This window comes from Phyllopteryx taeniolatus, chromosome 22, assembly GCF_024500385.1.
Source record: "Phyllopteryx taeniolatus isolate TA_2022b chromosome 22, UOR_Ptae_1.2, whole genome shotgun sequence".
Lineage (NCBI taxonomy): Eukaryota > Metazoa > Chordata > Actinopteri > Syngnathiformes > Syngnathidae > Phyllopteryx > Phyllopteryx taeniolatus.
In genome coordinates, this window is record NC_084523.1 from 3,387,871 (window position 1) to 3,607,537 (window position 219,667).

Genomic DNA, 219,667 nt, shown 5'->3' on the forward strand with positions numbered 1-219,667 from the left:
GCATCCCCCGTAATAATTGGGGTTCAGCGTACTCATACATACGGAAATCGGGGCTCACCTTTTGAGTGGCATAAAGCACAATGCATGGAAAGCGGGTCATTGTGAAGGTGTGCCCAAGTGTTATTAGAATGTTACCTAAGCAAACAAAACGCACACCGGTACCACCCCCCCCACTCATTAGGAAGACCCAACCATGAGTCTCAAATGGCTCAGCCTTTGATATGCAATGATGACTAATTCCCTCCTGTGTTCCACTCTCTGCAGACAGCGGCGTCATTAGACGGCGGACACACTCACACACACACACACACAATCTCATCATATTAGCCCGACCAGAAGTTCAGATTCTCCTCTGTCTTTTACCTAATGTTGTGAATTGCCTACCGGGGGACTCACTTCCCTCACTTGTCATGTAATTAGAACAGTATTTACATAAAAACATTTGAATCATGTATCATTAAAAAAAAAAAAAAAAAAATAGAAAACTCTTTCTTGATGTATGAATTCTCTTCTTAAAGGCAATAAGATAATGATTAATTTGCTTGTGGCACTGTTTTTCTCATATGCATAAGTTATTCTACCAAATAATGAGGTAGAAAGTAGTCAAATAAACCTACTTTGTAATACGTGAAAGTGTTCCACATTCCTTACTATCTAAAATCTATTCAAATTTAAAACACAGCAAAATCATTTCTACAGTAAACATACAAACTTATACCTTGTTTTCCCCCTGATTCCACCTTCCTCTCCACCTCCCACTTCCCCAGCCGTAACCCAGACTCTGTTTGTGATCAGTCTATTACTATGCCCACAGTCCATTCTGTGGCTATTAAACATGGTGAACGACCTCACCCCGCTAACCCCTGCCTGCTAATGGTGCAAAAACACACTAAATGAAAGTCAGTTGGCCCTGGATGGCACACCTCCCTCTTTTATTAGAATCCATTCATATTTGTCTCGGTGCCTGTTGGTCTGAAATAATTCCTGATGGAGACATAATGGAAGCGGTGTTGTACTTCTCTCAGTCATTCGAATAAAGGGTGAGGAGTTCATTCTGTATTTTGAACGTTACTTTAAGTGGAAATTCTAACAATAAAGCCCCATGGAAAAATGGCATTAAGTCAGAAGGTGTGATGACAAGGAGCGGACGTGAAAAGGCTTTGTTTCTTGGAGACGGAGCCCAGTAAACGCGAGCGAGCGTTTCCACAGCGACCACTTAGCACCGGTTCTTCAGTCAGTCAGGGTGAGAAAACAAGGCTCCGGTCAACTGCACTGGACGAGTTAACAGAGCAAAACAACTGATCGATGATCATGAACACTGGTGGAACTGTTTAGTTAACTCCAACATGCCGGTTAAACGGAGTCTCCAAAAACAGATCAGATCAAGACATTTAAGTTTGACTGACAATGAGTTCAATTGACTTGTAAATTGTCAAAAAGAACTTGAAGAGGAAAAGGAAGGTTGGCCCACCAACGTGCAATTATCTCCATAGGTCAACATACGGAAATTGAAATATGACATGACTGACCATAACTGAAGTTTTATGTAGAGAGTGCACAGTTACAGAGAACAATAACCTTACTAATTCAGCACATGTCTGAATGTAATTGGACTGCGATATAGCGACTCCAGCAAATATTCACCACTAAGCTTAATTACCAACACGATTGTGTTTTTTTTTTTTTTGCCAATAATTGAATAAACAATTGAAAACACTGTTGATGGCTTTTACCATTGTAAGCGTAATTACTAACACTGTTGTGTTTTTCGTTAATCATTTTGAATACACGCACCATCACCAAATTCAAGAGACATGATTTGTGTAGTGTGTTCATTTGGAGCAATTTAATCGGTACATCACTGCCATTGTTTGTCCTGCAGGTACATTTCGTTAAAAAAAATATATAAATCAGTTTATACAGTACGTTATCTATTCAAGTACTGTGTTAGAGCACTTTCAATGGCTGTTTAAACAATGTCCCCACTATTGTCAGTGATACCAGGCTGATTGGCAGCAATGCAGTGCGCCAAAAGCAGGCTGCAGTTAAGTGAGCGATTGTTTTAAAAGGGCTGTTGGGGAGCCCAGCTCTCACGTTGCCCGTGATAATGAGGATGTTTTCTGTCCTCGGTTCAATCAGCGCCTGCCACCCAAGCGAGCAGATTCACGGCGCGTCGCAGATGTGCACAATTGGAGTGACATCTGAAAGTAAAACTCTCGAGCCTTCTTCGCGATGTGGCGCGCTCCTGTTTAGAAGCGATTTCCTGGCGCTGAGCGGCGGTGACGACGGCGACTCAGGGAGCGAGAAAAGACGGCAAAGGAAGGCAGGGAGGGAGGAAATCTTTGGCAAGGGCCTCGGCTTTGAAGCATTTTGGAGGGAGATGACATGCAAAATTAGGAGAGAAGATTTTCGCCCTCTCCACTTTGACTGCATATTAAACATGCAAGGGGGGTAATTTTTTTTCCCCTCGCAAAGATAAATGCCACCAGTCCCTTAACAACACAGATTACCTTGTCTGCGCTCGCTCAGAATCTGTTAGGCTCTCCAGCCGTTTGATTAAAGTTTGGTTGTTGGTTGTTTTTTTTCTTTCTTAACATGCAGGTACTTCGCAAGTATTCCCTTCCAACTTTTCAAACGCCAAGAGGGCCTTATCTTATTCAAGCACCCATTTGCATAAACAGGTCCTTTGCCAATAAATCATTTATTAGATACAACAGCAATACAGTAGATTCTTTCCCTTTGATTTCTTTTGCGTAATCCTTCATTACAGACACACCATGTGTTGCCTATCAATTCGTCGTGACACCACATTAGAGCCACACATTTTTTCCCCCACTTGTTATTTACACACCTAATTATGGTATGGATGTAACCGTTGCTTTGTCAACAAGCTGACAACGGTAAGTACTGCATCCAAAAGCAAGAGGCTGGGCTCATGAGCTGTTTCTAACAATACAGTACAACAGTTCCCAGTGTTTGCAAGAGAGGATCATGTGAATAACAAGAGTGTGGCATTAATTAAATTGAAAGTAGAAGAAACTAATGTGAGAAAGCCTCACATCAATGCAAACGTAGCTTTGCCTAAATCGGATTTACGGCATTTGATTGGGGAATCTCCCTCGCACAAACAGCTTAGGCAGGACTTTGTGGGACAGTGGGGAAAATATTTCAACGACATGTGCATGTGCCTTCTCGGAACTGAGATGCCCAAAAAAAAAGAACTGAATTAAGGACTGTAAATGTTGGTTAGACATTATCCATCAACTGGAGGTTCCCATCTGACTTTGGGCGAGAGATGGGGTACACCCCAGAACTGGTCGCCAATCAATCACAGCCTGGATCTCTTGACTTTGAAGCAGATGAGCTAGCCACGACACTACTGTGCTGCCGTAGCAAGTCTTTAATCATATATTGTTTCAAAGCCAGAATACCTGGAGATAAGATATACGATACCAAAGCCAGAATACCCCGAGATAAGATATGATAGCAACTAGTATCCATGAGCAGCATCGCGATTATAAAGTCTTGACATTGTTGCTAGTCTTTTGACATAAAGAATGAGTGGAAACATAATAATCCATTGTGTTGAATGCACAGTAGCACTGGTGTGAATGTTTGTCTCTCAAAATGAACCAAAAAAAGGTGAATCTTCAGAGATCACTGAGCAAGCCATCATCGAAGCATGTATCCGTGCCTTTGAGAGTGACTGCGTTTGCACAAGGCTGATCTAGAGGGAGTTATATTGTTGTGCCCACGGGAGCAGATGTCGCTGGCACTTACTCAATACTCATTCGCTCTCTCTCTCTCCATCTCCTTGTCTGTTTCCCTCTCTCTCGTTTCTGGCCAGATGGAGAGATGCTCCTCACTCTGTATCACAATGCTCAGGAGTCATGTGATCCACGAGCTCGCTGTCTCCTTCCTCTCTCTATCTGTTTCTCTTTTGTCCCTTTTGATCCACGAGCGCTCACTCTCCCACTTTCTCCGTGTCCTGACAAAGGCGGACAAAGGCCTTTCATTTTCTCTGGGCCCTGCTTGAGCTCTCTGTGTTTGTACTGTACCAAACTGGGCTCCAGCTCTCATTGTATTCCCTACTCATTGCAAAAAAGAAAGGTGTCTAGGGGCCCCGGGGCCCTGCACTTCGAAAAGGGGCCTTCCCCTTTGTGGTAGGGGTTGCGTTTACAGCACGACGGGAAGAAGAAAGAGCAAAAGCGACAGAGTATATTATTTCATTAAGTGCTTTGGAGCTGGTCAAGGGATTGAGGACTAAACCTTGCAGCTCAGTGTGACAAGGGCGCGACCTCCCACAACCTGGGAACTCCAGCCATGCAACTTGCCGCTTTCATGTGATACTGGGAATACTAGGGGGTGGTGTGAAAGCTCTGTCAGTTTGAGGGCTACTAAGCTTTTTAGTCAGGGCCCACTCAACAGAGGCAAAAGGTGGCGAGGATGACAGAGGATCGCGACTGCGTAGGTGAGTTAAAGTGTGTGTGGTGTGTGTGTGTGTGTGTGGGGGGGGCATAGTTTGCCCAAAAACCTCCGAAAGACAGAATCGGGTATTGTCGCCAAGCCGAGCTCGAGCCCATTCTGTTGATCTGCGCAGGATCCCGGAGAAAACAAAACTGCATTGTTCCCCGCAGATGGAAGCCAGTGTCTCCTGGGTAACAGCATTAATCTCCCCTTTTCTCCCGCTTCCTCTCTTGTCGGGGCCATAATCGGTGGGCTCCTTTCAGCAGCAGAACCAGCCTCAAAGCCCGGGCTCCTAACTAGCCTCCTAATTAGCTGCAATTACAATGAAGACAACATGATGAGATAATAGAAATTTGCAAAATAATGACATACCACGGGAAAATATTCCTCCTCCCCAAGCACCGTTTTTTCCCCCTCTCCCTCCGTGAGAGGCACAATGGAGAGCCGGGGCCCTTTTCTGAAAGCGGGGAGCTCAGAAAAAATGGTGGCACATTATGTGCCATAGAACCCTATTGTCTGCCTTCTGGTTGCTTCAATCAACAGGCCATTGTCTGGCTGCTTAAATCAAAATGACTCAAATACAGGCTCCGTAATGATGCCCTCTATGCACTGCATACTGAACAGACAGAAAGAAAGGGAGGCAAGCAAAAAAGGTACAAAATAGTCCGAGCGAGGTACTGGAAAAATCATGAGGAATCCAATAGGGGGTCTTCTTAGATTAAATTCAGTTCATGAAAAATCCAATCGACAGACATTAAAAGAAAGAAAGAAGATGAGGAGAGGGGAGGGTGAGGATGGAGGGAAACAGCAGGTGGTAGTCATGGACAGAGCAACATTTTTAGCATCTGTGATAGGGAGCAACAAATTGAGAGTAAAATGGTGGAACACAAGCGAGATTGGGATATGTTGTCTCTGACGTACCTGACGCTCAGATCTGAGTCCGCCTAATAGTGTAATGTCGCTAATCAGTCACAAGGAATATTTTGGCTTTGCCTTTCCCTCCAATAGTCTTTGTTTCCTTTACTTTTGCTGTAGATATTTGGGTAGAATATTATAACAGATGAATGTGAAACAGAAGATGAACATTCAACTTTTGTTTCCAGCTATTTACATCTGGATCTGATACACAATTCAAGATTATTATTATTAACAAAATACAAAATGTTTCGCTGAGCGAAAGTGTTGGAACAAAGTTTTGTTTCCTTTATTCTCCTCGTTGGCAAGTCAAATGCACTTTCGATAGGGTTTAAGTCTGGAAATTGAATTGGCCAGTCGAAAAGCTTCCACTTGTTGCCCTTGATTGACTGTTCTAAGGGTGTGTATTGGGTGCTTATCTTGCTGCTTGTTTTGCACAAACAGACATGATGGTTACATCTCTAACTCGTATGAATCTCGGGCAAAACCCAAATCTGAAACTGAGCATAGGCATTCGATATAAAAATACACACCTGGGCAACAAAATGCCCCTTTCAATCAGCCAATACAATAATAAAATATGCTATCTTCTGCTTTGTGTACCAGATCAAGGTGTAAAAACCTGGAAATAAAAGCAGCACTGTTAATCTCTTATTCACCTTGTGATGTCAAATCCAAAGGAATTCAGTTTACATTAAAATTGGCCTCACTGTTCCAATACTTTTAAAGGGGAGTGTATTTGGCCGGTCAAAGCTTTGATTGTGCTCAACTTTCACAGTATGCAACACAAGGACATCCCCACATTTTCACTTTAGAAGCATTTAATACTGAATTATTAGCACTTTCATCATCGCTGAGTTGGTAGTATACACCAGGACCATCTTAAAGTCAAGTGACTAGGGTATAAAGGCAGTTTCACTGAGGATAGCACCCCTGTGAACGAAGATCTTGATGGGTACAAGGATGTAGTGTGATTGTGGATGTCTGGAAAATGTAGCTAGTTTCACATATTTACACTTTTACTGCAAAGTAAATCACTTGCTGTCCCCAGTTGTTACGCAGGGTAGCAACAGACATCCAATTGTCACACACTTTGGCTCAGTTAAATCAAATAAAACAAGGCTTTTATGGGGTTGCTGGCTTCCCCAAAATTATTGGACTGATCATTTCTTTCCTGTAACCCTGTAGTATGTTTGTTGGCCTTCCACTAACATCTTCAATTCCATCACTTCAAACTTTATTTTGTGCTTGCTGTGCTCACCCAAATATTCCGTGGTGAAAGCGCTACCCCAAACGCAAGACCTTTTTCTAAATATGGCGGCCTCCACCACTACGGTGACGACTGGTTAGAGCGTTTGTTTCACAGTTCTGAGGACCGGGGTTCAATCCCCGGCCCAGCCTGTGTGGAGTTTGCATGTTCTCCCCGTGCTGCGTGGGTTTTCTCCGGCCACTCCGGTTTCCTCCCACATCCCAAAAACATGCATGGTTGGTTAATTGACAACTCTAAATTGCCCGTAGGTGTGACTGTGAGTGCGAATGGTTGTTTGTTTGTATGTGCCCTGTGATTGGCTGGCAACCAGTTCAGGGTGTACCCCGGCTCAGAAAATGGATGGATGGAAGGGCCTCCACCACTGGTACACAACATCTGTTAGAATGAGTAAATATTTGGGATTTTTGTAAATCGGGCCTTAAGGCAGTAGTAACACTGAACGTACCAATCTGTCATAATCTGGTTTTGTTGATTTGGTTTTGATTAGATTTAATTTGTCTCATGTTTTGCTTTTCCTGTGTCACATGTTCACATCTTGTCTGCTCATTTGGTTTTTGTCTCTAACTGTTCTCGTCAGCCCTCTACCTTTTGTCAACCAATCAGTTCCGTCCAGCCACTGTGTCTTGTCCAGGTGTGCCTCGTTGTCTCATTCGTTAGCTTGTATTTAGTTGCCTGGTTTCTTTCAGTCTTTCTCTGTTCATTGATGTTGTTGTCAGTCACAGTTCCCTGGTCATGTCTTGTTTCCGTTTGTAGTGCATTCATTCCTGTTGTTTGTTTGTTGCTTTGAATCTTGTTTATTGAACTTTGTTAATTATTTTTTGGACTATTCTATGTGCCTTGTTTGCCTTTTTGTTTTTTGAAAATGCTTTTTTTAGACTCCTACTTACTGCCTTGCCTCCCTGCTTCCGTGCATTTGGGTCCAGTTTGTCTACAACAGTTTGTTTCAAATATTTAAACTTCCATTGCGTATCAAAATCAAAACTGCAAATGGTACTCAAACAAGGATAAAATGGGAGCTGGATTACAACATAGTACACCTCATTGGTTTCACTACAAAGGGCCGATGGGTCACAGGCAATAGAGATGACGCAACCCTTAAAACCAACTATGCCCCCCCGCCCCTCGCCTCCCAAACAGAATCCCGCGGAGTAATTAGCGCGTCAGATAAGTTGACAAGCTCGTTATTGCGCCGCATCATCCGATACTGTCGCCTTTGTTTGTGCCGGCTTCGAAGAGGAAGTTAGCGGGCTAATTAGCATAATTACAAGTGCTGATTTATATGGGTGTAATTAGCAGAGCTAGATTTTGGGTCCACCGCGGTGTGATGGAGATATGCGCAGTGAGGAGGAGATTCCGTTACGCTACGTGTCACTACAAAGACAATAGCGCTCGTTATCATGATTCAAACTGTCAAAGAGGTATTCATTTCACAGTTTGTTTATTAATGTGGCTAGAAATTGTAGTTTTCTCGAACTTTTGGTCAATGTGTAGACAATTGAGAGTTTTAAGTGCAAGGTTAGGTAACACAACCACACAATGTTATCTTTACGTGAGGAAAGAACACTCTCAAGTGATTAGATGTGACTCAAATTGTGACAAAGCAGAGAAGAGTTCGTAAAACAAGCAGGTGTCATCTCACAAGTTGTCCTTAATTGCAGCAGGCGTTCACAGTAGGCCGGCAAATTAGTAGCAGTTACCTCACGTCGTTACTGTAAAATCCCCGCGTCTGTACAAACACACAAGTGCTCGCAAACACAAAGGAGAGTGACGTCAGGTTGACCTTAACAGTTGTTAAGTGGCTGTGAGGTCAGACTTGGGTTAAAGTTCAGCTATGGGATACTGTGGTTATGTGGTTCACACCACTTTGGAGCACAGGGTTTGAAAAGAAGCCACTTTCAGAATATTTACAAGTAACTTCACACTTCAGTGGAAGTCGAGTTGCCCCCATTGACTGATTGATTGAGCAGCGGTTAAAAGGCTGGCCAATGACTGCGAGTGAATGGTTATTCATATATGATTTGATTTATATTTATTACAGAGCAGTGATACAGTTGTAAAATGACTGCGTATATTAATATACTGGCTTCTGTCCAGTACCAGTACTCGGACTCGGTACAAAAAAAAAAGGTGATAGGGAAATTCCTATATATCAGTGGACAGGATTTGTAGGTAAAAGCAATTAAAGTATAAATGCTCAACCTACTGGGGAACTCTACAAATCCTGAACTACATAACCGACTATAAAGTGGATGCTTCCCACACAAATTCACAAGTGCAGTGTTTGTCACTGTTTATACGTGTGAAGTAAGTCCCAGACTGGGTGCCTTAATTAACACAGTGCATATGACTCCCATCGGAGCTGTCTAATTAGACATCAGCGTGGAGACGTTCTGTAATTACCTGACGGGGCTCGATGTGTTACACTTAACTAGTCTCCCTCCTGCGTGGCAGACCAGTCGGCACACACCGCGTCTTGTGTTTGGCAACATATGCGTGTTGAGTGCACACCTCATTTGTCTCGTTCTCATTTCACTCCTCCACTGTGATCATCTTGTATTCCCTTTGACACCTTCCATCCTCTTTCGAAGTTGGGCCGAAGTTACATGAGTCTAAGGTGCAGAGAGGCATGGTTCGATTCTTGATCAATCGCCGCTACTATACTGAGGTTCAAATCTCTCGGGCTTTATTCTTAGGAAAAAGGAGCCAGAATGTGAGAGTTGTTTTTGCCAACTTTTAGTTTTTCACCATGCCTGCCAACCGCGGACCCAGCAATGCAACTTTGTGGGAGATTTGATCACTATATAACACACTCACCCCCCCCCCCCCCCCCCCCCCCAAAAAAAATAACACAGTCTGAAATGCAAATACAAACATTATCTCAGTCATCTGAGTCCACAAACAACAATTCACGCTTCCGTCTTGGATGGAAACAGTGTCAAGCGTCACTCAACAGGAGTGTGTCAATATAATCCATTAAACAATAGACTGAGGGAACCGCATGGGCCTGCCACACAGCTCTTAAGAGCACCGGTGAGAAATCTATGAACGGCCTCAAGCATTGTATTCCGATGTATACGTGGTGTTGTCCTGTTTTCAGTCACGATCGATAGCATCGGCATGGCAGGGGCTCGATGTCTCCTGGAGCTACCAAGTTTATCACAATGGCACAAAATACCAAAATAAATATTGTAGCTCCAAAGGTGCTCTTTCACATAGGTGGGAATGAGTTGCTTTGGTTCACACAATACATTTTACTGAAGAATTAGTAGGGAATTGCACAAAATGTGAAGCACCATATAAGTAGATAATTAGATAATTTTTTTCCATAAAAAGATATAGTGTCCATGTTTTCCACAAAAATACATGAAACTTATTAAATGAGGCTACATCAATCCATCCATTTTCTGTCCCGTTTGACACTCATATTCACACCTATGGACAATTTAGAGTCATTAGTTAACCGAAGAAGCATATTTTTAGAATATGTAACAAAACGTCAGCGGACGCGGACTGAAACCCGGATCTCTTCACTGTGAGGCACATGTACTAATCAGTATCCTGCTGTCCTACCCAATGTAGTTACAGTTAGGGTATAAAGTACTTTCATACCTTTTAGTTAAATGAAAACACTTTAGGTACATATAAAAAGTGCAAGCTTTTTTGGAACGTGTTGCAGCCATAAAATTCTAAGTTAATGATTATTTGCTAAAAACAATCAAGTTTATCAGTTTGAACATTACATATCTTGTCTTTGTAGTGTATTCAATTAAATATAGGCCGAACATGATTTGCAAATCATTGTATTCTGTTTTTATTTATGTTTAACACAACGTCCCAACTTCATTGGAATTGGGGTTGTACGATGCAATTTTATTTGTGTCCTTTCTACCTTCACACTTCTCATGTAAATATCATTTGAAATGTGAAGGTCTGAGTTAATGCTAGTCATTTCCTTGGCAAATGAAATTAGCCTTCATGAAATAAAATACTGAAATTGTGATGAAGTGCTGCTTCTGTGAGTGAAAATACAAATGATGATTTACTTTATCTTGATAGGGACTTACTTTTTCATCAGACTCTGCTTGAGAACAAGTGGCTGCTCGCCTGGTCGCAACACCCTAGCTCTAGCCGCTGTCATCATGCTAATGAAAGTCATGCTCTGAATTGAGCTGTGAGCAGTGGGTTAATTGCATAAGACAGAACATTAGTTTTTTCTTCGGTGTTGTTTTAATATGGCGAATAATTGACATTGTTTTCCACTACTGTCCTTCAGCCTGTACAATAACAGATTAAGAGGTTAAAAGTTAAAATTCCACAGCAGTGAAGTTGAAAAATGGCTCCTTATGGAAGCAGATAGAACGCTAATGGAATCATGAAGCAGCTTATCATGTGAATGAGAACAATAATGAGGAGACAAAGCGGAGACAAATCCATTGTAAGTGAGGTGGAATTATGTCGGCTCAGTGGATTATAAAAAGGCCTTGATCCAGTGGGAGTTGGAAAAACATGGCTTCCATACCCACTTATTTCCACACACGCGCGCGGGCATCCGCAAATACAACGCAAATATGTGCGCCGATTGTCACAAACACGTTAATCCACGCTAATATCGGCACACATGCACACACTCACATATGCATGACATTGCGCAAGTGCAGGCGCCGAGTAAAACGGACAGAGACGTCAGGCCCGTGATAGCCACTCACGGCGGCAGATAATTGAATTAATTCAGATGAGAAACAACTTCACAGATTAGCAATTTAACTTTTCAATAATAAGAAAAAAAGCCAGCCAGGCGAGATAATTACATTTGTCTCAAATGAGGGCAGCTGTCCAAATGTATTGCATATTCGCCATGTGTGTTTAAACCCACACACACACATGCACAAACGCCCTGTGTTTAACAGAAATTTCTAGACTTCAAAATTAAGAAAGCATCAATTTGGCATCCATCCTGAGGACAAATTAAATCAAGTAATATTTCATAATGAGGGTGCAGAGAATTAGTTAATGAAACTAAATGAATAGACTCGATGAAAGAGGTACTAACTGTACATCATGTTGTCGAAACTGTTCAAACTAAACCGTTACATTATGGTGATAAAGCGAACCCCTGTTGTATCACGGTTTGTTGTTTGCATCCCCGCAATATCACAGATTTTAAGCAATCGTTTTTTTATGGGTTTTTATAGAATGCAGGCTCATCCAAATTTTGTTTGAAGAAAAGGCAGAGAAGGTCCCCAACTTAGCTCCAGTAATAGTCATTCCCACAGAGCAGTGATAATATATGCCTGTTTGTTCGCTATGCTCTGTTTTTATGTGTTGGTGCTCTGTGCCTTAAAATAGCAGTTCTTTGAAGGTATATAATTAGTGTAACATCGATGCTTATTTCTATTAGCCCATCTATGGCATTTCACATTATATGTTAGCATTAAGTTAGCGGAAGTTCCTTAGAAGACATATGGTTTGAGTGAGCAAGCTGGTGTTTATATGTACGATGTTTAATTTGCTTGTGTTTTATATCCCAGTTTTACACTCAACTTTGGGAGTGACAAATAAAAAGCTTGACGCAAGCACACTTTGCCTCTTAGAGAACTGTGCGAGAGACATTGTCTTTTAGCGTCCTCAAAGTGATGTCTTCCATTTCTTGAAAACAAATGAGTGAGAACAGGCACTAAGGTATATTTGAAAATGTGTGTTTTAATAAGTTAAAGAGTCATGCAATAAATTGAAATGTGTTCAAAGCATGTGAGAGCAGTGAAACTATTTTGAAAAATGTTTTTAGATGGTCTCCCGATAGCACAGATTTGCAACTATCGAAGGTGGGTCTGGAATGTAATTCCCCAGCGAGAAACGGGTTCACTAAATTATTAAATGCAATATTTGAAGGATCTGCCGTTGACTTCTTGACAGGTAGAGAGTCACATAAGACTGGCAAAAACCAAGCCATCGAAATGCCCCACGAGTGCATTGAAATCCTCGAGAAGCACTTTTCCATCTCACTCAATGTGGGGTCTCTGTCGGTACAAAGCCTCTCATTCAAGGCCTGATGGCTTCTCTTATGTCAGACAGCAGTTGGACTAAAACGGACAATGGCTGCACAGAAACAAAAGGCATTTTATTAGGCCAAGGAGAGAGAGCGGCAGAGAGAAGAACGAGTGGCACTCTGCATTCCATTGTGGCTGGACTCACATCTGGTGACCATGTGTGACCAGAGCAGCAGGGCTAATGATGGGCTTCCTGAGGCCAGCTCAATTAGGCCAGGCCTCTCCGGACTCCCAGAGAGAGAAAGAGACAGACAGACGAGGAGAGGGAGGCAGAAAGAGAGATGGCTATCGGCATGCTGCTTTATTATTTGGGTCTTCGGTCAGCTCCACTGTTGTCAAAAATCAATCATTATATTAACATTTTGCGTAGGAGAAATAAATGATGGGTCACCAAACACTGACCGTGAAAATTACAGTGCAGTACTACTACGGTACAGTACGGTTTGACCATTCAATCAATGGTCTGTATTAAATACATATTGTGAAGAAGGAAAAACAGGGCCAACTGCCTGGTGGGCGAGAATGCCATCAGTGCCACGCGGGTAAACTGCAGGATTACATCAACCCGGGCAGACCCAACACATGAGGAGACACTGGAGTAAAAAAGACGACGATTGGACAGGATTAAAAACTGAAGAACAAAAGGAGATACCATAAAATAGGATAGAAAATAAATAGATCAATGAATAAGTCAATTAGTAAATAAATACATTGCTAAATAAATAATCAGTTAAAAAGTAAATCAATAATAAGAAATCAGTTCATAACCAAACCAAACAGGTGAGTTGAGCCTCCTTTTAAAACCATCAACAGTCTCTGTGTTGCCGATGCTCTCTGGCAGGCTGTGGGCCATAATGGCCGAATGCAGCCTCTCCGTAGGTTTTTGTTCTAGTTTTTGGAATAATGAAAAGGCCGGCGCCATCCATCAACCATCCGTAAGAGTGCCATAGCGAACAGGAAGTCAGGTACAATTATGCACAGTCATTTCAAAATTGAATCGCTCCTCTGTATTAAATACAAATACATTTAAAAAAATAAATAAATACAGAGGTATAGTATTTTCTGCACCTGGTGGGTTGCTACAAGTCAGGCATAACTATTCAGAGCACCTTCATGATTTGAATGACTCCTCTGTATTATTTATAAAATACATACACAGTGTATAGTCAGGTATAATTATGCACAGCAATTTCACAATTCAATCTCTCATCTGTATTAAGTATAGCTATTAACTGTAAAGAAAGGAAATACAGTGCCAACTACTGCATCTGATGTGTCACTACACCCCTACCATCTGTAAAAGCGCCATCGGGAACAGGAAGTCGAGCTTTTATATGCAGTGTAATTTCACAATTGAATCACTTTTGGGGAAAAAAGAAAAAACTACAACAGCTGCTAGATCTGGTGGGCCACTGCCTCATTGATCCTAATGCAGTGATCACTCTGATGAAACTATTCCTTCCCATCGATCCCATCTGTAACAGAGCCAGCAGGACCACCATCACTACTCTGCATTAAATATAAAACACATTCTAAAACGACTGCTCACCCTCTGCTCCAAATACTGAGTCATTGCTCCAGCGAGGCCAAAATAAATGTCACAGTATAGTGTATATAGGGTATAATAAAGTACAATTACTGGGAACTGGGGTGAGATGGCTTTTAATTTGTGATGCAGAGGAAGTAGCAAAAGTAGGAAACCCCAAAGCGCTGAATTACTGTAAGCGATACGCAGACGAGAAGCCAATTGTTGTTTAGGAGATCTTCATCTTGACTTTGTTGCCTCCCTCAACCTCCCCTACACACACACACACACACACACGCACACACACAAACCTGAAGCCTGAAACTAGTTAACAACCCATAAATCCATTAACATTTAGGATGCTACAGCAGACAGGAGAGCCTTCAACACAACAGTGTCCTTAGGCAATATTTGTCCAATTACATTGTTTGCGACTATGTGAGGAACCGTGTGACAGTAACGGAATTTATTAATCCTGCCCGGCAAACTTTTCACCCGAGGAGATTCAGCCTGAAAACCCCAAACCTGATAAACAGCAAAGAATAGCCCGTCTGTCTGTGTCATAAAGGGCTTCATTGGGGAAGATTATTCTCCTAATCATGTGTTAGTGGTCAGATGTTGATGATTAGTGCGACATGAAGAGCTGCGCATATACTAACGGCTGGGATTGTTCTCGGTGGACCTTTTCGGTCGTCAACTCTGCCGCTTGTCATGGACGAAAATCATTTTGATGCCCACCAAAAAACAGTTTGGATTGGGAGGGATTTCCTTTGTCAAGGCTATGGCTGGGCTATTTTACAATAATCTACTGCTGGTGAAAGCAATATTTGTCAATAATCAATAAGTATAACATTTGCTAACTTTGCTGCTTTTGTATTAAATATAAAACGTGATGGTTGCGCTGGAATGCTTATCCTGTGTCAGATAATACCATTTCATGATATGTTTGGGCAATTTTGAGGGTATCAGTATCAATGTTTCTGACAGTTTTTTCCGTTTATGATTGAATTGGTCGTTCTCAACACAAGAACATATTTCGCCCACTCGGACGCACGTTTGATTGGTTTACGTCTCTCAGCTCTTTTCATCCTCAGAAATGAAAGCATGTTAACCTTGAGCTGCCAAACAGCTTTCTGTCAGTGTCTGAGGCGATATTAAGATTGTGATTAAGTGAGATGAGCTTTAATTCCCTGACAAATAGAATGGCTCGTCGCTGTTGTTTAATCTTCCATCTTCATTACGGAACGAGACTGGAGAATGTAGCCAAAGGAAGGCCACGCGAACAAAGGAAGCCACCAAGGATGCAATTTTTACATGTTTAATCGCCACAAACTGGAATTCAATGAAGGAGAAAAAAACATGCGTGGAAAAAACCACTCTGATGGTCAGGAATTGAATTCTTACAAACATTGTTGATTCATTTTCAATGCAGTGTTTTTGAAATGCACGGGGTCGCCCGAGAAGAAGACCGTGTTGCGGTCAAGAACACTTCAACTGAGGCTTTCTTGCATGCAGCCGAGGTGTTCTTCTGTTTTTAATCCAAGGTCCTCACGCCTACACATTCACTCCTGGTCCATACAAAAGACAGCCCTTTAGCATACCGCATATGGAAAAGAAACGGCCATTTCCCCCCCCTCATTGTAACTTAGACACTTGTCATTGGGCAGATCTTTGGAATATTATTTTTCTTATTAGTTGAATAAAGGGCTCTGGTTTCAATGCAAGACTCACAATCAGCAGATTATAACTTCATTTCCAAGTTTGCTTTGAACGGTTAAACAAAGAGGAGTTGTTGCCGGGTGATATTTACTACAGACCTTTTCACGGTGATGTAACATGATGTACCTCCAGGTTGCAATAGCTCCGATGACATCACTAGTAAAAGAATAAATAAATAAATAAAACCTTTTTTGTTATTTGACCAAGGCAAAGTGATTGAGAAAACAGGGTAAATGTCTTAAATGATGCTTTTTGCCTTCTTCCCTACCGCCGCCGTTTGAATGTGTGACGTGACCGTTGAAATGATGCTACATGAGGTAACTGCTTCGAAGGGAGAAAGAACGCAACAGTAATTTACATTTCAAACGGCAAGTTGGCTAAAAAATAGACCTGATGGAAATTCAGACATACCTGTAGCTACCATGATCATTGAGGGACCGGCTAATTAAGTGACTTTTCTTTTGCTCGGATTAATGGCACAGCTGTGCTCTTTTGACACTGAAATGGATAATGCACACTCGACCTACATTTAGACACTGCAAGTATTTTTTGTTACCAAACCCCTTTTAAAAGCACAGTTATCCATCTCAGCATCTCAAAATCATTTCAATGAACGGGAATGTCATTCATCCATTCCAGCCTCCCCAAAAATGAGTCTTTTAATAAGGGAAATAGCACTCCACGATATTGTATTTTAGAAGAACCAACACTATTGACATGATTAAATAGAATTCAAAGGAATCAAGCATTTTTTGCCACAGTGTATCAATTGAATGGCTTTTGTGCTGTGCTTTCTCAACTCCTAGGTCCACCAGTACAGTACTAATATTAATTGTTCTTTGCAGAGGATAAAGAGTATATGTCTGTGAGCACTGTTCTATTTTCTACATTTGTGTTCAATGCATTGCTTAAAGGGTTAGAGCACAGCAGTTTAGATGCAAATTGGCATTGGAAATAAGCTAACGAGCTGTAAAGCTAAGCTATTTGGTTATTTTTAGTTTAACAGTAAAGGTCAACTGGGAGTGGCAATCAACAGCTTGAAGCCTCTTTTTTTGAAGAACTGTTCTCTAGTTGTCAAACTACTGCTTACTGTGAGTGAGTCAAGTTTGGGTCACTCCCACCATACAGCGCTTGTATCTTAAGTATGTCCTCGCATGTCAAAGCAAAACAAAACAAAAACAGCCAAACAATCCCCTGGGATAAAAGGGGGCTCGCAGTATTATATCTTCTTGCCTGCGGTCTCCTGTCGTTTATGGATACATTCAGCAACAATTTATCGGTTGCCAAATGACTGACTAGACCGAGTGCCATTCCATTCCAGTGTCTCTAACACATGGGGATGAAGGATTCTCCAGATTGTCACGTGGACGTTTTGACATATATCTGTGCATGTCCAAGTGAGCCTAATTGTGTCCGTGTGTGGGTGTGCGTTCATGAACACCCATGCCACAGTTCAATGCAATGGCGGCGAAAAAAACCAGCATTCTTTTAATCGAGTGCATCTCGGCCTGGTGTCCCACTGCATAAAGAAAAAAAGTTCGGTGAGGCAGTTGTTGTTGTTGTCGTCTTGTTCCCTTGGTGTCAGTTCGTTGTTAACTCTCCATCAAAGCCAAGCTAAACCTCTCGGTTTTCTGACGGTGGGCTTCCTTGATGGCTGGATGTTTGGCTGCAGAAAAAGTCAAAATGAGCAAATGTCTTCATCCCTTCTCCTGTCATATCTGTGGTCTCTCATTATAGCTGAACTCCTGTCTATCAAAGTGAGCCGCCAAAAGAAGGCTGGAGGAGGATGGGAGGAGCTTAGGGGGCTAGTGGAGGTAGACAACAGATGAATGCAGTCCCTGTTCCTTAAACATGTCCTGGGTAAACAGGAAGTCCAGCTGCACTCTGTCCCTGTGAGTCCTTTTACTTCCCAAAAGTGGATTGAAACTCTCCTCCAAGGAAAAGAAGCGGCCCGGTCGACACTTTAAAACTAAAACCCCGTGGTTTCATCTTCAAGGCTCTAGTTAGTTGGCAATCTGGACACGTGGAGCCCCTCAGTAGGCCCTAATCCCCCTATTTCTTTAAGAGAGAGAGGGAGTAGAGCGGAGGAGAAAGGAAGCATTGTGGCTGGAGACAGTGCAGTAAAAAGAGGAGCGTACAGTACCAAATTGAGGTCGTGGCAAGACAATGGCTGCCCTTCACTGGCTCATTCACGCACGGTCTCTCCACACAGCTCTATCAAACGCCTCTTTCTTTTCTTCTTCCCCCCTCTTCTGTTCCTGCTCTGTTCTTTCTCTTTCTTTCTCCCCTCACGTCCGCCTTTCTTCTTGCCATCACAGAGGGGACGGGAGGGGATAATGAAACGGCGGGCTCGCCTGGGCCGCTCGGGGGGCCTGATGCCCCCACCCTCCCTTGCCTAATGGCCACCTTCACATCATGCGCACCTTCTCTCCTCCCACTGCCGTTGTTGTTTTGTGCTGATGTTTTGCTCAACCGGAAGTAGTTTAGGAGGAGCTGGGCTATTATCGATTTAATGTGCTCTTTTCCCCTGATGCTCTATGCTCATATCTCCTGGGGATGACGAAAATCGGAAGATCTGATAATTTGACAAAGGTATTAATTATAATAATTATAATAATAATGCCATGATTAATGAACCAATTGTTCAAGAAGACAAAATAATGTTAAATGTAAATATAAAACTGTTTATCCTACAAATATTTTCTGAATTGTATTATTTACAATCAATCAATTTACAAATTGTCTAATGGGACAAAAATGTTAAAAAGTGAATAAATGGATTTTAATTAACCAATTTATGGGGGGGGGGGGGGGGGGGGGGGTATTAAAACAGGCAAAATGAATGCAAAAAATATTACAGTACTCTTGATCATGTAAATGCCCGTTGGGGTGGAGAGTACCACCAGGTTTTGAGCCTGTCAAATACATAGTGTAGTGAAAAAAGGTAAGAGTATTTTATTAGTTTTTAATTGTACAATTAGCCAAGATTGCTGTTAGTGGTGTCCAAACCATTTTGAATTGATGCGCTTGCGATAAAACCGTCAATTTAAAACTGAAAATGGCTCCTTTGTAACAAGGTTCAATGAGATTTTTGGGTTGTTCTTAGGTTCTACACAAGTCGTATTTTTTCCTTTTCTTTTCTTTTTTAAAATTTAAACAAGGATTCTTTAAACTTCAAACATGAGGGCCTTTAATATTTGTCGCATTCATTTAGACTTTTTCCTAACATGGGTTAATTAAAGGGTCTAGGGTCGTGGGCGTGCTAGAGCCTATCACAGCTATCTTTTGGGCGAAAGGCGGGGTACACCCTGAACTGGTCGCCAGTCAATCGCAGGGCACATAGAAACAAACAAGCATTCGCACTCACAGTCACACCTACGGGCAATTTAGAGTCTCCAATTAACCTAGCATGCATGTTTTTGGGATGTGGGAGGAAACCGGAGTGCCCGGAGAAAACCCACGCAGGCACGGGGAGAACATGCAAACTCCACACAGGCGGGGCCGGGGATTGAACCCGGGTCCTCAGAACTGTGAGGGAGATGTGCTAACCAGTCGCCCACCCTTCCACCGCATTTTTACATTTTAATTAAAAAATATATATATATGTCCATTCCCCCCAAAATAATTTGGGTAAAATGACAAAAAAGTGTTTACTAATACACTATTGAATATTGCAAGAATTCCTATTTTCTGTTAACTACTCTTGCATGTTCAGCTGTTAGGGGGGAAAAAAAGGGCATGATTATGATAAAGGCTTGGCTTTGTTTCACAACAGATGCCTCATTTAGCCGGTCTCATATGGGGACTGCTTGTGATGAACACGAACAATGGGGAGATTTGTGGAATTCACAGTATGACATAGAAATATCTGAGAATGCCTCAACACATAAACACAATTCTAAGTGAAGAGGGCAAAAGCACCTTCGGGCTATTGGAGCCACAAAGGCTTGCGATCCACAAACCTAATTTGGCTTGGCAAAACGAATCATTCAAAATTGATCGACTAGATCCAAGTGGTGGGCTTTAACCGATTTATTGCGAGACAAGGGTGGAACAGGGATTGGCATTGTTATACAAAACAACAGAAAAATTGTCTTGCGACTCCAACTGAACAGATCGGGACTGCAATTGCCCACAGGCTCGAGCACATGATGATTTTAAGGTAATAATTACTACCCCACTGGAAAAAGATTCTGCTGATCCTTTGATGGTCAAGTGCTTTTCGGTTGCAGTCGTATTTCAATTGTATACGGGTACAATGATGCACAAAGTTACATTTGTACAAACCATGAAACAGCTTGTCAGGATGAACATGCAGATATGCACGTCCAAAATACTTACGCCTGCACAACAAAACTGATTGGACCATTCATACCTCAGCAGAACATTCTGAGAATTTTCTCAGGCACAAATGTTGAGGTAATTATACGATACAATTAACAATGACAAATACTCTTACTTTACTTTGGAAAGAAGAGATTCAGGACACAATGGACCCACATAAATCCCGAATCTCAAGAAAATGTTCAGGACAGACCAAAGCTCCACAAACAGCTTCAAGACACAAAACAGAGAAACATACTGTAAGTCCTGAATCTCACTACAATGTCCAGGCGAGACCAAAGAACGAAGAGAAAACAGCCCAGGTCTTCGGATTGAATGTTAGATTAGCTCCCTTGGCAAGCAGAATGATGTAATAGTCTTTGTGTTTATCAAAAGACAGTTGTATGCTTCACTATATCTTTTTCTGATCTTGGAAGTACTGTTGTAGCCATTTGTACTTAGTTTTTGTGAAGCACCTTTCTGAAAACATCTCGCCTGTTCATCGACTGCCTCATTTATTGCCTTGATGCTGCATTGACTTCCATGACAATTGGTCACAGTCCATACGCTGACCCATATCGGGAGGTTGGAAACCCTCAGAAAATTACGAACACTGGGCAGAGAGTAACCCAACAGACTAAGCAGGGGAGGATGGGTGATGCTATTGAAGGAAGGTCATGGCACTAATAGGAGTTGTGCCTTGGTTGTACCACAGAGTGGAACGGAGTCTGCTCGAACAAATGGACCTAGATGACCGGATGATACGTTTAATTATGCTGCATAATCGATCGAGAAGGCGGCGGCGTAGGTGCTATGTGGAACCGGGAGGAACGCTGATTACAGCATCATAGCATGTGACTAAAACGGACCAATCACGAGAGATGATCTCCGCGCAGCATGATCTACGCGCAGCAACAATTTTTGCCGTGTGCGCGTCAAGCAATGCAGAGGGGCCGCACGGGCCAATTCGTCGGTCACGTGATCCAATGCGGGTGTTGTCGGCCGCGTGAGCGTGGGAGTATAAAGAGGACTTTACACTTGACCCAGCATGCGACAAACCTTGTGTTTCACATCAATTACTTGGGTTGAGGGGGAGGTGTGTGTGTCGGGCAAACCCGCAGACCTACCTGAGACCCCCCACTCCCACCAAGCCCGCTCTTCTTTTCTGTCTGCCACTAATTACACGTGGGCCTACGGTGGGTTTCGGACCATTGTGTCCCGCCTGTGCACAGCACTCATGGGAATGTGGGATAGATGCGCGCGAAGCGACCTTTCTGATTGGGGTTAACAGCAGCCTCATTTGCATGAGGAAATGGGGGCTTTTATTAGCTAGAGAAGCAAGGCCTCAGGTAGACACACACACACACACACGCACGCACCAGCCCACACATCAGGCAGGCACACTCCGAGGGCAAATTCTTTAACCTTTATGAAAACACACACACACACACACACAATGAGCTGGTGTTTATTTTATTTTTTATCGTTTATAAATATAATCCTGTTTCGGTTGGGACGTGCGTCATATTCAATCACGCATATTTCAATGACTACGTGGAGATAGAGCGCAACAAGTTCTGTCTCATCGATTCCTCCCCCCCAAAAAATATTAATGGGAAGCATTAACAAAAGTATCTTGAGTAATTGAAAGAAATGTAACTTGAATTGTTCGTGTATCTGTATTAGCTGATAAGACGTTAAATATTTTACTTGCAGGTACTTGTAGCCTATGTGTTGGTAATATTTATATTGTAAGACTTAAAAGTCTGTCTCTTTGAGAACCGGTTCCCAGGAATTCTATTCCTAGAAATCATTTAACTTTCCTGATAATTCTGCTTATCAATTCATGAAGTCTCCAACTTTAAACCATCAAGAAAAGCGTGCAACAAGTAAACCAGAATAAATTTTACTTCATCCATGTGGCCAGACACATAAAGATGCAGGAATAACCAAGACATTGTATATTTTTAGTACCAGCTTGCTACATGAAACCAACGGCCATCACAAACTCTCCAAAAACAACAGTTTGTTGTTCATCAAGACTTTCTCAAAGGTGCAAAACGATTCCAATAAACACATTTTGGGAGCATGTATTGGAAGCTGGAAGCCAAGCAAACAGAACGAGGCCATAACAGACAGCCAAGCGCCGATCTGAAATGGAGTCACGCAACAAAGTGGACACTTCGCTCAGTGACACCTACAAATACCCTCACACACACACACACACACACAAACAACACACACAAAATGTCCTGCGCTGTCATGTATAATTCAGTGTGTGGCCGGGGCGGGCAGATGCCTCATCCTCGGGGGGTCCCATCATGCCATTGCAAGGATGAAACATTTAACAGCACAAGACAAAAAAGAACACGCTCAACCAATAAACAAAAAGGCTTTCATGGCCGGAACGCACAGTAAGGCACACACGCACACACCGTGGCTTTTAGATACAATATTGCCGCACATGCAAATAAAGGCTTGGATTTAAGATGCACATTCTTTCAGGTTTGCAAAAAAAAACCAAAAAACTCCTTGATAGCTGTGACACTTGGTGAAAAACAAATGGTCACAGCAGAAGGGGTTCGTTGAATGAGTCAGCACACAACTGTACTGTAAGTGCGCTGTGATGCAGCCTAAGTGCAGAAGTGTCACAGCTACGTCGTCGTGATATCATATCCCATGTACAGCAATAGCACCTCAGATTCTAATAATAATACAGGGCGCAGTTCAGTGCTGGTTTGGCAAGTAGTACAATTTACGCTATCGATGGCAAGTTTCTCGAAACAGGATCTGTTCTTGACAAACAATGCAGGGGAAGGAGGAAAACAGTAAACTCTGAGAGCAAGGTATTGGTAAAGCTTTATCACTCTCTAAAGCATCCACTGAGTCTAGCTTTTGTTTATGCTGAGTTCCACTGCAGACTTTCCACGGCTTTTGCGAACGCCTGCTCTATGAGTTTGGTGTTTTCATCGTAGGTGGCAGTAGCAGGGCTTCCGCTATGTGGATTGTCAAGAACAGATCCTGTTATGAGAAATTTGCCATCGATACCGTAGATTGTACTCCGCATTGGAGCGGCATGACAACCGTAAAGCTTCTCAAACTGGCTCTGAACTCCAGTAGGGGGCAGAAAAACTTCTTGCCAGGCAGTAATTTGGAATGCTATGCATACAAAAACTGCAAAGCCTACATACAGTATGTTGTCCGAACGATACCTTAAATGAAATAAAAAAGGACGTGTAGGCTATAATGAATTTTGAGACACTCTGTATAATAAGCACATTAGTGTAATGCTTGATTAGTCTACCCAAAACCAACCCTAAAGTCCTCTATCGTGGTTCATCATTCACGCCCCCGCTATATCGTTACCTAGCCCGAAAGCCCTGCAATATACACAAAAGAACCGGAGCGTTTTGTGGAACTAAACTTTTCCAGGTCCACGTCCAGTAGGAGCCGGTAATGTCTATTGTCCTCCATGGATCGTAGTTTTCATAACATCAGATGAACATAATAATTTCCCAGTCATATTACTGTTCATAATTTCCTCTGCATTAGGTAAATATCATTTTGATGGCTACTTTTGAGAGAATTGTGGCAAACATTCGCAGGCCACCTAAAATGACATTCCATATGCAATTCCAGATATTTCTGAGGCTAGGTTGGTACTGAACGTAATAGAAGACGCTCCTTTGGTGATAACATCCTGGACTGTACAAACTCATGTTTGATCAACTCATTTGAAACAGAGGGTTGCTGCCTTGATGTGTCAATGTCTGCATACAGTCCTTGGAAGTCTTCCTCAGAATGCCATCTCGGCATTTCAAATACACCCAGCATTAAGTGATTTGGAAAAAGGTAACTTTTGGTCTGGCCTTGATGTTTCAATGAGTATTACATAGGACCTCACCGTATAGCAATGGAATTCTGTGAAAAAGATTTCTGAACAGAAAACAGCATGTAGACCGTGATCATCTATTCAGTGTTTTTAGTTGAGGTGCCCTATTGATTACAGGTATTTGACCTCATTTGTCCGACATGATCCCAATCAAGTGGATTATTTCTCTTGAATCAAGCTCCACAATTACCTCAATCGCGTGTTTGATTCAAAATCAACAGAATTCAAGAACCAATCGCCTCAATGCCCAAGCAAGCACACCATAGGGCGGAACATTAATGGGACATTTCCAGAATGTTTCTGGTAAATTTTCATGAGAAGTCAAGTTGAGAATTTGGGATAGATTTCAATTTGGAAACTTTGGGGGGGGGGGGGGGGGGGAACAAAAAAACAAAACAAAAAACAGCATATGAGCCAACCTTCAATTCTGGTTTATTCCTATTTATTAACATTATTCCAACTTTAAAAATTCCCATACTGCTTCAGCCCTAACACCATCTTGTGTTAGAAGTCAACAGAAAGTCATCTTCAGACTCACCACCTACTCTCCATTAATTCTGTTGTTCATTCCATATTCTGAGATTAGATTAGATTATTTAATTTGTCTCTCTCTATCTATTATAGCCGCCTGTCTCTCGCTTTCCCATGCTTCTATTCTACTCTTTTAGCTCACCGCCAAGCTAGCATAGCCCAAACTGTTGGGCTGCAACCAAGACCAATAATTACAGCTTGTCAGAAAGAATTAATTGTCTCATTCCTCATAAAGATGTGTAAAAAATTACCATGTCATTATGAACGCCGCCACTCTCTGGAGGCTCTGGCGAAAGGCAAATTTAATTTTCGGAAATTTCCCATTGCGACAGATAAATAAGAGTTTAGCCGGCTGTCCGTCAGGGAGGGGAAGTGTATGTTCCTTATGGCGGCCGCGGCTTTAGGTAATGGCCGTCATAACATTTTGATGGGCTGCTATTGATAAGCATCAATGCGTGTTTATGCACACCATCCTGGCGACCAGCAAGTAAGATTTCAAGCGGTCCCATCATTTTGTAAATTGAATTTTTACTGCTTTGTTCAAAATCTCCCTTGTGTAAAACCGTTTTCATTGCCTCCTGTCAACCATCAGTCAAATATACACTCAGTTTAACGACGTATTTATTTCTGTGTGTAGTTTGCAGTGGTGCCGAACTGCACCGCATCACACCGAGAGCAGAATACTTAGATCGCTTTACTCAGCTCAATGAGAGGCTCAAAAATATGAGCACTCAAAATCACGCCACTGAAAACCACCAACATAAATTATAAAGGAGTTGATAAACATCGTGAGTGTCTGGCAACCAGTCCTGGGTGTACCACGCCTCACGCCAAAGTCAGCTGAGATAGACTCCAGCACACCTTATTAAGGAGCGGCGCTATTGAAATATGAATATTCAGTTGCGGAATCAACTCTTGTATTGAAAAAAAAAAAAAAAAAAAAAAGGTGTACCTAATAGTATGGCCCATGTTATTTTAGGTTAAAGACAATAACAAGCTGGCTGTAATAGAATGATGTCATGTGATGTCATCATTAATGAGAAAATTAGCATTTCTGATGCAATTTCTTCGGTAGTAAAAATAGCAGCTTTGAGAGACGTCATTCACATGTGATGCAAGTGAAGTAAACGTGACATGGGCGGCGCTTTCGCGCCAACCGGGGAACTCCCGCTCAAGGAATCAAGCGGAGCCAAACACAGCTCATCGGGTGCGCCCCCTTTAATTCGACAGGGACTTTCCACACGCACGCAAACCTGTCATCTCTCTCTCACACACACACACACACACACACACACACAGACAGTGGACGGCTCAACAGTATAGGCCGCATACACAAACACAGTGTCAAAGTGAGATCATGATGCTGTCTCAAAACACACACAGAAGCTCACGCAAACATGAATGATTCACTATTATATACACTGGGTACAGAAAGTTTTCAGATCCCCTTAAATTTTCACTCTTTGTTATATTGCAGCCATTTGTTAATATCATTTCAGTTCAATTTTGTCCTCATTAATGTACACACAGCACCCCATATTGACAGAAAAAAACTTCATTGTTGACATTTTTGCTGATTTATTTAAAAAGAAAAGCTGAAATATCACACAGCCATAAGTATACAGACCCTTTGCTGTGACACTCACATATTTAACTCGGGGGCTGTCCATTTCTTCTGATCATCCTTGAGATGGTTCTACACCTTCATTGGAGATTGTACTGATTTGGACTTGATTAGGAAAGCCACACACCTGTCTATATAAGACCTTAGACAGTGCATGTCAGAGCAAATGAGAATCATGAGGTGAAAGGAACTGCCTGAAGAGCTCAGAGACAGAATTGTGGCAAGGCACAGATCTGACCAAGGTTACAAAAGGTCAACCAGTTCTAGAAAGTCAACCATCACTGCAGCCCTCCACCAGTCGGGGACTTTATGGCAGAGTGGTCCGATGGAAACCTCTCCTCAGTGCAAGACACATGAAAGCCCGCATGGAGTTTGCTTAAAAAAAATAAAAAATAAAAAATAAACTCCTGAATGACTCCAAGATGGTGAGAAATAAGAGTCTCTGGTCTGATGAGACCAAGATAGAAATTCTTGAATGGCCCAGCCAGAGCCCTGACTTAAACCCAATTGAGCATCTCTGTAAAGACCTGAAAATGGCTGCCTACCAACGTTCACCATCCAACCTGACAGAACTGGAGAGGATCTGCAAGGAGGAATGGCAGATGATCCCCAAATCCAGGTGTGAAAAACTTGCTGCATCATTCCCAAAAAGACTCATGGCTGTATTAGGTCAAAGAGGTGCTTCTACTAAATACTGAGCAAAGGGTCTGAATACTTATGGCTCTGTGATATTTCGGTTTTGCTTTTTTAATAAATCTGCAACCATTTCAACAATTGCGTTTTTTTTCTGTCAATATGGGGTGCTGTGTGTACATTAATGTGGGAAGAAAATAACTTAAATGATTTCAGCAAATGGCTCCAATATAACAAAGAGTGAAACATTTAAGGGGGTCTGAATACTTTCCGTACCCACTGTAATAGTCTTTTTTATCGATCCCCCTGACTCGACCACATCCACAAAGATTTTTGGAAAACACTTTCACACCTTCATTTGAGCTACATTTTTGTTTTCTTTCAAGTAGCCAAGTTCTCTCGAGAAAAGCTAAAAGGATTTGATGGATTTGCAGACAACTTTCTGCCCATATACACCTCTAAAAGTGCACACAAGGATTTAGACATGGCGAAAACTGTTCTTCCTGCTTTGTGATACAGTTTAAGCCTACACCACTTCAGATAAAAGTACACACACAGCATTTGCAATTTTAAAACTGCTGGCAAGATGTGTATGTTCTCGCCGTGAGTGTGCCGGCGAGAGCATGACAATGATTGACACCTCGTCAGTCACGTCTTCTGTTTCTGATTGGTTGTCTTTCCTCGGGCGCGGCAGTTTCTTTAAACATCAAATTAGTGGTACAAAAGGGACCAGAGAGGGCTGTTTATTTTTCGCAGATCATTTTATTAATGTAGTCAGGTCATACTGACAGTTGAACAAAAATGATCAAAATGGATTTTTTTTGTGTGTGAAAATTGAAAACCCCTTTAATGTATTATTTAGTGTCAGCTGTTGTTAATGCATTTTATAACGTGGAAAAGAGCTTTAATTTCAAATAAAATGCTTCAAAGTGCAACAACGCTTGTTTGATTGAACAGCTCCATTTCTGTAGAAATAAAGCGGATGTGCATAAAAAGCCCCCAAAAAGTGTGTCTCTGTTCCCTATGAAAAATACTTTGTGTTTTGTATGCAGTATAGGCAAGCTCACTCTACAAACAGAATGAATAGAGGGAAGAAGTTTCAATAAATCGAGTTAAACGTTAATAATACAGTAAAATATCTGCATATAAACCTGTTTTAATGTAAAATTGTCTTTCACTCAAAATATGTAAAGGTTTAAAGATAAGACAAAAAAGTCCATTTTGACTACTCCAGTTAAATCCAAGTCAGACTTTTTCATGCAGTTTGTGTATTGGATCTGATTATTTAGTGTGTAGTGCAGTTTGGCAGTGATATTTTGAGTAGCTTACCAGTTACTTGGTAGATCAAACTGAAGATCAAAGTGTCCTAAGGGTCCTTCCACTACTGGACAGACAGAGAAAACACCATTGCTGATTATTAGTATGAATGCACCCAGAAATGTCCTTGATATGTGCTCTTTTATTCCCCTCACTGCATGTGTTTCATAAGGTCTCGGTAATGAAGCTCAGCGAGACTTCAGGGGAGGTTGCTTGCCATCAAAGTTAAAGCACAATGATTCTGCATCCTCTTGGTTCCATCGCTTACATTTTCCTTTGATCGCAATCGGACCCGCTGGCCTCTTTAGCCAATCCATTACACATTGTCCAATTCAAAAGCATTCTCTCTCCGGCGCTCTTTTCCCTTTTACAGTACCTCGACCATTATCATTAATCAATTAATTACTCAATCAGGCAGTTAATTCCCCTTGAATTGTTCAGCATTCCGTTATCAGAATCAGAATCATCTTTATTTTGCTAAGTCTGTCCAAAAAACACACAAGGAATTTGTCTCCGGTAGTTGGAGCCGCCCCAGTACGACAACAGACAGTCAATTGACAGAGAACACTTTTGAGACATTAAGACATTGAGAAAAACAGTCAGTGAGCAATAAAGGGTAGGTTGCTAGTTATCTGGTAATGCCGGTACAATGTTTTTTTGGTTTGTTTTTTTGACAATTGTGCAGAAAGAGTCCTCTAGCACTTAGAGCAGTTTGAATGACTAATATAGCAATCGTCCGGTGCAATGACCATTGTGCAAAGGGCGCCGAGACTTCAAGGAGTGTATGCAGTTTAAAGTGACTAGTAGCGTGATAATCTGGGACAATGTTGATTGTGCAAATGTTGCAGATACTCCTCAGTCAGTGTGCAAGTGGGGCAGATGCTACTCTGGCATGAGTGGCCGGTATTGGTCAACAACAGATATGTGAGACTACTACAGTGACTGCACGAGTAATATATAATTGGCCCGACAGAAATGTGACAACAAACTCAAGGGGAAAAAAAATTGGCAGCATGTTGCAATGGAATTGTCGGTGAGCTGTTCAAGAAGTTAATGGCAAGAGGGAAGAAGCTGTTACAACTTCCTTGGAATGTGTTCTTTTATGAACTGGGCGCCCTGATATGTTGTTCCCAGTGCACACATTGATAAGTCTGGTGTGTACCTACTCGAGGCCCCTGACGTGACCTCAATCCCATCGCATACCAAGCTAAGACCGGGTGCCAAGATTTTGCCTCGTGACAATGCCTTACACACATATCCATCCATTTTGTGAGCCGCTTCTCGTCACTGGGGTCGCTGGCGTGCTGGAGCCTCTCCCAGCTATCATCGGGCAGGAGGCGGGGTACACCCTGAACTGGTTGCCAGCCAATCGCAGGGCACGTACAAACAAACAACCATTCGCCCTCACATTCACACCTACGGGCGATTTAGAGTTGTCAATTAACCTCGCATGCATTTTTTTGGGATGTGGGAGGAAACCGGAGTGCCCGGAGAAAACCCACGCAGGCACGGGGAGAACATGCAAACTCCACACAGGCGGGGCCGGGGATTGAACCCCGGTCCTCAGAACTGTGAGGCAGACGCTCTAACCAGTTGTTCACCGTGTCGCTACACGCATATCGTAAATCAATTAATTAATTCATCAGAGAGAAAATTCTCCCTGAATTCTTCAGCATTCCATTCCATTATGGACAATTATATGCTTACAACTTTGGAATTTTTTTTTTTTTTTTTTTTTTGCCGAGGGCCATGGGTGAGTCGGTGTGGAAGAACTCCAGAGCCCCAGACCCCAAACCCATCAGAGACTCGGAGTAGACCATTTTGCATTGTTGTAATTTCTTGTACACACAGGATTCTTGGCCGTCATATACTTAGTGCTTTGAAATTGTGTTCACCATCAAGTAATGTTTCAAGAAAGAGGATGGCTTGTTAGATATCGGTCGGTCATTGAATAATGTATAGGATATTCTAACACTTTGGTTGGGGGCAAATATTGGAAGCACCTCTCAGTGTAATGCATTGCAGTTCTATACTTCTGAAATTGACAAACATCATAACAAAGAAAGTGATTGAAATGAATTGATATGCGTGTCAATCCAAACTGTAGCATTGTTATCTTTGTAAAGACAGATTATTTTTTTCTCACAGCTGTTTTGGCTTTTCTGTGCATTGTGCAAGAGTCGCAAGCTGTGGACCAGCCATGTTTGCATTATTTGACAGTGATGAAATACAGCAGACAGAAAAAAAGTAATCCTATTTGTAATCATGTTTGGATTGTGGCATCACTTCCTAACTTTTTAATGCTGCCATTTGACTGTCATTTCTCACAACGCGTCCTAAAAAGTTATACTTGGTGTGCGGGTCTGCGTTTTTCACTGCGTATGTGCATTGGACTGTATGTGTGTTGTGAGCATTTGATTAGGGAGTGAGATTGACCAAATCAAAGGGAGAAAATGGGGGGGATAAGAAAACTGAGGTCATTTGGTTTTCTACTTTGCCCTCCCTCACCCACCCTGCTTTCTTCCTACGCATCACCCCGCCTTCCCCCAATTCTTCCATCTATAAATACCGACATCAGAAAAGATGCGAGTCCAAACAAACGCACGAACAGCAGCCGACCAATGAGCACAGTGGTGCATTGTGCCACCAGAGCCAAAACACACTTCCACAGCCATTACTCCCCATGGAAACAGTGGAGTGTGTTGTCGCACACATGTGATGTTGACGTCGTTCCCGCACAGTGACTGCCTGAGACAATACGCTATTTCAGGGCCAAATCGCTGACAAAAATCCATTTTTCCACCCCACTAAAAAAGATCAGGAATGGAGGTAGGGCGAACGGCGGAGAGGAAAGCTGAAATCAAATAAACAGCCGGCGCGCATCTCCCTTGTCTCTTAAGCTGGATTTATCTTTGTATTTTGTCATCCTTCTAATTTATTCCCCCAACCTGCTTACAATTACTGCCTTTTCAACAACTCGTATTGGTGTAGATTGCGTGGTATCGGGAAATGAATTGTGCGGGGGACTCTCATAAGGTGGAAAAGCTCCCCGTGTACTTTTGTAGATTATCCACTTGATACCAATTCATTTTCTCCCCCAGTTGTCACTGTTGTGTAAAGGAGGCAATGTAGGACAAACACACAAACACGCAGGGATGTAGAGAGGAGAGGAAGGGAGTGGGCTCATCATCTTTAGTTGTGATTACAACACTTGGCAAGCTCTGCACTGCCTGTTTGTCTGCCTATTGCCTTACAAATGGATTAGTAAACTCGTTGCATTTGTGTGAAGCTTCTCTTGAGATTTAGTCGTCTGATTTACAAATAACACCGATCAGATTAGGTGTCGTCAGAGATTTTTTTTAATATACACTTGCGAAAGCGGAATGTTCAGGACTGTGCGCGCACAAGATTTTACATGTCTCGTAATAAGGAAGTCTTCAACTTTTGGAGTCAGTCGGCGGTTAATCCACAGGAGGCCTGTTCACTCATCCCTCGTTTACATGGACTACGGACGGGAACAAATAGAATCCGAGCGGCAGAGGGGAGAGAGTGCAGAGTGGAACCAAGCTTACAAATCCACTTATTGTGCCACAAAATGTCTTGGATCTTGGGGTAAAGATCAGTAATTACTTATTATTAATTCAAACTCAATATTCAAGGATGGTGTGATACAAAACGAAACCCCCCCCCCCCCCCAAAAAAAAAAACAGGGCAAGACTGTCCTGTCTTTCATTTTTTTCTTTGAATTGAAAATGTGTGTGTATCCTTTCATCGTTTGTTCATAAACCAAAAAGAAAAATAGCAAAAAGGACAAAAACACTTAGTACTCATCAAAATGTTTAGTGTAGTTGAAGGTATTTTGGTGAATGCAGTTTAGTGTAATTCCCTTCAGTGTTGTTTGGGGTTGGTTGGTTGGGTTTGCTGTATTTTGATTTGGTTTAGTTTGGTGCACTTTAGTGTAGTGCAGTGTCGTGTGATTTAGTTTAATGTTGTGTAGTTTCATGTGGTTTAGTGTAGTGTAGTGTAGTAAAGTGGGTTTAGTTCAGGGGTTACATTTTCGACAACATCCTGTACTGTATTGTGCACACGTTCCCCACATCTGTGAAGTAAATCAAGTTCCATCTGGCTTAGAAAATACGGACCTACTGTAGGATGGCTATCATGGCTGGGGAAGGCGACATATAACACCTCACAATCTGTTGCAGATAAACACAAAGCGTACAATTGAAACACAAAGCTAAAGTTGGATCAACAATCCAATGAATCTTGGCTGTCTTGACGGTGTTGAATAAGGAGAAAGAACTTGAGTTACACAGACACTACAAAGTAGAAAACTTGTATTTTTCTCTCAGCGCATCAGTTTTGACGCTTTATCGACGAGATGATTGGGGTCACCGCATTGTCTGGGAGAAATGTGGCTCAAAGTGCATGTGAAGAAAAGCGCATTGTACTGTACATGTGATTCCACGAGGAGAGAAGTGCTTTGTAGTTTCCTTGGAGAAGAGTTTTGTTTACCGGTTGCGTGCACTGGTGGTGTGTATTTGTTCCTCCCAATCAGAGTTCAGTGGATAATGCTCTCATCTGCGCCTCCATTAAACTCAACATAATGGCTTTCTCCCCTCAAAAACTCTTCTGTAATGGAAATGTGTTTATGTTACCACAGCTCAATGTCTCCTCACTATCTTTTGATTGAAGAATGGGAGGTTTGAATGGACCTTCAGTTTCATTTTTCACGACGACGAAATCAATGTGCTCAGTTTTCCTCTCGGAGCGCCACAGGCTTCTTGTGATCAAATGCCGCATCATATTCTGCCACGTCTGGTGCTGATGCACGACACACACAGTGCTGCTTTTGTCCTCTGATGATGCCATTCATTTGCACTTTGTTCGGGCGTAATAAAAGATGCTATTTTTAAGTCATTTTCTCATTGTGGCATCTTTATACTTTGTCCAAATGCATGTGATGTTTTAAGTGTCATGGATTTTTATCCATCCCTTTGAAATCTGCTTGAAACTGCCTGTTAGGATCCATTTTGTGTAGTGTAGAAATTATGAACAAGGAAGAAGAAAACACTCTTATCAGATGATCTGCATAAATACTTGGAATGATGAACTGACACCAATTTTTCAGGACGAGTCTGAGTAATGCTTTGATTTTATTTGTATAGCAGGCCTTCCGCTTTGGGGTTTGTCAAGTGAAACTTACCAAGGACAGCGTAAATTGTGGCAATTTTTCAACGCTGTGAGCAAGGGAATGAGCTGCTTCCAAAACGTGCAAAGCCTAAGATGTCAAATGCCGGTGGCCTCACGTCTTTTCGAATGATACCTGCAACAAAATAGAAAAATGGAAGTGTTTCGTGACTTTTGGGACACCTTGTATATGAACACGTTCCTTTTGACTTGAGGCGTCGCCATGCAAATTCTTGTTATTGGAGTTGTTAACCGTGGCCGGAAGTGGATTATTAGCACAAACACCGCTTTAAATGTCCACATTACAATCTCAGTAATGAGCAAGCTCAGTGTTTGATTGTGTGACAATATACTGGATAAGTGTACTCAAGGGATCCTTTGCAAAAAGATCCAACATATACTTAAGTGGAAGGACAATTGCAGTAGGTCACACAGGTACAGTAGCCTGCAAGATGTTGTTGGGCTGATGCGAACTGTCTGTCACAACCAACTAATAAAAGTCGAGGGGGAGAAAGGAAGGACAGTGGTGGATGCGTGCGCACAGCACTTCGTAACAGAATCAAAATGGAAATTAGTTAATGCAGGATGCTTGCATACACACGCAGATCGTGACCTGCAAGTGGCCATCTGAAAGAATCTGCTTCGGTGAAATGTGATTGGATTACAGTCGGGATACAATCGAGACATAGAGGAAGGTCTCGGCCTGGACGCTCACAAAGCTATTGTGTTCACCCTCAGAGGACCTGGGTCAAAACCACCAAGGGAAAGAGTAACGGCCATAAATTCCCTCAGATGAAAGTACTGTACATTGTACACAGCGCATCCGGCTCGTAAAATACAGTAGTGGCAAATTATTTTTATTGGCACACAGCAATTGCTGTCATAAATAACACATTTCATGTGAGGTGTGTTGAAACGAGCACAAAAATAAGCTGTTGGAGCAGTTAGCCACGCTAGCTTGGGCTATTGGGCTTAAAATATTCATACCAACGGATACGCGGGACTAGCTGCAAGGAACGAGGGCAGCGGCGCAAATTGAAGCTCCACCTTCGTCACCAAAATGCTATGTCCAATAATGCGCGGACAACATCTCTGCGCTAGCGAAAACTTTGATATCACAACACGCGCCAACATCACAACACTTCGACAAGTGTGTCGTAACACTTGTCGCCGTAGGGTATATGGCCGTACTGCAAAATTAACACCGGCACCACAGTCTCATTTTTCGTCGTGTGTACGCCTTTCCGTCGAATTATGTCTTTACGTGAAACAAAAAAGTCTGGGGAAGGCTGTACTGTGCTGAAAAAAAAATCAAAGTACATCATCGATTTTTCAACTTCGACTCGACTCATCACATTATAGTCGACTACAAAATAATCTTGTCGTTCAACCCCTACTTTAATATATTTTAGTTCCGCTTGACTTGCCAAATGTCAAATCAAATCACGAAGAAGCAGGCGTTTCTGCCGTCCGTCTACTAGTCGTAAAGTGAAGACGAAAGCTACAAATGACAAACGGACGTGTTTCTTTGAACTGAGTGTCCCTTTATTTATGGCAAAAAGAAGGTGTTTAAGGTGTTAATTTTCATGAAAGCATTACTATTCCCTTCCCTATGAAATATACATTAAATGCTGACACACTAATAAATGTATTTAAGGTGGAAAATATCATTACATTTCAACTGAAACACAAACCAAAGTACTCCACACCCTCTTATAATGGGGGTGTCACTGTGTCCAGTCAAACTCATTAAACAGCAACCAACCGTGACATCATTGTTGTTCCACCTGTATCAAAAGGATTATGTCGTCTAATACTGACCGTAATAAAAGCTTGAATGTAAGCCTGTGTGCAAAATGGTCTCGTGTGGGCAAAAAGCACTATTCAACCCTCGTGATAATGCCACGTTTATTCATTGATTGACCTAATTAGACTGTGGTGGCCGAAGCTGCATTCAATGCATGATAACAACAATGGGAACGCGTTGGCGCATATTATATTAAATAAAGGCTTCTCGAACATTGGACAGACAATGCGGCATTGGGTCCAAAGATGTCACCATGAACCGCAGCGTAGTGGAACAAATGTGCTCGACAATTGTACAATGTGCGACATTAGGGTATTGTATTGTTTGTTACATGGACAAGGACGCGTCCCGGTACCTTGACCCCTTCCTTAGCGCCGGTCAGTTGCAATTGAAACCGAGAGCACCTTTTGAATTATGCCGTCCCTACTTTTCTTTGCCAAGTCTAACTCAGCCCGGTAATTAGAATTATATAAACAAGGCCGAATGAGACTATTTTCGAGACGGTCTTTGTGAGACGGGAATGGGCGGCTCGCATTTCTAATAGATGTCAATAGAACACCAGATATGCAGCTGCAAGACCTTGCACAGTCCTTGAAACAAACACGCAAACATGTGACAAACAGAAGCAAACTCACTTGACAAAAATCATCCTGTCATTATGGGCTGTTTTCGAACACTCTGCGACAAAAACACGTGCTGCAAAATGTACCGGTTGCTTTACAAAGAAAACATTCTATTTGTCCACTCAAACCTATTGCCATTCATTTGCTCCTTCATGGCTCTAAATGATTAATTAACTTTTGTATGAATGCTATTTGAAACATTATCGGGACGTAATCCTTTTATCTTTGACTGTGAAAAACTATGATTAAATCTGAACATCTTATCCAGTTGTCCAGTGTATTTGAAATTTTTGGGCACGTTGACAAATGAGTGTTTAGAGGGGAGAAAATGTTATGGAAAATCGACTTTTCAATGGCTTGTGTACAAATAGTTGGTTTGTTGATCAAATGTAGACTTACTCAACCAAGTCAATGATTTGTGAGCTGCTTTTTTTTTCCTGAAAGCTTGCCCTAGAGAATTTTCTAGATTGTGACATCGCAAGCCAGCAAATTTACATAGTACCTCCCCCAGGCCGGGTTTTTGGTTTTACATGTTCACATATAACATTGTTATCAGCTTCTAATAAGTGGCATCTAATTAATTTGGTGGTCTGGTGATGAAGTGCTGCCTCCATGAATGAAAAGAATTTTGTTTTATCATTAATAATCACTCATTTGTAATATTTATTTTGTCCTGACGGACAGAGAGAAGTCTGCTTTTCTTCCCTTCCTCGACACTTTTACCATTAAGACTGCCTCGCCAATTAGTGTCTTCTCAGCAGCCCACTTACACGCACACACACGGTGACACCCCAGGGTCCTGCACAACCCACACAGCATAATTAGACATCCCCTAAACAAAGCACACACGCTGTAATTACTGTGTAATGTTACATAGCACAGGGGACTAAACAAAGGCCATTTTCTCCCGGATCAATCAAGGCACACACAAATGCACCCGGACGCTATACAGCCCCTTGTGTCCTGTGTGTATGACCGTGTACATTTCTATTGATTTCACCAAATAGAGAATTCCCACTGGTTGTCATGTGTCTTACGTGATGAGTGGCTGCATCATCTATAAGCGTGGCACTTAAATGTCAGTGCTTGCCTTTGACCCTGGACTCGATGGCACATACAAAGGCGGCGAAACACGTTCTGTCGATCTACATTTTCTTTAGTCCACAGACACCCACACACAAATAGAATTTCCTCTTTCTGTCTCATCGCCTCTTCATCTCCAGAATGGAACATGACTAATTTGTCCAGACATAAACCCGGACGCTTGTGCTGGTACAATTCTTGACAGAACTCTCCCCAATACTCCAAACGACGCTCCAAACCCGACCGCCCTCCCCTCGTCTGACCTCCTCATCGCAACATGAACCCCTCCCCGTCTTCTCTTTCCCCCTCCACTTTCTGTGCCTCCCAGTCAGTGCGGATGTTTCTCGAAGTCCAGCGGCACTAAATTAAATCTCTGTTCAAGTAGTGTGAAATCACATTAGATCTTAATCAGGAGCCATTGTGCTTGCCTTGTTGGGTTTATTTATTTTATTAGGGATGTTAACTTTTTTCACCGCTCTAGAGTGGCGGCAGGCTCTCCAGCACCGACACTTGGCGTGATTTCTTGGTGATGCATACAGTTAGTTGTCCGCACAACAAGCCTCTTAACTGTACCTGGTGGATGAATTCCTTTGGTTCAATGATGCTTCAGTTTGTTTGTTTATTTAGCTAGCCTGAATTAAATGTAGTCTTGATACAGTGCAGCTGAGCTCATCAGCTAAATGGAAAAATTGGGGATTTTAATTTGACTGGAACATGATGATCTCAATTGCATTACTTAGCCTCCCAGTTGACAAATTAGGAAGGAGAACCCCCCGAACGGGAATCCTGGTTGAAGGGAGGGATGCCTCTGACACCAAATGAACATGAACTGTGCATAGTGAGAAGCGTGTATTTGTGTCGATAAGAAGGCCGCAAACACCTCGGACAACCCAGCCATGCCTCAGTCTCGTCGAGACGATGGGACCCGCTGTCAATTTTCATCGCTGTCGCCACCGAATGCGGTCTGAGCGAAGAACCGCAAGCAGGCAAAAGGACAAAAAAAAAAGGTGAAATTATTGATTTGGTGTCAGCGTCAATTAGAGGGAAGAAATCAGAGGAGCAGCACAGCGAGACGTAGAGACTGAAAAGGGCTGGAAAATGTACAACAGACTTATCTCAAGTAGACAAAAGAAGACAAAATCTGATTTGAACGATGGCATGCATGAATATGTCTGTGAAATTCACCTCATGATTTTATTTAGTAAAAGGACAAAACAAGTTGGATTTCTTGCAATAACAACTTGATTATGTCCTTACCGTAAGTAAAGAAAACAGTTTTTCTCCTCACAATTAAAGCATTAACTGCTTATAGCAAGTCAATTACATTATAAATATAATGCTTATCAGCTTCCACTTAAACAGTTAACCTCACATAAAGTTCACTGAGGTCTTTATTCCCTCCTGAGCTTTCCTTGAACAAGAGTCAGGTTGTTTGATGGAAGAAAAAAAAAAAATCATTGTGTCGAAAATATTTGAAAGCAGCAGTTATTGCACCTTAGATTTGCTGCTCCGGTGCAATCCAGTGGGCACGTGTTAGCTGTCACAGGCACTTGCACTCGCAGACTGAGCCGCAGCCAAGCCTTTCATGCATGCATTATAAAAGGTCTACCTGAGCAAAATTGTGAGTGACAGATATTGAGGAAGGGAGGCGCTGTATTGATCTCCTCCTCAAGAGTCACTAGGAAAGAAAAGGGGAGTATGGATGAGTAAATAACCTGCGATGAAGTGACACGACATCTATACACAGCCAGGAAAGACTAAAAGGACACATCAAAATCAAAAGATATAGCAATAAAACATGTAAAAAATGCTAAGGTTCCCTGGATGTAAGCCTAAACCAACCAATCAAAGCAAAACAATTACATGCCAAATACTATCACGTAACTGACAAGTCATTTCAGAAAAGGATGGCAACGTAAAGCAGACAATATAATTGATACAAACTACAGCCATTTCTAGTGTTCCCATGGAAAAATGGAATTTAATAAAAGCTTTAGGTGTGTGTCTAATCATTTGGAATTGGACTATTCATATCATCGGGCAGGAGGCGGGGTACACCCTGAACTGGTTGCCAGCCAATCGCAGGGCACATACAAACAACCATCCGCACTCACATACAAACCTATGGGCAATTTAGAGTTGTCAATGAATCTACCATGCATGTTTTTGGGATGTGGGAGGAAACCGGAGTGCCCGGAGAAAACCCACGCAGGCACGGGGAGAACATGCAAACTCCACACAAGGTGGGGCCGGGGTTTGAACCCCGCTCCTCAGAACTGTGAGGCAGACGCTCTAACCAGTCGCCCACCGTGCCGCCCACAGGCACACATTGCATTTTAAATAGTTAGAGCTGGATCTCGCTAATGCTTAAAATACAGAAAAGACTTTTTTGTGAAAGCTCATGTGAAGTTTTGATTGGCTGTTACATACGGCGTTTTTAATTTTTAATCGCAGCAAAACCGGTCATGAAAACTACACCGGGCGACCATTCAGTCGGGTTCGATCGCTGCACTCGGTGTGCGGAATTGACTGGTCAGAAAAAAAAGGATGCTGACATTTTGTGTCTATTTCCTGAGTCATTAGCATACCTTTCCAATCCCAACGTTAGCCATTGCCCAATGTACAGCGAGTGGAGCGGATCTGGTCACTGTTTGCCATCTGACTTCAGGCGTGAAACAACTAGTGGAGTGATGAGTGGTGCACGTGTTGGAAACCGGGTGGAGGGCAGGGTGAGGATATTGTTATTTTTCACATGGAGGACATGATGTGTCACACATTGCAACTCCACACACAGACACACATGCACGCACAGTAAGGCAAACACACACGCCGCGTGTCACTGCGCATTACCGCTTGCTTTCTGCGGGCGCGGCGTCCAGACAATGACAGGCAGGCAGGAGCCGCGGCATAATGAGAGCGAGCAGGGGCCTTCGCTCGCACGCACGCACGCACACACAAATGCAACTTCCACGTGCACACACACGAACACAGAGGGCAGTCGGCTTCACGCCGTCCCCTAGCCTCTCAATTACCCAGCAGGCTTTTAGTGCCACTCTGCTCCACTACAGCAAATTACCCAGAGCCCTGTCTCACTTAGAGACCTGTGACTGTCTGTGTGTTTGAGTGTGTTGGTGGTGGGTGCTTGACAGAGAGCAAGCGGGACAGCGACTGTGCGTGTGTGTAGGTGGATGCGTGCGTGCTTGTGTGTGTGTGTGTCTGTGGTGCTAAAGTGAGCGGCATCAGGAGTACATGAAAAGCTAATAAATGTGTTTGAATGTAACTGCCATGAGTCTAATACCTCTCCACAAGTACAAAACATGCACGCACAAACACACACACACACACATAGTCATGATGCAATAGGGTCAGCACTGGTGCGTGCTCCTTGATCAAATGTACACAGCTTTGAGATTGGTTGGAATTGCCAGGTTAAACTGAATGAAGGAATTATGTACAGTATGGTACAGGCGAGTCACTGATGGTGTAGTGGTACACCTGCCTGACTTTGGTGCGGGCAGCGTGGGTTCAGTTCCCACTCAGTGACGGTGTGAATGTGAGTGCGAAGGGTTGGCCGTGTCAATACGTGCCCTGCGACTGACTGGCGACCACTTCAGGGTGTTGTCCTTCTTTCGCCCGAAGTCAGCTAGGATAGGCTTCAGCGTCCTGTGACCCTAGCCCGGATAAGTGGTGTTGAAATGGGAATAAATAACATTTCAGCCATTCCCCAAAAATGCATGACATGACACTTTTGGGGCAAATATCAGCAGTGTTACAGCTAACGACTCAAACACACCCAAAACAAATTTAATGAAAGCGATTGTGATGAATATGGGCATCCATTTGCTAAAGCAGCGATGCTGACCCAGTAATCAGTTCTTGACCAGCCTGCATTATTTGACTGGGCATTTCAGGCATTAGGGGTTGAACCGATTAATCGACCAGTCGACAATTCGACTTGTACAATAGAGTGGACCATATGTGGCCCTCGGGTCAGACTTTGCCCACCATGCCCTAAACCTACAATGAAGATTTATGTTCTTTCCTTTTTCTTGATTTTCCTTGTGAAAACATGTTGGGTGCAAGTGCCGACTGGATAAGGATGCACCCTTCATTGCTTATGAGGCTGCATTAGAATGCAAACACACGTTACCTGCATTGTCCACACATGTAGTATGTAATACGAGAGTGATAATTAACAGGCACCTCTGCCCTAGTGCTGTGGTGACAGACCGAGCGAGAGGCCAACGGAGAGGCTGGAGGAGAGCGAGAGGATCAAAGCAGGGGTCTGTGGCCATGGGCCCCCTCTGTGCTGAGATAAAACGTGGCGGCTGCATACTTTAAAGACTTCCTGCCATTAGCCTGGACCCTGTCCCCTTACAATCCACCCCCGGAACACTCACAAACACACATATACACCCTACAAAAAAAGAAAATAATAAAATGCTATGAAGAGGGAGCGAGGGTGCAAGTAGACACCTCCACCTGGGCCGCATTACACCAACAGAGAGGAAGTGTCTTTACTGTTCTTTTACACACACACACACACACACACACACACACACATACACACCTGACAGAGCCCTGGGCCCGATCTGACCGTCTCTTCGGGCAGTCGGCGCGCAGAGGAAGCTCACCACAGGCTAACAAGGGAGGATCAAAAGGGAACATTACCATGCTTCCCCTCTTCATCTCACTCCTGCCGGCTGCCTGTCCTTGCGCTTGTTAAGCAGTGACAATAGGACGTGCCCCGAGCCAAGGAAATAAATTATTTACCCCTGCTTCCACTTGTACACTTGAAGGAAAAAAGCATGATGGAGGTGGAGGGGGGGGGGGGGGGGGGGAAGACATTTTGTTGTTTTGCCATTGAACTCACAGCTCTTGTATTACACGCACTCGCCTTGGTCTATTCCGCAGCCTTAGATGTTAAATGGTCGGAATAATTCTGTTCTCGGCTGTCGGTGGGGATATTCGTCCTCGCCTGGCCGGCGCGGCGCGCGCACACAAAGCAAAGCGGAAAGTATGTATACTTGCAGAGGTGGCAAAAGTACTGACACTGTATACTTAAGTAGAAAAGTACTTCAAATCCAGTACTTAACTAAAAAAGACCCACGAAAAAACATTCCAAAAATAAATAATCTTCCTGGCTTCTTGATTGAACTGGGAATGGCAATAAACAACTGAAAGCAAACACTTGGGCTCTTTTTTTAAATAATCGTTCACTATTTGCTGCTTTCTGTGAAGTTAGCTGCCACCGCTTAGTGCTCACAAATCACATTTTTGCCCACAACTCAAGACCAAAAAAAAAAAATCGGTCGAGCGTGGGCTTGCAAGTGCGGTCGCTCGGAGGTCAAGGTACCACTGTAGCTTGCTTCTCCAGATCTGCTGCCGTCGTCGTTAATACTCCTTGGTTAACATTCCTCCATGTTGCTGTTGTCTGTTTGTTTTCCGCCTTATAAAACCCCATGATCTCGATCAAAATTTCAACCGCAGTTCACAACAAAAAAGTCGTTTTTTACATCCTGCTATCACTCGCACTGGTCAAAAAAGGAAAGAGTATTTCGACAAAGTAAGGAGGAAAAAGTACAAAGAGTAAAAGTATACTGTCGTCAGAAAAATAAATAGGGGTGATCATTTCAAGGTACAGTAGGTGTCGTGCGTTTGTGGCAAGCATACGCCTGCTAATTAATCTGATTAGAAAGAGACAATTAAATGCACCATGAGACTTCATATTCCGTGACCCCCGGGGGTGTGGCTCAGCTTTTCTCTTGTTTCTGTTGCCAACACCCGAGAGCTGACAGGAGCTGACACGTCCTCCAATGTGTGTGTGTGTGTGTGTGTGTAGCAACTTCTTTGCACAATTCAATGTGCCCTTGGTGAAGTGGCCTCCATAATTATTTCACCCCTCATTCCACAATCACACTTTTTCCCTCATCAGGATTCCTCATCGCACTCATTCCTCCCGTCTCGTCTTCCTGCTCCTCCTCATTGTCTGCTTATCATTCTCTCTTCTGGCTGCTCTTAGGGGCCATAATGAGTAGCTTTGAAACAAGTGTAGGGGGGGGGGGTAATGGTCACCTTGATAATGATAACGGGTGCAATGCTCTTGCCTTGGCTCACCTCATTCCTGTCTGAATGTCAATGTGAGGGGAATTTTTTCCAATTTCTTCAATAAATACTCGGGGGGGCTGGCAGAGGGCGACACTGTGGGCCTTGTGTGGGCTCCTGACAATCCATCTGCACTGGTGGGGTGGGGGAGTTGTGTTTTCGGTGAAGGGGGTGGACATGAAAGCGCCTTCATTAGCCGAGCCCAAAGACTCATATATTTCTCACAGGGCATAAAAGGCCATTGTAAAAACACCCTCTGTTCCCTTTCAAACATAAAACGTGTCAGACGGCACAAAAGGATTCCAGTCGTCACAGAGAGCAAGGATCATTATTGAACAAGCCGGCGAGCGGCAAGAGAAGGGGGAAAAAACATGGGGGGGTGTAATGAAAGGAAATCTCGATTAAAGGCCATGTCCACACCAACATTTGTAAAAACTGTCATTTTATCTTTGTTTTATTTCTTAGATCATTGTAAAACGACTTTTCGACTTATCAGTACACACGATGCCTCGACTGACACCGTGTGATTTCCTTTGCTAGCTCCTCTGATGTATTGTTTAGATTGCAGTTTGTTTGGAATAGTTCCAAATTATACAGAACATTTCCATAAAACTATGATACGACCCATTAAAAATTTGAGGAAGATAGAACCATTGCTGCTGAATAGAATGGGTAGCGTCCTGTCCATGTAATCCACTCACTTTGTTCTTGTCCCAGAACGAACATGGTACAGCCCCTGCGCCTTACATCAGCTTCCATGAACCAGGAAGTGTCTGACCAATTACTTGAGTGCAACCTCCACACTCATTATTGTACATATTACATTTCTTTGTAAAGAAAAAAATATATATATTGTTTTGAGTGCAGTCTGTTCAGAATAGGTCACAACTATACAGCTGACTTCCATAAAACTTGGGAAAGACCCATTAAGGGGAAACCACACCATGGGTTGTCTTGAAAAAGTAGGGATGTTTTTTTGGAGTCAAAAAGATGCTAACCAGCAGGACAGACTGGATGTCCAGAGGAAATGCATCCACGTAAATATTTTCAGGGTTTCTGTTTCAGGGCAGCACAAGTTCCTGTCTGTCTTCCTGTGTGTGCAAACCCGGAGTTAAGGGAGCATCTGCTGCTGAAAGTTCCTCTGCTGAGTCCTTGGGACGATAATGACAGTGCAACTTGTCTTTTTTGTCAACCCCACAGGTCTTGCATGCTTTTGTGCCAGCCTCGACCAAACAGAGCCCCCACAATGCAGTCTGCTCTCCGGATTTCAATGGTGCCGCGCTCCTGCCTACTGCCGACCAAATGTAGCGAATGCGACCCGGCGCATGACTGGCAAAGGACCTCAATTACTGGTAGGTTGCCACAGTCAAAGGTGTCTCCATTTCACGCTAAGCAAACGGGCATTGTTCAGGTAGCAAATCGCTGCTCTCCTATGGGAGGCCATCCCTTATGAAACAACGACGATTCAGAAAGGAGGATATCAGTGCGGAGACTCCCCACAAAAGCGGCTGATTGAGATTGACCCCTGCTGTATGCCGCACAACACACAATGCTGTATCCCTTACAATGGTTCTTTATGGAGGGAAATACAAAAGAAATGAACTCCTGATCTGCTCTATTATACAGCCTGGAATTATTTTCAGCTTTTAAGGCAAAAATGTCCGCAGCCATGATCGTATTTGATGCAGTGGGAAACATTACAGTGGAGTGGAAATACTGTAAATAATGGTGAAATGATAAAGACAGGTTGTAAGAGTAGATGCTTTGGAGGTCACAGATTTGTATTTTAACAGTAAATGTGTCCTGATGATTTCTTGTTGTGTGAACAATTTTACAGTGTCAAGTCAAAATATAAGGTGTTTCAGAAAAGTTCTAAAACTGATATCCCAAAAATATATCTTCAAAACCCAAACTACAAAGCATGAGTTCTCCCCCTCAATGTAATCAACCTGAAGTACTTATCGACAGTACCACAGCTCTCTGAAGCCATTGAACGTTTTTCCACTTTATATATATATATATATATATATATATAAAGTTTTTTTTATATATAAAAAAAAAAAAAGCGAGACAGTCAAAGTCCAAAGTCCAAAGTCATGTTGATTGCATTTTTGAACTGAGGGGCATAGTCCAGTTCTTGCAACAGGGCCAGATGATCAACCAGCATCAGAAAAAAAAACCAGATTCTGCAGCGTTTGCTTCATTCAGTGTGTGAGACGAGGTGAGAGTTGTGGCAGGACAACTTGTGGCTGCTTCGCCATAACAGCGCACCTGCTCACAATGAGCGTCCGAAAGTTCCTGACTGAGAGAAAGATCGGCATGCTGGAGCAACCTCCCTACTCAGTCGACCTGGCTGGTGTGATTTTATTGTATTTTTTCCCTCATTCCGAAGCTCAAGAGGATCCATTTTGAAGACGATGCAGCGGCGGACGATCCTTCTAGGGGTGCATGTATCGGTGGCGGAGAAGGCTAGAAAAGTGTGGAAGACTCACAGAGAGATTACTTTGAAGGGAAAAACTTGCACTTTGTAGTTTGGATTATCTTTAGTGACACCAGTACTGGAACGTTCGTGGCACACCATGTATTGCAAGTTCATGCACTTACTTAAAAGTCAATTTGTGCTCAACTTGTTTGGAGTTTGTATGAGCTCACGATGATGAACTGGGTCTTTTCGTCGCATCATTTTTCATTTAATTTAAGCTTTATTTATCCAGATTAAAAATCTCTTTTACAAGAGTGTCCTGGTCAGGACAGGCAACAACATGAAACAGTTTTGACAGTACGAGCTAAAAATATTAGTAATAAAAAAAGAGTCCTAAATGACTTTCCACCTGCATTGTTTCTCTACCGGTGCATATTAAATGCATAATCAGCAATGGTGGGTAAAGAGGTCACATTCTTTTTTTCAATGTCCCTGCAAGAGCAGGTGTGATCCCATGGTTTAGTGCACATATCTGACCTATTTACGTGCTTGAAAGATAACACTCTGAGAAGTGGACGCTTCACGTAATGAGAAACAAGTTAGTTGTACCAGGATGGATCAAGTTGTCCAACGCGGCTTAAAAGACTCATGACATTATTAAGCCACCGTGAGCGAGCGAAGTGATTCGTTCTCAAGAGTAGAACAAGACTCCATGTGCTCAACATTAAGGAGGTGGAGGAGGGATGGCCGACGTGTTCGCGATGGGAAAGCCAGCGCTGACCTGCACAGTATTAGTCCGACAGCAGGATTACATGCTGCTTACAGAGGGGTCACGCTCCCCAAAAAGGGGGGACATGAGTAGACACAAATAAGGGGAAAGTCTCTATTGCATGCGTCATGACATGTTGAAACTGACTAACAGCTGCCTCATGTGACACAATCTGGGAACAAACACATGCTGATAAGTCAATAACTTTCTCATCATGTACGGGCGCAGCTTTGGAGGATGTTGTTTGCCGTGAAGGTATTAAAGAGTCTCTTCTCCAAAACAAATTTGTAGCTTGTAGTTGGGATGAATAAATAACAACTGAAGTTCCAAGCCACAAGATATTGGTTTCACATACGACGCATGCAACTGTCCTATAGACATGATCAATGGTTAATAGGCTGACTATTAAATAACAGCAGATTATGTGATGCATGTATGACCCAAAAAAATGGTAGATTGGTGGTTGAAAATTGTCTGGTTACAATTGAAACTAAAACATACATGGAGAACAAAAATGTTTGGACTAAATTCTTATTATTAACATATTATTCAAACAATTTGTCCATCATATTTTATGTTTGTAATCAGATAGGCTATCAAAAGCATGCCAGGCGTACCATTTCAATCAAAGGGGATCAAGAGAACAATGGCCTCATTTAAAGAGAGCAACAGGGCGTGCAGGAGATCAGAGTGACCTAAGGGAACAAGCGCACGTCTTGTTGTGTCCTTCTCCACTTTGATATTCAAATATGTATGTCCAGACAATGGCAGGCTGACTCTTGAACGTTCCGCGCCTCTTTCAAGTGCTCGACAGAATTTTACATAAAAAAGTGAAACGAACGCCACTTTTAGCACACCTACTATGCATTCATGCAATTATTGTAAAATTGATCTTGATCAAGAAAATGTTGTTACTTAGAATGTTTTTCCACAGATATCTACCCAGTGTCGAAATGTGTTTCCCTGGTTTGAAAACAATAACATAAAACAATCTGGTTAGCCTTTAACAAAAATGAATTTGGCTTCAAAGTTTTCAAACATGTTATTGTTGCTGTATTGTCCTCAGGGCATATGATGAGGGTATGGACATGTGATGGAGAAATATGCTGTGTCATATCTCATATGACAGGCTTGACCAAGAGAAATTACAGTGCAATTTCCCTTTGGTTGTTTTTATATCCTTATATCCTACCACGTGCAAGTTACATTGTACAAGGCTACATTTGTTTTTGTTTAGTAGGTTTGGCTGTTGTGAACTCAGGTTAGCGACTGGCTGTTAAATGGCTAACCGTTAAGTCAGTCTGCGTACTGTGGATGCTTGGGTTTCAGCAGTTGTGGCCCACGCAGCTTACATATCAACGTGCTTATTACGTGTTAATTTTGTTCCCATTTGTTCAATAACGCGATTGAAAGTGCACTGACAACTTATTTCTACACGGAGTGCTGCGTGAGACTGCTGTAACGTTAGTCCGCATGGAAAAATGATCACTCTGAAGCTTCGAGGTGGAAATTTTGTTTGTTTTGTTTTTTGTTAGTCAAGTTATTCGAGAAATCGTTTCAGCCGTGAACTACACCACTGGAGTAAACGTTTAACCTCTACCAAGTTATTTTCTGTTAAGATGCTTGTACTTTTACTCAGGCATCGCTTTCAGGTACTTTTTACTGTGCAAGACTGCGGACAGATACTGCTACTTTAGTACAGAGTGTGTGCAGTTTTGCCCACGACAGCCGACTTGTTTGAGGCCATTTTAAGTGAAGTATATGTGAACTGATTCCAAGTCAATCTCAATATAGAGAGACACAGTTTGTGGAGATATCAAATTTGCGCCACTTCTGTCACTTGGCTGAAGGAGATGAGTGCAGGTGTAGGCAGATTTTATCTGAGTCATGACTACAGAAGCTTATCGGGAGTTTGCAGGGGAGTCCACAAACACCTGCTGCAAAAAGGAGCGTGGGCCCGATGCGACACGAAAGTAAACTCGCGGTACGTTTACGTAAGATGTTGGCATGAGTTGATTGGTCGCATGCCATTATTCAAACTTGTTAAAAAGCAAACAAACTCACCACGTTGAATTTATGGGAGGATTACTAAGTGGAAAGCACATGTGCGCAGAGGGAGGTTCATTGCGATAATTACCAAGCGCTCCCAGTTGCATCCGCTTCCTGCGAGCTGGTGGCGAGCCAGCCGACAACATGTACCGAAAAACAACAGTCACTGTGCTGGCACCGCCGCCGCTTTTTTCTGCGACTCTCTCTTTTCTCTCCCGGGCTCCATCTGTGCCACTTCTCCCTGCCTTCATCTTCTGCATCTTTCTCACATTTCTTGTTTGTTCCAACCCTTCCTAAAAGTCGCCCTTTTTTTCTCCCCTCCCACTCCTGTTCCCACTCCTCTCGCCGGCGACATGTGCTCCGAGGCGAGGTAGCAGGGTGACAGAAGCCGGACCCTTTGGTGCCGTGAGTTCCTTATCTCGCTTATGAGAGTGATGTCGTCCCTGTGTGTGCGTGTGTGAGCAGGCCGCTGTTCTCGAGGGCAAAGTGAGGTGCGAGAGGATGATGCACTTGATATACTGTGAAGAGAGGAGGAAGAAGTGTGCGGGTGTGTGTGTGTGTGTGTGTGTGTGTGTGAGAGAGAGAGAGAGAGAGAGAGACAGAAAAGGGGAATGACAGGCCATTGCCAAGCAGTTTGTGCTGACTGCGCCTCCTACTGGATCTTATTCAGCCGCTTAATAGATGTGTTTCAAAATACCCCAACTGTAACCCCAACAAATTACCAAACCAAAACTAAATAATATCGTCAGATTGAGAAGCAAAGTCCACACTGCATTAACCTGGACTTTCAGAAGAAGTACAGTGGATTAAAAAGAAAGTCTGCACACCCCTGCTCAAATGATGGGTTTTTGTGGGGGAAAAGAAAATAGACCAAGATGAATAATTTTTTTAAAAATCCAACATTAATGTCACCTACAACATGGATAACTTCATTGAAAAAACATTGTCCTTTTGAGAGGGGGAGTAAAAATAAACAACTGACATAATGTGGTTGTTTAAGTGTGCACACCCTCTTATCAATGGCGATGTGCATCTGTTCAGAATTAGCTAATCACAATCAAAGTCAGGTTAAATGGGAGTAAGCACACACCTTCCACGATTTAGAGTGCCTCTGATTAACCCCAAATAGAGTTCAGATGCTTTTTTCCTGGAGGGGGCGGGGGGGATCATTGAATATAAGGGGAAAAAGTTGGTTCCCATCTTTGCAGTCATAACAGTGTCCACCTTTTCAATGTCGCGAATGTTGGACCTGAAACCGAGCCTTCCAGTTCACCCCAAAGGCTTTTATTGTCAAGTTCTTCTGCACCAAACTCCTCCAACTAGACCTTAATGGGTAGTATGTTTTATTTCATTTTTGAGATTACCATTTCCATATTGTTTGATGCTTATTGGTGCACTTAATTAATTAATAATTTTTTATTTTATATTTGATAAAATATAAATGTATTTTTTTACTTGTTTTTCTGATTGTTTAAAGATTTTTTAATGCATTGAATTTGTATTTCATTTTTGATTAAATAGAAATATACATGTTTTTAAACATGACTAGATTTTTTTTCCAGGTTGTTTAAAGCTTCATCACTTTTTTAAGATTTATTTTTATTCCTATAAATGTATATTTGTTTTTACTTGATGTTTTTCGAGTGTATTATTTTTGTGTATTTTTTGTCTAAATTGTAGCTTATTAATGCATTTAAATAGATTTAAATTTAATGTTATATAATTATAATTTTATTTTTGATCAAATATAGCTTTATATTGTCTAACAGTTATTTCTCATAGATTCTTTTCACTATTGTTTGAAGCATATTTTTGTACTTTAAAACATTAAAACAGGACTTTACAAGATTTTTTTCCAGATTGTTTTAAGCTTTTTCATGTATTTATTTTAATGATTATTTTTAACGTTCTTTTCCAATTTTTACGAACTTTTATTCATTTGTGTTTGTTTAATCATGATCGTTTCTTTCATTTCCTTAAAAGTTTATGCATAGTTTTAATTTTTTATTTACTTATTATTATTATTTTATTTTAATAATAAAATAATAAATAAAAACAACCTCATGAAAATGAAGTTTCAAGATATACAGTGCAATGAAAATGTTTTGGCCCCCTTCTCAAATTCTTATATTTTTGCATAGTCTCCCCACTTTAATGTTTAAGCTCATCAAACAATGCAAATATGAGACAACTATAACCCAAGTAAATTTAAAATGCTGTTTTAAAATGGTGATTTCATTTATTAAGGGGAGAAAAAATATTCAACGTTACCTGGCCCTTTGTGAAAAAGTAAATACCCTTTTTAAATCATTAATTAATTGTGGCTAATCACAAATTTTGGTTAATTTTCACTGATCACACTCAGGCCTGATTACTTCCAGACCTGTTCAATCAAGAAATCACTTAAACAGAATATGTCCCAACAAAATCAAGTAAGACAAAAGGTCTAAAAAAGCGGCAACAAAATGACACCATCCAAAGAAATTCCAGAAGAGTTGAGAAATAAAGTCATTGACATCTATCAGTCTGGAAAGAGTTACAAAAGCCATTTCTAAAGCTTTAGAATTCCAGCGAACCATGGGGAGAGCCATTATCCTCACATGGAGAAAACATGAAACAGTGTTGAACCTTCCTAGGAGTGGCCGGCATATAAAGATTACCCCAAAAGAACAGCAATGACTCATTCAGAAGGCCATAAGGGAACTCAGGACAACTTCTAAAGAACTGCAGGCCTCCCTCATGACACAACAATAAGGAATAAGACTGGACAAAAATGGCATCCATGGCAGAGTTCCAAGGCGAAAAACACTGCTGACCAAAAAGGAACAAAAAGGCTTATCTCACTTTTGCAAATAAATAAATAAATAAAACATCTGAATGATTCTCAAGACTTTTGGGAGAATATTAAATGGACTGAAGAGAACAAAGTTGAGCTTTTTGGAAGGTGTGTGTCTCGTTACATCTGGCGTAAATGCAGCACAGCATTTCAGACAAAGAACATACCAACAGTCAAACATTGTGGTGGTAGTGTGATGGTCTTGGGCTGCTTTGCTCCTTCAGGACCTGGACAACCTGCTGTGATTGATAGAACCATGAATTCTGCTCTTTAACAGAAAATCCATCACCAAGTAGTGGGAACGGCCTCAGAGTAAGAATTGATGGAAAACGAGAGTGAGAAGCTTGGAGCGGATCAGGGGTGAACGTGTAATTTCATCAGACCGAGGTCTTGTGCCCCCATGCCTCCTCGCAGCCTGTATCCGACAGACAGAGCGGAGCGCCTTGACTTTTGGACGGGCGCCCTTTTTGTGTGCGGCACAGACGCCGAGCAGACATTGCACAGCCGTTGCGTGGATGTGGAGGCCTCGGGTCGCTGCTACACTGTTATTAAAAACAGTGTGATAGCATGTGGGCTGTTCCCTCTCCTCACCCTGTTTCTTCGCACTCCTTTGCCTTCTTGAAATGAATCTGCCGCTCCTCTCCTACTCTCTCACTCCGCGGTTTCGTTGTACTGAGTTTGCCGCAGACCTCAGACCTCAGACCTGTGCAGTTCTCTATCTCCCACTATATATTTCTTGTCAATTTTTCTTTTTTTATTAACCTCAACCTGAGAAAAAAAATCACATTCTTGCTTTGAGTCTGACCTCCTGGCCCTTTAGCCAGGCTTCAATTATAAGGCATGTGTACTTTAAAGGTTATTTTTTTAAAACATTCTCCTGGGGTGTCCTTGAAGAAGACACCGACATGTATCTGAGCTGCAAGTAAACACCCATGCACATACGCCGTAATTTTAGCGCGACAACATGCGCAAAAGTCGACCTCGCATTTTCACCGAGCATTGACCATGACAACAGCCATCACAAATGTGATGCAAACACATGCAAAAGCTCTCAAAATTCCAATAATCTCAGCTCATTGGAGGATCAAATGTACTACAAATCAAACGAGCTCAAATAAATGCTGAAAAAGGTATACATGACAATTGACTATATTTGATTAAATTTAATTTGATCAATCATCTTTTTTACTTTTGATGCCATTCGCCTTATAAGGTAAAATACTTTTATTAAATTACTTGTGCTTGACATGGTCTGTGTTTTTGTTTAGATTCTATTTAGCTTTGTTTCATGTTTTGTCTTGTTTTCCTGTGTCCCATGTTCATGTCGTCTTGTTCATTAGGTTTTCGTTTCCACCTGTCCTGGTTTGCCCTGTTCCTTGTGTCTACCAATCAGCTCCCTCCGGCCACTCTTGTCTTGACCAGGTGTGCCTTGTTGTATCATCAGTTAGCTTGTATTTAGTTCCCTGGTTTCTTTCAGTCTGTTTCTGTTCATTGATGTTGCTGATGTTAGCTGTGTGTCTAGTTGTGTTATATTTCCTTTTGAGATGTGTTTACCTATGGAGTCCCTCAAGGGTCAGTTCTTGGACCCCTCCTGTTCAGCCTGTATATGCTACCCTTGGGTCGAATTCTTCAGAGCTTTAATTTTGACTATCATAGCTATGCAGATGACACACAGTTATATCTAGCAGTGTTTCCAGAGGACTACAGTTCAATTGAGGTGTTGTGTCACTGTCTAAAACAGATAAATAACTGGATGAGCCAAAATTGTCTTCAATTAAACCACAACAAAACTGAGATAATTGTTTTTGACCATAAAGAAAAGAGGATTGCTGTTAGTAAATACCTGGAGTCATTCTCTTTAAAAATCGAAGACCAAGTCCGAAACCTTGGTGTTCTGATCGATTCCGACCTGACTTTCAACAGTCATCCATCCATCCATTATCTGAGCCGCTTATCCCCACAAGGGTAACGGGAGCGCTGGAGCCTATCCCAGCTATCATCGGGCAGGAAGCGGGGTACACCCTGAACTGGTTGCCAGCCAATCGCAGGGCACATATAAACATACAACCATTCGAACTCACATTCACACCTACGGACAATTTAGAGTCTTCAATTAACCTACCATGCATGTTTTTGGGATGTGGGAGGAAAGCGGAGTGCCCGGAGAAAACCCACGCAGGCACGGGGAGAACATGCAAACTCCACACAGTCGAGGCCGGGGATTGAACCCCGGTCCTCAGAACTGTGAGGCAGACGCTCTAACCAGTCGCCCACCATGTCGCCTTCAACAATCATATCAAATCAATTACTAAAACTGCCTTTTACCATCTGAAGAATATCCAGAGTGAAGGCTTGCATGTGTCAAGCAGACCAGGAGAAGCTCATCCATGCTTTTATCTTTAGGAGATTTGACTATCGTAATGGTCTTCTGACTGGAGCATGAAACAGCTGCAGCTCATTCAGAATGCTGCAGCTCGGGTTCTGACCAGAACAAAGAGGTCAGAGCATATTACTCCAATTTTAAAGTCTTTACACTGGCTTCCAGTCAGCTTTAAAATAGATTTTAAAATTCTGCTACTGGTCTATAAATCACAAAATGGTTTAGGTCCTGAATATATGAAAGAAATGCTAATGGAATATAAACCCAGTAGGGCTCTGAGATCGACAGGCTCAGGTCAAATAGTGGAGCATAGAATCCAAAGTAAACACAGTGAAGCAGCATTTAGCTATTATGCTGACACAAATGGAATAAGTTGCCAACAGAAGTGACGTCAGCCCCGAGTGTGAATGTTTTTAAATCCAGGTTAAAAATTCTTCTTTTTTTCTCATGCTTTTTAGAGTATTTCCATTTTAAAATGATATTTCTTGCACTGTACACTGTTTTAATTGTATTTTTATTTATTTATTTTATTTTGTCATCTGTTTTAAGTGTTTATAAGCTGGGTTTTTTTCTTTGCTTTTAAATGCTTTTAATCATTTAAAGCACATTGAGTTATCTTGTGTATGAAATGCACTATATAAATAAATTTGCTTTGCTTTGCTTTGCTTTTCCTTGAGTTTCTGTGTTACTTTGAAACTTGCTTTTCTGGAACGTGATGATTTAGTGTTTTGATTCTTTTACATACTGTACCGTGTACCTTTTCTTGTTTGTTTGTTTATTTTTTAAATGAAAAACCTTGAGACTCCTGCCTTATCCCCCTGCATTTTGGGTCCTCCACCTTTTTGCCAACTGCACCACACAAGCTAGTGTTTGTGACAATGATCGCAGAAAGGATAAAATGTGGTACTAAAAAGTGTGATTTGTTACAGGCTGTATCATTAACACCAGTTACAGTACCTTTTGTACTGACTACATGACGATTACCGGTAACTATAGTTGATTTTGTCCATCCATTGTCCTCCCAGGAAGACCCTGGACATGCTGGAGAGACTATGGAAAAAAATTTACACCACCTTTGTTTCTTCAGTTTCTTGTACATTTTAATGCCTGGTGCCACTAAAGGTACATTGGGAGATGAGTGCTATCCACACCGGACATGACATAGGAATCTTGCTGAACTCCAACAGTTTTGTAAAGAGAAATGGTCCAAAATTCATCCTGATCGTTTTGCACATCTGATTTGCAATTACAGGAAACGTTTGGTTGAGGCTATTGTTGCCAAAGGAGGATCAACCAGTTATTAAATCCAATCCAATCCAATAATTGTTTGTGTTTTATTACCGTGAGCAGAATTTCTTTGTTTATCCTTGTGATTTAGTGGAACATCCGACCACATTTAACGACCCAAAGGGTTGACATACTTTATTTCATTTATCTGCTAATGGGATAATGTTTTGAAATCAATGTCTACTACTAAGCAATGAGACAGGCCACGTTTCAATCTGACTGCAGTCTTCACTGATTTTCCTAGACCCGGACGGAACGAGAAGGGTGGAGCTAGGGAGGCCCATCAAAGACCCATCCACAGCGGACCTCATTAAGGCTTTAAAAGGTACAGTCACATCTCAATCCAGCCATCCCGGGCACCCAACCGCCGGGAAGCACTTTGCTATTCTCCCTCCACCATCTCTCTGGTGCTCTGTTCTGATACTCGTTCAATCGCTCTTCCTCTCTCTCTCTCCGGCTGTCTGTCTATCCTAGAAGGGGGCCAAAAGATGTAAACAAAGCCAGCACCTAATTAAATAGATGAGCAATATTAGCATAACCTGAAAGCCCCAGCCAATAGTACCCAGCGCACCCACACACACCTCGCTTCAAATACCCCTTTTCCTCATCCCTCCTTCCATTCTCAGATTTTTTTTCCCCCCTCTTGTTGTGATCGGAGCAGTGAGCGCCAATTGTGGGCAGTGTAATTACCATGAGGACAGAAAAGCCGAGCACATCTTTGATATGGTAATGACGCTCAATGTACACCCTGTAACACCCCCCAACAACCACCCACCCATCCATCCCTAGCCAACACACACACACACACAGACATTTTCAATCAAGTCCTCCTGTATGCCCCTCACTCTTGCAAACACCTCCAAATAATGTCATCCATTAATATCAAGCGGGGCCACATGCAGTTTCGCTTAAGGTGAGCGGAGAGAGCGTGATACACTCAGTGGGAAAGAAAATGGGTATTTGATAAAAGGATGACAGCCAGCTGTACATATTGTAGAAGGGGAGACATGTGCCCCTTTCACACTGTCTTTTTCCAGCTCGCTGTCATGCGTGTCAGATAGATAAGTCGCATGAAGGGGGGTTGACGTCGACCCGCAAATTTGCCACCTTCCAATGTCGTATCAGAGCTGTAACAGGGCAGAATAAAGGGCAGGCGGGACCAGAGTATGAACCCTAGATTCACTGGCTACGCCCCTTTGTGTCGAAAGCAATTGTCACCACGCATCCAAATTCCAACGTAGTATCAGCGGCATAACAGGCAGACACGACCAGAACGTGAAGTTTGGCTCCTGCAATTCACTGCCTGCACCTGTTTGTGTTGAAATAAATTGTCCACATGATTACAGTATCTGAACACGCAAAGGCACAGAGGATGTGTGACTGTCGCACAGGCTCACAATGGTCAAGGGAGCGATAGAGTGGCAAAGGGCTTGTCAAGGTTTGATGATTTGGTCGCTCTTTGGTTCTCGCTTGATAAATTTTTTAAATCGAGCAATTAGCAGGATTAAACAAAAACTAATGCGGCAGAGGCTCGGACTTATTAAATTTCTCAGCAGATCTGGATAACGTTGCAGGTTGAAGACTTTCGAGGCTTTTTGTGTTGCATTCAAGGCTACTGGGAAATCTTAAAAAAAACACACTCAGACCAGGTAAATGAACTGCTTGTGTCAAAATACAATAAATCTAGTTTAAATAGTTTTACTGCTTCTGTATGGGCTAGTAGGAAGTAGGAACTTTGAGCTGTGTTCCAATGCACTGTTCGATATTGGAGATGGGGAATTATCCAGTTTTCTGGAAGGCAGCAATCCTCGATGAACCAAGAACAAATACAAGTTGTTTGGAGGAGATCAGCGCTCGACTGAGTCACATTGAAGTTATGAACCGCATTAGTCCGGCCTTATCAAGTCAACTTTAGCATCCCATTATCATTACTGCTTGGATTTCTCCTCTTCATCATCCCATTTTTTAGCCTAGTTGAAAATGAACACTCCTCGGACTCCTGCTCGCTCCCCTCTCCATCAGCCCTGTCCAAGCTCTGGCCCCCGTCCCGCAGATGGAACAGGAACAGACCGACTGTCCAGCTCCCTGCTGTCTGCCTCTCATCCCGACTACACACACACACGCTCCATCTCTCCACATTGCCAAGGCCAAATCCCCGCAGCCTTTCCCCTCGACGCCACTCGGCCCAGGCCAGCCACATGAAACCGCCGCGGACCTGGATCCCGGGAACCACAAGTCCCGCGGGGGACACAATGCACAATGTCAGACACACACTCTGTCCTGTACATTCTGAGTCTGATAAAAAAAAATATATCGTTGGTTCGGCAACAGGAAACCGATGCCAGGAGGGGGAAAAGTTGGATTGGACACAAAAAATGACCCAATTAAACTTCAGAAAGGATACTGTACACAGAGCATGTCATCATACATGAATGTATTCTTGTCAAAAAAACTAATGACATGGATATAGATTGACTCACTGCAGGTAATGTCAGAGGGGGCTCAGGTGCATGAAGGGGTGGCTTTTACAGTTGTCAAATCAAAGCAAATATCATCATGTTCTCACATGAACAATGATTCCATTATTGAAAATGCTTATGGATCGATTCCTCATTGATTCGCTTATCGATTCTCATTGGGTGTGGCAAAGAAATAATAAAAATGATATATGATATCATTGATGTCATTTCCAATATACACTGTATAGTAATGTGTAATGGGAATCATCGGACAACCAAACAAAATATTCCTAGGAATGGAATTACTAGGAATCAGTTCTTAGAAATAACTTTTCGCTTCCAATCTCTACGTTTACTTCTGAGTTTATTTTCAAATTGTGTATTTTGGAGGAACTATGAAATATGGATGGTGGTTTCTACTTTTAGTTTGCAACTAAAACTATTCTCTGTCCCCAATTTTCGAACCAAGCGCTACCAGTCGCCTCCAACATATACATGGAAATTAATTATGCTTTCTTTGCCAAGCTGGAGGGGAAAATGGGTCAAACGCGCTGGTATCTAAGCATGTTAGCGTCATCCTGAATACTTGACAAATATATATTTCATTGTCTATCAATTGGCATCGGATTGGCACAAATACACCCCAACAGTCTCAGCTAATTAAGCCATGGCAGGGAGCCCATTTGTTCGACAGTACAGTGTGTATTGTCAGACAACCGGGGATTTGATTCAAGCCGAGGATCACATTTTTAACTAGTAAATTCTCACTTTAATGGAGGTTTAATTTGTGTCCTATGCAGTTGACCAATGAGCCTCATGCAAACTTGGGATGTTCCATAACCATGACTTTTTTTACTTTTCATTACCTCCACCAAGGGAGGTATGTTTGTTTAAAGGACTAATGGGCAATTTATCTAAACGTATGCTTTACTACGACCCATAATTGATTGGAAGATCATAGCAACAGTGAGGGTATATTTACACGTACACAGTATACTGTGTGTACTGGAACAGTCGTACGGTTTGTGGAGGTGACGAAGGTGAGCAAAGCTCGCGCTTCCTCATCCTGTCAGCTCCCCTGTGGGGCCACTGAGAGAAAGCGGAGAGCAGAGGGAGCCCTGGCCCATCAGAGGGGAGCCCAGATGGACCGAGACCTACACATATACACACACCTACACTTACACTTACACACACACACACACGCATGCACGCACGCACGCACGCACGCACAAACTAACTCAGTCACTCACATGTCATATGTTATCCCATCTGCACTGTCACCAAGCTACTTCTGACCCCAGGGCCTCGCCGAGGATACAGACACACACAGTATGTACATGCAAATACGCTTGCACACACAAAGGTTGCAAAAACGTGTGGTTGCCGCATACATACACACACACGCACACACACACACACACACACCCAGAGCAGAGGTGTTCCCGGTGTGTAATTGGAGGTGAAGAGAACAGCCGCCTCTCTTATTCGCTTGAGTGGACTCTTACACTTCAATATGACTCTTTTTCACATGAAGGATAACTCTCGTCTGGCAGTAAATAGTGCCGCATGATTTACATTATTATTAGTCGTGTGATTTACATCGAATTTTTGAAGGTTTTACTGGGTATAAATTGATTCATTGCAGATGCAGTAGGCCCTCGTTGAAGATGCTTGGTGTGCTACAAATTTGGGGGTGTTTAACCTAATATTTATGAGAAAAACAGTTATTTTTTTACCATTAAGTGTTAAAACAGTCATATCACTCATCTATTAGTTATGTTGTGAATTTGTTATTTAAATTTTTTCGAAAAAAAAAAAACCTTGCATAGTCCTTGATTTTCTATCAATCTACACTAACAAAGCAACCTTTTAGTTTAGTGGTGCCTTGAGATACGAGTGACCCAACTTACAAGATACGAGCCACCGGTTCAGCCGATTTATTGCTTTGGCTTAAGAGCAAACAGAGAAAAATACTTTGTGGTAGCTGTGAAATCAACTCCACTCACTTCACAACAAGCAACAATTTTCCAGATAGCGAACAATTCATAAAAAAAAGAGGCTTCAAGATGTTTATTGCCAAATGTTGAAGTTTACTGTCAAACTAAACAAAACAAAGAATATTACACATCGTGTATTTCAAATAACCACATAACTTTTCCTTAATACAGTCCGTTTAGCCTCATGCTAACAAATAATTCATAACGCCATAGACAAGCTAACAAATAGGATTGGTGTCGCTGTGTTAGACCACCAGATTTAGACAGATAATATAGCAATACACACAGGCACATATTGTTTATCCTCTGCAACGAACGGCTAATATTACTGAAAAGCTGTGATGTCTCCATGTGTATCTGTATATCTATATTCTATTGCCCCTAGGTGGCCAAGCGTGCACACCAGAATAAGCAGCACAATGTCTATTGAATTGCAAAAAAGTGCAGTTTTTCTGATTTAAAAACACATTTGAAATATTTTTTGGGAGGCTGGAAAGGATTAATGGCATTTCCTTTCATTTCAATTGGGAAAGATGATATACACGTTTTGAGTTACAAGCGTGGTCACGGAACTAATTAAACTCATATCTCAAGGCACCACTGTATGCGCAAAATATTTCAAATTCGTCTTGAAAGTGTGTGTGATAGTAGCTTCTTTTTAACACATTTGAATTCAGTCCACATTAAAAAAAAAAAAAGATTATACAGTCTGAAAGGCAAAATGAAGACAATGCATTGTATTCTTCATATATTTAAGGGCCATAGAGTTGAACATTTGCATGCTGAAACACTACAAACATGCCTTTTGTCTCACAAAATGACCCGAGTAATCTCTCCTCCACTTATCCCGGACGTGTCAGCTCAATGGGAAGTGAAGACTCTAATATGAAACGTCACATTTGGTTTACCTCCCTGCCCTCGAGCCCCACCTCTGATTCCATTTAGCCCCCGTTCATTGCGTAGCACATCTCCCGTTTGATTGTGTCTCCTCCTCGCACAATCGCTATCCTCGGGATTGTGGGCATGTGGCATTAATGGATTTCATGTGCAGTACAGAGCACGGAGAGAAGGATATTTGGAGGAGATGATTAATATACCGTCTGTCTTGTTAGAGCACTTGATGGAACAATCGGGGCTTGTTAAAACCGCAAAGCCGAATTGCCACACCTGCAGGAGTCAAATTCAGTTAGGTCGCCTAATGACTTCCCTGCTGTGATTCTGATTGCAAGTAAACATGACACAAAATGGATGTGCAGACGCAATTCTTGCTAAACTATTACACCAAGGGTAATGTGGCAAATACATCTCCGAAAACAAAATGTGAACATTACAATGAATCCTCACAATAGTGGCTTACTGACGATTTGATTTTGGAAGCATGCATTGGACCTGCGAGGATGCTGGCATGTATGTAAAAATATAAATAACAGTAAAACCCCATTTGTCGCGGGGAAATGCTCAAGACCCCCATGTGATATAGGTGCCAAACCACAAGAGAGAGTTTCTTATATATATGGGCTAATCGAAATTAGCATTGATGTCAGGGTTATTATGAAATCAACTCTTGACCTCTTGAACATACATGAAACAGGAAGAGGTTTCACCGCATTTTTTTCCTCTCTCCAAAGTTCGCTTCAAAAAGATGAGGTTGAAGACCACCCTATTGTAGGCAATCTATTAAATTAATACACCATCACTGCGTTCATCTCAGAGCTGAATGGTTTGGTTAAAGTGCTACAAATTGGGCGAGCATTCCTGAGCGATTGTTCCAAACTTAGCTAATTACATAACGTGCCGTTTTGCAGGTGTTATGATCGCCGCTGTGTATTGCAAGATCCCTCAGGAGCCACAAACCACCTGGAAATTGCAAGAAAGAGTTTAATTGTAGAATTCAGAACACCGGGAGGTAGAAATTCTTTCTCTGGAGAGCCTCTTCTTTGTTCCTGTTGGTGGGAGAGATAACAATTCCTCCCACCGTTAACTACCTGCCTGCCTGCTCGCCGACCGGGTTTTGTTGTGTTTTGTTGTTGCTAATAGGCCTAATTGGCCGTAACCCAGGCACCGGGAGAAAGCAGGGAGGAGCGTAATGAAACTACTTGTGTTCTAGTTCCTTCTCCTTTCCTGCTTGGAGATAGAATTCCACAGTGGGACAGAATGCACATTTAAAATAAATAAATAAATTAAAAAAAAAAGAGTCAAGGGGGCCTTGCAGCTTGTTGCACATGCAAACAAGGGAAAGGTGAATTTGCAGCATGAGAAAAAGCTCTGGGAAAAGGCAAGTTTGTCTCTATTGTTTCCATGCGCACTCGATAATGGGTATGGATGATGATCTTGGAAAGGCCAGAGCAGCACTTGGACACTAAAAAGACCCTTAATTATAGCTATACAAGCAGAATGTATGGGCTTGATGTTTAATTGATTTTGCGGCAGTAAATACACGACAATTGGGTTCTGAGCTCCCCACTGCGCTGGATCATATGGCCGCATTGATGTTATTTATTAGCAGCGCTTTCCTGTTTGATCTGTGCACGCGGTTTGTTTTTAAACCATGACAAAGTTTGTGGGTCAAATGTTACCGCTCCCGCCCAGAATGGAGTCCCAATGATAAAAATCAAGACAGAGATGGTGTAAAGTCAGCTGTACGTATGTTAGTGGGAATATTGAGTGTGTGTATGCATTGGGTGTGTGCAACACGATTGATAAGCAGCTTGTCACACTCACTATTTATTATGAACACTTTTTACAGCACTTGGTGAGAAATGTGTCTGTCTCATTAGATACCAGCGCGACATCAGGAAAATATTCAGTATGTGAATTATAGTTGTAAAAGTGCTCCATTATGCACTATGAGGATTCATTTTGTGTGTCTGGTATCGCTGCATTAATTAAAAAGACACGACATCTATTTCCAAAAAAGGAAGCGTCCATTTGTGGTGTGTTGACAAATGAAGTGTTCAAGTGCAAAATCAGACATCTCAAATTTTGTGAATTGATTAAAATAAGCTGAAAGCTGCTGGTAATCATTTTTATTTAGGGTATTCTAAGTTCATACAGTATATATTGATCAATTAAGAGGTTAAAAAAAAATTTTGGGGGGGGGGGGGGGGGGGGGAAATGAAAAGGTCTTTCAAAGAGGTTTGATGTCATTTCTTGGCAAAAGCAGTCAACTCCAAGCAAAGATTTCTTATTATTTGTGTGTTAAGCTGAAGTACTTCCAGTAAACTCATTGATTCATATGTTGGAGGACAGAATAGAATTGAACAATACTTCCTGCAATTAAAAGATTACAAGTAAATCCTCACACTGAGGGAACATTATATGCAAAACCTTTCCAAACAGACGAAACGGAATCTCTAAAGTACTACTTTATTAGACTGTTGTCTATAGCTGTAGGGAATACAGGCCAGTCTTTGGATTATTACTTGTAAGGCATTTATCCGCAGATCCTTGGGATGAACTTGCCCTTTGTTACCGACCACTTGAGAGCTGATGTGTCGCGTATACACACAACAAAGTGGGTAGGGGATGTGTGTGTGTTTGTGAACGCCTGTGTGTATTTGGGCCGTTTGTCTCTTAAACACAAACAAAGGAGTGCGCATCTTACTTTGCGGTCTTATCTACTGAAGCCATCGGCTCCTCAGCACCCACGCGTCTGTAAACAAGCCACCCACTGTGTCACACAACAATACTGTACACATTATAAAGACCAACCCCCCATGAATGCGGCCTATCACCAAGTTTTGCGTTGGAACATTTTATAGTGCCCTCCAAAAGTAGTGGAACAGTGAGGCCAATTTCCAAAATTTTGCTGTAAACTGAAAACAGGCTGGTTTAACATTAAAATAAGAATATGAGACAAGAGATATACAGTACATTTCCTGCACTGTATTTACATCTTTATCTTCCGAGACTTTAGATCTTATGAATATTGGGTGAGTTCAAACAAAAGGTCCTGTCTTCCAAGTTCCAGACAGTTGGACTGCGGTAAATTCTTTCTTTTGTTGGTGAATTTTAGCTCACGTCCAGAAATCTTCATGTGAACCACTGAGATAATTTGCAGTCGTGCGTTGCAGAACCACGTCACCATGTTACGGCCAACTGCGCGGCGTTCCGTGCAGGATGTAGATAACCTTAGCTATTCACCCACTGCCATGCATAAAAGGACCCACGCCCAGTTCCAGCCTAATTGTTAGACATCACCCAGGTTGTGACCTAGCTCCTGTTGCAATTACCACAAGCTGAGAATAACCTGTGTTGACTGACTGACTTTTGAATAGACCCAAAAAAAAAAAAAAAAAAAAGTGTTGGATGATGAGATATACCACAGCTGACCCTTGGTTAGTGGTTTGTACAAGCTGCCCTCAAAGCTGAACCCCGAGGTACTTTTGTACTTCAGAGAATAACAATAAAACAAAGTTTGAATGCTGATAACTATCCGAACACAGCAACACACAGTTCTACGGTGACCCAGAAGTCAGACAGGACACAAACACAGCTCAGAGTGACCCACCTCTGGGGCTTGATGACACCAATATCAAAGCCAATAGCCCAGTTTGATTCCACTTTGACATGTCTCGTGGACACGGCGGACGCAGTCAAAACTCAGGGGCTTGTTTCTCGGACAGTGCAGTGGAGCGAAAGGCCATATGGCTGACAATAGAATGCCAACGCAAGTTGAGGACAGGACTGTTTTTGGTCAGTACATGTGCGTCCTAGTAATATAAAATTACATGTACGTGTGGTCAGCATTCTCATCTGGCACGACATTGTTCCTGCACTGTACTTGCCCTCACGTGACTAATTCTATTCTCCATGGGTTTTTTTTGTCTCTTCGTCCAGATGGTATGTGGGTCTTTCCTCTCCTAGTCTGTCCTCAAGGTCCCTCACCACTGAGAATCTGGCCTGGCAGGGGCCATATGCTCCCACTACACGGCCATAACTCACACCTCGTGTTTACTGGGACTGTCAGCGCTCTTCTCGCTCGACTCATCGTCAACTTCCAGCCGTTGTACGTCTCAAACATAAAATCCCAGAAGTTATTAATATATAGGGGAAATTTTATGTCTTTGCATGTATTTTATCAAAGCTGTTATTCGCTCTCTCCGATGGCTTTCACTCCCCATGTAAACAATTCCACTTTCCTAAACCACCATATGTCATTTTCCTGTGCAACCATTTAGCCTCTTGGCCATCCAGCCTCTCATGTCACAGTACATCACAGGTTCAACCTCACAGCTACTTCGAATCCTGAACTGTAAAAGAATAATAGAGTCGCAATAGAGTCGCGTTACAATAGCTCCCACTCTTTTGAGAAGACAGTATGGAAGATTCTGAAGTATGTCTGTGGGAATTGTGGATGCCTAAAGATTGACTGGAGCGAGACGGCTAGATTTGACAGACCGACTGCTGACTGTGTAGCCATGGAAACAAAATTGGACCCTACATTTGACCTTGTAAACAATAGGTTACAAAGAACAAGAGATGCAGGCCACCGTCCAGAATTCAGCTGTTTGCAATGAATGTAGAGACTGTGTGTGTGTGTGTGTTTGTGTGCGTGTGTCTGTAACAGAAATAGCAGCTGACCTACAAGAGTCCCTCGAGTAATGCCTTTGCTGTGCCGTTAGATACCCATCTGAGAGAAAATCCTGTGAAAAGAAAAACAAGCCCGATTCAGTTGTATTTCACACTCTGGGAAATAGCCTGCCTGACAATAACACTGTGACCTGCACGCAGACGCACTATATATTTGGAGGGATACTTGGAAGGAAAAGCAGCTGGTGGCTTAAAAGCAAGTGATGAAGTCATAGCTAAAAAGTGGAAATTTGTGGGGAAAGGATTGGTAATAGTTTTTTGCTCAGCTAACCTGAATGATAACCAGTAATAAGTTTGATCACTTTTTCCATGTATATTCACAACTGTTAGTCTACATTGAACCTAAAATGCATGTTTGAGGAAGGTAGGACAAAGCCAGGGTAAATAGTGAAGACCAACACAAGCACGGTGAGAACATGTAAACTCCACACAGAAAGACCCGAGAGGAGATTTGAACCTCAAACCTCTGAACTGTGAGGCAGAGGTGCCAACTGCTATTCCACAGTGCTGCCCACTGAGGACAAGTATTGTGGAAAAACAACAGCCGATACTGTGTCCACATCTGAGGATCTCTGGCAGCCCAATGTTGTCTTCCTGCCACGGCCGGCTGCTAAACCAAAACCAATCCAAAACCTCCCCCTAAAAACAACAACCAAAAAAAGCATTAGATACGAAATACAAACAAAAACACGCATGCATACAATCCCATTTATTACTCTTTAAAAAGGTCACTGTTTTCCCTGGCTCAGCACCCCAGCACCATCCTCGATTTTATGCATAAGCAAATGGCAAATTTGTGCTGCATAAATATGGATTAGCAATTAATAATAGCGGTGGCGTGTGAGGGGACGCCAGGTGCATGCAGAGCCGGGACTGGCAGGCTGGCTGGTGGAGCCATTGAGCTGGACGGGTGGATTTATGCCGCTCGCTGGTCTCCCTCTTCCAACAATGGCCACTTCAGCATAACGTGTCACATGTCAGAGACAAATAACCTAATGCACACAGAGCGTGCACTGTTGCACAAGTAAAACACACGGAATATAGCAAGCTGAAGCAGACAGATGTACAAAGCACTAACTACAGATTTGCACAGTTTTTACATAGATAAACTTTTAAATTCCTAAATATGGTTATGGCCATGGTTCAATTACGTTGTACAGTGGTTCCTTGAGATACATTTATTTAATTTGTGCCAATGACTCATATCTCAAATCATCCTTCCCCATTGAAATGAATGGAAATGCCATTCATTCCTTCAAGACCCCCCCCCTAAAAAAATGTGCTTTTTAATATGGAGAATAGGACTCTATAAAATGTATTATATAAACCATATTGCAATACCATAACTAAATAGAATGTAAAGAATTAAGCACTTGTGCATCATGGTTAATTCATTGCGACTACTCGCGTGTGTGACTTGGCCAATGGGGTGCAGTATAATACAGCCATGAAGACAAACAAAGAAGACTTTTACACCTACTGTAACTGGCATAGTAAACCACAGTCATATTAATTATTAAATTTTTTTTACAGAGATACATGGTTATAACACCACGAAGTCTACGGCATTTAACATTGTAGGTTAGCATTAAACCAGCGGAAGGCAAAACTGTGTGGTCGTTTTAAATACACAACATGTAATTCTTTTTGTTTTATGTTTAGTTTGACAGTAAACCTCAACTGGGAGTAGCATTAAGCGGCTTGAAGCCTCTTTTTTGAAGAACTGTTCACTATCTGCCAAACTGCTGCATGTTGTCAAGTTGGTTGATTTGAGTTCACAGCCCATACGGCACAAAAATCTATGAATTGTAGTGTACCTCCAAAAACTCATAAATTGGCATTACTGTACATTATATATTTTTTTCATGCAATGTAAGTGGATAAAACTGCAAAAATGTGCACATTTTTCTGACTCTCATATATAAATATATATTTTTTCTTTTTTAATCTAACATGCTTTAGACAGGCCTCAAAGCATTCAACTTCACATTTTGGAGAACTGTGACTGTGATCAATAAAGTTGAATTTGATTGGAGCCTTGAATGGACAGAAAAGCAGCGCTATACTAATGATGTCATGGCACCGCCGAAAAATATCCATCCATTTTTTTATAGCGCTTGTCCGCACAACGAGACTCAAATTGAAACATTTAAATTATTGACTAACAGAAATATTATCTAATAGTATTGGGTTACGGTTACACTAATGCGAACCAAAATCCCGCACACTAATTAGATCTGAGCATTTCTGTGTGGTAGTCGTTCACCGAGGAGGCGCCAAATCTCAAAATATTGACTCGCGAAAGTGAATGAAAACATTTATCCTCGGTTAATCTTTTAGAACAACAAAACCAGCAAGGGATATCTAAAAAAATATTGTGCAAGAGTGGCAGCGGGCTGTGTGCGTCCGTCTGTGTTCTTGTGTGTGCGTGTGTGTGTGCGTGTGTGTGTGTGTGTGTATTGTCCGTCTGGCGTGGTGAGAGCAGGCTGGCTCCCCTGTAGAGCACAATCACTCTGCTTGGCTAAACACAATCACACAACCTTAAACCCGACTCACATCGTCCCAGTGAGAGCCTACAATGTGTGTGTGTGTGTGTGCGTGTGTGCGAGTGTGCAGGACAAAAGGCAGTCCCATCTGTCCCATTGTCACAGGGTCTTTAAAATGGATCAGATAAACATGACATTTGGGATGAGGGAGCAAGCTCACATTCTAAAGCCTGACATCAGACCTGTGTACAGACTGTGAGTGTCAGGTAAATCTCATGTTTGTACCTGAATCTACGCAATATGTTGTGACTTTATTTCCCTGTCATTCTATTTTTGTGCAAAATCCAATTTAATTCTTGTGATATTAAAGTCAGGATTACTTTAGTGAGTATTGCGTATAAGTAGTTTAACCCAAGATTTCATCATTTCCTGTATTGTTTTAATCAGCCCAGGTTTATGTATGTGTTTATGAGTTGCATAACGTGTTTTTTCCCCCCACATTGTCAGACTGGATGCGAAGCCCCCGTGCAAGGATTAGCGGCCCATTGGCCTAATCAGAGATGGTAATCAGACTGTTCTCTATCATGACAACAATCAGTGAGAGAGAGAATGAGAAAGAGAGACACACACACACATCTGCCTATTAAGCTCACTTCTAATGCTTCGATAGTGATGAAACATCTGGCCGCGCGGGGCTCAATGTTAATGAAGAAGAGAGATTGGGACAGATGCAGATGGCGAACCTATCGTCATTATCTGTTTCAGGGAAACAGAAGGGTGTTCACAATGACGACGTGGCATTCAAATTCAAAGCTTTGTCCACAGATATAACCTTTCGGTTTTTTTGTGAAACTGTGGAGAATTTAACAAACGCTTGATTGCATAATTTGTGTCTTCGATGCAGTAGAATGGGTAGTGGTAGTCAGTAGTCACGAAAAGTTAGGGATATTGGGCTTTCGAGTGAGAGGAACCGAAAATGCACTTTGACCTTTACAGGTGAACTTAATCTGACCTACTTTTGAATGCCTATGTCCAACTGTTCAGTGTTTTTTGCCACCATCCATTCTGCTGCTCCTTGGTTATTTTGCGTGGTCGTAACTGGCGGTTGCTATGATTTTTAGACGCTTTTATTTGTTCATATTACCGACGATACCATAGAAGCATGTGGTGAGGTTAAGTTCGAAGTAGTCGTTGCCACCATTGTTTTGTTAGTATGAATGGTTTCATTGTGTGTTTTGGCTCCGACTCTCTTTATGACATCAGCGGCACCACTAGCTTTGTTCTGTGAATTATACCAGAAAATAAATCAACAATGTCAAGTCATAATGTGAGAGACATATTAAAAGGTAAAGGTTTTGCACCAGTTTCTTTTGCCCTGCCTTTGGCCACCAAAACCAAAAATGTAACCAGCCACAGCTAACACATTCCTAAGTGTCTGAAATTGGAGACCAGTGGGCTGACAATACTTCCACACACACACACACACACACACACACACACAAAAGAAAACACACACAATACTCTTGTCTCGGGGAAAAGTGAACCCGCCATTGGAGTTAGCACTGAAGCATAGTCCGATACGTCTGTGAGGATACGTGCGCTTCCTGTCTTGTGTGTCGTATGGGAGACAAAAGACGCCAGTAAAACTCTCGCGGTGGAAGAAAAGAGTCATTGTTCACCAAGGTGGTCCCGGTTGGACCTCCAGTCCCACCCTTACACCGTACAGTGCTCACACACGCACACGCACACACACACACACATTCAGTGACTCAAATATACACAATGCTTGTCGGCTGCCTAACAGACACTTACTGTAATACACACTTTCATATGCATAATAACAGCTTTGTGTTCCAGTGTGGCAGTTGTACAGAGGTAAATATTTGGGTGTTGCATATAAACGGTGTAAATTACACACACGCACACATGCACACACAAACACACACATGAGCCTGTCATTCCATCTTGTTCCTTGTCTTCCTGTCGGGTGATGATGTTTAGTCTTCCCTTGCCACAAATCTGATTGGTGCTTTTGATCTCTTTCTCACTTCCTGTTTGTAATTCACCCCCCCCCCCCCAAAAAAAACCGTACTTTCGGGGGGCAGACCTGGGATCAGCCGCAGCATGATATAGTCATCGTTAGCGCATGTTGGGGGGTGAGGGGGGGTTCCATCACTCATATGAGATTGAATCCGTCTGCTGAACAGCTGATTCATCGCAATGGTCTGAGTCATCCGGCTAATGGGAACACGCTGGATAGATTAACGAGTGGGGTGCAGGCCTTTTTATTCTCTACTGCACAGTAGAGTAGTTGTATTTAGTCTACCACATCTAGAGTATGTGTTATGACAGGCAGCATTCTTTAAACATAGGGTACCGATTTGGCTTTAAAATAGAGGTGAGCAAACTTTTGGGTTTGATTTTTAAATGAGGTGAAGAAGAAAAAATGTTGATGGCAAAATCCCACGTCTCGCTACGTTTCCGGCAACCAGGGCCGCCAAGGCCAATGGAAAACGTCGTGTCAACGCAGACTGAGCAGTGATCATTTGGTGGAGAAAATACAATTTGGAGGAAAATGGAAGGCTAAAATGGGTCATTGTCACAAAGGGACCCATTGAAAACAAGGAGGAAATGGCGGAAGATCTCAAAATGTGATTTTATTAACATGAAGAAAAGCAACTAAAAAAGTCACATTCATACCAATTGTCTTGTGACCCTCATTTTCTGAACATAGTCATAGCGCAAAACAGCAGACAGGCTGAAAAAAGCTTTGTCCAAGCCTAAAAGAGACACTTTTCAGTTACAAGTGTCAAATATTTGTTAGATTTAAGAAAAATATCCAAGAATAACGAGCATCTGTCCAGCTTTAGTGCACCTAAATGCCATTAAGACTATATTTGCAAGCATCCAAGTAAATTTAAGGCAATTAACTGAATAAAATGAAGGCCCAAAGTAGGTTACTGTTGCAAAGAAGAGATTTGTTGTCATGTGATAGACACTAAATGGTAACGGGACAAATCAAGCGACGGGCGATATGACGATCAAACCTGTTGCAAATCTCCCTTTGGGCAGCAGTCACACACAGCTGAGACAGGGAGGAGAAAGCTGGATAAAACACACACATCCACACACTTTTGGATTTGACAGGTTTGAGTAGAACAAGTGGTATCTCCTCATGTCTACAACAACAACAACAACAAAACAGGCTCCCTGATGTCTCTATTCACTTAAACTGTCACAATCACACCCCCTCCAGAGACCTTACTTCCTCTGCCAGTCAGCCAAATTATAGCTCTCCTTCTCCTTCTTGTCGCTCCCGCTTTCGGTGTCGGGAGACACCCGACGACGTGAATTTGGCAAGTTGTCACACCCCCTCCCCCACCATCCTTTTTGAAACGTAAACTACTGTATCCCAGTGCACGTACAAGTATGTACACTTAAAGTAACGTTATTTACATGTGTGGAATCGAATGAGAGAAATTAAAATTTTGCCTTCATAATCGGAACAACAATGGTATTTCGTACAGTGCAGACGAAATCATCTTCAACAGCGGGATGCAGTGCTGTTCGAAACTCAACTACTGCAGTATTATTACCTCTACCGAGGAAAATATGTTTCCATGTCATGTTCATTCATGTATTCATGAATTCAATCATTTGACAGCTTTTTTATTTATCTTTCAGGAGTCTCTTAAAAGCTACTGACTCTCCACATATGAATGGCATAGTTAAAATTATTAGAATTACTAGTTTGTTTGTTTTTCTATTTACTAGATAAGTATATTTAATCAGACTGAATTGTGTATATACAGTTGCGCTCATAAGTTTACATACCCTGGCAGGATTTCTAAGATGTGCAGCATTGTGATTCGTCAAAACATTTCTTTTATTTTGGTTGCGATTCAAATTAAGGTAGCATCTCAGAATTGCACAATCATTAAACAATTAAACAATGTAATGATGGTCCCTGTTCAGTCATCAGTCATATTTTCCAAACATTTGCCAATGTTTCACAAATGTGGCCTTTTTTTTAATTTATTTATTTATTAGCAACTTGTATATGGAAAGCTTTTGCAGAATACAGTAATGTCAAAACAAGTTGTATCTGATCCAATCCAGAGCCATATAAAATCAACACATTGATCAATATTACGTGACATGTAATGAGTTTGCATTTCAAGACGGTTTTCATGATGCCACATTGATGACATCATGAAAATAGTGAAACTTTTATCTGATTGACACACTTCTGTATTACCAATTACCTGACACAAACTTCGATGAGGAAAAACGAGTCCACATAAGATAACCTTGACATATATATATTATTTTATTTTATTTTTTATTTATTTATACTGTATTTTCCCTTATCAGCTTTCTCGAGGGCATTCACACACATGCAAGTAGCTTTAGTACATTATCATATCCCGGAGGGGAACAAGCGCAATAATTCTATCTCAGCATGGTAACAAATGCTATTTAAAGGAGATTAATTCCACAAGAGGATTATTCCCCCACGTTACACATAATAGGGAAGGGGGATGGGTTCGGTGGTTGGTGGGTGGTGGACAACATTTGATCTCACAAACATCTCTATAATCCCAGGTGGAACACATGTTGGTGTTTCAAAAGACTAATACAGTGCGCGCCTGTGTGTGTGTGTGTGTGTGTGTGTGTGTGTGTAACTTGTATTTGCAGTTTGAATGACGGATGTAGATAAGAACTGTAAAGCTGCGATGGATGAAAAGCAATAAAGAGCTGCGCAAAGTCTCACATTTTGGAATCAAAATATAACACGCTTTTATCATGACTGTGGATGTGGTTCAGGTCATGTTCTGAATTAATATATACTGTGGGACATTATTGGGAAAATGTAGTCTTGTGTTTATTAATAGTTATTTCCTCATGTTAGCGATAAGTCTCAACTATTCACATGTATAATGCGCACCCCTGTATAATACGCACCCCCAAAGTTGACCTAAAAATTCCGGAAAACCCTTCTACCTATGTATAGTGCATTTTTACAATGCATGATTTTGCTTCTACCCATATGATCAAATCATGAAGCATTATCTGTATTTTGTTAGTTTTTTTAAATAATTATTCTGAAGTTAAGCACTTTATTTGAACACCTAATCCTTTTTTTAATTTACTGGCTCTTATTTTGAAATTCACAGCCCTACTTTTATTTAGTAAATTAGAAAACACACAGTTGTGCGCATATGTTTGATTACCCAGGCAGAATTTGTAAAATTGGTACAATTCTTTCAAGAAAACATGAAGGACCAGGTGAAACACATTTAATTACATTTTAATGGGATTAACATTAAACGGTCAAGCCTTTCAGAAAAGCATTGTCATTAAACAAAACAGAACCATAAAGAAATTAATGATAGTTGCTGTTCATTCATCAGTCATATTAAAAAATATATATATATTTCACAAATTCTGCCAGGGTATGTAAATATATGAGCATAACTGTACTTATATGCAGGCATACGTACCCCCTGTCATATTGGAATGAAAGTGTAGGCTACACCTTTTTTATAACCATTAGGTGGCAGTGGCATTTTGGAATGAAAGTGTACAGTTTTTTAATAACCACTAGATGGCAGCATACATTTATAAAATGTGAAAGTTTTTTCCATTTGCCCCTATAACTATGTATAATGCGCACTATTGACTTTTGACAGTTTTTTTTATGGTGGGGGGGGGGGGGGGGGGGTGCACATTATTCACGAGAAATTATGGTAACTTCATTTTTCAAATATTTTCTTTCAATATTACTATATTTTAATATGGCGGAATGCTGAAAGATTCAATAATTTCTGAGATGTAATTGTTTAAACTTGTGAATATTAATAATTCTCTAACCACAGTATATTTAAATACCCCCGTGGACCATTTAACATCACCTAAGCTTATTTCATTCTGGAGTTGCTTAGCTCCCATATTTGTGTGACAATGTTGCATGATTTTTTTTTTCATGTAGTGGAAGCAACCGACAAGTGCCATACGATAAGTACACTCACAGATTTGCAACTGGGCGATGGAGGATGAGGGACAAAAAAAAAAAAAAAAAATTACAAAAACAAACCCAAAACTGAATATAAACCCAACAAAAGGCCAAGGTCAACTATGTTAATGACACATTTGGGTCCAGAGAACCAAATAAATTAATAACAAATGAACTCTAATGGGAATCTGGCTGTACCTCCTGGTGATCCTTTCAAATATATTTAGATAATACTCCTCTCAAACAAAACCCATGTTCATCTCTGGGCTACTGTCCATACAAACTAGAAAAATAAACAGCATTCACTTTCACATTCGCGATAAACAATTAGACTACGACACTCAATGCAAGCTGGTGGAGGTTTTAATCATTAATGGATCACGGCCATACAGAACACCCTAATTACTAAGTCTTAATGAATGGATGATTGAGCCAACTTGTCTTTGTTCATGTATTTGTGTGGCATCAGTCCTGCAGAAAAATGCTTCTAAAAGAAACATCTTACCACATCTGTTCCCTCAGAAAGTGGCACCTGAATGCATCGAACGCATTACGCAAACCACACCTTCATGGGAACACAGAATGTGCAGCTAATCATTGTCTTTACAGCTGCTGGGCGAAAGTGTTTCCAAACAGGCAATCAAAGCTCATCTCAATAATTAAGGGAAGATGTCTTTCCTCCCGTCGAGAACACAAAATCAGATCTGTCTCCTATCAGGACACACTTTTCTTTTTATGTAAGCCCGTCTGTGTGTGTATGTGTGTGTATGTGTGTGTGTGTGTGTGTGTGTGTGTGTGTGAGTGTGTGTGCATGCACCGGTTGCTTTTATTGTGCCGCTCCAACAGCTTGACTGAAAACAAACTGACAAAACATTTGAAGCAGAAAAAAAAGACAGAAAGAAAAAAAAAAATGTGCGCACACAACAACCTGTCAGGAGCAAAATGACTCTAATTTTTCTGTCATCTGCCAGCCGTTTAAAGAAGACGAAAGCGCTCGCCCCAAACCCCCCTCCCCCCACCACCCACCCTCCCCCAAAAGCACGAGGAGGCCACACCAGAACGTAAAAGAAAAGGTTGGACGGTATCGTTTTCCCCTTGTAGCCCCCCCCCCCCTACACACATGCACACCCCCCCCCCCCAGGCAGTGGAGAGAGCAAAAGTATAAATGTAAGTGTCAAAGGAGGCAGGCTAATAAGCACTTAACTACTGGCCCTGTCTCTCTCAGACCAAACCTCGATGCGCTCTCTGCCTGGAGGGCTCCCTCTGAAGGGGAACGGTGTTTAGACTAAAGGTCCTGTTCACTTGAATATGGCGCATTACCCTTGATGCAGCTGTCAGCTCGTATGAGAGCAAGCATGTATACTGTGCACTTAAAATTACAGGTGTGCATGTGTGTGTCAACTTTTGCTCGGAGTTGAGCCGCAAGATGCGCTATTTAACCTTGGCGCGTTTCAAAAAAATTAATAACAGATGCTTTGTTCCGCTAATTTGCATTTAGCACCCACAGAGCAGCTACAGAGTGGTTGTTTGTATTTAGTTCACTGGTTTCTTTCAATCCTGTGATCTTGTGCCACATATTTTTACACCACTTCACAAACTAGTTCATTGCGTGCCATTTGTAACCTCGAAACATCGGCTGACGGGTACAGTCTTAAACAGAGGACCTCCAGTAATATTTTACCACTTGTCCGCCACGTCCACAACCCACTTCTGGGTCCTGATCCACCAGTTCTGATCTAGTAGTCCAGTCATTTGCATACAAGTTGCAAAAATACATATGTTTTGGAATGATCTACATTTCTTCACTAATTGGTCGTAAAATGTGATCTGATGATCATCTAAGTCACGAAAACAGACAGTCTGCTTAAAATAATACCACATAAACAATTGTGTCTTTTCTTGTTGTCATAGTACACGCCTCGTAAACATTCACAGTGGTGGGTGGGGGGAAAAATATGTGAACCCCAGGTCTATTGCCTTTCCAAGAGCGAATCGGAATCAAGAGTCAGCCAACGTAGAGTCCCATCAATGTGACAGGATTGGAGGTGTTGGTTAAAAACTGCCCTACCTGATACAATAATTCACACAGCATTTTTGATTTGTCTTTTTGCAAGAAGCATTGCTCAATGTGAACCATGCCTCACACAAAAAAGCTCTAAGAATACCTAAAATTAGGATTTGTTTACAAGCATAAAAATAGACTGATCACATGCTTATTCCACCCTGTGTTGTATTAGTTTAAAAAAAACAGTGTTCGTGTATCATTGTGACTACAGATCACATTTTATGACCAATTTACGCAGAAATCCAGGTAATTCAAAAGGGTTCACATACCTTTTCTTGCAACTATAGTTGAAGCTTTCAGAAAAAGTCACCACAAATAGCTATTGTTACCTGAGAACCACCACTTGATCCATAGAGAAGCTGTCAGAAACAAGTGGAGAAAATGTGGCAAATAGCCACCACAGCAACCCTTCGAGTTGGTAAGAAGAAAAAAAAAAAGAAGAAAACTGTTCCAGGCTGCCAGAAGCCCTACAGCAATGTTAATGGGCTTGCAGGAATTTCTGGCAAGTACTGGTACTACTACTGGTAAGACATGCATGTGGGGAAATAAAAATAGTCCTTTTTAGCTTGTTGGCCATGATTCCAAAATGTATATTTGGCATGAAAACAACACTGCACATTATTTTACTAGTGAAGGTAGAAAGCACGACTATTTATTCTAACGTTCAGTTAATTTTGGTCCAAGTCGCAGACACACTAAAAAAAAAATAAATAAGACAAGACCAGTTGATTATTCAAATTTTGGGTTGGTCCAAACCTCAACCCTGCTACAAAGTATGAGGTTTGCACAGGAGATACCCTCGGAATAACTACCTTACTTTGTCGAAACAATTGATGCTTTGGAAGTAGTGTTTAAAAAAATGATGTAATTATACGGAAATGTAGGGACAGCTGGGAGTTTGAAGCTAACTGTGAGGAACGGCAAAATAAAACTCGATACAACTTTGAAAAGCAAGTGCTCACGCAAAGAAAGTGAGATGTTAGTCATGAGACACGGGAAACGTAGGGCTCACATCAACTGTATTATCATGTTATTGTGTGAGACATGAGAATGGAGTCCCATGTGATCCCTATGTGCGAATCGACAATTCCAATGCAGTCAACTCATGCCGTAAATCAACCTTGCACAGCCATTAAAGCCAAGTACCTTCGTGGCGTGGATCCAAGAAAATCAGACATAAACTGGGACGTCTCTGCTTTGAATACATACTGATACGTGTACTGTGTACTCTTTTGTCACGGTTCACTCAGCCGTCAGCATCACGGGGGACCTACAGACCAGACTACTTTCTGTAGGTCTACAGAAATACTGGAGGAGAGTCACATGACATCGCCACGGAAAGTACGGTTTTACGTCAAACCGTAGTTCGGGCATTTTGAATATGATTCAGCTATTTACTGTGTGTTTATTATGCGTGATATTTTATTTGATTTCTTTAGGGGGTTTGTTTGGGGGGTGGGGGCTGACACAAAATAAACATGCATGGAGGACACTAGTTTAGATCCTGCAGTGAGACATGCTGGGCCGCATCATCAAAACCCCACAGATCAGACACCGAAGAGACAAAAAGAGAAGAAAGGAGCGACGCCACAAGAATTAAAGAGGATGTAGGCAACAGAAGGGAAGGCTCATGATAACAATAAAGCAAAAAGACACGGAGAGAACAAGCAATGGTTTGAGACAAAGCGGTGCTCTCTGCGCGCGTGTGCGTGGATTCATTATAAAAGTGGCCTGACTGTCTTGGCGTCCTATCAGGTGGCATCAAAACCGCGTTCGATCTGGAAGGGGGAACTACAAAGTGGATCCCGGGGCCCGCGGAAAGAAGCCTTTTTGATCGCTCTAATTGAAAGCCATTTTGTTTAAAACAAACAGTCTCAAGTCTAATTGGCTCTTTTCCATAAGAAAGAGAAGGATGTTGAAAGTGGAAGAACGCACGGAGGAGGGAGGAAAGCGTGTTTGTGTGTGTGGAGAAGGCGAGTGTGCAGGATCAGAGGGAAGCGGCGCTTCCACGCGGCGTTTTCCACGTTGACACGGCCACGGCCCGCGAGGAATACCCACTAACAATGTGAACATTCAATAAAGAGCTTGTAGAAGTCGGCAACAGTCGGAGACGACGCACAAGGGACCGCAATCACGAATGCTGGGACGAGTTAAACGGCCCCCTACTGGGCCATTATTCCCTCTTTCAACGGGACACATTATCATGTCAACATTAAGTAAATGACTTTTTCTTTCTCCCCCTTATTCAGGAGGCAGTCAAACATGCTGTTGTTTTTGTTTTTTTGTTTGTTTCAAACAGGCCTTTAATATTTTATATGATTTGGAAATGTGAATGGAACCTAGATTGTCACCTTTTATGGCGCTCTCAATGCAACCGCATTTGATTTTCTACAACCACCTTACTATTACCAGGATCTCAAAACTTCTCAAAGAATGCAATCACTGTCGCATTAATGCATCCTTTCAGAAATCTGGGAAATTGGGAATTTCAGACCTCCAACTCGGAAAACTTCAACAGAGCGCCTTGTTTTACAAATGCAATAAATAGCTCATTATGGTTGTCTTACGTTTGACAGAAAATTGCTTAAGAGTTACCACGCAAGCTCCAGGTTAGATATGGTATTCCCAGACGTTCCCGCACTCTCGAATGCAACACCTCTGGTTAAAACACCACCAAAATAAACAACATTGCACAAAGCAAGCACAACCTGCTTAAAATCATAATAACTTGCTTGTAATGAGTTTGCATTTCAATTTTGCTTGTCACCAAGGTTTGCATCGACACACGCTTAGACTTGAGAATAGACAGTGAACAGATTGTCTGGCTTTGAAATGCCTTTTTTATTTTTATTTTATTTTTTTATTTTTTTTGCCCTCATACTAAAACCGAAGCGACGTCAGCGTTGTCAATTGGTGTTTACTAAAGTGAAGTCAAACGGGGTTGAGTGGCACTAAAAGGAGTTATTATACAGTTCAACCACTGTGGTCGGGTTAGGAACGCCACAGTTTGAGTGGGAGACAAAAAGGGTTTGTTTATAAAACACAATTGATGTCATTTCCCCCTGGTATGGTCACACACCAATAAAAAGACCAAAACATATTGAAAATAAAGTTAGTAAAGCATAACAAAGCATCAAAAAAGAAAACTAATAATTATTGTGGTTGAATGTACTCAGGCGGCACGTTGGTTAGAGCGTCTGCCTCACAGTTCTGAGGACCGAGGTTCAATCCCCGGCCCCGCCTGTGTGGAGTTTGCATGTTCTCCTTGTGCCTGCGTGGCTTTTCTCCGGGCACTCCGGTTTCCTCCCACATCCCAAAAACATGCGTGGTAGGTTAATTGAAGCCTCTAAATTGCCCCTAGGTGTGAATGTGAATGTGAATGGTTGTTTGTTTATATGTGCTCTGCGATTGGCTGGCAACCAGTTCAGGGTGTACCCCGCCTCCTGCCCGATGATAGCTGGGAGAGGCTCCAGCACGCCCGCGACCCTAGTGAGGATAACCGGCTCAGAAAATGGATGGATGGATGAATGTACTTATTAATTAAGGCCCAAGCCTTCTTCAAATTGCTGTTTTTTTTCACCTTTTTGGAGAGACTCAACATGCCTGAAAACTCAACAGTGTTTGCAAGGGTGTGTATATGGGTGAAAATATGTTTCTCAGGGTTCCCAAGCACAAACGCCCGAAACTCACTCAGTAGCGCCCTCCGGTAAAGTTAGAAAAAAGTTACAAGAAATTGTACGTAACTCATGGTGCCCATGCGGAGGTGTATTAAATGAGGCAACTCAAACTTCAATATCAACTCCTTCATTTTGTAATAATTTCCACAGATTTGTCGATTTATTTTTCAAGTCAATTGTACTTATCAACGGTATCTCAAGGCAATTTACACATTGAGCATGTCAAGAACCGCACTCCTCATACAAACAAATGAACCCCACATGAGCACAATTCCCTCTAAACCTCGAACCAACCCAGGGTCTGCCTCGGTCGCTTGGTTTGAGATGGCGAGACAGAGGAGAGACGGAAGGGACAGGATAGAGGGTTTGAGAACCCGGGGGAAAGACGGGAGAACAATGGGCACAACAACAGCCGTATCAACCACAGTAATCGTTCCGTGATGACAGCAGCAACAATGGTACTGATATTTGCTTTTGTGATGAAATTGTTAAATTGTAACAAGACTTAATGGAAATGGTATATCGGATGCACTTTATTAGACAAAGCAAGTGACAGAAAACACACATTTTCAAAGACAAAAGGTCCAAATCAAGTTGTGTTCATAAGTGTTTAAAGAAGGAGTTTTTGAGTGGCAGACAGGCCAATTTTACCGCGTATGTATAACACTACATCAGAGACGTGCTTTCCTTCCTCTGCCACAACACAAACGTTCACTTATCTATTTGATAATAGGAGGGCGCCAAGCTCATCGTGACAGAGCAGAGCGCCTCACAATGCCGAGTGGCGCCTGCAGACAGACTGACGCGAGATATAATCTGCACTGACGAGAACAAGAGGACGAGGAGGAAGAAAGGAGCGCGGCATCTTTATGTACGCGACGCAATTCGGAGTTAGCTCGACAATGAAGCTGTCAGCGACAAAGCAAAGACAACAAGCTATTGTCGGCGACGCTATCTTTGTGGGAAATGTGGATGCTGAAAAGGGCGGGATGAAACACAGGGGAAACAATGTGATATACAAAGTGAGTGAAAGTCGAGCTTAATGTGGATGAATTACAAGGTCGCTGTGAAATCTTTAATGCACGTCGGAAAGAAGTCGGCCGCGCGAAAGGAAATGAGGGAATGCTTGCAAATGAGCTCTTGTAAAGCGGCGTAATTAAAACATAATGCCTCGTTTCCTCAAAGGGAGGCTTCTCGCTCACCCGAGCACAGCTTGTTGTATATCGTCGCCCTTAGCGGGCCTTTTAAGAGCCGGTGGAGGGCCAACTGTTTCTCCTGCATCCTCGTCGCCGCAGGTATTTACTTCCACTTAGTAAATGAGTCAGTAAGAATGTGTGCACTTCCTTAAATGGAAGGTCAGCCAAATTGTTTTTTTATTTTGCTCCTTGGACTTGAACAATGACTCCAACTGTACCCTGTGATACTCACACTAACACTGTTACCAAACTAATCTCATGTATACACAACGGTCCGAAAAAAGCTGTGGATCGGTCCGCTTGCATTGCGCACAAGTGAGGCAGTGACCAACCAGTTCTACCAACTGGTCTGAAGTGGAACCCTCAGTCAATTTAGAATGGCGTGGTTAGGATTCGTTGTTCTGAGAATACTTTTGTAATTCCGGAAAAATCTTGAACCTTGGTTTCATTGGACCATAACAAAAGCTCCTGGACATGAGGGAAACTGTGTTATGGTCCAGCCCAGTACTGGAGATACGATATGTCTTTATTCCCTCTTAGAAAGACATCATAAGCAAATGCGTTGACTTAATCCTTGAAAGCTGGCCGTCTCACCACAGGACAATGCGACATTAATTACACAAAGCAAATCAAAAAAAAAAAAAAAAAAAAAGACAAGAGTGTAGATCGCATTGTCTCTTGGCTCATATGATGTATTATTAATTCAATTTCACAAGAATCCTTAATTTTTTTGTTTTTATTATGATTTTTTTTTAGGGAAAGGAGGCTAAAACGAAAATCACATGGTGCAGATTAATGAGGTAAACGTAATGATCTGAGATGATCAAAGACTATCAGAGTTAGGCAAAGTATAGCCACCAATTAGTAAAACAAGCACAGGGGAAAGGGACTAAAATATGCACCACTGTTGCTGATGAAAAGACAGGGTCAGAGAGAATGGACTAATTTCACAAATGAAACGACGTGCACCAGACAAGGCCGTGTCTGTGTGTGCGTGTGTTCTCGGGAAGAAGAGGTTGTGTACAGTATAGCGGCGTTGTTTAGATTTCCCATGTGTCCATGAGCAGAGAGTAAGTGCGGTCCCTGAAGAGCGCCAGGAACGGAGCTGGCTTTACTTTGATAACAATAATAAGGTAGCTCTCTCTCTCACCCTCTCTTATCGGCACAATGAGGTTTGCTGTTTGATCCATGAAGGGAGCTTATTATAAATTTGCCAAGTTTGTAAAATGTCGCCCTTTGTCCAACTTGAGTTCATTAGGCGAGGCTCAAGAGGGGTCCAATTTTACTTGGGTGAAACTAGTTTGCGTAGTCGTCTTCTTTTTTGCGTCTATGTAGTCAGCTATGGAAGATTTTTTTCATCTCAGTACACTTCATGCCACATAATGCAACACAATACAATACGTCTGATATATAGCTACATTTGTGAGTTCAGAAGCTAAATGTGTCAAATCAAGCTCATCTTGACACGAAACTGGAGACTGAAATAATATATTTGAATTATATTATATCATTATTGTATCATAAAAAAATGATACTCACTGGGGTGGAAAAAATCCTAGTCGAAAAAATGAAAACAATATGCTTCCATTTTCTACTGCAGGACTAACCTATTTTTGCAAATAATCAACGACGATAACATTTGGGTCTGTGCTAAAAGGTGAGCTCGTTCTTCAGTTTTTGTAGTGGCTGTGTGAAGGTTTTGTGCCAAAACTCACCGCAACCTCGTTTCATGTTTTCGGGGATGTGCTGTGTTGTTTCGGGGCCAAACACACCTTTTGGAATTATAGCCAAAAAGTTCAACCGTTGTTCTCGTCGGTTGAGAAAAATCATTTCCACGTGCTTTGAGACTTGTCTTTGATCCAAGCTTGGATCAAGAAAAGGCTGTCTTTCTTCTTGCCTCACTTCCTTAAGATTAACAGAGACCACAGGCAATTTTTATTGTTACGTAGTCCACAACCGATACTTGCCCAAAACAAATCTTAAAATTCCTTATTAGTTGCAGTAGGCTTGGCTTTGTTCTTGTTTTTTTTTTTTCATTCATTTGAAAGGCATGTCCAGGACACTTACATGCAATCCAAATAGTTATTTGTAGTACCGTAATGGTGAGCTCATTTTTTTACGGGCTTGTGTAACTTCCTGACTCGACTCATGGCCGCCAGTCACACCGCGACACCGAGTTAGCAATCAGCTCACACGAATCACTCGAAAATGGCTGTGAATGTTTTTAGAGCAGTGAATGTTGAGATATGTGCGACGCTGAAGCTGCACGCGGTGTACGTCGAAAGCAAATGATATGTTACAGGTGCGGAAGTATGGCACGTGTATGTTCAGCCAATCATATTATTATAGATCGGCGTGTGGCAGCAGAAGAAGAGAGGGATGTGCTCCAGCAAGCCGCCACATTTGTTTGGGACTTTGTTTACTCCTTGTTGTCTTGTACTTAGATCAACACCCCAATAACGAACTGACACTTTATTTTTTTTGTCAGCTGAGCCCAGAGAAAGAAGGGACCTCATCAGTTGCATTGGGAGAATCTTTTTGAGGGACTGACAGATGTCTCTCATCATCTGACTCATACCTGCGTCGAAAATTGTGTTTCGCTCTCTTGCGGGGCCTCGGGACACACACACCGGAAAACACGCACACTAGCTCAGAACTAGCCATGTGTGACTTTTAATGTGTTCGTCTAAGTACAGAGCACCTGTTTTGGTGTTTCACACAGTATGTAACAAAACTCAATGCGGCAATATTGTGATTTTGGGTTTGACTATTTAGATAATGTCATTGAACAAGTGGGAACTTTGGTTATGGCGGAAAAGCATACTGAAGTATCATTTGAGCTTTTTTTGTAGCTTTAAAAAAAAAAGGTATTATTCTCATTCAAGGTTTGAAAAGCAATGAAAAGAATAAAATATCTGAAGGCGATAAAAGCTGCAATGATAAACATATTCGAATCTGTGTGAACCTCCTTTCTGTTGCACCCGCTCTTCTTACTCAACAACTTGTCTTTACCAAACTTCCTACAGTCAGAGTTGTGATTGGTGGAAAAAGCTCTCCCTCTGGTCCAATCCCTAACCCCCCTGCAGGCTCCGAAAATCTGAATGGTGACCAGAGCAACGGTCTTCGGGAGCGCTCCTCAGCCATTCCCGGCACTACGCCTGCCTGAGAGACACGTTTCTCCAGTGTAGCGCGGATGCAAGGTGGGAGGTATTGACTTACCGAAGGCTGCGTCGGTAGCGGAGATGCTCACCCGCCCCCTCCCCCTGCGAGGTGTGTCCGCGAGGCAAAGGCAGAGAGGTGATCGGTCGGGGTCGTGGGAGGGCTGCCGTTGCTCCCGGTGAAGGTGCTTTGAGCGCTCGCATTGATTTGTGTCACTTCTCCGTCTCTCGCTTTCTCCTCTCTCACTCTCTTCACCGCTTTTCCTTGCACTCGCTCCCTTCAGTTCACATAACACACACGTGCATGCACAAAATAATAAGATGCAAATGACAAAGCGATGCAGAGGGACCAGAGGGAGAAGATGCCTGGTGAACTGGTCCATAAACTGTATGGAAAGGCAAAAAAAGTTAGCAATGAAGGAACAGCGCACATGCACAACAACTTCTTGTCTTCGAGATTAGGGTTTTGTGGATTTCGTAAGTAATGGAACTCTTGTAGAGATGCATGATAAGGAAAGACGCCTAGACAGCACTGTAGTCCACCTTCATTGTTTTGGTCGTGACATACTTGCGCTTATTTACGCTAAACACAAATAAGAATGTTCGGCAACTTCCCTTTGGTTTTTATTTGGGGAGGGGGCTGGAACAGACTCATGGCATTTCCATTCACTTCAATGGGGAAAACTGATGTTAGCTACAAGCATAGTCACGGAACGAATCTGACACTTTGTCACAATATGTTGGGCTGCTGCTACTTCCATATTTCCAAAACAAACATTCAATTAATTGCTACAATTGCTGCAAAACGCTACATTTTCAGTGTTTATCGACAACATTATATAGAGCATGAGCAATTTCACTCCAGCTAAATGAAATGATTCATCCCGTGCCTCACTGTACCACCCCGCTCTGTGCGCGCTTCCTTATTCTAATGTGCATTTTGCTGCCCACTGTACCTTGTAAATGCCACAGTGTGCCTGAGCAGAGGAGGGGAAGGGCTCAGGGGCAATCAGCGATTGTGCGGGGGCCGACTGGATGGGCTTCCGAGGCTGACAAAACTATATAATACGGCTGATCCCTGTCCAATTCACTTTCACAGTTCACCGGTTAGTGTTCGGCTAAAGCGGCGGAAAACAAAAGGGAGTCATTGGCGCCGTCTTTGTTCTAAAGTTAGCTTCGCCGTGAAACGAGGGAGCTTCTGAAGAGCGACCACGTAGGTCAGATTTGACACACATTGTTATTCATTAACCGCCCATGCACAGCTGCAATTTGATGACACACGTCGCCGTCCCATTGGGGTGCATTCATTTCGAAGGTCTATTAAGAATTGTTTAAGAAGGATTTGTAGCAAAGTTATATTTAGTCGAATGTCAAAAAAACAAAAACATTATCAAACAAAAATAAACTTTCCATTTTCTTATTAACCCTCAGGTCTTTATTACCATTTTTAGCTCCTTCATGACCAGCAAACACAAATCCCCACTGTTGGGTAGTTTCAGTATGTACATAAAGTTTTTTTGCTGTTGTTTTTTTTGTTGTTGTTAAGGAATCCAGGTGTAGCTACACAAAAGACCATCGTGGACCCAAACAGGTTAAATAATTACCCCGCATCCGGAAAATCCAATTGCCAGAATTCTTTCGTAAGACCCTTACTTTTGTAACAGGACAACAATGCGAGACATTCTCTTTGTCCGTTATGACATCGATTTTCGGCGAAATAATTGAGCCACGGGCTGTAATTTTGCGATTGCTTCTGATACATCAAAACTGATCTCAGATGTCCCAATTTGCTTAAAAGGTGTACCAAATCAAACTCATGCGAAACACTTGAGGTTTATTTAGATGTTGTTGTGTTTTTTGTCGAGGGGGAGGGTGGCGAATAAAGTCGTCTGGGCCGTGAATGAGCATAGGTTGTATCACTCAGACTGAGAATGGACCGATTGTCACTTATCTTAATGTTAATCAGGGGATGGTTTTGCTTTTTTTTCTTTATTTAGAATTTTGATGCAATCCAACCCCATCGCTGGCTATGTTATGCCATGATTTCTCTCTCTCTTCATTTTTCTCTGGCAAGTACGTACAAAAGCAGGACAGTGCTGTCAATCTGCGACATTATTGAATTAAAGCCGAGGCGCGTGTACAAACACGCAAAAGCAGCAGGTATTCCTCGTGGTCGGAGCTAGCTTCACAAAATTTGGCGGCGTGCCCCGGACCCCTGCTGTCTGAGGCTTGAGGAGTCTGGCCAAAACACTGATGCAACCCCTAAAACCAGCATTTAAAGCTAAAAAACAAAAAACAAAGTCCCCATGGTCAAAAATAAGAAAAGACTACATGAGGCGTTTACATGCACAAGTGAGTCCTCAGTTGGTAAAATGCGGTAGAAAGAGTAGGAGAAAGGTAAATTATGTTCTTCGATATCTGAAGATAATGTGTCGAAGTATCAGGATGAAAAAGAGAGAAAATAAAAACAAAAAAGAAAGAAATTCACAATTACCTTGGGATTCAAATGCAACTTAGCGCGAAACCAAATTATGACAATACATTCACTTTGAAACTATAGGCTCTCATGCTATTAATATAATTCTAATTTATGTCTTCACACTAATAGTTTCGTTTTTTTCAATAACCTTTTACAATAATGATTGAGCACATTCTACTAGAATATAATTGTGAAACGGGACAAGTATTGTAAATAGTGTGAGTTACCAGTAGGCATCAATGACATTTGTGGTACTTTTGTATCATGAAGTGAAATATATGAAAAAACCCTTACCAACAGGGTGTATGAAAAAATGGACCGAAAATAATCAGCAACAAAAATGCAGGTAAAAAAAACATTGATAACAGAGATACAATAATGACTACAAAGTGACTAAAAGATACATAGAAACCTAATTAGTGTCACTGAAATTGCCTGTTTATGTCCCACGAGTTCCTCTGTGAAATGACAACATAGTGACTGAGAAGGTCACATACAGTAAGACAGTAATAGTATCCATCCAGCTATCCATTTTCTGTTCCGCTTATACTGATTTGGTTGGGTGAGCCGGTGCCTATCCCGGCTGATTGAGGGTGAAGGTTCACACATACCCTGGACTGGTCACCAGACAAACAGGCACTTTCACACGTATTTGCTTGAAAAATGTGTTTCCCACTGAGTAAAACTCTCAATCATTTATTTTACCTCCTGCCAGGCGACTAACTCCTCAGCTGGTCACATAGCTCAGGTTTAAACTCCCTCCAGTGGCTGAAAGGACACATTACACCCGTCTGAATCATTTGCAGCTCTCGCTTCCTTTTTTTTAACTTTGCCTTTTCATCCCACAAATGCATGACGATAGGTCCATCCACCCGTCTTGCTATTCCCAGGCCGAGGAGTAAGAGGGGAGCACAGGAAGTCATTGGAATATAAACAAGTCGCAATGGAGGAAGCAGGGGTCAAGGCGGCGCTTCCTGTTGAAAGCCAACCGAAATTCCTATTGTTCATATTCCATAGTTGCATTTTGCGCCATTTCAATAAGTAGATTAACATGGAACCTCTTGTTTTTTTAAATATAGTATCACTTTTGTACTGTATTTTTTTTAATCTATATCTAGAAATCTATACATGTGCTGGTGAATTATAACAAAGATGTCATTTTTATCAACTGCCATCAGATTGCTGATTTTTAAACATGGACACACAATCTAAAGTCAATGTCATTTAGGGATTATTAAAGCCCACTCCATTGTCAGATGTCTGCTCTGGATTTAGATTCCGATGCGGGCCGGACAAAACGGCAGCATCTGGCCAGCATTATTTGAGCATATCATGATGAATGCCCATAATCTGGAATTATTGGGGGCATTTATTGTCAAAGTCAATTACAGTAATAGGACTGTTATGACTTCAAAAGGTTTACATTTCGCGTGGCAGGACAGGATGTAACCCATCTCGCTCTCGTTCCCACACAAACACTGGGAGACGGAAAATCCAAAAAGAATGCACTTTGATTTGAACATGATGCCTATTTTCAAAAATATGCACACTCAGTTTGTCTTTTTAAATTGTGCTTTTATACCGCAGCACAGCTTCCCACACAATTCTTACTAAGGGTGCTTAAAAACTGTTATCAGCACTTTGGAGAAGCTGCAGCGCAACCAAATTTAAAAGCCAAGGCATATGGTGAACATAAGAATGATCTCGACAGACTTAGCGCCAATAGCATCTGTATTTTAACAGTCTATCAGCTGTGGTGAGGGTGAGGGTGGCGGGGGGGGGGGGGGGGGGGGGGGCGGTGTGGGGGGGATGCAAAAAGCTCTGAGGGATTTGGGAGAAAAGGATATGATTGCATTTATGTCCCATCAAGCTGCTTGCTGGATCCAGGGGAATGCCTAATATACATCAGTATTTGGTCACCAGCTTACATCTGTCTGCTTATGGATTTATGTGTTCAAAAAAAAAAAAAAAAAAAAAATGTTTTGTTAAAAAAAAAAAAAAAAAAAAAAAAAAAAAAGAAGGAAGCGCCTCTCAACAGAGCCAGTGACTAATAACTAAAACCGACAGGGATGGCAGTCGCACACACATATGCAAACACACACGCAGTGACAAGCACGAGCAACAAAGGCGACCAAATCTGACACATTTTCTCTGACAGTAGGATAACATTCTCCCACCCCTCAAGCTGAGCATATATTATACCGTATACCCCATACATAACCCCAAACGCACACGACACTTTTCACATATTTGTTATAAAAGTGTTTCACTTTGATTTGTTTGACTGGTACACTATAATCAGAGTCTAGTGAATCTATGTTACATACAAGTTAGAATTTTTGAATTGATCCATTGAAAGAAATCATGTTGTACGTCTGTACTTGGACTAGGACCTGAAAAAAATGCTCCGATACGACACATCGACACTACCGTACTAGCCTGACATGACTTCCGGGCAGGTAGAGAAGTAGTTAACATGGCATCTTATGTGCATATCCATCAGAATCGACATTCTTCTTTGTCGCTTATTTCTTCTTTGTCTCTTATCGACTGTATGTTCTCCTTTTATATAGCGACGCCTCGTGTTCAGGCTGTGTCACCACATACCTGAAATGATTGGGATCGGCTTCAAACTTGGGTTAAAGTAGTCTGTCCTGCCCGGCCAAAAACTGTGATCCTGATTTAGAGCACAATTAAAGGTCATCTAATCTAATAGGAAGTTCCTGAATTGCATTAATTGAGTTTTGTGTTCAAACAAAAGCCATTTTGTGAAGCCGCAGCATAAAAAGAAACCGGGGCATTAATCAAGACGGAGGGTATTGCAAACAGCTGAAAATATGTGAAGATTTAAGCACTGTTTCACCTTTTAACAAGATAACGAAACATATACATTCATATCCGCACAGGATTAACTTCGATGGCCCAGCCAGAGCCTAGACCTAAACCCAATTGAAAAAAAACCCGGCTTGGGGTTAATCTGACTATAATTTAGGGGTATTTGTTTTTGAAACTGTTGATGAGATTGAAGGGGCGTCGTTTAAAAAACATGCAAAAGCAGCCACGCTGCGAGGTGGAAAGGTTGAGAAGAAGAAGAAGACAACACTGAGGCAGACGTTTAATCCCCAGAAGCATCGCAAGGGCATCTGCTCGGCACAGATGGGGGACAGAAAAACTCTGATACACACATATATGAGCGCGCACACATGCATGTGCACATATATGTATACCTACCGCGGAGAATAAAAAGCCATTGTCGAATGTTGGCCCCTTTGAGAATCATACGAAACATAAGGTAACAGAGCTTAGTCATCAGCTGATGAATGAACATATTGCTTGTCGCTTTATGGGTCCCTCTGTGGGCTTTTGTTATTTATTTAATATCGCCATCCATCCGTTTTCTGTAGCACTTGTCCTCCTTGGGGGTCTTTGGGAGAAAATCGCACAGCACATAGCCGGCCATTCCCATTCATCTTCACACCTACGACGACTTCAGAGTCTGTTCCAAAAGAGATTTGGACCTGGATCTCCTGACTGCAAGACAGACATGCTCACCACGATGCAGTGACGTGAGCTATTTGAATGCGCATCAGTGTTATAATGACATTCAATTCAACTTCTAATGCATTATTTGGCCAACTTAACCGCTGTGCCGCGTTTATGCGTTCGGCGCCATTACCTTGTAAATCTGTCAGCGCTCGCCCCATTCAAAAGGTAGAAGATTTATTGCCAGCTTCCAACATGGAGGTGAGGTCATGGGCCTGTCTGCCCCACGACAACGGTCATTGTTCCAAGGACCGACGTGGGACTTCCTGTCTCTGAAACTCCCGAGAGGGGAGAGTTGTGCGCTGACTCCCATTTAACACCATTTTGAATGTGAGTGGTGAATGCTCAACGCAGCCATATCCCATTATAAGCGGGTGTACATACTTGGACTTCCCCTCCCAAGATTTTTGTCTTTCCATTGAAACATACATATTATAGGTCACCTTAATGATGGGAAAACTGTAGAAATGATTTCTCTTGGCCTCATTTTTTTAATATAAAAAACATGGCATTTGAACAGGGGTGTGTAGACTTTTTATATCCACTGTACATACAGTACGTCATAAATACGGCAATTAACTTTGCCAGAGATAATTATTTATCATACATCTCCATGTACATCATGGCATCACTTTGCAAGGTCAATAAAAAGCAGCCGATGCTCCTGCCACGCAAGGTGCGACAACGCCGCACGCAGTGTTGTCATGTGCGAGGCCAACAATAAAGTGCCTTTTTTCAGAGAGTCTCGTGTGAAATTACAACCATAATCAACGTTGAGCATACGTTTACTTCCTATAGCCTACCACTTTTGCTCCTCAAAGGTAATGGTCACAATTTTCTCCTTTCAGTCTCACTCGAGGCCTCTTTCTTACTCTTTTGGGAAATGCGAAAGCATTTTATTATTTCCTTTTTTTTGTCTTGCGCCACAATGCTGAAAGCCATTTGACCCAGCAAGTAGGGTTTTGTTGACAGATTGATGCTTTCACACTGACATTAGCTTGAATCGTCAGCATCCACAGGCCATCGGCGCCCCTGTGGAACAAATGCCCTTGAATTTCCCCCAAATAATCCCCTTGTGCGACTGTTAGTGTTGGGTTCCTCTCAGAGCGGCGCGGAAAACGTGCCCCTATTATTTGCCTTTCTGTCACTTTGTCTGCCTTCCTCCTAATCATTATATTTATCAAAGTGGCGCCTTCACCTTTTGATGGGTGCTGTTGTAGATGATGCAGATGAATACCAAAAAAAAAAAAAAAAAAAAAAAAAGGCTGACAAGGTGGTGACACTGATGCAACCTGGCATTAAACTTTGACAGCGAGGTGAAAAAGATGCAGAGATGGAACACAATGCAAATGCACCGTATGTACCAAGGGAAGGCAAGACATCAAAAATCCTTAGCTATTGAGAACAAAATACAGCCAAATTATGGAGGGCCCCAAATGGTTGTAATATAAATCTTACATAGACATTTTAATTTAAATTAAATTACGTTAGAAAGTGACATTGAATTGTTATCTCAACCCTGATTTTTCAAATTTTTAAGCAAAGCTACTTTGACTTGTTCCTCTTTTTCTATTTCATCTCTGCCTGGTGAGCCTATAGCGCTGTTTCCAAAATGAAAATAAAGTTTATTTAAAACCCTCTCTTGAGGCTGAATTTGCCCTAATTTGTTAGTGTATTGTTGTGTCTCTTGCCATGCAGCATGCATATTGCTCACCTTTCAAATTATTATGACCTGGACAGTTAAAAATGTGCCATGAGTTGTCTCTCAATTGTAAAGAAATATTGCATATAGAATAAAAAATAAAAAATAAAAATGGTCAACTAAATTATCCCTGCGTTGACAACACAAGTTTGTATTCACACAATGCCATCAATGTGTGACGAAGCCAGAAGTGCAATAACATTGGGGTTTTTGAGTGTTTGGATTTCGGTGAAGGCAACAGGGTAGTGTTGTCTTTTCGTACAAACACGAGGTATTGTCAAGCCCCGCTCACAGTGGGTCACTGCGGAGGGAATTTCAGAGGGTCCAAAACCTGCATCCCTCTTGCCCAAACACACACACAACACACACACACACACACACAGACACCCTTGTCAAAGAACCCTTTATGTACTGTTCATTTTTTTTCTCGAGGAGAAAAACTCTATTTATTCCTATATTGGGGATAAAAGCAAAAAAAAAAAAAAAACACACACACCCATGTTAAGACCACAGTATACATTAACATACACACTTTTCCTATTCATTCAAATGCAAAAGCGTGCATTTGTACAGGCTCGTACAGACGAACGCATATAAATGAACATTCATAAGACACGGGCGAAGGCAAACACATACGCACAGTGTCACAATTGGGTCATTTATGTCCCTTTCTGCACCCCACATTCGTACTTGGCAGGCGGCTGACGGCTGTGTTGTTTCAGTGAGCGGGAGGAGAAGTTATGCGCTTTTCATTTATACATCGGGAAACGCACGCAGTCTCTCGTGTGTGCCCCCCATTCAATAGTAAAACAAAAAATAAAAGTGCACATTGCAAGCATTTAAGCAAGTCATGTAACTTTAACTGCAGACATAGTGACAGTGTGATCAAGCCTGACCCTTAAAATAGCATGTGTGTGTACACGTGTGCGTGTGTGTTGCCCCATAGACACTTGTGCTCTCCCTTGGGAACACAAACCCAGCTGAGAGTAAATGGCTGTTACAGTAATCCCTCTCTACAGCACTGTTTTTTTTTTTTTGTGTGTGCATTGAAATACATTTGCAATGTATTTAACCCTTACATACTGTTCATTTTTCATGCATACATAATATGTTGTGGGTCGGTTTTCACCAATTCTGTCATGTCTGCACTTAAAAATGAGTGGCTCAACTAATGGTCCTTCTGCCTTCACTTATAACAACTGTTATTGAGATCAAATTGATAAGATAGATGTGAGGGTAATGCTATGTCCGGTTTTATTCTATGGGACAAACAAACAGACATTTGTTCTTTGGCCAGTTGGCGGCCACGCTCGTTGCCTAAATTGGCACATTACTGAGGTGGTCAGCATGGAATGGGTTACTCTGTGTAAGTATGTGTGTGCATGCGTGACTCACTCCCACCTGCAGGGAGACAGCACGGTGCCAGCTGCCAGGCCTGCAGAGCATTAGTCAGAACTAACATCTCTCCCTTTTGATACACATGTACACAAATATTCGGCATACCACTGAATAATTAGTACATGACAGCGTGTACCCACCTGAGACCACGGCACAGTACAGTAAGCCATTTAATAAGCATGGAAAACAGAGGGCACAGAAGACCTTTGAATGTATACGTCGTCATTCTGTTATGATGGTAGAATAACAGAGTTTTAAAAGTACATAACTGGTAAACTGACATGAGCATTCTCTTTGCATAGGAATTTATGGATAATCCTCTTTTGCTGCCAAAACAATGGTCCTCAGAAAAAAAAGTATATATATATATATATATATATATATATATAAAATATATTTAAAAAATAAATAAATCTATATATATATGTGTGTATGTGTGTGGATGCGTGCGTGCGTGCGTGCTTGTATATATCTCATCTGAGGCAACTGGAGCCACTGAGAACTCGAGTGGGCGAACTTCATTTTTTGTGTCATTTTTTTTGTTATTTAGTTTTTATTGATTTATTGTAAAAGTGGTGACTTGATTTACTGTGAATAACAACATTAAAAAATATAGTAAAATAGGTTATAAGTTAATTAATTTTGCTAACCCATTGCTTCCTAGAATTATTGTAAATAATACAATTAAAAAACAAAAGAAAATGGCATACGTGTACACTTTTATTAAATTATTGGTTAATTAATTATGAATAATGTAATTATTTTTCATCTAATTAAAAAAATATTTTGTATTCTATTTAAAAATGTTAATGATAATTTGTCTGTATAATCTCATTCAATTATAAATATAAAATTACTACATCATTTAAAATAATAAATTATTAATAAAATGTTTTTTTTTTAAATAAATAAATAAATATATATATATTTATGTATCTATATATATATATAGTTGTTGTTATATTTATTATATATTATGTTTGATCTGGATAGCACTTTGTTGCAGCTGCAGTTAATTGTTCAATAAAGCTGCGTATTGAATTTTAACAGAAATAATTATTCATAGATGTATAAATTACTCTGATTAAAATGAACTATTTTATACCTCTTATTTTACGTTTTACACATTTTTTTTTTTTTTTTTTTTTAAACTTCATCTGTGAATGACCTGGCCCATCTAAAATCAAATGTTGCCCTTGAGCACGGAGGTTTCCCCTCCCCTGCCTCGTCGTGTAACATGAGGTGAATGGGAGAAAAAGATTGTCTTTCTTCCTGTGTGTGCGTGTGACAGCAGAGCTTCTCCATTACAACCCTGATGAGAACTAAAACAGCTTTTAGCACAAAGCAAATCAGGCTTTGGTGCTGAAGCTGTGTGAGTGACACTGATCTCTGTGTGTGAGTGTGTGCACGCGCGTCTGATCTCCATCCATCCATCTAACCGTCCATCCATTTACTCTAAGCTCTTAAGCAGCGCTGCTGTTAAAAAGTCTCCTAAAACTCTAAGCCAAGAGAGATAACATGAGCGGCGGGGAGGATAACGTTGATGTCATGTCAGGCGCACACAACCGCCGCCCAGTGTTCCTCTCGTGTTAACAAAACCCATCACACCACTGTCTGTCTCTCTGTCTCTGTGAAGGCACGCGTTAATCTCCTTTTAATCACCAGCTCTTATTTACCCCAAAAAAAAAAAAAACTTTAAATTTTTTTTTTTTTTATTAATGTGTCCGAACGGGGGCACAGTAAGATGATGGCGATAACGATGATGATGATTTTGTGATGAAATAATGCCATCAATGTGTTGTAGATTAACATGGGCATTGAACTAGATTAGTTCTGCATTGGGTCTCCATCATGAGTGGCAGTCTTCCAAAGGTCCACACCACTTCCTCTCCTTTTTTAAGGGGGTTGTGTGGTTTGTTTGTTACTGGCGCCATCCTCTGGTAAACACAGACACGGTAGTAAAAGCTGTCAATTCGTTTCAAATAATACATGCCCTAAATACAGAAATTATCATACAGCTTGTGCACCCCTTGTCATTCTACCAGTGCGCTAAATTGTCTTTCTGGTGAAGACAAACAGCATACGAGTGCATGGACCTTAAGATGAATATCAAAGCGAGCGACTGGACAGTGGTGCCTTGAGATAAGAGTTTCATTTGTTCAGTGAATACTCGCATCGCAAATCATCTTTTCCCATTGAAATGAACAGAAATGCCATTAATCTGACAGTTCCCCCCCCCCCCCCCTCAAAAAAAAATGGTCATATATATTATGTATTGTAATTCACATAATTAAATAGAATCAAAATGAAGTAAAATTTCTGTCACACTGCATCAATTAGATGCTGCTCCTTATCGTGTGCCCGCCCGCCGTGGTCACCTGGGTGCAGTATAAGACAGGCACATGGATATACTATATATCCTTGAATCCCACTTGCCAGTCCTTGCCTCTTTGCAGGAGCCAGTCATAATCGGGGCGTGTCCTGCCGAGAACTTTAAGTGTGATTCATAGTCACGTCTCAACTCCTCTCTGAGCCCATCAGCAGGGCACTAATATTCGCCGTTCTACGCAGAGGATAAAGATTATATTATGTCTACTGTGCATGTGGAACCATTTGTGTTCAGTCCTTTGCTTAAAGGATTTAAGCACCGCAACTTAGATGCTAATTAGTATGAAGCGAAATGGTGCCTTTCCTTATGCAGTTGTTTGGCTGTTTTACACAATGTGTAGTTGTGTTTGTTTTATGTTTAGTTTGACAGTAAACTTCAACTGGGAGTGAAATTTAACAGAAACTTAAACTTGAAACCTTACTTTTGATGAACTGTTATTCGCCAAACAGTTGCTTATTGTAAATTGCGCTGAGTTGGCTGCCACTCTAAAGCACTCATATATCAAGTCTCAAAGCAAAAATCGGTGAAACGACGACGCTCCTATCTGGAAAAACTTGTAAGTCAAGTCACTCGTGTCTCAAGGCACCACCGTGCTGTAATCGTTCAATATTTTGTATTAGGCTTCTAGTGAGGCCGAAAGTGGAACTAGTAGTGGAAAAATATTGCTGTACTAGTCAGACACAGTCCTTCTATTCGTGCGCTGCATTGTCTTACTTAGTGACACCAAAATTGTATATATGGACCTTAAGATGGATATCAAAAAATTGTTCAAAGGGAAGGGAAGGGTAAAGAAAAGGCAAATAGGAGACAAACAGGTCAGGGAAGACGACGACGACGACGACGACGACGCAAAGTGGCGCCGAGTTCATTAATTAGACTTTCAAATTGGACTAACTCAAGATGACAGTGGAGTTCTTGTCAAATCACATCAAGACCCCCCCGGCGAGAGGGAGGGAGGGAGCGAGGAAAGGGCGGGCGCACATGCTCAGAGCCAAACATCGCTCTTTGGAGCTGAATGGGTGCCATCTTTCTCTCTCTACCATTCTTCTTCCCTTTTCCCTCTCTCTCTCTCTCTCTCACTGATTTGCCTCAGATTACTCCCCGACGCCTTCCTTGTGCCCTTGCGTGAATGTTCCGGATGGCTTAACAAGAAGTGACAGGACATCATCGAGAGTTTCGGGGGCCAAATAGGGGTCCCTGCTTTCTGATCATGAACAGTCAGACAGAATGTCGTGGAAATGCACGGCAACATTAAGCAAATTGCAATGACGTAAAAGTGTATAGATGCATACCAAACAAAGTCCTTGATTTTATGATGTAATTATAGTTACTATTAACCAATTGGCAAACAAATAAATAACATAAATGGAACAAATAATAAAACCGGCACGGTGGACGACTGGTTATCACATCTGCCTCACAGTCAAATCCCGGCGCCGGTTCAAATCTCTACCCCAATAACGAGAGCAATAAATTATCATCTTTATTGTTGTCGTTGTTTCCATAAAGTTCAGATGTTCTAGTGGGCTTGTCCTGACACTTATTTATCTTGTCTCGTTTTTTTTTCGATCACAAAAACGTAGCATTTATACCGGGGTGTGTAGACTAAATACACTGCATATCCAATTTCGGCCCTCATATGTTGTCAAGTGACAGAACCCATTCAACTGCAACTGCAACGATAACATATATACACTGTATTGTTAAATAGACAACGCAGTTTCATGACAAATACAATAGTAGTGTTGATTGATGACAAAAAAGTCGACATAAGGTAACATTTCCTACGGCATATTTACAATACACGAACATGCTTTTCTATCCCTGATGCTCGAAAAACAAAAAAGGAAGTAATATTGTTGTAGGATTGTAATTTATGAAGCATTATTGCATGAGAAAACAGCCGACTTTTGTGAGGGAGCATCACACTACAGATCACTACAGTACAGTACATTGCACATAAAATGAAAAGATTACATGTGAGCTGAATGTTTTGTTTGTTTGTTTGTTTTTGTTTACTCTGTCGGTCTTGTTGAACACACACGAGCCATATTGTGCACGCCCGCGCTTTCTGAAGTGCGTTAGACCAGGAATGTCCGGTCACTGGTAGTGCGGCCATACAGCAAGACGATAAAAGTACAATAAAGGTTGGCAATAGGATGCTCTCCAAATACAACTCCTGTCACTAAGCAATAAAGTTCTCCTCACCCAGTGCCTCTTAATTGCAAACAAATCCCAAATTAGAAAAAAATGAAATTAAACATCCTTGAGCAAATCTGCCAACTCGGCCAGCGAGGCGACACAACAGAGAGAAGGAATAATAACAATCACAACAAAATGTTCCCCCAATCCGTGACAGCTGCTGAGACAAATCCAATTATTTGCCTCTCATTCTGCAAATTTGTTCTAATGGTCCAAGTGAGGAAGTAAATAAACGCACGCGAAGGGGAAACAAAAGGATGTGATTTCTAATTAACTTGAAAGAGGAGCAGGAAGGGCGATTTAGTAAATCCATCTTTCATCCGCAGCCTCAGACCACTCGTTTGTTTGTTGCACAATGTTGCTGCTCGCCTCCAAATGAAATGTCAACAGATTTAAAGGCGGCGCCGCTGTTTTGTCGATTTTATTGTTCATTAAGCCTCCCCGCACTTGTCCGAGACTGCTTCGTTTTGCAGCATCTCGGCTTTTTGAAGATCACAAAAAAAAAAATAATAATAAAATATGCCGAGGGAATAATTGGGTTTGTGCAATTACAGCCGGCTTAATGAGAGAACGCAGGAGTTTGCCACTCGAGCCTCTATCTCTGTATGAAGCCACAAAGCACATTGTGCAAGTGGGAGGGCGTGGGGTGGGTGGGTGGGGGGGGGGGGGGGGGCGAATTCATAAGGCACCCGAGCAGCACGCACATTGATGGAGCGCTCATCTCCTGCCTCACACTGATTAGAATTGCAATAACAAATAGATTTTGCTAACTTCTGAAACTTTTGCAAAACATTCTCCGTTTATGGTTTGTTTGGGAGACATTTTTGTACTATACTGTCAAACGTTTTGGGTCTCGGGGGAATTTTTTCCAAGGACCCTCTCGTAATCCGAACGCCAAATAAACATAACTACCACATGTCATTAAAATGTTGAGGATTTTTCGAGAAAAAAATTGCCATGGTACAATGTTAGAAAAATAAAGTTGATCCAAATATTTGCAATTATCTGCTTTTACTTTGGAAAACAATGACTCATTTTTGCCGATGTTCTGCCATGTCACAGACCAAAACAGTAACTGAATCAGTCAATTTATGTTTGTGCATTTTCTGCACTGTCAAATAGAAATAATGTTCTGTTTTTAATAAAGGGATGGAAATTTAAAAATGTTTTTTTTCACCCGATTAATCAATTAATCGAACAAATTAATGGATAATCTACAGATGAATGGATTATTAAAATAATTATTTGTTGCAGCCCTAATTTTTGAGAATAAAGTTGCATTTTCCAAGGTAAAAGTCCTAATATTTTGATGAAAAAATGTTGATTTTGATTGAATTGAAGTGAATTTAAAAAAATACAACTTTATTCTCTTGATAATACACGTTTTATTCTGAAATAGATGCCTTCTCTAAAAAATAGGACTATATTCTTGTAAAGAACGCATCTTTCATCCTTCGGGAAAAAATAATAACCCTTTTGTTCTAAGAAAAACAAAAACTAGTGGTGGTGGGTAATCTGTCACACAGTGTAGAGCTTCTGGGGTTGAATCTCGAACACGTACATGTTAGGTTAATTGAAGTCCCTGAATCAGTTTTTCCCATACTTAATTGGGAAAAGGCACAGTTCACATCAAAGAATGTTGATCTCATCTCACAGTTGACGAAGTGAAGCCCTGATTCGTCGCAAATTAACTAGAATAGCAAATTTGGGAACCGATCATCTGCAATTTCAAATGATTGCTTTGGTGCCAGTTTGTGGCATTTTGGTGCCAAAGAATTATACTGAACTGAGTGGAGGCACTTCATTTAGTCAGGCCATAGCCTTATCTAATAGGGGGGGAGGGGGGAAAGTGGGCCTGTTCAGTTGCACACTACTATGTTGTATGAATGGCAACAGGGGAACACACAGGTTAATTTTACCGTCTGCCATCTCGTGGAAGGGCATTTAATTTTTTCCACTTGTCACTGTACATCACTGCCAGAGATCGAAATGGCCACTGTACTGGATTTTAAAAAAAAGGTTTAAACGCTGTAGCATTATGTACACTTGAATCAATTTATTCAGTGATTCTTCCAATTACCACTAGAGGGAGCCCACTGGAGCAACAGCAGGTTGGGAAATATGTGTGAAATTTATCATGAAAGGTGAGAAGAAAAAAAAAAAGATCATTTGGGTGTTGGATGAGAGACCACTCATAACACATATTAGACAGGACCCTTCTGTCCTTTTTTCTCATGCAGTTATTCCAACCCTAATCCCATATTATAGAGTGGTGAGTGACCAGCAGCACGTCACTTTTTTTTGGGATACTTTTTGTCCTATTAGATTCGATATTAACATCCAACAACTGTTGTTGTTTTTTTAACCTAATCTACAAATGACCAGGCCCAGCTGTCTATTTTGCGGCCCTGGAGACAAATTGTTTGCCCTCCCTTGCTTTACAGACACTTCATGAGGTACACGTTCACGCACTATATCAAAAATGCTCACCTGCGCAACGGTCAGTAATGTCCAAGAAGTACTCATTGAATAATGTTTTTATTATTTTTGTACAAATCCATAGGCTGCTTCCTATATTGTGATCAAATGAGCAAAATGAGAAACTATTGCAGCATAATGTCATGCAGTTATTCTAACCACTGTGGGAAATGATCCAATTTCACTTTGTTGGTCGGAAAATAAGGTTAACTAACTTGGTTTATTTATCAATGCCAGCGATTTATAGGGGCAATGCTCTTCCACTACATGACAGAAGGTACAATTGTGCTTCATATACTATTAAGCAGTAAATTTCCATACCGTGGGCTGAAATTTCTTTCTCACAGGGTTAAGTTTGGGACATACTGAACTCCATCATACACACCTTATAGAAAATTGAGAATGAGTTTCCTACATCTCATTAGATTAGTTTAGGTTTTTTCTTTTTGTTATGTTATGTTGTCTGCTCTTCATAAACACGACGAGCAGTCTTCGCATGCGCCATAATCCCTCCTCACTGTTACCCGCATCCCTCCGTTCGCACACGTTGCTGTCCGTGCTTAAGTGGCTATAAATAAATACTGTATCAGCATGCGGTGTCTGTCTTGGAGAGAGCGGTGAAAGTAGATAAGAGCCATTGAGCCTTTTGTATGACTCGGGGATTAGGACCAACTATCTGTTACGGTGTGCCAGAGTCAACACTACGTATAGAAAGTTGCATTTCATATCAAATGAAAGCTGGGTGATTGTGTGTGAGTGGCCTAATCTCTGACTGTGAGCTTTGGCTACTTAGTGTGAGCTCGGACAGGGGATTCTTCCAAGAGGAGGACCAGGAGCGGGCTCTCGACCACTTCAATTGAGACCAACGGCAAAGAGGCAGACCGGCGTCGGGCCTTTTCCACTCTTTCCGATTCTGATGGATGTACCTCTTGAATCAACAGCAGAATGAGACCTTCAAGGCATTTGTTGATATTTTAGATTCTTCTTTTTCTACAAGGAGCAACAGGGGAGATTTGGAAAGTACGAATCACCAAGATGCTGCAACTGAGGGCAGGTGAGTAACTGTATTCGTCCACAACAACAGGGGGTCCGTAAAAGTCACAACTGACAGAAATGTGGAGTTATTGCATCGGGTTCCCATGAGTTTTGCAACCTTTTGCATCACGAACGCAATCAAACTTTTAGGACACCCTGCAGACTGAATGCAGAGAACATGTTTTCAGCGCCCATGTTGACGTAATACTGTAAAATTGTGAACGTCAACACAAATATGGATTTTATGATTGCGTGCGTACCACACTTTGAGAATCACCGTTCCAGTTCGCTTTCTAATAAATAGCTGCACTTGTGACTTTTGATTTTGATGTGATTTGTTAGTAGAAACAGCTTTCTAAACAACTGCAAAGGGTTGTTGTACAGCTCTTGTATTAGATGCTACAGTTGTAATTTGAAGTCAAAAGTTCAAAGTGAAATTATTCAGTCTTTCATTGTTATAAAATACGATTCTCAAATGTAGACCCAAAGCAATTATTACTAATAGCTTGTATTTCATGTTAAATTTTGATCCGACAATCAAAATTGTGTTGAGATGTTGAGTATATTTTGGACGGGTTATTGTCAACAGTAGTTGAAACTAATCGTATAGCCTTTTATTTTCAGATTTTTGTTTTGATCATCTATTATGACTCACCGCCTGTTCATAGAAATCCCAAGTTTGTCATCTTTCACATTTGTGTGTGATAAAACAAACCTTCAAGGCAGCAGACGATGTTGGAAGTCAACCCTTTCCTGTCCAGCTGAACTACAGCCAGGGAGCAAAATTTGTTTTGTTTTTGATTTTGATGTTTTTTTTAATTGAATTCAGAACGTAACCATTTCACTTTGGTTTGTACGGCAAGTCCTCTCATGGATTGTTGTCGTTGCCACTGCTCACCACACAGTGGCGCTGTTGTCTCACCTCTTTTTCGAGTTCTGAGCTCGTTTGCCTTAACTCCGAATGCGCATGCGCGTGCGTGCACAGGCTTGATTACCTATCGAGCTTGTTAAGGTAACGACAATTTGTGTCTTTTAAAGAGGTTGAAGGTAAGCTTATTTTTCTGTGAGCATTTTCAGTCGGCTACCTGTTTTTTTGTTGTTGTTGTTGCGTTGCTTTAACCACTTGAGTGGTGGTTTTTATTTTATTTTCAAGTTACAACTGACTTTCTTTGCCTATTAACCGTTTCATAATGTCATTTTAAAAGGCACATGCAAAGATTGTGATATATTGATGCATATTGTGTAATTTGGGTAGGCCTAAAATTAAATTATTAACGTTTGAGCAGCAACTGAATTAGTTTTAATTATTTACACCTGGTGCCTGTTTTTTTTTTGCATATACCTCATCATTTTATTATACTTTGTATCTAGTATCTAGTGTATAGAGTATCTCGTCATTCAAGTTAAGATTCTAATGCATTTGACCCCGCAAATGAAAATAAATGCAGCAATTTAATTGGTTACTCCCTTACCTTCACTGTCCATTGTTTTTCCACATTGGGATAATATTTGCCATTCCCATAGGGTCAATTACCTTAGACCTATTGGTCTCTGTAATATACAAGGTGCGCCAAAAGAAGGGCGGCCGACCTGTACAAACTTTAAATTTGGTTACAATGTATTGCGTTTATTTAGTATATTTACTTCACACAGCGTAATCTGGTATGGTTTCAAAAGATGGGTTTCGACACTTTGTTTGGGTTTCTAGCCCGGCCAGGGTTTGGAGTTGGTTTCAAGTCGGGGTCAGAGTCTTAAACAAGGGTTAAGGTTTCAAATTAGGGTTTCAAGACTAATTGGTTGGTTGATGTTTGTGGTGGAGAGCCTAAAAGTTAATTCCTTAACTCTTTCCGTCCTATCTTCTCAGGCCATCCTTGTTTCCTTCACTCTTTCCATCCTTCCATCTTCTCAGGCCATCCTTGTTTCCTTCATTCTTTCCGTCCTTCGTCACTACTTTCTATCCTGCCTGCAAACCTTTTATGTCCTCCTTTCCTTCATTCCACCTTTCCTTCTTTTATGACTTCCTTGCTTTCATTTGTCCAACCCTTGTAACCTTCCTTCTTTCATTTTTCATTCTTGTCCTTTCCTTGTCTCATCCTTACTTCCTCTTGTTCTTCCTTTCATGACCATTCTTTCCCACCCTTCCCTCCTCCCTTAAAATAATTAGAAAAGTGTTTTCCTGCCTCTGTACAGTATGAGGTTTCTTGAAACTCTTTTCTCCGTGTGCTCCCTTTTCATAAGTGTAATTGACCATCCTGCTTGTCCGTCCCTCGGCTCCAGCCTCACTTCATCATGGACTTCTGCACGCCCCAGCCGCCACGACGCCACAACCCGGTGGACAGCATCTGCCGCAAACTGCAGACCATCCAGTGGCGCGGTGACCGGGAGCCCAATTCCCCCTTCCAGATCCCCAAGCTCTCCTCCAGCAGCTACGACAGCCCCCAGTGCGGCCTCGGGCTCAACCTGGACGCCATCTTGAAGAAAGGGGCCCAGGGACGAAAGGAGACCGGCGACGGAAAGCCCGACTCTGCGCCTTCCCAGAAGAGCAACGTGGGTGCCTCCGTCCCGCCGTCCGCTTCAGGCAACACCCCGACCCCAGCTAACATCACGTATACCATCACTAGTACCCTCGGGGAGAGGAGAGGTGTCGATCGAAGCGATCGAAAACAATTTAAGACATGGCAGAGTTACTGCTCCACTCCCACGAGCCAGCCCAAAGACTCCCCGTACTTCACGTTCACACGAGGCAGACCCGAGTCGGCGCAGCCCGAGAGCGGAAGCGGGCCGAGCAGGAGCCCCGTGCGCTCTCGCACCTTCACCCCAATTTGCAGCACTGTCTCTTACAACCTCAACTTCAACTTCTCTGCCAGCACGGGGAGCTCCACGGAGGGTGAGGCGCCCTACCCGGCTCTGGTTGTCAAAAGACTGTCGCTGGGAGATCGAGGTAGGCAGGAACGGTTGTTGGGTGCTTGCGAGCAACCGGCTGGGAAACTGCACACAAAAGGCTAGATTTGGCTTTTATTTCAAAGATTTTGGACCTAGATTTCTCAGATTCAATAATTTGGTTGATTGTTTATTTTGAATGTGTAGTAGGGGGGAAAAAATACAAAAAACTGTTATCTCTATCTGTTATATCTAAAATATGCTAAATCTAATTGCTTATCAGGATGTTTTCTAATGATGATGCACAAGCACTGTGGGATATGTGGGGGGAAACTCTCGAGGTTGTGATAGTTCTCTAAAAAGTGAGATGATGATGATGAGGAAGCTGATTAAAGTGAGTCTGAACACAAACATGAGCAAATCCAAACATGGACAGTCAAAAGTTACAAAGTATAAATTGGTTGACCTTATAACACTGCACCTTCTCAAAACTGTTTGTCCCCGGCTTCTCATCCTTCGTGCCCCGAGGGCGAATTATACACGACGTGTGCTTGTCGCTGCTCATGCTCAGGGACCACCCTGGACTCTGAGAGCAACAACATGGCAGAAGTCAGCCTCATCTGCGAGGAGAATCTCCTCGACACCATCTTCCATGCTTGTGACACGCAGCGCCGAGGTATCGCCTACGCAGATGTACACACTAGAGCAAAATCACTCACGCTTCAGTAGGGGACACCTGTTAAGGAAATAGTAGTTTTCTTTGCACCGAAAGAGCAGTCGTGTCTTTTTTTTTTTTTTTTTAACTTCCCCATATGCCTTTTAAATGGCATCACTACCTTTTACAATAGTAGTAGCGGTTTACTTTGAATGTATGCACCACGATAGAAAGTATAGCACATATTGGAGACGGGTGGGAGGACAAGAGTTGAGTCTGGAAGAAAAGAGGCTTCTTCGAGTGCATCTGACAAAGTTCCGGACACTGTAGAGGACTTGTAAGATGCAGTTGTGGTGCCCAGGACTTTGCAAACTTGCGTGTAACACACACAGTTTCTATTGAATTATACTTCAAAATACTAATAACATTAGTAAATGTAACATGACCCGCTGGTCGATGAATACATTTTATCCATTGATTCATTTGTTTGGTCATTTTAAGCAGCTTTCGTAGTTCAACGCATATCTCTGCTGATGTGCACTGCCTACACTAACAACATGGTTGTGTGTGTGTGTGTGGGGCTAGTTTAAAAAAAGCACAGTCAGTGTTGCCCAATTAGCAAATCTTATTTAGCTATATTTCGGAACTTAGTCGACCTCCCAAGTGACGATTTTTCCCAAAAGTGACATTAGTTTGTGTTCTGTATGTAAAGAAAGGAGCCCAAGAGGAAATCCAAATTTTTACCTGATCTGTAAAGAAACAAAATGTGTATTTGTATCATTTTTGTGGAAGTTGAGAATAGTTAATGCAGGGGGTGGGTGGGGACTGTTTCAACACTTTTAAGACTGACTTTTAAGACCATATTTCTAGGTAAGGTGTACGTGTCTCACATCGTGGACTACTTGCGGCACACAACCAGCCGCACCCCAGAGGACAGCGGGCTGGAGGAGCTCTGCAACATGCTGGATCCTGAACGCAAAGATGTCTCCATCGACCTGGACACGTACCACGCCGTCATGAGGGAGTGGATTGAAGACTGCCGCAGCAATGGGTGAAGGAACGAGGATTGGGCATCGTGCGCGTTAACAGTCCTGTGTTCTACTTTGATTCCTCTGTTGTATCCTAGGGAAGAGCCACCAGAATATGCATGCCAGGACTCGGTTAAACTACGAGACAGCCTTTCCTGTGAGTATGCGTCTCTCAAGATTGTCCTGTTTCTCAACCGGAGCATTGATGGTGTCTTTTGTGTTGTTTATTGTAGTGAGGAGGTCCATGTTGCTCAACGTGACCTCGGGAAGCTTGGAGGGCTTTGGAGGGGACGTGTCGAAAGCAGAATTGTAAGTTTTCTTGAAGTACATATGGTTCATTGCAGAATTGAAGGGCAATTTAGGCACTGACATTTGAGAAAAACAGGTAATGAACCATATTTTATGCCGTATCATATATTCTCTTTGGCGCAACCCGAAAATTACAATGTCTTTTTATGCTAATATTAATAACAGGATTGTGTTGGTTTGAGTGACACATTATTACAGGTGAAAACATGGCAAGAGGACGTAGGTTCGGTCTTTCAATGTTCAGGACACTAAGCTTGATGATTATCAATTCTGCTGAGTTCCATAGCTCACTTTTTTTTCCCCTCTTTCTCTGGACGGCTAAAAAGGCGTGGATGTCGAGACACAACTTCAAGCGACTATTGCAACTGTTTATAGTATTTATGAGATAAAACAAAATTACAAGGAAGACATCAACAAAGTCATATCAAAAAAGCCAATTTAAAATGTATTTTATCTGCTCTTTTTGATATGCAAGTTGGTCATCGAGAGGGAGGGACACGAAAAAGCTTTTTTTTTTTTTTTTTTTTCAGAGGAGCTCAAGAACTATTTGGTATGTTAAATAAATAATATTTAGGTGTCACTTTTAAACAGTTACATTTTGTCTCAGGACAACTACGCAGAATGTACACAAGTGCATGGACTATTTGAAATTTTATCGGGGGAGGGGATGAAAAAATATCCTCCACTTCTGGACTGACCCGCATTTGACCGTGTCCCCTTTTACAGTGAAACATCAGAGCTGGTGAACTGCCTTGCCGACCTCCAGATGAGCAACCAAAAGCTCCAGGCGGAAGTGAAGAAGCTGAAACAAGCGGTGGAAGCAATGGAAGAGAGCAACCAAAAGCTGGCAGATGAGAACGAGGAGCTGCGCAACCAGACCAGAGCGTAAGACGTCGTCACGGTTACAACGGTGCGAGTCGGCTTACTGCTGTTATTTTGATTTTTTTTTTTTTTTTTTTCTTTTTCCCTCCCTTTCCACAGTCACCAGCAGCTGGTCCACAAAGAGAAGATGCTGCACGATGAAGTGGAAGAAATGAAGGCCACTCTGAGCTGCACGGAGGAAGGCAGAGCGCGCGCCTCCGCGCGCAGCAAACACGTGGTCAGGCAAAACTCACCCACAACGCAGCTCGCATACCCGCACATGCAGTCCTGTGAAAAATATCCGTATGAAGCCGTCGGGATGATAAAACGGTGGTGAACTGCTTCCTCTTTGCAGGAGAAAGAAAACCAAGATCTCATAGCCAAGATTGCTTCTCTTGAGGACGAGGTACATTTTCCAGATGTGCTGACACTGTGGATGAGCATGGCTATAATGCCCTAACTCTTTCTCTCATGGCTCCCTAGAACTTCAAGGTCACTATGGAGATGGACGAGCTTCAGAAGAGAATAGCGGAGCTGTGTGACATTAACACTGACCTTCAGGTTACCACAACCCCCCCATGCAGTATTTTGCCCTGCGTTTATATTCCTATTAATCTTTTGCTTTTCTTTTTTTATCGGTGCGTTCTCCCACGTCAAGTCGACTCGATAAATGCTGCTTGGTTTTGTAACGTTCATGTCCTTGTCCTCAGGTGCAGATTCACTCTTTCGATACCGTCATCACTGAAAAGGAATCTCTTATACAAGAGGTCCTACTCAAATCTTTTTATTCTCTTCACTGCTGACCTGTCTGAGGTCAAATACCTGCCTCTTTTCTTTCCTTTATACATTTTGGTTTTATCTTTTTACAGAGGAGCAGACAGATTGACGAGCTCAAGACTGCAGTGGAAGAATACTCCTCCATTACGGAGGTCAGTGTTTTCATATCTATACACTATCCTGATCTTTTTTTTTTTTTTCTTTTTTCTTCCCCCCCCCCCCCCCCCCCCAAATGTAATGTTTTATTTATAGAATATTGGCTGTTGGTGGTTTGTTTCAGTTACTAAGAGCTGACAAGAGCAAACTGGAGAACCACATGCAAATGATGCATCCAGACCTTTCTGGGTAAGTTTCAGATATAAAAGAAGAGTGATTGGTCCAAAAAGTATTATTTATTCACTACAAATAACGTATCTTTAAACTATGCATACGACATATCGTGACAGGCAGAACAATTGAATCCTCTTCTCCTCGAGGGCAGAAGGTACAATTAACTGTGTATCTATCTGTTGCCATTTGTACAACAGAGTAAGTGATGACAAACTTTGAAACAAACTGTCCTGGAGATGAGATCTTTATTTCAGTTTATGCAGGGTGTGCAAAACGCCTTTTTGCACTTCGTTTCAGGTGCCATTCGGACAGACAGCAAGTATGTGCCTTGTCTCCGTCAACATTGGGAAACGCTGTAATCGACGGGGACATTAGTGGGAGTCGGATTAACTTGGCTGTGAAATGTTTGCAAATGAAGCGTTTTCAGTTTTGCCTTTTGTTTGCCTCAACAGTGCTGGAGTGTCTCTTTCGGTAGCCTACAGGTTGAACCAGAGCACTTCAGGATCCCTGCAAACAGAACTGGCCCTGGCTCAGTCACCACCGGAGGTCAGCACTTCATCTACGCTTCTATCGCTGCTGCGCTTTACAAATTCAGACGTCCTGTGAATGAATGGCTCTCCTCCTCCTCAGCCTGTCCATGGGGTTGACCATTTACCCAACAATGTGTGTCTTGCCTCGCCGCTGGATGAGACTCTGGACAGAGAGGTGCTGATCATGATGCATGGACCCAGCCCAGAACTCATGGCTCAGGAGTTCAAGAAACTCCTGAACAGAATGGTAATAACGCGAAATGAAGTGTTTGGAGCCCGAGGGCATGTCCACAAACACAGCAAAACACTTTTTCTGCCTTTAATTCTCCCACACACACACACACACAGTGCAAATATCAAAACTTAGCAACATATTTAGTCATTCTGAATACTGTATTTTTAAGAAAACTTTCAAGCCTTAATTCTTTCATTATTCCCATCTGTGTCCTGTTAGAAGACTGATTTCAGACAAGATACCAACATTGTCCTGTCTACAATGAAAACTTTACTCGATGACCACTCAAAACCAGGGTTTGACACTGACACCAGTCTTGAGGTGACGCATAATCATTAAACTCGCAACAAATCCAGTATCTTCATGACTTTCTCTACATTGTTCCTTCCTGTGAGTGTCTTGTCTTTATCTCTGCTTCATGAGGCATGGCAATTTTGCAGCGTTATCTTTCTCAGCGTCCACCTGTTGCAAATTTATCTCCATCATTACATAGTTCTCTCTTTCCCACACACTATCGCACTCTCTTATATAACTCTCTCGCCAGCCCCATCCGAAGCGGCGCTGTTTATTGTAGCGTGAACACAACCCACTCCCCTTCTCGCTCACTCTTGACTATCCTCTTCTTTCGTCCCCCACCCTCTTCCTCCAGCTGTGTTGCCACCCTGCATTCATTAGGCACGTTCGGTCATACAGCAGTAAACACACAAGGGGGAAAGCCAGCATTAGTTGTGTGCCAGTAAAAGTGTCTGCTCACGAGAGAGTCAGCTGACAGCCATGGAAGTCACCTATAACAGTTCGGTGTGATTTGAACAACCCGACCTGAGCGAGAGACTGTCCCGTTTGGTGTTGTCTTTCGACAGGCGGTGCAGGCCGCGCTGGACGCAACAAGAGAAGACTGGGCCCTTAGCCTGGACCAGCTAGCCCAGTACACTGACTCCATAGAGACGGAACTGATTAAAATGACCAGTAATATGAGGAGGTCCCGGACTGAGATCTTGCACCTTTCAGTCAGGTAACTTTGACATTTTCTGCTTCTGATAGTCCCTCGTGTCGTCACGCTCGGTGGGGGAAGGATCTCGTCAGTCGTGCTGACCACAATGACCTTGAAGAGGCCCGCCTGACTGTGTTTGGGCCAGGCCTTCAATGTATGACTGTTTGTAATAAGTTAGCTTCTCTAGATGAGTGTGAGCGTGTGTGTGTGTGTGTGTGTGTGTGTGTGTGTGTGTGTTTGGCTTGCTTCTCATGTAATAGAGGCAAAAATGTCCATCTTGAAACATAAACATCCACTTTTGAAAATCTTCAAAACTCATTTAAGGCTGCTAAAAGTAAATTTGAACTAGCTGTTAACTCATTCACTTCCCATATTGCAGGCCGTTTATGCCCCATACGAGCTTATTGGTGGATATTTTTAACTGAAACTTGTCAGCCAATTGGAAAAGGGGTTCCGCGAGTAGCAGATGAAACGAAAGGGCCGAGGAGATATGTTGAGAAATACTGATATTCTGAAGGCATTTTGTGACCAGATTTTCCATAGGTGATATCACACAAAAATGTTCTCCCCAGACAAAAAAAAATAATTTCTCCAGAATCCATTATCCGATTTTGAAAGTTCTTGGTGCGTTGTACTTGGGTTGAAGTGGCCATTTCAAACTCAAGCTTTTTGAAAGAGAATGGGATTTTGATGGCAAAATAATGATTCTGTTTAGATGCAACTATGAAATGCGCCGTGAGCGATGCGGATTCATCGCATGGCTCGAGTTGCATTTCAGTGGCTTTTTCGCATTCACTCATGAACTGCGCTATTATTTCTCACAATCTCGGCACGCACATTCTGCTTCGACACGTACTCCGTTTACAACATGCGTAGCCGTACTCTGTTCGAGTGTGAGGTGCCTAAACTTGTCAGACTTCCAACCTGTTGCCGTTTGTCTCCCTCATAATCAGTGTGACAAGCCGAGATTCACTCCCTCATCTTTATCTTCCACTCAAAAGCTGTGCTAATTTCCAATCTAAAGCGATGCAACACCACCACCTACAGGGATCTGTTAGTCATTAAAGTGGTTTCCAGACCTGAATTTTACAGACAAGCTGGGTGAGACCCTCTTCTATGCCTACCCAATGAGAAACCACCTTGACGCAAATATGCGTTGGAGGCAGTAAACGGTTGTATTCCAGGTGACGACTATGAACTTCCATGGCAGTGAATGAGTTAATGTAATGTGTGCGTGTGTGTGTGTGTGTGTGTGTGTGTGTGTGTGTGCGTGCGTATGCAGAGCTGTATAAGAGAGTCACTGCGGCTCAGTCCCAGCCCAGAGCGAGGGGGTCAGACTGGTGCTCACAAACTTTAGATGAAAAGGGCTTATTCCTCATCCCAGTTTTAGGATTTGAAAATCAGTGCCCAGCGTGCCGTCTCAAATTAGCAGGTATTGGATCTGTAAAACAAACCTGCATCGGGCCAGTTGGAGAACTGGCGCTGGTCACCCTGGGAAACAGAATGGGACACTGCATGGGCCTGCGGATTGGGTACAGTATGTCCACTGTACTGCTTTCTACGAACTCTCTCCATCTCTTATGGAATGCTTTGACAACTTGCGTGTTCATAGTCATTCTCCTGTGATTTGATTTTTTTATTTTTTTTGTCTTTTCTCATGCAGGGTGCAGGATCAAGAGAACCAGAAGCGGCAACTCGGTGAGGAACTAGAGCAGCTCAAGACTCCTCAAGACAGCAGAGAAGCCTCATGCCAGACACCTGCCCCAGAAGAAGAGGTCAGTTTGAGGGAAAGGTTGAATGACAGCTTCTCTCTTAAGCACTTAAACCACTCTGACTGTATTGCTTGCATTTCCATTGGTGTTGGTTTGCCTGTTTGCAGTGGTTTGTGAGTCTTTATTGCTTTACAAGTCTTACGTGTACATATCAGAATATTATCATTCCTCGACTGATTTAGTGATTCATGTTTCACAAGATTGTGTGCCTCGAAAACATGGGTGGGTTTCTGACTAGTACAGACTCCCACACACTACTCCTCATCAAATTGCACTGACGTCCACTCAAACATTGCCATAATACTACCTTTTTTACAGCAAATATGAGCTTGGTGCTGTTTTTAATTGCTGTTTGCAACCTATGAGCTTTCTGGATGCATGTTGTGGCTCTGATTTTGTAAAACCATCTTCTCCTTCGCTGAATATTGTCTTTATTTGTCCTCTATAAGACTGGTGATGACCTGGAATGGGATGAGGAATATGCCCTTCAAGATTTCCTGAAAAACGAAATGGCGGAGAGCAACTCACGAGCGCGGGGTGACGTAACGGACGGCGGACAGACGGAGGACGGAGACGAGAGGTGGACGGTGGTGAATGGCACGGGCGAGGGAGAAGTGAGGGACACGTCCACTCCTGTGTCTGCCAAGCCGGAGGTTTCCCAGGATGGACACTGTCTGGCAGTAACAGGCCAAGGTGAAGCAAAATGATTTTAATGTAACAAAGTAAATTGTTTAAAGTAGAAGCCAAGTGCTTTGCATCATCTTAAACCAAAAACATACCAGAGTATCCCACTCTAATAAGGGTCTTTTAGCTAAATTGGATAATACGCATGTAATCCATCCGTGAGTCAAAGGACACTCAGCCAGCCTTGAAGCACCATCACAGTTCACATCCACATCTCGTGGCCGAAGACCCCTGCCTTCTATGGTGGTTCGATTCCACAAGGGATGTGCGTGTCGAAGAGTCTTCCTCAAGGCCCTTCTATGGCCAGGTGTAAGGGCTGTCTGAGGCCACGCAGTGAGCAGTAATCCCCTCCATTCCTCTCCTGCATGAGTGGCTGGCAGGCAGGGAGACAAAAAAAAGTGTGTGCGCGAATGTGGTCACTAATGCCACTTTGGCCATGGATGATATTCTAACCCCTTTGCCCCTCCTTCTCTTCCCAATACTCTGTGTGACCTTTAATGGAAGAAGGCAGGGTTGCCTTCTAGATACCTCTTAACCAGGATAAATTGTACAAATGTCACATTAGATTTCCTGTTTCTTATGCCATCCTTACATCCGCTTGTGTGTGTTCTCTTAATTTTGTGTGTCACAGAACCTCCAGAGCCACAGGTGAACCTCCATTGTTTGCAGGTAAAATGAATTCTGAAATTGGTTTTTATTGCAATGGGAGCCCAGTGCTCACTGGTCACGTCACATTTTGGGTTACGATATAAGCAAAATGATGCAGTTAAAGGCTATTGCACTTCACTGCCTGTCGGGCGGAATCGTTGCATCTCTAAAACCATCACTTTTCAGGAAATGCAACAAAAAAAAAAAATTTTGTTGAGCCATTAACATTGCATTGTCAAAGAGAGCAAGCCATTTTCAATACTTTGGTCAATAATTTGTAAAAAAAAAAAAAAAAAAAAAGACCCATGTGGGATCTGAACAGTAGTATCAATTTGTGAAAAAAATACAATATTGACCAAATTTGAACATAAAGTGTACATTAATAAACATTGCTCAAAATGCTCCCGAGTTATTGAAAAGGCTATTTTGGATCTGTAGTCTCGGGTATAGACAGATGTTAAACAATAATAAACGATGGATGTTACGGACCAAACCAGTAACTGAATCATAATCACTTTGAGCATTTTCTGCACTGGTAATTTGAAATAATGTCCTTTTCTTTAATAAAAGGATGGAAATTAAAAATGTTTTTTTAGCTGATAAATCATTTAATCAAGGAATAGTCTCTCCATTAATCGATTTATTAAAAATAATTGAGTTGCAGCCCTAATCTTTTTGACAGGAATCACAGTGCTTTTAAGCAAACCCTTCACTGAAGGAATTTGATGCTTTGTGACGTTTCGTAGCTTCTTTTCTAACCTGTCTGTTTCTATTTCCAGTGTGTGCCTGTTGTTGGACGCGACTAATGTACATTGCATATTCAAACGTTTTACCACTTCTATTTTCAAATACAGTATGTGGCATGTTTTTTTTTTTTTTTTTTTTCTTTTTCTTTCAGGACGAGGCAGCAATACCATCGGACGCCCACTCACAAGCTGTCAGCCCCGAGCACCCAGCGGCGGATGCCCTGCCTGATCCGTCCCACTCAGACAGCCGCAGTAAGACCTCTGCCGCCGCCTCCTCGCTTTTGTACAAGCTCGACGCAGATCTATGCGTTGAGTTGTCCGTTCAACACTTCACACTGCATGTTTACGACTTAACCAATGAATGAGTCATATCCTGAGTTGCTTGCTGTTTCTGAAAACGGAAGATGCTCAAAAATAATATTGCACTTTGCAGTATTTACACAAGTGAGCTTTTCTCTCTTGCAAATTCCTGGAACATGCATGGAAAAAATAAACATGCCACGTGGTGTTTGCATGTTCTCCCCGTGCTTGCTTGGGTATTCTCCGGCTTCCTCCCACATTCTAAACGCATGCATGTTGGACTAAGTGAAGGGACAAAATGGGGGGTGTCAAACTGAAATCCATCACAAGCCATGTTACGGTTGCCCTCGGGGGCCTGGTTATAACAGTGAATCGCTCTGGGTGTTACGCTACACCAAAAATCTCGGTTCAGTACATAACTAGTTTTTAAATTCACAGTTTGGTTCACATTCTGTTCAGTCATGGAACAAACTTAAAAAAACAAACAATCTGCTACAATATCTGTGTAAATGGGCCGATTTAATGGGATAAAAAGAACCCGCCACATCTTAAAGGTCCTGTATTTTGGCTATTTAGACCTCCACATGGGCTTAGTATAAGTGTCAATTTCATTTTTGAAAAAACAAACAAAAAACACTTTGGTTTTGTCATACAAGTGTCCAGAAAAGGTCCCTCTGACAGCTACTTCTGTTTGACCCTGTTTTGTATCTGCCTTGTCCATATTTGGCTGAGACCACCCCCTTTCCTCTGATTGGTTGCCTCTGTATAAAAGACCCACTTGAGAGCACAAGTTTATGTTGACGGCGCTGACTAAGAAAGGGGAGAGGTACGTGGAGCTCTTTGCGAGTGATGTAGATAAACTCGAGAAATTCGAATGACCTGATTTCAGTCCTCTGCAGAAAAACGTCTGCAACTCAGGAATGCGTGGATGATTTTCATTCATATTTCACATGTTTACTGAGACACCATAGAGATGATATTAGATCCCAAATACGAGAAAGAGATGGCTTGGCAAAAATATGTCCCTGAAATCTTTTAAAAGTGAAATAAATAGTTTTCTAATCTTTATTTTGGGAAATTAAGGTTGCAAACGTGTACAGTAAACAGTTCGGACTGTGAGTTTGGCACTAAAACTTGTTTGTTACTCCTATGGTCCCCCCCTTGCGAGCGAGAAGCTGAGCTGCACTGAGTTTGTTTACGGGCTAGGCATGCTACTACAGCGTAATCTTGTGCACTGTGAGATTAGGTGTGGCATTAACATTTTTTCTTTTTTTTGCTTTTCTGTCCAGGGTCAGAGACAGACGAGACGACAGTGTCTCAGTCCTTGTCTGATCAGGATCCAATAACTATGCCAACTGCAACCAACAATGCACCACCCAATGAGGTCGCTCCTCCGAATGAGAGGTGAATGAAGACGATACTAAAAATGAATAGTAATAATATAATTACATATAGTTCACTGGGTTCACCATTTGATAACATTCCCAGTTGAATTTCATCTTCTCACTGCTGGTGTAGTTCCATCTGACATCACCATTTTTACCGGGTTTCATCATTTCCCTATGACGTGATCCTGGCCCACATTTGCTAGTCAAAGGTTGTTTTCCTGTCTGTGGGCGGAGTTGCACGAGCAAGATAGTTTCCTCTGCTGCCATGCTTTGCATAGCATCAGCCCACCGATAAAGAAATGGAAGCTGCTCCTCATCAGAATGTCGCTATAACGTAAAAAGACAAGAATGTATTAACTTAAAAGTTATTGAAATGGACCATTCTGTGCACAGCATCCAACTGTCCGGCGAGGACCACAAGCGGGAAGACAAAGAGGGTGACGTGAGCAGCACTGCGGTCAGTAGCACATAGGAAGTGTTTAAATGTCAAAGGGAACAGCTTCCTCTATTTTCAACAGCTCACCACTTCCTCTATTCTCATTCCTCCTCTCCTTCTTAGCTGTGATACAGGGTGGGGGGTATTTTTTGAAGGGAGGTGATGGGATTCGGAATGATGGAACTTGTTTTCACTCTGAGGGTGTTGAGTGAAAAGTCCTTTCACTCTGCACGTGGGGGAAAAAGTAGGGATCAGAAAATGGCATGGGTATTATTGCTCTTGGCTGCCATCCACTTATCTGAAATATGGTTCCAAAAGTGGCAAGTATGATACACGTTCTTGCTTTTTCCCTTTTTTTTGCCTTCAATTTACCACTACTAACCTTCAGGCTGTGGCTATTTTCAGTTTAACTGTATCGAATTGGACATTATGTACAGTTATACAATGACACAATATCCTGTGTTGCGTTGCTCAGAGTCAGAACACTCTCCTTACTCCATTGTGCAAATGTTCACAATCAAGTGTATGCAGGCGGTACACCTCCACCCCTTAGCACTGTGCCAGTGTTAGCGAGTCCTCTGAGCACCCTCAAACACACACACACACACGCAGCTGCAGAGCTCTCCGTGAAACGCACGTTATGTAAGAATTTAGCCAAATGTGTCTCTTCCACACACCGTGGAGCTCAAACGGCGTCGCAATGCAATGGGACAGGTATGCTTCGTCTATCTATGTGGAAGAAGAAAATGGGGGGGGGACATTTTCTCACTTGTTCCAACTTTTTCAGAGCTTGATTCTGGACCAGTCTGGACCGAGATCAGCGGCACGGGACACGTGAGTACCCTCAATTCATCACGTTTGCATCTGTACTTTTATTAGCGGTATCAGGATATAGTTAACGCTGACACCGTGCTTCTCAGCACAAGTCTGCTTCCCGTATTGGTTGAAGAAGAGGAGAGCGCTACTACAGAGGGCGGCATGGCAGGTAGGAAGCAGAACTGTCCGGACGGTGCACATGAAAAGAGAAATGGAGAAAGATGTTTGTTTACGGCTTCTCACATCTGAGTGCGAGTTTCACCACCTACACACCTCTTCTGCCAGGGACGGAGCAGCCCAGCAGCATCAGTGCAACCACCATGACTGACTGTCAGCAGTCAAGCGTGTCCTTGGCACAGAACGGCCAATCAGAGAGTCGCGTGACATCAGATCCAAAACAATTGCAAAACAAAAAGGACTCCAATGGGATGAATAAGAAAGAACTGGTAAGACGAGTCCAGTCAACAGCTTTTTTTGGGAATGAATGTTGTGACAAAGGGAATGTCATTTTCCCATTCGTGTTATCATTAATCATCCTGTTATCAATTAAGTCACAGTGCTATGAGAATAGTCTTGTTTTTTCGAGGAAAAAAAAGTCAGTTAAAAAGACTAATTTTGTCAGGATAAAAAGTTATCTAAAGATAAGTCATATTTCGATAGACATATGATGGTCTTATGAGAATATTTCAACAATACAACTTGACTTCCAGACTTCTGTCACTTAAAAAAATAGGACTACTGTATATTCTAAAAAAAATATTGCGAAAGATATCTTTTGTTTGGAAAAAAAAATTGACAATTTTGTGGGTGAAAAAAGAAAGCATGACAAGATTAAAAAAAAAAAAAAAAAAAGCACAGGGAGGATTTAATGGTTGTCCTGGACCTGCAGGAGTCACAAGGCACGGAAACCACAGAAGCTCCAAAGATGGAGGAGGCCCAACCTGAGGCTTGTGGAACCACTGAGAAAAAATGTATTTATCACTTTAACAGAAATTGGTTTTCTACAAAAGTGTGATTTGTGAGATAATTATCCTACTTATTTTGTCTCTAGCTGAGTCGTCTACCATCTCTGACCACAAAGACACGTGCAGAGAGGATAAGAACAGGTAAGACAACCCATTGTAACACAAACATTTCCATCCATCACTTATGCTTTTGTGCGGACTAGTTGCTTATTCTAATTGCTCATGTTCGCCTTTGCAGCAGCCTGTCGCCCAATGACAAGGAGATTGAGGTGTGTTTTAGCCAGCAACACATTTTGTCGTAATGAGGAATCGTTGCCATGTAAACTTGGGGTGCAGCCGTGAGCATTTTTGCTTCCTTTTGTCAGACCGAGTTCCAGCGTCTAGCTCTGGGCTTTAAGTGCGACATGTTTACCTTAGAGAAGAGGCTCCGGCTGGAGGAGCGGTCGCGTGACCTCGCCGAGGAGAACGTCCGCAGGGAGGTGTCCAGCTGCCAGGGCTTGCTGCAGGTCAGTGGGGTTTCAAAAAGGTACCTTCTTAGATCAGAGGGGTTTAAACTGCAGTCCAGAGGGAATTTGCGGCACGCTGCCTGTTTTTAGCGGGCCACGGCAGATACTAAAGTTGTTGTTTGACATGATCTGTGTGGATTACCTGTATTGCATTTAACTACTCGGGTGGCAGACAGGAGAAGAGAAGTTTTCACTGCCTTGTTTTCCACCAATCACACATCATTCGGTAAGACGTCACTTGGCATACTGCAGTGTCTACTACTATTATTGATGATAATGCATTGGTTTTAGTCTTTCTGGAATTGCAAAAACACTTTAACTGAAAGAGGAGCAAATACTTGCAATGTGTGAAACACAGCCAATTATGTGCAACAAAAAGCTAAACTGTGGCCTTGACAGCAATGCAAAAACTGTTCGTGAACTAAGAATAGCATGTGAACAGACATGGTTTTTATTTGCGAATTTAGTTCAAAAACTAAATTATTCATACACCACACCATTTATAAACCAAGGTTCCACTGTATAATAAATACTATATAAAAACAATATCATTGCCTTGCATAGCTGTACATACACTGACACATTGGTTTCAGTGTGTTAAAGGTGAAATATGTCAAAGTAGCTCTTGCATCCTTTTTTAATGCAGTCCTTGGAAGCAAAAGTTTGGACACCCCTGTATTTGATCATGTCATTAACGTGCCCTGTTCCTCCCAGGCTCTGACTCCTCTATGTGAGGATGATAACCAGTCAATGGAGATCATCCACAGGCTCCAGAAGAATCTGGATATCCTCATCCAGTCCATGACCCGAGTGTCCAGTCGCTCTGAGATGCTAGGAGCCATCCATCAGGTGTGTGTGTATGTGGAACGGGCGAAAGATGAACACGATTTTTAAAATAATCTTTGGGGTCTCGCCAGGAGAGTCGCATTGGTAAGGCGGTGGAGGTTATGATTCAGCATGTCGAGAACCTGAGGAGGGTGTACACCAAGGAGCACGCCGAGCTGCTGGAGCTCCGGGAGACGCTCATGCAGAACGAGAGGTCGTTTGGCTCGCACTCCGACAGAGGTAGCTTCCTTTTAATATGTACGGAAAATGAACCCGATCTGTACACTGAGACGAGTGTGCCTCTCCCCAGATGAATTCCGTGGCAAGAAGCCATCCACGACACAATACTACAAGGTCCGATCTCACATGATCGCAACATTCTCTCGTACCTGTGTCTAATGTCTCCTTTCTGTGTTAATAAAGTTGTGATGACTTCATTTTCCCCCTTCATTCATCCATTCAGTCATCAGCCCGGCGGGTTAGCATAGCAGCAATACCTCGCTCTGGTGGAGGCAACATGCACTATGACATGGTGAGGACAATATCAATGCTTTGCTCATCACACCACCTCATTTCTTCATTTTTCTAGAAAATAAAAGCATGGAAGATCTATACTACAGTGGTGCCTTGAGATACAGTACAAGTTTGGCCTTGTTTTGTTTTTTTTGCTCCGAATTGCGGCAAAAATATTTCGACACGAGCACTGTATAGTGGCAGTGAACTCAACTCGCTTGCCTTAGGATAGTTCATTGAGCTTCACGCAAACAACGCCATTGAGGGGCAAACGAAGAACTGGTTTTGCTGTGTTAAGAAATGAGTATTACAACAAAAACTGAGGAGCAACACGTGCACAGATGTAATACTGTTGAATTTGAGCGAAAAATGTTTCATTTTTTGCATTCCATTTAATTGCCATTGCTGGATGTGTTTCTAAAGTAAACAAGTGCTATTTTTCTAATTTAAAAAAAACAAAACAAAAAAACACATTCCACCAATGTTTTTTGGGATGATAGAATGGATTCATGACATTTCCATTCATTTCGATGGTGAAAGATGATTTGAGTTTTCTGAGCATAGTCATGGAACAAATTGAACTGTTATTTCACGGCACTACTGTACTCACAAAAAAGTTGGATGTTGGGTTTCGGGTGAAATTTCAGAATGAACCTAAGATGCACTCGAAGGTGACATTTGCCGTTAAGCTTTTTGGTAGAGAACAGCATGTTGTGAGAAATGTACTGAAACATTTAACAGTCGGATATGTGCATTCAAAAGCTTAAGAGAATGTCAAATTGAATTCACCTCAAGGTTAAAGGTTGTTTTAGGTGCATCCTGAACTTTCACCTGAAGGCTCACAAAAACCTTTTGAGTAGTGTACTGTATTTCTATCTAAGGTGGTTTGTTTTTGATACTGTACAGTTCTTGAACATTTTCATCCTCAATGCAGACCAAACAACAGAGCGGTGCAGAAAGTGAAGCAGAAAGACTCACCAGGAGATCTCCATGGTAAGTGTCCAATAATGTCCTAGAATTGTCACTTAGATCTCTTATGTAAAGGGGAAGCCATTAAAGACACTTTAAATGACTTGTGTATTGTACGCCACAGTGGATTGCTAAACCCGTTTATGCCCCCCCCCCCTCACCCTCCATGTTGATAATGGTGGTTTTCAGGAATGTGGCGGGGAAGAACATGGCACGCCCCCCACTTAAACGCTTTGTTAGCTCTGCCGCCTGGGTTGACACTGAAGAGCCCTCTGTCATGATGAAGGGGTAAGAAAGGTCTCGCAGTTGCTGGCGATGTATAACGATGGTAGGTGAGGGAGTCAATATTTCAATGCGGGGTCAAAATGAGCTTGTAATGGTAATTGACAGTGATGCCGCCATCTTTCATGCATCCAGCTGCACAGTGAAGCGTGTGTCCAGAAGTCCTGTGTTGCGTGTTTGGCTTTGGGCACCAAATAGTGTTGGTACAAAAAGAGAAAATGGTAATTACGTGATGTTTTTAAGTGAGAATCTCATAAATGTCTGCATGTGTCCCCACTGGCATTGGTGTTCCTCTGCGATTTTGCAGATTTTTATTTATTTTTTAAGCAAATGTTTCATGGGTTTATGCGTGAGTGCCTGACCCGCACAGCGTGCCCACAGGACGGCGCGCAATAACTCCGACCCCCAGCTGTCCGACGAGCCGGACGAGCCCGTGCCGGAGAGGAGGAGGTCCAGTCTCAGTGAGCTGGGCAGCAAACTCACCTCCCTCATTCTGCCTCTCAAGACGTTAGTCCATCTCCGTATGCACAACTCTGGCTCACTGCGGCACTAATTTCTGCAAGCTTATTGAAAACAATGGAAGAGTTCATCATTTTAACTTCTTCAGAGCAATCCAAATTGTGATATTTCAATTATTCATTGAGATTGAACAGCAAAGCCGCTTTATTCAGTCATGGCTGTTTTGGTCTGAAGCAGGGGTTCTCAAACTTTTTGGGCCCAGGGACTATTTTTCCAAGTAATTACTACCACGTGTACCCCTAAATGAAATGGGAATTCAAAAGATAAGATAAAGTTACAATATCAAATTCATATTTGTACGGGGGGGCGGGGGTGGGGTAATGTTAAGAGAAATTTATTTTTTCAAGAAAAAAAGTCTCAATCTGTGAGAAGAACAGAGATGGGATTTTTCCAAGGACCACCTCATTATCCTAATGCCAAACCAAACCTTTATGAATGTGATGAAAAGTCATAATCTTAAGAATAAAGTTGGATTTTTTTCCCCATACATATTGCAGTTGAACTAGTCATATTTTAACAAGTGAATTTCAAAAATACATTACTGTAAGACAGTATTATGTAATATCCATCCATCTTCTACCACTTATCCGAGGTCGGGTCGCGGAGGGCAGTAGCTTTAGCAGGGACGCCCAGACTTCCCTTTCCCCAGCCACTTCATCCATCTCTTCCGGTGGGATCCCGAGGCGTTCCCAGGCCCGCCGAAGGATGTAGTCTCTCCAGCGTGTCCTGGGTCGTCCCCGGGGTCTCCTCCGGGTGGGACGTGCCCGGAACACCTCACCAGGGAGGTGTCCGGGAGGCATCCGTATCAGATGCCCCAGCCACCTCATCTGGCTCCTCTCGATGTGAAGGAGCAACGGCTCTCCTCTGAGATCCTCCCGGATGACCGAGCTTCTCACCCTATCTCTAAGGGAGAGCCCGGACACCCCGCGGAGGAAACTCATTTCGGCCGCTTGTATCCGGGGTCTCGTTCTTTCGGTCACGACCCACAGCTCGTGACCATAGGTGAGTGAGGGTAGGAACGTAAATCGAGAGCTTCGCCTTTCGGCTTAGCTTCTTCTTTACCACAACGGATCGATACAAAGTCCGCATCACTGCAGACGCTCCACCGATTTGCCTGTCGATCTCCCGTTCCATTCTTCCCTCACTCGTGAACAAGACCCCAAGATACTTGAACTCCTCCAATATTATGTAATGTTGTTCTGCAATTAGGTTGTAATATTTGTATTCTGTAAAAGAAAAGAAAAGCCTTTGTTTAAAAAAAAAAAAAAAAACTATATAGGACTATACTCCATTCTCGGCGGGGAACTACAGCTTTTGTTGTAAAAGAAAATAGCTTTGTATTCCTGTACTAATGCATTTCTGTTCTCATAAAAAGAAAAATGAGTGATATGTCACAATCATCAGAGCTTTTAATTGGCCAAAAGCTAAGTTAGGGAGGAGTAATTGGTTTAGTGTGAGACAAGCCGAAAGTTGCAATGTTTGTTCTGTTGCCGCGCCAGTCCCTATTAAGCGGGGATATACTTTTTACAACATATAAGTTTATCTCTGCTTGAGCAACCTTATGACGTTAGAGCAATTATCGCCACGCAAAGCATTCAAACACTTTCTGACTGGAAGGTTTTGAACCAGTTTGTAACACCACCTAATGTCAGGGTCAATGCGCTCCAGATAACGTGAAAATTCCCGACCTTTTGTGGGCAGAGTGAGACGCAGATAAAGGAAGACTGATTCCGGAAGAGGGCAGATCATTCTGGCGAGATTCTTGTCAGATGATCTCCACTGCACTGAAAGTCTCGTATATGAATTGTTAATTTTACAAAATTGAACCCATTCAAGGCCTGATCATTGACTCCTTCCATGAGTTTATCAACAAAAGAACTGGAAAGAGCTTCATGAATTAATTAATGATTTTGCAGACCCCCAGTTTGAGAACCACTGTAAAGTAAACTCCTACATGATGGAAGTCTTCCATTCTGGACTTGCTCCTTGTTATTTGGGCTCGGCATTGCTTTATCAAATTATTGTTTTTGCTCCTTTTCATTGAGCTCTTGTCTAACTTGAGGTCAGCCTTATGGAAGACTTTGTGGTGTCTCAAAGTCATGCATGGATCTCAAATTCTGTCTGGGTTTTCTGATTCAAAGCCTCTAACTCTTTCCAAGTGTTATTTCAAAAGCAAATCTCAGCTGTCTTTTCTTCCTAGCCCTCCTTCCGCATCCTTCAGAAGTCAGGATGAGCTCTTTGTAATGCTGTAAGTGTGTAGCGGAGGGAAGGCAAAAATGCATGCAAATTTGTGTGTGCTCATAATGAAGTGGCAATATTTTCTGCTGTTTTTTCCACCCGCATGCTTCCATTCCCCCATGTTAAACACTTCATTCTGCTGCTGACACTGTTTCAATTATGCTGATGAGTCTTTTTTTTTTTTTTCTTTTTTTTTTTTTTTTAACATCTCTGTCGTCAAGCTCTCGACTGCATCAGATTATCATGCAACCATGATGCCTTTCTGCAATCAGAGTCTTCATTTCGCTTGCCATATTTGTTTACCGAATACCACATTTCCCCATCTCGTCCAGTCCAAGCATCTCATCCAGCCCGGCATCTTCCGAACAAGGACTGTCCCAGTCTTTGTCCCATAGCTTGACATCCACCCGGTCAACGGCGGCCGCGGTGGCCCGAGGCAGCAGGGCACTCTGGCTTTGGTTGGCCATGGTGCTGCTCCTTGCAGGTAAGCTCACTTTCAGTTTTGAGGACCCTGCACAAATTTGATCAAAACTTTGTGTTCCCACCACATTAGCACAGGATTCCGCAGACACATGCATCTTAATATTAAAGCCAAACAAAGTGCTACTGAAAAGCTTACTGACTGGCATGGGTTTCTCTAACCCATTTGTGTAGGTGCTGAAGCGCCCCTAAACTAAATCCCAGCACATCTAAACCTCTGATCTTTGAGTTGCCCCCGCTGTGCGTGGACAGTAAATAAACGATGCAATGCTAAATGCAGTCTCCTCCATTAGGTCTCCTGGCCCTGTTGGCCAGCCTTGTGATGCAGCCAGCAGTAGACGCGGCCCCCGTAGGCACCGGAGACTCCTGGATGACCATCCAGCAGCTGCTCTGGCCTTACACGGGCCTGCGGCACAATGGACAGCCCCCAGTTTAGCTCCCAATTTTGGACCTGGGGTAGATGGTGCTACAGCTGTCAGCCTTCTCCAGATTTGCCCGTGCACTTTGGAAGGTTGGTGAGGAATGTGTGCCACACTGAGGAAAAAAACTGTCGGACGGTGCTTCAAAATTCCTCAGCCAGGCCTGGAGGGGTGGTTAACCCTGATTGAAAATTTTACCCATCACGTTTGCCGAGCTAGTCTGAGTCGCCGCGTAAATGCATGTTCAGAAGAGGGTGTGGCACTGACTCCATTTCGTGGCTACTCAACATCCTTCACATGTGGTCGCTTTCAATCAGTATTTGCCTGCTACCTGGATCCTTAAACATAGAGCTTCCATGTTGCTAGTGCACATCCTCGAAACCTTAGCACAATGCATTTTTCACGGACAGCTTTTTAAACTCACTTAATGCACTTGAAGGTAACTGTTCTATTTATGTCCTTGCCAGATGTTTTATAACTTTTTAAAGATGATCAACACTGGTCATAAAACATTTAAGTGTTTTTAAAACTATATTTATGATTACTTTTTGAGTGAGTGATCTGTGAATTAACTGTGACAATCTTGACACCAGTTACCCCCCCCCCCCCTTTTCTTTTCTTTTTTTTTGCTGTGGTTGTCACCGTATTAAACTTTTTGTATGTTCCGAAGATGCTTGAAACTTTGCATAAATAAAGTAGCTAAATCTACAATAGAATGTAACGTGTGTTATTCTGCACAGGATTAGCAAAACATGAGTGGCCTGATGGCACAGAACAGACTCTGAACAGTGTCCACGAAGAGGAAGTGGGTCTCTCGGGTCAGACTTATCCCTTCAGGGCTCATGTTGTCCTGCAGCATGTGGATGAAGGTGGAGTGAAACTCGCTGTCGGGATGGTGGTCCGCACAGAAGACCTCGCTCGTTTCAGTTATCTCCAGTTTCTGGAATCTCTGAGCCCCCACGAGGTAGAGATTCCACAAGTCTTCGGGTGCCGGGTCGGGGCCCTGGTGCTCACAGACCTTGACACGGCAAAAATGTCCACCATCATCATGACATAATTTCCTTCCTTTTGTTTCCTTCTCTGCGCAAATGGCAAAGCATTTACTGATACATGAGGTCGTCATGACGGAATGTAGACGAGAGGACCCACCTTTATGACGATATGTTCTGAACCACATTGGGCGTTCCATTTACTCCATGAGAAGGCGCAGACTGACGCGAACAGGGCCATCTGTTCATAGGCAACGTGTTCCATAAGTGCGTCCTTTAGACAAAAGAAGCCACAGATTGTATATTTTATGAAAAATGAACCAAATAGTAGTGTGAAAGTCATATTAGACATAGGAAAACTGTAAACAGGACTGACGCAGTTAGGGCTACAATCTACTGTATTTACAACTCCAATATGAGGGGAGATGTTAACTTTTGGTGGTGGGCAAACTTTAAATGGACTCACAGGCCAAAACTTTGATAAGGTTTAAAAAAAAAAAAGTGGGGGTTAAAATGTGTATGGAAAACTTAAAATATTTGATTTACAATCAACCATTGTAATAAAATAGTTTACAGTATGTATAATTTACAATAATTTAAATGCAATGCAATAAATGGATAAAAAAGGTTAAATGAACAAATCTATTTCAATCAACCAGTTTTAAGAGGAAAAAAACCCTGCAAAAAGAATAAAGTAAATATTACGGTACTGAAATTGACTACTTGGTGGGCCAGATGAAATAATGAAGCGGGCTGTACTTTGCCAATGAAGCGGTTTTGTTTTTTTTTCCTTATTTAGAGGATTTACATTCAAGCATTTTAAGTTGTATGGCTACAATGACACCATGGATGTTCTAGCTTTTGTACGACGACAAATCTAATGGTGCCCTTAGACGTTTTGATGTGGGAGAAGGCGGCAGATGGCGACCTTGCGGCAAGAAGTGACAAATTTGTCAGTGTGCTCGTTGACAAAGATGTTGATCCCCGCCTTGAGCATGGCCTGCTGCAGGTCGGGCGCGCTCATCCACTTGTTGAAGAGGTTAGTGAGGCCCACCTCTCGCTCCGATTGCAGCATGCACTGATTCCCCTGGAAAACAGACACAAAAACCCAGTTACAAACTACCTTCCTCCTCCTCAGCGTTCGCTGAGTCCCACCTGGATGCTGATGCAGAGGTCAATGAGCGCCCCGTTGATGCTGAAGAGAGCAGAGTCTTTGCCCAGTGGTCGCAGCTCCCAGCTCCGGAAGGGAAAGTTGCCGTAGGTGTGCTGCATCAACACGAAGGGGTAGAAGGACTCCATCTTGAAGGAGACCTTTGCCACCCCTCCCTCCCCCTCTCCCTCCCCCTCCCCTTCCCCCTCCTCCTCCTCCTCTCCCTCTCTCTCTCCCTCCTCCTCACGCACATGCTTACGGTAAGAGAAGCCACTGATACCGTCCATCCTCCAAAACTTGCCTATGGGACGAAAGATCACAGAAAAATCACCTAATTCGATGTGCAAATTTTGCTTATTGTTAGTGACTTCAAAATAATCCCTTGGAGTAAATTTGTTAGGTAAATTCAGTTGTATTTTACTTTTCAGGACAATACATTTGCATTTAATCCTTTACCACTATTTGTTTTCAAACCTTTATTTAGGTATCATTTTTATTCTGTGCAATCAATTTGAATTGATTCATTATTTAAATAAAGTTTGTTTCCCCCTATATTTAAACAGTGTTAATGTTCAAACTGTGAATATTGTTGTAGTAACAAACTTTGAGGATCACTGCTAGAGGACGTGATTGGATGAAATTGGTCAGTCCCTACCTTCTGCATCCCAACGACCCACAAGAGGGGTTTCTAGGAAAACCACCGCATCAGGGAGGTTCACAGACAGGCCGACAAGTGGGGAAGCGGCTTCCTCATCTTCTGTTTGATTTGACTTCTCAGCAACATACTGGAAAACTTTCAACCCTGCGTCCGACATCTATAAAACACTGCAAGTACTGTAGCATAATCGATGGAAAACATCATCTTGCAAATTCACCTGAAAGTCCAATATCCCTAACTTTTAGTGAGTCATGTATGGTTTTTTTCACCTTTCGGATTTCCCAGCCCTTGACCTGATAAGATTGCGGTGGAAGGTGGAACAATTCATAGTAGAAGACTCCACCCAAAGGCGTGTACTTCCTCAGGTCCACCGCCTCGACGCCCTCGCCGTAAACCATCAGGTCATCATCCGGGGGCGGAGGAGTCGCTTCGGCTGGATGGGAGGTGAGAAAACACGGCTTTGCCTTAACTTCAACATTGCACTTTAACTTTTGGAAGTGTATTTTGGGATCTGAAGTGGATCAGGCTTACCTACGAGAACCTCCACCTGCGTTACGATCTGGCCATCTCCATCCTCTGCATGTTGCATACTGGCTCTTGACAGTTGACTTTCTGAATGCTACATTTAAACAAAACAAAAATCATCAACTTTACTGATTTTGAATTATATTAAATTCAACAAGTCAAACCATGCTAATAAGATGGAGAGTGATTTTTGTTTTGTTTGTATTGACAATTTTTCATGACTTCAAAGTCAGAGGTTTACATACAGTAAATTGAATATGCCAATAAAACAACTGGGGCAATCCCAGATGATGCCATGTCTTTCGAGGTTTCTGAAACGCACCCAGGAGCAATTTTACGATCAGAAGTTTTGAGGTGCTGAGCTCCTTTGTTTTGACTTATTTTTTTCAGGAAGGGTGTGGTTTTGGAGAGGGGAAGGTTAAAGGGAGTCGGTCCCCTAACCTTAGCCCCTTCAGACTCTGGGGCCGGCGGAACTTCCTCTTCCACAGTTTGCTCCTGCTCTTGCTCCTCAGCGGGCTTGTCCTCCTGCTCCTCCTGCGTCTCCTCCTGTGTCTCTTTTGCCTCGTCCCCCTCCTCCGTTACCTCCAGCGGAATGTCTTCGAAAAAGGTGCGCAACCTGGAAACCATAGGGCAGGGAATTACAAGAAATGTAGGTAATGGTGATGGGGATATTCAATAGACCTGGGAGGGGCAATGGTTGTTTTCATGTGTGTCATCCTGGACAATGTAGACAAGTGGTCATAGCTGGTGTGAAGGATCCGCAAGGCGATGTTGCTCGCCGCGAGCTGCTTGGTCAGCTCGAAGCCCATGCCCACTCCCTCAAAGGTCAAACACTTAAACCTGAGTAAGCGTCACACGTATTAATGAATATTGTACATTTGTTTTCCCCCATTCTCAAAGACTTGCCACTCGGTACCTGGGATTCCTCATGAGATTGGCCCACAGACACAAAGTGGTGTTGTCGTCTTTAATCACAGCCTGCATGTTGCCGGTCTCTGTGTCAATGCTGTTGCTGGCCCCCTAGACATAAACCCGACACACTTTAGTCGATACTCTTCCATAATTGGATAACGATATACCTGTAGCCGAAGATTTGGGGGTGCAGGGATCCCCCATGAAACAATATAAAGCCCACTATATCTCTGCAACCCACTGGGATTTATCTATCTCGCCATTCATGCAGCCATTGTTGCCTTTAAGGACAGTCTGAAGTCATTACTTTGCTCACATAACTCAGGAGTTTTTTTCTAAATGTCCTTAAGTGTTTTATCCATCCAGCCCTCTGTCCATCTCATACCTGTCTCATATTTTGACACTCAAGTAGCAAACCACAATATTACAAACAGTATGGTCTAATCTACACCACTGACCACAAAATTAAACAAAGTCAAACGAATACCTGTCCAAACTGAGTATTATTTAGCATTGTTTAGACTGGATTTGTGTAATTTAGGCATAACCTGAGGAGCCCAAGTGCACCTTGAGGATATCAATGTTGGTGTTGAGAATCTTGGCGTAGACTATATCCTGCAGATGCAAGAGCGCCTCTTGGTATTTCGGGATGTGTTCCTCATCAGTCACCTCCCTGAGGAGTGTTGCCAGCTCTTCGATCAGCTGCCAGTGACACAATAACTGCTCTAAATAACATAGGGACGTGTTGTAGTGATATTAAAAAGCACTGCAGACCTTTAGAGCGACATTACACTGCTTGAGTACAGTCTTAACGCTGCGCTCAGGGTCATCTCTCCACAAGCTGATGAACGTGTTGATTTCCTGCTGCACTGCCGGGTCTGGAATGTCACTGCATTGCATGTATTTCTCCCACTGTATGGACACAAATGACTCAACTGAATCCATGTGGGTATTAAACTTTGAATGTTGTAAGCAACACTTACAGCACACTTCTATAACCACATTATCACTGTTGGGTATTTCTATTTCCGATCTCAGAGATTTTATTTTTATTTTATTTCTCAATTGAGTTGTACTGGGTATAGGTCACATTCATGGTGGAAAAAAAGTCTTATTAGTTAATTATATATCTTGGTCTCTATTTTGTAACAAAAACCTGACATTTGAATGGGGGTGTGTAAACCTTTTTTCTTTTTAAATATCCACTGTATGTGACATACTCCACTTCTGGTTGTAACACACACCTTGGACATTTGTGCAACATCATTTTTATACTTCAACACAGCCAAATAATTCTGTTCCAGAAGGGAGCGCAGTTCCCCCAGCTCACCGCCCCTGCGTTCGCTGTCCTTTAAGAAAAAACAACACAAATTTAGGGATTTAGCAACGCATACATAGCTTTGTTATTAGAGTACCTTAGCCTCGAGCCTATCCAAGATCTCCTGCCGTCTTTGTCGTTCCAACCGTTCCTGTTCTTCTCTCTCCGCTTGAATCCGGGCCTCCTCTGGACAGCAAAAAAAAAAACAAAAAAAAAGGATTACATTTGGACACCTTCATGTATTTATTAATAAGTTTTTAGGTATTTAAAGACCTTCCTCTCGCACTCTTCGCTCCTCCTCCTCGATCTTCAGCCTCGCCTTTTCAGCTTTGGTCAGCTTGGGACCCTTTTTACCCTGGAATACATAGCAAATTACAGTATTGAAGCGTATTTTGAAAAATGTAGCTCTGAGACTGTGCTAATGACAGAAGATGCACTTGTGTATAGGCGAAAGTCGAAAATAAAGGCAAAATAGTGTTGGGATTACCTTTTTCTTGGGAGCCTTTCAATTCGGTCACACGAGATTTTTTTTTTAAGGAGGAGGAATCAAAAACCATGCAATTACAGATAGAAAAGAAGTATTACACATTGCTATACAGGGGTGGGTCAATTGTTAGGGGCAATAAACTCACCATGACGACACACTGGTATCCGTTTGTGAGGAAATAGTTAATAGAAAATCAACAGTACATACATTCAAAAACTGTCAAAGCTTTAGTTAAGTCGTTCACATCGTGCTACAAAATGAAAACAAACAAAAAAACAGCTTTTCCTCTTAAGTCGTTCGTTACCAAATTCAACACTTCCACTTAATGCTAGATCTCCATGACAACCTGCAAACAAATGACAAATGACACTTATTTTTTTATTTATTTTTATTCTTTGAATTATTATTTTGCCGTGCATGTGTATAGTAGAGGTGACCTCCACGGAATAGTGCAACATTTCGTAATTCATTAAAAAAAAGTGTAGGGTTGACGATAAAACGTGGAGCATAATAATTTTATTTTTGTTATTACAAAAATCCCTCAAGTAGCATATTCAGCTAATGCCTTCGACTCGACCACGTTCATGAACTAAAAGTATATCAAATTTATATATGTTTTTATTATTTAAACAAAAAATAGTGCAGTACTTGTAAAATTAGGAGCAAAAAAAAAATGTTTTACGGCAGCGCTTGTTGTGACTTACGACATAACGGACGACGTACGGCAGGCTGCTCGGACATCCTTTACCACAAGGACAACGTCAAGATTCCACTTTATTAATACTTAATTTAACTTTATTCACCTATCCAACTACCACACCGACGTTGGTATGGTTTGCCTAACATTGTTGTCACATGTTTTTTCGGCAGACTAGATGCAATGTGTTTCAAAACTGCTTGCTAATGTGCTATTGTTTAGCTAAAGCTAAGCCTTTGTGCTCTCCATTCATGATCTACTGCTACAATTCAGTTCCTAATATCTCTCTGATGCTTCCTTATCTTTTCAGGGGTGTCGCCCCACTTATCACATGGCCAACCCACTAAGACGTGACGTTATTAGGCTTTACAAAAACGTAAGTGAACTTTTGGCGTCATTCACTCAAGTTTTGCTCGTTTCTTTTTCCCCCCTCATGGGACTTGCTTTATTCCACCTCTCACAAAAAGAGCTTTGAAAGTTTGTTTCCCCAGCAAGGTTTTCCCCACCCCTAACTTGCATCAATCTCCACAGAAGAAAAAAAAAAAAAAGAATTTCTTCTTTATAAAGTGTAAACAATTTCCTCTTAGAAAAGAAAAATGCGCTTTTCTCATGCAGAGTTTTTTAGGTGAGGCTAAACTACCCTTGCATAATATTTGGACAAAAATACCTCGTCAAAGATTTGCAAAATGTTCGTCATACAGAACACGCTGCCAAGTATAGTGACCAAATCTCTGAGCTTCTGTAAACAAAAACAAAACAAAAATCAACCAGCCACATAAACTCAAATAAATCCATAAAACCAATTTGCCCAGCCCAACTTCTGGGTAAGGTTTCATGAGGTGATGGTCAAATGTGTTTTCGTCCCGTCTAAAAGCTGCTGTATCTTGGTCGGGATTACCCGGAGGGGTCGGCCTTTTTCCGAGAGCGCCTCAAGTCGGCCTTCATGAAGAATAAAGACGTGACGGACCCCGAACACATCAAAAAGCTTGTGGGACGCGGAGAGTTTGTCATCAAAGAGCTGGAGGCCCTCTACTTCCTCAAGAAATACAGAGCCATGAAAAAGCGCTATTATGACCCAGAAACATAATTGCACCTAGGATTTCATTATTATTTTATAACTATGAATTTCTAGCCTGGACTACAGTGAAGAATGGTGCTGTCCATTTTTCACAATTATTCACATTTCAGATAATTCTGCAGTGTGTTTGTACACATGCACTCGAAGACACACACACACACACTCAAAAATGAACATTTTAATATGTCACTTGATATTAATGTATTGTTCAAGTCGCTTGTGCATGTTGAGTACACAAACAGCTGCAGGCATTGTGTGGGAGTAATGTGGAAGCGGCCATAATTACACAACTGTAACTGTTAATTTATTGCTACCAACAAACCATACAGCCATACATTCTTCATATGGATTCAAGGGGAATTTGTGACAAATAAATGTAAATGTATGTACAGTAAATCTGTGTATAATACGGACTGTTGAACAACAAAATAAATGTGCACAAAGCAAAGAGGCCTCACGTACTTGGATTACCTTCATAGTGTTTGTTATGGTGAATAATTGGCGCATAAAATAGCCACTTTGTGTGACATATCAATCAATAAAAAGACACATTTGCAAAGAGAGTGTGATATACTTGGCTTCAACGATGGTTTATGACCTATAGAGCCCTTTTCAATTATCTAGAACAGTGATTCCCAACCACTGCGTGAGAGGTCATCAGGTGTGCCATGAGAAATTATTCATTCCCCCCCGCCCCCCCATTTCATTTTCATGACAATTATTACTTATAACATCTTTCTTCATCTATATCTATCCAGCGATGTAGTACAATTAACCTGTGTTTCCATTTGTTGCCATTTGAGCAACAGAATAATAGTTTTGTGTTCAACTAAACAGGTCCAGATTTCACAGAGTAAATGGAAATGAGATCATCATTTCATATACATGGGAAACACTGATCTGCAATGACATAAGTGACAGAATCCTACATGGAAAATAATATGGATCTCATGCAAGCGTGTTGCATTTCATTTCATGTAGTCCAACTCCATGTCGCAAAAAGCGGGATTAATATTCCCGGGGTGCTTCTTTTTGCCTTGTGTCGGGTCAGGCTTGGCGGCTCTTGTCATTAACTGAAGAGGGAAAAATAGATAAAATAGTGAGGAACTGCATAAATGGTGATTTAGTTTTATTTTTTTTAATCTAAAAAGGTATTTGTTAGACTTACTCTGTCCTTGAGTGCCTTGAGTATGCAAAAGAGAGTTGTGTCTCTTTTCATCAAAGTAAGCCTTGATTCCACTTTGCACTTCCAACCTCCTGAAATTTCAATCATCCAGGTTAAATTTGAATTAATTTTAAAAGCCGACTGTGTCAAAAATGTTCATCATACCTGTGACAAGGCTGATGAGCAGGCCCACCGTGACGGTTGTGATGGTCCCAAGGGGACTGAAGTAAAGGTAGGACAGGGAGTACCAGTTATCTGCCAGCAGATTCCTTGCAAAGGGAGAGAAAATCCGCAAAAATACAAAGCAAAATGCTCTCCAGAGGGGATGTCCACTTACCTGTCATGGCCGAGCTGCGCTGGGGAAGCAGCAATGTGGCTCATGCGAGTGGGCGACACTGTGGAAGTCCAGTTGAGGCTGTCCGAAGCGGTGAGGTTGCAGCCCTCAGTGGTGAGGGGCAGGGGTCGACTCAAAGTGGGAGGCGGGGGGTAAATCTGGGCGCCGATGCCCACCCAAAGCGACACAACAAGGCCTGACGCCAGACCTGACAAGGCTCCCTGAAAGACACTTTGATACTTCACTACAGTAGTACCTCAACTTAAGTTTTTCGAGATATGAGCCGTTGCTTGGATGATGTTTTTATTTGACTGATTTTTGTGAAACAAAAAACAAAGTTGATTTTAAGGCCCGAACAGTATTATAGTGTGGCTCACTTTTGAATTGGCAACAGGACAGAGGATACCCAGTGAGAAAAGCCCAAGTAAAGGACCTCCAATGACTCCAAAGATGCTGACGGTGGCCTATATGGATGGAAACCAACATTCAAACTCTCATGGAACCAACACAACGAGATCATTTTACTCATATAAGGCCCTACCTGTAATATTCCACCCATGAGTGAGGCCAGTCCTGCCATCCCAATGGATAAAGCGCCATATAAAAAGCCTGTAAACATTTTCATTCCGTTAGGAGCAAACTCATTTGATAAATGTACATTAATGCTTACTCAGGACTTTTGAGATCCAGGAAAGCTTCTTCTCGGACACCCGCATGTGTGGTTTGATCAGGTCCTCCACAGTCACTGCAGCTAGCGCATTGATGCTGGAAGACACCGTGCTGCATGTGATCGGACGACACAATCAGACACAAGTCCGAAAAAGTACGATTTTTGAGGTGCAGTTAAGGACCTTAGTGAGCCGCTGTAAGCTGCTGCGACAAACAGTCCAGGCAGGCCAGGGTAGTCTCCCAGGATATCCATCACCAAATATGGCATCAACTACAGAGTGAAAAATTTGCTGCTTTACTTTGGCCTAATTCAGGGGTGTGTACATTTTTGCACTTGAGGGCCTTTTTAAAGTGAGACTGATGTGCCAAGTCATTTGTAGATGAGGTTAAAAAAAAATCTTTGAAATGGATATGTAATGTATTTGAACAACAAAATAATTCAGTGCAATTCATTTAAATACTATTAATTAACCAATTATTTAGTAAAGCTAAATACAAAAATGTTAACGGTACTGCACTGTGTATGTATAATTTTTATTTTGTATGTTATCTTTTTACAATCAATATATCTAATAAATAAAACTAGTACATCAACAATGTTACATTTGTATGTACAATTTTCTTTTACTAATACTTCTTATTGTATGTAATATTCCTTCCAATACATCAATTACCATTTTTTAATACATTAAAAATGCTAAATGCATGAATAATTGTCTATTTTACAAATATTTGTTGAGATTTTTACTCAATAAATACATTAACTATTTTCTTTCATTAAAAATGTGAACTTTCTATGCAAATTGTTCATTTTAGTAATATTCTATTTCATTACACATTACATTGACACTAAATCAATTTATTAGATTGAAAATGTTGAATGGATCAGTATTTTTTTCTTATTTTCAATATTTACATTAAGCAATTAATTATAGGTGAAGTGGATACAAAGAATTTAACAAATGTGTTTTTATTATATACTATAAATTAACCAATTGTTTAATATATCACAAATATGAAATTTATATCCCAAATTTTTTTTTAAAATGTTTTCATTGTATTATATAAAATGACTTTATTAAACATTTGATAAAAATGTTGAGTGGAGATGAAAATTAGTTATTTTGCTAATAATTGTATTTCATTTACAATTCATTAATTAACAAACTAATAAAAAATATATATGTAAAATGGTTTATATTACAGTTTTGTATTTACAATAAATACAGTAACAAATTATTTTATGAAATAAATACATTTTCATGAACCCATTTCAGGTGGAGAAAAAATGTCAAAATGATTGAACCAAATATTACAGGACTCTTGATGATGTAAACGCTCGGTGGGCCATATGTGGCCCCTGGGCCATACTTTGTCCATCCCTAGCCTAATTTCACATCTCATGTTTTACTGAACCTGATCTGGAGCAGAAACCATGCCGGTGGTCCACGGATCGCAGTTCTTATACACTGAATAGAGGCACATTCCCGCGAAGACCGAAGACAGCAGGATGCACCAGAGGCCGATCAGGTTGATGAACAACGATCTGGGAATACGAAACACAAACAACAGGTAAATAACACCAAATAAAGCCAGTCATCTCAAGCTAAAACTCACAGTTTGGCGTGGGTGATGCTCTTGCAGGAGATGTAGCGTTGCACCTGGGCCTGGTTTATGCCGTAGATACTGACCCAGACGAACGTACCGCCGAAGGTCACGGTCCAGAACGTGTGTCTCTTCAGTGGGTTGGGGTCAAAGCTGGTGAATAGATAGCACAGTAAGGAAGGAACAGGGTCCTATTTCAAAAGACACTGAAAGTCAGATTTTCATTGACAAATAATTTTACAATACAGGGTGGGCCGAAGGAAGGGACTGTGTAGTGTACACTTTTTGAATAAACTTAAGTAAGGAGGGAAAGGAGGATGGAAAGTACGAACGAAGGAAGGCCCAGGTCCATACACAACCCCGCACCCAGACTAAAAACCATACCACTGACCTTGAAACCCTAATTTGAAACCATAAAGCCCTTAACTTGAAACCATGATTTGAAACTTAAACCCTGGCACAGAATCCTTCTTCGAATTTCAAGATTAAACTGTGTTGACTAAATATAACTGCAATAAATAAGTGTGACTTTAATAAAATGGATACCTACTATTGGCCCACCTTGTATAGCATGTTTGTAAAGGCAGATTTTCAATAATGAAAACAAATAAAATGCTGCAGGTGTTTTTGGCGACATCCAGTGGCCAAAAGAGAATCAATGAGACAATGACAAGAATGAAGGCAAAGCTACTCTTTTGAACCAAAAAAAAATGAAAAAGTTTGCTTGACACATACTAAATGGCTCCTGTTGTTTTAGCACACTCACTCCCAAAAGTCGAGCCTCGCTCCATGTTGGGAATCTGAAATAATAGGTCCGACTCCGCCTTTGAGGACCACGCAGCGGATGATGACTGACAGGAAGCCCGCAAGCATGACACCAACCTGGAGGAGTCCAGTAGACACTTCATCATATTAGCAGTTAGTCTTATATGCCATATTAATGGCCACACCTGGAAAACATCCGTCCACACCACCGCCTTTAGCCCACCCTGGAAAACACATTTCATCAAAATGTGTGTTCACTTTTCAGCAGCATAGTCATATTATTATTTTTTTTTTACCCACCATAGTGCAGTAAAAGGTGCACACCACGCCTGTGGAAATCACCGCACTCCAAAGATCCATCCCGGTGACTTTAGTGGGAGGCAGAGTGTGAGCTTTACTGCAACTTTAAGCACCTTCAAGTCGGGGCACCGTACCTTGGTTTAAAGCCAGAGCCGGGGTATAAATGACGATGCCCGTGTAAAGGATCTAGACAAAGGAATGCCTCATGTTAAAAGCACAGTAGGGGTGAGAATTATGAGGTTTTGGAACGGCTTCTTACCGTCTGCACAATGAACAGAATGGTTCCTAGCAGACGGGTTGCTCTGCTAAAACGGAGTTCCAGATACTTGACAGAGGAGGACAAATAACATAGGGTATCCCCCAAAAAATTGGCATCATTATGTAGTCTAATAACACTCAAATTATCTCAATTTTTAGTTGAAAGGAGACATATTCTGCATTTTTTATTTATGTTGTTGGAATATAAGAAAAGGTTTTATTATTCAACATGGAGCCTGGTATGTGTTCAGTTGTATTTAACTTTCAAGTTCAGTACATTTACATTTATTTAAATCAAGCTTTTTTAATTTCTTATATTTAAGCGCAATGTTAAAGTTCAAACTGTGCTTCATGTTACAGTGGCTTGCCATAGTTCTAAATGAACTTTTTAGGAATAAAATCTCAGGTTTGATGAACACTTCTACCTACTACACGAATGTATTTTAATGTTGGGCAGGATGGTGAACTTGAAGTATTTTTAATATAAAATGAACAATTTTACATTTACATGTAACATTTTTAGTCCTTTTATTAAATAATTGGTTAGTTAATTGTATTTAAATTAATTTTCCAAAATGAAAATTATTATTTATTAAAATGAGCAATTTTAAATATTTAACTTTTTTTTTTTTTTTTGTCTACAAATGAGCTGGACATTGAGCATAAAAGTTTGCCCACCCTAGATATACTGTTATCATGAATGTTATTGCTGACCCATATGTAGTCATCATATACAATGTTACTGTCCAGGTAAATATTTAGATTGGTGATTCTTGTGTGCTTCGACTGTCCATTTTGCTGTAGAGCCACAATTTGGATGAACAGAGGCTTATTCTATTACAAATACTCCTAATGTACTGTGCACGATTTAAAATGCGTACCTCATAGGTGCTGGTGATGGACAGCCTGTAGAATACTGGGAGGAACACCTCAGATGTCACCACCATGGTCATGATATAGGACAGACCATAAAATACAATACTGGCTCCATAACGGTACACCTAAAGAAAACATTTGTTGGGGTTTTAAAGAGTTACACGGGTTTCTTTTGTTCCCCCCAAAAAAATAATAATCCATGAAGAAAATACGAAAACTTGTTATATACATTATAGTTGTCCTGAGACAAAATGTAAATATACATGACCAACTAACAGATAAAGATTTAAATCAACCTCTTTTGGGTTTTTTTTGTTTTTGTTGATACTTCTTCCTGATAATTTTTTGAATAAGTTTTTTTTTTATAACAGACATATTCTAAATAATAGTAATTATGCTCTGAGGGTATGTCAACATACATGCAACCCTGTTGCTAAAACCTTTTGAGTCTTTGTGAGGAAGAGAAAAAAAAGTCAGCAGCATGACTCAGCAGAAAGGACGTAATCAGGCCTTGTTATCTGATTATCTGAAAAATACCGATTATCATTTTTTTTTAGAAAAAGAATCGACGATTTAGCATAGCATTTAACACAGGAAGCATGTACGCTTGAGCAAAAACTATCATTTGCACTGATTTGCAACCCTATTCTTGCAATTATCGTAATACTAAATTCAAATAAAATGAATCTTTCTTTAATTGTAAAGGATATATTGAACAATATTTTTTAATTACATGTATTTTTAGGCACCTGTATCTGCCAAACAGCAAAATATATGATCTGACATAAAATAACTGGTTGAGCTGTACAAATAAAATTAAGGGATGATTTGTTTCCTGTTTTAAAAAAAAATAAAAAAAAACACAGAAAATTGTAAAATAAATGGTTAATTTTTCAAATATGTTAGTGCCTGAATTGTCCTCAATTCTGTAATGACTCACCTCACATTCAGATTCTCCCTTACCTCAGCGGGGTTGGAGAGCACCGTGATGGCCGACATGAAGCTGGCGGTCAGAGACAAGGAGACGGGCAGAGCCGTGAGCCGCCGTCCGCCCGTCAGGAAGTCGTCCGAGCTCCTCAGGCCCCGGTCTGTCCAGGCGTAGTAGACTCCGATGGCAGCGGACACTGCCAGCATGAAAGCAAACACCACGTAGTCTGCAGCCGCAAAAGAAGCCCCAACCACAGGGGCTGATGACATTTTAACAAAAAGCAAAATAGAAAAAGTTACTTAGATGTCATGTGTTTTGTGATTTAGAAAAAAAAAATGGTAGACTGAGGAAAAAGCACTTGAGACCTTTTATGTTTTGTGAAGGAGGAAGGGGGAGGTGGACATTCCAGGCAGGTACATGAAGAGGAGTCAACAGACCAGTAAAATGGTCAAGCTTTCAACAGTCCACACCCACACAGAGACAATAAAACCACAGATAAAATGTGTTTTTTTCTCAAAAGCTTGTCCTCCTCCACTTAATGAAATGGCTTTGACACTTGTATCAAGATGACCTTTACAAAAATGTCCTGTTTTCCCAAATGAGAGTTTGGATGATGAAGGCAGCGCAGTGTTCCAGTGGTGAGCACATCTGCCTCACGGTTCTCTGGTTTGGGGTTAAAATCTTGGCTCAGGCCTTCCCGGTGTGAAGTTTGTTTGTACTCTGGATAATTATTTGTCTTGTCCTGCAATTGATTGGTGATGGATTTGATTATTGGTCAGCATTATTAGCTGCGCCAGCTATGGCTCGAACTAATAATTTAGATTTTAACATGTGTACGGTCCCATTCATATTAAAATTGCTACAACTCGTATATATTATTATTTTCACATATAAATTATAATTATATATACCCATACGAAGAATCGAGCGTTTATTTGTGAATGTTATGACTCCTGCACAAACGAAACCGGAAGCAGGTGGTGTAAATACGGAACGAAAACGGAAGTGAACGAGAGCAACTTCTTGTTTCACTCTTCCCCGCACACATTCCCACGTGGAAGATATTTTCCCATGATCCTTTGTTTTGCATCATGGCCGCGCTGTGATGTCCGGCATGCGTGTAAACACTCGTGAATTTATTTAAAGAGAATGAACGATTCATAGTGTTTAGTGAAACATTTACACGCAGCTACTTCCCGGTTACATTTGACTTCAAGACAAGGTACGAAGCAAATATGAAGATCAAATCCAAGTCTGCCAATCACAAATCTGAGAACACCTACAGGGTAAGAGCACTACGCATAAACTATGAGCGGTGTCTACACGTCTAACAGTACTCCAGCACCAATTTCAACTGTCTTTTTTAATATATGACATTTTATTTGCTATAAATCACTGTCACGTGCGAACTAACCCTTGATAGGTCGTGTGTTTAGTACATTAGGGACTCTCAAACTATTCTGTTGAAAGAAACGTGTTCTGATTTTTGTCACAATTTAAAACAGTTCCCAGGTGTCTTAATAACATGTCTATGGAGTGCTTTCGCCCAAGGATAAAGAATTGTAGACATATTCTTGGCTTCAAATTTATTTGGTTGTTTAATTCTACACTTGAAGTGTGGGCAGGCACTCCAGAGACCCTAAGAAGTAAAATTTCCCCAAAATGTCCCCTTTAATGTCTGCAAAATGTGTACCCAAATGAGGAAATATAAAGCAGTCAGTGCATGTTTTTATTTTCTGAACCATTACTTCTTGCAGTTTCTCACTTTTGCCGAGAGGCTTTCCAATGTCAACATTAACGTCATCCACCGGATTGACAGAACTGGAGCCTATGCAGAGGTATGTATGTTGCTATGAGGCATTTTTAACTTATTTATTTAAATATATTTACTTATCTATATTTTTTGTTATTGTTTTTGCCTCTGACTGCTAACAAAGTGTCTTTGTGGAATGCAGGAAGTCGAAACCTATTTCTTTGAAGGGCCTGACAAAATGGAGAGACCTCAACTTGACAGAAAACTTCAGTATGTACAAAGCAGTAATATTGTTCTGTTCTGTATAATTTTGAACACATTTATCACTTTTTTCTTCAGCTACCTTTTTCAAGGAGGTCTCCAACAAGAGTCAGTCGTTCAACATGCTGGTTTTCCATCAAAAGTCCATCGTGGAGAGTCTGAAAGCACACTTGGCAGTCAAGGGCAGTCTGGCCTACCAACCTCTGCTCGAGTAATATTTTTAGTAGTATCATATGACTGAACTGCAGGCTGCAGCAATTGTTTGGCCAAACCTAACCCACTGGATCCTTTCTTTCCAGCCTGGTGGTGCAGTTGGCCCGAGACCTGCAGACTGACTTCTACCCTCACTTCCCCGACTTCTTCACGCTGATCACCGCGATGCTGGACACCAAGGACATGGAGGTGCTGGAGTGGGCTTTTACATGCCTTTCCTACCTGTACAAGTACCTGTGGCGACTCATGGTCAAAGATATGGACAACATCTACAGGTGAATAAGACTCTTGATCCATTTTGGGTGGAGCCATCTGTTTTCCATGGGGCTTGTCCTCATTTGAGCTGGAGCCTATCCCAGCTAAGTTTTGGCAAGAATAATCAAGCCCAGAAGCTCTTGATTGTGAGGCAGTCATTGTTAACCACTAAAGCGCTGCGCATTTTGAGTTTAGATTTATTTAGTTATTGAATTCACTAGACAACACTGTAGTTCTGTCCACAAATTCCTCAAGATGAAAAGTGGTAAAGGTTGTCGTCTTCAACCATTTTGATTGCGTTTTGTTTTATTTCTATATCTATCCTTCCACCTGCCAGCTTGTACAGCACACTTCTGGAGCACAAGAAGGATCATATCCGCAGGTTTGCAGCAGAGAGTTTTGCATATCTGATGAGAAAGGTGGGTGACATGCTGTCTAGAGTTCCTTTAATCTCTTTTTAGGTTTTGATACAAGTTATACATAAGTATATGAGTCTTAAGTGTTGTCGTGTCCCATAGGTTCCAGATTTGGACGTCCTGCTGTGTCTCGTCTTCTGCGACCTGCAGCAGCACCCCGCCAAGGCCGAAGGAGCCGGACAGCTACTTTTTGAGATGTGCAAAGGCGTCCGGCACATGTTTCACTCGTGTGCTGCAACCGTAAGCGTCGATAGACCTTTTCACGGTCAAATTATGTGGAAGGGTTTGTTTATTCGTGGTGCAGTCTTAGCTTTTGCCCCTGGAAGTATGTGTTACGTCATATTGAAAGGGCCCCTTTGACTTTTAATGACACGCCCTGTCCTGAATCATACTGACATTGCAAAACCTGCTCTCTCTTCAGGCGCTTCCTACGGCTCTGCAGAAGATCGGACCTATAACCGAGCCGGGGGCCCCTTTGCCGTGGGACCTGGTGCGGGATGCGTTGGATCACGCAGCCCAAGCTGCAGCCAATCATGTGGACAAAGAACACTTCTTGGTTTTTTGGGAGTCTTTACAGGTAACAAGGCAGATATGCTGGTGTTCTTGGCCAGCACTTATAAACAAAGCGAAAATGGCTGCAATAGATTAATGGCATTTCAATTCATTTCTCTGGGGAATGAAATTGAGTTACAAGCTTGATCATGGAACAAATTCAATTCTTAAGTCAAGAGACCACAGTATTTACAGAACTGCCAAAGTGTTTTGTCTTTTTTTTATGATTATTATTGGTTTAAAAAGGCTTTTAATGTCCCATACATTGTCCAAAATTGCCCTCATTTTAAAAGAATAGCAGCTGTAACCTGTTTTCTAATCCACAGGCCAGTGTGGAGCAGGTTTTCAGTGTTTTGGAGGCCAAGGGAGACGAGTCTGTCCCCGCAGGAGAGCAGCTCGAAAGGCTGCTGTTCGTCCTCCACACCTTGGTGTCTCACAAGGACGGCGCTAAGATCACAAAGCCGGAGGCCGTCTGCCAGGTGCATGGAGAGCACTGTCTTCAAACAGCCACTTCAAGTCCAAATTGTCATTAATTGCTGTTTTGTGTCTCGTAGACCGTGTTGCGCCTCATTCAGAGCTCAAAGCTTTCCACTTCCTGTTCGCGTCTGCTCCTCCAGATCGTCTCCTCCTTGCTCCTTGGGGAGAACATCAGACTCCCGAACACTCTCGTCCAAGAGATAGTTCACAAGGTATGCCTGCTCGATTTTTTTTGCTAATACAGTGGTACTTCGACTTGAATAAATTAATCTTGTAAGTCAAGGTACCACTTTGTGGTCTACCTCAAAAACCCGCTTCCTCTTGCAGGTTTTTGGCAGCTCAGTAGGAGAAGATGTCATCCTCGAGTTTACCAAGGAGATGTTCACCATGAAGCAGTTTGAGCAGGTGAGTTGTGTCTCTGGTGTTTTTTTAGTCACTCGCAATAACCACCTCTCTCTTGCCGCTTCCAGCTTTTCCTGCCCACCCTCCTGCGCTTCACCACCGGCTTATTTGCCTGCGGCGATCCCGTGTCCCGCCACCGCGCGCTGGAGGTGCTCGTCAGCCTGATCCTCGCCAAAGCCCCGCCGCCCACAGACGGCACCATGGCGTTTGAGACCTACCCGCTGCTCTTCACAGGAGAGCTCACCGGGTGAGTTCCGTTTACAGTCGTACCTTGACTTGGGAGTTCAATTTGTTCCCTGACCAAGCTTGTGACTTAATTTACTCATACAGTGAACCCCCACATATTCGTGGTTGGGCATTTGTGAATTTGTACCACTGTATATCAATTTAACAGAGCTTAAGTGATTTTCAATAGTGTATTTCTCATCAGTGTGTTCAGTAACAAGGCAGAACCAGAGCAGAGAGCAGTGCCCGAGCTGGTGCTGTCGCTCATCGCAATACCTGAGCAGCAAAACGGGCTCATCGCCGATCTGTCGCTACCGTGGAGCGCACTGGTGCTGCTGCCGCACCTCAGGTAACACATTAGACACACCTAGCCAGGCTGGTGGTTTCTGGTCTTGAATAAAATCTCAGATTTTTATTCACAAAAATCCTATTTCTGATTTTTGCCAATTTTTTTTCCCTTCTTCTTTCTTCGCTTATTGTAAAAGCAAATAACAGTGACATTATTTCAAAGAATAATGTTTGCTCTTTCCCCCCCCCCCCCCTATCTGTGATTGTCTTTATTCCTCAAGATACTGTCCCAATGTTTTCCAACAAGTTTTTTTCCCCCTAGCATTAACTTTATAAATAATAGAAATTTACAAATGTGAATGTGTTTCCTCCATAAAGGAAAAAAAAATAACTTATGTCAAAACATCTACAGTAAACAGGATCCCTAACAAATTAACATTTTGAATGTTCAACAATTTAAGGTGATAAAATGAGCCATCAAACTGCATGGATTGGCTGGTCTATTTGGAAGTGTAACGTCGCACCCCTTCTGCTTAAAAAAAAAGATTGAAAATTGTCCTGACAAACAAAGCTCAAATTAATCGCTAACATAGATGAGTCGCCCAGCCCTACCTCCATTTGCACAATGCTCCATTCACAAAAGAAAATTTGCTTATTTGACAAAAAATACGGTATGTTTTTATTGTGATTTCTGTTTCGCAGGCCTCTTGTTCCAGCTAATGTGTTCCCTGCAGTTACTGCCTTTTTAAAACACCTGCTGTGTGAAGTTGAGATGGAAAAATTGGAAAAAGGTATTTGCCTTGTTGTTTTTCCCCCAACAACATTTCAACAGTCAGGGAATGTACAATTTGGCAAACCTGTGCAGATAGATATAAAGGAGTTTCAATGCATCTTAACCTTTACTGTTTTTGTCATGCCAGCTGGTCTGTTTGTCGCCACACAAGCCCTCAGCTGCCTCCTCACTCTGGATGGCTCCGCCCAGCTGCTCTCTCTGGTTCCCGTGGAAAAAATCACCACCATCCTACGGTATATGTGATGAAATCATCCTGAATAACAACACCACAGTGGAGGGCAGGCCTCCAATAACCAGCCTTTTATGGTTTGTGCCAATAGGAAGTTCCCCACAGAACTCTCAGCCCTGCTTTTAGGAGACCTCTATTACACCCGCCTTTCCTTAAGTGGCGCTTCAGAGCATCTATCCCATGATGCACTTCTAGACATTTACCAGATCCTGCACAGGAACCTGTCCTCCAACATATCAAAGGTCCATCTCCAGACTTATTTGTTGTATCATATAGTAAACCAAACGTGCTTCTGCTAAAATGACATAATTTACTGTTTTATAGATGCGCCTGCTGACCCTGAGGATCCTTTCGCACTTTGAGGCAAAGCTTCCTGTCCCAGAGGAGGTACAACTCTCACATTTGAAGTTATCAGATATAAGATAGATGCAGATGATAACTCATCGAATGGCCAATCTTTCGTCCAGCCTGACGAAAGCATCGAGATGCAGCCCGTGTTCGCCGTAATCCTGCAGGCGGAACTGGTGCCCGCCTCCGTTCAGGACTACCGGGAAAAGCTGCTGCACCTGCGCAAGCTGCGGCACGACTTGGTGCAGCGCAGCCTGCCGCAAGGGCAGCGCGGCACCTTCCAGCAGGTACGGATGATATCATTCAATTCACCAATCAATTACAAGTGTGTCCAAATTATCTAATTTGACTTGGTTCGTCAGAAAATTATTATAATTGAATAGTAGCCTTTTATTGAACTAAGCAGGCCTTTGAATAAGTACATTTTAGAGAAAATTGAGGTGAGATCATCATCATCCATCCATCCATCCATTTTCTTAGCCGCTTCTCCTCACTAGGGTCGCGGGCGTGCTGGAGCCTATCCCAGCAATCATCGGGCAGGAGGCGGGGTACACCCTGAACTGGTTGCCAGCCAATCGGAGGGCACATACAAACAAACAACCATTTGCACTCACAGTCATGCCTACGGGCAATTTAGAGTCTCCAATGAATGCATGCTTTTGGGATGTGGGAGGAAACCGGAGTGCCCGGAGAAAACCCACGCAGGCACGGAGAGAACATGCAAACTCCACACAGGTGAGGCCGGGGATTGAACCCGGGTCCTCAGAACTGTGAGGCTGACGCTCTAACCAGTCTCCACCGTGCCGCCCCAGATCATCATCATTTCAGTATAAAACCCCTGAGGGTTTTTCTAATGTAAAATATGTGCCTTGGGTCAATAACGTTTGGAAAACACTGATAGGCACCTTCACATTTATACCCTCAAAAAAGTAGCCTAAAGCTTCTCAGCTCTCCTCACTGGAGGCCCACATTTTCCCATTGTCACAAAATAACGAACCCACTTTTATTGAATCAAGCTCATTTATTTTTCAAAATCAAACTTTGAAATGACCTGTGTCATCATTTTAAACATGATTAGAAGTAAGGTTAGTGTATAAAATGGTATAAATTCCACATTTAAAATGGTTCATATTTACACTTCAGTTTTTTTTTTTCTCCAAGAATTTTCATTTTTTAAAATTTATTTATTTTTTACTCCCGCCAGTTGAGAATCAGTGGCCTCAAGTGTCGTCCTCACTTTTTCTCTTCTAGGTGCCTCTGCGCTACCTCTTAGCAATGCTATTTGTCAACTTTAAGCCACTATGGGATCCCGTCATTGAACTTCTTGGGTTAGTATCCAGTTCGAACATTTAAAAGTAGGAACATGGCACCAGCTGTTGTTATAAGGGTTAAGAATCCGTGCACTATTTGGAAAAATCCACAATGAGTCTATGTGCCGTGCAGGAGCCACGCCAGGGGGATGGACAACAAAGAATTCTGGATGGTGTACCATGAACATCTGGAAAAAGTGGCCGGATTGGCTGGTATGTTTTGCAAATGTGGTGCTGTACAGAGCCACCGTTGACAAGTTTTGGTCACCTTCTCATGCACGTCGTAGAGAAAGAACTTCATGAAAGTAGTGATGATGATGAAGTGGAAGACGTGGATGTCCAGGCCGAGCCGGGTTGCGACGTCATCGAAAGCGGCGATGTGGGGGTGCTGTTCCTGCAGCAGCTCAAGTCGACCTCAGACCCCAATGAGAGGACGGACTTCTCCAACTTCCGCGGCCTGATGTGGCGTGCCATGTCCCAGTTTCCAGACAGGGTGGAGCCGCGCAGCCGGGAACTGAGCCCCCTGCTGCTTCGGTTCATCCGGTGAGTGTTTAGTGGACCCATTTTTATTCAGCTCACCCACAAAAAATCCTAACTTTCTGATATCTCGTTCCCAGGAATGAGTTTTACCGAGCGGACCTGCTGGTGGCGCCAACTCAGGACCTGAGGAAAAAGAATGACACTGCCCTGGAGGCACCCACGACGACGGTGGAAGAGGAAGCGGAAGATAAAGAGGAGGAGGAGGATGGCAAACGGCAGAGGAACGCACCACCACGGAGAGCGGCCGCAAAGTAATGATGCACTACGAACCTTATGCTTGTGTAAAATAATAATAATAATCATAATGTATTCACTGAAACTGCATCAATTACAGCTCCCAGTATTGAGAAACTGAGTTCAAAATGAAACATAAATAGTTAAATCCATCCATACATCCATTTTCTTCCGCTTATCCAGCATCTGGTCGTGGGGGCATCAGTCTAAGCAGGGAAGCCCATACTTGCTTCTCCCCGGGCTCTTTAGTCCAGCTCTTCCGGGCCAACCGAGAGACAGCCTCTCCAGCGTGTCCTGGGTCGTCCCCGGGGCCTCCTCCTGGTGGGATGTGCCCGGAACACAATTCACCAGTCCAGAGGGCATCCTAACAAGAAGCCTGAGCCATTTTGTGTCATATTGTGTTTTAATTTAAATTGTTTACATTTTACATGCACTTCTGTTTTCAATTAATTGTGCAAGGGAGCCTCTGACAAAAAAAAAAGAATAAATAAGGAGCTTCTTGACAAAATTGAAATTTTTGAAATTTTTCAGGTTTTTTGTTGTTATTGTGGATCCACTTCATTACTTTTGGTTGCCTTTAGAGAGAAAAACATTTATGTTTGACCAAAAAAAAAGGTTAAATATTATGTAATGGTGGACTATATAATATTTGTACAATTTGTCGCATTTGTCTTCTCCAGGCAACTTATCGCCCACCTGAACGTTTTCGCCAAATTCACCAACCCTCGCTCGCTCTGCATGGAGAGCAGCCTGAGAGAACTCTACAACCGAGTAATTCTAAAATTTACCTATGTGTCACAATTAATAGAGGCTTTTGCATTTTTTTTTCCAATGTCCTCTTGTGCTTGTTTTCTCAGCTCCTCTGCCATCAGGACCAGCAAATCCAGCGAGTGGCCCTGCAGTGTATTCTTACATACAAAGACCCCACCATAGTCCCGTACAAGTAAGCAAAGTTTGAGGCGGACACGCACAACATTCCTCTTAAAACATCTCAATGGAGCCCTTTGTGAGCATTTTGCAATGGAACACAAGGAATGTTAAGATACAGCCGCTGCCCCCTGTTATCAGTTTAATAAGCATGTTTGCTGATTCATCGTCACAGGAGGTTTGGATTACAAATTGCCTGCATAACTGATTTGGATAATGGACAGTGGCTCAGCTTTTTTGTTGTTGTTGACCTTAACTGACATGTAAAGGACATGTTTTCAAAAAATTATTCTACAGTGGAGGAAGTAATTATTTGATCCCTCACTGATTTTCTGAGTTTGCCCATTGACAACCACATTTATGGTCCATACTTTTAATGGTAGGTGTATGTTAACAGTGAGACAGAATATCTAAAAGAAAATTCATAAAATCATATTTTTAAAAGATACTAATTTATCTGCCTTTCATGGAGTGAATTAAGTATTTGATCCCCTACCAACAATAAAGTATTCTGGCTCCCACAGTTTAGTCCTCTCACTTGAAGAAAGTCCTCTCAACTCGTTAGCTGGATGAAAAACACCTGTCTCAACTTTTTTTTTTTTTTTTTTTTTTTTTTTTTTTTTTAAACCTGTATATAAGTCACCTGTCCACAGAATCAATCAATCAGGCGCCAACCTCTCCATCGTGGACAAGACCAAAAAAAACCTTCGAAGGACATCACGGTCAAGATTGTAGACCTACACAAGGCTGAAATGGGCAACAAGACCAGAGGCAAGAGGCTAGGTGAGGAGGAGACAACTGTTGGTGCCATCTTTAGAAAATACAAGAAACATAAAATGACCTTCCTCGCAAGATTTCACCTCACGGGGTATCAATGATCATGGGAAAGGTGAGGCAGCCCTGAACTACACAGGTGGAGCTTGTTAATGATCTCAAGGCAGCTGGGACCACAGTCACCAAGAAAACAAATGGTAACACACTACGCCATAATCAATTCAAATCATGCAGCATCCGTAAGGTCCCCCTGCTCAAGAAGACAATGAACACCTGAATGACTGGGAGAAGATTGATGTGGTCAAATGAAACCAATATCGAGCTGTTTGGAATCAGTTCGACTCTCTGTGTCTGGAAGAAAAGGAATACAGACTATGACACCAGGAACACCGTCCCCGCTGTCAAGCATGGAGGTAGAAGCATTATGCTTTGAGTGTGTTTCTCTGCAAAGGGGACAAGTCAACTGCACCGCATTGAGGGAAAGATGGATGGGGGTTTGGACTGTGAAACCCTGGGTGACAAACTCCTTCTCTCAGCCAGGGAACATAAAGTGGGTCGTCAATGGTTCTTCCAGCATGACAGTGACCCAAAGCCCACAGCCAAGGCAACATAATAGTGGCTAAAGAAGAAGCACACTAAGGTCATAGCCAGTGGACTGGACTTAAATCCCTTAGAAAATTTGTGGCGGAAGCTGAAACTTTGAGTTGCCGAGGGACGACCTCATAACCTTAAGGATATTGAGTGGATCTGCAAAGAGGAATGGTCCAAAATTTCTCCTGGGACATGTGCCAAGCTGGTGAACGACTGCAAGAAGCATCTGACCTCTTTACGTGCCAGCAGGGGGTTGGTTCATCACCAAGTACAAAGTAATGTTTTGATAGGGGTTAAAATTATTTCACTCAAATTGCAAAATGATTCTTTTATTTTGTGATTTTTTTAGATTTTAATTTTTATGTTCTGTCTTCTTGTTCAAATAAACCTACTATTGTCCTACTAAATGTATCGACCATTCATGTCTTTGTCAGTGTGTATGTAAGCTTACAAAATCAGTGAGGAATCAAATAGATCTTTCCACCGCCACTCTATAAGTGACATCTTTGCGCTTCAGGTGAATAAACTGCAAAAATAACATGTTTGACTTTTAATGAATGTCTCTGTGTGTGTGTTTCAGAGACAGTTTGGAAAAGCTGTTAGATGACAAGCATTTCAAAGAAGAAATTGTCCATTTTAACATCTCAGAGGAGACAGGAGTTGTGGATGCTTCACACAGAGCTGGACTCATTCCATTACTCATGAGGTATCATTTTCATGTGTCGCATGTGTGTTGTGTTGTGCCTTACTGTGAATATAGTAGCTGAAGTTTCCATCCGTGTTATGTTTTTTTTGTCGCAAAGGATCCTGTTCGGCCGTCTGCGCAGTAAAGGCAACAGCCGCTTCCAGAGCAAGGCCAGCGCCTCCACGCGCTCTTCCATCATCCTGCGCTTCCTGGCCGGATGCCACGAGGCAGAGCTGGGCATATTTATAGATCTGTTACTGGAGCCTGTTTGTCACCACAGCAATGGTGAATGAACTTGAAATTTCAGAAATGCTGTCAATGCAGTCGCTGTGGCAAAACTGCAAAGAATGAATTGAGTTAAGGCTAGATGCTGAGTATGACAAACTTTCCCCAAGCATCCTCCCTTTTCGCACGCACTATAAAAATATTTTTCAAAAATATAATGTGTAAATAATTTCAATTTGCTTTATTTACGGACTCGGGATCCAGGCACAGACAAATAAAAAGATCCAAAATATAAAGCAACAGCATACAAATATACAGATACACCAATAGAAGCATAAGAAAATATATTTACCAAAATACATCAGAGGTAGGTAATGTTTCCAGATCTGGGACTAATGTCATGTAGTGTTATCTATTATTTTTCAAATTAATTGTGAAAGGTTTGTCGTATTGATTAAAGTTAAATTGCAGGTCAAAATGGTAAAATGTAGAGATCACAGAACTCGAAAGAGTACGCATTGAAGCATTTCATTAAGCTGGAGCAATTTTTGTTTTGAGGTGGTCTAGTAAAAGCTAACCTGGAAATTAAACATCAGTTACCATAAACTGAAAGCAAATCTCATCTTTTGTCTCTTCAGGTTCCGGTCGGGACGCGGTAGAGCGAGCAGTAGTCGAGACGGACGCAGGTGCCGTGCTTCCGCTGGGCCGCCAGCACAGCCTTCTGAACATCATCAATGTGGTCATCCAGAAGCTGGGCCACCTCATTGAAGACTACCTGCCCAAAATGCTGCAGATCCTGCTCTGCGTCACTGCCTCTGTGTCCGCCGTGCTGGAGATCAGGGAACAGGTACTCTGTCTCATCCAGTGAGAATTGGATGATGGGTTTCTCATTGTTTTTAGTTGTCATTTTTAGTCTTTTTTTTTTTTTTAAGTTGGCTACCCAATATTGTCACTTCACCCTCATCCACAGTAGGACTGAACTGTATCTCTATTTTTCGTCTATAGCTGCGGCCCGGTTGTATCAGTCCTTTGAAGAACCTGAGGCGTCTCGGCATCCTGATTATCCAAGACTTTTTCGAGAACTTCGACAGCTTCAACTTCAGCCCTGATCAGTTGGATGGTGTCCTCATGGCTGTTGTATGGCCTCAGGTGCGTGTTGCAAACGTCGCTTGCTCCTTTTGCTTTAAAATGGGTCGACTTACTCGTGAGTTCACTTTGCTCAGGTGTGTCGCCTCCCAACTGAGAGTCCATACTCGCCCACCCCACTACTGAAGCTCATCCATGTGTGGTGTAAACATGCCAGGTCTCCTTCATGTCATATTTCCATCATTCTTCTCCTTCATTTAAACCACTTACATTTCCTAAATCAGCTTTTGCCGGGTTCTGTCCCAGGTATTTCCCACTTTTGTCAAAGCAGAGGCCCGACCACCCGGAGTGCGACGTACTCCTGAATGTGTTCGGCCTCCTCTCCGCCAAGAACAGCTCGCCCGCCACCCTCACTGTGGTCATGGACATAGCAGAGTCCCTGGCGACCCTGCAGGACTTTGTCACCACGGAGACGGAGGCAGAGCTGAGTGTGTTTCCGCAGCCTGCAGAAGGCACACTTGCTACAGGTTAGAAGACCACTCTCCATCCATCCGTTTTTCTACTGTATACAGCTTGTGTCGCCTCGTGTTTCCCAACCTTTATTGAGATTGGGCACATATTTTACATTAGAACAATCTCACTGCACACCATCAAACAAACATTTGTCAAAAACTATACACATACTGAAATAATGATGCTTTTGTCTCACTTTGCCCACAAATTTTATTTTGTCTGAATTGCAACAGGTGTACTGGATACACGGGTTCAATGAGCCTTCTGCCATCTAATGGAAGAGTATTCTGCCTGTCACCATACATCACTGGCATAGCTAGATGAACAAAGACACATTTATTGTAAACAGATAATAATTTCCAAACCAATTAAGGGTAAGTGAGATTGGATAATTTTCACACAGTGGTTGGGAATCCCTGGACTAGCCTCTCCCAGCCGACTTTGGGCGGGGTACACACTGGACTGGTTGGCATTCGGCAGTCAATTGCAGGAGACAAACTACCATTCATATTCACACTTCTGAAAAATGTAGACCTTTTTTGGGGGGTGTGGGAAGAAACCGCAGCACACCATAGAAAGCTCACACAAGTACGGCGTGAACATGCAGATTGCACACAAGAGACATTCCAATGGAGTTCTAACCCGGATCTCTTGACAGTGAGCAGACGTGTTAACCGTTATTGCGATGTGCCAACCACTATTCCATCATGCTGCTTCATGAAACTGCAACTTTTTGAACATTTAAATGCCGAAAGCCCATAGCAGCATCATTTACCCAAGTGCCTGTAAATAGAATACAGTAAAAATCTACAAGTAATTGACACCCCCCACAAAAGTGCAACACAGCACTTAAAACCAAGATGATCATAAAGCTCCAACACCATGCATCTAGCATGTACACAGTCATGAGCCCGTGTTACATGAACGGCTGTATCCAGTAGTTGAAGGCTCCTCAACAGTATCAGACAGCATACTAGCACACGCTAGCACAAACTGATGTGTCATCACACGTTACACAAATGGTGTTGAGTCATTGAACTCACCTGGCATTAAGGTCTACACACAATAAATGTTAGTTAATATAGACACATTGTAAGAGCAAATAGATTACAGGTGCTATGAGTAGCTGCATAGGGAGAGAAGCAGAAACATACTTTCACATTTGACCGTGCACAACGTACATTCAAGTGTCGCCAAACATACAAGGACATCTTAAACGTGGATGACAAAAAAAGCACTATTTATGAATCAAACCCAACAACAAGACCAAAAATCCACCATGGCGCCTGTGTAATATATTTATTGCATTGGCAGGATATTTTCACTAAATAACCAAGGATAGGGTCCCCCAAAAAATCTGCTGATTTGCGACAGCGAATGTTTGGGGGTTCACTGTAACATTGTAGAAATAGACCCAAGAGAAAAAAAATGACAATCTCTTCCAGCGTCTGCAACGTGCACATTTTTTTCAGACTCATTAACGCAGGGCTCCAGGTTGTTGGTTCCTCATATCACCACCCTGCTACACTACCTCAGCGGCGTGGTCCGTAACACCGACAGGCTCAAGAAGAAGAAATTCCGCCTGCAGGTGTCCAAGGAACTCAATATCCTCTCCAAGCAAGTTATCGCCTTGTCCCTCATTTCCTCTCTGACATGTATGGTGTCTGATTATAATTGATATGATTTTTTATTAATCTATCAGGATCAGTCTGTTCGTTAGTGATAAAGAGCAGAGTTCAACGCTTATCAGGCTACTACTGCCTTACCTGTTGAAGGGCAAAAACCCTGAGGTATGGCTTTTTGTTAAGCATATTATAACAGTAGTTTTTAAACAGCCAGTGATTAACTCTACTGCATTCATTTCAGGAGATGGAACTGGACATCCTGGCCACCGTGCAGAACCTGCTGCGGCAATCCCTGCAGTCCTCGGCCTTCCTGCGGCCGCTCAGCAAACTCTTCTCTGTCATTCACAAGAAGCTGCCCAGGCAGGCTCTCACCAGTGTCTTCCAGGTACATAAACTAGTGAGCTCTAATTGGAGAGCTCAATATATTTTTAGGGAGTACTTTGTGTAAAATGTTGGCGAACCACTACTCTATTGTCGTCTTACTTTTAGACGCTGTCAGACATGGATCCTTCGCTCACATACATCACCGACATGGCCACAAAGGTAGCCTTGAGCTCTTTGAAATCTCGACATAAACTAGCAGTATTTCTCCCATGTTTAACGCTCGTAACTACGCCTCTCCAGCTCAACGCCTTCGACAGTCGCCACTTGGATGAGATTTACTTCGACGTGCGCTTGGCAGCTTTCCAGGACGCCACCAGGCGTGTGAAAGAGATGGAGTCCCTGGATCTCGACTACATAGGCACACTCATACATAACTGCTTCCACGCTTATGAGGTGACAACACATAGATGCTTTAGCTTAGCACCGAGCTGGTAGCTTTTACAATAGTTACACTTTCGTTTTACTTGATCTCTACAGATTCAGGACATGTCGCTGGGTGACAATGCCACGTTGTGCCTGTCAGCAATAATCGGCCAGCTGGTGGCGGTCAGCGCCGGAGAGCAGGTCTACAGGGACGTCATCCAACATACCATCTTGGACGCCGTACACAAGGGGCTCCGGAGCAAAACGGAGGTATTGTCATATAGATGCGCAATTTATAATCAAGCTATAAGTGTAGCACTGCATACATATTGACTGGTATTAAATGAATGGAAAGAGATTCAACCAGGATGGTGAAGTTAGCACAGTAGTAAAAAAGATAGTCACTAGGCTGCTTTCACATGTTTTGACAGGCCTACAGCAGAATATTGGAAAAAGTAGGGCCAATTATTTTTATTATTGTTTTATTTTGGGTTAACTGACAATATTTTGGTTTGAAATAGTGGTTACACACAAAAGATGGATCTGAGACGAGCTCAACATTTCAGCTTCTTATTTCCAGGAATTAACATCAGAATCTCATACACAACTTGGAACATATTTGCAATGAAACAACAGACATTTAAGTGTGCAAATGTATTCGCAGCGATACAGTGACGGCACTTTTTTTTCAGACCAAGTACACATTTGGCTACTTGGTAATCCCATTCAAAAATGTTTCAGAAACACAAAACACAAACTTTTCTTGAACAAACCTTTTTTCTCACCATGCCACACCATCTTTACCGCCACTGCTCCTACTCGAGTCGCCTGAGTGGAATGTATACGTCAAGCAGGCAAAGTGCTATTGTGTCATAATAGAGGAGCATTTTTTTCAAGTATGAGTACAGTACAGATGTACAGTTTCACCAACACTGGTAACACTATCGGTACATCCCTAATATTAGATCGGATAATAGATGCTAGTTCCTAAAAAATGTTTTCCTAGAAATGTATCGCGACCTTGGCCTCAGTGTTCCTAGCCATTTGGAGGGGAGTGTCCTTTTTATTAAAAGCATCATGTCTTCCCTGTGTTAGCGCGTGCAACACGAATACACCAATGTACTCGCCTGCTTGGTGAAGACCTTCCCAACAAAGAAAGAGTTCAGAGACATGGTGCAACTCACTGACTACAATGACCCTGAGTCCGACTTTTTCGAGCACATGAAGCACATTCAGGTCTGGCATTCTCTCATATCACTCCCTCCCCCCACCTTCAGTTTGTATACTTATTTTGGTGTGTGTCTTTTCTTTAGATCCACCGTCGGGGTCGAGCCTTGAGGAAGTTGGCCAAGCAGCTAACCGAGGGAAGCGTGGTGTTGTCGCCTCGTTCCCTCCAGAATTACATCATGCCGTATGCCTTGACGGCCCTGATGGATGAGAAAATGCTCATGGTGACGCTCATGTTTTCACTCTCATAATACATTTTATTTCGCATATTAATATTTTTCTTGACGGTGCACCGCAGCATGAGAACATGACGACCGCATCCGTGGAGATTGTGGGTGCCGTTTGTCGCCGGCTGACCTGGTCCAAGTACCTGTTCTATGTGAAGCATTTTGTTCACATTCTGCAGACGTCGCAGGCTGAACAGAAACTGGCTGTAAAGTGGGTCTGCGCCCAATAAACTCAATTACCATTTCGTTTGACATCCTCTTACTTTTTTTCATCTTCTTGTCACCTCCAGTTTGCTGGTCAAAGTCCTCGAGGCGTTCCACTTCGACCACGAGACCCTCACCCGAGAGATGGAAGCTGCTAATGCCAGAGAAGGTGAAATCTTTTAGAATGGATTCAAATGTCACTTTATCCTTGCAATATTTTTGGGGTGTTCAAATACATTTTAAACGTTTTTAAAAAGTGTTTTTTAATAGCTAGGTGTTTTTTTTATTAAGTTTGTGTGTGGGAGGGGTAAAGCTATTTATACATTTTTTTTTTTATATATATATATGATCTCTCACCTATTGCAAGTAGGTCTGGAATGGATTTCCGAGATTAACAGGGGTTCACTGTTCTATTAACTGTGTGTTTTTGTGAAGCTGCAAGCACTGTGATGGAGCAAGAAGCTGCACCCGAACAGTCAGAGGCGGACGATGATGAGGAGGCCGTGGAGATCGACAGTGAGCTTCCTCCAAAAGCGGTCACTATGGAAACATCTGATGAAGTAAAAGTTGTTACCGCCGAGAAAGGGACTGTTGTGAAAGCAAAGAGACCGCCAGCTCCCAAGCCCGTGGCGGTTTCCAGCGGGCTGCCACAGAGCAAAGAGGAGCTGGAATTGCTTATGAGCACCATCCAAGAGAGCGTAACTGGCCGTGTGTTGCCTCGCCTTCATAAATGTCTCAATGCCAAGGTATGACTTGTATCCATCCATTTATTGTTTACAATGAATCAATTAACTGAATAATGTAATGAGTTGAATGAACACCAAGTAATTAAATAATGCATTGTAATTACCCAAACTTTAGGGGGAAAAATGTTGAAATTAATGCAGTAAGTTATTGCATGGCTCTTGATCATCTCAATGCTCGGTGAGCCGGCTTAAAGAGCAAAGTGTGGCCCATACTTTTCTAGCCCCATTAAGTGATGAAATGAAGAATAAAGACAAAAGTGTGCATGTTTGTGTAACTGTAGGTGAAACGTGACGATGAGCACAAGGCGGTAAAGTCAAAGGATGTGAAGGAAGAGGAAGTGGCACGCATACCGATAGCCTTCGCCATGGTCAAACTCATGCAGACTCTTCCACCGCACATCATGGAGGCCAACCTGCCTGGGTACACCACTTATTTTTGTGCTCTTTGCTTTAATGTGCCCTCTTCAGAGCGTGGGTGAACATGTCTTGTGTTTGCTGTCTAGGATTCTGATCAAGGTGTGTGTGATACTGAAGAATCGATTCCAAGAGGTCCGCGACGTCGCCCGGGGGACGCTGGTGAAGATCATCGAGACGCTGGGCAACCGCTACCTGCAGTACCTGCTTAAGGAGATGCAGGGCATCCTCGTAAAAGGCTACCAGGTAGACACATTCAAGTTAAACATAACCATCTTTTTACTCAGACCAAAGCCATGTCTCCTTTAAAAGTATAGCGTTGGCAACATCTGGTGGTATCTTGCAGCCAAGGAACAATGTTGAAGTGTGAGTTGAAGAGCTTAATTTCATGCTTTGTCGCCATATGCGACATATGTAGGCAATTATAAACCGTCAATTACTTGGATTACCGCTATTCGCACCAGGGCTCCGTCCGTCCCTCCACTGTATTTATTCTTTTTTTTTTTTTTTTTTTTCTCACAATAAATAATTGGTCAATATTGTAAATAATAAAGTTAAAATAGTAGTGAAATAAATTCAATTTATTATACTTAAATGAATAAACCCACATATGAAGATACTGTATGTGCAAAGTTAAAAACCGCAGACTCTTTAAAAGAGGATTGTATAGGAAAACAAATTATCATTAAAATAAAGTGCAATAAGTGCAGTCGTAATGATTTATCAATGTTTTGTTTGGGACTATGATTTTAATTTGGTAAATTGGTTTGTTTTGCTCGTAAATACTTTGTAAAATAGTGTGAATAATTATCAATGATACTTTTATATGATGGTGGTACACTTATGCCATCATTTTTCAATTGTCAATCATATGGTTTTGGTAATGCTCAAAATGAAGTGGTTTTCCCAGAGGAAGAGGATTAGGAGCCATCACTTTTAGAACTGCCCCTTTGAGTCAAACAAATGATCAAATAAAAGCTAAGTCTCTGTTTTTTTTTTTTTTTTTTTTTTTTTTAAATTGAATTGACCTGTTTTGTCTGCTATTGCTTGTTGCGGACAAACGTCTTGATCACAGTAACATATTTTGCAAATATCATATCTCTAATCACTGCCAATATTCATACAAAAGTATGGTATACCATGGTCATCCTGTACCTCCTCAAAAAATAATGCGACCGACTGAAAAATGTTGTCGCAACTCGTGCAAAAGTTAGTGTAGAGCCTTGATATATACTACATGTGCATCTTTTACCTCGCCTACAAATGACCTGACTCATCTGTCCATTTTAAAAATAAAACATTTGCCCACCCTAAAACTATAGAGTACAAACTCCATTGTCTCATCTTCTCTGCATATATCTTTCTCCCAGGTCCACGTTCTGACTTTTACTGTGTACCAGCTGCTCTCGGCTCTCAGTCCAACTCTGAAAAGTGGTGACCTGGACCCATGCATGAGCATGCTCATCGACGTAAGAACGCGCCTTCTGTCTCAAGTCGTACTTGTGTATGTTTGGGGTTTCATTGTTTCCTTTTCTTTGCACCGGTCAGATCTTCAACAACGAGCTATTCGGTGTCATCGCCGAGGAGAAGGAGGTGAAGGGCATCGTCTCCAAGTTGATGGAGGCGCGACACAGCAAGAGCATGGACTCCTATGAGTTTCTGGCCCAGTTCTGCAGCAGGCAGAGCATCACCAAGCTTGTTCTGCCATTGAAGGAGGTGGGCAGAATCTAGCTGAATGACCTTATTTTCACAGCATGTGTTTGTTTATGCAGAATTCCTCATGTCATTTCAGATCCTGGAGAACTCGTCGAGTCTCAAGGTGTGCAACCGCGTCACAGCTGTTCTGCGGCGCCTGGTTCTGGGTCTGCTGGTCAACAAAGGCATGAGCTCCTCCGATATCCTGCTGCTTAGCCACGGTCTCATCAGCCAGAGCCTGCCTCTGCTCACTAAGAAAGACAGGTACCCATGACTGTGAGTGACTAGTCTACATGTTGTGTTATTTACTTTGTGTGTGTTTGTAGGGACAAAGCGTCAGCTCAGCTTCCATCAGACCCTCGATTGCCCCCTCCCAGCTGCCTCCTCCTCCCGCCGACTCCGAAGAGGGGTGGCGTAAAAGCTTCGGTTAGTAGACGGACCAACATGCACATCCTGGTGGATGCGGGTCTGAAGGTAAGCCACTAACACAGAAATATATACTAATAGATGTTACACAAGTTGTTCCCAACCACAGTCCTGTGCCGTGAGAGTACATCAGGTACATCAAATTGTCCTCAACATTTACTACAAAAAAAATGTATCTATATTTTCGTGTTATCACTGTTTTTATACTGTGCAATACTGTACCGCAGTATACCGCAGTGTTATTTTCTTATTTGAAAACATGATTGATTTGCGATATGAGTGATTTTAATTCCATAAGCATGGCTAAAAAACAAATTAAAGTTTTCAGTCAAGGTAGCACTGTATATAGTTTTGTTTGGTGGTGTGCTGCGCGATTTCTTTGTTGTAAAATACGTGCCCTTGGCTTAATAAAGGTTGGGAAACTGCACGAACAAAACCAACACAAATCATGGTTGACCTTTGGTAGCCTTTATAAAAGATCATGTTCTACAGCTGCTCCATTTGAGTCTGAAGAAAGCCAAAGTGACGTCTTCTGAGGAGTCGGCCCTCCAGATGTTGGACCCATTCGTGTCGCTGCTGCTTGAATGCCTCAACTCCATGCACGTCAAGGTGGGAGCAGCTCAGGTTTCGGCCAAATGTGTCCTCTGGAAATCCTGCCTTAATCACTTCTCCCATCCACTCAGGTGATCACAGAGGCTCTGGTGGCATTCACATGGGTGCTGAAGTTCCCTCTGCCCTCTGTGGAGGAAAACGTTAGTCAGCTGACCAAGCATCTCTTTGTCCTGCTGAAGGATTACTCCAAGGCTGGAGCCGCCCGCGGGGAGAACTACCATCTGGTCCAGAATTGTTTCAAGGTAGTATCTTCTACAATTTCTGTTTTGTTACCTTTGAATTGAAATGTATGGTGTTTCATGTCGGGTTGATGATACAGTAATCTCGCAACTTTTTTTTTTTCTTTCAGACCATCACAATACTGGTGAAAAATGTGAAGAACAGCGAGATCTCCGAGATCCAGCTGCAGGTGCTGCTGGGATATGCCGAGGAGGACATCTATGATCAGTCTCGGCAGGCGACTGCCTTCGGCCTCCTAAAGGTAAGCATCAAATTTAAATTATTGTGTACGATCACAGTAACGGAACAATAACGGTTGCAAAGGGGTGCACAAATTTATGTCAGATTTCCATGGAAGTTAGTGAATTTGGGAAATACATTACAGCGGTCCCTCAATACAGCGAAAATCTGCTGCCCCATAAAGGTTTATAATTGCCTGAATAAGAATACTCTTTCTTTGCCAAGTATGTCAAAAACACACGAGGAATTTGTCTTTGAATTTTAGAGATGCCAAGATGGCAGCAAAGCACTACTTTTGTTTTACTGTAACTCCCCAACTCACTTCAACATAGTTGCTTGGCACCTAGATGCCACAAGATGGTGCCAAAGTAATATGTTGGTTCATTATTGCGTTGGCCCACACACAAAAACAGCAAATAGGTGAGCTTTACGACAAAACAATGGAGAAGAAATCTGCGAAAAGGTGAATTTGCGATTGCCAAACTGTGAATACACGAGGGTTCATTGTATTCCAAATTGGAAACTTTCCATGAAAATGCATATGAATTAACAGGGAATTTTGGGTAATTTCATGGAACGGTCTGATATTAAAGGATAACTATAAACATCTTGTTTGGTCATAATCAGACAGCCATGAAAATAAAGCAATTAAAAAGCATCACATTTCAACAGATTTGCAAATCTAATATTTTATTGAAATATTTTTCTTTTTATTCATATTGATAGAGAAGGTTTCCAACTTTGAAAATTCCCAGAATTTTACAACCCCTTCCATTTCACAAACGTGTCCCAGGCAATTTTGTCCCGGAAGCTCATCGTCCCTGAAATGGAGGCGCTGATGGGAAAAGTGGCCAAGCTGTCAGTCACCGGGAGTAACTCTATGATCCGAGTGCACTGCAGACAGGTACTCGTCAAAACGTAGAAACCGAACCCACCATCTCACCTTCATTTTTATTAAAACCTATATGTGTGTTTCAGATATATCTTAAATACCTGTTGGACTACCCTGTGGGGAAGAAGCTCCAGCAGCACTTGGACTTTATTGTGGCCCAGCTGGCGTATGAACATGACACTGGCAGGGAGTCTGCGCTGGAGATGCTCGCCTACATATTCCAGACTTTCCCTCAGGTACTTTTTCTGTGTGTTATAGTGAAGCCTAACTCTAAGCAGAGGTTATGGAAAATGTTGTTTTGATTTAGACAAGTCTGAGTTCAAGGGGGGGGGGGGGAACATTCAATTTAAGAGAATTTGTCAGATTGGAGAGGACCATTTCCACCATTTTCTTCGAAATATTTGCACCTGAAACAATGCCAAAAAAACCCAAAGTAATGAGCAGTCAAAGAGTGAGTGCTTTTTTTTTCCCAGACGCCCTTTTTAACACGCAACATTTAATTCTCCTTTCAGAGCTTATTAATGAAGTACAGCAACCTCTTCTTTGCCCCACTGGCCCTGGTCGTGGTCAATGATGACTCTGCGCGCTGTAAGAAAATGGCCGCCATGGCTATCAAGGCCCTCCTGGCCAAGTTGGACGTCAATGAGCAGAACTCGCTGTTCTCCCTTGTCAGCAGTTGGCTGAATGAAGAGAAGGCACATTAGCTCCACTTTTATTTTGGGCGTTCTTTGTAATATTTCAGTGTGTAATTGAAGCTGTTGTGTTGAAGGTGAGCCTGAGGCGTCTGGGCGCTCAGCTCTGTGGTTTGTTCGTGGAGGTCGAGGAGGAGAACTTCGCGAAGCGCCTCGACAAGCTTCTGCCCCTGTTGGAGAAGGAGCTCAACCCAGACAACTACGAAGATGTAAAATCCATTTCAGTAGACATGGGTCAAATTAAACGTGGAACAACCTCAGTGTATACGATTTTTTTCAGCATCTGTGCAAAGAAAAGACATTTGAAATATTAATTTATTTTTATTTTGGGTCACTTTAGGACAAGTTATCAAATTTCAGGGTGAAAGAATGACATTTAGGGTATTTTTTAAATTGCTGTCAAAAGTCAAAACGGGTGAAAACAGGAGCACATTTTGTCTTTTCTTGTCTCAGATTGAGGAAGAGGAGGATGAGCGAGCAGCAGACAGGCTCCTGTTTACTTATCTCACTCTCATCACCAAATTGATCAAGCACTGCGGCCTCCTAGAGCTCACCAAACCTCGTGACACCCTCACCCACATTTGGGGTAAAAGCACCCACTTCCTATCTGGTACCTACACACACACACAAATCACATTAACCTGCTGTCGTCGTTAGGCCACATCGAAGCCCACCTGCTCTACCCTCACTGCTGGGTGTGGCTGACCGCCTCGCAGCTCTTTGGCCAGCTCTTCGCAGCCCACCAGGCGGAGGAGCTGGTTGCGGCGTGGAGAGCAAAGGGAGACCAGGAAGCACTGCCGCAAGTGGCTGCCGCTTTCATCACCAGCAATCTGGACAAAAAGGTAATGGCAGCGGTGTGAGTAAATCAAACTGAAGTCTAGTCTCATAAGTCAAAGTCGTCTTTCATAGTCCAAAGTAGGGCCCGACCGATTGATTTGTTTTTCGGCCGATATTAGCCCTTTTCAAAATATTCATAATCAGCCAGAGTTTTGCGGCTTGAACGCCGATATATTCTTCCTGTGTGAATTCTTCTCCATCCTCTCATATGCCAAGTAAAATGCAATGTCTCTATTTTGTGACTGACAGAACAATATTATGTGTGAATTACATCCTTCTCTATCCTCTTATGCTTATGTATTAGGGCTGTCAATCGATTTTTTTTTATTATTTTTTTTGTATATTTTTTTTAATATAGTTAGAATAATCACACTTGAATTTTGATGAATCGCGATTCATCACAGGCACCAAATATGCCACACGCAGAACCACATTTTGGTTTGAGATGGTATTTTAAACTTGTGCTTCAATGAAGAGTTCAGCGCTGCACTATATCCAAATTACCTTTTGGTTTTGGTTTTTTCCAAAAAGTCGCATCAGAGTAACTTTTGAAGCAAAATTTGCTGCTGAGCACACCAGTCGGTCTCTTCACTTGTCTTTCCACTGGCGTAAGCATTGACCTGATGACTGATCTTACAGCAACCTGCACCGCATTTCAGATATCCATCCACGGTTAAGGGAAACGAGCGTGTGTGGTCAAAATAAATTGTGATTAATCTGAGTTATTACATGATTAAGGCAATAATTTATGTGGTGATTGATCATGAATTAACGCTTTAACTTTGACGGCCCACGTAAGTACTCTTTATCCTTATAAGGTTTATATTAATCGTTATAGTGCAATATTAGTGTTAAAGTTGGCTCCTGTTTCAGTTCAACTCTCTCTCTGTACATCGTATATTTAAAATGCCAAAGTGTCAAAGATGACTTGTTTTGATGTCTGAGAAAGGTGTTTTTATTTTGAAGTCATCATTTTATGGCACAGAAAATAAAGGAGTAGAAGGGCACACTGCATAATGTTTTGCCAGTAACCTCAGTCATTCTTTTTCTTATATACTGCATGCATTTATAGCTTAAATCTAAAGATAAATGTATCCGTTAGTGCTTTTTTTCCATGTTTTGTACTTGAAAATTCCTCTCGTAATGTTAAACAAATATTAAAGGACAAAGTATTGTAATAAAAATTTCTGCTTGTAATGGATAGCTTTATTGTTGTATGCGTAAATGGACCCAAACAATGATTTTATTCATGAGATTTTTTTTTTTTAATTAATCGGATGATTCATTAGTTATCAGAATCGGCATCAGCCCTCAAAAAATGCATGTTGGTCTGGCCCTACTCCCAAGTCATCATATTGGCGACTTAAGTCTGACGCAATTCTCCACAAGTTGGACTATATATTCTCTCGTAACATCCTGTCATCATTCTGTTCTGTAGATTAGAGAGCTGGCGTTATCCTTCTGCCAACAGCTGCAGTCCAAATTCTTGGACATGGCAGCCGGTGAGCAGGTGATCAAAAACCTCCTCTTTGCGGGCAAGGTCATCTACCTCCTTTCCCCGGAGTCGGACATCGCCGCCCCTGAGGAGGAAATGGAGGACGCACAAGAGGAGGAAGAGGAGCAGAATGATGATTTAGAGGACACAGAGGAAAAAAAGGGTGAGGAGGAAGAAGAGGGCAACGACCAGGACAACAAACCTCTGTCGCTGCTGTGGCTGATAAAGAAGCTGTCGTTGCTGGCCAAAAGGGAGGCGGCACAGACTCCCAAAATTCCCCTGAAGGTACCAAAGCAGTTTTTCGCGCAAGGGCGGGCCTTGCTAAGTTTTTAAGATTCCCACCACTGTTATTTACAGAGAACCTGTGTGTTTAAATTCCTGGGAGCGATTGCAATGGACCTCGGCAAGGAGCGACTCTGCCGCTATTTGACCACAATCATCTCTCCATTATACAGAGAACTGGACAGTACATACGCAGACCAAGGTAGACCACTAATTATTTGTATCCCTTCCTTTAGAGCTTTCATCCACTGTGTTGTCATCCTCAGACCCAACACTGAAGAACCTGGCTCAGGAGCTGATTGAGCTGATGAAGAAACAAGTGGGACTGGAGAGGTTCTCGCTGGCTTTCTCAGCGGTGCAGAAGCAGTTTTCAGTGAGGCGGGCCACGCGCAAGCGACAACGGGCCATGCAGGTACGGATATTGTCGGCTTAGGGCTGGACGGTATGCACTTAAAATGTGATTTTCAATTATCCCCCCCCCGAATATGCTTTATTTCTACACAGGCTTTTTTTTTTTTTTAAACTGTTTTTCTCTTCCAGGCGGTGACAAACCCCGACATTGCTGCTAAAAAGAAACTCAAGAAGCACCTCAATAAAATTGAGGCCAAAAAGCGCAAGATCGAGTTCCTTCGGCCTGGGTATAAAGCCAAGAAGCACCGCAGCCACGCGCTAAAGGACCTGGCCATGGTGCAGTGAGTGGATCAAGGACTCATTAAGTTTTTATAATTAAAAATTAAGGTGGAATTATGTTAAAGGATCAAGATTTTCCTGATTCAGATTTTTTATTTTTTTTGTATAGCATTTTATAACTCACCCCTATAAAAGTGTTTCAACACAAATGTTACAATCACCAAAAGTCTTTACTGAGAATCATTTTCACTGTACAAGCAGGTATAAATATGCAACCATTTGCACAAAGTATTCCATAAATTCACTAATCTGCAAATCAGTGGAAGGAAAGAAAAGTGGTCAAACTATGTAGACACAATACAAATGAATTGGTGGGGGGGGGAATGGGTAAATCCATTTACTAAAGTACAAAAAGTGACTGCAGTAACACTTTGTTGCCTATTAATGTGTAAAGACTTGGGACTATGGGAGTGTGTTGTCGGCCTTTGATGCTTATTTACATGCACCTAACGTGATCCTTCTGGGTGATGGAAGTGAATGAAGCCAGCCAAAGGCACCCGCGTATAATGTCATACGAGGTTACTTAGTTTTATTTTTAAGTCGTAAGTGTAAACTTGTCCATCACTGTGCTCAAATAATGCTTCACGTAAACAGCAGAAGCGAGGCTTTTCAGTCCCAGGTTTGGCCGGAGTTGATGAGAAGCGAGGTCAGTCACAAGGCTTCCTTCAGAAGGGTATTTACAAAAAGGACGAGTGTCTTCTTTTTTTAATAATTTTACTGCCGACTCTTGAGCGAATCCACCAGCCTGCAGAGAAACAAAACACCTCTGTAAACACCCACTTGTCGCCGTCTTTATTAAAAAAACTTACCACTCCATGGCTTCGTCCAGGCCTGTGCCTTTGGTCGCTGAGGTCTTGAAAATCTGCCACTTCCTGTCTTTGAGGGCGGGGAGACCCAGAGCGTTGGCCACCTCAGTCGGCGTCATTGCCTGGTCCATGTCCTGCTTGTTTGCAAACACCACCAGGATGGCCTTCTTCAGCTCCTCTTCCTGGATTAAAAAAATGCATAACTATGAGAAGACTTCCAACCCCCTGAGGTAATAGTCTGTGGAATAGACTTGCCTCCAACATGGCCACAAGCTCAGACTTGGAGATGCTCATTCGGTCGCGGTCGCTGCTGTCGACCACGTAGATAACCGCATCTGTGTTGGAATAGTAGCACCGCCAGTATGGCCTATAAGAAGACCAGAAAAAACATTATGACCAACCAGGTTCCAAAGGGCAGCAAATTCATGGTTTATTCCCATGGACTCCCAGAAATTCCAGTTAATTCCCACCAAAAGTTTTTTATTTTACTTTTATTTTGCAAGCCGAAGAGATTAATCTAATTGAAGACGCAGGACCCTTTCTTAATCAGTGCGTCACACGTACCGGATACTTGTCTGGCCTCCCAGATCCCACACCTGGAACTTCAGATTCTTGTATGTGACGGTCTCCACGTTAAAGCCAATTGCTGCACAAGAGTAACGAGAGGCGTGTCAGTCCAAACACCCACTGTGCTGATAATCCCGTATACAGGGTTTCTCCAACAGTTACTGAGATAAAGCGCATATTTTACATTGGAATAATCTCACGGTTTACCAGCCCAAAAAAAAATCCATAAAGTACATATGATCCCCCATTTATCATGGACATGAGTAGGTGGAAAATCCTGGACATAGACCATATTTACAAAAATATATATATATATTATTTTTTGCTCAATCCTTATAATGCAGTGAACTGCCATGAAGTTGCATCAGGGCTCTTCCCTCACTCTGCAGAAGCCGTGTAGGATTATGTTGCAATGTATAGATGTTTTTTTTTTTTTGGGGGGGGGGGGGGGGCAATAACAAGGGAAAATAGATGTTATATACATTTGAGGAAGCCTGTTTTGTTAAATGTAGATTGTTGTAATGCTTTTGTGCAGAAGCAACTGGTCAGCCACAAAGGTAAGTGCGTGCAGATTAATTTCTGCCTGTTATAACTGCTTAGTCAGCTCATTGTTTTATTTAGAGCATCACTCATGGGTCTAAGACATTTGAGAAAGCCACAAGTTGTTTGCTTTTGTGAAGTATTGGCTTTTTTATTTCCATACAAATAAGTGAAATTGGATGATTTCCCATTTCAAATGACCGGTTGGTAATCACCGATCGTATCTAGTACTTACTGGGAATTGTGGTCACCACCTCCCCAACCTGCAGCCGGTACAAAATGGTAGTTTTCCCTGCGCCGTCCAAACCCAGGATCAGAATCCTCATCTCCCTGGTTCCAAAAAGGCCTGAGAAGAGACTGGAGAAGAAGCCACCTGGAAGTACACAAACATTTGCTGGGTGTTTCCTCTCAAAACGGCAATGATTTGAATCCACTTTACAATTGCTAATATTAATTTAAAATGAATGCATATGCAGGGAAATGGAGGAATCTCGACATGGCTGTAGTCATGTCATTCAGGAAGCTTTGATCAAGCTGGCTCGACTGGTTAGCCATAATTTGCTTAGCAACCGTAGGCAGGCACGATTGGAGTTAAAAGCCACAAGTTGTCACTTGCCTGCTAAAGCGTTTTAACACTTGGGTGCCGGCATAACAAGGCTAGATCGGTTATATTTGAACTGTCCACTCCACACCAAAACAAACATCGCAGGGAGCTAACGTGGCTTAGCTAAATCACTGTTTTTGAAGTCGACAACAGGACAAAACAAACTTTCGGCCGTTTTGTCACAGCTGTCATAGTAGCCCACTAAAATCTATTCGATCAATATAAATTAGGTTGTATTTCAGCGAATACGCACCCATTTTTTTTGAAAAGACCACGAGACTTGTCTTGTAGGTTGAGTGCTCTAAAAGCTGCTTCCGTGTGGTGACGTGTCTCTGCGTGACGTCATCCGCCCCCTCGGAAGCTTCCTGCAACATTTTAATATCGCAAGATAAACCTATTATATCTCACGTCAATTACATTCTCATTTTGTATTATATTATAGTCGCGTCGTAAAAGATTTGAAATAAAAACATTTTCGTCGAAAGTGCGGTTTGTCGGAGGAAGGTTATATGCTTCCGGGGCGCATTCAAGAAGCAGAACTCCCCCATGTTTGACCCTTATAACCAGAATTTTCATCAGTCTATTTTAAAGTATGTACTATCGATATTTCCATAATGTTTGTATCCACTGGTTTTCATGACTAATTGGATAAGTAATCCGTAAAAAATGATTCAGAAAAATGTAGCTTTTTTTTTTTATGTTACTGGGATAAAAACATCTACTATGTGTAGGTTTGTTTTTGTATGCATGATCACTGTTATGCTGATTTACTCTGTCACTGTTTGATCCTTCAAAGACCAACAGGTTTCTAATGTGTCTGGACAATTTCAAGATCCCTCTTGAACACAGCCCCATAAAATTACACATACAGTGGTACCTCGACCTCATTTTTCAAGATCTACTAGATTAACGCAAAATGCCATAGATGGGCTAATGAAACTGGTTACAACCCTTTAGCCAAAGGATATACACACACACACATATATCTATATAGATATATAGATAGATATCTATATATATAGATATATCTATAGATATATCTATATATATATAGATATCTATATATATAGATATATCTATATATATATAGATATATCTATATATAGATAGATATATCTATAGATATATAGATATATCCTTCTCCTGAAAAATATATTACTGCACCTTATTGAGTCACTTAAATTTGATGGTGAGAGGAATTTCATTTAGGGAATTGTCAAACGTCATGCAATGTTATGTATGGCTCCAAGGGAATTTTAACATGATGGCTGTGAACGCTACTCGAGCCGGAGCGAAGGAGTTGCCCCTCTCGCAACAGCATTAAATTTATGCTCTCCCTGGGAGGAATAATCTGTGAGCGACGGCTGCAATTTTGCAACAGAATGAAAGCGTTTTGAAACATTGGGAACAAGTCGTCCACGGATGGAGCTGGATGTACCTATCGCCTGAGACATCAGTTGCAATCCGCGCCGAGACGCAGACGGGATGGGGGAGCGGTCGGACCGAGCCCCTCTGCTGGACTGGGAGGAGGTTCAGTCCGCGGAGAAGTCCACCGGTGCAGACTCCAGCGACCGGCTGTCGAGTCCCTCCAACAACAGTGGCCTGTCGGGCTCTTCTGCGTCGGGGCTTGGGTGGAGCGGCGGTCCAGACGGCTGCGGCACCCCGCCCGCGACCTCCATCACCCAGAAGGGCGCGGATGGAACGCTGCGCCCCGACGCGTTGGTGCATCCCCCGGATTCAGGACCTGGGGATATGCCGCTGGAAGACCGGATTGTGACATGGGAGGAGAAGGACCAAATCGTGTCGGTCTTTGTGGTCACGTTCAACACCAGAACAGGTGGGACCTCAAATATGCAACACGCAACTAGACATGGGGAGACAGTTCATTAGGTACAGTGGTACACTCACACTGCTTTAATGCTCACTTGTATTCATACCTCCAATCAAAACAATACCATATCTACGATTCCCAATCATAAGAATGAATACATGGGGAGAACATTGTGTGTCTGCATTCATGTCTCAAAACAGGTGTGGCCCTGTTTTATGACCTGGCCAGTGGCGTGGCTGGGCCCCCCTAAAAAAAAAAAACTCAAGGCCCACCCCCATTAAAAAAAAAAAATTGGTTTTGTGTTTTAATGCCGAAGTTTTGTTGTCTTAGCCACCCTAAAACCGATAAAACCCATCTTCAGCCCCACCCTCCACCTGGTTGATGAAAAGTAGCATTTGACTACATGAGCAGGTACACTGGCAACAATAAAATCCCACTTTTCACATGAGGACATATCACATCCCCCCACCCCTGGCCTTGAATTGACAAAATCAATGATATCTGGTGACTTTTATGTTGTTTCTTGTGAAACAGGATAGCCAAGTCGGCTCACTGCTCCACAGGAATAATGACTCAAACAGCAGCTTGTGTGCACAGGACAGCTGGGACACTTGATGGTGGTTGGGCTTGTGCTTCCTTTTGACAAAGGGCAGCTGGTGCAATAGGATTTTGCTCAATTTTTTAGTTACATGAGAGGAGGAAAAAAGTCCAACATGATGTGTAAAGCTAACAGCTCATGTACAGCAGTGGTTCTGAAACTTTTTACATCAAGTACTGTACCACCGAAAAGAAAATAGCTGCAGCATGGCCAACATGATTATTTTTATGAGCTGATCACAAATCTGTATACATCTGTTAGCGAACAATTTTTCTTTGCTGGGATAGAAAATACAGTAAAACTGCACATTTTTGAATGGCCTTTTATTGTGGGCAGCCAAAGGCACACGTGCTATAAATGTGTTGCAATGTGTCAGGAAAATGGTGGCCACACTAGACACTAATTTCTGAACTCCCCCGCTCCCCAATACAGTAAATTGTACATTTTAGAGTGGCCTTTTATTGTAGGCAGCCGAGGTGCTGACAAGATGCCGATTGGACAGCATGATTATTGCACAGGTTTGCCCACGATAAAAGGCCATTCTAAAATGTGAAGTTTTGTTGTATTGGGGGGGTCAGAAAACTAGTCAGTATCGGGCTTGACCACCATTTGCCTCACGCAGTGGAACACATTGTTAGTGCACATCAGCCTTGGGCTGCCCACAATAAAAGGCCACTCTCAAATTTGTAGACACAGATTTAGACATTATGCCTTTTGTCTATGTAGAAAATGTCTGAGATCTTTGAGATAAGCTCATGAAAAATGGGAGCAAATACAAAAGTGTTGTTTGTATTTTGGTTCACGCCATGCAAATGTATTGAACTCCAAGGTTAAATACAACTGAACTGTACTCTGGCAGTGATTCTTTTGGGTACCACTCGAGGCAGCCCGCGTACCACCCGTGGTGTCACTGCATTGAGATTTAATGCACAAAGTACAAAAACAATGCTGCCTTAGTTGAGCATTTTTGATCAGAAGCTCAAAATGTGTAACACAGTCACCTCCGTTGCATTCATGTCCTTATCGGTCCATATTTGCTCAGCTGCTGCACAACATTAAGTGACAGGACCTGGTCGTTCATTTAGCCTGAGCGTGTTCATGTGTGCTTGTCAGCCTTGTGTTAACATGATTTGTGTGTGCGTGTGATAGGCAACATGCTTGAGTGGTGCCTACCCAAGGATATGGACCTGGAAGGAGTGGAGTTTAAAGCCATCGCGAGCGGCTCCCACAGAGTCACCACAGACTTTATGTAAGTGGGTGCCAATTTAATGGAAATATTTCAGGATTAATATTTTATTACCATTTCATTCATATTTGATGTATATTTTGCAGGCCTAAACAAGAGTATGTAGATTTTTAAAACATGACCTTCCCATGGAATATGATTTTATTTTTTTTTTTCCAAATATTTTATTTTATTATAAAAAAAAAAAAAAAAAAAAACGATTTGAATTGCAGCATCTTCCTATTGCCAGCATTAAGTTTTGAATAAAATTTAATACGTATGACCTTGAAATTTAATATTTTATTTTATTAAGCAAGGTTCTGAATTTAAAAACAACGATATGAAATGGTAAATCTTCCAATTGGTAGAATCAAATTTAGGGTTGATGATTTCTAGGAACTATTTTCGATAAATTCTTATTTTATTCTTCTTTTACGATTTATTGTCAGAATGTGTCACCAGTCCCATAAGTAAAACATCATCACAGACCTCATAGTTAAAATTTCTGATACAATTTTATTTAAATTAATCTACATTAAATGTAAGAAATATGTAATGTAAAAGTAACAAATGTTTGATTTATTACACAACAATATGAAATGCTGCATCTTCCTCCTGGCAGAATGTGTCGCTAGTCACACAAAAAACAAAAAAAAACAAAAAAAGCAAAATAAATAAATAAAAATGGAGCTAAGCCATCTGGCTGTGCCGGCGCTTCCATAAATCGCATGCTTTATCTGCTTCTCTTTTCCCCCTCCATTTATCCCTCCCGCCCCTCCCCACACCGTGCATGCCCAGATACTTCCGGAAAGGCTCCTACTTCGGCCTGGCCTGCTTCGCCAACATGCCCGTGGAGAGCACGGCGGAGCGTGGCGCCAGGATGAAGTCGGTGGGCATCCTGTCGCCTTCCTATACCTTGCTCTACCGCTACATGAGCTTCCTGGAGCACCAAGTCAGGTATGAGCCTATGTTTGACTCTAATCTCCGTTCTATGATTCTAAGTCATTAGTTATGCTATTGTTTGTACTGTTTGACCACAAAACACCATCTCGAGTATTCCCTTGGCTTTCCCTCACCATGATTCCCAAACTCTACCTTCCACTTCCTCATTCTCCTTACTCATCCACTTGTGCGGCTGTTTCCACAAAGGGCTCCCTGTTGGTCACAAAACAGTTAACATCTCGTGAATGCCGCCCTCGGCCTGGAAGCAAGCATTACTCGTTCGGGCTGACGAGCTAAAAAAAAACAAAAAAACAAACAAAAACATCTTGGTCAACTGAAAACGTCAGTTGAAAGGCTGCCCCTATCTCTTATCGCTTCTTCCACACTGTATCGTTCGTGATTCCCAACCACTAATGTGCCTCGGAAAATGTGAGACCAAAACCTGATGTATTGTTCAACCTTGTTCTTCTTCTGGCTTTTGGCAAACAAACTTAATGGTGCTTTACTGCCACCTACTGGTATTGTCCTTCCACTGCATGGAAACCAATGTGAATTGATGGTGGCTGGATGTTGTGAAGTGTGCTGCCGCCATCTAGCGGTGGGGGTCTGAAGTGCACCGGCATTACAAATTTTGCTTGTATTGTCAAAAACTGGTCAAGTGGCACCTCGTATCTTGGAAAACGTGTAAGTCAGGATACTCGTATCTCAAAGCACCATCGCATTTAAAAAAAACAAACAAACAAAAAAAAACCTATCCTCAGTTATTCGCTGAAAGTCACATCTATTCAATGTTTTTGTGCTCAGGCCTAAGCAATAAAATAATGACTTTGTGTTGTTGTTCGGTTTAATTCATTGATAGTGTTTGATGCAGTCACTAATAATAACTGATTCAGTCTGCTGACTGTTACGATTTGCCTGTACTCCCAACAATGCATTATTGTGTGTCGATTCCAAAAGATGAGTTTGATGACCTAATACCGTTCGTGTAAAGTGCTAGTGTGCATTTTTCGACGAGAGATGTCACGTCAATTAGTGCGAGCGTGTTATTTAGGCTAGTATGCTCGCTAACACTATTGTAATACAGTTATTCAGTAAATATAACATGTTTGCTGTAATTAGGGGTCTAAGTTACTGTATAATTCAGTGACTGTCAAATTGTACGACAAGTCACACATCTACACCCTATTGGTGATTTTTTTTATTTTTTTATTTTTTGCTTACTATGCAGTTTTTTTTCTCTCGACCCAGGCTCCAGCTTCAATTCCCGGGCCACTACTCTCCCTTGGAGGCCTTCTACGAGGACAAGAGGGCACTGCTACTCCCTAGCGGCAATGACGTCATTTCAGTTTGCCCTATCAACGCCTGGGGGGCTGCCATCAACCACAGCATGCATCCAGAAATGAAGGTCTGACATTTTCAAGCGATTGTTTTGTGCTTGTATGTTGACTATGTGTCTCCTCTTGAACCAGATCACCCACCCGGCGGGCTGCATGTCCCAGTTCATCCGCTTCTTCGGCGAGCAAATCATGGTGCTGTGGAAACTGGCGCTACTCCGGCGGCGAATCCTCATTTTCTCCCCTCCGCCCGTGGGCGTAGTCTGCTACAGAGGTGTGGAGGAGCATCTGGGGTTTTACGGCTAGATGGATAAAACCGACGCTCGTGTTTTTTCATCCCCCTTAGTGTACTGCTGCTGTTGCCTGGCAAACATCTCCATCCCAGGGGTGGGCGTGGCCGTGCCCGAGTTCAGACCTTTCTTCTATGTCAACGTGGCTGACATAAGCGCGCTAGAAAATGAGCTCTCCTATGTGGCATGTGAGTGAAACCTGCATAATGTCGGGCAAACATACAGTAGATATACACTCATTTAATAAGATTCAATAGAAGTTTGGTGGAGCAAGTTCATTGTTTAATCATGCCCGCTGAGCTTTTACACTATCAAGGGTCCTGTAATATTGGTTGCGGGAATTGAGCTTTTTTTTTTTTCTTCAAAAATTGCTTAATTAAAATCTTTATATAATTGCTTAATATACTGCAAAATGTTCAAATAAAAAAAAAAACAATTTTACATGTACAGTTAACATTTTTTATTGTCAAATAATTAGTTCATGTTTATGAATGATACAATTAGACTTTAATAAAACAACTTTGCATGCACGTAGCATTTTTAACTTTATTTAATAATGGGATGTATTGTAAATAATAAAAACTGTTATGACAATAACCGATTGTCCATGTATATTGACATTTTTTACTTTGTTAAATAATTGGTTTCTTTATTGCAAATAACATTTTTAATATATTTGTGAAATAAGCAACTTTACATGTACATTCAACATTTTCTATTTAATAATTTTCTGAATTTATTGTAAGTAATACAAAAAATAGTCAAATAAAAAATTTTACATCTACATTTAACATTTGTCTTCATTTTATTAAATATTTGATCAATTTATTTGTTGTAATTAAGAGAATATTACAACAAATAAACACTTTTACATAAACTACATTGGAAAAAAAACTTTAAAATAATTGGTAATGTAATTATAATTAAATTGCTAATATTACATTTAAAACATGACTATTTTATTAAAAAAATATTTAGTCCATACTTTACCACCTTTTTTATGAAATAATTCTATGAATTAATGAAAATTCCATTGACTTTAAATAACTTGGTGTAAATAATTTTAAAGTAAAATGTACATTTTAAGAATATGTTAACGAATGACCTGGCTCATTTGTCCATTTGCCCATTGTTGTGGATGTTGTAGGTACTACTGAGAAGATCTTCGAGGAGAAGCGGGATCTGTACGACATCTACGTGGACAATCAGAACGTCAAGACCTACAAAGAGGGTCTGAAGCCCCTGCTCCGCATCAGCAACGCCGACCGGGAGAAATATCGCAAGCTCACCGAGCAGAGGTACGTCGGATAAAGAAGAAACTAAAAACAATATATAGCGGTCATGTCTTGATTGTATTGTATTTGCAATGATGCAGGAAGATGCTGTTGTACTCTCAGGAGGAGAATGGTGACTGTGTATCCAGTGAAGAGGATCTCTTTATTCTGTAAGTTCGCAATACTTGATGAATCAAATTTGACAGGGGTTGGCAAACTTTTGTGGGACAAGGGTCCTTTGTAGATGAGGTTAAAAAAAAGATGTGTATGTAAATCATTTTATTTTAATATGTCAAAATAAATAAATAAAATAAATGATTTATCAGTTTAATGATTATATGTTCTAGTACAGTGAATAAAAAATTTTAAACTTCCTTTTTCTTAATATTTTTATTTTATATATTTTATTTCGATTGTAAAATAATCGTGCTTATTTTTAGACAATTATTTATCAATATCGTTTATAACGAATCAACAATGAAAGAAAAAAGCACAAGGGAATAAAATATGTGTTCATGTAAAATAGTATGTTTCAATAAAGTATTCATTATTTTTAATCGGACTCTCACCTTATAATAAAGCGATTATTCAATAAAGAGTGTAAAATAGTTTTTCCTGTTTTTGTAACAGGTTATTTTGATAATAAAATAGAAATTAATTTCCATTTTTTCATTTATCATTTAATTTTCCTTAATGAAGCAATTATTTAATAAACGGAAACAGATTGAATTATATACAATTAAATTATACCTGCGACCCTAGTGAGGATATGGTATGGAAAAAAGATGAATGAATGGACAATTACATTTAATTCACTAATTATTTAATAAAATATAAAACGGAAACATGTTTAGTTGAGTAAAATTGTATTTTATTTACAACAGATCCAAATGATAAACTATTGCATAAGAAATGAATTAAAAAATGATATATACATTTGAATCACCAAAATACACATCAGATACCTGTACTTTCACTGCTAGATAACCACACAAGATCTTGACCAGATCTTGTGAAGTTCGCTGCCGCCGTGTAGTAGTAGTAGAGTGTCTGAAAGTCACCCATACCTTGTAGGGCAAATTCTTGCTCGCAATGCTAAGCAAAAAATGGAAATAGAGCTGAAAGTTGTGGCACTTGTCAAGGCACCACTGTATGTACTGATATGGACGATTTGACTTTAGGTTTTTCCTGGAGCAGAACAACAGGATTTTCCAGACCCTGAGCGAGGTGGCGGGCAGTCCAGACCCGACGCTGACCGCCGAGAGCGTGAGGGCTATGGGCCTGGACCCGCACGGCGACAGGCTCTTCCTGCTCCACCTGTTGGAGATCTACGGCTTCGACACGCTGCTGGTGTCTGACCAGCTTTGCTGCAGCTGAGACCCGGATTCCCCTCAGTTTGCGTCATCATAACCAGGATAGCGTCTCATCCAGAAATATCTGCGTCATCTTTTTTTATTTTTTATTTTATATATATATTTAAAAAAAATCTCATTCTGCTGCTTCCTGGGGACTGTGTTGCATGACCGGTAAACACAGCCTGGTAAAATTAGCGTCCTGTAAATACTGTTTTGTCTTTTCATAGTCTGGGTCTGTTGCAGGCCTAAATGAAGCATTTATGTACAAATCGACACCTCTTTATTTGAAAAATGTGAACACTGTTGTTTAACTGATTGTATTTTGCTAAAGGATGGATCTTTTCTTCTTTTGAAGCCAGCGATGAGACCAAATTGAAATCTTTTCAACGGGCTCGAGTGGCGTCCACGCGGACTTAATTGCATGCTGCCAGCTGAGCCTCGGCATCCATCGTCCAGTTGGGGTTTGAACACAAATCAAGACAAGCACAGGCCTGAAGGGAGGAAGCTAAGTCATTTTCTGCTGCTGCAGTGGTGCCTTGACTTATGAGTTTAATTCATTCCGAGACCACACTCGCAACTCAAATCACTCTTATTACAAATCAACTTTCTCCATTGAAATTAATGGATAAGCCATTCATCTGTTCCAACCCACCCCCCAAAACTTCATAAAAACAGTAACTGAATAATTTTTTTTCAATTGCATTCAATGGACATTGCGCAGCTCCTTCTGGTCTGCATACCCTGGCCACCAGGCAGTATACTACATAATACACGTAGTATGCGGAGACTGTCTCAACTAAGCTTCAGCAATAGTCATTTTTTGCAGCCCATAAATTATATATGCCTGCGATTACTGTTATATGCTCTATATGAGTGTGTGTTTGTTGAAATATCCGTTAGTTAGCCAAATAGCATAGTTGCCCAAGTCATAGTATTTGAACATTTTTGGAAAACAAGAAAAATATTTAACAAACAAGAACCGTCCAGTTGCCCTGATTCAACTTTTGTGGATTACCATGACCTAGATGACTGAGAAGCTACACGTAAAGAAAAAAAACAAACTATTTTTTAGCAAGCACGTTGTTTTTTTTAATCGATACTGTGACCGTAAGTTACAATAGACTTTGGCAATTATGTTATGAAACTAACAAGTCATTGAAAGGTTTATTGCTACCGGGATATTGATTCTATTTTCATTAGCCTGTCTATGGCGTTTTCCCATTATGTGTTTTGATTGTACATGAAACTAATGGAATTTCATGAGGCCAAGTTATGTCCTTTGGTTAACTATACATGTTTTTACAGTTAACTTCAACTGTGAAGACCTTTACCTTTTGTTGTTTGCTCGCTCACAAGACAAAGCAAAAGTCGGAACTCTTACGTCAAGGTACCACTGTGTTTTCCCTGTGAATTTATTTTAAGTGAGGATATGTTTACTGGCTGTAACTTTGTGATAACACGCGATCAAATGAATGTGTTTTCTAAAGGTGATTCCCATCCTGTAAAGCCTCATTGTTCACTCAACTGTACAGGGTTTGAGCAAACCTCTGAGTAGTAGAAGTAGTTGGGACAATCTCACTCATGTTAAAACTATTTATTTATTTTACTGTAAACCATTTCAGAAATAAAGAGCGACACCGCTTGTGAGGAAAACACAGTTCTCCTTTTGAATGTTGCCTACTTCTAAATGCTAATGAGTTCTTCCCCGCTGGATTCGCTAGCACAATCGTCGGAGCTCGTCGCGGCTGCTTTGAGAGCGGCCAACCAGGCCTGTTTGACGTCCGCGTGGTCGCAGGTGAACACGTGCCTGCTTTTGGATTGTCTTAAATTGAAGCAGTATTGTCCTTGGAGTTTCTGAGAGGGATCTTCCACTGTGCAGCCCAGCAGAGGTATACAGGAGAGGGGCTTCACATCCTTGGGGGGGGGGGGGGGGGACAAAATCCACTGTAAGTCATCATTTCGTTGTTTAAAAAAACCCCCAAAAAAAAAAAAACACCAAAACATCAGTGTCTGTTACTTACCTGTCGAGCAGCATACAAAGAGAGGACCAGAGGTTCTGTTTTGGTGACGACAGCCCACACCCGCTGCCATGTTTTGGGATTGTCGCCATATTGCAGGAAGCTGCTTATCATGCAGGAAGCTGGAAAAGACTCCAACTGAAAAACAGATTTGGGATTTCAACCCAAAAAAAAAGGTACTTCATTTGTTCATGCACGAAACTGAGGATTTAGATCAGGGATGGGGAAAGTATGGCCCTTAAGCTGGCACACCATGCATTTATATTATGAAGAGTCTTTATATTTGTTACATTCTGTTTATTTCCAAAAAGTGGCCATTTAAAAATGTATGGATTTTTAATTAATCATTATTCAGCTCATTAAATGTTGATTAAATGAATACAAAAACAGTTACACTTTTTACATTTCTAAAATGAACAATTTTACATTACTAAAATCAATAAAATTGTTCAATGCTTTGTCAAAAAACAAATTCAGTCTTATTAGTAGTATACTGCCTGTAATGTGTTAATGAAATACAGTTAAATTAATCATGAATAGAATTCATGATTAACATATTTTAACCATTTGTTGCATTTATTTAGCCATTTCCTAAGTAAATAAAATGTATGGTTAAATTAATTATAAATACAATTAAAAAATAGCATGCCTTATTTTATATATAATACAAAAATACTGGTAAAAACAAAACATTGAATTTGATTATATAATTGTTTACTATAATTATGACAAATAAATTAAATAAAAAGAGATTAACCTTAAAAATTTGGTTATTTTATGTTGGGAATACAATTTTAAAAAATGGAAAATAAACATTTAAGAAATCTATCAAATTACATTTAAACAAGAATTGATTATTTTATTCAAATAAACCATTTTCTTTGTTGCCACCATTTCCTAAAATTGGTTAGTGATGTTTGTTTTTTTCATTCATCCAATTAAATAATTTGTAAATTATCATTTTAAATAATGGATTATTTCATTTAAATCATAAAATTTAAAAAGGGTATTCATTCATGTATGTTTTTTAAATTTTTTTATTTAAGTCTGACTTGGTTCATCTGTCCGTATTAAAAAAAATAAAAAAAATCAAGTATGACCTTTTGAGCAGAAAACGTTTGCCCACCCCCCATTTTCAAGCCACTCACCGCTGATTTTGGCCTCTTGGTGCTGTCACCCCTCCCTCCTCTCTGTCCCGTCAGGATGGAGTAGCAGGATTTGCACACCTTGTTCAGCTTGTTGCCGTCGTACGCCAGCGCCACCTTGTTGTCGGAGCACTTCCAGCACACGACACAGCCGCAAGCCCGGCAGTGATGTCGGCGTCTGGTCAGAGCGTTGAAGGGCTCCTGGCACTTCATGCACACGGTCACCTCGTTGTCACGGATCCAGCGAGGGGCGCGTCGCCCCAGCTCTTCCGCCTGGAAAACAAGAGCCTCAGCCGGGTGTCTCCCACAGTATGCGGGTGCTCCTCCCACTTACTGGTTCCTCTGCATTCAGCTCCTTCGAAGCAAACTTGAACGTCTCATTTTTCTTCTGGAACACGTCAATGGCATCCTGGGTCACCTGGAGAACGAAAAGTGCATCTTTTTCCGTACAAGGTAACATGACACTTATTGTAACAAATACAGTGGTACCTTGACTTATGCTTGTAATGTCATTAAGTGACAGACCATTGTGCAAAAAAAGTATGCCAGTACCTTGATCCACTCATCTCGGTCTTGTTCAGAGCTAGAAAATACAAAACAAAGCAAATAATATATAAATGTATCATATCTCTCTCACACACACGTCTGAAAAGACATACCTGGCCTGCAGCTCCAAGGTTTTCTCCTTGCCCGACACCTGGAAGGTGTACGGATGGTCCTCATTGGCGGTCTCCTGCACCTGCATGCCGTCCACTCCTATTCTGCTGCGCACCGTAAAGCGCTGGCCCACCAGGCTGAATTTTGGCGTGCAGCACAGCAGGAAGTTGTTGAACTATGCAGAAAGAAAAACAAACGCCTGAGATCGAATACCTGAACTGCATCATAACTTGATGTAATCAAAACAAAAAAGTAATCATTGGAAAAAAAGATAATAATTACATTAGGGTGAATCATAAGAAATTTGTTATTGAAGAGTATTTACTGAAGAAATTAATTTTTTTATTGAAAAGTAAATATTTTTAAAAAGTACTTTAGATCATTGTCGTCAATCCAGAAAGTGAAAGCTTCATGGTGGATGCCGGTTTTGATGGGCACAAATTTAATTTATTTAAAAAAGGTCTAGTTTTTCCAATGTAATTTCTTTTAACCATAGGAAAATAAATATTTCCGTATTTATTATTTATTAAATAATAACTTAGATATTTAGTCGAACCAGAAAAAGTTGTTCTATCGCAAATGTGATTTTGATGGACACTAATTTAACGTAATTTTTTAAAAATTAAGTTTTCTTTTTTACATACGAGTCATACCCTCAAAATATTGCCGCTCCATAGTAGACATGGTTTTGATTGTCACTACTTTAATTTTAAAAAGTGGACATTAGCATAATTGCCAAAGTAATTTTTTAACGTTTTCCGAAAACAAGAAAACAGATTCAGCAGATAGAAGCCCAGATGCCACATTCACCCTTTGTGAATTACCATGACCTGTATTACTGAGAATATACACAGACATGGGGGAAGGGGAAAAAATATATATATTTTTTTAGCAATCACATTAGTATTTTTATTTATATTTTGAGAGCAAGTTAAAAGCTAACGATATAAAAAGAATGAGGACATAAAATATGTCAGAATGTAAATTGAATTTGCCCTTGAGGGATTATAATCAGTATAATAAATTAAATAAAAATGAAATACAAAAATGTAGTCATACCAGAAAGAGGTGGCGCTCCATGGCGGACGTGTTCCTCGCTGCGAGCTTCAGCAAACGACCCTCCTTGAGGAACTCATTAGTGGGGTTCACCACTTCTTCCTCTCCGACCATCTCGTAGATCTCCAGCAACCTCTTGATGCGCTCCTATTTGAGACAATTAAAAATATAGATATATATTTTACCCCCTTGTGTTACTTCAAAAGATGAATGTAGAGATGACATACAGCTTTGTGGATGGCACTGTTTGAGTGGTTGGCAGCCATGGAAATTGTCTGCAGGGATTCTGTGCAGGAGGCAGACCGAGATGGTCCAAACTGGTTAAAAGTGAGAAACTGATATTTACTGAATAATTATGTCAGATGAAAAAGAGTTGCGATACTTACGATGAGCAAACTCATAGTCTGGGTTATTGGGGGGTACTTTCTTGACGTAATCCCTGAGTAGCATCTCATAGCGAGGAATTCTCTGGACCGGTTCCAACATGTGATGCTGCAGAGTTAGGCTGGCACACACTTCCTGACTCTACATGGAAAATAGATCACTTGAAACTTGGACTTCAGCTAGCGAATATTTTTTTTTTTATTTTATTTTAAGTGTTGGACCGATTATCCCATCAATTAATCGGATAAAAATGTATTTTTCATTGTTAAACAGTAACGTGCACGTGAGGTGGAGGTAATATTTTGTCCACTTGGGCTTGCTATCCTCATTTTACTGTAATATATGTGACTTTGAGTGTGTATGGCCTTAACAGGCGGAGCCTGGCCTGTAAGTGACATGGGCATCAGAGAATTAGATGATAGGTAATTTGAGATACCATTAAAAAATATTTAATACAATATAAAAGTTTTCCTACCTGGATGTCCTCGATGATATTGCGGAAAGCGGACGAGCGCTCTGTCCATATTCTCACCAGCTCCGTGGCCTGGTCGAAGTTGCTGACGTAGTCGGCGTACATCCTCAGGAAGGGGGCGTGCTGCAGGAGGACATTGCCCAAACCTGGACACTTATGCCTGAATGGTTAATATTGACATAGATTAGGGCTAGGTGATTATCAGTCAGAACATTTTCAAGGTGAAGGGGGACTCGCTTAAATTTGAAAATCAGATTTTGTGGTGGGGGAAAAAAAAACTGATTTTATACGCCCAAATATGGGGTTCCTGATAGCTGCAACGGGACACCGAACCCTGGCTAAAAATAGCAATTGTTTGTAATTGACAATGGTTGCCACAAGATGTCGACAAAGCACTACTTGCGTCTAAATGGAACTCTTCAACTCACTAAAACGTAGTTGACAACAAGATGCCGTGAGCTCACACAGTGAATCCCAAAAACAAAAATCTGAAAAATGTGTGGGGTTTTACTGTATTGCGTTTTCGTGACATGAGGACCCACCAGTGTCCGATGCAGTCCTCCAGGTCAGGCAGCAGAAACTGGCTGTGGAAGGAGTAGATAGAAGAGATGTTGGAGAAGATGTTGCGCACCACCTCGGCTGGAAAGGAGCCACGTCCGGCCTCTTCTGTCAAACGCTGGCAGAACACCTGCAACAGGGAGTCCGTGAAATACATTTCTGCTGTGGCTCAAGACCAGGTCCCCCACACTGACCTGGTCCAAGAGGTGGAGGCGGGCCACGTAGGCCCTCTCCGTGTGCAGTAGTTCGCTGACTATCTTGAACAGCTTCTGCTCCGTGTTCTCCTCCTTTAGCGTCTCATTCGTCTTCTCAACACTCTCCTCGCACTGTTGGCCCTCACGAGCGGCCTCGGTCCATTTGCAAGAGAACCTGGATCCCACGCGGATCTTGGAGCCTTTTTCAGCACGGATGGGTTCGGTTTGTCCGAGGCGGCGCTCCTCGCCTCGTGAAGTGACTTCCTCTGCGGTGCGGTTGACCCTGAGGTCTGCTGGTGGTTTGACGGTGATAATGGGTCTTGTGCTTCGGGAAGAAGCATCCGCTTTATTCGATGGAGTTCTGATAAAACAAACCTGGAGTTACTGAGTTTATCACAATGCCAGAGGGGATTATATCAGGGGACTCAAACATTTATTCATTAATCAATGTATAATCGCTCGAGGTAATAAACGGTGCGGGAAAAAAATTGTTTTAGTTCAGTGTTCGGTTCACAAATGGGAAAAAAAAAAAAAGCCAAACAAACTGCTAATGTTTTGTGTAAATGTGCAGATTTAATGGCTTACATCTTTTCTTTTAAGGATACAACAACAATAGTTTGTTACTTTCTGCTATAAAAATACTAATAGTGGCTTTTCTTTTTGGCTCGCCAGAAGCTGAGCTGCACTGTGTTTGTTTACATACTAAGCCCGTGGCAGTTACACAGCTTGTCCCTGACCAACGATGTTTTGAAAACTGCCCCTGCATTTGGTCGTTATTATAATTTACAGCTAGCTTTGAACAACAGATAAGGAAATGTGACAAGCTTTCGCTTTTGACACCTGCGAACGTGATAAAAGAATCCAACCTTTCGTCCAAATAGACAATGAGGTCGGGCACACTCAGCGACTTCCCCGCATGCTTTTCTTGTCCCTCCATCTTCCCGCTTGGGATCTTGTGTAATCCTAGCCAGGATTTAGAGTTCCTCGCTGGGGTGTAGCTGCCCATCTTCCCCTGAACGGGGCTGGGGGTCTTAAGTAGTCTCGAGAGTGGGGACAACTTGGCCGGGCTGTGGCCTCCCACCCTCGAGGGGCTACCGCTGCGGATGCCTCTCTTGCCCGGACTCGGAGACCCCAATGTCGGACTGCTCATGAGCTTGGGGATTTTCTGAGAAGGGGACAGCCTGGTGGGGCTTACGTGTACCTCATTGAGAAAACCCGGTCCCGCTTTGTTCGGACTCGGGGACGTGTGGCAGCAGGTCGCTTGGATTGGACTCTTGTCAACATTCAAATACCGCGGGGGGAGCCGAGATGAAGACGGTGGCTCGGTCCTCATCGGCGTCTGGAGGTGGGCAGGCTTTGGAGGCACTGCGAGGACACACACCATCTACCAGTCAGAATCTACTCTGACGTCAAACTGGACTTGAGCTCACCTTGTGGCTTAGAGGGGGTTCTCTCGGATGGACTGGTTCGGTCTTCATTGGGTTTAGAGTTTGGAGCTGATCCGCAGGTCTTGTCGCAAGAACCTCCACAACTGTACGAGCCGCACGCGCCACTGCTCACCACTGAAATAGATATTAGAGCTTTGTAAAATCACCTGCAAAATCTGATGGGGTTTTGAATATTTTGCTCCTCTCATGTAAATACCCAAAATAGACTTAATAAAAGCTGAGCATTATTATCTTTGCAAAGGCTGATTTATTCATTTTTTTAAATATGGTTCTTTTGAAAAATAATATTGTATTGTTTATCATTCGGAAACCAACTTGCAAACTTGGACCTGATTACATCTCACACTGCATATTGACATTTTAAAATCAATTCGAGGCAGCGACTCAACTTGAACTCAGAAAAGTAGGTCAAAATCACCAATATAGTTAACATGCAAACAAATCCACACTGACCTCTTTCCTTTCGATCATTTTCCAATTCCGATGTTCTTACCTTACACTAACTTGGGCAAAGATTCCATTGCTTTAAGCTAATCTGTCTCAGTCCCAGGGCTCTGCTGAACAGATCTGCGGGTTTCAGGCTCAACTATGTCACACTTCTGCTTTCTCACTTCTGTGTTGCCTCCTTACACGATTTAACATGTCAGCATATGGAAGGGGTGGCATTTATTTCGCTCTTCTTGTAGAGGCTCAAGGGTAAACATTTTCCATTGCAGAATTCACTTAAAATCCATTTACAACCAGGATTTTAATGCAGAAATGACACATTTGTCAGCTGTATGAAGAAGAATCAGCTTCATTTCCAACGTACAGTTCCAAGTCATGGTTGGCACTGTTGACTCCATATTCTATCAGTGCCATCTGGGCAAGAATGAGACATTTGGCGTAAAACAAACCCTTCAGCAGTGGAACACTGGGCCTTTGTGTGTGTGTGTGTGTGTTGCTGCGAGTGTGTGATTGCCAAACAAAAAAAGCAGCAAAAGAGGAAAGTCCAGGCTGAATCAGGGGGAAAGGATTTGCCTCTCAATAATCCAACAGGCACCAATTAACACCATTCACAATGCATGCACCGAGAACACATGACGTCATTGTGTTTGGAAGTTGACAGAACATGAAATGATGCGAGCAGTAGTTTAAGCCAATTAAAAACACTTTGAGTATTATTTAAGTGGTTTACCGACTAATAATATAATGTGTTAATTAACGGCTACCCAGTGTGATTGTCCTTCAATTACTCCAAAAGACAATGAGGTGACCTCTTTCTTTGTTTTTTTTGTTTTTTTGGTGATAACTTCCCAAAGAGTAATTAACGTGTCTAGTTGGCTCAAAGGGTGTTTTTAGGGAGTGCAGCTCACCTGTGTGACAACCCGGTGCCGCGTCTTTCGCCCTCCGTCGGACGGCCACGCGCCTGAACTCCTCCACGTCGCGGCTGCTGCTGTTCAGCGTCAAACTATTCCTCTTCTTTAGGTCAAACATGGCCAAAGTGTGTCAACTTGCTGTTCGAATAAGTTAAGTCAATACTGAGTAGTGAGAGGTGGCGTACGGTGTGTTGAACGTGCGGCAGGGGGTGTGGCAGAGCTGCTGCGGTTAATTATAATGGAGAGGCGGAGGCCTCAATTTCCTTTTGGGATTGCCAGCTGCTTGTAATACTGCAATACGCCTGGTAGATGGCGCCAGAGTGCAAAAACTACAAATAGTCTTTATTTTTTTTTAAAATTGAATTATATATATAAAAAAAAAGAAAAAAAAAAAGTTTGTCTTTTTAGCATTCAGGTTTCGTTTATATTACGAATATTTCCACTTTTTGTTTTGTTTTGTTTTGTTCTCTGCATAAGTAAAAAGCAATACAAATGTTGATGTAATGCATATTTTACTCTTGATAATTTCCCATGGCTTGATCGCAATCTGGTCTGATGCACTGTTTTCCGCCAGAAGATGGCGTGAAAGGTTGACAGACAGACAAAGGAGGAGGAGGGGGGGCGGGGAGAGGCAGGCTTCCCGTGGCCGGTGCATCATCAAAGGAGCTCGTGGAACGGCAGCCTGCACTACCGGTCTCGTTTTCCCTTCTCAATTCTCCCTTTCCCCTTTTTTTACTCTGTTGCCTTGTCAGCCACCAAAGATGTCAGCCAGGCCGGGATTCTACCGACAGGAGCTGAATAAAACTGTGTGGGAGGTGCCGGAGCGGTACCAGAACCTGACGCCGGTTGGCTCCGGAGCCTACGGTTCGGTGTGGTGAGTATTTGTGTGTGTGTGTGTGTGTGGAGGGGCGAGGCTGCAGCTCAGAGATGCCTGCATGCATGTTGGCTGTGTCATCAAAATGAAGCAGCATTTTTTTAGTTTATTTTTTTTTAACATGTCAGTATTAATCAAATGAGGCAATTATTTCCCAAAAATAAAAAGAATCACATTTTGTTTACATAGCTACAGAGCATCGTGGAAAGTAATCTTATATGCATTCCTCTTTTGATGGTGCATTAAAAACCCTTGTGTGCCAGTTGGATCTAGTGGTTGCTATGGTGATACCCAGCCCCGACATCAATTAAGTTCAGATGCAGACAGACTGTCGGATTCCAGTCTGTTGGTATAGCTGCTAAGAGACAAAATTGGGATTTTGCAGGAATAACATTGCACAGTTACAATAATCTTGAGGTACAAAATACTGCTGTTGCGCATCCACAAATCCTTCATTTGATGTACATTAGGTGTCAAACTTATTTTGTAAAAAAAATAAATGTACAGTTCATTATAGTCACCTTATCATATTTTTGCATATACACAATTGCCCCCGCATTTGATTGTTATTGAATATATTTTTAACAACAAAATGAATTTGAAACCAGAAGTCATAGAAAATAGTGGCAAGCAAAATACTGGACAACTGTATTCCAATTTATGTTAAAAAGGGATTTGGTGGAAGTAAAATCTAAAAATAAAAATAAAATGCAATTCCAGTAGAGATTTTCTGCTTCAATTAAAAGAACAATTTAGCAAGAAAGGTGATGTAGGCACTTATTTGTTTTAGTGGGCCACATTAAAGGATGTGGCAGGATGGATCGAGCCCCCGGGCCTTGAGTTGGTCACCAGTGGTGTATTTTGTATCTTAATGGAAAGAAATAGACTCTACAGTACCTTAATTAATGACTGTGAGTCAAAAATGTACTAATTTACGACTACAGTATCTTTATTGATTCATGCTGACAAAAAGTTAATTTGGGCAATTTATACTGTTAAAAAGAAATGCCAGTTTAGTATCATACTAAAGGATTTCACGCCTTTATAAAGTGTCATCTCAGTTTTTTCAAAGTTCAAATCCTATGTGCGAGATAGTGCGACACGATGAAGACTTCCTCTTTGTTGTGAAACGGAATTGAATCAGGCTTTTCTGCTCTTTCGCAAGACTAGTTCCTCACAAATGTTTCAAAATGATCGAATTAGTTAGACTAGTTCTGTTCTTGCTTTAATGTAATATAAAAAGTAATATTGTTCATATCTTGAATAGCTGGTTCATTTTTAGTTTGACCTTTCATGCCTTTCCCCCCCCCGCACTTTAGTTGACAGCTAATTAGTTTTACCTGTCCTGCTCATATTTCAGCCAATCAGCTCTTTCCCTTATCCTAATCCTAATCATATTTTTTTTTTTATCTGTCCTTCTCAAATTATTATTGTTGTGCTTTGTTGTTTTCAAATTGTGCTCCTTATTGTGTGAATATTATTTTCCTTATTTTCCTAACCCAGCAGAGCTATTCCACACCCTAAATTGTGATTTTTCCAGTTTAGATTTCGTCTCAGTTTACGGCAGGGTCACTTTAGGACTGACAAATATGCAGTACGTGCTTCTTATTTAGACGACTCTGAATAAAACATTTTGTCATCTCCTCTCCGAAAGTTCCATTTGTCATTTACTTGACATGGCTTTATGGTGTGTTTTATTATAGCAATTGAATGGTTCAGAGGTTTGACGCTATTACGTACAGATATATATCATGCATATTTGATGTTAAACAATGGCTATGAAAATTTGCTGGATGATGAAATAGTTGTAAAAATAACTGGAGCATTACGAATTGTATGCACATTTTACTGACGTAGCATATAATTCAATTAAAATAAAATGTATTGCCCCTCCATCTTCATCCTGCAATCAAATATGTAAAAATGAAATACTGCTACACTACACTTTGAGAGCACAACGCTCTGTGTATGGAAAATGGCATCATGGCCGAGACATGGCATGTGTGAGCTTCATGTCGGAAGATTGGCTGAAATCCGACGGGGGCGGGGGGCATCTGCAGTGGCAGCGGGTGACTTGAAGCCCTGGAACGAACAGTGCACTCAGCCATGCAAGGTTTTGGTTTACTCAAACGTGGAAGCAGAAAGTGTAAGAGAGGGAAGAGATTACATAGATACATACCAAAGAGTCTTACGCCTCACCGGAATACTCCGGTAAATGTAAACAAACTTATCCTATAATTTACCTCAGTGGTTCTCAAACTTTTTACACAAAGTACCACTGGGGGAAAAAAAAAAAAAAAACTTCCATAAAATAATGATTCAATTTAAACATAAATGTTAAATGAAAATTGTACCTGAATAGATGAACAGTCGATGCAAATGTGTTGAACTTGATGTTTTAATACAACTCACTGTCCTCATGCAGTGATTCTTGGATGTCCCACGATCACACTGTGAGAATCACCACCTGATCGAATAAATCTCCCTTTTCCTCTCCAGTTCGGCGTACGATGTGGTCCTGCGGCAGAAGGTGGCCGTGAAGAAGCTGTCGAGGCCCTTCCAGTCGCTCATCCACAGTCGCCGTTCCTACCGGGAACTCCGGCTACTCAAGCACATGAAACACGAGAATGTTAGTGCGTCCGAATGTGAAATCATCCGGTGAGCTCAGCAATCTGCCTGCCCGCGCTCATATTGATTCACGTTTTGTTTCTTTTAGGTAATCGGGCTCCTGGATGTCTTTACACCTGCTGCGGCATTGGAAGACTTCAATGAACTGTAAATCTTTCAATTGAATAGACTTAGTTGTGTGTCTCAGTGCATTGTCGCCATGTTTTGTAACCCACCTGTTGCTTTCTGCTTCCCCCCCCCCCCCCCCCAGCTACTTGGTGACCAACTTGATGGGTGCGGACCTCAATAACATTGTCAAATTCCAGAGGTTGTCCGATGAGCACGTGCAGTTCTTGATTTATCAGCTCCTCCGTGGCCTCAAGGTGGGTTCCTGTGCTGGAAATGTAACTTTTCAGTGAGCTCATAAGGCAGGGGAACTTTTATGTTACATTAGATTTTTTTAAATGAACACATGGGCCGGGTCATTCTCATATGGAGTATATAAAAAAAAAAGTTGAAATATGAAATATGTAAGTTCATTGTAATAATAAATTAATCATTGATTAGTCATTTCTAATTAATTTAGTTATGATGCAATTACAGTTTTTATAAAATAACACAAATTTAGATGTGCATTATGTATTTTACAAATATTTGCATGCATTATTTACAATATATAAATAAATGATTTGCTGAAATAAATATAAACGTCAAATATACATGTAAAATTTGTACTTGACTATCTTTTATGAATGAATAAATATATTAAACAGTCATTTAATAAAATAAAAGTTTTAAATGGAGAAATCAAATTATTTACTTTACTAATATTGTTTTGTTTTGTTAGCAATAAATAATTTTACTTAATAAATAAATAAATACATGTAAAATTGTTTACTTGACTATATTTTACTTTATTGTTTACAATGTATGAAGTAAAACATTTTATTTAATAAAATGACCAAAAATGTTCAATATATATAAAAATGGTTTGCTTTACGCTAGATTTATTTTGTTGTTTGTCATAATAAATTGCCAAGTAATTTTTAAAATATCAACAAATATGAAATGTAATTATTCACAAAACATGAATGAGCCAATTATTTAATGAGACAAATGAATTAGAAAACAGTCTTAATCAATTTTAGGGGGGAACAAAGACAAATGAATCCAACATACATGCACATAAACACTTAAACACTTAAAACAGGACTTTTGATGAGGTAAATGCTGGATGGCCAAGATTATAGAGCCATACTTTGCCCACTCTTGTTGTAAAGTGTTGATGACATTCACCCAAATATTTGGGCTCTTAACGTGTGACTTTAGAAAAGATAATAATAACACAAATCCAAGTGTGGTCCTATGTTTGAAGAAATATTGTTAGACTGACCGATTTGTGTCCGAGGCATGCTAAAAATAGACTGCTCCAGCTGTTCAGTCTGGTGCGTTACCAAGGAAACAGCCAAAAGCAACCTCCCCATAGACAAGGATGTTCAGGGTGGGTGTATGGTGAACTGCACTGTTGACCCCTTTTCTCGTCATTTATCTCCTCACGCATGGCGGTGAACAGTACATCCATTCAGCGGGATTGATTCACAGAGTGAGTGTCTCTCAATTTACTTACTTACCAGCATGTGTACAATTTACACAATACAAATGTGAAATGTAGTGTTGCACTATATAACCCAAGCATCTCAGTAATGACTATGTATTTCTTATCTCCAGGACCTCAAGCCAAGTAATGTGGCAGTGAATGAGGACTGTGAGCTGAGGGTAAGTCCCACCCGCCCCCACGTCCGCTCTATTTCACATCTTCCTTCTCTAAATATGCGCGCCACCCCCGACAGATCCTCGACTTTGGCTTGGCCAGGCAAACAGATGACGAGATGACCGGGTACGTGGCGACTCGCTGGTATCGGGCGCCAGAAATCATGCTAAACTGGATGCACTACAATCAAAATGGTGAGTCTTTTTTTTTTTTTTTTTTTCTGTTATCATTGTGGTCTTCATTACCGTGCTTATTGATTCATCTGTGGGCTTTGTCTTACAGTTGATATTTGGTCAGTGGGATGCATTATGGGAGAGCTGCTGAAAGGAAAAGTCCTTTTTCCTGGCACTGACTGTATCCTTTATCAGCGCCGGAAGAGCCCGCAGTGGTATTTTTTTCCCCCACCCTCCATTATCTTTGCAAAGTGATCCACTGAGGTCTTTTGGATTTGCATGACAATCTCTTTCCGAAGGCGAGGCGCGAGCACAGAAAAGCCGGGAATGAATAGGAGCCGCCACAAAGGGCTTGAATCATCCCGCTTGTTGTGTTTGGTGTTGGCGAGCCGCACTAAAACCAATTTGATTAACTGATCTTGGCTCGCCTCTCTCACTCGAGTTTATGAGTCTGTTCACTTTGAATGTGGCATGGTCTGTCTTTAACGTGGCCTGGAAAAAAAAGATATCGACCAGCTGAAGAGAATCATGGAGATGGTCGGGACGCCGACCCCGGACCTGTTGGAGAAGATCTGCTCGGAGCATGTGAGACATGACATCGCTTTACATTAATGCATGGGACCAGTGGTAGCATTTTCAAGTCCCAACTTCCAATTGAAATTTCAGTTCACTATTAAATTCCTAATCTGTATTAAATAGAAAATAGAAAAAAACCCATAAACTACTATAGTATCATATAGCATATATATTTGGGCCTGACCGATTAATCAACGAGCTGATTTAATCGCCCGATATTAGCCCTTTTCAAATCGGACCATTTTGTATTTTTTATTTTACACATTAACACATTACAACATTAGACAAATATAATGACATTCAAACAAACATTAAAAAAAAGATTGGAAAACAATCGTACGAGTTTTGCAGATTTTTCTCTGTTGCACAGTTCAACAAATACGATACTATATATTGGACTAGACTAAACGATACGCCCTGCTATAAGTGGACCAGAATTACACTCCTGCCATTCTACGCTACAATACTGTAAACTACACCATACTGTACTGTATTAAACTATTAACAGTACCATGGTATGCCATACTAATAACTATGTAGTCATTTGCAATGCTGTAATATACTACACTTCCCATATATTGTACTGTGATTTATTATACAACAGTACAGTAAACTACAACGTATTGTACTGCACTGTACTATACTATACAATACAGTACTACCATATGGTGTACACTAAAATAAGATACTTTGTTGTACTATGCAATATTCTAACAGTACTATGATATGCCATACCAATACTTTACTATGCAATCATTTGCGAAGCCGTATAAAACAATCCAGTACGATAATATGCAATGTAACAAAAAGCTCTGCTGAACTATTCTATAAAATGTCGTGCTACACTGTCTCATACTGCACTGTACTACAGAAAATACAGTATACTACACTATATTATAACAGTCCTATGGTATGCCATACTAATAATACTACGGTGTGCCGCACTATACTATCAGTCGGTTTAAGTGATATCATTTCACAATGAAATAGCTACTCTGTATTAGATATGAATTGGAACGTAAAGGGGGGGGGGGAAACATTTCCGCTACATGGGACAGAACATCACTCTGTATTCACAGGCACAGAAGTACATCCAGTCTCTGCCTTTTATGCCCCAGCAAGACCTGGAGAAGATCTTCCGAGGAGCAAATCCACTCGGTTAGCACTCCATTACATTACTATGGATCTATGTACTGTACATCATTATTATTATTATCATTGCTTATAGCGCCACATTTTTCTTTTCTTTGATGATATAGCCGTCGACCTGCTGAAGCGCATGCTGGTCCTGGACTGCGATGGGAGGATCTCGGCCAACGAGGCTCTGGCCCACCCTTACTTCTCGCAGTATCACGACCCGGACGACGAACCCGAGGCGCCGCCTTACGACCAAACCCTGGAGAGTAAAGATCGCACTCTGGAAGAATGGAAAGGTGAGATTTCGGATTTTTATTTTGGGGGGGGGGGGAGACAAGACATATCAAACAATACGAGAAAGATCCTATATATCCCAAGACGTAATTAGCATCTTCATAAATCATGTTGCAAATCATGAAACTTCACTTGGGACACATTTTGGCATGAAGAATGTGAAAAATATTATTTTGGAATATGTATATTTTTTTCTTAGAAGAAATTATGACTGTTTGAATGATAACAAGTGCCAATAATAATACTCATATCAGCAAAATTACTTGATTTGAAAGGAAATTCAGTGGGGTATGTCTTTACCGTTATTGATCAAATTATATGAAAGTAATCTGCATACACGCACCCCAGTTGTAACTTTATTTCCTCGTATCTTTCTCCTACTTTTCAACAGAGTTGGTGTTTACGGAGGTGAACGGCTTCAAAGCGTCCGTCGGCAAGACTGACAGCCTTCAGGTGGAGCAGTGAACCTTCTTTCCTTTACAATCGGGCTCTTGGGGTCAGCACACTTTCCAATTACCGGGAAGATTTAAGGTCCAGTCCCAATGTTGCTTCCTGTTACGATTCCCCTTCCGCGAGACTGAAAGAGGAACAATGAAACTCCCGATCGTGATTCATACGAGAAAGCAACTTTACAGAAGCGTTTAAAAGACTCCACAAGCAGGGCATAGGACATGAAAAAGACATAGCGCACGCTAGGATTTCCAAAGCGAGAACACGACACCATCTGGTTCCTCATTATTGTGACAAACACCACAGAGACTTTTTAGATTCCTGTTTAAAGGCTTGCGGCAATGCCTGACTGCAGCTTAGCATTTAGCCTGCATACTGCATGAATAGTGGACCTGATCAGCACACCTGATTAACGGTACCATATAATACATTCAGACCACACATTTAACCGAGCTTAGGGAAGGGAATTGTAACCAGATGGCTTTATCCTTATCGTTTCTTCCCATCATGAATCAAAGTATTCAAATAATAATCTCCAGTTTACAGAAAAGTAAACACCAACTGTGCTTTTCATTAACAATGTGTTATATATTTACCAAAATGTCTATGTTGACAGGAAAGTCCTATTTTCCGTAAGGTATACAGTAATATCTGCCAAGCTATAGTATCCTTGTTATAATTTACTTCAAGATATTCATGTTTTACAGCTGATTAAGTGGCGTTCTGCACAGTGCTTACATTGGGAGTCCTTGTATTGTTATCAGTTGATAGTATTTGAGGATTGCAAAGAGGGGGACCTTGTGCAATTTCAAGGTGAAGGTTGGTGTGTGAATGTTAAAGTGCTCACGTGAATGCCTGTACATGTTTGAAGAGCGGCCACAAAAGTGAATGTCAAATTGTATCTAAAAGATGTCGCGATTGAACACTGTCTTCAGGATTATCGGTAGCATGTGATGGATGTGCACCTCTGATTTAAAACGTTTTCACATGCTTCATCCACTCGTAGCGTAATGTACGATTACTTTTTTGTTTTAGCCATTAGTTCTTTTGGCCAGTATGGTTTTTGTCTTTTCTTAATTTAGAATTTCTGTTCTTATCAACACTTTGTATGACCAAAGGTATATATTGATTGTCAGACCATTTCAGTTTAATGACATTATCTCCAATGAAGGCTGTTATTGTCATGATAGTGTACATGTGTTTTTGTGATGATCGACAACCACATACTGTATTGGATGGGAAATTATTTGTCCAGTACATTGTATGGTATACTATAGTGTGGTATAGTACATATACATGTATTTAAGCACATGGCGTGTAATTGAGCTGAGTTCTTATAAGTCTTGGAATTTCAATGTCTTTGTCACCATACTGTGCAGTAATTGACCGCGCCCGACTATACTGTGCTATACTAGGGATCATAACAATTAGCTATGGGATAGTACTCTTAATTATAACTACTCTGGGAGCCATACGTTACTATACTGCACAATAATTTACTATGCCACACTGTGCTATACTATACCAGTACAACATTATAACAGTACCATGATATGCAATACTATACTACACAGTGCTTCCATGCTGTAGTACACTCCACCATTCTATAGGGCCCTGTGGTCTGCCATACCAAACTATAATATGCAATCCTTTGCTATCCCATTCTATTCTGGGCAGTAATTTGCTATGGCGTGCTATGCTATATTTTATGAGGCGTATAGGATGCCATACTAAACTATGCAATACAATACAGGTCATTATTATGGAATCATTTGCTCAGCCACAATATGTGACACGACACTACACCACGTAATACTATATAGTGATATTCACCCTGCCTCGAATTGCAAAAATCAGAGTAACTGACACCCACAAAAACATTTGTAATTGCCTATAGATGCCACCAAATGGTGCTGTAACCCTTTAAACAATAGGTTGAACACAAACAGTGCAGCAACACATGTGGACAGACAATGTAACTACATTTTTTTTTTTTCCTCTGTGAAAAACGACCAAGATTATTGCAGTACTGATGAGCCATTTCCATCCATTTCAATGGGAAAGGATAACCCTAATATTAGCCTTAATAACCCTATTAAGATCTATAATGTTCCACACAATACAATGTAATAGTATGGTGTGGGTGAATATTGCAAACAAAGAGATTAATTTATCATTTCAGTTGAAAATGTGAATAGATAAATATGAAAGTCCAATTCATCTTTTGTCATCCTTTATTTGTGAGGTTAGATATGAAAATGCAGTAAAGCAGAAAAGTGAGGGACAGATGTTTGTCCCACATTACAGACACACCCATAGACTGCCCGGGGCGACCGACAGTCACAATAGATGCGCTTGTGTGTTGGGGGGTGTCGAGCTGCAAGACACACGAGAGATCCTGTGGAGGAATTCAGGCCCCCAAACTTCTTTGCAGGACAGACTGTGCTTCTTTCTCCTGGAGTTATCAACAGACTCTCTGAAATTTTCCATCTCCATGAGCATCCCCGAGGCGGCGGAACCGAAGCGGATTAACATCCTCGCCTCCAACTTCTCAGGGATGGCCCTGCGAGGGTCCAGGACGGGATTTTACCGGCAGGACATCAACAGAACCGTGTGGGAAGTCCCGGAAAGGTACCGAGACTTGAGGCAGGTTGGAACAGGAGCCTATGGAACTGTATGGTGAGGACCACTAAAATGTGCACTTTTGCAAAAGTTTATATTCATGAATGCAAAATGTGATGAAAATTAATGTTTAAAACCATACAACTAGAATCTTGACTGCAAAAAAAAAAAAAAAAAATGTATATATTTATTTTGTCGCTTTTATCTGATTAACTTCAACATTACAGCTACATTTAAGCCATTTTCAGACATTTTCCCAAGTAGGGTCCCCCTACACCGCCACAGCTGGCTCCACAAGGACCCCCACTTTGCATTGTGTTGTGTGGATGAGGGGGTCCAAAAAGAAAAGCACCCCCAGCCTCATTGTTGTTAAAAGTCAAAGAACCTTTCTCCAGATGACATCACCGCTTGTCTGCAGGGAGGGTAAAGCTTTAATTGACAGCATTAACGACAGCCTGGCTCGACTTTTAAGAATTTTCCTCAAATTTCTATCACGAGACCACCTCAAAAATTAGGGTTAGGGTTAGTGCCACCATAATGACCAATTTTGATCAGTTAGAACATTAAATTAAGTGATTGTTTCACATACCGCTAGAGGGAGCCCACATACTGTCACATTTTGATAATCACTGAACTACTGCATGCTGTTTCAGTTCAGCGTGGGACCGGCGGACCAGCTCGCAGGTGGCCATCAAAAAGCTCCACCGGCCCTTCCAGTCCAAACTTTTCGCTAAGCGGGCCTACAGAGAGCTACGACTCCTCAAACACATGAAGCATGAAAATGTGAGATGAATGAAATCACTTCCGCTTCGAAGCAATCATGACAATGCAATGACACTAATTCTCTCTTGTTTTCTCGGAGTAGGTGATCGGTCTACTTGATGTTTTCACAGCCGAAATTACCCTGGATCGCCTTCGAGACTTGTAAGCTCTCATTTATTCCTGCCTCAAAATAATAAAAAAAAAAAAAAAGTCAAAATGACTATTTGAAATTGTAACCCCCCACAGCTACCTGGTCATGCCCTTCATGGGCACCGACCTGGGCAAAGTGATGAAGTTGGAGAGACTATCAGAGGACAGAGTTCAGTTCCTCGTCTACCAGATGATGAAGGGACTCAAGGTGAGCCCCTAAGCTTCCATATAGTGTCAAAATGTGTCATTTTAAGTCCAAATTTTGCACCAAAAAAAATACTTTTGTCTTTTTCTCGCCTCTCCTCAGTACATCCACTCTGCAGGGATCGTCCACAGGGTGTGTGACCTTTCAGATTAGGCACTTTTTGAGGGCGGAATTTGAACCCGCCCATTCATTCGGATTCCCACACAAGAGGCTTTGCTTTGTTTGTGTGTCTTTCTCGCCTCAAAACAGAATGATATGCTAGAAATGTTAGTTTAGAGGTGTCGTCACTATATTGCAAGTTTGCAACATACTGAGAGGTGATTAGACTTCGAATATAACCAAACCAAATTAAGTAACCACATTATTTGAGACATGTTTCACTATAACAAAGGGACATTTTATACAACTGAAAACTGCAATTACAAAAAAAAATCGTTAGCCTAAAGAGTGTTTTGAATGTTTTGGGAAAATAAGAAGAAAAAACCCCAAAACTAATTCAACAAAGAAGAGTCCAGATCAACTTTTGCCAATTGCAAAGACTGAGAATCTACACGGACATAAAGGGAAAAAAAACAACTAAATGTTTAGCCAGCACTTTGGTATTTTTTTGATTGGTGAGTTAAAAATGACTTGGCCAACTGTACTATTAGGATCACAAAATGCTCCCGTATTAAGGGTTCACACATGCAGTGGAACCTAATGGCAAATATGTTCATACTGTACATTACATCCAGTTAATTTTGTGTTCTAACTCATTTCAGGACCTAAAACCAGGAAATCTCGCCATCAACCCAGACTGTGAATTAAAGGTACAGTGCATGGTTTTCACACAAAGCCCTCTTGAAGTGGAATTTTTCTCACATAGTGAAGAAAGTAAAGCACTTCGACCGCTTCAGATCCTCGACTTTGGCTTGGCGAGGCAGGCCGACGCAGAGATGACGGGTTACGTGGTGACCCGCTGGTACAGAGCCCCCGAGGTCATTCTCAACTGGATGCACTACACGCAAACAGGTAGGGGAACCAAAGGACCCCAGCCCCCTTTTCGTCTTATTTTTTGAGTGACCCACCTTACTAGTTTTTCGGGCTACGAGCCGTCGCTTGGCCGATTATTTTGCCTTGAGTTGTGAGCAGAATTTTGAATTATAAGCGCTTGATGGTGCCGGCAAACTTCACAACAAGCAGCCATTTGGCAGATACTGAATGATTCTTGAAAAAAGAGGCCAAGTGCTTGCTTCAAATTGTTTGCCACTCCCTCCTGTAAAATTATACCCAAAAAAAATAATTTGATATTGTGTATTAACAAAACCACATGACTGTCTTACAAAAGTCCACTAGCTTTATGCTAACACACAATCCAAAATGCCTTAGATGGGCTAAAAAAAACTAGCGTAGATGACCTTTAAGCAATATGACTTTTTAAGTGACGGATACTTGAACAAACTACTGCAACACATCAGACCAACAATATTTCAAATATACACACAAACACACTGCCCCCTAGTGGCCATATTGTGCATACCAGGAGCTGCACAATGTATTCAGGCATGAAATGATGCACAACTTTTTTTTTTTTTTTTACATTCTATTGAATTATTTTATTACTATTTGTTTTTATTTTAAAAATTAAGCCACGACTGTATCTTGTTTTGTGTTCTTTTTTTTTTTTTTTAGTGGATATCTGGTCTGCTGGTTGTATTATGGCAGAGATGCTGCTGGGGAAGCCGCTGTTCAAGGGCAACGATCGTATCCAAGAGAAATTAGTATAAAAGTGTTGTTTAAGTTTCTCTTTTTTACATGGACAGCACAGTAAGTAGAATGTGACCCTTGACCTCGAGTTTGTGCCAGATCTGGACCAGCTCCGAGAAATCATGAAGATCACCGGAACACCGGCTGCCGACTTTGTGGTGAAGCTACAAAGCCAAGATGTAAGTTAGTTTGGAAGACCGACGCACTAAATGGACAAAAGTCTTTGAAAACGTGGTCATTACTCTGGCAGAATTTGCAAATGAAAGACAACATGTCAGCTGTCTTTTTTGGGGGACAAAAAAAAACCACCTTCTTCGCAAAGTTGGAAGCACTAAAATGTAAAAGGAAAAAAAAGAAAATGCCTTATTTGCGTAATTAGAATGTTATCATTTAAACAAATTCCATTTAATGAAAATCAGATTGTACTGAATTATTTACATTTAAATTACACAAAATTAAAATTAAAGTACATTAAAATGATATAAGAATAAACTGATTAACTTTACATGAATCAAAAAATGGAAAAGAATTACACTAGAAATTTTAATTACAATAACTAATAAGTTAAAACATAAACATACATATTACATTAAAAGGTAAATAAGAATTAAACTGGAATTACATACTATTGACTTAAAGTAATATTAAATTTAAATAATGATATTACAATTACATTCAAATTTAGATTAAATTAAAACATACACCCACAAAATTACATTAAAATTCAATTACATTCGATAAAAAGAGAAAATAAATTACATTCAATTTAACTTCAATGAGAATTAAACTAGAATTACATTGAAATTATATTAAAATAAAGTTTAACTATATTTTAATTAAATTTAAATCAAGGGTGTGTCTTAATACCTAATTCCATATACTGTACATGAACCATATTGAATTGAGGATTTCCTGTCTGTTGTTTCCCCTGACAGGCCAAAAACTACCTTAGGGGTTTGTCAAAAGTACCCAAAAAGGACTTGCACTCCATTTTCTCCAAAGCGAGCTCACACGGTATGCAAGAAGCTCACCAACGGTCAGTGCACCCAATTCTACACCCGTCACATTGTTGTCTTCCTGCGTCGCAGCTGTGTGCGTGTTGGAAAAGATGCTGCTCCTGGATCCCGAGGAGCGGGTCAGTGCCTCGGAGGCCCTGGACTTTCCCTTCTTCGCCGACTTCCGCGACACGGAGGAGGAGACCGAGGCGCAGCCGTATGACCAAACCATAGACAACACGGACCTGACGCTCGACCAGTGGAAACGTAAGCGAGGACGACCGTTCCGTTCAAACGTCCGAACCCAAAACACAAACCCACGTGACAGTTCCTTTGTTTATGCAGGACACACAATCACAGAGATACTGACCTTCAGGCCTCTAAAAGACTCCACGGAAACATCACTTTAACATACGCATCAAGGTGAGGTACACCTTAGACTGGCATATACAGTTTAGACAAACAAGCATTCATGCTCAAATTCACACCAACGGACAATTTAGTCTGCAATAAATCTAACATCCATGCTCTTGGAATGGAAAGGGATGAAGCCGGAGTACGGGGGAAGAACATACAAACTCCAAACACGAAGTCCAGAGCCGACACAGGAACGTTTGTATGCTGTTTATTTTTCTTCAATGAGATTTTGTCATTTTGAATCCAATCTGTAATGATACTGGTTCTCATTAGATTGTGTAGGTGTGTGGAAAGAATGTAAGTAGTTACAAAATACACTTTTATTCAGGGATGACTTTTTGTGTTGTCGCTCTCTTATTTGGTCCACAGAGGAGGAAATTCACTTACGATACAGCATTAGGCTACAACCTGAACGAACAGGTCACACACAGTACTTTTTCTGGAGGTACTCAACAGATGATGCGTCCACATCCGCTCGTTGGAGGAAGTCGAATACTTCTTTAAGCACTGAGTGTGGGGGGGGGGGGGGACAAAAAATATATGTGTGTAAATATAACTGATGGGAAATAATCCACTTGAAGACAGCTCACCTTTCTTCTCCGAGGAAGACATAAACATGACGGCCGTGTCGAAACGCCTCACGCTCGATAGATTCTTCAGGATGTCCGCCGTGACGGCCGCAGCTTCATTCCTGCACAAGCGGGACTTTCGTGTAATTTGGCGTTAAGAATGTCACAAAAAACTATCGACAGCGGTGCTGAAAAAAATAGGATTATCTTGTCTCAGTGTACTTCCAAATTGACTCGGTATGACTCGGCTCTAAATGTGCTCACTGGATGTAGAAATCTCGCAGCGTCTGCAGGATCTGACTGAGGATGTGAGGTTCAAGGGAGCTCTGGAAAATGCGCGTGTACGCCTCTGGCTTGATTTGCTAAATAAAAAAAAGACAAGAAAAAAGTTAGGGATTTCACCCAAAAAGTTAGCTGCTCTGGATTGTGTTTTATGAATGAAAAACAACCTTTAAGTATCTGTAAACCACTTCCGGCTGGTTTCCAATCATGCGCAGGTCGGCTTCGAGCTGGAAACTTTTGCTGGGTGGGGCTGGGAGGTTTATCGGGGGGGCTTTTTGTGATGATTCAGAGGGAGGGACGCTTTCCTCCGGCTGGTCGTGTTTGGCTCGTGTGGTTGAAGAAGCTCTGATGACAAAGAGAGAACATTCAAAGGGGACATATTGTAGAAAATGGACTTTTTAATGGCTCGTATACAAATAGTTGGGTATCTGGCATGTGAATTGACTTGGGCCCTGACCCATTTGGATTCTTTGAGGCTGATGTCGATTCAAATATTTGGCATAGTAAAATTCTGATAACCGATTATTTGTCAGGTTAATTAAAAAAAATATGGAATGAATTAAATAACTTTTTGGTCCATTTTCGTATTTATTTAACTTTAAAATCGAGAGAAAAATCTGCAGATTTTTGCCATTTTTCTTTTTGTTTGTTTGAATGTCATCTTTTCAATTAATCACTCAGGTCGTAGAAATTACACAACCAAGTAAGCCTTTTGTTGGCCGCCTATTTCTGAAAATGTATCTATGAGCAAGCTGTTCTGATTCTTTTATTATTTAAAGTATTTTTCATCAAGATGGTTCAACTAACTGGTCAGACGGCAGCGAGGGGGCATCCGGTATCGCCCGGATCCTGATCATCTTCGTACTGGGAGACGACGGCGAGGAATGGCCCTCGTGGTCCCTCGCCACATCCGGTACTGTCACCTTACCGCTGATCTCCTCGATGTCGACCCTCCTCATTGGTTTCTGAGGAGCATCACAACGAGTCAGCATGGCTCTATTGTTAATCTTAACAACAGAAGAGATGAGTGTACGTCTCACAGTGGAGCGCAGGTGAGCCTCTTTGTCCACGGGCTGCACCGTTCTCCTCTGGGAGCCGTCGGACGTTTGAAGGAGGCCGCTGGAAACGCCATCCTGATAATACAAGCATCCAGGCAACAGGATTCAGTTGAAAAAAAAAAAAAAGACAATATTTACAAACATAAGTGAGGAGTGGAAGTTGAAAACTCACCATTTGAAGTTTCTGGAGTTCAATTTGGGCCTGCTTGTTCCCTGGCTCCAGCTTCAAAACCTCCTGAAAATCTGCATTATTTTTTTTTGTGTGCATTTGTCACAAACAACTCATCAATACGAAGAGAATGGGACATTTTATGTCCAAATGACTTGTGAATTGCTTGTGCAGTGAACATCCACTATTTCTAGAACCACAGAAATCCACGTGTCATTGACGCCCTCCCAAAAAGTTTTGTATTTGGCAATAGATGCCATGAGATGGCGGAAAATGACCGGAAACGCCTCAACTTCCTTTAACAGTTGCTTGGCACCAAGATGCCACAAGATGGCGACACAGCCATACTTTTATTGCTTTGGCCTGAGCCCTAAAACAAACAAACAAACAAAAAATAAAAATAGAATGTGGTCGAAAAGTTCACTTTTCAGTACTTGTACATAAAACAGATTCATAAAAAGATGTTAAAAATGATTGTGATGTAATATTAATCCCAAGCTATATCGTGATTCACCTATTGCCGATTCAGTGCATTGCAGATTTGATTTATTGATAAGTGTAGCGCAGTTACAAACTGTAGTTCGAAAGAGCACCCCAAAGAATTCTGGGAAGCAGCAGGAAACTAAGTGTTACCTTTCATGGCGTCCTCCAGCTTCCCCAAAGCCACTCGGGCGGCGGCTCTGCGCGCGAATGCCTTGGAGTACGTGTTGTCTAAAGAGATCGCCTTGGTGCAGTCTTCCTCCGCCTCCTTGAATCTGATGTAACATCGATGTGATTTTTCCGTCACGAAATATAGAAAAGGGTGTGATGTTTTTTCTTTTTTTACCTCTCCAGCTTGAGGAAGGCCATGGCTCTGTTGGCGGGCAGCAGCGCGTTCATGCAGTCTGCCTCCGCGCCTCGGTTATAGCACTCCACGGCTGCGTCGTACTTGCCCTCTTTGAAGTAAGCATTACCCTGGAAGGCGGCAAATGTAGGAAATCTTTACCACAATAACATGTGCTCACTGTCGCTGCTTGCTAATTTACCAGCTACTCAACGCTTTAACGCGTATGTTGACAGAAGTTCTGCTGTGAAATGAGGGTTTCAGGAAGGAATCTTACCCTGTCTTTTTGCACAACCGCCTCTTGTCGTCTTTGCTGCTCTTCTGTCAGTCTTTGGCGCTCCTGGTCGACCGTGGGATCTGCCTGAGGTGACGTTCCCTCACTCAGCTCCTGAGTTCCAAGTATCTGACAAAGCAAACGTCAGAGATAAGGTTGACCCATCCTTGCATTTTCTACACCGTTTATCCTCATTATGGTCCCCGGGTGAGTTGGAGCGAATCTCGGCTGACTTTGGCAAAGAGGCCAGACACACCCTGGACTAGTCGTCGGCCAATCACAGGTTACACTGAGACAAACAACCATTCGCACAGACATTTACACCTATGGACAATTTGGAGTCATCAATAAATATAACTGGTATATATATATATATATATATATTTTTTTTTTTTTCAAGATTACTTTTATCTCAAATCAACCTCTCCCATTGCCATGAATGGAAATGCCATTCATACATTCCAACCCCTCCAAATAACACACAGAAATGTGTAACGTTTCTAATTGATTTATTTTGCTGCCACCAACTCAAAAAGCTCGTAAATTGGGGCGCTCGTAAATGAAGGTACTACGAACATGAAAATAGATCTAAGTCACCTCTTTCATTTTCTTCTCTTCATTTTGTGCTTCCAGGTTGCCCGGGTCAAGCTTGAGAACAGTTTGGTAATCTGTGCAGAAATGTATGCTTAACATTACGTTCTTAGAGGTATTAATGTAACAATACGATATGTCTATTGTTCAATAGAGCCAACTGGACTCTTCCTGGCTGTTGAAGACGTTTCTCCTTTAATCCCAAAGGCTTCTTCAGTTCTAAAGTTGAGGTGGGGAGTCTTCCTAGCTCTGTCTCTGGTGGATGCGTCCTCCGGTCACATTTGGTTATCGTTGTTTTTGCCTTCATCAACCTCGGCGAGTCCAGTTGCCTCGATTTCACTTTTGTGGATAACCATGACCCAGATTACTGCGATTCTACTGTACGTAGACATACAGTATGTCTATTGTAGTGGTTTTGAGGGGCACATAGTCGCCCACCTTCTAAAGCAGCGTCGTAGTTCTTCAGCGCAACGCGGGCTGCTCCTCGTCGCGCATACGCCTTAAAGTAGTTGCTGTCCAAAGCGATGGCCAGGTTGCAGTCTGACTCGGCCACAGCATATCTAAAGAGAGGGAAAACCCATGAGTGTGCATCGCAACAAGTACAGCAATCAACAATGCGAATGCTTACTTCTTGAGGCGGAAGAAGGCGGTGGCTCGGTTCGTGGGAAGAACGGGATTGTAAGGATCCGCAGCCATTCCTCTGGAGTAACACTCGATGGCGTCGTCGTATTTTCCCTCTTTGAAAAATGCGTTGCCCTGATGATAAAGCCGTGTTATTTTGGGGGACTTATTTGTTAATTCAGCACATTTTAGGTGGCTGTTACCTTTTCCTTCTCTGCTAAAGCTCGCTCCGGATCCGCTTCCTCGGAGTCCGACTCCGTGGGACTTTCCTCCTTATCCACCTCCTCCAAAGCCTTCACCTAAAAAAAAATATATATATAGATCTTTATTAGTCCACTACTGCTTCAGTCACGTGTAAATAGGGCTTGGCGATATGGCCTTAAAATAGAATCTCATTTTTTTTTAGATGTATAAAAACTGGTATTTGAACATTTATATCCACTGTATGTAAACACAATTATATCAATCATTCTGTCAGTTGTCAGGTATCTCACACTCTTTTCTCTTTACCCAGCTCAAGCTGAGGTGAATAAAAAATGGATGCCTTTTCTAACTAATGGATGACAGACCACATCGAACTTGTCCCACGATTGATAATCATTCTGTTTGATCCTCAATGGCTTCTTGGTGTCGGTCTCCTCTGCTCTGGAGTCACCGTTGTTGGCCATCTTCATCTTCTTCTTGGCCCTCATTTTTGCTTTGTAGTCCTTGTTACGCACAGGGGGGAGGTTTGGCTACAAAACGAATAGAACGTGGTGGGAACATAATTCAAATATACACGTGCATGTGATTTCCAGCTAAAACGAACCTTGGCGTCCCCCTGCTCCCCTCTCCTCAACTGCTCATCTTTGGTCTTCATGTCAGTCTCCCAGGTCTCCAGCTCCCTCACGAAGCTTTGCAGGTCCTCTGCATTCTGCCGCATTTGCATTTGCAACTCGAGTGCTTTGTTCGGCCCGGCCATGATTTCCTCCCTGCGAGACAGACATTCATTTGGGATTTGAAAGAAAATTGAACACATTTTTTTTGGGTGACTTTCGTTTTGTCCTATTTTCCAGAGAAACCACGAGTTTCGAGTCATGCTCGTTTCGCAAACAGCTAACAATGTTTTAAATAATCGATCGGATTCAATAAAGCACAACGTTGTTCAGTACCTGCTCCTTGTTTCTCCGGCTTACAACTGCGATTCAAATATGGCAGGAATTCTTACTAGTCGTAAAAAGTAGTTCTTGCGTTAATGTTGTTGTTGTGGAGCCATGACAGCAGACTCCCGGCATGCTTTGCGTTGTGGAGCGTGCCGAAAGATTCAAAGATCGTTTAGTTATGAAGGGTAGTACAACACATATAATATAAAGATATAAAGAGAAGACCGTCACCTTCTTTGGAAAAGTTTTTGTTCCTCCACCTCCAAAGAGTGATTAATAATGAATTATATAGATATAAAACTGATACAATTTAAAGGGGACTATATTAATTCACCAGCATACAATATTTTCCGCCATGTTATAATAGGCGATCTTTGTTATCACAAACGCGTTTTTTAAATGAGTTATATATTTTTTTAATTTGTAGATTGGGTGATAGAAATTCTAATTGTATTATTAATTAAAATATTGTTATTGTATTCTTTTTTTAACCGGTGACTCGACGCTATCACGTGATCACACAACCCAGCAATGACCTCTCCTGCTAGCTAACGCTGGCTGGCCGGGATATCTTAACAAATATCTCATTGTCGCCGAGTAAATTTCAACAATGGGCCAGACGAAGAAAGAAGAAGATTACGGATACGACTTATTCCCGGAGAGGAACGCCGGGAAGTACAAGAAGGGCTCCATCGCAGAGAGCCTGTTCACTTTCAACCACAAGTGTCAGGTCATGTTACAGTTAGCCGTGGAAACCAGTGAGTAACGTTATCATGACTTCATTTGAAAAGTAACTCGTGTGTTTTATCTTTAGAAAACAACCGAAACATTTAAATAACATACAGTGTTTCGATTAGTAACCATGTTAGCTACCTAGCTGTTAGCCTGCTGGAAGAATTGGGATTACAGTAGAATATAACTTTATTGTCACTGTCACATGAACAATAAAAATTTGAAAATCTAAAATCTCATGTGTGATGTGCTTCACACAGGTCCATATGCCAAGCTCCTCCTCAGTGCCATGAAAAACTCTGGATGGTAGGTTGCATTTATCATTTTGACTACACACAATTCAAATTTGGGGATTGTTATGCAGCATGGTGCTCTAGTGGTTAGCACTTCTGCCTCCTAGTTTTGAAGTTCACGGGTAGAGTTTTTGCATGTTCTCACCCAAAAAGATGCATGCCAGGTCGAATGGAGACGCGACGTTGTCCATAGTAGTTATATTCATTGTGGTTCGACTCGTGGTCCGCGAAAGAATCTCTGCCCGAGTAAAGTTCAGTTGTATTTAACTTTGAAGTTCACAAAATGTGCATTTAATCTTCAGAAACTGTTTGTTTTTAAACATTTATTCACATTTTTTAAAACTTTTATTTGCAATACATACCAATTGAATCATTATTTTGGTAGCTTTCAAGTGTCCTATACAATGGTGCCTTTAGATACAAATTAATTGCTTTACTGCATTTCTACCTCAAATCATCTTTCCCCTTTGAAATGAAAGGAAATGCCGTTAGTCGGTTCCAGCCCCTCCAAAAAAAACCATCCAAACTTTTGCAATGTTTTTTTTTAATTTTTTTAATTTTTTTAAGAATAATCTTCTTCTTTTCCTTTCAGCTTGTCCCGTTAGGGGTCGCCACAGCGCGTCATCCTTTTCCATGAGAGCCTATCTCCTGCATCCTCCTCTCGAACACCAACTGCCATCATGTCTTCCCTCACGACATCCATCAACCTTCTCTTTGGTCTTCCTCTAGCTCTCTTGCCTGGCAGCGCCATCGTCATCATCCTTCTACCAATATACTCACTCTCTCTCCTCTGGACGTGTCCAAACCATTTAAGTCTGCTCTCTCTAACTTTGTCTCCAAAACATCGAACCTTGGCTGTCCCTCTGATGAGCTCATTTCTAATTTTATCCAACCTGGTCACTCCGAGAGCGAACCTCAACATCTTCATTTCCGCCACCTCCAGCTCTGCTTCCTGTTTTCTCTTCAGTGCCACTGTCTCTAATCCATACATCATGGCTGGCCTCACCACTGTTTTATAAACTTTGCCCTTCATCCTAGCAGAGACTCTTCTGTCACATAACACACCTGACACCTTCCTCCACCCGTTCCAACCTGCTTGGACCCGTTTCTTCACTTCCTGACCACACTCACCATTGCTCTGGACGGTTGACCCCAAGTATTTAAAGTCCTCTACCCTTGCCATCTCTTCTCCCTGTAGCCTCATTCTTCCCCCACCACCCCTCTCATTCATGCACATATATTCTGTTTTACTTCGGCTAATCTTCATTCCTCTTCTTTCCAGTGCATGCCTCCATCCCAGTGCATGCCTCCATCTTTGGATGAACGCTCATATTTGTTTGGCAAGGTTTTAAGCCGGATGCCCTTCCTGACGCAACCCTCTGCATTTATCCGGGCTTGGGACCGGCCTACAGTTTGCACTGACTTGTGCCCCCTATAGGGCTGCATTTAAGAATAATACTGCCCTATAATATCATACTTTATAAAACATACAGTATGACATCATTACATAGAATTAAAAAAGAATTAAACACCTTTTGTCACGCTTTCTCATTCGAAAAATGAATTCAAGAGGCGACGTAAATACAACAAACTCAGATAATGTGGTCGCACAAGTGACCACACCCAAGAAATATGGTGTTTCATTCTTTCTCCAATTGTCTTTTCTCATTATTAATGTGAAATCCGTTCTGTATTTGGCCCAGTCAAGTGTTTAAAGACCGCCATTTTGCCTGCGAAGATTGCGATGGGACGGTCAGCGGTGGATTTGACGCAGCGACGTCCCAAGTGAGAACAGCTATTGACCTTAATTATGAATTATACACCGAAAAAAAGCACATTGTGTTTTATCAGAATTATTTTGTTAATTCTTTATTTTTGTTTAGATTGTCTTGTGTCAGAATAACATCCACCAGCAGTCTCACATGAACCGAGTGGTCACGCACGAGCTCATCCACGCCTTTGACCACTGTCGGGCCCACGTAGACTGGTTCAACAACTTCAGACATTTAGCGTGTTCTGAGGTGAGTGTCGTCATACCCACAGAAAAGGAGAATTCTGATTTTTCTCTCTGGTAGTTTAACAACAAAAACAACCTGGGAGATTAGCCTCCCAACATGAAATCCAGAGAAATTTCAATTTACAATGAGAATAAGTGGTACGGAAAATGGATGGCTGGATTGATGGACTGTATATATTTTATTATTGTATTTAAAAAAATAAATAAAAATACAGGGCAATTTAATTATTACAAATATTGTAATAAAACGTTAACTCCAAACACTGAGCAACAAATCTAGTTTATAATGCATTTACTTTTATTTTTTAGTTTAGTATAGAATAAAATGTACATGTAAAAACAAACAGCAAATCCAACATATAATAGACAGTGATAATCCTTCAGTGTCACAATTCGGTTATTCCAGTTCATGCCCCACTCAGTTTTAACCAGGACTGAATTTTAAATACACCACATAAACATATGCATAAGTATGTATAGGCAATGTTTTGGTCAAACCTAATTGTGTTGCGTTGTGCCATTGTGTCAGATTCGTGCCGCGAACCTCAGTGGCGATTGCTCCTTCTCCAACGAATTGGCCCGATTCCACTTTGGAATGAAGCAGCATCATCAGGTATTCCCCCCCCCCCCCCCCCCCCCCCCCCCCCCCTCCCAATCAACACCGTGGGCCGCTTCCCCTTTCTAAACCCGTCCCGTCTGCTCAACTAGGAGTGCATCCGAGGCCGTGCCGTCCGCTCCATCCTGGCTGTGAGGAAAATCAGCCGCGAGGAGGCTGAGAAAATCGTGGACGAGGTCTTCGACACGTGTTTCAACGACCACGCACCGTTCGGACGGATCCCGCACAGCAAGAAGGACGCTAAATTTGCCAACAGGGATTATGAGAACCGCAATCGGTATTATGCAAATCTTTAGTACCATATTCAAAGTTCTGGTGGATTTTTTTTCCGGGGCCGTGTGTTGCCGATTATGTTCCTTCAAAAAGGATTGTCAGGATGGGAGTCGTCCTCGGAGCAAGAAACATTCATTGTCACTTTTTGGACACTAATTCTGTATAAAGGGATCAAAAGTAGTCATTGTGGAAGCCAATTATATGACGACGTTTTTTTTTTTGTTTTTGTTTTTTTGTTTGTTTTGTTTTTTAAATTAAAGTGTGCGAATGGCACTTTTATGTACTTTTGCAGTGAGTCAAAGTCAAAGCCAAGTCAAAACTTCTTCATAGTCTTTAATATCCAACTTTTACCATAAAATGAAACAAGTTCTCCATCAATGTGCTTGTTCCAGTCTTGCTGTAAAAAGTCATTGGCGACATCTTCCATTGGACATTAGCATTTTAAAGAATCCCATATCATTCCGCACAGACTAATGAAAGGCTGAAAAAAGTGATTAGAGGAATTAGCCTCATAATCCCGCTCCATGATCCTCATCCTCTTCTTCTATCTCAAAGACGACACCCTCTGCATCCTAATAGCAATGTCACTTGGCTGAGAAATAGACTCCAAACTCTCATTTAAAAAAAAAAAACAACACACAAGGCAAAAATGATTAGGTTTGACTTAAAGGAGCTTAGTGAGAAGATTTCGACAAGCTCCTTCAGAAATGAAAATACCAGGAGGAGAATGATATTCCTCCGGATTACTTGACTAAACAATTCATGCAAAACAGCAGATTTACCACTGGAATTGCAAACATATCAAATGCTTTCTATTAAACACATATGTTTAACTCTGACACCCCAAACTTCAGATGCGTTATGCTTTGTTGCGTTTTGAAGCTTGGATCACATTATAGTGCTATTTACAAGTCTTGAAGTCTATTATTATAAGATTTAAAATGTATTCATTCCATTCTGTCCCTTATATTCATTATTTATGCGCATGTTATCAACTTTTCCAATGAATTTGTAAGCTTGTAAAGACCATCAGTGGCCATCTTCCAATATTGCTTCAGAACAGGAATTTTGCTGTTAAAATGCGTCTCTTTCAGCTTCAAGGGTCTTTAACCCGTCCCACCACGCATTTACATTTTCGAAAGTCTTATATGTTGCATTAATTTACTCCCCCCCCCCAAAAAAAATTGGCTGATTAGATTTAATTTTTTCTTAATTTATTGCTTTAATTGGTTAATTGATTTCTTGTTAATGATAAAATAAGAAAATATTACTAAAATAAAAAGATACACACTCATTTAAAATATTTTATTAATTAATTATATTTATGTTGAATGAAAATAACAAAATGAGAATAAATTATTTAATTGTTTATCTGTCTGTATCCATTAATATTCTATTAATTTTGTTTGTCCTGTTAAAAGGTTCATTGATAAAAAATAATAATACATAATAAATAATAAATGAATATATAACAATATGTTAAATGGGTAGTCAATTATATTTGAATCTGAATAACATTAAAATAAGAATTATTTTAATAAAATTAAGTATTTTAAATGTATGCATTTTTCAAAACTTTCCCCCCCCCCCATCTAGTTTAAAAACTGGTTAATTGATTTATTTTAAATAATAAAATTCGAAAGTACTGGTAATATACTGTAAACAATTTTACACACACATTTAACAAGTTTGTATGTATTTCATTAAATGGTCAAATTTAAATGAATTTATAATAACAAAAACATTAAAATACATTTCAGTTTTTTTTCATGGTTTATTTATTTTTGTTAATAATGTATTTATTTTAACCACATCCACAAATCACCTGGTCCAAACTTGTAATTCCTGCTCTTAGCTGTAGAGAGCACTTTTGAACCACGAAGCTCCCTCCTCCGAACGTTCTGTTTCTATTCAAACTTGACAAGTAAATTGGTGTCCCTCTTTATACTGATACACATAATTGATTCAGTCTCATTGAGTCTTGCTTGAGCATTGACGTGGCGCTGTAATAAAGGACAGGACACATTCATTAGTCTACCTATTTAAGCAGGCAGCACCCATTGTGATCAAATTAGCATGCGCCGGCATCACTAAATGCTTCCATTTGACAACAGCACTAATGAATTAATTGCATTAATTAGATTTAACTGTGCGGACACCCAGCTCACCTTTGCGCATTTTGTAAGGTGTCTCCTCTCCACGGGGGTAATTGTGGGAAATTGTTTAATTATTTAGGTGGGGATGTGACAAGTTAAAGGAGAGCTATCTAAGCTAGTCAAAATAGCCAAGATTGTCTTTTTATGTCCCACCTTGTGCACTCAAGGTTGAAACGAAAATATTGGAATCCAGGTGACCGCTCTGTAGTCTGAGGAGGACAACCACACAAATGATTGAGCACCTGAAAAAAATACGGGGAAATGTAGACAAGAAGGATGCAAGTTCATGAGTAAAGTGCTTGACTTTATTGCACATGAATGACAACTTTTGGAGTACCGCAAGGCTCACGTCTAAGTCCCTTTTCTTCTTGATTTCATCTTTAATTAATCTGCTTTAATGTGAAGATTTTGGCACTGAAGTTTCCCAATCTGAATAAAGTGTTTATTATGTAAAAAGATGGCACAAAACTATGTGCAACAGTCTAAGAAAAGCTCACGTTTATATGTGGTATCCGCAACTGTAACAATTAAGTAAAGTGATCTAATTCATGAGAGCGCTTACAGGCAACACTTCATGGTGGAAGAAAAAAAAAAAAGAGATTATTACAATTCAGAGCACTAATTCTCCGGGGGCGGATTTGATTTGCATGCCCCAAATCAGCCGTCGAACCTGGCAATTAACTTCCGCAGCAGGAAAGATCTGCGTGGGGCCCTCCGTGGGAGGGCCGGGCATGCAAATGAGGTAATTATGAGTGCCATTTGAGTATTAATTAAGGAGGCGTTTAAAGTTGGCAGAGACTTGTCTTTTAGACATTTGTGTGCCATTTTGGAAACAACTTCACAATGTACTGCAAAGCGAGGAAATACAATGACATAATGCAGATATGCATAAGTAACACAATGGTACCAATGAATCTAAGGGTAAAGAATTGATTGAAGCTATTTAGAGAATCCTGAATTGAAATTTTACAAAATTAGGCACGAATACCACAATTTTGTTTTGATATAAAATCAATAAATACAGACCAATTTTATCACCCATCCTTTGATTTTGCCCGTCCAATTTTATCAAGTTAAATTAATTTGTTTCAATTTGAATATAAAATGTACTTACGCTAATATAATATTGTATTTTTGGGTTTACGCACGACCTGGAAGAAGTTCCCGAAGGGTCATTGATGAGCTTTCATCGCCGTCTTGTCATACAAAGATACCGCCACAAGATGGCGATCAATGCCGTGTATTAGTGGCTAGCAACACAAAGTGAGCCGCGGGGGAGTGTGAATACCCCGCAAAAAGATGACCACGAAACGGTATGAAAACGTATTTGTTCTTGTTTATCAGAATAATGTAAATGTGATGACATGTCATGTAGCTGTCAAGTGTTTTTTAACCGCATTGTACTCGCACAGTCTTGGGCAAAACAGGTGCACGTAATGGGTTGCAATCATTGAAAGGGGCATTCGAACGTTTTTCTTTTAAATAACAAGATGAAATTGGACGAAATTCCGGGTTTTCTAAGTCATATTCTTTTGCTGGTGTGACTGAGTGAAGTGCACTGGTAACTTTCATCGCAGAAATAGCAGTCGGTGACTTCGACGAGTGCAATGAACGTATGCTGGCATTTGAATCTTCATTTCTTTTGCTAATATATGCATGGTATTAATTAGAGGCGATGTGATTAGCATAGCAACTGCTGCTGGCCAATGTCCAGGGGTAAGAGCAGAGACTTTTTTTTTTTTTTTTTTGTGGCTCATTAATAAGTCCCCAAGAGCATATTTTTCAACAAACTTTAAGAAGTCTCTCTGTCGACTTAACATTCACAAGGACAAAATGGAGATTTGTCAGTGTATTATTATTATTATTATTTTAGAATGCAAAATGGTAAAAATACATCAGTTGAATATTATCACACTATCAGGCGGAGATCAAGCAAATAAAAATGACCGCATTAAAAAAAAAAAAAAGGAAAAGCCAGGTTCCACCGAGATTTGAACTCGGATCGCTGGATTCAGAGTCCAGAGTGCTAACCATTACACCATGGAACCTTATGACATCATTGTAGCGGGAAACCCGTTTTAAAAGTAATCTAGCCAGATGTTCATCGCTGTCCCTGTTCTGTGTAAACTGCGCTAACATGGAATGTGGTTTGACTACCACTCTTGGAGAGAGTAAGTTGAAACCACATACATACAAATATCCTGCAAAATTGCCAAATCAGAGCCTTGACAGAAGATAGGACATTCACCCCCCTCTGCCTTGTTACAGAATCCAGCAAAATGGAATATTGCTGTAACAGTACATGCCATCGCATCGGACAGTGGCAAATGTTTTCAATACAAGAGGATGGGAGAAATTAGTTTCAGGTGTTTAAATTTCACACACCTGTACAGCCAGTACTTACATGCACAGCCTGTTATGGCTCTAAACTACCTTAGAATGAGGAAAATTGCTGCAGTCGTTAGTGCCACTATTTTTTGTTGGTGCCGTTTATTCAGGAAAGCAACATGGGAGAAGAAGGTGAAAAATGGCAGCTCTTCGATGCAGAATGAAGGGGGTAAGTGTATAATTCTTCAATAATATTGTGTTCAAATCAGTTTTCACTGTCTTACAAGTATTTTATATGTCACACCATGTCATGTAATTATGCACACAGTGATGGCAATATCCCACTTTGTTGGGTTCTGTGGAAAAACCCCGGCTGGGTAAATGGGGGCTCTATGATAGTATCTCTTATTGCTTCAAAGGAAACTAAATATTGCTAAAATAGCCACTTAGGGATCTGGAGACTGAAGAGCAAAAAATTAAAATGTCACCTTCCTCTAAATCCAAGGGCATCAGAGACATAATCTTTTGCCGTTGCCCCATTTTGCGTGGACCAAACTGGCAGCCACTGGGACTTCTTGCCCACCGAGGGGAGGAGCCACAGATCGCCCAAAGGTGAGTCGCTCAAGCTCAAACCCTCGCGCCGTCTCTTGTGTTTGCAAGTCCAGATTAGTGTCAGCGCAATCAGATGGATTTGTCCTGAATGCCAACCAAAGGGATGCCTGCACAGTAGATGAGAGATGAGGCGCCATGGTGGAACAGTGGTTGGAGAAAGGGGGCCTGCTCTCCAGTGGCTGCAAGGTCACAGGTTTGATTTATGGAGCAGTCAGTCTGACCTTGAACAAATCGAGTCATATGAAGTATATTTTGCCTCAAAATCAAATTGGTAGCCAAGCCAAACCTGTCGTACATATGTTTTCCACTAGAGGTCACTCTAATGCTTCTTCCAATGTGAATTAATGTCACTAACTTCACAAAAGTATGTTAGCATGTACTGTTTATTGACGTGAACAGCATACATTAGTTGACTGACAATGATATAAAAAATTAAAAATGTCAGTTTACCTAGCTTTTATGAGGAAAAGTCACCCATGGGCTGTGGTGAGCGTGTTCAAATTGTCCATTTCAGCAGTAATAGACCAGTCCCCCCTGATTCTGTTTCTTCCATCTCCCTCTCTGTGAAGAAACACATTTATAAATGTATTTATTTATTTTTTGTTACAAACCAACTCTGATGGAAACTGCACATTTGCTCACGGACAGATTGCGGACAGAAACGTGTCATAGGGCATGTTCAAGGGGGGAAAGCTGCGGTTTTACAGGGTTCTGCATGAGTCATGAACTAGACATGCTTATAGTTCGATGAGGATTGTGAACTTGCAATGAGAGATTGAAGACTTGGCAGTAATGTAAGCCATTATGCCCCACAAAAAAAACAATGGTATAATCAAATCCATGTGAATACTGAGAAGCACTTTCCAAAATGTCATAATAGATCAAAATCATGACAGTGATCAAAAGTGCAACTCCCAACAAACTAATTAATGGCTTCACCACTTTTATAACCCTGACCTAAAACCTACTATATATATATATATATATATATATATATATATATATATAATTGTATTTCATTTAAGGCAGATTTTTACATCTTAAAAAATGCATTTACAGTTGTGTCAACTTCATACAGCAATTATCCAAACATTGAAGACTAATTTTAGATCATTATAATTGTGAATGCTGGGACAAACAAGCAAATAAGAGCTTTCATCACCATTTTTTAATATGCCACCGCTTTTTTTTTGCTTGTCTGTGGCAGTCGTGATCACTCTGTTGTGATTCAAATCGGTTGTGTGCCTGTGTGTGTCTGTGTGTGCGCGCACGTGCCACATATGTTGCGCTGCTTTCATGCTGGTAATTGCTGCATGTTCAGCGTTATGGAATTCTCTACGTTTGATGCACACATGCCAGCAAAGTTTTTAGAAGTCATCCAAGCACCATCTGGGAAAGAAATATTTCCGTCTATAAAAACTTTTGTCTGAATATTGGATCTACAGTGCAACATTGAGTACTTATTATGCATCAGGTCCAGTAGAGTTGAGCGGGTTTACACAAATATTGCGTCATATGGCCCCATATGTGCTAGATAAAAGGCTTGTGGAGTATTTTTGCATCATCCACAACTCTTGTCATGTTATTTTGTTTCATCCTGACTCGATCATTTTCTCACGCAGTTTGTAGCAAAAAAATGTGCTTCAAACCCTGCTGTTGTAACACTACATTTTCATACAGTTGTCCATAACAGATTTGCTACATTAACAGAATGACTATTGTGTGAATGCAGGCTAATAACTTTGCTCTGTATTGATGAACTGACATGTCAGTAATCAACCCTGCAGTAAGCCATTTACCATACAAATCACATACCCGGACATTAGCTCTGTTAATGGGATAAAATGGGGGATGTGTGTAGTGGGGCAACCGATATTGCAACTTTTGTTGTCTGTGACATTCAGAAGAGTGCAGACCTCCAGCAAGGTCAAACAATCCTAGATTTTCACCCACTAAGAATTTGATGCATTATTCTGAGATATGAAGGATAATGTAATGTAATCTAACATAAACAAAGGGTGATGAAAACTCCTTGGTGGAGGTAAAAAAGGGGGGGGGGGGGAATCCATTTTTCCCCTAGTGAAAAAAAGAAAAAGGTTTCTGTGTGAGTCCTGAGTGAGCAGCTGTGGCCATAAATCTGACGGAATGGTTTTGTCTTGTGGGACCATTGCCATTTTTTCCTCCTACTTCTAAAACTGCTGAGAGCAACAAGTCCGGGCGTTTTCCCTTTGAAAGGCATTGTGGGAAATGTATGAAAACACTGCCCAAAAAGGAAGTGATGAGAGGTTATGTTAAGCAGAAGCCAGGAAGTTTTGTTTCCACTTTTTGTCCACCAATTTTGACCAGCATATCACTTTACATTGCATAAATGTATGCAATCATATAGCTGGGGTCCTTCTAACGATCACCAGGCTGATTTGCATTCATTGTACGGGTCCATCTGAGATTGCAAGGGTATGCTGTTTGACTTACATCAAGGAACATCTGGCTGGTTTTAAGAGTCATGGACAGTTTGCCACAGGTGGTAGTGGGTGGTAGGTCCATGTGGGTTATTTATTTGAAGGATGAATGTTTAAAAAGGTGTCCATTCGCCCATATGTCATTTATTAGCTGGAGAGAAATAACAAGGAATTTTTGAACTGTTTTAATGTCACATTGAAAATAATGTGTTCCAATTTTAATCCAACATGACGCTCAACAACAACAAAACAATGGTGGTGTATAATCAAATACATGTGACGACTGAGAAATGTCATAATATGCATATATATCATTATAGGGAGTACAAGTCCTAATCAACTAATACTATGAATGGTTCCACCACTGCCAGAACCCCAACCTGAAACCTATAGAGGTGACCCAAAGCAAGAGTATTTTTGAGGGGAATGTCCATGTCAGTAACTACTGCCAAGTTATATTTGGCTGTGCATTAAAATGTTCATCCACAGTGTAGTTTGTGGTTATTACTGTGGTTTGTTTTTATGTCGTTAGCTTATGTAGCTACAGAAAACAAACTATTAGAATTAGCTGTCAGTATGATGTCGTACAAATCCAAACCACAATAAATGCACCAACCATAGTAAGCATATAAAGCGTGGGTGAAAAGAATTCAAATTTGCATAGAATTTTTTTGTATCACTAAAGTCATTAAACAGAAAACACAAACGGCGGTTTCTTGTTGTCTTATTACTTGGTTTCCAAATGGCCAACCACTTGACTGTTTGTTGACACCACTGGTGGTTACATTGAAAAATTAAGCTTTACTTTCATTTTCCCATGTCATACAGAACATATCATTTTTGAAAGTTCAAAACGCAAAAGCTCACTTTTTTGTGGGTTTAGTAAAATGACTTTTTGCAAGTAGGTGTGGCTCTAATTTTGTCTCAAAAGCTCTTGATGGCTTTTGCGTTTTGAACTTTTCATACATTTACAATGGGAATATGGATTTTACATCGAGTTACTTTTCACCCACCCTGTAGTTAAACTTGTCCCTTTCTGTGCATGTTGTGGCCGGCGCGCGAAGGTACCAAGTACAACACAGCTGCCGTCTGACAACAAGCAACAAAAGTCTTGTTTTCCACCTCAACGATGGGAATGATTATGTTCCCCTCTCGATTATGGAAAGTAATCCTCTGCAGCAATTTGTCCACCTGCACGACTGAACAGCAGGCTTGGTAACAATTACTAGGCCAGGAAAGAAAACATTACAGAGTCGTTACAATAATGATAGTAATTCAGGCTGGGATAGACACAGCCTCGGCAGGCCTTCTCCTCCTCCTACTCTTTCCTTCGTTCTTCCTTCTCTTTCCCAACTGTACCTTAAAACTTATAGTATTCTCAATTTGCGCCTCGTACGCATTTAAACCTTTTGAAGCCCCAAGAGTCTCCTTCAAAGTCTGCATACACAGACCAGATGAGAGCCATAAATCAGTGTTATTTTGCACCCCCGGGCAAGACACACATGCTGCAGTAAAATATATTGTGCTTTAAGGCTTAAAATAGTGCGCTGCTTCAAAACAGTATTTATTGAATTTGAAGAAAAAACGAGCATGCAAATGTCTACAAAAGTAGCGCACCATTTAGGAATAAGCACTGTGGAGCCGGGCCTTGTTTATGTTCCACTAGCGGTCCCGAGACATTACATGAGACGCTGATGGAGCCACCACAAGGCGGCTGTTGGCATCCTTTACTTTCTCAGCACAACAGTAAGGAACCGAGAAGTTTAGGAAATAAGACAAAGGCTGGCACTGCGCTCCTGGGTGGGCCTCCAACACACAAGATATGCGAAATCTGTGTCAGATTAGTTTTGTGTTCCTCAGCAGTTTCTTTCATAGAGCTAGACTGACATATTGGCTTATGAAACAGCCATTATGTTTCTGCTCTGATATATGTTCCGCTGATATCATGTCTTTGCTATTTTATTGTTTTAAGCAAACCAAACACAGACTGCAAAGTGTAATAAATGTCGTCATTTCCTCTTTTAATGGACTTTTTCCCTAATGTTTGAGTAGTTTTTAAATGTAATTAAAAATCGTAGAACTTTAGCTGGACTTCATGTAACTGGCGTCATGTTCTTCTTCGAACTAGTTGAGACTGTAGCAACAGTGCCTCTGCTGGTTGGAGCCTCAATTGTTTTAAAACAGGATTAATCAGCAACCAACGCCACACAATTGACATAATTCCTAATAACTACGAAAGAGTTTCTTTCACGGCCATTGCTAAATTTAATTAACAACAATATATCATTGTATGCATGTATACAGAACATGTATAATTTTAACAATACAGAAGCACAAATATTAATTAT

General features: G+C 41.6%; 11 protein-coding genes and 1 non-coding gene across 32 annotated transcripts; 6 read left to right on the top strand and 6 right to left on the bottom strand.

The window, feature by feature from the left end:
• Positions 1-100,244: 100,244 nt before the first annotated feature.
• lrmp (lymphoid-restricted membrane protein) lies at positions 100,245-124,453 on the top strand. Of its 14 annotated transcripts, none has more exons than XM_061761542.1 (40): positions 100,245-100,705; positions 102,964-103,627; positions 104,138-104,242; positions 105,092-105,272; positions 105,348-105,406; positions 105,483-105,558; positions 106,285-106,443; positions 106,540-106,657; positions 106,775-106,825; positions 106,903-106,980; positions 107,130-107,186; positions 107,289-107,348; positions 107,477-107,541; positions 107,979-108,072; positions 108,157-108,303; positions 108,511-108,612; positions 109,152-109,303; positions 110,946-111,057; positions 111,504-111,747; positions 112,370-112,407; positions 113,285-113,384; positions 114,722-114,836; positions 115,214-115,277; positions 116,044-116,090; positions 116,177-116,241; positions 116,358-116,518; positions 116,962-117,043; positions 117,124-117,178; positions 117,276-117,306; positions 117,403-117,543; positions 118,258-118,392; positions 118,461-118,608; positions 118,679-118,722; positions 118,832-118,900; positions 119,816-119,874; positions 120,040-120,138; positions 120,514-120,639; positions 122,852-122,899; positions 123,222-123,373; positions 123,663-124,453. In XM_061761542.1, exons 2-40 carry the CDS (start codon positions 102,976-102,978, stop codon positions 123,803-123,805), a joined length of 4,434 nt encoding a protein of 1,477 aa, XP_061617526.1. In that variant the 5' UTR covers positions 100,245-100,705; positions 102,964-102,975; the 3' UTR covers positions 123,806-124,453. The 14 variants fall into 14 exon arrangements, with proteins under 14 accessions (XP_061617526.1, XP_061617525.1, XP_061617529.1 ...); XM_061761541.1 differs by lacking the exon at positions 100,245-100,705 and adding an exon at positions 101,623-101,733; XM_061761545.1 differs by lacking the exon at positions 100,245-100,705 and adding an exon at positions 101,623-101,733 and having other exon boundaries at positions 117,279-117,306.
• Positions 124,454-124,499: 46 nt separating this feature from the next.
• On the bottom strand, positions 124,500-130,111 carry dnai7 (dynein axonemal intermediate chain 7). Its single transcript, XM_061761570.1, has 17 exons — positions 129,973-130,111; positions 129,828-129,842; positions 129,614-129,695; positions 129,438-129,526; positions 129,267-129,371; positions 128,797-128,934; positions 128,590-128,724; positions 128,027-128,130; positions 127,792-127,950; positions 127,552-127,726; positions 127,117-127,204; positions 126,855-127,018; positions 126,583-126,742; positions 125,933-126,228; positions 125,706-125,864; positions 124,938-125,051; positions 124,500-124,806 (listed from the first exon to the last, which is right to left on the bottom strand). The coding sequence occupies exons 1-17, from the start codon at positions 129,973-129,975 to the stop codon at positions 124,531-124,533; spliced, it is 2,262 nt and encodes a 753-aa protein (XP_061617554.1). The 5' UTR covers positions 129,976-130,111; the 3' UTR covers positions 124,500-124,530.
• A 384-nt stretch (positions 130,112-130,495) lies between these two features.
• On the top strand, positions 130,496-132,053 carry lyrm5a (LYR motif containing 5a). The gene is made up of 3 exons (XM_061761586.1): positions 130,496-130,655; positions 130,835-130,900; positions 131,399-132,053. Exons 2-3 carry the CDS (start codon positions 130,856-130,858, stop codon positions 131,609-131,611), a joined length of 258 nt encoding a protein of 85 aa, XP_061617570.1. The 5' UTR covers positions 130,496-130,655; positions 130,835-130,855; the 3' UTR covers positions 131,612-132,053.
• On the bottom strand, positions 131,763-138,874 carry LOC133471723 (sodium-coupled monocarboxylate transporter 1-like). The gene is made up of 17 exons (XM_061761577.1): positions 138,538-138,874; positions 137,580-137,699; positions 136,700-136,765; positions 136,575-136,626; positions 136,441-136,508; positions 136,326-136,364; positions 136,142-136,257; positions 135,388-135,528; positions 135,187-135,316; positions 133,953-134,041; positions 133,772-133,881; positions 133,643-133,710; positions 133,479-133,565; positions 133,105-133,322; positions 132,933-133,036; positions 132,771-132,859; positions 131,763-132,675 (listed from the first exon to the last, which is right to left on the bottom strand). Exons 1-17 carry the CDS (start codon positions 138,769-138,771, stop codon positions 132,571-132,573), a joined length of 1,836 nt encoding a protein of 611 aa, XP_061617561.1. The 5' UTR covers positions 138,772-138,874; the 3' UTR covers positions 131,763-132,570.
• A 679-nt stretch (positions 138,875-139,553) lies between these two features.
• Positions 139,554-165,035, top strand: utp20 (UTP20 small subunit processome component). Its single transcript, XM_061761540.1, is given in 61 exon segments — positions 139,554-139,788; positions 140,260-140,340; positions 140,458-140,481; positions 140,483-140,525; positions 140,595-140,727; positions 140,816-141,004; positions 141,322-141,403; positions 141,503-141,640; positions 141,822-141,977; positions 142,279-142,431; positions 142,507-142,641; positions 142,757-142,834; positions 142,900-143,078; positions 143,262-143,405; positions 144,047-144,135; positions 144,265-144,370; positions 144,458-144,608; positions 144,691-144,753; positions 144,834-145,001; positions 145,966-146,042; positions 146,158-146,237; positions 146,312-146,567; positions 146,642-146,815; positions 147,479-147,569; positions 147,656-147,741; positions 149,671-149,796; positions 149,894-150,060; positions 150,639-150,847; positions 151,006-151,149; positions 151,224-151,303; positions 151,393-151,613; positions 153,072-153,216; positions 153,302-153,389; positions 153,466-153,609; positions 153,714-153,767; positions 153,849-154,001; positions 154,086-154,241; positions 155,067-155,207; positions 155,285-155,422; positions 155,497-155,636; positions 155,716-155,798; positions 156,065-156,375; positions 156,657-156,796; positions 156,879-157,035; positions 158,160-158,258; positions 158,338-158,505; positions 158,582-158,748; positions 158,811-158,958; positions 159,403-159,519; positions 159,594-159,764; positions 159,872-160,003; positions 160,775-160,885; positions 160,960-161,109; positions 161,386-161,568; positions 161,643-161,774; positions 162,019-162,151; positions 162,223-162,407; positions 163,841-164,182; positions 164,255-164,381; positions 164,446-164,591; positions 164,720-165,035. Coding segments are annotated over 61 exon segments (8,391 nt in total). The 5' UTR covers positions 139,554-139,737; the 3' UTR covers positions 164,876-165,035.
• Positions 165,036-165,373: 338 nt separating this feature from the next.
• Positions 165,374-167,794, bottom strand: arl1 (ADP-ribosylation factor-like 1). 3 transcript variants are annotated; one of them, XM_061761583.1, is made up of 6 exons: positions 167,640-167,794; positions 167,018-167,155; positions 166,240-166,321; positions 165,931-166,042; positions 165,679-165,857; positions 165,374-165,614 (listed from the first exon to the last, which is right to left on the bottom strand). In XM_061761583.1, the coding sequence occupies exons 1-6, from the start codon at positions 167,758-167,760 to the stop codon at positions 165,584-165,586; spliced, it is 663 nt and encodes a 220-aa protein (XP_061617567.1). In that variant the 5' UTR covers positions 167,761-167,794; the 3' UTR covers positions 165,374-165,583. The 3 variants fall into 3 exon arrangements, with proteins under 3 accessions (XP_061617567.1, XP_061617568.1, XP_061617569.1); XM_061761584.1 differs by having other exon boundaries at positions 165,679-165,853; positions 165,927-166,042; XM_061761585.1 differs by lacking the exon at positions 165,374-165,614 and having other exon boundaries at positions 165,675-165,853; positions 165,927-166,042.
• An 808-nt stretch (positions 167,795-168,602) lies between these two features.
• LOC133471682 (DENN domain-containing protein 11-like) lies at positions 168,603-178,399 on the top strand. Of its 3 annotated transcripts, XM_061761470.1 has the most exons (12): positions 168,603-169,223; positions 170,965-171,064; positions 171,839-171,997; positions 173,231-173,387; positions 173,452-173,590; positions 173,663-173,794; positions 174,754-174,904; positions 174,982-175,050; positions 176,062-177,622; positions 177,858-177,878; positions 177,957-178,124; positions 178,268-178,399. In XM_061761470.1, exons 1-9 carry the CDS (start codon positions 168,872-168,874, stop codon positions 176,255-176,257), a joined length of 1,455 nt encoding a protein of 484 aa, XP_061617454.1. In that variant the 5' UTR covers positions 168,603-168,871; the 3' UTR covers positions 176,258-177,622; positions 177,858-177,878; positions 177,957-178,124; positions 178,268-178,399. The 3 variants fall into 3 exon arrangements, with proteins under 3 accessions (XP_061617454.1, XP_061617451.1, XP_061617453.1); XM_061761467.1 differs by having other exon boundaries at positions 176,062-177,878; XM_061761469.1 differs by lacking the exon at positions 177,858-177,878.
• On the bottom strand, positions 177,195-185,739 carry LOC133471679 (FYVE, RhoGEF and PH domain-containing protein 4-like). Of its 2 annotated transcripts, none has more exons than XM_061761462.1 (15): positions 185,523-185,739; positions 184,150-184,281; positions 183,586-184,084; positions 182,720-183,080; positions 182,510-182,655; positions 181,971-182,127; positions 181,498-181,636; positions 181,339-181,397; positions 181,115-181,258; positions 180,058-180,230; positions 179,951-179,981; positions 179,733-179,816; positions 179,402-179,671; positions 178,257-178,391; positions 177,195-178,149 (listed from the first exon to the last, which is right to left on the bottom strand). In XM_061761462.1, the coding sequence occupies exons 1-15, from the start codon at positions 185,641-185,643 to the stop codon at positions 177,919-177,921; spliced, it is 2,682 nt and encodes an 893-aa protein (XP_061617446.1). In that variant the 5' UTR covers positions 185,644-185,739; the 3' UTR covers positions 177,195-177,918. The 2 variants fall into 2 exon arrangements, with proteins under 2 accessions (XP_061617446.1, XP_061617447.1); XM_061761463.1 differs by lacking the exon at positions 185,523-185,739 and adding an exon at positions 184,621-184,754.
• Positions 179,678-200,561, top strand: LOC133471680 (mitogen-activated protein kinase 12-like). 3 transcript variants are annotated; one of them, XM_061761464.1, is made up of 26 exons: positions 179,678-179,851; positions 180,052-180,283; positions 186,276-186,399; positions 188,899-189,028; positions 189,116-189,174; positions 189,278-189,389; positions 190,580-190,609; positions 190,735-190,782; positions 190,857-190,971; positions 191,060-191,131; positions 191,456-191,535; positions 192,606-192,684; positions 192,786-192,959; positions 193,349-193,410; positions 195,842-196,086; positions 196,683-196,812; positions 196,895-196,953; positions 197,038-197,149; positions 197,249-197,278; positions 197,908-198,157; positions 198,818-198,889; positions 198,992-199,071; positions 199,828-199,906; positions 199,981-200,154; positions 200,233-200,310; positions 200,431-200,561. In XM_061761464.1, the coding sequence occupies exons 3-25, from the start codon at positions 186,287-186,289 to the stop codon at positions 200,295-200,297; spliced, it is 2,370 nt and encodes a 789-aa protein (XP_061617448.1). In that variant the 5' UTR covers positions 179,678-179,851; positions 180,052-180,283; positions 186,276-186,286; the 3' UTR covers positions 200,298-200,310; positions 200,431-200,561. The 3 variants fall into 3 exon arrangements, 2 of the variants coding, with proteins under 2 accessions (XP_061617448.1, XP_061617449.1); XM_061761465.1 differs by lacking the exons at positions 179,678-179,851; positions 180,052-180,283; positions 186,276-186,399; ... (9 more) ...; positions 192,786-192,959; positions 193,349-193,410 and having other exon boundaries at positions 195,879-196,086; positions 197,908-197,955; positions 198,043-198,157; XR_009786306.1 differs by lacking the exons at positions 192,786-192,959; positions 193,349-193,410; positions 195,842-196,086; ... (9 more) ...; positions 200,233-200,310; positions 200,431-200,561 and having other exon boundaries at positions 191,447-191,535; positions 192,606-192,638.
• Positions 200,497-206,001, bottom strand: rpap3 (RNA polymerase II associated protein 3). Its single transcript, XM_061761466.1, has 17 exons — positions 205,843-206,001; positions 205,500-205,662; positions 205,261-205,425; positions 204,895-204,990; positions 204,699-204,826; positions 204,509-204,630; positions 204,077-204,147; positions 203,483-203,608; positions 203,209-203,336; positions 203,016-203,137; positions 202,386-202,456; positions 202,196-202,288; positions 201,963-202,120; positions 201,323-201,500; positions 201,138-201,235; positions 200,895-200,995; positions 200,497-200,811 (listed from the first exon to the last, which is right to left on the bottom strand). The coding sequence occupies exons 2-17, from the start codon at positions 205,650-205,652 to the stop codon at positions 200,726-200,728; spliced, it is 1,896 nt and encodes a 631-aa protein (XP_061617450.1). The 5' UTR covers positions 205,653-205,662; positions 205,843-206,001; the 3' UTR covers positions 200,497-200,725.
• Positions 206,002-206,267: 266 nt separating this feature from the next.
• Positions 206,268-210,717, top strand: atp23 (ATP23 metallopeptidase and ATP synthase assembly factor homolog). Its single transcript, XM_061761471.1, has 6 exons — positions 206,268-206,591; positions 206,826-206,871; positions 208,562-208,643; positions 208,742-208,879; positions 209,405-209,488; positions 209,584-210,717. The coding sequence occupies exons 1-6, from the start codon at positions 206,444-206,446 to the stop codon at positions 209,785-209,787; spliced, it is 702 nt and encodes a 233-aa protein (XP_061617455.1). The 5' UTR covers positions 206,268-206,443; the 3' UTR covers positions 209,788-210,717.
• Positions 210,718-213,896: 3,179 nt separating this feature from the next.
• Positions 213,897-213,968, bottom strand: trnaq-cug (transfer RNA glutamine (anticodon CUG)). Its single transcript has one exon. It is a non-coding gene; the product is annotated as a tRNA-Gln (tRNA).
• Positions 213,969-219,667: the final 5,699 nt, after the last annotated feature.

Coding starts and splice junctions, on each gene's coding strand:
- arl1 (XM_061761583.1), bottom strand. CDS start 167,760: ATGTTGCAGGAAGCTTCCGAGGGGGCGGATGACGTCACGCAGAGACAC. Junction 165,858..165,930: donor AGCTTGTGGCCATGTTGGAG/GCAAGTCTATTC, acceptor TTTTTAATCCAG/GAAGAGGAGCTGAAGAAGGC. Junction 165,615..165,678: donor CTGGACGAAGCCATGGAGTG/GTAAGTTTTTTT, acceptor GTTTCTCTGCAG/GCTGGTGGATTCGCTCAAGA.
- atp23 (XM_061761471.1), top strand. CDS start 206,444: ATGGGCCAGACGAAGAAAGAAGAAGATTACGGATACGACTTATTCCCG. Junction 206,592..206,825: donor ACAGTTAGCCGTGGAAACCA/GTGAGTAACGTT, acceptor TGCTTCACACAG/GTCCATATGCCAAGCTCCTC. Junction 209,489..209,583: donor GAATGAAGCAGCATCATCAG/GTATTCCCCCCC, acceptor CTGCTCAACTAG/GAGTGCATCCGAGGCCGTGC.
- LOC133471679 (XM_061761462.1), bottom strand. CDS start 185,643: ATGTTTGACCTAAAGAAGAGGAATAGTTTGACGCTGAACAGCAGCAGC. Junction 183,081..183,585: donor ATTGTCTATTTGGACGAAAG/GTTGGATTCTTT, acceptor TTGTTTTATCAG/AACTCCATCGAATAAAGCGG. Junction 180,231..181,114: donor TGGAGCGCCACCTCTTTCTG/GTATGACTACAT, acceptor CTTTCTGCATAG/TTCAACAACTTCCTGCTGTG.
- LOC133471682 (XM_061761467.1), top strand. CDS start 168,872: ATGGGGGAGCGGTCGGACCGAGCCCCTCTGCTGGACTGGGAGGAGGTT. Junction 171,065..171,838: donor AGAGTCACCACAGACTTTAT/GTAAGTGGGTGC, acceptor GTGCATGCCCAG/ATACTTCCGGAAAGGCTCCT. Junction 173,795..174,753: donor TGAGCTCTCCTATGTGGCAT/GTGAGTGAAACC, acceptor TGGATGTTGTAG/GTACTACTGAGAAGATCTTC.
- dnai7 (XM_061761570.1), bottom strand. Junction 126,743..126,854: donor AGGGCTGGGAAATCCGAAAG/GTGAAAAAAACC, acceptor AGTGTTTTATAG/ATGTCGGACGCAGGGTTGAA. Junction 124,807..124,937: donor CAGAACATATCGTCATAAAG/GTGGGTCCTCTC, acceptor TGCCGTGTCAAG/GTCTGTGAGCACCAGGGCCC.
- lrmp (XM_061761542.1), top strand. CDS start 102,976: ATGGACTTCTGCACGCCCCAGCCGCCACGACGCCACAACCCGGTGGAC. Junction 107,187..107,288: donor AGGAATCTCTTATACAAGAG/GTCCTACTCAAA, acceptor ATCTTTTTACAG/AGGAGCAGACAGATTGACGA. Junction 119,875..120,039: donor CTCACCAGGAGATCTCCATG/GTAAGTGTCCAA, acceptor GGTGGTTTTCAG/GAATGTGGCGGGGAAGAACA.
- LOC133471680 (XM_061761464.1), top strand. CDS start 186,287: ATGTCAGCCAGGCCGGGATTCTACCGACAGGAGCTGAATAAAACTGTG. Junction 186,400..188,898: donor GGAGCCTACGGTTCGGTGTG/GTGAGTATTTGT, acceptor TTTCCTCTCCAG/TTCGGCGTACGATGTGGTCC. Junction 190,972..191,059: donor GATGCACTACAATCAAAATG/GTGAGTCTTTTT, acceptor TTTGTCTTACAG/TTGATATTTGGTCAGTGGGA.
- LOC133471723 (XM_061761577.1), bottom strand. CDS start 138,771: ATGTCATCAGCCCCTGTGGTTGGGGCTTCTTTTGCGGCTGCAGACTAC. Junction 136,766..137,579: donor CCATCACCAGCACCTATGAG/GTACGCATTTTA, acceptor TCCTCTGTCAAG/TATCTGGAACTCCGTTTTAG. Junction 136,627..136,699: donor TTCTGTTCATTGTGCAGACG/GTAAGAAGCCGT, acceptor TCCTTTGTCTAG/ATCCTTTACACGGGCATCGT.
- rpap3 (XM_061761466.1), bottom strand. CDS start 205,652: ATGGCCGGGCCGAACAAAGCACTCGAGTTGCAAATGCAAATGCGGCAG. Junction 203,337..203,482: donor CGGTTGTGCAAAAAGACAGG/GTAAGATTCCTT, acceptor GCCGCCTTCCAG/GGTAATGCTTACTTCAAAGA. Junction 200,996..201,137: donor CTGCGAGATTTCTACATCCA/GTGAGCACATTT, acceptor CCGCTTGTGCAG/GAATGAAGCTGCGGCCGTCA.
- lyrm5a (XM_061761586.1), top strand. CDS start 130,856: ATGGCCAACCCACTAAGACGTGACGTTATTAGGCTTTACAAAAAC. Junction 130,901..131,398: donor TTATTAGGCTTTACAAAAAC/GTAAGTGAACTT, acceptor CCCGTCTAAAAG/CTGCTGTATCTTGGTCGGGA.